Source organism: Metopolophium dirhodum, chromosome 3 (assembly GCF_019925205.1).
Source record: "Metopolophium dirhodum isolate CAU chromosome 3, ASM1992520v1, whole genome shotgun sequence".
In the NCBI taxonomy this organism is placed as follows: domain Eukaryota; kingdom Metazoa; phylum Arthropoda; class Insecta; order Hemiptera; family Aphididae; genus Metopolophium; species Metopolophium dirhodum.
Genome location: NC_083562.1, coordinates 7687200 through 7947614, shown reverse-complemented (window position 1 = coordinate 7947614; position 260415 = coordinate 7687200). Strand labels below are relative to the sequence as shown.

At 28.9% G+C, this 260415-nt stretch overlaps 7 protein-coding genes across 14 annotated transcripts; 6 read left to right on the top strand and 1 right to left on the bottom strand.

The window, feature by feature from the left end:
- The first annotated feature begins 3000 nt into the window (after nucleotides 1-3000).
- LOC132940951 (acidic leucine-rich nuclear phosphoprotein 32 family member B-like) lies at nucleotides 3001-5144 on the top strand. 2 transcript variants are annotated; one of them, XM_061008761.1, is made up of 3 exons: nucleotides 3002-3410; nucleotides 4493-4935; nucleotides 5032-5144. In XM_061008761.1, exons 1-3 carry the CDS (start codon nucleotides 3272-3274, stop codon nucleotides 5032-5034), a joined length of 585 nt encoding a protein of 194 aa, XP_060864744.1. In that variant the 5' UTR covers nucleotides 3002-3271; the 3' UTR covers nucleotides 5035-5144. The 2 variants fall into 2 exon arrangements, with proteins under 2 accessions (XP_060864743.1, XP_060864744.1); XM_061008760.1 differs by having other exon boundaries at nucleotides 3001-3410; nucleotides 4493-5144.
- A 2556-nt stretch (nucleotides 5145-7700) lies between these two features.
- On the top strand, nucleotides 7701-14702 carry LOC132941206 (nuclear RNA export factor 1-like). Its single transcript, XM_061009149.1, has 14 exons — nucleotides 7701-7931; nucleotides 9505-9739; nucleotides 9816-9915; nucleotides 9995-10075; nucleotides 10143-10247; nucleotides 10330-10486; nucleotides 10929-11128; nucleotides 11184-11290; nucleotides 11359-11395; nucleotides 12105-12358; nucleotides 12420-12603; nucleotides 12664-12840; nucleotides 12908-13437; nucleotides 13699-14702. Exons 1-14 carry the CDS (start codon nucleotides 7874-7876, stop codon nucleotides 13790-13792), a joined length of 2319 nt encoding a protein of 772 aa, XP_060865132.1. The 5' UTR covers nucleotides 7701-7873; the 3' UTR covers nucleotides 13793-14702.
- Nucleotides 14703-25698: 10996 nt separating this feature from the next.
- LOC132941022 (G-protein coupled receptor moody) lies at nucleotides 25699-201294 on the bottom strand. 3 transcript variants are annotated; one of them, XM_061008868.1, is made up of 6 exons: nucleotides 201150-201294; nucleotides 193235-193638; nucleotides 187290-187618; nucleotides 41792-42030; nucleotides 40307-40898; nucleotides 25699-39740 (listed from the first exon to the last, which is right to left on the bottom strand). In XM_061008868.1, exons 3-6 carry the CDS (start codon nucleotides 187551-187553, stop codon nucleotides 39381-39383), a joined length of 1455 nt encoding a protein of 484 aa, XP_060864851.1. In that variant the 5' UTR covers nucleotides 187554-187618; nucleotides 193235-193638; nucleotides 201150-201294; the 3' UTR covers nucleotides 25699-39380. The 3 variants fall into 3 exon arrangements, with proteins under 3 accessions (XP_060864851.1, XP_060864852.1, XP_060864853.1); XM_061008869.1 differs by having other exon boundaries at nucleotides 193407-193638; XM_061008870.1 differs by lacking the exons at nucleotides 187290-187618; nucleotides 193235-193638; nucleotides 201150-201294 and adding an exon at nucleotides 121369-121960.
- Nucleotides 201295-202868: 1574 nt separating this feature from the next.
- Nucleotides 202869-222737, top strand: LOC132941593 (G-protein coupled receptor moody-like). 5 transcript variants are annotated; one of them, XM_061009716.1, is made up of 10 exons: nucleotides 202869-203019; nucleotides 204442-204651; nucleotides 211529-211630; nucleotides 211701-211850; nucleotides 213222-213392; nucleotides 216650-216777; nucleotides 216847-217000; nucleotides 217706-217899; nucleotides 219062-219244; nucleotides 221445-222737. In XM_061009716.1, exons 3-10 carry the CDS (start codon nucleotides 211596-211598, stop codon nucleotides 221546-221548), a joined length of 1119 nt encoding a protein of 372 aa, XP_060865699.1. In that variant the 5' UTR covers nucleotides 202869-203019; nucleotides 204442-204651; nucleotides 211529-211595; the 3' UTR covers nucleotides 221549-222737. The 5 variants fall into 5 exon arrangements, 4 of the variants coding, with proteins under 4 accessions (XP_060865699.1, XP_060865697.1, XP_060865696.1 ...); XM_061009714.1 differs by lacking the exon at nucleotides 204442-204651 and adding an exon at nucleotides 203175-203225; XR_009664178.1 differs by lacking the exon at nucleotides 204442-204651 and having other exon boundaries at nucleotides 219062-219346.
- A 970-nt stretch (nucleotides 222738-223707) lies between these two features.
- LOC132940945 (uncharacterized) lies at nucleotides 223708-225838 on the top strand. Its single transcript, XM_061008752.1, has 4 exons — nucleotides 223708-223982; nucleotides 224135-224179; nucleotides 224599-224670; nucleotides 224748-225838. The coding sequence occupies exons 1-4, from the start codon at nucleotides 223835-223837 to the stop codon at nucleotides 224816-224818; spliced, it is 336 nt and encodes a 111-aa protein (XP_060864735.1). The 5' UTR covers nucleotides 223708-223834; the 3' UTR covers nucleotides 224819-225838.
- A 149-nt stretch (nucleotides 225839-225987) lies between these two features.
- LOC132940944 (small ribosomal subunit protein mS25) lies at nucleotides 225988-226816 on the top strand. Its single transcript, XM_061008751.1, has 2 exons — nucleotides 225988-226364; nucleotides 226460-226816. Exons 1-2 carry the CDS (start codon nucleotides 226132-226134, stop codon nucleotides 226728-226730), a joined length of 504 nt encoding a protein of 167 aa, XP_060864734.1. The 5' UTR covers nucleotides 225988-226131; the 3' UTR covers nucleotides 226731-226816.
- A 4849-nt stretch (nucleotides 226817-231665) lies between these two features.
- On the top strand, nucleotides 231666-236619 carry LOC132941187 (small ribosomal subunit protein eS7-like). The gene is made up of 5 exons (XM_061009125.1): nucleotides 231666-231832; nucleotides 231962-232135; nucleotides 233526-233707; nucleotides 233959-234109; nucleotides 236512-236619. The coding sequence occupies exons 2-5, from the start codon at nucleotides 231962-231964 to the stop codon at nucleotides 236587-236589; spliced, it is 585 nt and encodes a 194-aa protein (XP_060865108.1). The 5' UTR covers nucleotides 231666-231832; the 3' UTR covers nucleotides 236590-236619.
- The last annotated feature ends 23796 nt before the right edge of the window (nucleotides 236620-260415 follow it).

Sequence of the window (260415 nt, the reverse complement as noted above, 5' to 3'; positions counted from 1 at the left end):
CTGGTGGGGCATTTATTTATCGCTACTTGATCAGTAATGATCACCCACTAATTTGCTTATATCATATATTCAGAAAGTATTGCTAAAAATGTTTTGGGTATAATATGCTATATTTCCAAATAATCAAAAAATAATAATTAAATAATTAATTAATAAAATGTCTTTATTTACTTACATAATTTTAACATAATCATGCAATACAAAGAAGGTATAAGGTGTAACCTAAAGTACTTATAATATGTTTTATATAAACTTGTATTAAGGTTATATGACTTACGACATACGAATGTGTTTTATGTATACATTCATATTTTATGTTCATTGTAATAAAACATATTTTCGTATAAATGTGTGGTTTTATGTGTTTAAGACGATGTGAGAATCAGAATTTCAAAATGACGTTTAGTTTTTTAAATGTTAAAAATCTTAAAAGAGACATTTTGGTTCAACGGCACGTCATGGCGAGCGGTGCGCGGCGTTCGATTAACGGGACTACCTACAAAACGTGGTAAGAATACCAGATAAGACTTCTTCGCTAAATGCAACATAATAATATATTAAATAATATTAATTATTACATATTATGTAAATAATTATGTTTCATATACATTATATTAGTTATTTTTGATCATATTAGGCATATTTTGTATTTTAATACTCCAAAATCCAGTTCAAATACTTGAATATATACTCCCTCTACCTTCACCCACTATGACACTATTCTATGTGAATCTGCGTGAAAAAAATATTGAGTCGGCAAATCTATGAGTGGTTGCTATAGTCTGACAAAAACTGAAATGACGTCACCGCGGCTAGCCACATCGATAAGAGTATAATCGTTTCCACTTCCCACGGATGCGCGGATGTCCGTTAACCAGTCTCGGAAATGCTCAAGCTCTGATTGGAGTGTGCATCCTGGACAGCTGCATTTTCGATAATCTATACTACGTAGTTTTTTAGTATAAAATATTCATTATTTTATAATTTATATTGAACTATTGAAGCTATAATGCTCCACTGCTCCAGGGTTATTGATTTCAATACCGGTTTGAAATGGTATACCGAGAAACCGAAATGTTTCGGTATACCTATAAATATCGATATGGTACGGTTAGGGCTGACGGTATTTTCGGTATACCGGTATTTTCAAATTATGTTGGTAAACGGTATACCGTAAAAAACCGAATGAACGGTTTTAGTGCTGTTTTCTTTTCTAGTATCAATGGCAATATTATAGATTATAATATTATATATTATAGTATATAATAAAGTATATAATGTGAAACAATAAAAGTAAAAAATATCGATACTAGTTAGATTTTATTTATTATTTCGGTATACCGTTCGCCATATCGGTATTTAGGAATACCGAATTATTTCGGTTTTCGTATACCCAAACAGTTTGGTTTTTTACGGTATACCGTTTACCAAAATAATTTTAAAATACTAATAAACCGAAAATACCGTCAGCCCTATAATGCTCTATATTATGATATTATTTGAAATAAGAGTACGTTTCATCCGCATGACTTGTGTTGTCTTCGTCTTACAAATGTACCTACAACATAGCAAAAACTGTTTTGCGCGGGAAATTTTTACTCACTTCGTACTTATAGTATAATTACTAACATTTCACAACATCCACGCATAGGGAAGAACTTATCTGTGTCGCTCTGTTTTTATTATTTGGATAACATAAATACGTTTAAAGTTATCAGTTTGAGAACACAAGGTTTTATTTTGTTTTTTTAATTTAGGTAATTATTAAAAATAATTGGTTAGACGGTTAGTGCTTTCAAAAAAATTAAAACACAGATAAAGTTCTTCTCTATGCGTTGAGGAATTTTGGTAATTTGGTAATGTATACAGAGGGTGTAAAGCTGTCCCGCGCAATACAGTTTTTGCTATGTTGTACTTTTGTAAGACGGAGACAACACAATATGTGGGTGTGACGTCCTCTTCATAATTTTTATCGTTGTCGGTTGTCGTATCCTGCTGTTCACACGCACTGCCATGCGCGATTACTAAATCCGCCTACTTATGCGCCCTTATCCTGGTTTGTGGTCCTTCTATCTTATTTCTAAGAATTGTTTTCTCCTACGATTAATCACACTCATAAACCCGCTTTTTGGCATAGTAAACTTGTATCGTATAATTATAAAGTAACATGTATGCGATCTCATCTTCATGTTCCAAGGATTGTGAATACTACTTGCTCCTATTATGGGTAATAATACTATCGCGAAGCCCAGATCGACCACTTGACTGAAAAAGTGAATAAGCTCGCGTACGAGGTTCACACCTTGCAGTTCCGCCTCTCGTCACCGCGGGACGTTGCTGTCATCCAACCCCAGCCCAAGTCGCGCCAACTGTCCACGGAGGTGCAGGCTGTCTCAGTGTCTCACCGCGGCCGCTCTCACGACAGACAGCCGTCGGTCGTCTCTCGCTCCGACAAACCGCCGGGCCGGGCCTGTCCACGGACAGGACGGTGTTACTATTTTACTATTTTTTATAATACATCCGTTACGAGCACAGCGCGCGCGATAATGCCGTGCCCCGTGCACCTTTGATCCTGGCGTTGACCTGCGACGTAACATCCACGTAACCCGTGTTCGCTCTGCTACACCTAAATTCACTTCCACCAACTTCTAAATTCAAAATTCAATTGACTTCATCCTCCTAAAATTTCAATATTCATCTGCCGTCAATCCAATTCAATTCACCTCCCGACAACTCAAATTAAATTCGCTTTCACTCAACATCGACGCCAGCTTCACATTCAATTCAACGTCATCCGCACACGGTCATGTCTTTCAAAAATTTTCTTTGTTCGTTGTATTTTTCGTAATGTATTCTATGGTACTATTCATATTTGTAAACATTTTTCTCCTCGGGGGGGGGAGGGGGGGGGGGTGAGCCATCACCACAATACTCCCTCTCTTCGGTTGCACTGCCGTTGGTTGGCATCACCGCCCGACTTGCCGCGACGCCGAACGGCGTATCGACCGGTCGAGCCTGCGCTCGCTCTACTCCGGATTCCCTCATCCCTGTCTCTCTCATAGTCTCGTTCATTAAAGTTCTGCGGTGGAACAACGCTCTGTGTGACTCTTCGTAACGTCCGCCATCTTACCTTCGCCGTTCACCGTCACGTGTAATCTCCGCGAACGAGGCTACGCAGTACGACGCCACCACGACGAGATTTTCATTGACCGCTCGACGAAGGCACGCCGTGCGGACATTGCATTTTATCTGACGCGTTTCGTAATTAATTATGAGTGATAAAAAGACATTGGAAGATTCTTCGAATTCCAACCACAAAAAAGAGGAACCTGAAAAAAAAAAAATCAAAAATAGTACTAGTTCAGTTGAATCAGTTCCAAATACAAATCTGCCTAGTGTATCGACTGCAGGTAAAATACACATTTAATAAAAATCAATTTATTTTACTATTTTTACTTTAAAATTGTAATCGTATACATAGGTATATTGTCTTGTAACATTTTTTTTTCGTACTACCTACTTATACTAATGTCGAATTTGAAAATAACAAAATTTGTTCAAAAAGGGGGGGGAGGCTAAAGGGCTTTAGCCAGGTTGCAGCCTCTGTGTCAAAGTTCTGGACACACCTATGTCACATTTACTCACACAAATAGATAAAAAAAATCCCAGAGTAATCTAAAATGATACATTTTTTGAAACATTCATGAAGCCGTGCCCCATTTTATTTCCCCCTTGACCATATAAATCAGAATTATACATTTGAGTTTAGATTTTTTTATTTTTCAATGTATTACCTTTGTGATCGAACTACAACATCCTTGATTTACTTGAATAATGATATTGTTGCATAGTTTGAAAGTAGGGGAAAGTAGGTAGCCCAAGTTATGAAAAGTCTAAAGCATAGTAATCTAGTTCATTAGTAATCCAAAATTCTTGAGTCCTCTGCCTTATTTTTTAATGTTATTTAATTATTATTTTCAGTTTCAACCTGGAATAATTTTATTATTTATGTTCGATACTTTTTTATTCGCTGTATAATATTTACTAATTTATATAATAACATAAAATAATATAGAAAGTTAAGTTAATTCCAAATAAAATGTAAATTTATATTAATTTTATAAAATAGTTAACATACACCTACTAATTGTATTTATAATATCCACTATTAATGTTTTCTTTAATAAATATATAAGACTTTGTCTATACATACATTTTCATAATTCTTTAAATTTCTCAACATAACTAGATGCTTACAATTTACACTCATTATTATTAATTCAATTGCTAGGAGTAATATAATCATTTACTAAGTTTACCCTCGGTATTCGTTTTGACTTTTTAGTTAATTTATTGCTGTTATTTTTTCCATGTGATTATAGGTGTATTCATAACTTGTTATAAAACAATTGCCTAAATAATAATTAATATTTATTTTAATTATTATATTTATAGTTTAATTTTTACTATTCGTTTTTGTTTTTGTTTTTAGACTTACCTAGTACGAGTAGTGGCAGTCCTAAAGGGAGTTATATATTTGCAGTAAACACTTTTAATTTGGATGATATCACAGAATTGACTACTGAGTACCCGGATTTAACTGGGGTCGAAGAAGAAACTTTTTATTTTAAAATTGTCGAAGATGAGGATGAAGACGAGGATGAAGACGAGGATGAAGACGAGGATGAAGACGAGGTTGAAGACGAGGTTAAAGACGAGGTTGAAGAAAACAATGCACCAGAGGAAACATCTGAGAGGGCTACGACAAACATTGCTTCAACAAGTTCAACCACTGATAATGATTTCAATTATTCAACGGAGATTACATCGTTTCATCAGATAAACCTGGCCGATGTTATTAAATCATTTGTTGAAGAACATAATGTAGATGAATTTGAATTTGAAGTTGAAGATGAAGATGGAGATGAAGATGAAGATGGAGATGAAGATGAAGATGGAGATGAAGATGGAGATGAGGATGAAGATGAGGATGAAGATGGAGATGGAGATGAAGATGAAGATGGAGATGAATAATAATATGTCAAAAGTCAATATGAATACATTTTTGACTGTGATAAGCTAAATTTTAATGTAACTAACTTACACATAATGTATATTATATAATATAATGTTTATTATTTATACATGATTTTATTTTAATTGTTTACCTACTGACATCCATTATATGCAATCTGAAATAGAGACAGCATTTTTTTTTTTCATATTAGTTATAATAATGACCAATTTGAAAATAACAAAAATTGTTCATAAAGAGGGTGGCTGAGGGGCTTTAGCCAGGTTGCACCAAAGGTTTGGACACGCCTATGGGTCATAGTAATAGACTTACGTCTATAGTAATTAGGTAGGCTCTCTTATTATTTATATAGCGCCATAGCGGGACGCCAGTCCATAACAAACACTAGAACCAATTTTCTGTTGTTAACTTCAATATTATATTTGACTTATCATCAAATTTAAAGGTAAGAACATTATTTGTGTTCTCTTGTTAGTTTGTTAACGATATTTTAATATTCAAGTGACTCATGAGCGTTTTTAAATTTTAATATTTTATATAGGTACTTATAGGTCATAACTCGTTATTAAAAAACAAAATATCGTTAAGCAAAGGAAATTGAGACCTGAGAGAACACATATTATAATGTTCTTACCTCTATTTTTAATAATAGGTCAATTCACGCTAACAATTCAAAATTGGTTCTTGGTACTGAACTCAAATTTGGTATGTCTTATGTTTGTAAGACGGAAACAACACACCGGACAAACAGGGTGTGGCGTTACTCTAACCGGCCCGGCTAGCTTATCAGGAAAAAAAGTTATTTCCCTCGTTATGGCATCGGCAAAAGCCAAAAGGTGCGCTAAGTAAAAATTATTTCTAGTATTTTTCGATTTTATGCTTATTATAATGAGTATTTATTCATGTGGTCAGTGCACACTTATGACTAACTAATTATTATCTCATAGATAATATAAGAATATTATCTATGAATTATCTACGAACTACGAAGTCTGTATAACCAGAGCACTATTACGCGTAGAGCCTTAGTAAAACTAAAGTAATATCATTTCATTACGAATATTATATTTGAAATCGTAATGTATAAGTTTCTAAATTCAAAGACAATACAATAATTATTGATTATTCATACATTATGGCTACACTGGAGTTAATTTTTCTCATTTGGAGCGTTAATATCATTTTCACCTTATCGCGTCCCAAGTGGCAATCACCAATTACAACTGTTGGTATATTTCTACTTTACCGGACACCTTTTTTTTTGCGATTTTTGTAATTGAAATATATGTAGGTAAGTACGCTGAAAACGATGGTGAAGTCAGAATTTGGGGCTCGGACTTAGTTTCGAAGTTATCGGCGAATGAAGTTCGCTATTTTAAGTTCACTGTCCCTATCATGAAGATTGATGCTAGCAAAGCATCACTGCCCATACTACGACATAACTTACCCTGTGACCTACTTAAGGTGGTGTTGCACAGCAAGTCGAGGGATATTTTCGATTTGCGGAGCGGAGCGACGGCGCCGAGGAGCGTAGCGACGAGTGCCGCTAGCAAGGCATCACTGCCCATACACGCGAATAAGTCCCAGCGCATGCGCAGTAACGCCACAGATTATATGAAAACAGATTGTGCACTTCCTATGCACAACAAATTTTTTCAACTATTTTAATTTTTATTCACTATCAACTAAGTACAATTCTTATAATTCTACAATTCTTCGTCGTTGCCGTCGTCGTCACCGCCGCGGCCGTCATTAAATATAACATTTTCGTTATCTTTATGGTACAGTCTACCGGCGTTTTTGAAAAACTCAGCTGTCGGATCTAAATTGTAGATCCAACAGTGTTTGGTAAACATGTGTTTGGCCAAGTATCCCGCGAAAAATTTACAAATATACATTTTTAATTTAACTTAGGTGGATTTGGATAGCAGATCGAGGGATATTTTCGTTTTTAATTACCTGATAAAGTGGATAACCTCGCACCGTAATCTCCATAAAAGCACAAGTTTCAAAAACAAAAACATCAATCTTTATGATAGGGACAGTGAACTTAAAATAGCCAACTTCATTCATCGATAACTACGAAACTAAGTCCGAGCCCCAAATTCTGATTTCACCATAATTTTTTTCGTCAAAAATATGACAAAGTCCCCCAAAAAAAATCGCAAAAAAAAGGGTGTCCGGTAAAGTAGAAAAGTTCCATGAATACAATGGACTTGGAACGACATGGTGGGCGGGTGACGGGGGACGGCCCGCAAAACGTTCTTCTGTTATCATCAACACTCGTAATTGAATACCAGTGGTTTTATTTAGTGTCACATTTTGTATCTCGGTCCGTGTTTTATACAGACGGCGCTGTAAATTCACAATTATGATCGCGACCCCCCCGCATTTGCCCCTTGTACATACTTTCGAGGCCACGACTGATGAGCTGCTCGTTTCCAGTCCATTATATCTTAGTCCGTGGTGCTTATCATACGGGAACGAACATGAAAATATTTTGAGGTTATAGATGCCTTACACAAATATATATATATATAATTATTGTATATCATTTATGATAAGGCCTCTGCCAGAATGAGAGGCAATGATAAAAAACAGTCTATCTCTCTTCCCCATTCCGGCACACTTCCCTCTATTTCATTAATGTTATTCTGTGTTATTAATGCTCTAATCACGTTCTCTCTTTTTTTGTGCGCTGCGCCTGTGCGACCGCGACACTGTGACGCACTGACGTGACTATTCGAGTGTTGTTCAGTTGTTTACTGTTTAGTCGCGAACGGTGCTATAGTGCGTAATCTCCGTAATTGCAGATTTTTGTAGGACTTGCTGAACGCGATGGCTGGTAGATCACGAGGACGTAACAGCAATGGCAGGTTCCATAACGCCAATCCACGTGAGTATATAGTACAAATCGACGCTTTTGTGGTGTGCCAGTTTTTGATGAAGAAGGGGGAGGGGGTCGGTGTTCAGAAAACGTCTACGACCTAATAAGCATTTGGTCAACTTGTTATTTATCAAGGTATTAACCACTAACGTACTTCATTCGATTACGATGCTGCCGTCTCGCCACTCCTTTGGGTTACATATATACTAAAATATATTGCATTTTTTTATAATGTACATTGTAGGTTCCTTATTTATCAATTTTGATAAATTGGCAAATGTCTCGGTGCAGGGGGGAAATTTCCCATACAGCTAAAATTAACTGGGGGAAACGTTCAAATACCCACCAACTTTTACCTTTCTTAAAAGAAAATGTGTTGTTTTTTTTTGTTTCTGAAAAAATATAAGTATTCTAAGTATTTCTAGTGCATGTTTGTGCTAAGCGTATGCACGTCTAAGGGGTTTTAAAATGTCCACGGTTCATATTACACCGAATTCACACCAAATTGTATATTGCATACTTTGCATATATAAATATTATTGCATTTTTGTTCATAAATAATTCATAACATGCATATTTAATAGGTTTTTAGTAAATTAGCTATTATTATTTATGATAAATACATTTTAGTAATTTTAAAGGAGAAAAAAATCGTTATCAGTGTCTCCTAGAAGAATGTTGTTAAAATATTTTCATGTTTGCAATACTTCATGAGATCAAAGCACGTATATATAGATAAGATTTTAACAATAATAAATAACATACGCTCTTGTTCTGGCATACCTACTATGTTGTTACTACAACATTTGCCACAAACGAGGCAAAACCTCAATTTTACAACTTTTTTTTAACTATAATATTTACAGATGATTTTAGTTTTTTTTATTTTGATTGCCCTTTTTAAAGTTTACTGAGAGTTATAGACATTGTATTTTAACTAATCTATATATATTTGATTAAGAGAAAATGAAGATTATAAAAATAGGTATATTATTGCACTTTGATTTTAAAGTATTAAAATTTTCATTATTTAAATATTTTTTTATTTTTGATAGAATATCTAGTACTTACTTTTCTTGGTGTAAAAGTGAGGGTTTTTTAAAAATCATATTTTCTAATGTATAACATAATGCATATACCTAATTGCATATTTAGCCACGTTTTCCTTGCATATTTGCATCATATTTGACACTTTTTAAATGCAAATAAATCCGGACTAATAAATCACTTTTCATAATGTTTGGATATTAAGTATCTAATTCCTGTTAATGTTTATATGATATTTTAATCTTAAATTGTACATAATAATGCCTTACACCGTAAATTTCGTAAATAAAAATGTATAAAATACAGTAAATTGTTTTATTTAAATGTGTATCTACTACCTAGTATAAAATATAAGTTATATGTAAGTTATACATTTTATCAAAGACATTTATTGGGTCAATCGTCAACAAACCAAAAAGGCTAATATCCATTTCTTGAAAATTTAACGCATTCATATGCAGTTCACACAAAATTAATGGGTTCATATGATCGCGTTCTTTCCTATCACTGCTAATATTAGATTTCTAAATTTTAGGTAGTGAACGGAGTAATGATCATGATGATCGAACTTCAAGACCTAGCACTAGTCGAGGAGGTGGTGGATACTCAGATCGTCATGCTTTTAATAAAAAGGTGACATTCAAAGCAAATCAACGTGGAGGTAATCATTTTCGTAAAAGTTGGGAAAGTAAAACTGATTTGGTCCGTGATCAACTGGATAGTGAATTTCCTAATCGAAATGGCCCATCTAGAAATAATACTGGTCGACGGTATGTATTTTATTTTTGTTAGTTGTTACTATTTCTAAAATTTATTAATATACCTATAAATATTAACATTTAATAGATCTTTTCCTGAAAGAAATCATGGCCGTGGTGGTAATGGTAATTTCAGAAACTTATCATGGGCTTTGAAAGAAAGTAGTACTGGATGGTATTCAGTATTTGTAAGTTCTAATTTTCAATATATCTACCTAATAATTATTTATTGTACATGTTTAAATTGTATTTATTCTGGTTTTTAAGGTGCCAAATGTTGAAGATTGTGACGAAGTCCTTAAAATAATACAAACTTATATCACACCTGTTGTGTTTTATCCATACAATGTATGATATTTCTATGTTATTTGTATAATTTTAGAATGTATGAAAATAATCAATATTTATTTTACAGAAACAATATTTTGATAATGCTTTAAGATTTCTTGTTGATGATTTTAAAGTTGCTAAAACATTGCACAACACTAGTTATAAGATAACACAAAGAGATGATCGAAAAGTAAGTTTAAATTGTTCAGTTGTTTGTTGTAGGCACATGATTGAATTTTAAAAATGTTTTTAACATGAATATTTGTACTTAGTTAGTTATAAAGGTGTGTATATATTTGCCTCCACGTGGTCCTATATCATTCACACCAGTATCCAGTGAAGTGAGAGAAAAAATGATAGAAGCCATGGCGACTCGTTACAATCCTAGTACCAAGAGTTTAGATTTGTCACAATTCTATGCTTGTTCACGTATGTAAAAGTTTATTTGATATCAAGGGCATCGTAGCCGGTGCGGTTTTTAGTACAGAAACATGTCATACAGGAAAAACTCATGCCCCATAGAATAGTCAGATTTTGTTCTTTTTTTAAACGTATTTTTTTTAATGAAAATTGCCTTTGATCCAATCTGAAAAATGTTCTCTTTTAAATAAAAAAAAATTAATAAAATCCGAGTATTCTTTTATAGGGTCGTGAGAGTTTTTCTTGTCAAGTAATTTTTGTTAATATAATACATTGTATCAACCCCACCCCTAAATAGCTATTTGTAGCGTAGTGGAAAAGTATTAAAATTAAATAAAAATTATGATTTCAAATTTTATGGAATTTCGGAAAATCAGAAAAACCGCACCAACACCCATAAGATAATAGTTTCAAAAAAAATATGGAAAAAATAATTTTATTTTTGTTTTAGTGTTTACCAATAATCAATTATTTGTACCATTAAATCGACCAGCTGTTCTTTTGGCAGCACTCAACATGGTTGCTCAACATACCAAGCATGACTTGTACGGTTTAAGTCTTGAAAATAATCACATATATTTAGGTGAAGGCCTTATATGGATACGTAGGTTGTTCCCTGAACTGAAAGTGTTGGATTTAGCTGGCAACAAAGTAATGTTCTTTTTTTTTTTATTGAACTGATATTCAAAAATAATTTTTATTGCAGTTTTCTGATTTAAAAGAGCTAAGGTGTCTCTCAGGTTACACTATTCATGAGCTGAACTTATCCAGAAATCCTGTGTGCAATACAGAGGACAAAGAGCGTTACAAACGGTATGCACATTTTTATATGTTTCAGATTTAATACCACTTAACATATATTCATACTATACATGTTTTAGGGATGTACAACAATTTTTTCCCATGCTAAACAAGTTGGTAAGTGTCATCTGTTTTATCTTATTCCATTTGTACGCTAAGTGTTAGCGAGGAACCACAAGACCGATAATTTTATAGTACTAGCTTAACAGTATTATGATTATTTTTGGTGTATTGTAAGGTAAGGTGTCTAAAGTAAGTACATCTTACCTGGTTTAAATTTCAAATAAATATTACATCACAAGTCTTGCAATGATAAACAAATTTGAAAAAGAATTGCACATTGAAACCGTAATTGATGGTCGTTTGATTAAAAGTGGACGTTATACACACGTTTGAACATGATTACTATACAATAATAGCATGTATTTTATATATGCGTAATAGTAGTTTTATTGGAAAATAGTGAAATACTTCAATGTTGTATTTATGCGTTAAATTAAAGACTAAGTTCCAAATGTTAGTTGGATGAAATGTTTAGCTATAATAATAATAAATATTATTGCTTAATTGTATTCAAACAAATATATTTACCATATTTTGAAACATATAATCCGAAAAAACTTATGTCACAAATTAGGGGTGAAAAAAATATTTAGAATTTTAGTTTATTACCTTACTTAGTATACGAAAATGTAGAACTTGAAAACAAGTAAAAAAAAAAAAAAAATATTTGATCAACTATCTTTTCAAGTTATAAATGCTGTTAATATTTATTAAATTGAACTGATGTTTAGGATGTAGGGCAATGTTATTTAATTGTTTTCAGGATAACTCAGAACTGCCGTCTCGGTACAGTGCGATTATTGGATCCAAGTTTAAAATGCCGATTAACTTGGGTAACAGTTATCCAATACCAGAAGGCCATAATCCTGAACTGCCAAATCCAGTAACGACTTTAGTAGAATCATTTCTCACTCAATATTATGTATTATACGATAACCAAGTGTCTAGACAAATGGTATCGGAAGCTTACCATGAAAATGCCATATTCACGTTATCCAGTTGTTTTCTATTTAAAAAGTAGGTGTATATATGAAACCCATTAATCACAATTCTGTTAACTAATTGTATTTAATTTTAGTGTTAAAGGTAGCTTATCACAGTATCTACCTGAAAGCAGAAATTTTTTGAAATCTGACCGAAACAGACATGGAAGACGTCGGTATTTGCATAAAGGCAAACAAGACATAATAAACTTTTTAGACAAGTTACCTAAAACCAAGCATGATATTGGTTCATTCATAGTTGATGTACCATTGGCAACTGTTAGTATATATTTTTTTTTAAATCATTTTTTTTTCAGTTATAAATTTTTTTTATTTTAGGCTGCTATGGTTCAGATTGTAGTGAACGGTGTGTTTGCTGAAGATTTTAAAGAAACCAACTATAGACACGTATATCGATCATTCTGCAGAACATTCTGTATAGTGCCGATTGGGAGTGGTTGGAGTATAATTAGCGATATGTTATTTGTAACAACAGTCACTGATGAGTTATTATTAGTAAGTGAATTTGTGTTTTGCTTCATTTTTTAAGTATATGGAATTATACAAACATTTTGCATTTCAGGAGTCTTCAAAACGGTTCCATATTTTCAAACCAAAACCAGTGTCATCCAAAAAAAATAACTCAAATGGCAACACTAACCAAAATGGAACAATGTTTATGGAGGATACAGATGAAATGGCTGGCATGGAATCATCATCATCCTATCAACAGCCTCCCACACCCAGCTACCCACCACCATCGTATCAGCAATCCACATTTTCATCTTATCAGCCTTCACCAATGACGCCTCCTATTAATCCACAACAACCATCACCTTATCAAGGAGGCATGCAGACATCTACTCCACAGATCCAACAAATGGCGCCTGCAGCAACAGAAAATTTCCAACCAGACTCTCAACAGCAGTCAAATGCCTCATTCCCTATGTTCAACACAATATCACCATCAACTACTGCTTCCTTGCCTGTAAATCAATTGTCGACTGAAGTGCCTGTAAATTTGATGAGGGATACTAATGCTAATCCCGATAAGTTGACTATGATTAAGAGTTTTTCAAATGAGTCTGGAATGAATAATGAATGGGCTGAAAAGTAAGTCATTATCTATATTTAGGTCTTGCTTATGTATGCTTATATTACTATATTGAAAGTGAAAGTAATGCTTTTTGTTTGTTATGATTTGTGAAATGTCTTCATCTTATATTTACAATTTGATAACAGTATAAAATATATTTAATATCAAACTTACCTTAAAAATCATTTTCCAATATTTTTAGTCCTCTAGTTAAGTTTATTAGTTTATTTAAGTTTTTTGTGTTTTTAATATTTTATTTATTTATTTTTTTTATACAGGTGTTTAGTAGAAAATGGTTGGGATTATGCTAAAGCGGCTTTATGTTTTTCAGACCTAAAAGCTAATATTCCACCTGCGGCTTTCATACATTAATTAGGATAATTTGTTATACATGAGTCTTAAACAAAACATAATTAGTTCTACTTTCATGATGTCGACATTTAGTATAAAATTGTTTTGGTTTATTCTTCTAATGTCTATTATAATAATTAAAAAAAAAAAATGTAAACCTGCTATTGTGAAACAACCAAAACCATTTTTCATAATATTTTATTAAGTTTTTTTTTTAAAAATGGTTTTTAAGATTCTTGGTCTATGGAAACAAAAATGATGGAGAAAACTGTGTTTATTATGACAATAAAAAAAATGACAAAAACTACCAAAAATGAAAAACAAATTACTAAAGAGGGTTAAAAATTGTTTTTTGACCGATTACTTTTATTATTAATGCCTTGTAGGCAATGAAGGATTATTTAGTATACAGACTGCATAGAAGTCTAATATTAATGACCTGGAAAGATTGATTTTCATATGGACCAAGAACTGGATCTAAAAACCGAGAAAGTAATTTTAATAAAAATGGTTTTGATTGTTAAACTGTAAATGGTATGTTTGAGGGAAAAAACCAATTAATGAAAATTAAAAGAAACATCCTTATTTTTACTGTAATACAAAAATAATTTAAGAAATATATTAATGAAAGAAATGTAAATAATTGTACTTTGTAACACATACTACCTACCTTATATTTGCATTATTTAATTTTTTTTAAATGAGTGATTGTTTTAAATAAATTTAAAATTATTGTAATTTAATTGTTTAAGACGCCGTTGTGACCTTTTTCCAACATACATGGTTGATCATGTAATGATTTCTTTTAATCATTGAAATCAATTAAATATAAATTAAAATATGATACTTGAAATAAATTTACTATGTAAATAATATCTTGTTGTTCTCACATATAATTATTAGTATTATAATAAAAATTATTTTTACACTATTTTCACTGAGAAAACTGTTTTTATTACTAAGTGCCTGTCACAAATATTAAACCTAGTTATAATAGATTTATACACGGCAATATTATTGTAATTTGTATACATTTTAGTATAAGTGATACATTTTTTTAACGTATAAATTATAAATTCGTAGGTACAATTTCACATTTTGTTATACTAAAAAAACAATAATTTACATAGTGGTATCGAGTGTTTGAATTCTATACTTGCGTAAAATAAAATAATAGATTGTAGCTATCATACATACATAGGTACATATATCATTCATACATAGGTACCTACGCGACTAACATTGTATTTTGACCATGGTTCTACAAATTTTTAATTAATAAATAATGTTTAAAAATAAAAAAAAAAAAAACAAATTAACGATTATTTCAGTAATAGGGTTTGCACTTGCAAACAATATTGCATCGACAATAAAAATGTCGCGCTATCCATAAGCCAAAAACAAAACAAACGAACCAGAGAGATCGGCGGTCCGCTGCATAGAAAGTTTTGAATGTTGGTACATCGCAATCGAGTATTGCACCGCAATGGATTTGTTACGTTTGAATTCAATGATACATCGATAAGTCATTGCCTAGGAAATATGATTCTGAGGGGAGACTCACTGGTGGTCACCCACAGCTGGCCGTTCTTGAAATCTGAAGATTGAAGCTTTTTTTTTATAGTCGCTACCAAAACGGCCGAACACTATGCATAGTACAGCAGGTATGCGAAAAAAAATATTTTTCAAAACCGATTACATCATAATATTATTTCGTACTTACCTATTCTGAGAAAAGTATAATCGTGTCGCACTCAGCACCCAAATTGCTCATCCTAAAACACCGTAATATGCACACAACATGCGATCGTAATTTCACTATAACTACGCCTATCATATGGTCCGTCTCGTAGCCACTTGTCGAAAAATGATCATTTCGTGAAATGGAAACGAGTTGTTATTTACACTTCGCGAAATTCGAAAATATCTCACAAAATGGTCTCTTTTTCGTGTAGCGGCTACTTACTCCAATTTTACGTCATCGTGTAATTTTTTTTTTCACGATGCGGTCGTTCCACTCTGTGTGCTTACTGAAATACAACACGTTTATCGCACACGTCAAGTTTGAAGAAATGGTTGTTATTGTTATTGTTAAAGTTGCATTGTTTTTACATTGTTTTTTTTTCCTAACTTTTACTTTTTTATTTTTCTTCTTTATCTTTTATTATGCTTATATATTTGGTTTTTTTTATAAATCGGACTATGGCTAGGTTAGGTGAGGATATTGTATTATAATTATTGATTGTGTATTTGCATAACTTCAAAGGTGGGCAAGTTAATGAAAATAATTAACTGCGGCAGGTTAAGTTAATTCAATTAAATTGCCTTCAGTTAAGTTAAAAGTTGACAAAAAAATATAGTTTAACCAGACAAGTTTAAAATAAAATTAACTTATCTCAGCTAAAAAAAATAATTATTAAATAATTTTTTTCAATAAGGTACAATATTTTTAAGTCATAAACTGCCATAGTATTTGGTATACCTACACAAACGTTTAACACGCTATGTAAAAAAATTAGATTATTATAATATGCACAATTCGAAAATTAATGACCCAAAATCGAAAAGAGAATTGCGTGCAGTTGATTACGCACGAATCGAAAATGAAATTAACTTAACTGCACGACAATGATAATTATTGACTATAAAAAGTCAAGTTACAGCAATAAACATTTAAGCTGAATAAGTTAAAAACAAAAGTTAAGTTAACCAGTCAAGAAAGTGAAAAAAAATCAACTTTTTAACTCGACTTTAACTTTTTAACAAGTTAACGACCACCTTGCATATAATCCTGATGTTTCAGAGTCAAACTATGCACTTGCGTACGCACCACGCGGGGCCAATTATAACAAAGCACCGCCGTGTCGGTTAGTATGTAAATAATCGAAAACCGAGTTCGAAAATAGAATAATATATTTTCATCTGTTAGTCGAAAAACGATTTTTGATACAGTCACACTACGTCGATGTAGGTACTGACCTTTACAGCTGTGGAATGCGATCGGATGATCCGAATTTACCATTATAACCATTCATGGTTGATACCGAGTTGCGGTCGAGATTATAACAGGTAAAAAAAAAATCCGAGTTGCGGTCGGGATCAAAACAGGTTAAATATCAAAATAGGTAAAAATCCTAGTTGCGGTAAAAAAATATGATTAATAATTATTATGTTTTAAATATTGTCATAGTTACATATTATAAAATTTTCCCTTTTTCACTATACATTACAGATAGTTGTGACATTTTGACGTGTTGATACAAAAACGTCTTGCAATAGACTAAACGATATAACGTTGACTTACGTTGACGTACGATAACATTGTCGATAAAGCTCGTGCCTCGTATCATAATATTGGTGTAATAATACGTGAAAATAATAAATTACAAAATTTTGGCAACATCGCATATTATTGAAAATTGGATAAGAGCTCATTGGATAATCGATAACCGGACACTGACCGTAATTAAGACGTTAATTTTACCTTCAATATTATTAAGACCGCAATTCGTCTATTGCGACCGCAACTCGGACAATACCAGACCTAACCTATAGCAACTGTACACTGCTTTAAGAGGACGTCACGTGTTGTCTCCGTCTTACAATATTATTAATGTAAAACACGGGGAAAACCGTTTGGCGCGGGACGACTTTCGTCTGTGCGTTTGTGCAGTATTTAGCGGTTCCGAAATTGCCGAAAACATATGGGGCAGTAAAGGTATATCTATGCAACGGCGTGCCTATATTTTGGATAACATAAGTATATACGATAAAAGTTATTTGTTCTAAACGTTTTGTTTTTTTCCATTTGCTTATAAAAAATGATCGGACAGTGCTGTGAAAAAAAATAAAAAAAAGCACGCTGTTGCGCAGATAAAGTTCTTCTATTTACGTGATGTGAACATTTGGTAGTCCTACCATTGATTATGACCCCCCCCCCCCACGAGACCGATCGATTGAATAATTTTGATTTTTCATAGGTACTAATAATATAATATAATATACTTACTGGTGGGGTATTATAATATTATAACATAGGTATTATACGTATCAGTGGCGAAGCGTCATAGGAGACGATGAGACGACGTCTCTTCACTCGGAAATTTGAACACGGGACAAATAATTTTGTTTTATAAAATATTTACAAATTTGAAAGTAATTTATGCAATAAATTAATAGATATTATGATGTATGTTTCAATATTAATTGTTAAAATCGGTTTTTCGTTGTACAGTCATAGAATACTTAAAATAGATTAGACGCGCGAGATACGGCCGTGCGTACGAGCTGGCGATGCGGGTCGTTCCAAATAAATGTGGTATTACTTCAAATTATATCAATTATGGGTGCACGGGTACAATTATTTAATTATAAGATAACATGAAAATGAGTTACAATTTAAATAGTGGGTACATAATAATATGATGGTAAAAATGTAAAATATAATAATATAAAAAAAATATAAAACTGTTGTTTTTGAATTAGTTGCCGAGTGTGATGATAACGTCATTGCATATCGCAATTATACTAAATGCATTCGACACCAACACGACGACGACACACATGCGATTTTTAACTAACTTCTAAATTGAATATTAATTATAATAAGTTTTATAGGCTAAGTATAATAGGTTAGGTTAGGTATATCAACTAGTTAAGCACAATGGTACAATCATAATTTGTCGGTCGGACTTATAGTTCCAACTTCCAAGGGTATATACCATTTTGAAGTTTGGAATTTTGCGTATATTACGTCTACGCAGATTACTCCACGAATCTACTCGAAAATTCAATTTAGGTCTCAAACAGTTTTTGGAAATTTTTATATAAAATCTAGTCTTAGTTCTAATGACCAAGGTTATAACATTTTGAAGTTCAGGGTTTTGCGTATATTACGTCTACTCAGTTTATTCCACGAATCTATACTCGAAAAAGTACATTAAAAACTTTATTAAATATTATGTAATTTATATATGCACCCTACTTACATTATATAGGTACAGAATACAGATCACAATGGTTGGACTGAGAGGTTTTTTATGATATAAACCAATTTTTTTTTTTTTTTTGGTGGGCGGAGGGGGGTAAATGTTTCAATCCTTCCCCCCCCCTCACAAACGTGACCAAAATACGCCACTGCGCGAGTGAAATATTTGAACGTTACCTTTTTTGAACGGTATATTAATGCGAAACGAACGTTTTGGTTTATAGGTATGTGGGCAGTGGCATCAGTGGCGGATCCAGGGCTTAATTTGGCAAATGCCCCCTTTGCACTCCCCTCTGGATCCACCGCTGAGTGGCACGAGTGGCGAGTGCAGATCAACAATCCCCGTATCAGAGGGTGGGAGGAGAGGTAAACGTGCCGGCATATTATCGCCTGACACGAAATGAAAAAACCAGCAAAAGGACCGTATAATATAAGTTTGAGATAAGTATACAAGTTCGAGAGAGAGAGAGAGCGGTTTATCGCGCCGCCCATACGACGATGTAACGACGATGTGATGCTAATGACGACGGCGTTGACGATGATAAATGACTGTGCGAGAAATCACTCGGAGGAGCTGGCCGAGGCGGGATAAACGTGCCCGGCCGGAAGGTCACCGGATTTAATGGTCGCGTGGGTAGGTATATAGTCTGAGGCCACACGGCGATGGCGACGAGGAGGATAATATGATGGGAGCCGGGGGAGGGACGAAAGGAAAAAAAAAGAGACGTTTAATTATTGTAACGGTCGAACCGTGCGCGCAAAAGGTCGACCGGGAAAAAAGTTTGCGGCGGATTACCGCGGTCGTCCGGTCCTCGTGTGCAGCGTTGTGCCGTCATTTAGTCGCCGCGCCGCCGGGGGCAGAGGAGGCTCGGTGGGCGTATATAAATTCGGCTCCGGAGCGGCTGTTCTTAATCCTTTGCCACGAGTATATATATATGGCGTAATTGCAAAAAGGATATTGTAGGCTTTGGCCGCGGTGGACTATGCGACGGGCGCAAGTAGGTATATGTATGTAGGTATACGGTATTGCGGTCATAACAATAATATTATCCAAATTAAAACTGTTACCTTCGTAATATTATTATGTACGCATTACACATGCATGGTATACCTTATACCTATATAATAATTATACGGGTAGGTTAGGTTTTAATTCGAGTTTTATAGAGGGAGTTTGTCGAAATGCACTATTCTATAATATTATATTATATACCTAAACCAGAATTTTCGAATTGCACTCGGGTTGGAATAGGGTAGGTAAGGTACGAATCACTTATGATCAAACAATTGCACTCCATCCGATTAGAATCATACATATATGCATATTATATTACGGTGTATATATTTCCATTTTTTGGATATAAAAATTTTCAGTTTTTTAGATTCCGGTAACCCCCTCTTTTTTAAGAACTTATATATTATTATAATATTATTTTTAATATTTTATCCATCCATTAATTGGAAAGGGATGCGAAAGATTATACGTTAGCAATATACATGAGACAATATTAAGATAATATTGTCTTGTTATGATTTTATTACGAATTGTATTTTGTTATTTTATCAAACTCCCACTTGTATAACTTACAGACGTTTTATGTGTGAATATAATTAAAATTAACTATTTATGTGGAATATTTATGTATTATACATATATTTTTGAAATAAAAAAATTGACGCAGGCTAACCTACGCTGTTTTATTTCAATATAGGTAAGTACGTCATTGTTTACTCTACCCAATATTGTGTTGTGTGTCTTATACTTATTAGTCATGTGATTACTATTGCTATTTTTTTCCATATTACGTTCCTAACTAGTTCTAAAAATCTAGCTTATTCTTCGGGTCTCGGCTCGTGGTTGGCGGCCTCGTGACATTCGGTCTCTAATTGCTCTTTTGGTGAATTATATCTATAATGGTCACAAGTTTTAATTTCAAATGTGTTTACATATATATATTATACATTTATATTATGTTCTAGTGTATAGGCAGACACGTCATTTACCTACCATGTTAACGATCATTTTGCGAAGTTAATCAACAATAAAAAATAGGTCGTTGAATAAAATTGAACGTATAGGCATTGTATATTTTGATGTCACTCATAAAATGTAGGTATAAACATAATTTTTTTTAACGTGTTATTGTGGAAATCGACCATCGTAATAAAAAGAATACAGTATATAGTATTACCTATAGGCTATAATATACAATCATAATCGTACGAGTAGAAAAAAAAGATTTTTGAACGACAAGAGCTCAGTAACGTAAAAACGGTCATCATTTGAAATGGACGTGATTACGTTCTCCAAATGTGTTTTTATTTTAATTGCCGGGAAAAACAAATAACAATGACCTCCCGAGTAATTTGGAGCAATTCAACGGCACCGAAAAGCATATGGATCGAAAAAAATAAAAACGCTCACATCGTCGTAAAACAAACAACTAAAGGTATATAGGAAGGAATCTAAAAAAAGGTCGAAGCACGACGCCATAAGAGGTTGGGTGGCGGTCAACTCCTTCGAATTCTTTCACCTCCTTTCTAGTAGAGAAAATGCACGCCATCGTATTAACCGTGTGCATACCTACATGAAAATCTTTTCCGGATGACTACCTATGTACGATTTGAAAAAAAAAAACTATGCGACTAAACTATCGAGCGACCTGGAAAACAATATTATTTATACATAACACGTTAGTATATTATGTTACCGTCAATGGTGATAAGTGTTCAGGTAAATAATTTACCATTTTCAATAATTATTATTAAAAATGGTTAGTCTGTCTCGTCTGTATTAGCTCAGACTGTTTTTTCATGGGTACCTATTGATATTATATTGATCACACTAACATCAGTCGTTTTTATTGAATGGCCTATATAACTAAGGCAGACAATGTCACTAACTCTTAGATAAAAATAATAATTTTTGTGATCGCCAGAAATTATCATTATTGACCACGTAATCAAAGACAAATTTAACAGATCTACAATAGCTAATTAAGTATGCTCGAAACAAAAAATAATATACGATAAATTATAATTTAAAGGTAATTATCTGAGTATTAAAAATGTATGACTTACAGTAATCAGAAGAATTTATATAGGCAATAATAATAATTATTACTACATTATAATTTATTTGTACATAATTTATTATCACACGGTAGACTGTCATAATGGTATTTTGAAATGCAAAGTCGTTTAGCTAAACAGCAAGTGCATTTATTAGATTCGTATTTCATTTTTCAGTGTGATCGTTGGAATACTTGAGAATTGTTGTCTCCTGCAGTCTGTAATAAATGGACACGTCTTGTCGTCTTTCTAAAATTTTACACCCAATCAAAACTTTTAACTTGATACCCAGTAATAGATAACATTGTCGGCACGACAATCAGAAATGTTAAGATGACTAGCCGATGTTTCAAAGGAGTTTACGTCGATTGGTCGTAAGTCGTGGTAAAATTGGTCGACGGTCGTGATACATTTTCGTCGTGAATACTAGTTTAAAAACGTTACGTAGGTACAAATGGATGATGATAATAATTATAAATCATATTATGTACATTTTACTAACACATTTTGCGATCATAAGTAAGTTGAATAACAGCATGTACAATTATTAATGTTTAACCATTATAATAACACAAATAGGATTAGCTAAATATATACCGGCTTCGACCGTGTGCAGTTTTTTTTTTGCGGCAAATCCTATTTATCATATACGCTATGTAGGTGTATCTAGGTTCAAATGTATAACAGTTGTAGTGTACCTCGGTTACTGTGCGCACGCATTTCAGTTGACTGCGATCGACCGTGGAGTCTATATAGTGCTATTTGTATGATTGATACTTACTTCATTTTTATAGTTAAATAAAAATACCTACTTATTTTTACAATTAGGTTCCCTCCACACTTTGTCCAATCCGTTCCAAACCAACGCCAATATTTAGCAAATCCATTGCAAATCGTTTTTTAGAATTTGCAAACTAGAACTGTAGTTTTGACGAATTTTTCAGAGCTACCTATACAAGATTCTGAGCGATGAATCTATTGATTTTACAGTGATGTTTTATAATATATATGATTTTTATATTTTAGGCTGATAGATCGTCTTCGCTCAGAATCGTTTTTCGTATACAATGATTTTATATCATTGAATTAAAATTTAACCCATCCGTTACGCAGCGACTCATTACACTACCTATACAGTACAGCAAATCGGTACACACTTGCCCGTTTTTTTTTTTTTTTTTAAATAACGATATTATGTCAATAGTATTTTGTAAAAAAAAAAAGTTAAAATTACCGAGTTATAACTTAATTCAAAATATTAATTCTTATAGAAATTTTAATAACCCGCGAAAGATTATTTTTTTTGATATTAGTTTGATATAATTTCAAATATTTCTAGTTGGATAGTAGTATAGTACCTACCTACTTAGTACTTACCTACAGCAGTTTCGAAAATTCAATCAAATTATTATTTTTACATTATATATGTACCATGGGCGTAGTTTGGTATAATTATCTGTGGGGGCTATATAGGACCAGAAAATTATAAAAACATTTAAAACTATAATTTCGGATAAAAAGAAAAAAATTAAAGTACCTAAACACCATGAGGGGGCTACAAAAGTTATGGGATACTCCGCCTATGTCTGAACTAACTACGTTGGCAGTAACATATACAAACACACCGCTCACGCTGCAGATCCCATAATTTGGATATAATATTATCAAGTTGCCTCTGCCTTGTGCAGTTGTGCCCTTAATCTGATCATTTATATGTGATAGCATTGATTATAAACAGTATTTGTAATCAATGGTGATAGCCGATAGGTACACCTAAAACTTTCAATTATTGCCCAATTAATATTTTACTTATAATTGCCAATTTCGTTTTTACTCTTGAGTACCTATCATATATTATGATACCTACTCAGCCAGGGTCGAGGGTTCATAGACCACATTTACCTATAACCACCGAGTGCATGTATGATACTCAAGGCGTTCGTGGCAAGATCAGTGAAATCGGTGGGGCAGTCAACTTGTTAATATTGCATTGATTGATCACAACAATTGAATAATAATAATTTCTGTATCAGCTGTACAACGATAACAATAATATCGCGTAGAGATACGTATTAACGATATGGCGATATTATGGAGTTGACTTTAATTAATCGTTTTTCCTCCGCGTCTACGCCTTCGTCATCGAATTCCGCAACCATTTTCGGCTACCAGTGAAACTATAGTCAAAGGAGGTTTTCATCGTGAATATCTATATCTGCATACCCGTATTTACATACCTGTATATATTAACTCTAATGTACGACATCATGCACGTGGTGTATAATATATTATATTACATACACAATGACAATGCTCATCCCGAGTGCAATATTATATAAGACATATTAATTATAATAAAATATCGTGTATAATAAGAAAGATTTACACGTCGTTATCAGGGGCGTATTTAAGGGGGTGGGGTGGGTGACGAGGGGAATGGATCCCTCCCAGAGTCTTCATAACGGTTAAGCCCAAAATGTCTATATTTTGTTCGATAGACCAAAAGCGCAAAACGAATTTGCGCTTATATACGTATATTAGTAATGGTATAAAAGCTCAAAAATAAATTGTACTACCCGATATAATATTGTACTTGTCACACTATAGGTTTTATTTTAAAATTATTAATTAATAAATTAAATTAAATAGGTATACAACATAGTATTTTTGTAATATATTCAAAAATACAACAACAGTGAAGTTTACTTAAAAATGCAATCAAATGGACGAAAAACTACAAAACGCAGCTCTAAAGTCAACTCCAATATAAAAGCACGGAACTTATACATAGAAAAAAAATTTCAAGATTGGATTACTTAAAAACTGTGGACATCAAATTTAAAATTGAATATTAAGGCACTATTTATAATATTATACTAATTAAATAAAATTTTTTTTTTCTTATGTAAATTCTTAATTATGTTTTATAATTAAATTGATTATCTTGATTGTGGGTGTTTTTATACTAATTAATATTTACTACTAATATGTAATTAAAATTTTTAAAATTCATTTTATAATCATGAATAGCATAGTATTAATAACTATATGATTTTAATAAAATACAATTTTTTTTATAAAATTAATTTGCGCTTATGGGTTATTAAAAAGGTAATTTTCTTTGCGTTTATGGGATATTTATTTTTGCGCTTTTGGATTGCGTTTGGGTCATATTTTGCGCTTATGGGCTACAGTCCTTCATTATATTATATACTCACCAATGTACTTGAAAATGTAATATTTTGTGTATAAAAAAAATGTATATCCCCCCCAGGACAAATTCCTAATTACGCCACTGGTCGTGATAATACATTAATATCAATATACGATGTCTTGTGGTGAACTATTATATAGCTAGGACGTGGCTTGGTCATTGCCAGGTCGTGTAATAGGCATAGGCAGGGACGTAGAGCCACGTAGGCAAAAAAAGTTTCTTGGGGGTTTTTATTTTTTGAAAACCATGTATTGAAAGTAATAAATATTTTTTTTTCTACAAATATGATATACGCCAATAGTTTCAACAAAACTTACAATACATTTTTCATATAATAGGGTTATAATATTGCTTAAAGAGTATCATAGGTATAATAAAAATAAAAATTACGGAATTAAATCTATTCTGACTCATGACTTAACTATTATTTGTAATAATTTACAACCATAAAAAACCCCAAAATTGCCGGGGATGATAACACCCTTTTGCTGAAGTGCCTGGATAATTAAATAGTTATTTAGATAAGACAATCTGATATAATAGATATTTTGAAGTAAAATTACGTATCTATAGTTGGAATAATTTTTGGATAATATGGGTAATTAAAATTATAACTCACTGGTAATAATATAATATAAAACAACTGTAGCTGATTATACAAAATTTTATTAATACATTGAAATAAATTAGTTATTTTTAGTTTACATTTATATTGTATATTGTGTTACATAATTTTTACAATATTACGAAAATATCATATATTATACCATATAAGGTAGTTACGTCATCAAAAACCACACAACAGTAAATATATGATAATATGATTTTACCTTATAAAAACATACAAAATATATCATGTTAACTATACATAGGTAGGTTATTGAGAAATTATTAAAAAAAAAAAAAAAAAACATAGACTTGGATAATTTTAAACGACGACAGTATTTATTTTACATATTTTTTATAAGATAATAGATGATTTTCCAAAAATTATCTGGATGAGATAGGTCAAATATAGGTACGAAATGTATCTACAATGTATACAGACACTGGTCACGAACGCGGGTCGCGGTGGTGCTGATGTACGGGTTTCCGGACAGGCGAATATTGACGGGCACGAGTGTGGGCATTCACTCTACACCTCTACTCAGTCTACTCGTTCACCGACGACTATATACCCATCTTTCTTCGACGACCTATCCTTCTACGACGATCACCCATCATCATACCTACACCCCCTTACGACTTCCACTCATTCTCAGACGACTACCCCGCCCGTTGTTATATTATCTTCGCGGATGCGTTCGATTGACGTGGGTCTTTGCGATAAAGAAAAAAAATAAATATATATATATATACACACACGTCGTACACTATATACGTTTTACACCCATTTATTTATGTATAAAAGGTATCTGAGCCGCGCGCGGACACCGTCGTCGGGTCTAACGAGTTTCTCGGGGTTTTATACGGTGCAGAAAAGAAAATCGCTTCGATAGGAGGCGAAATCAGGCTGTTTTTTTTTTTAAACAGACCTTTCGCCGGTTGACGGGCATTGTTCGAGCATTATAATATATTGTATTCAACAACAAGCTTTTGGCCGACCTTTTTTTTTTCTGCGAACGTTTACGAAACTCCGCGCGACCTGTTGTGTGCAGACGAGTCGGTGGCGTTAATTGATTGTCGCCGGACGCCGATGGCGTTTTGACGTCAGAGCTGCGCATAACGACGACTTTATATTATTTTTGCGGATAAAATAAAAAACAATTTATTATTAATTTTGTTTACCGAGTAATATAATATAGGATATATAGCAGTCGTGTCACCGCCGCAGCATAGACGAAAATAACTCGGCAAATCGATTTTCACCCGCGGCCGGATGACCTTTATTTATTCGATTTCAATCTAAACTGCCAATCACGGTTTTTAGTTTTCAGAATTTCGTGAAAAATATCAAAGTTTCGCAGCTTGTGGTGGTGATGTGGTACGAGACACTCGAAATAGGTTACCCATAGGTACCTATGAAAAAGTATACCGGTATAATATGTACCAGTAATCGGTATACCATGGTGAAACTTGAGAACACACGCGCGGGAGCAAGCGAATTTGTCGTCGAGTCGACCTTCGCCACACAGCCATTATATGATTTCGGGTGGTTTTACACGCACGTGTAAAAATGTATTGGACAAAAACAAGACAGACTCACACTCACACACACACACACCTACACGTACTTGGACTTAATCTAGAACCATAAATACCGTGACTAGTCGGACCGTGCAGAGTATACCTACCTACATTTATTTTTTTTTTTTACCGAAACGATTTTCTACTCTCTTTTTTCCCACTGGTCAGGGGATTGCTTCTCTTTTACTTCTCCGGAAAAAGGTCTTTTGGCGGCGGGACGTGTGGACGAACCGATGTAATTGCGGACAACGCGCCATTGTCCTGTATCTTTTTTCCCTGTCCGCTGCCCTTTAGATACACTGCCATAATATATATATATATATTGTATAGTGTACGTTTAATGTATATTAATAACACTACAACTCATAAACTTGTATAATATACCTAAACACATTACACATTATGATATTATACGTATTAAAAACGGTTATACAAATATTGAATTAGGTAAGTATATAATGTACAGTTTATAATATATACAGTCACTATCATAGGTAGGTACCGTACATGATAATATCCACGTAGAAACTCGTTATTATATACATATCGCATATTATAATTATATATACCTATACACATTGTTACATTATAGACAATAGTTTATATTTTTATATCGCAGACGAGTCCGATTCAAACCTTGTATGATACCTCAGTCTATAACCGACTGCATACACGTCTCTCCGAGACGTGTAGAAGTCGATGCCGAAAAAAATATTATATTTTATGCTTTTTTTTCTTATTGTTTGCGCGTTTATCGCCTTAAAAAAATATGGTTGCTATAGCCTATAATTGAGGGACGAAACGATTTCTTTTGATAAACCTACACACATAATATACCTACCTATTTATTATATAATAATATACATAATACATTATTACATTATACACGTTTCAGTAATTAATAATATTATGTAAAGTACATTTGCATACTATGCTCGACGTCTATAAATTCCCGTAATAACGTCTGAAATTGAAAACCTATTTACGCGATATAAAGTAATTAGCGACTTCACCAAATTTATAATCTGTATAAATTATTGCGTAAATCAAACTAACTTGTGGTTAAAATTTTATAATTATTATAATAACTATAATAATATTATAATGGACTATGGAAATGTAGTAATAATATTTATTATGTAGAGTGTTTGTCTCGTATTTTTATTACGGTACAGTGATAATTAAAGAACAAAAAAAAATCTGATGAAAAATTTACATTGTACAAAATTTCATTTTTAATCAAACAAAAACTTTAAGCTCAGATCGGAACACTTGATGTTATACTTTAATATTATTTACATAATTATAATATTACATCGTTTTTTTTTCGCGTTCACCGAACCAAACAAATTATTAAGCCCACATAAGTTTATTGAGAGTACAACAAAATTGGTTTTTACATGGGAATATTTAAATTTAAAACACCGATTGCCCGTGTTATAATAATATTGCGCGTTTAAATAAACTATAAAGTTAAAATTATTAATTTTTTTTTTTCAGAAAACACTATTATGACCACATCTACGTGCGTTAAACTTAATTATACATTTATACACCATACACGAATAACAGGTAAACGCATCAGGTGTACACGTGCAAAAAAAAAATCGCCCTTTGAACTAAAAATTAAATCGAAATATTATGAAAATGCGAAATAGGAATTTAAATATACGCGCATCAAAGCGGACACTATATAATATACCTGTTGTAGTTAAACTTAAACCTACAAAACTATTATAAAACCCATAGCTGCAAAACTCCAATATAGATAACGGAGCTTTTGTACGAGCAGAGACATGTCCGCATATAATATTATATTGTAATACCTACGACCGAAGTCTTTTACGCCTGCTGTGGATTATTACGTGAGGTAGGTATTTTAATTATTGTCGTCTATTTCGGCTTAGAATATTGAAAAATACACGAGATCGTAAACGGCAGCGGTTCCTAAAGTGTGTTCCGTCGAACGTAAAGATTTCGTATAGATCATACGCAGGGGCGGCTTCAGGGGGGCCCTAGGCGACCACACCCCCCGAGCTGTATTTCTAAACAATTGTATACTGTTAAAAACAAAATTACAAAAAAAAATCACCGACATTTTTTGAAAATTATAGTACCTAAAACTGAGCAAGGAGTTAACGTGAAAGAATTTAGTTTTTTAAATTAATTCACTTTCATAATTTATAAAAAAACCACCATACACAATATATAATACGTATTGTAATGACGTTTTACGAACACAATACCATATGAAACTCACGTGTCTCTGTGCACAAACAACTTTTTTCTAGGGAGGTCCATTTTTCGTTTGATGTTTCAAATGTTCTTCAGACAGCTGTGTAATCATAATTCGAACTATCATACATTGTTGTTAGTTGACCATATTATAGTCTAGATTAATAGATTACATAAAAATACAATATTCTTAATAAACTATTTTATTTGGCACCCCTAGTTGCGCACACGTCTTTCAAAAGGTATTAGAAAACAAATGTGAATTCATATGCAAAGTAAAAAATTGAGTTTTAGCTTGAATATTTTATTTTATGACGTGAGAGGATCGAAATTCGAATATATTATTATATAATGTAATGTGTCCCGGTGTACGAGATAAATCGTTAGACTTTTCTCAAATTCCATCGAATAAGTATTACTACGTTTACGCATCCATAGCTATCCACATAAACCTATTATGTCTACTATACTTCGTGATAAAAAATAAAAACGTTTTCGTACATAGGAAAAAAAATACGTGAGATGTTCCACTAAATTTAAAATATTAATAATAATAATAATAATAATAATATCATTTACCCGCCAATATATTTATATATAATAATTTATTATTTTTACAGAGTTTCAACGTATTGTAGCAAAATTATGTATATATATAAGTAGTGTTTAATATAATATTGAATTATGCATGTATATAAAATTTACAATGTACATTAAAAATCCTATTACAATATTAAAAAACAAAAATGTTTGATAAAACCGATTTCTTTCGAGAAAAAATCATAATTGAATTAGTATAATATTGGACTACACAGTTGTGTATGTTAACAAATCGTTTCGTTTTCTTAAATAATACGCTAGGTGCTACACAAGTACAATTTTTGATTAAAGTATATTATTTAGGTTAGAAACGTAGAAAATAGTAGAAAAGTTATTTCGACCTAAACATAATACATTAATACATAATATTAGTATATATTACAATATATAAAACTGTGCATCCCGTTACAAATGTATATTACTTTGAAAAATCGTCCAAATTGTTTTTATGTAAATGTCAATGATATAATCAAACCATTACCTATATTCAATAAATAATAACTGTTCTACTTAATAATATTCGATATCAATATATGTGTATGTTCCAAAATAATTTTCCATGTTTACATGTTTCCTGGGTCAGTTTAGTTCCGAAATATTATATACCTATATCCATAAATATAATATATAGGTTAACGCATAGAATATATGTATATCATAATAATCACACTGGGTCAATACTCAATGTAGATATTCATTGGCCGTTATATTTTTTCTAAAATGATATGCAATTTGCTATTTTAAAACGGAATCATACTGCGGCAAGCGTTCCGTATAAAATACCAAAATAAAATAACCTCCAAAAAGCTTAAATAATGAATAATAATAATTATAATAGCAAATATATACTTAATATATATATATATATATACACACACACAAATACACACAAAGTGCAATGGAATTTACGTTTTAAAACAACTTAATTAAAATACTGTCAAAACTTAAGCGCATTAAATTCCCATTCAGACTTAGCAAACGTAGTCGCGCGGACGATCTACATTACGTTACCAATAACAATATAATACTATCAACATAGCACCATCTCGTGATAAGACGCGACATACGATCGAAAATCGCGTTCAACGCTAGGACGTTTGAACCGTTTCAAAAATAAAAAAAAAACCAAATTCAACACAGACGAGCGCTAAATGAAAAAAGCTAAAATCATTAAACGCTGTGCATACAACATGTACATTTTTTTCGTAATATTGCGACAAAAAAAAAAAAAATAAATAAATGAAAACGCAACGAAATATTTAATAACGCGTAAGTATATATATTTATAGATTAATATTATTTTTATATATAATATAGAACAAGCTAAAGCCGTTTTGTCGACAGTGCACATAATAATATAAAAATTTCTTTGCGAAAATAAAAAAATAAAGAAGCTGGAAAAAAATACACTCATTCAGACAAACACGCGCGCCCGCACACACACACGCACGCACACGTACACACACACACACGTACACACACACACACACACACACACACACACACACACACACACACACACACACACACACACAGAGGCAGACATTGAATTCTTTTCACGTACATTAAAACGCGCTATATACTCTGTGTGTTTGTAGTGAGTGCGTGAGGGGAGATCTCTGGCAAGAGCTTTTAACCGGAAGCGCAGTCTCGGCGAATCGACTAATTTAAAAGTTTTCGCTGTCGGCCAAATACGCGAACGCGCGCGCGCCCACCGACACACACAAGCGCACTCCTGGCCCGTACGGAAACGCCGAATTTAATTTCGCAGAACAAAACGGTCTCGACGCGATTTCGCCGCTTCCGCCGCCGAGCGCCAAAGCCGTGTAATAATAATAATTATTATTATGATAGTAAGTATACGTAATATATACGCATGCACGACGGGCCACCGCCTCCGGTCTTCAGGGGGGATTTCGTGTTTCTAGAAGATCAGAGCCATCAGTTCGACCCATTTTTCGTCCACTTATTATGCGCGTACGACCACCATAATTGAGAGAGAGAGAGAGAGAGAGGGAGAAGATTAGGATTATGAGAAGATTATGAGAAAAACGCCACTCTTGGTTAAAAAAAATATGAAATTATATATATATATTTTTTAAGTCCCGCCAGACGACGAGAAAGTTGAAACATTTAATTTCCTCCCGGAGGCCTGGGTGAACCATTTCCATGGATCGTAGCGGAAAATATACCGCTGCGTGACAGACATAATATATGCGCGCTTTTCGTCGGTAGGTACCCGCAACAAATATCGGGTCTTGACCAGTGACCGCACATCGGTTTTATTTGATACCGTTCGACTTTTCAGCATCGGAATCGCGGACGTTACTTATTTACATATAGTAACCCCCGACAGCATTTATATATTTTACTTGAAAATCCATGATCGACGAACTTACCGGCGTGGTCCCAATTCAGCCAATCGTACCTATCGACGAAATTGCGGTTTTTAGTAATTCTGGTATTTACCACGTTAATGTAAACATGGCACTGTTTTGGTCGATAGAATATAAACACAAAATTACATCCATTGTGCACGATAACAATAATTAATAATACTATACAAGATGATTCATCAATCATGATCAGTGTTTGTCCCGATTTTTACACTTAGCTAATAGTTATACGTTTATTCTAAATCTGATTTTTGGAATTTTACCTATACACTCAAAGACCATATTTTCATGATTCTATATACTATCAAAGACCATATTTTTAGGTACTTTAGATTTGTATGTGAGTGTTCTGTGTCCTAACTTTTTTCAAATGACTGAAACGAATTTTTACTGACAATTGTTAAATAGATGATTTTTATTTGAAAATGTCAATGTATATACATTTTAATTTTAATTAGAAGTTTTTGAGTTATTAAACTTAATGTACTAAGGGTAATATAGTCGATGATTATAGCCTATATGTTTATATGGGAACTATGAAGGTTTGTAAATTATAGCCATTACCTATTTCTCAACATCATATTTGTATCGCCACATGAGTACATGACACTTCTTAAATGATATAAAATATCCAAACGTTTGATAATATTATGGTATATACTGGTATTATGGTAAAACTTCCAAAAACCAGAAGAATTTAAATAAATTCTTTATTGGGTGATTAAAAGGGGACGAGAATGCTTGGTGAATCATCCTATATATATATATGATAATATATGAGTTGGTATTTGGTAGACGATTCTTTCGAAAACGAGTGTGGTGACTGTTATTAGCTCTGTCGGAAATGATTGATGTGATTATTCGAGGGTGCCATTCAGTGCTTGCGCGCCGGGAACGACGATTATTGTTTCGAAGTGAGAGATGACGGACAATATAATACAGACAGAATGAAAGAGAGTGGGTTAGTGAGTGAGAGAGAGAGGAGAAGACCACGGATCGTGAAAGACATAATATAGCGCACGCGAATTCCAGTGAAACCTCGCCGAGTATTAATCATAAATATCTGTACGAAAGCCGCGTAGAGGTATGATGGCGGCAATGTTTAATTTCGTTGGTTGCGAGTTGTGACTATGGCGAGCATAATTGGTCGTGAAAACGGAAGGTATTGCATTATTTTTTGTACGTTTCGTAATAATTTTTGCGTCGTAAAATAAATAAATTTCTGCCAAACACATATTTTATCGCCTGAGTATACAAGCAAATAGACACACGCAGTTACAAATTTAACAGTTTTATTTCGTCGCTGAACCGATGGTGAATTCGAAAATAATTTATTCGGAAAAACATTTGTCGAAAAAGGAAAGTAATTTTATTCTTTTCAAAAAAAATATACTGTTTTTCGTTTTCATGAATAATATGTGACGTATATCGCATATATATATAAAAATATATATATATATATGCAAAAATATCGTGACGGTATTCCGCGTCGCCGCGATAACGCAGAGTCGTATTATATACGAATAAAAACGCGAATCTTCAGTCGTGCGAAATTACAGGCCAGAGTCACTGGGCCTTTGATGTCGACCCCATTTTCGGACGCGATTCGAATACTCAAAGGTGCGGGGTGAGTGTATTTGTTAGTTTTTGTTTTCAATTCAAACCGCAGAGTGGTGTGTCGGCGCACAATCGGCGTAGGTCTGAAATGTGTCCGTCACACGCGCGTCTGCGTATATTGTGGTTCGCGGGATTTCGTGCAGCGGAAATCTATTTTCATTATACCGCGCCGACGGAAACGGATAAGGCGGTATATTATGTTATACGCGGGAGATAGGAAAACGCGGTTCGGACCGGAAGTGATTGAGAAGAAAAAAAGAAAAAGAATAAATAAATAAACGGGTCGTTGTTTGTGTCCGAAAACGGCGTTTCCGACTCGGCGGCAGCGGTGTTATTGTCGGAGCGGCATTATACCTATACGAGGCGGAAATCGTCGGTTTTTACGAACCACAATGCGCCGCGGCCCGAGACGATTTATAATATTATGATATCATGTACAAAAGGTGTATGTTATCTTTGCCCTCGGTCAAATCCGTTTCGGTTCTAATAATGCGAACCTCGCGTAATCCCCTATATCTACCTATACTTAAGCACCTATATATATATAATCTACTCCCTCGTACAAACGTTACAAATGTTGATAATCTCGCCTTGACGGAGGATTTCACGCGTAACTGCTTAATATTGTATACCTACACTCGACGTTGACAAACAGCTGAAATAATACTGTTTCGTTGCTGCGTGCATATATCTATGACAATACCTATAACGATAATGATTTGACGTACACACAAAAAGGAGCATTTGCGGCGTTATTGCTACCGAGTAGGAATTAATAATGAAGAGGATGAGGATGATTAAACGGCGTCTGTGTATGGTCGTGAAGATGAGAAAAATCACGGCCAATCGTGTTACGGTAGCGAATTTAAGGGGTAGCCATTAGCTTATGGCTCCGATAGGTCAATAGGGCGAATGTAAGTTTCCAAACGAACCACTGTAGCCGGTAAAAGGTACTATCCATAAGCGAGTTCCTACAAAAAAAAAAAAAAAATTAAATGATATCTTTTTTATATAAAAAATGAATTGCTGTTCGTTAGTCTCGCTAAAACTCGAGAACGGCCGGACCGATTTGAATGAATTTTTTTGTATGCGTTTGGTTGACGCCTTCGGATCATCCCCCTAGGACCAACCAGGGGATGTGCTCAAACGGGGATTTAGAGATTTATGGCAGAAATGTTTGTTTATAAATGGTTGCCATGGGTTTTAAAGCTATTATAATAATAATTATTGGTTGCCATGAAATCAGTGTATTCATTCAATGCATTTAATTATTTTGTACGCTGTGTTTTGATATTATAATATGTATCGGTGGTTAATTCACCGTAGGTGGAATTAAGTAAAAACGACAAAATTGTATAACTTTGATACTTTAGAGTTAAATCATACACTTACGTACAAACAGCACGGGGTCCGCGATCTACCGCAGGTAGATTGCCTACCTGATAATATACGGCTGCGGATAAGAATTTTTAATCCGGGCAACAGAAAAGTTAAGATGAATCTAGAACATCATACACCGAATATTAAATAAGGCATTGAACAAAGATCGAGTCATATACAGTTTGTACATTTAACGGGTAACAAAGTGCACGGGATCAGCTAGTAATATTATAAACTCTTACTTGGAAAATACTACCATTATAATATTATATACGTAAGTTCTACACGAATTGGAAAAACGTATAATGTATGTTACAGTCGAACGTGGTTAATTCGAAGATGAAGAATCGGTCAGAAAGTTCGAGTTATTCAAGAATTTGAGTTATCCAAGGATATAATACAATTATAGGAAATTCTAGGGACTGGGGAAAAATTAGAGATTTCGAGTTAAATAAGTTCTAGTTAACCACGTTCGACTGTATTTCTAAAAATATATTCCTACAGGAAAATGACAAAATTTGTCTGATCGTGTGTAAAAGTCGATGTGGCTGTTTCATCAGAACTCCCACAAAGTCTATCTCCAGCCTATTATAATTACAGTAGTGGTGGCGTAAATGGCTACTTTATGAGGCAGCTGCCTTATGAAAAAGTGGGGGTGGGTATCCCGCAATGACTCCAGTCTCTAACACCCAGATGGCTAGACTAGTTTTTGATTATTCATACTCGCATAGTCACATACGACTTTTAAAATGTGTGAAAATTATTGCGTGGGTATTTATTTAAGGCACTTATTGCTTCATAGGAAAAAAATTTCACACCACCACTGAATTGCAGTAATATAATATACTTGTACATGATTTCCGGAGGCTTTGTGTGTATTGTCTTGTGTTGGGACACGGATCCACAGGCCACAGCCAATTGAATCGTGTGCAATCGAACCAGATGACTTGCAAAACAGGGAGGTTTTATCACGGGACGAGCGCGTTTAGAAGCGGTGGCCGACGGAGGCGTCACGTGGACGTACTTTGCGCGGCGGCAGTAATTTTTGTTCACTTCCAGCTCCACAGGTGTTCCAAAACGTTATTCTATTAATCATTTGTAATATTATACAACGAATAATATTATTACGTTTATTAATCACAGACGCACAAAAATACAACAACAACATACAGGTGAACACGCACACACACACACACACACACACACACACACACACACACACACACACACACACACACACACACACACACACACACAATTTCACACTTGAGCATTTATACTTATTTATTTTTATAACCATAGTCTTAAACACGCGATAACTAGTAATATATACTCAGTCTACTTTAGTCACATATACAGTCTCGTGTATTACGCGCACCCATATACATATAGGCATAACGCACACCCACCAATCTATAGTTTATATACCTATACTATACACAATATATAATATATGTACATATCAAGCACCTCGACGATAAAACGTTATCCTAAGTATGACATTATTATAAGGTACAACCCATAGGGTAATAATGTCGGTAATAATAATAAACACGCGTAGCGTTTTGTTTCTTTGCACACACTGCAGCAGTGGGTATATTATATAAATCACGGGGATTATGCTATGTAACGTTGCGGCATTCGTGCAAGCGGAAAAATAATACTCGTGCATTTAAACATAAAAAAAAAAAAACCGAACAATACAAAACGAGAAAAGCGCCTACACTAAATTACATAACGTATATAATATTATACACCGTACTGGAACCGTTTAATCTACGTGCAAATCTCTGCAACGACACGCCTATATGTGCGCGTATTATCGTTGTGGTATGATAATATTATTATTTCGATATACGATATAACACAACTATAGCGGTCAATCGGTCGGTTCGATCCGGAGAGCCCGCAAAAAGCTCCGGGAAAAAAAAATACCACCCGTGAACTCGAGTCGGATTAACGTACACAGACGGAACGGATATTTCAAACTCATGATCGCCGATCGGCTCTGGCACAATAATATAATATTAAACATGGGCGGTAGCATAGCTGGTAGGTAGGTGGCGACGAGTGTGTCACTCGACGGTCGTATCTTTATCCGAGGGGTTCGGTAGTAGTCCGGGACAGTGATGATATAGAAAAGACAAACGGCAATATTATAATAATAATAATTATTGTCCTCATCAATATTAGTATAATGCGGTGCGTGGCAATGCGATGTGAGACGATATGTCACCGTCATACGAACAGTATACTGCAGAAGAAGTACGTACTTACTATAGGGATTTAGACGTGAAAAAACGCGTACGAGACGATAGTACAACACAGAACATCAATTACATTATTACGTTTGTCGCACACGCGTTGGAGTCGATGACCGTCTGACCAGTGTTTTTTTGTTAGTCATTTTGATAATATGTTTGTCATATTATCGCCATATACATTCATTATCTGCTCGTGTAGACGGTAATGTACGCGTTGTACTGTACAGAAAGAAAAGGGTCGATCGACCGAGTTTTAGTTTCGAAATTAGATTTTAATTAATTTAACGCTCGTCGACAAGTTGTGGATACATCAAATAGGTATATATCATGTATGTACGTCATATAGGATCATCGGTGCTATCGAATGACGACAATCGGCGTACCTACAAACCTAACCTATGCCACCACTGCTCACAGGACAATTTTCGACGCTTATTTAATGCTTCAATAATGCGGACTTCTCCTTAACAAGTTACAATTCCATAAAATATTGATCAATTTCGAAATGGTCTAATCCTGATGATTTGTCGTTCTAGGTACAATATATCTTATAACTATAAATTGATTCCCATTAACTATTAAGTAGCGAAAAGCACTTCTACAAGTTAGATTTGATTATACATATGAATCGGGATAATTTATTTATGTCAAAATATATTTACGAGTTAATTTACAAGAAAATGTAACTACTGAAACACCGATCTAATTAATTCGTCTAATAATGGAACTTAATTTATGGTAATTACAAGTAACGTACGTTTATCGAATTATGTATTTATAAAGTTTTGATTAATCGTAGTATAAGAAGTTTGAATTTTGACTACTAACACGGTTTTCATAGACACATATTAGATTATATTATATATAGAGCGATAATTTTAATGTAAATCAGTCAATAGCTCAAATTATTTAGTTTCAATAAGGAATATTATATGACGACGTTATATTCGTTCTTTTAATTACTTGTACGGCTGTACATTAATATTATAAGTATAGTATAAAAATGACGAGTTATCATTTTAAATCCACAAGATGATGGTACACACGCTTAGGTACGCATTAGAAGCGGGATGAAGGATGATTTTGTGACTAATAAAAAATAGTGTAAATATAAGTTATACGATTATCTTAACATTTATAGATATTGACCGATTAACGCTGAATGAATATCACCTAAGTTTATACTTGTACACGGGTGTCGGATATATTTTACAAAATGTGTAACTTTCTAAGAGCCAGTTTCTTGTGAAATAATGCGTTCGTATGTGTACGATTACGTTACTCTTTTAACGTATTTTATTGTAAGTATTCACTTTATAGTTTTACGCATAAGGCGAAATGTGACTGTTAGTAAAAATACGTTTGGTTTGTTTTATCTTTATTGAAGCGTAACTCTGGAGCTACACTTTCGATACCACAAAACGTACGTTTATATCCTATAATTGTCTAGTAATTGTTTTATTGTAGAAACAAAATTATCGAGGCAGTGATAATATTGATCGACACGATGGGTACTAATAATATACCAACGAACGTAATTGTTATAAACATAAAAATGGTATATAGTTATTAGGATTAATCTCTAAATTAATAATCTTACCATGTACGCTTTACATCTTATAAATATTCTTAATTTAATCTAACTGTAAACTTATGCTTATGGACCGGACAGTTTTTTAGTCACTCCTCTGTGGGTCTGTTGTTGTTCCAGCGAACTTTTGCACATCAACAGGTTCTTGTATGCTTGACGGTACTCGGAGCTCATGACTACGTAAATGATTGGATTGATGCACGTGGTCAAATATATTAGGACATATGCGGTTATGTTTAGCACGTGCAAGTCGTCCAGTTCGTGTGATGTTTTGCTAATGGTGATCGGCAAGTAGCATGTGACAAATGATGCAAATATTACAAGGATCATTTTTAGCAGCTTCTTGTCTTTCGACGACATCCTGTCAACGCCAATGGTGCTCTGTTTGCGTGTCCTCGGAGAGGAGTCCTCTTTTGTCTGAAATACCTGTCCAACAATATTGTTACATTAACGTTTAAAGATATTTGCAGACAATTATGTTGGCTAATGATTGTAATAAATCTTAAAGCTATACAATTTAATCAACGGGTCATATTAAGAAAGTAGGTCATTAATTATTATATTTTCAAAAAAGAATAATCGCAACTATTGTTAATTGATTTTCATTGAATATATTAAATTAAAATCATATGATTGGTAATATCAAAATAAATCTAGTTTGTAACTATATTTCGTTACAATATTAATGATTAGTAATTTAATACAAAATAAGATAACTGATAATAACGTCATATAGTTTATTTTTCATGCATATAACTTATAGTTTTATATTTATTTCTACTAGATACAGTTCATTATATTTTTTATGGTGTTAAAATAAAGCAGGATATTAATAATTCTGTTATCTTATGAAAAAATCTATTTTTTCATTCGTGTAGTTATTAGTAGAGCTATAGAAGTTATGGCTATTAGTTATTACCATTGATTATAAATACTAGTATTTATAATCAATGCTATTACCAAATGTATGCAATTGTATCCAATAGACCTACCGCTGATACGACTTGAGTGATGGTGGCGTTGAGGGCGGACGATGGTGAACGGTCGCGTCGTCTGGAACTCCTGCGATCAGAGAAAGATATCGGTGAATAACTCTCTTCGAGTCCGGACGAACTAGGGTCGGCGATAATGTCATGTGGGGAAAGGAAGTTTTGTTCCTTCGAATCGGTAGTGGAGCACGTGCCGGTAGCTGTACTGGATCCGATGGCCGAGTCTGTTGATATCTCGGGAACCTTGAAGCGGGTCTTGAGAGTGTAATAGGGTGTAGCGTCCGACGGCTTGGTATTCATCGTGTGACGTGGGTTAGTTGTCACCGTAGCCCGTGACTTGAGGGCTGTTTTTCGGACGATATAGAAAATCCGAGCGTAACACACGACAATAGACAAGCAAGGCACCACGAATGCGCCCATGAACAGGATTTCCTTTGGCGACCGACCAACAGAGTCTGGAAGTATGGAGCACGAGCCAACGGTCACATCTAAACCGAATTGGCCCCATTTTCCAAGCCATGTGGGAATCAGTAACCCAAAACCACCGACCCAAGTCACCGTCACCATAACGCCCAAATAGAATTTCTTATACAACCTGTAAACCAATAAAATGCACAATAAGTATCCATATTTGCAAGTTACAAAACGATTTAGAATAATGGGTTTGGAAAGCAAACAATAATTTTCGTCTTGAAAACTTTTATATGAATTGCAAATATAGAAAATAACAGTAAAATTATGATGGCATCAGCTGTCTAATATACTTTTTTGTGTCAAAATGTCATATATATATATATGTAATGTTGTTATTTGTATATTAAAATTATTATTTTGAATTAAATTCACAAAATATAAAATTAATATCGTATGACAGTCATACTGCACCCGGTTCCTCGAACAACTCTGAGCTTAAAAAATATTTTACATTTTATGTATTATACTATTTTTTTTAAACTAAAAAGTGTTCATGACGATGACAGCTTAAGTCAAAAAAATTTCCAATATATTCATGAAACTTTCTATCAAACAAGTGACAAGTAATTTTCAGTGCATCTTCTTAAATTAAAGACAAATCCTGATAACAATAATATTTTTAAGTTAATTCATCCCACTAAATAAAATGAAAAAATGAAAAATGTGTAATTTAATTTAATAAATTGATTTAGCTGTTCAAAGTTTAATATACAATTAAATTACAAATATAATATACAGTTTATTGTTTATAATAAATTAATAAATGATAAGTTAAATAATTTATGAGATTTAAATCAATCTCTGTTACTAATATAACTAAAATAGGGATAATTAGACAAAATTATGTCCATATAAGTACTATATTATATTTGTTTTTTTTTTTTAAAACTTTTAGTAGGTAGTAATTACTATTGTTTTTGGAAAGGTCGTTTGAAATATGAAATGGAAAAAACCGTAATAAGATTGATTTAAAAAAATAAATAGTCATTATACAAAATAGTAATATTCATTTACTTTGGGTAAAGCGACGGATGTCCAATCATGATGTATCGATTGATGGTTATAGCCAGTATGGTAAATAGGGACACGGCTAACAAACCGTATCTGACTAACGGGAAGAGGCGGCAAAGCAATTGGCCGTGTATCCACGATCTATACCAGAACGTAGAGGCAGCCAGTGGTAAGTTGAAGCAACAAAAACTCAAATCTGACACGCTGAGGTTGATGATGAATACTGCTGTTGCGTTACGCACCTGAAACATACAATCATTCAGTTGTGTTAGTTAATTGACAACAAAAATCTTAAAATTTACGGACGTTAAAATGTTTGGACACAGAATACATATAACAGATGTAGTTTACATTATATTATCATATAGGTATCTACAATTAAATTAATAATTTGAATTAATTAATTATTACTATATATTTATAGAATATGACATAATATTTTCAATTATAAAATATGGTTTCGTAAGAACGATTTTATGATGTATATAATGAGTAATGACAGATTAAATAATTAGAAAAAGAATAACATGAAAACCAATCGATTGTAAGTATAATGTGGTTACCAGAACGTATCTGGCAACAAACAAGCGGAGGGGTCTGCGAGAGATAAGCAACTAGTAGAGATGACGTCCGAAAAATTGAATTATCGTTTTTGGCTGACACGTTAAATGACATAAAATGAAAAAAAGTATCCATTAAATGAGATGGGGGATAAAGAAATCTTCAATAAACTATATATCATATACACGTCCTATCCCAATATTATAAAGTTGAGAGCATGCAGTTGGACGCAAATGCGAATTACTCACACAAGAATTACTTTTCATATTTTTTTTCCCGAAAAAAATAACACAATGGATTTTGTGACTGTTTATTCGACAGAACACATACTATATGTATATGCATCTTCAGTGTGACTTTTTTTTTATTGGAAATTTGGTTTAGAAAATGTGAAGTAAATCTATAAAATATATTATACTTCACCGATTGAATCACACAACTGATCAATATCGGTACCAAATTTGTAATTTTGTTAATAATACAATTTATATCAATCTCATTTTATCGAGATTAAATAATAAACACAAGTGACGTGAAAAATTGAGCTGAAGTAAGTTTTTCAGAAAAAATGTATAGCTTACAAAAGTTAATTTTGATTTGATAAAAATGGCACGTGACTTTATTAAACTTATACATTCCGGTTCAGTCGTCTATAAAATGTGACTTGACGAGGCAGTGACAGACAAATAATAGTACCATTATTTTTTGATAAATAAACAAATATTATGTATTTGTATGTTTGAATTTTTATATAGTATTTTTCTTTCCAAAATACAATTTATATTTGATATTCGAAGTTCTGAACTTATGAAAATGTAGTACATTTTTTCGTTTTTTCCTTTGGCAATGAAGAACTTGGAATCCTCTTTAAAACGATAAAATTACTTTTAACTGTATTGTGATGATATTCATCTTAGAATGTTTGAATTTAATAGATCATAAAAGTTGATACAATATACTAATATACGAATAAAATATTGTATTATTACTTTTATCAAATCTGATGACATATTCTCTAATAAGAGTACAATTATCTTTAGACATTTTTTTAAAATTAAAAAAAACTACTGAAAATGTAGTTTTTTTATTGATCAGTGGTAATTTCATTTGAACGGCGTGGTAATAAATTTTCATTGGTTCCATGCATTTTTATTAAGATCTAGTGTTTTAGTGTTGACCATAAACATTAAATTGTTTGAATATTAGCCACATTACAGGATTTAGACAATGTCCTGTATATATTGATGGTTAAATTAATATAGCTAGTCAATACCTTTTAGACTGTGGTATAATCTCCATTCGTCAGATATTATTATAGGTATTATTATAGGTCCCGGCGGAACTTCTCTTTAGACAATTGGAATTATTATTTTTTTTTATCTCAATTTATCTTATACAATTTCAGTGGATCAGGGCGGACCGAGCATCGGTTCACACCCTAAACGAACGCTCATTTATCTTTGTTTCAAAGATGTTTGGATTCTTCTTTAAAATATACTATATATTATGTAGTGAATAGTAATGCATTGACAATAGAATGTTTTAGTTTAAATTTTCTCGAGAAGAAACCGCGGAAAACCTATTCACAAAAGAGTTCAACCTTTTAACATTGTCACGCATAATGGGAACGCGTACGGAGAAGAAACATAAATAATGAAAAAAAAAAGCATAATATGCATGTATTATACTATCAATGATGCATTTGTCCGGATGCAGTTTACGGGTTTGAATAGTCTGATTGTGGATTGTGTGTACAAATAACATGCGCTGGACAATGGACATTGTCGCGGTGATTCACCTCACTCGGACGAGTGTTTTACACGTAAGGTTTTATTTTTATTTTTCGGCTCACAATTATTGACATTTTACATTTTCATTGTTGCGCTTGCATCACGGAATAATAGGATTTATGACACGACAGAGTGTCTACTCCCGCAGTCACGCGAATTTATTTAGGCTTGCAGTACGTGATACTATAATCGGATGATACAACATTCATGATGATAAAATAACATTTTGGATTATTAAAAAGCTATGAACATTAAAGCGATTAATTGTGCCACGTATATCATATACCTACCCTAATTTAATTTAGGTATATCGTGATGTGCAAACAATTAAAAAAAAAAAATAATAACAAATGCGATTGATAATAATTATTATAAGCTCTGTTTTTACGCCGCAATGTACTTTACATAATATTATATTATAATTTATAATCTGAAATAAGATAATTTTACTAATGGTTAACAGTTAACTCAAATAGAATTATTTTGGTAAGTATAAGTAATCAATAGGTATCTCAGTTAGTCATACATATTGCACATTTGTACTGTCTACCGTTTTTTTTCCTGCGATAATGAGTGATTTGGTAAACGTCGGTATCTAGGTTTTGTGTAATAAACCTATTATCTTACTTGAATCGACTTGTCTTTGCCACCACCAGGGAATAATCGTGTGCAGCTATAACGTCTGATGCCGACGCACAATGCAAACTCATTAATTGCTGAACCCAGTAGAAAGCTTAAGTTTATTAATATCAATTTATTTAATAAATGACACTCGGTGGGCCCATAATATAGTAAAGGTTATTACAAACGACGTAACTGTTGACAGGCTGTATAAAACAAAGGTTATATAGATCTCAGGATCATAGTAAAAGATGATAAAATACAAAACCACTGAATGCCCACGAAAGATTCATTAAAAACAAATTATAACTGTAATAACTATTAAGGTGTGACGAGACAGCTTAAAAGTTAAGTACAATACCTTTCGTGGAAAACGTTTTTATTATAAAAGTTTGTTTTATATAAATACATTGTTCTACCTTCTAAAACATAATAATTTGTATCGTTATTCTTCTACCTAATATTATATTCTGTAACGATATTACTAATTTGTAATTACAAATAAACTGTATAAACTCGCAATGGTATAATGGCAATTGGAAATTATTATTATTTTTATTTTTTATATGCGTTACATTATTATAGACATGACATAAATAATGGAATACAATAAAATAAATTCCATGTAAACTATATATTGTATTCAAAACATTACATTTGTATTTCTATTATGTAAAAGTTATATGCATATTGCATAGTATAGAATTTATTTTTTTAAAAAAACAGGGTTGTATTATTTTTGGGTATCTAGGTTACAATATTATTATTTGAAATAAGAAACAGATAATACTTCCGAATTTTATTCTAAGTAATATCAATTTCGATTAATCTTTTGTACTGCTGACTGATTTTTAGAAAATTTAAACTAAATTTATTTATAAGGTAATATGTAGCTTGTAGATATATTTAACCTCTTACCACTAGTTTAATTTTATTTTTAGTATTTGTTTTTATTACATATATTATATTACTAGTTGAATTAGGTACCTAACCTAACCTACCCGGCGTCGCCCGGAAAAAAATTGTCATTTTTCAACTGCTTTTGGGTGGAACACGCTGTGGAAGCAATGTTTTTTTTAAGTGTAAATGATTTTATATTTTAATTTATAGGCATCTGGTGTTGTTCGTGAGGTTCGCTTGTGATAATGCGAGCAGTATATTATCATCTAGGCAATGTATCTACTGATGATCGCGGACCTGTGTGGTGCGTACGTAAGTTTATATTCTAAACTCTAAAGTATCACAGTTATACCAAGTTTGTCGTTTTTACTTAATTAAACCTATCAATCCACATACAATCAATTAATACAAAATCCTATCCTAACCTAACCAAACCTAACGATTAATACTAAAATCCGATGAATAAAAAAAACCAAACGTTCGTATGTATAGATAAAGAAAAAGAAAAAAAAAGGTGGGTAAGTGGATGTCACTCTGCTGTACAGTAGGTACAAGTGAGTCACTGTAATGGATGGTGTTAAATTTGAATTCAATGATATAATATCATTGTATAAGAAAAAAGATTCTGAACGAAAACGGTCAGTCAGCCTATGATATTACTAAGTATACTTGATGATATTATTGTGAATAAAGTAATTTATATATTTACTTAATTACGTGGAACCTTGTTTTAAAATTTCAATCCTTAGCTACAAAAGTTGAACATTTTATAAATTTTTAACTACAAAATAATTATTACATTTTAAATTTGATAAATTTTGTCAAAATTTAAACTTTAAATGCTTATAAAAAAAAATTGTGCCAATGTATTTTCAATATTTTTCAACTGTTATTGTAACAATATATCAGAAGCCTTGCATAAAATTTTCACGCTTTTCTACCCAACAAATAAAATTTTATTGATATTTATAGAAAAAAAACTAAAAAAATTGAGAACTGACAATGTCCGTAAACAGCTCAAAAAGAGTCAAATTATTTTCAAAATTTTATCGTGTGTAGAAAATACTAATAAAAACATTCAGTGAAATTTTCAAGTATCTACAGTCAAACGTTTTTCAATTACAACAAAATAAGAAAATTGTTACATGTGAATATCAAATGTTGTAAAAATATGAATTTCAAACGCTCATAAAAATTTAATTTGACTTTATTGTAGACATTTTTTTTTTAATAAAGGTAGACAAACTTATGGATGATATTGTATTACATTTTCAAATCTTAGATTGAAAAAGAAAAATTTTTTGAATTCTCAACTCAAAATAATTTGCTAATTTTCGTGATTTTTTCGTATTCTGTTAATATTTGAACTTTAAATGCTTATAAATAAAAACAGTGACTAAGGATTTTTAATATTTTTCAAATGTCATTGTAACAATATAGTAGGAGCTTTGTACTAAATGTTGAAGTTTTTTTACCCAACAAATAAAATTTTATCGATATTTGTAGAAAAAAAAACTAAAAAAAATAGTTACTGTAAATGTCCGTAAACAGCTCAAAATAATAATATAGAAAATGCTAATATAAACATTGAGTCAAAATTTCATGTACCTACGGTCATTTTTTTTAGAGTTACACCAAAAACCAAAATCGATTTTCTAGAAAACAGATTTTGTGTAAAATTTCCCGTTTTCCCTTAATTTTTCTTTTGTGTTTCATGTCGCGTTTGAAAACTACTGAGAAATTTTTACTTTTGACCCCCGAAAGTACCAACTAGATTCAATTTCTTATCAGAAAAGTTACTGTTGAAGAAATCCAAGCACTTTTACTGTTCTAAAAGGTGATGACAGACACAAAAAAAAAACACACATCATTGTAAAATCAATACATTCATCGCTTTGCTCAGAATCTAAAAACAGTGTAAAAACAATGAAAAAAATTGGTCGACTGAAACCGTGGTTCGAACTCGGGACACTCTGTCGAGCACTCTGTAGCCTGTACTAAAATACACAGGCTTATCGCATTAATAATAATAATTATTATTATTACTAAAACCAATAGCAACCATTTATAAACAAAAATGTCCATCGTAAATCTCAAAATCCCTGTTTGAGAACCTCCCCGGGTTGGACCTTTTATTTACCTTTGGTCACGACCAAATGTAGCCTAACTTCTTCCCCGTGATCTAATCTATATCTGTACCAAATTGTATCGCAATTAGATGAACGGTTTAGGAATGCATAAAGGTCAGACGGACAAACATTTATTTTTATACATATAGACATCTGGCTAATACATATACTATGGTAAGCAATATTTTTATTCATGTTATGGTATTGTATTTGTTTAACGTATAACTATACTTTTATTTTCAGAAAAAATTATTTTTGTATTTTTAATAAATTAAAAATGTTTAAAAAAAAAAAATATTTCAAATTTAAATCATTTGGTAAAATAATATTGTATATAATAAATGAATACAATTTGATTGAGTCAACAGTTAAGTAGAAATTAAAAATGTCAATTAATATACGAAATGATACCCAGAAATAATACGATACAAAAGTTAAATTACCGATTCTCTAAAAATATAAGGCTAGTGGTGAATGTCCTTTAAATAATATTCAAATTATTTAAGGTTATGATATCATTTTTAGTACGACCATGTTTTCTTAAGAATATGGTCGTTGGAATACATTATTAATTTTAGGGCCTGGATAAATTATGCATCACCAAGTACAAGTAAAATAAAATTAATACTTAGACAAAAAATAAATATTGCTGGTAATTATAAAGCACTTTGAGTAAAAAAAATGTATAAATGGCACTAAAAAGTTTTACATTTTACGTTATTTGTTTACTGCCAGCTATTACTAAAAAGCTATTTACGTGTGTACGTACTTTAGATTACATCGACACGTAGTGATAGTTAAAACTCTCGAGTCCTTAAATAATGCAATAATTTAAGCAATATACTAAACATAGGACAATTTAAAATCAAAATTAATATCAGTTTCGTAAAGTTACCTTTAAGCATCGTTAAATAAAATTTAGTTGCAGAATAAAGACATATTCTAAAGTTTTTCAATCTCATCATTCAAATGGATTTATTTGAATGTCTGATAAGAGTAGTAATGTCATTGTGTGTATTATAGTTATTTGACAGCCATTTTATTTTATCGGTGCTACAGTATCTTTTTTTACGTCTGTTCATAAAATAATACACACACACACAAATACTACTGGAACAGTTATGTTTTATAGAATTACAGTAGTTAAAAACAGGAATAAGGGTAAAGTACTAAAGTGACCACTATTAAAAGGCCAAGTACACGATTTGATAAAATAAAAATAATCATAATTTAATCTAAAAATCAATAATAATTCTTTTTTTCCAGAATTATTGTTTTTAAAATATGTCATAAAAATACTCGACTGCTGAAACTAGGAAAAAAATATATAGGTCATAGGCGTGTTTACGGAAGGGTCCAGGTGGGCACTGCCCCCCTCCAACAAAATCATGCTAGGATAAAAAAAAAAGTCGTGCGATGTGTACCCCGCAGGACCTATAGATTTTGATTAATTGTATACGCATTTATTAATTAGTGATTTTATTATCATATAATATTATGTTCATCATTTTATAAGTTAAAAATATCCAATTACCGATTATCATTTTAAAAATGTTTTTAGATATTTTACGGCTTGTTAAGATAATTTAAATTTTGTCAGAAACCCAAAATATTTAATACTGATTAGTTAATAGTGTTACAATTTGTATGTTGTTTACCTTGTATAATGGATGGGAAAAAAGTATTTTTATTGTTTTGACAATGGTTATACTTTTTAATCATAATTAAAAAATGAAATTTTTTTCATGTCTAAAAAAAAATAGGTCTTACAATTTAAAAATTTGTTGTTCCCCCTCGGCCACCAAAGTCTGAACACGCCTATGATGTAGGTAGAAGGTAAGTACCTATTACCAAATAGTATATTATATTATTATTGATATAACAATTCAATTTTGATTATTATTATTGTGGACTGTTTTAACATTTTCAAATAACCTACATGTTTTTAAATTTCATACAAATGTACACATTATTTTAATACGTAGGTATATGAGTTTTTTTTTCGAATTTATTTCAGTACCAAATGTATTTATTATAAATTAGAATTGTAAAAATTTCAGAAAAGATACAGTACCTAATAATAATTGTTATTTGAGTATTGGACACTCACCTAGCTTCGTAACTTTAACGCAGGATAGTAGTGTGTGATCCGTATATTATATTCGAAAGCGAAAATAAATCAACGCATTTGGAAATCAATTCAAAGTGGACTTAAGACTGGGCTTTTTAATATTCCTTTAAAAGTGTTGTCGTTTAAATTTCTCAAATATTTTTCAATGATTTTACCTTACGTTTATAGAAACTTTGAGAAAATCTAAAAATGATTTCTTCGAAATACTATCCAAATCAGATTTTCTAGTCTTTATAGGCGCTACGTAAAACTTATCGAAGACAAGAAAAAGTGCAAGCGGAAAATCTATAAAATGTTGCAGTTTAATAAAACATCAATATTCAATAGTCATGGATTTGCTCAAATCTAAATTATGCTACGACAAAAACCATTTAGATGCGAGTATTGTGACAATAGACTTGTAATTTTCAATAACAAACTCTATTATAAAACAGTTAATTTCTAGTGGATGATGGTAAAATCCATTTTAAGTTTAAAAAAAATTCCATCACGAATATATAAAATGTTAATTTGACATGATAAACAATTTTTTTTTATAAGTTATTTACGGTTTTTGTATACGTACCTACGCATATGGATCCTACGTATATGTACTTTTATATTACAAATTAATTTCTCTCATTTCTTTTTTATTTTGTTTGAATTCCGCGAGAATGACATGTGTCACAAAAACATACATTTTTAAAGCTATTATTATAATGTGAGATCCGTAGAACTTATAAGTTATAACTAGTTATCCGAGTTATAACTTATAAGTAATATATTATGTAGGTGTTGATTGTATAATTTTAAAACTTTTACGACTTAGTTTTTTTTCAAAAAATTTCTAAGAATAAATAATTTATATTTTTAAATATTTTGGATTAAAATATTCAAATAGGTACTTAACTGTAACTTTTATGAAAAATATTTTTTTACAGTGTTGCCTAATAATTAATAATATTATATAATTTAAAATTTTTACAAACAATCATTAATCTTTAAACAATAGTAGTTTATTTAGCATATAGATGGATTCAGATTAAATTATTGCCTAATAACAATGAACACTTCTTAATCCAATACACGTACAATAGTGGACAATGCAATTAAATCCGTAACAAAATTAGAAGCGTGAAAATCTGTGACGGGAAAAAAATTCGTATACCGATGGTTGTTCGTATTGATTAAACGGTGCATAGTAATTTACTGACACTTAACAACAACAAAAAACATATCCTCAGACTAATAAATACGTAAAAAACACCAATTTAGTTTTGAATAACAAATAAAAAAAAAATAACTGTGCGAGTTGGAAAAAGGAAAATTTATTAAATATTTATTTCAAATAAATGTATAGCACATTTATGATAATGGTTTTGTGTTGCACCGGTTACCTTTATAATTTCTCGTGATGTATTAACGGAACTTTCCATTCATTGTCCGTTTGTTTTCAGTGTGTGAATACCAAAAATCCGTACAGGGTTTCTTTGTATGCGTCCATCGGTTTTCGCGCAATACCTTTACTATTCGTTACTCGAAATAATAAACGTTACATTTTACTGGAACAATACTACGTAATAAAATGCCGAAATTCGCGCCCCAGATCCGCAGCTATATTATTGCTTTTTATTCGTGGGCGAAATCAATTAACTTTCACAGCGGTTGTGGACGAGGGTTGTAAGTAAGAAGGCGACCATAACGACGGAAAAAAATAACAGTATATATATATATATATATATATATTATATTGCGTTTATACCACAACAATATTTTTGTTCGCTCCGGAGGCTGCGGCGGCGCCAATTCATGAACGTACACAGCGTGCCCTGTCACGAAGGTCACGTACCCGCCGCGTCTGCTGTGCGTTGGTTGGCCTTTGTATTTTTATGCGTATAATTCGTCCAACGAAAGAATAAGAAGTATAACAGACACTCACACACACACATATAATATATATATATACATGGAGAGATGAAGAAGCAAGAAGATGGAAGAAAAAAAAAACGTATTTACTGTTCGGGTCTCAGGATGATGGTCATTTTGTAATACTGTCACGTTTCGTCGTTTTTCGGGACAAACAACAATTTTTACACAAATCTTTCTATTGCACGGACAACAAAATCAAGCTTACGCATATATTCTGTATAAACAATAAATATATTTACGAGTAGTTTAAATGCAACGGCCCACGAATGTTTGGTTTGGGAAAAATAATATTAACAGACGTAAAAAAATAAATAAACGTTAGAGTATGTATATGAATTCTAAAAATAACCTTGCAATATTCACAGCATTATAATAACAATAGTAAACAGTATCGCTAAACGTCTTTGTACGCAGCTATAAGGGCTCGGTCACATGACATAAATCTCATAAGATTATATATTTTTCAAATTATAGTATATTATAATAGATTATATTTTTTCAAAGCAAAAAAAAACAGCTTTCATAACGATGACGATTTTCATCTCGAAATACTTGACATGAGTTGTATGACAATTTAAAGTTGTCGTTACTCCATAGCACATTTTTTTGAAAACATACGGAAAAAAAATGAAAATTAGTTCAATATGTAATAATTGTTAGTAGAATAATTCGATATAAATAGAACATGTTTTTAAAGGTACCTATGTTTTTTAACGTAAATTTAAATTATAATTCCTTTAGTTTTTAAATAGAAAATTGGAACTAAACATATTAATAGATATTAACTTTGTAAATTATATTATCATCTTGTACTTAACATTTTAATTTAAATAGGTAAAAATAATTAAAATTATAATATGCAATATTCTGTGAGGGAGTGTAATAAATTAATCAAGATATACCTATTTAATATTTATGTTATGCAAGTTAAAAATTCGAATTTAGGTTATTCTCCTTATTTTTTTAGACATAAAATATGTATGATCATCGATTTAATATTATTATATTCATCATCGATGCAATTTAAATTTACTGTTTTTAAATGCGATTCACGGTAATAAGTGTTTCTTCTTATGATGTTATTTTAATTAATTATATTTAATATCATTGTTTGTACCTATACCTAATAGCATTTTTTTTATTGTTCGGCAACTATGGCCAATAACATTTTGTAGGCGGATTATGGGTGGTTGAGGAACACGTGCGGGTATGTGAGGCAAAGATTCGTCACTAAAACCCGGGTGGTCACCCATCCGGGAACTATATCGACATCGGCCGATGGTAAAGAACACGTTAGTGACTGAGGCCAACCACTGAGCTATACCAGACCCCCATATAATAGTATATTAGTATTGATTAGAAGCTAATAAAAATATCATAATTAGAGTATAATAATATCGATGTCATATTAATTAAAATCATTAGTTTTAATTTTCTATAAGTAGCTTAAAATGTAAACATATATTTATAGGATATTAGTGAAAATTAGTCATTCATTAATCATTAGACATAATATTATTGTTATTTTTTTTTTATTATATTTGGTTTTTATTTTTAGACTGGATCACTCGCCGTCGTTCTTAATTTCGTATACCTACTTGGGTTAGAATGAAATGTCCATATACCCTAGTTTATAAAAAATTGGTTATTTCCAAGTGGATGAACTTTCGATCAGATAGAGGGTAAAGTTCCGAATAAAAAGGTTTTCTACGGCATTGTTAAAGCCGACAGTTTTTTCAAGTAAAACCTACAATGGATTTTACGGACCATTTATAATCATTTCAATATATATAAAATGAAATTCAATTGTTTTAAATTAAAATCTATAGTTCAGCACATATATACACTGGATTAATTAAACATGCATTGTTATTGTTGTATGTATATCGGTGATGAATTTTGGAATTCAAAACAGTCAATTTAGAGAAAGATATTGAATTATATAATTCCACAGAATACCTATACTCGAGAATGATAAATAAGCTCACAATGCCATGTGTGTGTAAAGAATAGACCAAAGTAATATTAATGATAAAAATTAAACTGTAGGACGGACATTAGGATTATCGACAAGACTACATCGAGTCATTATTAAGTATTAACACATAACTTCATAATTTAAGAACCCATTGTGTGATTTAGAATATCACAGTGATAAAACAAGAGATTTAGTAAAATTATTACGTAATGTTAAAAACTGTATGCAAGTAATATAGTAAGACATAATCACTAATTAGTAGTCAGAGTTAAATTTGTTAATTTTGAGTATGTAAGTGATCAAGTACTTTGAAAATATATACCTAACTAAATAATTTATGTATAATACTATAATGTGAGTGTAAGTTTTGTAATAGTTAATAATAATTATTATTTTATGGAAAACACATTTCTATGATCTATAATGATTCCACATTAAATGATAAAGTAAGTAAAAACATTTTGTCACAGTACAATAGAATAGATGTTAGTTAACAGTAAAAATATTTTACATATATTATACTATGGAAATTATTACAGAAATGATTTTTTTTTCATTCAATCATAACAGTACTGTTTAGACCGTTTGGAGTTTCATGACTGTATCAACATCGCTGTCATGATCAGAAATTGAATTACTAAGATAAAAGTTTTCGTTTTTCCTGAAATAAGTTATTCTAAGAAATTGATTTCTTTACTCTGTATATATAAATCACAAATATATGCTATTATAAATACTTTATTTAAGTATCATTAGAATTGCACTCATGAAAAAAACAAATTGAAAAACATAATTAAGCTAATTTAAGGGAAAAAATTGATTTTATTTATATTCAACTAAATATCTGCAAGATAATATTGAAATATTATAATAAGTATTTATGATGATTTTCCCCCCAAATACTCATTAAGATACACATCTTAACGGTTAAGTGAGAGACATTCGTACATTGATTATTTATAATAAAAATTATTATGTAAGGTGTAGGTAACTTTACTTATTTCCTAGTTTATTTCGAAAAAGTACTTACTTACGTATCTATAGTGAGACTTACGTTTAAGGATTTAAATTGAAAATATTACGAGGTAAAATTCAACCGATATATACAACTACTATAAGAATACCTATACTGTAGACTTTACAGTTCATATCGATTCTATTTTTGCTATCGTTAATTGTTTAACCTGTTATATGGATCGATGAATATTTAAAATTCAATGGTTTTCAAAATCATAAAATTAAAAACTAAAACATTGTCGTGAAGATTTATTTGCATAGAATGTACATAGTACAATATGCCGTAAATATCATAAAAATATTTGCACCCGTATTTGCATCTATCTCGCATAGTATCTTTTGATTAGTTTGATAATTGTTAGACCGTGCAGGAAATATGGAATAATTTAATTTTAATTTCAACTGGTCATAATATATAATGGGAGAGTCTGAATCCGGGAAAGGTTTATTTACATATAATGGCAATCAAAGGAAACAGAATATATTACAGTTCTGAACTAAATGTAATATACGTATAATACGACTTATTTAGTTTGAAAATTATAATAAATGTTACCAAGTATTTATATCTGATTATTGTATTTTATATAGAGAACATTGAAATGGTTTAACCATAAGGTAATGATTTCGTTTGTTATTAATAATTTTTTATTAAAATATAAATTGTGATTTCGCGTTATACTGAAATTCGTTTCTACTTTTAAGCGTTTGAAAAAGTAATGAATCAATCATTAATATCTAGATTCCTTTTAGATCGTTTTAATAAGTTTATATTATTACTGTATACATTATCCAAAACTTGTAAATTACTCAATTTACAATTTAATTGCTGTATAAATTCAATTATTATTTTTAATGAAGCCTTTTAGGTCCCTTTGGAGTCAGGTGTGCACACTATCATATATTATAAGTAATTATATCGTCGGGAAAATAAGGTCACAAAATGAATGTTTTAAATATATATGTATCTTTTTTTAAACACTGTTTTAATGTGAATATTTAAATGTTTTTATGTGTGATATGTATATGAATTATATATTTCACAGTAAAAATATAATTTAAGAGATTTTCTAACATGATGTAGTTAACAATATAATATAGGTAATGCCCGATATAATGTTTAATTTTTGAACCTAATTGACATTTAGGTAAACTTTATTATAAACATAATTATTTGGCTAGGTACTGTCAAAATTAGATAAATAGCACAATAATACATGGTAGAAAATATTTTTAAAGAAAAAGTATTATAATCATAGGAAAAATTCTTAATTTTTATCATGTTATAAAATATTATTTGTATATTTTCCATATCCATTAACGGGATTTTAAATTATGAACATATAGTATTGCAATTTGCAATACAAAGTTATACTTATTTTCAGTAGTTTTGGAATGTTAGAACGATTAGTTAGAACCATCAGACATAGTGACAAACTTTGACTTCCAAAACTGAGGTATTCCAGAATGCCCGAAAGTTTCGTTTTCAAAAGTAGAACCTTTAATACAGTGTTAATTTAACCAAATTTAAGTTCGGCCCGACTTGAGTTTGCCGTTTATAAAAGAATGCACACAGGATAGGGTTAATTTAAAATCGTGTTTTTAAATATAAAATGTAATTGTTTAATTGTATAATAAGTAAACAATTTAAAATATAAATGTAGGTACTATTAAATTAAATATTATACACAAAATAAATGTTGGTATTTTTTTTTTTTTAATTATGATTATTTTGTATTTATGTAATTTTATATTTAAATGATGAGAATACAGGTTAACAAGATTACATGTAAAACAGTAAAACACACCTGTAAACCAACTTTAAGGTGTAAAAAAATGTTTGATAGTTTACAAGAAAAGTTTGTTACCTAGATTAAATTCAATTTTATATGAACAAAAAATATAACTTTGGATATGAAAATCGTAATAATAGAGAACGATAGTATCGAGATGCCGTAATTAGAAATCGTTATTTATTTTAAGACAAAAGAATATACTATATCAAAGAAATTTACTGAGCAAAATTATTATTAGGTATTCATTTTTTTTTATCACACTTAATATTTTTAAGAATATTTTACGACATTCTCATAATAATTTTATTATACAGCTTGTTTTACGAAGCATCATTTTTTTTTAAAAGTTAGTTTTTAATAAAATATTTACATTTTATGATTCAAAGTATTATATTTCATAAAAATGAATGCCAACCTAATTTATAGTTGAATTATTTTATAAATATTTTATACATTCCTTTTTTATTATTTATTTTAAAGCAGTATTTTAATAAAATTAATATAAAAGGATAAAGAATTGGCAACAAACTGTAAAACCACTAAAAATGTCTACTTTTTTGAAAAATGATGTCAATTTTTTAATAATAAAATGCAAAAACACTAAAAAATAACCAGACAAGAATAATTGTATTAAAATTTGCCAAAGATAAAAGATGACAGTGGATGACAAAACTGGCTAATGACATTATGGTAAATTAACTTCAAATTAATTATTCATTTTTGGGTTCAACCAAAAATATTACCCAGAACTATAAGTTGCACTCGAGAATCTCAGTCATGTTTTGTAAAAACAATATGATTTGCAGAAATATTATAAATTTACATTTTATAGTCAAATATTAATATGAAAATTCAGAATTAATACTCAGTGTATAGACATTTATTATAAACATAAAAATATTCAACAATTTTAAAACTTGTTAAAATAAAAACATAAATCAAATTCTGTGAAAACGTGATTGAGTTCTGGACTGCACTCGCCGGTGTGTGTGTGTGTGTATGTGTTGTTACCAAGATACTCAATTAAATATAAATTCATCAATATAAAATTATTACAATTTTTCGTTTGAATTGTATATAATTAGTTACCTATTTATTTATTTATTTTATATATAAACGGACACAAGTCCTTTACAATATTTTACGCGCAAATACGGCAATATTAACACGGAGGTACGTTGATGCTTGTGTATCGTATTAGGTATATCGGATTATATAGGATATTTTTTTTTTATAAAAATTATACAAACACTAACACTTAGGTGGTACGTGTGTACATGACATAATGATAATATAATATAATATTATTGTCGTTTTTACGGTATTGACTGGAGTGACACATACTACGATGTTACCATTTATAAATAAAATGTATGCATTGTCATCATATCCGATCGAATTACAAACGCTCTGCGTGTAACTTATGCGCATTTTACGTGTAATAAAATATCGTTTCAAAGGGCCACACGCCCTCACAGCACGATAAAATAAGGTTCCTTAGAATTTGAATATTTAAATACGTCAGTAAGTTCCTAGAAAATTAGAACACTGCGGCGACTACTGTTTTGATTTTTACTGTCGTTAAACATGGTATTGTAGCCAATCGGAAATCGAAAATAAGCCGTGTGACGTCTTCGGACCTGTTCACCGGGTGACCGACAGCAGTTAAACGCATCTATTTGAATATTATCCTCGTTTTTTTTCTTATCTTAACCATAATTTTTTCGATAAAGGGTCGAATTTTAACGGTATTTGAAATATTTGGAGAGCGAGTTTCGTAAATATAACATTTCTATAATATTGTTATATAGCAGTTATTATAATGGTTGTTTGTTTCTGGGGTGGCTGCGAAGTATCAGAAATCACTGTTGAAAGGTACTAAATAAATAAAACAGAACATTTTATTAAATTTTGATTATTTTATGTCCACGAGGCACAAAGACTAAAACACACTTCGGAAAAAAAATAAATTTAGGGTTGTGTGAAAAGTGTAAATCATTGGGTGTGAACCGAACATTTATGTATAATATTATGCGTATGAACTATGAGATAGGCCGTCGTCGCACACGGTTATTTTAAATTTCGCATATCTCTTTGAATATTATAGTTTTTTTTTGCATAGGATTTTTTCAGAAATGTATTTTTTATGTACCTATATATTTTACTATAATAAATAAACATTAAATCCATTTTTATTGTCGTGTACACCTTTACGTTAAGACCTCAAGAACGTCATATTTGTTCGCAAAAGTAAGTCTGGTTTGACTGAAAAATACTTTTATCACACTTAATTTTTCGTAAATAACAATTTCAACGTATATTTTTTTAATCAAATGTTTAAAATTGTAATATTTTATTCAAACGACGCGCTTGTACATATATAATACATATTATAGTGGCCAATGCTACCAGTACGTGGGTATATCTTTATTGAAATAAAAAATAATAAAACCGAGAATAATGACGGTTTGTTTATGTACATTTATGTACACAGACATATTAATAATAATGTGATTTGTGGCGATGGATATATAAGCTCATGAATGTGTTCGGTCGGAATCGTACTTTTCTTCGGTACGCTCATTTATCTGGAAAGCTCCGAAAGTACCTATAGCAAGTACGTACAATTTATATAGGGCCAGCAAATCATATTGTCATTTAAATTGATCGCATCAGATTTACGGAACCCGTTGTGAAATGTATTACCGTACATCAAAATAAAATATGCAGCACAACAAATTACTCGAGCCAATTGGCCTTCCCGAGCGGTTCTCGTCATTTCATCTCGTCGAATAACAACTTCAGTGATTTTCGTGCGGTGTTCGATAACATAAACAAACGACGCACTCAGTGCCGGATTTAACGGAGAAAATATATAGACATTCGCCGACTTGGCCCGTGTGACTCAGCCCTTCACAATATTTTTTCTTAACTACATCAAAAACAGAAGGGAACATGATCCGATCCAATATAATTCCTGGAATGATGTGTCATATGCGTATACGTCATTTTTGTACGGGGCAGGGAGGAGGGGGTCAGAAAAAAAACAATTTTAAACCTTTGGTGTTACCTGCGCACATTAAAATAATATATGACAAAACATATATTAGGTACATAATATATTTAATGCATATTATTTCAAAACCACAAACGATCATAGTACAAAATTTAATTTATTTTTGTGCATTAATTATGTATTATTAGCTGCACGGACATACGTGCGCGTCATCGTTGCAGCGTTATTCTTATTGGCGATGGTCGGTCGGTCAAATTTTATTTTTGTAATAATTATATTTATGAAATTAATGAATGGTTATTGATTACTTGTTTAGTGTAATAGGTAGTGTTAGGTATGACGAAATAAAAAGACTAGCCATTTTTTTGCATGTTTTCTTGTAACGCCCTAACACTACGAACACTATTTTATAAAATTTAAAAAGAGGCCTAGAGGGTTCCGACTCTTACATCCACCCTTGTGTTTATGGTGCATATAATATTATATATTGTGCTAGTAAGTAATAACTAATAACTACATCCCAAATTCATACTATTGACTATCTATATTATGCACGTATTTATTTTGAATGCATGCTTAAATCGTCTACGATTGTAAATATTACAAATGTTAGAAAATTTACAAGAACATAAAGCAGAGAGAATCTTAACAAAGCTTACAACCAAGTAGTATTTATAGATTATTTGTATTCATTTTTTAATATGGTTTTTTAAATTATCATTTAATAATAATATTTCACTTGAACTAAAACTTCATAGTTACAATTTTGATTGCTTATTTGATAATTTACAATAAGAACAGAAAGCAAGAAGAAGCTTTGCAAACAAGTAGTTTTTATATTTTTTTTTAGGTATTTATCTACACAATTTTTACCATACATTATTTTACTTAAAATATAGCTATTTAAAAAATGAAAATGTTGCCCTAACCCCGAGTAGTTATTTTATTGTGTCTTTTCTTATGCTTGTGGACTGAGTCTTTTTTCTTAAATCCACCACTGGACCTATACTGTTTGTGCTGGGTGTATATAATATGATTCTAACACATTATAGCTACACTGTTGCAGCAATATTAATGTTGCTATTATATACTATAGTGTATAGGTTTTGCAGGGTCGTTCTAGTGTCATCAATGAAGAACATCGTCTACTTCAAACACTTTGATATAAAATGACGTTGTACAATAATATTTTCTAAAAATACGGTTCAATCACATGTAAGTATATGCGGGAGCTGCGGTTTGAAAACGAGAAATAAAAACGAAGGTCTCATATTAATGGTACAACCGTCGGTGTATATATTATATGTATACAAACGGTTGAACGAAGACTTCACCCTTTAGGGGATCCCACGATGTGAAAACGGTCATTTTTCAATACTCGGATATCGCGGCCTATGGGCTAACGGCTGGCCATTTATCCTCGCCAACATCACACAGCGGGGTCAATGCGTGACCACCTAAATAAAGTTTGTCGATTTCATCTCCATTTCCCAAGCATATGCTATAATAATAAATTATTTTTAAGAAAAACCTACGTCCAAAAGAGTCATCTGTTTTATAGCGTACTGCGCCGAGTGTCCTCCCCCCTCACCCATCCACTCCTGCAATGCTGGAAACATTTTTTTTTTGGCCTAAGGGTGAGAAACTAATATCATTTCCAAAGACAAGAGAAGTATAGGCCTTAGACTAAAAAAAAATAACTCAAACACAATGAAGCACCCTGCACAGAATAACGAAAATTCACCGAGCACGGTTTGCATATTTCGTGTAATGACAAATAAGTCTTTTGATCTTCAACTACATATCACTAAAGCCTACCTTATTTCATAAAACATATATTATTAGTTTCTGGATTATAGTATATATAGTCAGTTAAAGGTCGTTCAACCGATTTTTATCTGTCGTACATATTTTTGTCAACCGGATTTACCAAGAGTTATGAGGGTCATTTGAAATAAATCGGTTTGTCAGACTCATGCGTGCATATGTATGCACACAACACAGCATTATTAATATATCAAATATTTTATAACTAATAGGGGTATGTAAACACGAGTACTAGTCAATTTCATATATTTTGTATAAGAATACCAAATTATCAATGAAACAGAGTTAAATTCTAGATACTATAAGATAAAGTAATAATTATGATTCAATTTTATAATAAATAATATAACGCCTGATATATAGCCAATGTATAATATTTTACCAGTACTATATTAATGTGACTTATGATTACTTTCTTTAAAGTGTAAATAAATAATACTTTTGTTCTATAATTACGCCATTATAGCATCTAACTATCGTTGAATGAAATATTTTAAGCGAATTGAATGAATTGAATGAGTGACAATTTATTATTTAACATTAATTAGTTTAAAATATTGATTATATAAGTTATTCGACTCAATTTTCCATAACAAAACATAATTCAACCCTATTTAGGAAAATAGTTGAATTGTTTGTATATCATTTAATCTCAGTCTTCTGAAGTACATGCAATTAAAAAATAACAAATTCTCTTATTGTAAAGCTATACCAATTATATAGATTTTAATATACTTTTTCAAAATTAAAAAAAAAATATTTTAGATTCTAAGTTATAAATAATATACCTTATATATATTTTTAAAAATTAAAATTACTAAAATTAATGTAAAATAATTATTTATTATTATTTTTTTAGATTTTGAGTGGAGCGATAAATGTATTGATTTTATAATGTTCGGGTTTTTGTTCTGTCTGTCATCACCCATTGGGGCACTAGAATGCTTCAATTTATTTCTTCAGCTCCTTTCCTGGTAAAAAAGAGCATCCAGTTGGTACTTTCTCATCAATTTATGCATTCATGTAAGTGTAGAGAAAAACAGGAATTTTTTAACAAAACCGAAAAAAAAATTACCCTCGGCAGCAGTGATTTTGGGAGTGTTTTACAGATATTTGAAATATTTATTCATGTAGGTATTAACGACAAGTTGCTTCAAGTATTTATTGTTCAAATATAAAGGCATTGATGGTATAAGAATGTCAATTTTTTTTTTAGTTTATTAAATATAACTAATTTCAGTTTATTTAAATATAAATGAGATATTCTAAGGTGTTCCAAAAAATTATATGAAATAAATTAAAAATATAATATGAAGCAAATATCTAAATAAGAATAAGTAGATTAAAGTTTATAATATATTGTATAAGTATATATTTTTTAATCAAATTTTAATGCATCTATGAAATTCTAAAAAGAGGCTATTTTTTTTTTATAGATCTGTTGATTGAAATCGTAACAACTACTCACAAAAAATTTATAAATATTACTTCATTTAATCGTTGCAAATTAATTTTTACGTCCACATTTCTTGTAACACACTCTCACATTTCTAAATATATAATATACAGAAAGAGAAAATAATAAAGATAGCTTTTAAGTTTTGGTTTATTTTTCTAACTAAACGTTTATTTGGTCCGTTAAACCAAAGTTATAAGTTTGCAGAGCTATAATAACGAGAAAAAAAATAATAACGAAATTCGTATGGAATTTTGCTTCGTATTGATGGTGTGACTTAATTAAGCCTGGCGTTGGCAGTGTTTGTTGTTTTATGCTGTTTCAAAACGTCTCTTCCGGTTAGCTTTCATACCACTGCTTCAATTAAACAATTATTCTGTTCAACCAGTCCCATCTTGCCACAAAAACAAGGCCCATTTTTTGACCCTTTCGATTATTAATTTTGTCAACAGTATTTGTCCATAGACCTCTTAGAAAATTCGTATAAATCTCTTTTTGCCATTTCCAAGCCAATTTAATTGAATCCGACGTAATCCAATTAAATGGCTATAGAATAAGTGTGTCGTAGTTCCACGCAGTTATATATTTATTTAATACAAACTAACAGCATCAATAGAGTCGGTTTGATAAACAAATAAATAAATGTATCGTTAATAAATACAATTATAGTGATGCCAATAAACTATAGGTAAAAGTGCACAATTCTTTGAATTTGTATTTAAAATATAATATTTCCAGTCATAGTCATAAATGGTCATGGTCGCCAATGATCTTTTCGATAAACATTTTTATTTATATTATGTTAGTAATAATTTTGTTTGTTTAATAAAACTTATACTATATTTAAAAAAAAGAAATATCATATATTGTAATAATATAAATTTGTAATATAATATACTACCATATCTGTAAATTTAGTTGGGATGAAGAAAACTTTATTTTTCCAGTAATCATCCACTTATGGATGATTAAATTAAATTACTTTTAAATTTTAACATTAATTTAAATTTACAATGTACGAAAAAAAAAACAAAAATATATATTTTTACAGCATATTTAACAAATAATATTATCGTTCCTATTATTGTGTATTACTAATAACAATAAAATTACCAAATTAAATATTTTTTAAACTAAACATAAAATATAAATACTTTTTTTGGTATTTACATTTACGATTTACATAAATACTTTCTTTCTTTTTAAAACAAAATAAAAATATTTTAAGCAATTGAAGGGCTCACTGCAACAACCAGGCAAGTCCACTTTTCACGAAAATCATTTTTTGATTGTTTTGTATGCGCCATAATATCATCATGTTAGTTCTGTTAAAAAACAAAGTGTGTCCAATCGTTGTTTACGGAGTTAACGTGCAAATGGACTTACCTCTTTTAATATTTTGTAGAGAAAAATAAGACAAGTTGGGACTTACCTGGTTTTTTGTAGTTAACATATTGTTATCATATATTTTCTGCTTGATAAAAATATTAAATATTATATTTTAAGACCAAAAAGTCGCATGCAAGCCCATTCCATAATAATGAACATGAACAGCAGTATTATACTTCATGCTGTTAAAATCAGTTCAAAGCATTATTCAATAATTAAATATTATTCGTGCTGACAAAACACTTTTATTGATTACTAGTTTTAAGTCATTTTTTTTTTTTACCTAATAATAAGTAAATACTTGAATATAAATTTAAATTTAATAAATTAATTGTTCCTTCTCCTGAACAATTGTCAATAGTGAACTTGTCTGATTGTTGCTGTGAGCTCTTCAATTTTTATAGTAACATACAATTTTGTATGTTTTTACAACTACCTAATTAAATATGATATATGATTAGTCAGAATTATAAAACTGAAATAGGTATATCATTATGTATATAATATAGTTTAATTTTCTAATAACTCGTCTTTGATGCCAAATTCTTGTAAATGTAAAAAAAAAAAACTGAAATAATATGTTATAACTATAAGTATAGAAATTGTAATATTGCAAATACTTAAATATTATTATTGAGTGGTAGTGAAATAAGGAATATGTTTATTGGGATATAGAAAAATTCTTATTTACTGTAACTAACTGTTATAGTGAATTAACTATTATTTTCAAAGGGCTTTATTGAAATTATATAACTAGTATAATATAATGTGTAAGTATAAATTTATTGATTTGTAAATAAAACTATAGTTCAAAGTTTACATTGTAAATTTTGAAATTGGGTAATATTTTTCTTAGTGTTTTCACATAAGTAAATATTTAAAATCACGAATCATGATTGATTATTTAAGACAAATTATTCACTTTCTGTTTACATAGTAAGTATCAAAAGTGTGTTAGAAATTATGATTTTATAATATATCATTTTTATTGGTGTTTTCATCTATTGTGTTAGGTTTTTTCCAATAATAAAATATTAATAACTTTTATAATGTAGTTCAAATATAGTACAACTAGAAAGACACATAAAAATAACACACAATTAATTAGACAAAAAACATGTATTCGAAGATTTTACTCTGGTGCGTTACCTACAAATGATATTAATTAATACAAATAATAAGCAAATAAGAGAAACAAACAAATTAATAAGAAAATAAGCAAATATACAATGAGACATGGAAATTATATCCACAAAAAAAAAATATAGAGTATAGATTACGCAGTTGGTTATTGCTACGTGCCTACGTACCCATATTGCCTATACAACACGCCGTCGAACAAAATATATCAAAACCTATGTCTGGCGGAGATCTACATTCACGGTTGATGAGATCTGGATTTCGTCTCACATCACCTTAGTCAAAACGATAAAAAAACGATTCAGAGTTGTGTATTGTTGATTATATAGTGACATAGTGTGTTATCTGTATAGATCGTTTTCACCAATTCGATTATAATATTTCACTAAATAGTATGGGATAGGAAAGTTATACGTTTGTCGTATACGTCGCAACAACATGTACGGGTGCAGTTACCACACAGTTAGAAACAACAGTGTAACGCATTTATATGTGCACACTGCAGTGTACATACAAATAAGCAATAAGCAAAGTGTATAGTGAAATTATGAAAATAATTGGATTTGTAAAACGTACAACGGCGCGCCGTTTAGTGATGGGTAAAATACTACATATTATCTACATTATTCACGTAAGTATAATTTATTGTCTGTGGCATAATTCCATGATTATACTTGCGTATAAGGGTTAAAACTTGAAAGAGGACTCCATAGTTGCATCTATAATAATATGTTTTATGTCACAATACTACCCTTAATGGCTTATACCATACTGTAGACTCGAGCGTAAAGAACGCATACAAAACTGTCAATTTTATGTTGAAATATTATTATAGACTCATAAAAACTACCAGAAGTTAAATTACTTATTTTTAAACTGTAAATATTATATTAGTTAATAAATACTAGGATGGTAATGTAGTACGACTGTAATTAAAATAAATACGATAATGTATACAATATAATTGTTGCCATGATAAAATTATATTTTTTACATTATAAAATAATATATAAAATATAGTGAAATAAGATAAAATAAATGTTTAATGTTTAGCGTTTTGAGAGATGGTCTCGAGTCTTGTGTTTATGATCCAATTTAAACAACTTACCGTTCAGATTTACGAGGTAAATAAATAAAACTGACACTTAAAACTGTTTTCCAACTTAATAAACTATATATTTTACAAATCAAATAATACCCGCATTCATATGGGTCATTATTTATGAAATTTAAAGTACACGAGATTGACTATTTATTTTATTAGAACGTACGTGAGATTACCTAAACTTTTTGAAAAACAAACAAATATAACAATATGAGTTGGAAGAACTAAACGAATTACATTTTTTTCTACTGAATATATTAGTTATAATAATATTTTTAATGCATTTTATTCTCTGAAAGTTAATCGATTGCAGATTGTATACAGTAGCCTGTTTGGTTAACCTATTTTTTGACAATATTTGTTTGAGTTTGATCAGGAAAGTTAAAATATTTAGTGTTTTAAAATAACCTATAGGTGTTTAAATACAAGTTTAAAAGACTTGTAGTTTACACAATTTATATAATTAATATTTCGTAAGGTATTAACCATATAATATTTTTAATGTTTACCTTATTCGATGACAATATAAATTACTATTGAATATACATTTTCTATACCTAAGATCTAACCTATAAAAAAAAAATATTATTAAACCATCAAATAACATTATAGTGACGTAACTAGTTCATAATATAGTGTTCATACAACTAAAAACATATATTATTATTGTAAATTCGAGGTCGGCGAGGTATTACGAATTCGTGAGCTATTGGTGTTAAATGATTCGATACGTTAAAGCGATCAGTTACACGACAGTAATTGATGAACCTGTTATCGGGGAAGTAAACGATGCGACCAATTCGGCAACTCGTCATTTATTAGTCATTTCCACAGAGTGAACCGTTTTTCTTTTCACGACATTATATAATGAAGGTATCACGGAATCTGATCATTCGCTTACGAGACAAGAAAAAAAATATAATCGAATGGCAAGCCATGAGAAAGTATTTACGGTGGAAGCCCGTTGATATATTGGGTAAAAAGGGTAAAATCGTCATCGAGGGGGCGAAAGACATGACAAAATTAAACTGATAAGTTTCAAATACGACTTGTGAATTCACAGCGGTTGGGCCATTCGAGGCCGTTAGACTAAATATTATATATGCACTACATATAAGTATGAAAAAATATTTACAATTTTCAAATGTTTTTATTGTTATCCTTTAGTGATGAGCGTATAGTATCAGAATTCTGACCACATTGTTTCGAGCACGGGGTATAATAGGTGTTTTAATTAAATTTTTTTAATTACTACCTTTGTGTTTATTATTATATAGGTATTAGAAATTATAGAATTTGTTTCTATAATTATTGAAAAACATAATATATTAGTAATTGTAGACAAATTTATTATTTTTTTTAAATTGATGTGTTAAACATATGTAAAAATAAAAAAACGATACTTGTACATTTTTGTGATTGAACGGTCATGTTGACTATAAGATAACATGATTAAATTCAGTGGGGAAAAGCCACAAAATAAACTCTAGCGTAGGTATTCAATAAAACTGGGGTAAATATCTACCCCACGCCGGTCATCAAAGGTTAATTATATTATAATTTAATTGAAATAAAAATTTTGCTTTTAACTGTTGAATGGTTTTAATAAGTTTATTTAATAATACGTCAAAAATAAAATATTAAAAAGAGGGAAAATATATGTCCGGGAAACGTCACCGAAATTCTAGCCCCATCGATCAGGGACGGAATAATTGTACAATATTGATATTTGGGGTGGCATCGGTTGTATACGCTCGCGGGGGTGCAAAAATACTAAACACAGAATTCTGTGTGCGTACAATATAATATATATAGTATAGTACATAGCGAACGGACAGCCACCGTGGCATGGCGAGAGTCTCACACTTCCGGCGCACAGGTGTTCCGCCATTTCCGGTTTCGAATTTCTGAGGGATCGGGCCGGAGATATACCGCGGTGACGTGGCGCGGGAAGAGTTGCGGCGAGCACGTGGCGCCGAACAAGGGTGGGGGAGGCGGCGGTCGCGTGTGTGGGGGCGTACTTGCCATGAAACATTTCGGGGGTGACGTGAGCAAACTTTCGCGCGCTACAATAAACGAACGACGACGGAGCGCCGCGTGCAGGCGCCGGTGAGACACGCGCATCGCAAATAACGGCGGCGGCTGCAACGACACAATAATAATAATATACTCTGTACACATATCGAGTCTACCTGCCTGCAAGCCGCCCGGGACCGAACATTTCCCGTTATTATTATTATTATTATTATTATTATTATTATTGTCCCACCGTCATAATAATAATAATAATGATAATTGTACACGGCGGGCGCGTGTATATTATTAATTAGTGCGTTATTCAATGCCGGTTTGTTATGTTTTTTTTTTATGTTTTTATTCGATGGTCACATTCGAGCACACTGCAATCGCGTAAAAGGCACGGTTTGTTCATTACGTCGGCGGCGGCGGCGTTTTATCGATGGCAATTACGCGCAATTATTATTATTATACATATACGATATCCGGGTTATAATAGTACCCATATTATATTATTATTGTATGTTCTATAACTTTATTTTTAGTCCACCGCGCGCACACACAAAATATCATAATAAATCGAGCCCGATTGATATGGAATATAATATAATATATTGTAAATGTTGTGACAGGTAAATCAGGCGACTTGTCCGGATATCAAAGGGGTGTTAGTTTCGGTCGGTCGGTCGGTTGGAAACAGACGGCGTCTATTTCCACAATTTCGAACACGCGACGGTGCAGCGCTGTTATATAGAGACAACAAAAAAAAAAAATTACGAAAACAACTTTGTTCCATGTAGGATCATTGTCCTGCAATGAAAAGTTACCCAGAGATTAAAGATTCCCGAAATTCCAGAGTTTGCCGATTTGTTTGATTTGGAACGAGTTGAAGGAGAGAAATTACTTGCCACGAGTCCATGAAATACTTTTTCTAAAAATCTTATACGTATACCTCCTGTATACCGTTTTTCACCGTGGCTACACTTAAGACATAAAAACTTTTGAACTTCATTCTCTTGAGCCGGATATTACTTGTGTTGTTTATATACTTGTTTGTTCCGAATACAATTTATTATATTTACATAAAATAGTCTTCGACTCTACGTCATACTTTACTACGTAATTTATAAAGATAAAATAAACAAGGTTGGTTGACTTAAGATTATAGATAGGTTTTTGGATTTAGGTACCACATTTATATTAATTATAATACAAAGCCAATGCATTATATTATACTATTACGTTACATAACGTACCTAATATACATTTCAGCGCCAGTGGACAGTGACTTATTAGTAAGATTAAAAAAATAACATAATACAAAAATAATAATAATGTGTCACTTGTATTATTTTCTAAGTTGACCCATGACGTTCTAAAGTGAATACGTTTGAATAGAAACCGTTTTTATTTTATTAAAGTTTATTTATTCTGATTTAATTATTTACAAATTTACAATATGCAATGTAACTATAGTATTATAAATTCTAAATTTAGTTGAAAATGTAATTTTAAATTTGTGATTAGTGATTACCCATATATCTATTCATTATAGTTTCATAAAATGTAAGTCTATACTGTATTTTCCTAGACGTTTAGACATAAATAGTTCTATGTAGAAACATGTTTAATTTCAAGTAAATTATCTAGTTTAGATTAATTGTTTATGTGACAAATGAAAGAGACAATTATTTAAATTCTGATTAAATTCGTTTACATTTAGATAAATTATATGTATATATATATATATATATATATATAAAGCCTTGTGAAAAATAAAGAACCTATTTTCGAGTTCATTCGATATTGATCATTAAATATTCAGATGTTTACTATTTGTTTAATGAAGCAATTCTCTCTCCAACATTAACAGGGCTTAACTAAATTTAATTGTCTATGGTCTAGTCTTATTAGATAGAGAATAATGTGTAACATTATTCAGTCATGTTGTAAATTGTTTCTGCTATCCATTTATATTTCAAATTCAATATTAATATACTAATATTAAAGAATTTTGTATCTGACGTTGATAGAAACATAAATACAATATGTACACTAAGAACGCTTTGGAAAATTGTTTTCATTAAAAGATAATTGAAATTTTTATACTTAATTTTATAAAACGGTTTGTTTATTGAGGTAAAATTAAACATTTTTTTTTTCCAAAACGTGACTGAAATCTGAAAGACGAATACTTGTTGAATACATAATAAAAATCTAACGTTCTAATCCACGAATATAATATCAACACAATTTAATATGCATTTTTACTATTTAAATGAATTTTATGAATCCACTTTATACGGTTATTTTAAATAAAAAAATTTAAAATACGAAACATTTATATGTACAGAGAAAATAATTAGATATCTATTACAGTGTTGGAGAATTACAAATATTTATGTAAAGTCTTTAGGAAAAAGTAAAAACTGGGAATTCTCGTTATATTATGTACGATATAGTTCGGTGTACGGATATGAAGGAAGATCGGTGCCTGAAGAAGAAAAGCGGCATCTTTCATTCGTGTAGTTAGAGATTCATTATATTTAACCATTTTATACGAAACGTTTAAATGCACACAAATTCCTGCTAAAGATTAAAACAAACAATATTAAGTTTACCACACTTTTAGGTGGCCAATATTTTGAAAAGGTTACTGCTGTTTTTATCTGCAGTCTACGGATGGTTTTAGTGTTGGAATCAAGTATGTCCCCCTTTCCGCAGTCCACTAAAATTCATAACATAATCGGCATAACACTGTAATCCGTATATAGATTCTCTTCCAGGATCTATAGTTCCGGGCCCATTTATGTAAATTATACAAATATAACTATTGACTACCTACGTAAAATCATATAATAGGACTTCCAAAATATTATACATTTATAAACTTATTTTTTGCTACTTTATCTTTATTTTATGATTCTCAATATTGTAAACACTATATTGACAAAGAAATCGTTATTATATCCAGAGTATTGAAATGTTGGTGTAATATGATTACAATGTCTTAAGACAATAATAATTTATATAACAATATAGGTATAACATATATATATATTATTACTATTGCTAATATATCTGCTAGAAACACTCGGGACCAGAGTGATAAATTAAATTTACAGTGCAAATCATGATTACTACTGTGAATAAAGCCGTTTTATATTATTTGCAGACAGACTATTTATATTGTAAAGGATTAATACTTGATGGGGCTAAAGTAGATTAAAACGTTTGTGGATATCTTAAATTTTAAATTGATTTTACAAACTTATTTTGACAATAGTGTACACTGTATATTGTACAATGTACATATTAAATAAAGTCACTCGTCGATAGATATTAAAAAGTAAAAACTATAATGTGTACTGAAGTCTGAAGGTGATGTACAATTTTATCTACCGCCCAATCATACGGCCGAATAGCGTAGTAGAAAATATTCCCTTGAAATTAATAAAAAAAAATTGATAAAAGAAAACGAATTTCAAGCATTTATGTAAAAACCTGTCGTAAATATATATATTTTAAGTCATATAAGTAAAATATAGAAACACAAAATATAATTAGAAAAAATATAATTAATCGATTTAATATAAATATATAATGGAATCCAATTTATTTACGAGCTTTTGTTATTCCTCACGAGTGTAATTTATAGAACGTTTATAATATGAAAACTTGTTATTTATTACCCTTATTTATCAAAACATCTGGAAGTGCCAATTTTAGAACTTCTTCGTCAAATTATTGCGTTTGTATATAGATAGACGTGTATATTATAATATATATGAACTCAGATAACAATAATTTTTTTAATTTATGGTCGAAGAAGACGTTTATTTGTTTACTCTATAATAGAACATCGTTGGAATAAATAATACATTTAGCCAAATAATGGTCAGATAATGGTCAGGTCCTTTGTTAAAAAATAGTTTTAATTGACCTTTAGCCATGACCTACTTTCAATGTTATTGTTGTGTTTATACATTGTTATTGCGCACGTATACTTTGTAGCAGAGGCGTACTGAGGGGTGTTCGGCCCAGTGGAAAATCACGGTCACCGGCCCAAATAGAGGTGGCCTGAAGGGTGATTAGCCCCCAAAAAAATAAACACCCCCCACCCCCCCCCCCCCCAAAAAAAAAAAAATCTTAAATAAATATAATTAATTGTTATAAGGTACCTATAAATAGCATGTACAATTTAATTTAATTAGGTCAAATACGTACTCTGGTGTGTGTTATGTTACATACTGATACTATGGGTCTAGTTTCAACATTAAAAAACATGATAATCAACAATTAGACTCAAAAGAATTTTTTTCATATAATATAATTCATAGATAGAGATAGGTGGCAAAGTTTAGTAATGTCAGCAAAATTTCTTAGAGAGTAGTCATGCCAGAGAATGAAGAAGAAGAATCATAATCCATACAAATTAATGCATTATTATTTATTATAGTTAAGAAAATACTTAAATTATATAAAACAAAACTGAAATGACAATTTTATATTGAAAACATTTTAGTCATTACTGTAAAACTAGCTTTTAAATATTCAATGATATTTGAAATTTCAATTTCATTGAGTAATTGTTTTTCAACACTCATAATTAAGAGTGCTTCTAAATTATCTTGACTTATATTGGCTCTGAGTCTTGTTTTAACAAGCTTAAGTTTGCTGAATGTCCTTTCGCAGTTGACTTCGGTGACTGACAAAGTAAGAAAAAACTCATATGAAGCACATAGTTGAGTATAAGCCAAGACATGCATGTTTAAATTGTATACAAGTTTGTATACACATTGTAAACAATTGTTACATATAAATGTCATGTCATAATAAGTTATGACATGATTGGGCAGCAATTTGTAATTTGATTTTTTTTTTTTTCACGTTCTTTGGCAGCTCCTCCTTTTTGTTTTTTAGAATTCATATTTATAAATTAAAATGCACAGTATCAATATGACAATATGTAATAAAACATTAATAAACGACAAACTGAACGGGTGCACTGTACTAAAAATGATGCTCTTATGGCTAAATTATTAGTTTGAATATGGGCAATATGTGCTTATAGTTAGAATTGTTTACAGATTAGCAGTCGGCAATTGCGCACGTTCGTAAAAACAATATTGTTATTTTTGGATCAAATAACTCACTCACATTAATATGAATTTATATAGCTACATAGTCGACCACCACCCAGCCTATGTATTTCAATGAAAATACGAAATTATCCTTATTATTTATTAAAAGCTATAAATAGCAATTCCGGGCTGAATTAAATTTATATTGCTTATATTTATATTATTGTTTATTTGTGTCTAGTGACATTGATTTTATAATATACTAATAATATAGTATATTATAAAACCAATGCTAGTGATAACCACATTTATAAAGATTTTAATATCATTATAATTTATTGTATAAGATATGCCTAAATAGATTTATTTTGATAATTATTATTATATTTTGTTTTGTTTTAGTATAAAGTATATAAATTTATACATGATTCAGGCCGGCGGCCTTAGAAAGCCTGCGGCCCAGTAGGACTATTCCCACTGTCCCACCTGGCCAGTCCGCCTCTGCTTTGTAGAATAATATGATATGGTCAGTGGTGAGTATCAGGGATGATGTTAATAGGGAACAATCACCTCGAGAATATCTTATGGGCGATGACGTTGTTATTGTTCGTTCGAATAAAAAATATATAATAATATTGTAATTCAATGTTGTTATTGAATAATACACAATGACGACGATGGCTAGTCACTAAAACACTGGTCAATATATCAAAAAACAGTGATTCGTAATTTTGTATTTTTTTTTTTTGAAGACTGATAATAAATTTATTTAATATAATATTTTATGGAAAAGACAGAATGTTTTTTTTTAATGATTTTTTTAATACCCGTGATTTATTATATTTATTTTCCTTAATATTATGTTTGAATAAAGGCTTAGGATTAATTTATTTAAATTTCAAATACATTAAAGTTAAAATTTTGGAAACTTTTTCGAAGTCAATATTTGATAATTTTAATATTTAGTTGTTATGGGATTATGATAACATAAAATATAGTTTTTAAATTCTGAGCGAAGCGATGAATGTATTGATTTTACAATGATGTGTGTTTTTTTATTTATTTTTTTATTTTTTTTATTTTTGTGTCTGTCATCACCTTTTAGGACAGTAAAAGTGCTTGGATTTTCTTCAATAGCAACTTTTTTGATAGGAAAGTGAATCTAGTTGGTACTTTGGGGGGTCAAAAGTAAAAATTTCCCAGTAGTTTTCACAAGCGACGTGAAAAACAAAAGAAAAATTAAGGAAAAACGGGAATTTTTACGCAAAATCTGTTATCGAGAAAATCGATTTTGGTTTTTGGTGTAACTCTAAAACAAATGACCGTAGGGACATGACATTTTGACTGAATGTTTATTAGCATTTTCTATACACCATACAATTTACAAAATATTTTGACTCTTTTTGAGCTGTTTACGGACATTTTCAGTTTTCAATTTTTTTTAGTTTTTTTTTCTATAAATATCAATAAATTTTTATTTGTTGGGTAAAAAAGCGTGAAAATTTAATATAAGACTCCTGATATATCGTTCTAATAGTAGTTGAAAAATATTAAAAATATATAGGCACAATTTTTTTTATGAGCATTTAAAGTTCAAATGTTGACAACATTTATCAAATTTATAATTTATTAATTATTTTGTGGCTTATAATTTATAAATTTTTAACTTTTATGGCTAAGGATTGAAAATTTAAAACAAGGCTCCACGTAAATAGGTTATATATAAATTACTTTATTCACAATAATATCATCAAATATACTTGGTAATATCATAGGCTGACTGACCGTTTTCGCTCAGAATCGTTTTCCTTATACAATGATATTATATCATTGAATTCAAATTTAACACCATCCATTACAGTGACCCACTTGTAACCTACTGTACAGCAGAGCGACATCCACTTATCCACCTTAATAACAACTAAATTGAGAAAGAAGAAGAGTATATTTTCAACATTTATTTATAGTTTGAGTTTTGAAATATCCAATATATTCACCCTGAGAAACAATAAAACCAGTTTTTATATTATTATAACTAGTTATTTCATTTTAAGAAATCGGAATTTAATATATATATTTGATAAGTGTTGATCTTGTATTTTTAAAATCAAGTAGGTAGGTACTCAAAAAGTTTAGAAACGTGTTAAGGAGTAAAAACAAGTCTTACATTTTATTCTTCAAAATGTAGGGTCAGAGTTCCAGTTCCACATGTGGGAAAACACCCCCACCTAATAACATCTAATAAACGTCAGAAAAGGAACCAAAAACTAGGGGAAACTATCGATTTTAAATTATAAATAAAATCATCTGACAACTCATCAGGGCCAGCCAATTGATTTAACTACCGTATCACAGAGATGTATCGTTAGGTATTGTGGCATCTAATTAATGTAACATAATGTATACTACCGCACACCAGGAGTAAATAGTTAATAATACTAATGCATGATTATACGAATGTTTACTAGGTATACATATAATCAACCTTTAATTTGTTACTTCCTCCATCTCACTTCCCGGTAAAGTGCCTAGAAGACTCAAAAGACAGTGGCATACAGACCTATTGAGATAAATTTTTTTTTAAAAACACACAATAATACTAGACGGGTTAAACTGCTGAGTGCCTGGCGCCTGTCCATAAATGTTAACCTCTTATAATTTACCAATCTAATGATAAAATGTATTTATTATATTTGTAACTGTATAGATTTTAAATGTTAAAAAAAATTAGTCATTGAATTAATCAATTTTTTGCACCAATACTACCATATGATTTTATTTCTGTATTTTTTGTTGGTCAATTTTTTTTAAAATTAGCGCAAGCATATAGTCAATTACTAAAAATAAAATATGTTTATAAAATTGCAGAATGTAAATTTAAAAAATAGAGGTATGGATATCATTGGAAAATCAATATATTCTTCACTCCATTCAGAATCTAATAAATAGTATTATATATAATAATTTGTGTTTAATTTTTAGGCAAAAATAAATTACATACTGCAGTTTAATAATGTATATTAAATTATTAATTAATTATATAACTACATTAAAAAATGAAATTAATGGAACAAAATTATAATATAAACTGTTGATTTGATTCAAATTCCTGTAGTTATTTTCAGATATGATATTGTAGGTAGGTGGTAATACGTAACTTCCATTTAAATAAACGTTAAAAACTAATTTGTTCTTTTATTTTTGCAACGTTAAACAATAAAATAAAATTTGTTGTAACATGATACAATTATAATAGGAACCAATATAACAAAAAAAAAAAAAATGACATTGCTGCAAAGAGCTCTTTCATTAGGAATACCTATATTTGAATTACGCCAAAAATGATGGTATGTAGGTATAACTTTATTGAATTATCTATAGGTTACCTACGTATCATATTGAACCATGTGGGTAAACGACAAATTAACTTAATATAGACAGTGAAATTCCATTTCAAACAATCAAACTTGGATGAAAATAAAATATATTGTCACAAAATTCGCACTAAACGTAAACAATCCATCACTTTTTTAATGGTTTGGCATAATAAGACAATTTCAATACATGCAACACACTCGAATACAAGACACAGCTGCGTTTAAACCCCCAGAGAAACAGTGTTAGATTGGAAATGGTGAAATATCGTAGGTAATATAAATAAAAACACACCGCACCAATACAACATTGTTAGATTATATTACGATGCCACATTGCCACGGTAAAAATGCTGTTCCACGCAATATAACCATCACCTATAAGCGCATTATTATTCACAAAAAAAAAAAAAAAAACAATTACTGAATATTTGTAAAATAAAAATCATAAACGATAAAAGATCGTCATTGAAAATTGTATTTTTTTTTGAATAACCAGATAATATTATTTTACCTTGACATATTTTAATGATACATACAAAAATACAAGAGTATAAAGAAAAGAATTATTGATAAACTTTGAACACAAAAAAAATATTTGTAAGTAGTATTTTAGATTCTGAGCGAAGCGATGAATGTATTGATTTTACAATGGTGTGTGTTTTTTTTTTATTTTTTTATTTTTTATTTATTTATTTTTTTTGTGTCTGTCATCACCTTTTAAGATTTTCTTCAACAGTAACTTTTCTGATAGGAAAGTGAATCTAGTTAGTGTCCGTAAACAGCTTTAAAAGAGTCAAATTATTTTCAAAATTTTATCGTGTATAGAAAACGTTAATATAAACATTCAGTGAAATTTTCAAGTATCTACAATCATTTGTTTTTTAATTACAACAAAATAAAAAAATCGTTACATGAGAAATCGAGTGAATATCAAATGTTGTAAAAATATGAATTTCAAACACTCATAAAAATTTAATTTAACTTTCTTTTAGACATTTTTTTTTTTTGATAAAAGTAGACAAACTTATGGATAAGCTTGTATTACATTTTCAAATCTTAGATTTAAATAGAAAAATAGTACAGATTTTTCGTAAAAATTCCTATTTTTCCTTAATTTTTCTTTTGTTTTTCACGTCACGTTTGAAAATTACTGAGAAATTTATACTTTTGACTCCCCAAAGTACCAACTAGATTCACTTTCCTATCAGAAAAGTTACAGTTGAAGAATATCCAAGCACATTTACCGTCCTAAAAGGTGATGACAGACACAAAAAAAAAAAAAACCACACACATCATTTTAAAATCAATACATTTATCGCTTCACTCAGAATTTAAAATTTTCCAGTAGTTTTCAAACGCGATGTAAAAAACAAAAGAAAAACCCGAATTTTTACGCAAAATTTGTTTTCGATTTTGGTTTTTAGTGCAACTCTAAAACAAATGACTGTAGGTACCTACATGAAATTTCTACTGAATGTTTATATTAGCATTTTCTATACACCATAACATTTTCCAAATATTTTGACTTATTTTGAGCTGTTTACGGACATTTTCAGTTTCCATGTTTTTAAAATTTTTTTTCTATAGATATAAATAAAATTTTATTTGTTGGGTAAAAAGCTTGAAAATTTAATAAAAGACTCCTAATATATTGTTTCAAAGACAGATGAAAAACATTAAAAATCCATACTATTTTTCTATTTAAATCTAAGATTTGAAAATGTAATAACAGTTTTTATTTATAAACATTTAAAGTTCAAATATTGACAAAATACGAAAAAATCACGAAAATTAGCAAATTATTTTGAGTTGAGAATTTATAAAAATTTTTCTTTTTCAATCTAAGATTTGAAAATGTAATACAAGATTATCCATAAGTATGTCTACATTTATCAGAAAAAAAAAATGTCTACAAGAAAGTCAAATTAAATTTTTATGAGCGTTTAAAATTGATATTTTAACAATATTTGATATTCACTCGATTTCTCATGTAACGATTTTTTTATTTTGTTGTAATTAAAAAACAAATGACTGTAGATACTTGATAATTTCACTGAATGTTTATATTAGCATTTTCTATACACGGTTAAATTTTGAAAATAATTTGACTCTTTTAGAGATGTATTCGGACATTGTCAGTTTTCAATTTTTTTATTTTTTTTTTCTATAAATATCAATAAAATTTTATTTGTTGGGTAGAAAAGCGTGAAAATGTTATGCAAAGCTCCTGATGTATTGTTACAATAGCAGTTGGAAAATATTAAAAATACATAGGCACAATTTTTTTTACAAGCATTTAAAATTTATAAAATGTTCAACTTTTGTAGTTAAGGATTGGAAATTTAAAACAAAGTTCCACATAAATAAGTAAATATATAAATTACTTTATTCACAATAATATCATCAAATACACTTAGTAATATCATAGGCTGACTGACTGTTTTCGCTCAGAATCGTTTTTTTTATATACAATGATATTATATCATTGAATTCAAATTTAACGCAATCCATTACAGTGACCCACCTAACCTAACCTAACCTAACCTAACCTAACCTACTATACAGCAAAGCGATTTCCACTTACCCACCTTTTTTAGTTTATGAAAGAATTCAAATAATGTAAAGGTACTTTTACGTTTTAATAATTAATATAGTAGGTATAATAGTTATACTTGTATAATAATAGGGGAAAATGTATGTTAGTAAAAAATTTGAATATTAATGGGGGCACTTATTACAATTGTTAAAACTTTAAAAAATGCATATTAGGAATAAATTTATTAGGTAAATGTTAAAATTTTCTTAAAATGTTAAAAAATAGTGCGTTATAGTTTAGATTTTAATTCTTTCAGTATTTTAATAATTATTAAAATTTAGATTACTGTTTGCATTAAATTAGAAACTGAAATTAAATACTTTATGGGTTTTATATTATGCCAAACACGATCCACTGGATAAGTTTAAATTTTAATGAATGAACAATTTTTGTGTTAGATGAAAGTTTGAAACTTATTTTTAGTCAATAGTCATTAGAAACTTTAAAAGTAACTATTTATAAGTGAAATTTAGTTATTTTCTATCATAATAAATTAATGATATAATGTATAAATAATCTGATTGATACCATGTAGTTAGTATAGTTTACTATTTGATTTTTCACTATATTTATAACAATTCACTTTGGCTCATTTTATTTTCAAACAATTATTTTTAATTTATAAAGCTTGTGAGGATTATAAAATAAACCATGAAACTATGTAGGATAAAAAAAAATAATTTATATTCATAATAACAAATTATAATGCGTATAGATAACAAAACAATTCAATTAAAATGTGTCAATTTTTTTGAATACTCTTAGATATATATAGTTCGTTTGTTGGTCGAAGCAAATGGAAACGGATATTATATAAATGAAAATATAATATCTATTATAGAAGTGATTAATTGCCAGTCTAGACATATCTTTATTCTTTCTACGCTACTATATAATAATACACACTCCGCCGTTTGGTATGTCGACGGACGTCGAAAAGCGGTGCACACGAATTGCGTACCAAGTCAGGTAAACGAACCTTTTTGAACGAATTGCGTCCCGGACGCAATTCATGTTACTTTTTGCCTTAAGATATTTTTTAGTGGTTTCCAAATTTATTAAAATTTTTTAACAATTTAAATATTTATCACAAATATTATTATTATATGAAAACTAGCTTTTAGTGGTTTTTACTTTTATAGATATTTTTATAAAAATATTACGGACCATACGGACTTTCCAATCAATAAGTAACATAAGAAATTATGTTTTCACAGCTTTAATTTTTTTTTAAAAATAATATGTGAATATGACCATTTATACCTATGATATTATGATTTTACAATTTAAATTTGTTAAAAATATGTGAATATGACAATTTATTGTATACGATATTATGTTTTCACAGACATATCTTTATTATTTCAATGTCATTTTAAGAACCACTCAACTGTAGATAAAAAGGTAACACGAATTGCGTCCGGGACGCAATTCGTTCAAAAAGGTTCGTTTACCTGTTTTGGTACGCAATTCGTGTGCGCCCTCGAAAAGGTATACAAGACCGTATTTTCGTCCAAATAATATGACGTCCAACTAGGCGGTCGTTAATCATGCTGATTAATAAATTGGCGCTTCCCGTAATTGACAGACCACTGGACGGGGTATCCATTCTTTTGCACCAAAGGTGTGCGAAATATTATGCTCGTTAAATAAATTTATTTTTTTTACGTCGTCGTAAATGTTGGTGGTGGTGGTGGTGGTGACCGTCGCGTCGTCGGGTCTTTTTCAGTTTGAAAAATAATAGGTATCTAATAATAGAAATACATAATATATACCATCCTCATCAAATGTATACTACTTATGTGAAAAAAAAAAACGTTGTTAGGTATTGAAGCTTTGTATTATCTGCGGAAGTATTTATTTTTTTTTTTATTTTTTTTTTTTATCTAAACCGAGAATTATTTGCTGTGGTAAAAATAATAATATTATTGTGATTGGGATGTAGGTAGGTTATCGTAAATAATAACTAAGAAAAGAAAACATGGTCTTGAATTATTCATTGTAGACGAATGTCGTACTTGGAGATATTCATAATTTTCAACAGTATAGAATAAAAATCTAAAATCTGATCTAGTCAAACACTCTAATCAAGTTAGAGAAAACATAGTTTTTCGGATACTTAATTTAAAATTTCTTTAAGTATAAACGATTGCAACTTTAATTTTTTTTTTAAACTTTTTGTTTTAATTATTTTAATATTACGATTGATAAGAAACTTTAAAGTAGGGAAGTATGTAGAGATAAAACGTTAACTGGTTTGTCCAAATAAAATTACTGGACATTTGGACCCTACTGGCTCACTAATATATATCATGTGGAGGTCCGTGTTATCCAACATTTTAAATTTGTAATTGAATGAATATTTTGAAGTAGGTAGGTATTTTAAAATAATTTTGAATAATTATTACTATAGGTAACATAAATACCTAATAGCAATGTGAAGTAGTAATAAGAACATATAAAAAAAATATTTGATATTTGACATTTGACATTGAGTAAATTTGATGAATTTGGTTTTTAAAATAATATGGTGAACAAAAAAAGAAATAGGTATTTATGTTTTAATAGTGTCATAACTCATAATCATAAAATAGCCAGCGTGAGATATGCTTTTTGAATAGTGGAAGTTGCATGTTGGCTAAATATGTAAGCATCATATTGAATAACTGGGTCCTTACGAATTCGAAAACTTTTCAACAGGCAGTTTTATTAGGCTAAACTGACGAATAATTGTTTAATGCATTGTTCACTCCATGGATCAAATGGAAAAATAAGTTATGATTTTTAAGATGTATGGTAGGTATTTGTTTTAAAGTATAAGTTTTTTTTTATAAGCTTGTTTTTTCAAGACATTAAACCTTTCAAACTTTTTTTTGATTGTATATTTAGTATCTTTTTTACACATGATTCTAATGTACTCGCTTATTTTGGCAAGTTTGAACCGCGTGAGAGCATTATCACAGGTCCCACCCCAACCATACCATGCATAATTAAAGATTCAACAAGTGCTAAATATATACTGTTCTAATATCCTGAAATGATAGAATCTCATTCAGTTGATACATGAATTATTTTCTCAACTTGTCTAAAACAGATGTAATATAAAAATTCCATTTCATACTATAAGACATTTCGATAACTACCAAGATCACCATACAGTTTGTAACAACATTGACGATTTAAATGAAATAATCCTATTGTTATTAAAATTGTCATCGTATAATTTAATGTCATGTTTAAACGGAAACGATAGTATTGTATGATTAATAATTATGTTGTTAATTTATCAAATTTTAGATTTAGGCTTTGGCATTTTACCATTTAAACGAGAAGCGACTTATTGGTTTTCGGTTAGATGTATTTATAAATTAGGTGTCATATCTAAAAGTTATTTGAACATTTTAAGTTTTTAGATACTTACTACCTAGTGAAGGTCTTTTAGAAAACCCCAACCAGGCAATAATACGCACCCTGTTTCTATTTTCTATATTCATATATACAATGCAATATATATTTTCTGTGAATAAAATATAAGGGTAAAAACGTTTCAGACAAAATAATAATACCCAAATCCTAGTAGATTCGTCCTATAGAACCATAAAAACAAAGATGGTTCAACTGTGTGTATTTTCTACTGAAGTTATTTTTGAACACAAAATAAAATATGCTTGTTGACAAATAACCAAACAAGTATATAAAGTATATAGCTAATAAACGTATAGTATATATTTTTATATTTTTTACTAAAGTTTATACAGGTACTATAGTATTGATCAATTTCAAAATAAATAACTAAATCTTAGATTATTGTAAAATTATAAGAATGACATAATTATTAATGACTTTATTATGTTAGTGCAGTTCATTGTTAATTAATTATTAAACTAATTTAAATACAATTACAAAAGCAAATGGCTTAAAAAATTATTTTAATGAAAAGACAATTGTATAATATCATACCATATTTAACTAAATTAATTATCTAACTTAAAAAAGGCATATCGATCAAAACATATTATGTAACAGGTACAGAAAATTGTCAGTCGTCGATTTATAATTTATCACTTATGGGCTTCCACCAATCACTTCAAGTTTAGGATGACAGTTTTCGATAAATGGTTTTGAAATGTACTTAACAAAAATATCAACAAAGATTCTGTTCCCAAGTGGGAAATTAGTACCTATTACAAATATCTAGTAATCTGTTTATAGAAAATTATAGAAAATATATAATTTAATGAAAATAAAATAACAACAGAATACGAAAACCATATGTAGGTAATCACAATATTGCTTAAATTTTAAATAATGTATAATATGTATGTAAATATAATAATATAATAATATAATACTATTTAGTATAGTTTTGTTTTATTTAAAGTAAATTTACATTGAAATGACGAACGTTTATCAACGTGCTTTGACATTTTCATTGATATACGATTTGACGATTTATTACAGTGTTGTTAAACTAAGTTTAACCTAGATATACTATGTAAGTTTTATTGAAATTACGTTAATAAAATCGGCATAACTATTACACTAAAAAAAATATTAGTTTTGATTTAAGACCAAGTTGCGACCAATCTTGTTGAATTGACTTATTGGTTTATGACTCACTTGGGAACATAACATTGGAAAAAAAATTCACCGTAGATCCCTTTAGACGTTTCTTCATTATTTTGCCCAAAGCTATAGAGTATTCTTTTTAAACGATATTTGCAGTTGTTTATCTTGTAATAAATATATATTTGGTACTGAATTTCGTTTCTGGTAAAATGGCGGTCATCGACTCACAGGGGCATAAAACTATTGAGTTACCATGTATACTCTAATATGTTATTATATACTAATTATGATCTATGTTTTAAACTGAAACAAGTTTATGAATGTATTGAAAGGTCCCTTTGAGTACCTACAATGAAACGTATAGAAGAAATAATTCTTAACAAACTATCGTATAAAAAATCAATGGAATTTTGTGGTTCCGTTAAAGTGATTAAGTTGAAGTTTTAGTATATAATCAATTATATAAAATTAATAAGAAAAAAGTTATTTTAATTTCTTCACAGGTAATTAATTTTATTTGTAAACATAATAATGATTGTAATATTTTATGAAGTGCGTACCTATATATAGTTTATTTTTGAATGGTTTAAGTTTTTTAATAATTTAATAAATGTGATATTTTCACAAGTATTCAATATTAAAATATGAAATGGTGAAAATATGAGTTAGATTAAATTAAGGTAGTTACGATAAAATAAATATACTATTAATATTTACTATAATTTATTAGTTTATTGCCATAATTTTACATTTTGTTTGCAATATTTCGATATATTTTCCTTTTACTGAGCACCAGCTATCTAAAAATACGGTTAAAATCAAAAACATATTTGTTTTTAAACAACTAACTAGATAAGATTTTTTGATCTAAAAACTCACCAATTAAAACTTTAAGAGCACTCCTATTTGAAAACGTGTTCATACACATAATAATAGAACAAAAATCACATATTGGTTGTAAAACCAATAAGGCATCACACGCTTCGTTCGGAATCTAAAATTACATTTAACTATGTTAAATCATCGAACAAAATTGTTGAATCAATGAAATTTGTTCGGTTGTTTGTGCAAAGTCATATATTCCCATAGTGCTAAATGCATTGCTATTGTTTGTTGAGATATATATATACTGTAAACATCAGATTTAGCCATTTAGGTTGTTCACCTTTATACGAACGATATTCGTACGTGTATATTATACTCGTTTTTACCATCGACAGTTTGTCGGTTTACATTATGATCGCTATTATACACAAGCTATTATTGTAAATGGCCGCAGTACGTGTGATACGTGTATACAGCGGGTTTACTAAAGAACAGAAAACTACAAATATATGTTTCCGATGTTAAAGCAGTATACGTAATATTTTGCTGCCGTGTACACGATACATAGACTTTCGGATACGCCTATAAATAGCACCAAAATCCAGAGCAACATACGTAGTTCTATATATTGTGGCTATCATTTCAGCCTATAAAATTTCACTTGGTTAGACCTAAACGGCCGTCATGTCGCGCTTATCTCACGGCCGAAAACCCCATTTTAAGCTCGGATCGTGTTTGCCAACGGCAAAATAATCCACGCAGCGAGGCCTCCCTATATAATATAATGCCAACCAGCAACAGTCCCGTATTATACTGCAGTGTGTCTTTGTCTGCTAGTGCCGGGCCACTGCTGCAGCTACGACGTCGTTGGTGTATACATAATAGTTTAGACGAATTGGCCATTATATATTTATATGGTTCTCCGTCGCCAACGCCACCACTGCGCCACAGCTACCACTGCTCCGCCACCGCAACCACCCCACCGCCAACAACGCCGTAGTTAGAGACGAATAAATGGTATGGAGCTGCAAGGCTTAAATCTTTACTTCCTGTTTACATATAATAATAATGGTTCGCACACCACGGGAATATCCGAAAATTCGATTTGCCATTTAACTCCAGCGTATTGGTTTTGAAGAAACCCCTTTGCTACGATTATGGTCGACCGCATAATATTTGTTTTGGTTTTTCCTGGGTTTTTCTTTATTTATGTTTTTCTTTCTTTATTCACTTAACGCGGCGCTTCCGGGTCTGGAGTCAAAAATTGCAGTTACTGCACTGCACACACATATACCACAAAGTCAAGATTGTCAATAATATGTAGGCAATAAAGTGACAGACAAAAAAAAAATATATACGTAAATAAACCTTTGCGCGACGGGCCGCCAACGGCGATCACCACTACGGTCTACAACAATCGAAATCGTTGTTCGAGTGCGAGTGTATGCCCGAAAGATTTACACGGTATACCAGCTTATCGAACTGTCAGCTGTATCACGTATTATTATTTTTGTGTCTAGTGGAAAAACAATTACGCCAACAACCGTTTTGGCCAAATTTTAATTTCGATTGAAATCTCTCGGGGTTATAAATGGCGGACTGTTCTAAGATGCGTGAGCTATGTATAGTTAGGTTTTCAAATAATAAGCTGGTTTAGAAACCATGTAATAACTACATCACGATACCACTCTTAGATGAGTATTGTATGTATATATATAATATACACATTTGTATGCCATTCATCACATTAGATTCTATCGCTATGAAATAGAATCCTTATTACATGTTTTGTAATACTTTTTTTTCCGTCATTATTCTAAAATATTTTTATTCAATTTTATTTAGTGTATATATTATTTAGACGACCATTATTCTAAACGCAGAATAATTTATAACAAATTTCAACGCTATAGTAAATACATTAGAATATAATACAGAAAAATACTACGGTTTCAAAAGTATTAAATTATCGATTTATTATGCATTATAAATTGAATATTAAATATACACACAAATTTATAAATTTTATGAAATAACTTAAATCGATCAAATTCCATAAAATACAGTTATATTGAATCTAATTTAAGCGAATAAAAACAGTTGATGCATGACACATAGTATATATTGTATGATTACGTATATATGTATACCTAATGTATGTACCCATATATAGGTACAACACACATTATATATTGCGTATTTCACATTTTCCGAACAGAAATGTAGTACTAAACAAAAGAAATGGATAAACCATTCAATAAATTACTATCAAATATATCGAGCATAAAACATTTCAAATATTGTGGTTTTTTTACGACTCAGTAACAATTGTTATCTACTCTATATTTTTGTGTAACCGTACCTAAAATTGCAGTAGTATTTACATTAAAAAACTTAACTATTAATGATTTGTACAGTAAATTTTACTATATATTTGTTTTAATACATTACGACATTCACAAATTAATTTTAATCTAAAAATATCGATTGATAAACAATAGGTTTTTTATAAGAGCGATGTTACATTTTTGATCATTGCGTTAAGCAACGACAGTATAACCATAACATTTTAATTATTAAATAAAATTATCCAAGCATTTTTATTTTTAAATTTTGAGTAAAGATTTATACAAAACTTGTATGTTTGCTATAACGATATATTGAACTGTAAAACAAAAGTAAAAAAAATGCAATTTTGAATAATTTTCATAGAATTGCATTCTGTAAATGATTTATTACAGATTACGGTAGAGAACTACACAGTACCTACTACCTACACATATATTATTAATAATATTGAACAGGTTAGGTGATTATTATATCATCAAATGGTTATTGGTTTCTTATTTGAATGTAATCATATCTATTTTCTTAACTCATCCATTATTTAATTCGCTAAAAGTAGCATACCAACCGATAATTGTAAAAGTGTTGTACCTATAAGAATAATTTTTAATATCGAATTTTCAGAAGATAACAATTATTTCGGGTTATTCAAATACATTTGACAATCATCATATTTAATCGGTAAAACTACAATTTATGTACTGGCTACTTTTCTATGACTTTTGTTTATAAGATACAAATATTCCTATTGACGATATCTAAAACTACTAGAGTATAATATATACTTGAATGTGGCTTTATATGCGTTAAAGTTTACGGTAAAACTTATTGAACATAAATATTGTGCAACTGAGATAGTTTCATGTTACGGTTGAGCGACAAGAAGACCGAAACGGTGCAAACATTAAGCTCATACATTATCGAGTGTTTTTATTTGTGAGTTACGGCTAAAGATAGTTTGACTATACATGCCATTTTTCTGTTCTATTCGAATAACGAATACAAAAATACGTGTGTAGGATTTAATTCTCAACTTTTTCAACAAGCAAAAAGTTTAAATTTGATTTTTTCTCTCATAACACATTATGACAATAATAAAAACACTTTTTAGACGTTAAAAGATAGAAAAAATAATCCTCATGTTATACTAAATTAAAGGGAGAAATTAACTTAGGTTTAATAAAATGGACGCTTACTCTTTTTTGAGAAAAAAAAGCTTAGTAAATTAAAAACATTTTGATAACAAATGAATTAATTTTTCAAAAATATGAAAAGACCCGTGCATTAATCACACTAATTGTTAATTTTTTTTGTTACAAAATATGCTCGTTGGTTGACAAAAAAATAACTACAGTGGTGATGAATAATGTTTCTCTTAGACAATTTTAATTTACATTTAGAAAATGTCTATTATTTCAAAGCTTTGATAAAATTATAAAAGTGTACTCTAGGGTTTCATATTTTTAAAACATCTGCTTTTTGTGTAAAAATAACTGATGATAAATAAATGACACGGACCAATATTGCATTATCATGGAAAACACTTTGTTTAATTATATACTATTTTAATATTCATATAAGTTATTTTTAAAATGTAAAGATCTAGGTATTTATAATAAACAAAGTTGATTCAACTTTCAAGTATGTCGATTGATGTTAATGAATTACATAATTTATAAATTACGGTGATCTAGTATATGGAGTTAAAACAAACAAATAATTAAGTATAATAAAACGAAATAATATGAAGGGCTTACTAAAAAGTAATATCAATGAAGTATGTTTATTGTGTAAAAATAAAAGTTAATGGTAGAATAAGACTTCTTGGTAATAAAAAACCATTTCGCCGTTGACCTGTTTCATACAGACATTAAATTTAAAAAAAATATATATAAATGATTGAATGAAAAATAATCAAAACTACAATTTGGGTCACAAAATAGGTAACAAGTAATTTATTTCGTATTGAAAAAAATACAATTCTTTGTTTATTGAAAAAATATGAAATTAGTGGTGGTTTATATTGATATGATGATATCTATAGTGATTATTTAAATCTAGAAAAACTATTGTTAAATCTTAATATTATATTATATTACGTATCCTTTATTGAGGTAAAATTCATAAAAATAACAAATAATATGTATTTAGTTATTTTACCTATGATATTCCATAAAAATTATAACAATTAATATTTTAAAGTAAAAAATATAACATCTGGTATGTATTTTTTCAATTATGTGTTTTTTAATGTAGAGAGAAAATGCATTTTTCCTGTTGGATATTTACTATTCAATAGATATTATAAGTGAATAATTGAAAATTGTATATACATAATAAAGATAAACTAAATAATATATGTTTTTTAACTATCACATAAGTTAAAATGGCATTTTCCACCAGATAAAAAATCCGGGTCCTCACAATTTCTGGTACGGCCTTCGTATATTCTGCTTTGTTCTTCGGTGAATATGGTTGTTATACCAACGTCAGTTAAACATTTAGAATCCTAGCAAGGAAAAATCTCATAAATTTAAAAATATCGATATTAAAGATCATTGAGTTACGAGTTAAGCCTAACCCAAATAATCCTCAAAATGATTTGGGAAGGCTGTCAGTTCTTTATATTTATTATATATAGTGCAGTATGAAATGTCAAACATAACCCGGGTGATTTTTTTTTTTAGCTAAAAGCTTATATCTATTATAGTTTGACAATTGAGAAGCCAACAGTTTTTTTTTTATTGAAGGGAGAGAACTAATTTAAATCTTGACACCTTCGCATTAGTCTTTAAGAATCCATCAAAACATTAAAACCTAAATGAATTTTAAAGTTTTTTTTTTTGTTGTTTTTTACAGTATATTTACTTATAGTACTTCTAGGTATAAGTATTAGAAAAAAAAATTCGAAATTTACTTAAATATTGCGTCAAGAAGTCCAAAATATTACATTTTAACATGAACAATATATTTTATTATGACCGATAAACCAAATTCTTAAATACAGAGTTGCGGATACATTAGACAGAGTACATAATTGAATTACATTACAATTTCTTTTAAAACATAGGTACTAGATATGATTGTGTTTAACATATTATTTTATCGTCGTCAAGGACCACTACCCGTATTACTCCGGTATGTATTTAAACACTTTATATTAAAACGTGTATTATACAATCTGAGCTAGGTATATCTAACTATATTAACATTCAACATTTATAATTGAACGGTTTTTTGGAAAATAAATTCAAAGAAATAACTATTTTATTTATTTATTTTATTTGTATCATAGTTATTAATTTATATTTAAAATTATTAACATACTAATTAAATTATAGCCATACCAAAATTATAATAATGATTTTATGTTAGCGTAAAGACTTTATTTATAGGTAGTTTAGAATATATAGATTTCGGCGGTGCAATTTTTAGAATAAATAACATTAATAATGTATGATGTGTAATAATATGTATCATTAAACAGGAACATTTTCATATTATAGTTAAATACCTATGAAATTAATAGTTTAAACTTTAAATCTTAGTGAAATATTACTAAATACTAAATAATATGCATCAGTAAATTCGATTAGTAGTTAATTATATTCTAGGCCCGTGGAAAACAAATTTTTATTAAATAATTCATTAAAGTTTAAATTAATTAAATGTATTTCATATTAGGTTTAAGTTTTACTGAACTAAAATTATATTTTAGACGCGTTTGATTTATCACAAAATAATGAATAATAATGTACGTATTTATTTAAAATAATATATTTTTATACCACGTGATTTACTATACAAACCGGACTTTTATATGATATTGCTTCATAAACAATACTTATACAAACTAAAATTAAAATTAATTCTTGACGGTTATAAAATAAATAATAGTTTATTAAAATATATATGATCGTAGTATTTGATTTAGATAAATTATATTTAACTATCTGAAAATTAGCAATTTTTTTAGATTTTTCAATGAATATTTTATAACAAATACCAACAATAGTTTTATTTCTAAGTGTTAGAAATGTATAAACTAATTGACCGGCTAATAACCTTGCACGAATGTTGAAGCCTTTTCTTTAAATAATAAATGAGATAGAATTTATATTTTATATCTACTATTAGTTATTATTTGATAAAGTAAATTTTTATTAGAAAATGTTGGATGTGTCTTAATAGTTTTACTGAAATTTTATTACACAGAACAGGTGACTACGATTTAATGATGGAAAATTCTCGAGAGTCCGCCATCTGGCATAACCGCCGGCAACTCTTAAATGGCTGATGCTAAATTTTAACTATTATTATTTTCTTCAGTGACTCCAGTAAGACAAAAAAGATGACTGCCATTAAACTCTTGTCCGGGAAAGGGTAAGATTCTTCTTTATCTCTTCAATACTTTTTTTTCGTGATAATGAATAATAATAATAATTATCATTATTAAAATATTACTATAGAACGTAGCATAATGTTGCCAACAATTAGTAAATAAAATGTACCAAGCTTTTGACTTGAATAAAAAAAATTAAACTTTATTGACAAAATAAAGCCTTTGTGCACTGATTGGCTTAATTATTAATCGTTGAAAACCAATTTTGTAAAAACCAGATAAGATAAGATACGATTTAATTAGTAGTCATATATAATTTTGTAGCATTAACATAATTTATTCATAAAGTTTTAGGACTTATTGCTCCAGGTTGTATACGTAATAATTTGATAATCCTATATCAGATTTTTTTATTTTATTTTTTTTTATTGAAAAACAGTACAATATGATATATTTTGTTTTGTTATAAGACAATTACGTTTACTGGTTGTGGTGATTTTAGATTAAATCACGTTAAATAAATTACGGGGTATTTACACGTGGGGCATTTTATTAGCTGGCACTGACCCAAACTGCAACGCACCCTCATTGGTAATTGACCTACAATTATCGATGTAAGACATATAATAAATGTGAAGGTATTTTGAGAATTTTTAGAATATGAATGTCATATATTATTATAGTACGGTAAAACATCTAAAAATACAATTATAATTAATTATAAATAAAATCGTATGAATCTAAACTATATTTACCTTACACTAATTAAACTAAACTATATTGTTGTAAAAAATGTATGGATTTTCAATATGAAGACTTAATGAATTTATTTTTTAGCTTATTTCTGGCTGTAATAATAGTTATTTAGCTGCGAATAATTTTGTTTACTATATTATAAGGTAACCAACAATTTTGAAATTCTTTGATCATTCGTTAAATCAAATTGCTCATGTATTAAACATTTTAATTACATAAAACACTTTAGATTGTTTATTGATTCTCTATTAAAATTAAAAAAAAACATAATGACAATCTAGTTCAACTTATTCGTTAATTCTTTTACATCTTTTGAAACTTATGATATTTACTTGATAAAAGTAAGTTGAGATTAGTATGTATTTTACTTATTCAGCCACTTATCCCTTATAGTATTGATAGTTGGAGATACAACTATGATACCCATAATATACTAGGAGTACTGATTGTGTTTACCGTGAACTAAATGTTTATAATTTTGATAAATTCTTTAAAAAATGTTTGTTATTACTTGTATATAAATTATAAACATAGAAGCATTATTTCAAAATGTAAACATAAATTTAATTCTATATTTAAGAAAAATGTTAATATACCTTTGTATAGATATAATAAATATTTTGGTTATAAATGCATATTAATACCGCTATTATGTTATGCAAAGATCTAAAAATTAACATTAACCTTATTAATAATTATAATCATTCTAAGCACGGCATCTTAAAAATAATCTAAATGTCAATATTTTTCTCACACATTATGTATTTATTAACTTAAGCTTATTACTCGCTGTTGCTATAATTTATATTTTTTTTATTCTTATTAACCTACTCTTCATAATTAACAAATGGTGTATTCCATAATAAGTATAGTTTAAAAGAGGTATGGAAAAAATAAAAATATAGTTAATCTTTCTTGTAAATTGCCTTGCAAAATATAAAATAAATAACTGTGTTTACTATTTACACAGATTGTAGGTAATATTTGAAATTATTTGTCAAGATTAATATACAGGATATTAAAAATGTAATTTAGTTTCTATTTAAAACTCAAAATGGTGTTATTAAAAATCTGTAATTTGATCGGATTTGAGCTCATTTTAAAATTCTATAAAATATAACACGTGTTATTATTAGATTATAATTTAGAAATATTGAATAAAAATACCTAATTGCGAAATACGTTCAAACATGACAATTTTGGAACAGGCAACTAATTTTACTAAACCATACAGAAGTTATTGAATTTCGAAGAATATATGAAATAAAATCTTGGTTCTAAAATCAAACGATATAATTATTTGATTGGAATCCATTATATGCCTCCAAGAACTGTATAAAAACAAATAAATATCAAAAGATTTATACATGATGTATCATGCACCTACATGGCTATATATAATATGTACAAAAAAGTTTTTGAACTTTTCATCTTTTCGTGTAAATTTGTTCATTGAACAACTTAATATGAAATATTACGGTTTTATCCGTTGTATTCAAAAGTTATACATCAATATTATAAAACTCTTGCACCATTATTGAATGAAAACATATTATAGTCTAGAAAACACTAATGGTATTTATTCTCGTGACTACCTATATTGAATATACTGTTGATAAGCTTTGAAGTTTAACATTGCTCAAAACAATAATTATGTATAATAAGTATGTATATACAATTAAAATATAAAAATAGAACATAATATTATTTAATAAATACTAAATAGGTAGTTAGAATTTTAAGAATTGATATTTCAAAACGCTTTAACGTATCCATACTAGAAGAGTGTAAATCAAAATGATGACCATTCAACTCTTAGAGAAAAACAGCATTGTATGTTTGAATACATTTTTACAGTAAAATATAAATTATAATTACATAAGCCACTTCTAAACAAAATTAAAATAAACAAATTGGAATAATCGTATGTTTTAATTGTATGATATATAATATGTCAAATACTCTAATAATTATTTAAGAATGCTGAGTGTTCTGGTAATTTATACTGTGAATGGTTTTAAATAAAATCTTAAATAAATTTGTTATTTTAAAATATATTTTATTCAACAGCTTTCTTTTTTATTATTAAACATGACATAATCATGCATAAATTATTTTTATCGACATTCGTCTTGTCTTACTAAAATTATGAGAAAGGATAAAAATCATAAAATGTTGTCATTGTCGTTGAATTGCGGTGAAGTAATATTAATAATTTATTTGATATTAGTTTGATTAAAATTCTTAAAAAAGTCTATAAATCATAATTTTCCAATTTAACTGAAACAAATTCAAATATATTATCAAGCACATTCAAAACGCAAACAAAACTTTAAGGAAATAAATATAAAATAATATGTTCAAATATTTCAAAGGTTTATACTTAACATAACTATCAACTTTTACAAAATTATTACATCGCTTTAAAGTAAATTAAAAAGCTATTCAGGATGACTAAGTCTATTTAACAACAATCGATTGAACAAAACATTGTTAAAAAGTTCATTAATTGTTTTTTTAAGCTGATAACTTGAAGCTAATATTCTAAAAACAATAATTTAAATTTTAAATTGTTGAGATTTGATCTCAGATTTGATTATATTTCAAATGACATAATATACTATTGCATTATAATATAAGCGTTGACTATTTAATAATGAATCATACTTTATGATAATTTAAAGTTTAAATGTATAAAATATTAATTATTTTATAGATCAAGTTATTGGTAATATATTTTTTTCAATTGATAACTCGATAAACAACACAATAGATTAATTGAATAAAAATTATTATAATACGTAATAACGCTTCAGTAGTTGTACATTATATAACACTAAATATGCATATGAGAAGTAAGGTACTGTTGAAATCGATAAAAGTGATATACAAATGTAATAATAGATGCTACGTGTTAAAAATAAATTGTATGATCAGAAAAATATGTGTTGAAAATTGTTAATAGTATAATCGAGCTCTGTAATAGTTTAGAATGTATTTGACACACTGTTTTTAATTACCAACTGTTGGATTCATATGAAAATTATAACAGTTCAAAATGGTTTACTTCTTTTGCTATAATAATATTATGCATTTAATATTTTTTTAATTCCTGAGAAAACAAAATTGTTCACATGCAATCGCTCAAAATTATCCAAAATGGTACAAAATTAACATTATTATTATCATCTCCGGGTTTAATTTTATGTTGCTCGTTAAGGGACGACCGTAGGTACCTACTACACATTATTAGTGCATAATCGCGGCACAATGAAGGCACGGACGTAAATGAATTTTAATTCCATATTCCAGTCGCGTAGTGTCTACTAACAACCATTAAAATGTCTAGTAAAACATTTTTAAAAATAGCGTTTAGGTGCACCTACCACACACGCACATAAACAGTGAAGCGTTTCGTACGTTTGTGGAGCGGTAACACGGCACTGTGTGTAGGCAATTGTGGTACACGGATGCCACGCGGGAACCGCAAACGAGTATATTATTATTATTATTACAATATGATGTGTTCGGAAACAATTATTACACTACAACCACAACAACTCAGGAGGATAATAACAATAATAAAAATATTCTCTAGCTTATATTATGTTGGCAAGTACGTTTTCGTGCATTGCATTTTCAAAAAATAAGAAATACCACATCGATATTGCTCTTTGGAGGCATATAAATGATGGCGGGTGGCAAGGAAGAATAGAATGACACAAAAGCACTAGGCTCTATAAAATATATTGTACATATATATTATAATAATAATAAACACCCATATGCTTAATACGGTGGCGAGAAATTCCCCCGAGGAAAAACGACAATATTTTTGAAAGGGTGTGTACCTATTTATTTTTGTATTTTTATCCGTATTCCACATTATTTTTGTTTCCTCGGCAAAAATAATACGATAACTATAATTTACACCACCGCCGCCGTTGTTTTTTTAGGACCACCCTCCCGTTTAATCCTCATCCCCATTGCCGACACTGCCGCGCGCCGCCAAAGCCGTTACCATTCCGCACACGTTTACGCGATTCCGAATTAACGAGGTTATGCAGATAAACCCTTCACGAACTTGTATACATATATACACCATGAATAGACAATATACAAATTCACGTATATTCGTAATACCAATAAATGCAATGCACGGCGAGAAGGCGAGAAGGATGAAGTGAATGGCAAACTGCACCTTGAAACGTGTAGATATGCCCCCAATACATTTACTTGACCTTTACGTTCTATATAATATGTTTTTTGTAATAATCACCCTATAATACATTTTTATATTATGATAATAATATTATGTAACTATTATGGACGTGAATAAAAAAAAAAAATAACATCTGTTCATAATTTTAATACTAAATCGTACGTCTTTGTAGATTGTATACACAATTATTATTACAATCGTACATTCATATGCATTTAATTTTTCCACATAATTTTGTACTACTCAATAATTCACTATGGTGATGGATTATAAGATATTATTATAACTTATAAAAAATGTTATACTATTGCTATCATGTGAGATATTTATAGATTATCCTGTAATATTTCCCGTATATGTATTATGTAATTGTCGAGCTGTTATTATAGTATAGTACTGGAAGCTATATAGATAAATAATAAAAAAAAACTCATAAAATATCATATGCCAATGCTATGATTAAATATTTACGAGAATTTATACGATAGTCATTTATTTCAGCCTACATATTATTATAATTTAAAAAATTCATACTTACACTCTTTTGAATTTGAATATGCTACATTTTCTCTTTACTAAACCATTTTAAACGATTTTTTTGCACATACAAAGTATTTAAATGAAAAATATTTTTTTGACGTAAAATTAATAATACTGAGTAATTATTTTAAATTCGCAATATTTATGATATAAAATGTGAGATATTTATTTGTACTTGGAGAAACTTATATATTTTAATTATTATATTTTAATATTTGAGAGAATGGCGTCAAGATAAATGTTTTAACAAATGTATTATTTTAACTATAGATTTTTAAGTACACATATTTATGCGAATAAAGTATTATGTTATAAACATATAAATGGTTATATAATTTAGACTTACAACGGTCACCAAATAATTTTATTTCATTACAATTTATTTTCAACGTATAAATACATATTTTGTGTAAATATTGTATTATTTAAATCTGTGCACAAATTCAAATATATGTAACTATATGCCTACTGTACAAAGTTGTACATTTATTATTCGATAAGATTATAAAAATACTTAATACAATTTTGTAAATAAAAAATAATTAAACAATAGTGTATTATGAATTATGATAGAATCAAAAATCATATAAAACTGTGAACAAATCATTTTTTAATTTAAAAAAAAGCCCTGTTATTAATTTTAATTGTTATTCAAACAATATAATATGTACATAAAAATATATATATTTTATTTTTATAAGCAGTAGAATATTAAAATGAGTCTTTTCAAAGTTGTGATGCAACGTTTTTAATTAAAAAAATACAAATATAATGTTGCAAACGTACTAAACGATTGATATAAATGTAATTTAATCAACATCTATTCATTTAATAATAGAGATTTTATTTCAAGAATTTTGATTAAATATTTGTATATATTTTATAAAATTGTATTTGCGAAAAATTAATATTAATCATTATTTGATGATCCTGGTTTATTTTATATGGAAAAATTCTGATAAGTGTGACTATGCAAATAATGTTTAGCCGTTTGGGTAATAAAAAATACGTAGTTTCTCTCACGTTACGTTTATGTTTAAAAATTGATACCGAATTATTAAAACATTTATGAGATAAATATTAGATAAGTTGCTAAAATAATTTATTCCGTATAATACAAGTATGAAATAATATGACATATATTGGGTAGCAAACTTTTATTATTTTTTGGTGCTCAGGATTAGTGTTTTTCCATGTGCTTTCATTAAAAAGGATTTTTCTAGAATTAGTAAAAATTTATTAACATCCAAAATTTAAAAAAGTTATACATTTCGTAAACAAAATATCAGAGGTTTTTAAATTTTTTTAATAGGCATTATATAAAAAAAATAATATAGGCACAGTTTATTACATTAAAAATTGATCATCTTAAAATATAATTTCATCAATACATTAATTTAATATTATGAAGTAAGGATAAATATAAGTATGTATAAATAAATTAAACGATACGCGTATATACGACAACTTTATAGGTTTTTCAAAAACGTGTATATTATAATGGTTAAAGGTTTAATTTGAATTATGAACCACTATATTCAACGCTTAAGATCAAATTATACATTAATGATCAACGTCGAAACATTTTGACAGGAACTTAAGTACATATTAGCAGAGCCTTTAGCGAACCTACACCAGCTTACAAATCACTTCAATATAAACTAAAATATATTTTGACACTCGCGACAACCAATACACTCGTATTGTAGAGTATGAAGTTTGTTCAATTTAGGATTATTCCTGCCGGCTGTGTTGGATCCGTCGAAACTACAATCAATCAACACCCGACCTTAGATAAGTATTTAACGGAGAGATAAACTGTCAAATTGAGAATTCTAATATTTAGGTTATATTGCCAATGGCATAACATAAACATAATCATGACGTAGACAAACTTTAAAATGTTAAACCCTACTTACCCTCTTATCTTTTATAATATAATATAATATAATAATATAACTTTTAAAGATTCGACGTTTATGGCTTATGAATGGTGGTATTGGTATTTATTTTATTGTTCCATAAACGAAGCCATATTATCATTTTGTTACAGTCAAGTCCATTCAATAATAATATGCTTGAGTCTTGTAATAAATTTTAAAAAGTATTAATACACGTTTTATTAGTTAACAGAATACTGAATTGCGGAAGATACACAATATGTTAGAATGCTATTTGGTACACGACAGTACATTTGGAACGATTATATTTTGTTTTTATATTATTTACTGCTTTCACATGGGAAATATTATTACATCTAACAATTCAACATTTTTAATTGTTGAATTGTAAATTTATACTTGTATATGTTATATGTAACAAAATGTATCAAGTTTATCGATTCTGAGGTTTTTTTTATCTACAAAGTTTTTTTAGTAGGCTGGCTATGTGTATAAGTATTACAAAGTAAATATAAACATTTTTTTTTTACATCATGAATAAAATTATCAATTATTTTAAATGTAAGAAGATGTGTTACCATGTAAATACTACTGTCATAATATTTTTGTGGAAGTCACACATTAAGAAATACAACACAAACAATGGATAATAAAATGGTTAACTAGAATGCCATTAAAAAGTGAGGCATTAACATTTTATGACAAAAGTTGCAAACAAACATAGCTTTATAGAGGCAGTTTTTATTATTGCTTGATAGTGCTACGAACATTGCCTGCGCTTTTTTCCATTTATTATATTGCCAGAGGTGAATAATCTAAACAAACTCATAAATAGTATGTTGCTCACAAATATTTAAAAAATATTGACAATTTAATAATATTTTACTTAAGGGAATCAATAAATAAATAAAATAATAAATAACACGTACTTTGTGGATATAATATTATTTATTATAATTTATAAATAGAAAGTCAGTAAAATAAAAAAAAAAAATTTTTATCAGTAATCGATTAATTTAAACATCTTTATCCGATCTATTGTTTGTATATTTTAATATTGTTTATTTATCTAATAAGCCATCTTTAAACATTGAAAACAGTTTACACTCTATAAACTTTAAACTTTTATTTTAACGCATAAACATATTTTACATAAAACATATTATTACAAATACCAGTGGTTAATGTTAATTAGCCAAATATGTTACTTCGTGGTTTATTTAGATTATAAAACATTTTTAACAAAGTTCTAAGTTTTTGTGGTTAGTCATAGTCATAAACAATACATTTGAGTCAGATACTTAAATGTTATATCGTTTTGGTCTTAACTATGATATAAATATATTACTGGTAAGTACTAGGTATGCAATGATATAGGTACTTAAATTAAATATATTTTATTTGATTGACCGTTTAATGATTTAGAATATTGTTGTATGAGATGGGATTTGACACTGTTTTATATGGAGTACATTTTTTAGATAAATTATAATACAATTTTAAATAAATACAAAAGCATGCAGTAAGTAACACAAATAATTCAACCATTCTTTTTTTTTTAAATTTGACTTTATATAAATTGATGTATTATTATTTATTATATATTTATTCTAAAGTGAAATAGACGACTTTTTATTTGTTAAATTATAATGTTTATTTATTTGTTCTAAATTATTTTAAATTCAAAATGTATGTATTATAAAAATAATTTTATCAAAAATATAAAATAAATTAAATATTTATGATTTATTAATACATACACGCAGTATTAGAACACAAGTTTAAATTAGTTTGATAAAGTGCATTTGTCACTATAATGGTAATAATGTATTAAATGAATATATATATATATATTCAAATCATAAAATGTCTGTGCCCATGTTCGTAGTAACCATAGTAACCATAGTAACCTTCTTGTGTGTATAGGAATACGTAGGTGTATTGCACGAATAGCCGTATGCTGTATGAGTTTCCTCACAATATGTATATAATATTTGAATTTGGGGTTATGAAAGAAAACGAGTATAAGTTTCCGGTACCGCTTTTACCGACAATATTTTATACGAGTGCACTGAGGAGGATTCGTAACCTCTTCTTTAGTTTTTCCAATTTCGTATGAATCGTACCGATTTATTCTATCGAACTTTTTCCTCGTCCACAAAAATCGAATAAAAATGTATGCGTGGTGCACCCACACAAACATTATATATATTTTATATATTATTATACAGCCAACGGGATAAATCTCTGGTCTATAGAATTCACAATAAAATATATGACTGTGATAACGGCGGCTTTGTCGTCAAACAGGGTTACTACACAACTATATCGCCACGGAATACGGATAACAAACCAGACGAAAAAACGTTTACCTACGTTTGAAATAGAAAACAGTTCGACGAATATAAATGTATACTTATTTCTTGGAGTAGACATTTTCAAAACAGTACGGTCACGGGACGGGCTGCGTTACAGGGTTGGGGGTGCTCGCGGAGGTTCAATTTCCGTTGTCGTGATAAAATATGCGTAGACGTGTTTGATAGCAGCCGGCCCGCCGTCGCCGCCACCGCCTTCGTCGTCGATAATAACCGTTGTTGGCCAAACTATCATTAACGGCAAGCGGCGTCGGCAACGGCGATTGTCCATTGATCGAGTCCGATGTGCTTTACTATCATATTCCACCCTTATAGCTTCCACACTATACCGTCCATTGTTCTTTCCGCGTAACTTCTGATATCATTCATATCGATCTACATGTTTCATGACCGTGCGTCATTTACCATCTTTTTTTGGGTCGCTTTATATGGTGCTGGTGCAACGATTCTCCGGACCTCGGACTCGCCGAGTCGGTTCTACCTGCCTCGTATAAGTATTAGGTATAGGTACCATTACGTTTTAAGTAAAACGCTATCTCTATCTGGGTTAAGATCTTCAAAATACCATCACCATTATTATATACGACCACTATAATAATACAATGCTATCGTATACACCGTTCCTATCAGATGAGTAGAATAATATACAATATTTAGTTGAAATTGTACGTAAAAGCTAACGACAATTATTATAATACGATATATTTAAGTAATCGACAGAATACCGCAGTATTTGGTCAACCAATCGGATCGGAGTGCAATAACAATAATAATAACGTGTTTGCCAAATTCATTTGAAATGCTCAGAATGTAAGCGGGTATTCCAGGAAGCCGTTGCCAATGGGCAGACGGCCATGATGAGGTCATCATATGGCATGTAAATATTATGTATTTAAATCGAAAAGGTGATTTGATAAAAGTCGATTGTAATTTTAAATTGATGAGCCTTATTACTTATTTTTGATACCATCAAGTAGGTACTACTTTTAGTACCTATGTTAAATGCATGAAAACTAATTCGTATTTATTTCTAATAAAATACAATTTATAGACAATCTGAAGTTAGTGAATTTAAATAATGTATATGTATATGTATAATAATTTTAATGTCTGATAGAACCTGTATACTGTATTGATAGGCTATGATGCAAGTATTTAGAAAAAGCTAAATCGGAAAGTAAATAATTCCACTGATATTTTATTTTGAACAAAACACACAATACATTTTTATAACAAATCATGCAATATAATTTATCATTATTATTATTTAATGATATACATATATTCAAATGCACCTCCTACAAGTTTATGTGTATTAATTTAAACAACGCGTAAGTGGGTTAATTCAATAATATTAAAATTAAATAAATATAAAAAAATTGTCAATATTTTACAAACAAAAGTATCACTTATCTGACAAATTATGCCTCGTATGAACGTCCATAATTAATAAAATTCAAAATATGAACGAATTAGTACTTGAATATAAATAATTAACTAAAAATATTTCTGATTTTATTATTGACATCGAATAAAATGTTTTCTTTTATTTCTTTACTAACGACCAATTTTAACAGAACTAATGAAATTTCATATTTCTAAGTAATTTGAAACGATCGAATAATTGGTTGTATAACTGATTTCTATTACATATTTGCATAATAATATCTATATTTTTACTTTTTGTTGTATAGTTTCTAAACGTTTGTTCATTAAAAAAAAACCTAGAAAATGGTAAATTTAGTGAAATATTTACTTCCTTATTCATGTTTTTCATTGTTACTTGTTACTAAACGTTTCAAAGCAATGTCTCTGTGGACTGTGTACGATCCTTAGTTTTATACCCAATATATTTAATCGTTTACGGAGGTAAATGTTCCCGGTATTTCCTCTACAGATGACTATATGATTTTATTCTACATGCAAAATATCTTTTTCATAAAAATGTGAAAATATTTTTCGTAAATAATGTATTATTCAAATGTTTATATTTACTTTTCATATTTCCAATCCATTGTTTTATAAAAATAGAGATCAGAAAAAAACAAATAAACTAAGTAGAGTTTTTAATTTTTTTTGTTTGGTTAACTCCTCTACAAGCTGTTTGAATAGAGGTCTATTGTTGATTTCATCGTGATATCCACAACATCGATATGTATACGAACTACGAAGTAATGAAATAAAAATTGTATAATACACAAATACACGTCTATTGCATTAAAGAAGAAAAAAGGAAATATACACTGGGCAAACAAGACTCGGTCATAGACACTTATACGGCACATTCACAAAGCCATGGTAGTAAAATAGTAGAAGTAGTGAATAAAAACCGGTGTGCTGTCAGCATGTGTGCACATTGATCCGAAACTAATAACTTCATACATATTGATGAAACTCCCGCAAAATATAACATTGGTAATAATTTATTGTCCGCACGATGATGGCAAAGACATTTCCGTATGTGAAAGACATGGATGGTTGTTATCAATAGTACAATTATTATTCTATGTACTTACGTCACAATATATATATTATACATACAATAGATATACAGTTTTTTTTTTTTACTTTATCGAGCTAACTAAGCTTTTTGACGAATACACATAAGTGTTAGTACTTCGTTTGCAAATGTCAGAAATAATAAATAAAAACGGTCTGGTTCACGATTTTAAATGTTTATGGGTATGAAACAAAAATCAGTTTTAGGTACTCTTATGTAATGTACTGTAATACAAATCAATTCCTTCTTCGTGTAGACAACATTGTTCAACGATACTTATAGAAACTAGAGGTGTATAAAAATCACAATAAAATGTAATTAACCGTAAATTTTGATTTTATCACAGATAAATTTATTTTAAAGTTAATAATGGAAGATAATGTATGTGTAGATTTTGGATATTCGAGGAATAAAGTGACGTAATAGTAATTAGCAGTATATATTATATAGTACAATGTACAAACAACACACGTACAAAATATTTGTATAAATATTACCTTGGCAAAGGTTTAAAATAGTTTAACAAGTAGTTACTAGTTATTTTTAAAATAACTTGTGGTTTTGATGACATAAAGGATTATAATTCCACTATTAAATACAGGCAAGATATTTTTATAACAAAAAAACACTTAGAAAATAATTTCAGAAATTAACAAATACAAACAAATATATTCAGTGTTTTAAAAAAGAAGTATTTGACTACTTCCTTAAAATATAGTTCTATTTTAATTTATGTATACGTCAGCTGCTAAGACACATTTAATTTGTTTAGTTACTATGAAATATAGACCTATGTATTCTATACTTTAAAATAAAGTACTTTAATACATTTTATTATTGTTTTTAATTTAGTGAACTTGCGTTAAATTCGTTATTGTTATTTACCGTACTATACTACTATATTATAATATAATGAAAACGGACATTTTTTAATAATCCATTAACGTTCCCAAATGTTTAATTAAAATAATGTATATTTTAAATAAAATATCAAACTAACATTATGATTTATATAATATACGATTGCATATAAAAATAACAAAATAAATACTAACTCTATGTAAAATAAAATATATCAAAAAAAATGTTTTATATTTCATTAAAAATGGATTATAATTTATAATACAATCAAATAAAAATTGTAAATTTGAATTTTATTAACTGTTATTCTATCATGTGTGATATTATACCATTATTTTCAATTAAAGATAGTAATAATTTATCTGGAATTGAATATGTCTATTAGCTTAATTTTTCTTAGTAATTTAACTGTCTTAACGAATAACAAATTATGGTTTCTATTATCTCGGTTACGTATACATTACAATAAATATTAACTCTATGAAAAATAAAGGAATGAGTCCCTAACATGTATAGCCACTTTTATTTCATTATATAGTTTAAAATAAGTGGGTTTAGTGATATTGAATAGATTTCTTGTATGTTTTAACTATACGATATAATGCATTTAACTGTATCCATTGTGCAATACAATAGTAAATAAACCGATACCATAAGGATAGTATATTTTTATGCAAGTGAAAATCAACCTTAGTTTTCACTAAAAGAAATTCCGTAAATTATTATGTTTGGAAAATGATATATTTAATAGCTGTGTACCACTATAATGTTTGTATTTGTGTGTAATAAATAACAGTTTATATTTCATATAAATCAGAGTATTACTTCTAATAAGATTAAAAAAAGTATAAATTAATATAAATAATTAATAGTATAAATAGTGAAATTTTAATGCAAAACAATAGAATACTGATCTGTTCAACATTTTAGTTTAGATTCTTAATGGAGCGTTTTATAACGATGTATTTTTTTATGTCTAAAGATACTTTATATACGAGAAAAAAATACATCAAGATTATTCTTATATTGAGGGGAGTTTTTTGTAGCAATTTAGATCTAGTTTGCACCTCGATTTCCCAATATAATCGGAAAACCTAAAAAATAATGATGGAAAAACAGTAATATTTACGCATCACCAGTTTTTGACTAAATCGAGTTTTGAGATGTCGTCAAAATTACTAAAATAGGAATATCGATATAGAGTATCACTTTAGGTTTTGATCGGAGGTTGGATCTTTTTGAGAACATCTTCTTCATTCTTCAACATTGAAAGGGTTTATGATAAAATATTTGATCTAGATGGTATATTTGGACAAATTGTGGAAGGGGAGTGGTAAAAAGTAAAAAAACCCTTGTACTATTTTAGATAAGTAAAAAAACTACCAAAAATTGCAAAAAAATGGAAAAATTTACATTTTCACACAAAAAGATATTATTTTTTTTGATTTGTTTCAAAAAAGAATAACTGTAGAGACTTGAACTTTTCATCTTCTAAATTCATTGGTATTTTCGAATAGAATAGAAATGACGACATTTTAGAAATTTCTCTTTTTGAGCTATCAAAGATATTTTAAGTTTTTGACTTTTTTAGTTTTTAATTAATGTATCAAGTACGGTCAAAAAGCTTGAAATATTAATAAATATAAGCTTTATCATAAGTTTCTTTTATAACAATTAAAAATATATAGTAACAATACATTTTATAAGATTCAAACGAGGATTTAAAGTTTACATTTATACAATAATAACGATTTTTCTTGAAACGATTTTAGTTGTTTTGTTTTAATAGGTATAAAAAACTTAATAGTAGACAATTATTATTTTCTATACACAGAATGATAATGTTTTTTAATATTTAGAGTGATTACATTATTATTGTATGTTTCGTTAATACCTAATATACAGTTATCATGGACTAAATTGCTATATTATAGGTAGGTACTAGATAAATAATTTAACTTAGGCCAAAACATTATAGAATTTAAAGTTCACACAAAGTATTATGTAAAAATCAAAATGTTGTAAATTAACTATAAATTTATTTTTTATTCAAATAATTTATGAATCCGAAGACTTAATTGCTGAATGGCCAAAATAATTTTGGGGACCCATTTAAATGCAATTATTGCTGGCAGTGCACACAACATTAAATGACGTTACGAGTCGTTTGTTTTTATTCAATCTGAAAGTTACCGTAAATGAAATGCTATGAAATGAAGTACGGACTATTACTTATAGTCATTGTAGAATAATAATCAATGTTCCGAAAATTTTACTATGACCATGTGTCAAAAATAGTTAGAATTATGGTTAATATTATACTACAGAAATTTATTTAAGTTATGATTTGAACGATGACAAAATTAATGATTTATTTTATAAGGAAGTAAACTCAAAATCAAATGATATACTGTTTGCTGTTATTGAAATACATATATATCACAATGTACAATATCCATTTATCTAAATAGGTTACCTAATAATTAATATATTAATTCTTTTTTTTAGAATTTAATTTTTTTTTATCCTTAACTTAATAAGAAATACATGCCTAATACATTTTTAATAAAAAACAATTTGTATATTAAACCGTAAATATGATTAGCGTATAAATTATTACCCATAAAATATCTTATCTTTTTGCATTATTTTTGAAAAGTAATTGTTAATAAAAATTAGAATAATTTTTAGTTTTTTTTATTTTAAAAACTATAACAAACAATTTCAAATTCTTTCACTAAATCTAATTTTAAGAATTAATAATTTTGCAGATTATATATTATGTTTTAGAATAAAAAACACATTATATTTTATATTTTAATTTAAAATAGTAGCTGCAGTGATTATTTATTTTTACAAATTATATGTATTATGATCGTAACTATTTGAATTTTCATCTTAAAAAATAGGTAAGGTACTTTAGAAAAAGTACTGCACTTAATTTTATATTTATAAAAAATAATTACAAAACTAGAATTTAATTTTAAAAATATTTATGATCTAACTTTTTAGAAGTTTACTTTCCTTATTCAAAGAGTTTAAGAATCATCAACCATTGAACTAAATAATTGAGTGACTAGTTCCCAGTAATTAAAATACAATAATTAATCAAGTAAAGTAACACAATCATCGAGTGTGATATGTAGGTTTCTAGATTTGTGTACTTTTTTATGAAGGTATATTATGTAGTTTATAGGTACGAAACAAAATTGCATGTTTGGTAAGTTTGTTTGATGATGATTTTTACAAACTTACTGTTCATCTAAAGCATGTAACATTGTAACATATCCCTGTATGTCGATGGTTATCTGTGAGAGACATATGCAGACAGTGAGTGTGTGTGTGTGTGTGTGTGTGTGTGAGAGAGAGAGAGAGAAAATGCTAAAGGATGTAAAGTATTGCAAATAACTTAGTGAAATATGTTTCACTATTGATGAGTTTAATAACTTGTCGGGTAAACTACTTTTATACCAAGTGAATGACTACGTTAAACTATTATTTAATTTTATGCTAAACGAAATATTTGACCTGTCCTGAACTCTAAACATATAAATCAAACAAATCATATAAACTTTATCAAATACACGATAGCAAGAATTTACAAAATTACTGTTTCGTGTATAATATTGTATGTTTTTAAGAGTTATTTTATGCACACTATACAGAATCCCTAAAGGTTTACAACAATTACATTCGAAGATTACGGATGAATAAATTGAGTTCGCTAAACATTCATCAACATAATACTACTATCAAAAACTATTATAAGAGCATTTTAATCGTGATGTTGATGTACAGTCATCCGAAATTGTTATAATGTTTACTTTTCCCACGTAGGTATTATGATAGGACTAAAATCTATCAGGACTGTCATCAAGTAGATTGTACAAACAACATAAATCATATTCATAATAACTTTTCATTCAGCTACCACGTTGAAATAAAACTACAATTCAAACGAATAAAGAAAATATTGATTTTTTGGTATTATTTAATCATAAACTAAATATTATTCATTTTAGATTCTGAGCGAAGCGATGAATGTATTGATTCTACAATGATGTGTGTTTTTTTTTAATTTTTTATTTTTAATTTTTTTTTTATTTTTGTGTCTGTCATCACCTTTTAGGACAGTAAAAGTGCTTGGATTTTCTTCAATAGTAACTTTTCTAATAGGAAAGTGAATCTAGTTGGTACTTTGGGGGGTCAAAAGTAAAAATTTCCCAGTAGTTTTCACAAGCGACGTGAAAAACAAAAGAAAAATTAAGGAAAAACGGGAATTTTTACGCAAAATCTGTTTTCGAGAAAATCGATTTTGGTTTTTGGTGTAACTCTAAAACAAATGACTGTAGGTACATGAAATTTTGACTGAATGTTTATATTAGCATTTTTTATACACCATAAAATTTACAAAATATTTTGACTCTTTTTGAGCTGTTTACGGCCATTGTCAGTTTTCAAATTTTTTAGTTTTTTTTTCTATAAATATCAATAAAATTTTATCTGTTGATTAAAAAAGCTTGACAATTTAATAGAAGGCTCCTAGGTTATTGTTTCAAAGGCAGATGAAAAAAATTAAAAATTCTTAGTCACAGTTTTTAATTATAAGCATTTAAAGTTCAAATTTTGACAAAATACGGAAAAATCACGAAAAATAGCAAATTATTTTGATGAGAATTCATAAAAATTTTTCTTTTTAAATCTAAGATTTGAAAATGTAATATAAGATTACTCATAAGTTTGTCTACCTTTATCAAAAAAAAAATGTCTAGAAGAAACTTAAATTAAATTTTTATGAGCGTCTGAAATTTATATTTTTACAACATTTGATATTTACTCGATTTCTCATGTAACGATTTTCTTATTTTATTGTAATTAAAAAACGAATGACTGTAGATACTTGAAAATTTCACTGAATGTTTATATTAGCATTTTCTATACACCATAAAATGTTGAAAATATTTTGACTCTTTTTGAGCTGTTTACGGACATTGTCAGTTTTCAATTTTTTTAGTTTTTTTTCTATAAATATCAATAAATTTTTATGTGTTGGGTAAAAAAGCGTGAAAATTTAATATAAGGCTTCTGATATATCGTTCTAATAGCAGTTGAAAAATATTAAAAATACATAGGCATAATTTTTTTTTATAAGCATTTAAAGTTCAAATTTTGACAACATTTATCAAATGTATAATTTATTAATTATTCTGTAGTTAAAAATTTATAAATTTTTAACTTTTATGGCTAAGGATTGAAAATTTAAAACAAGTCTCCACGTAAATAGGTTATATATAAATTACTTTATTCACAATAATATCATCAAATATACTTGGTAAAATCATAGGCTGAGTGGCCGTTTTCGCTCAGAATCGTTTTTCTTATACAATGATATTATATCATTGAATTCAAATTTAACACCATCCATTACAGTGACCCACTTGTAACCTACCGTACAGCAGAGCGACATCCACTTATCCACCTTTTTAAACTTTGGGCTCAATGTCATATATTATAATTGATTACAATATAATCTCCACAAAGTAATTCATATTGTACCTATAAATTTTACCTATTGTCTAGTACAACTAAAATATAAAATATAAAACTTACAGACAAAAAGGCTATGCAACTTTTCTTACCTGAAAAAAAAACAAATATATAAATTATTATTATTAAAAATACTTAAATATATAACAATAATTTAAATTTAGGAATATGTTTTTTTTTAAATATTTAACCCTCGTTTAATACTCAAAAACAATATATATTATATTTAAAATAGACTATTATTATATTTTAAAATAATCAACCACGGATACATTTATCAATACTTATTTATATCATTATTTATTTATACAATTTTCATTAGTTTCTACTTTCTAAAATAACTGACTATTGTATTTAGAGTTATGTATTGTGTTTGAAGTTCCACTTATGCATTAGGATAATACATAAAATGTTTCTACATTTTGGGGTTTTTGGATATAACCTGTATTTTTTTTTAAAATCTGGCATTGATAATATCATATAGGTACTATTTTTATGTCTAAATACAATACAAATAATGAGAGAATATAAACGCTTTAGGGATTAAGATTATAACGAGTAGTGTTGGGGCCCGTCGATGTTTTTGTTTAAATGTAATTTCTGTTTATTTCTGTCTGTTTAGAGAACTGTAAAATAATACACCATAAAAGAACGCAGAACGTGTGTTTTTTGTTTAAAACAAAATTCGTGACTAAAATAAAAATAATCATGCGTCACATAACCTTCGACTCTACAAAACTTGATTATTAGAAAAATCAAAAATACATCTTTAAAACAAAAATACTTTTTCAGTGCGATATTTATGTATTTAACTTAATAACATTACCTAAGATAATATTAAGGAAGAACATAATAAATAATAATATACACATATAGGTACAAACCAAACCTCAAACCTTAACTAATTTACCTAAGACATATTTTAAACTTGATTTATAAACTAAAAACTGAATTATCTCAATATATAAATACATGTATATATTATTTAAATTTTTGAGTTAGTGAACAACGTTAATTAAATAAGGAAACAAATTTAAGTATGGTGCTGTCATATTGTTGGCGCAGCGTTTGTAGTTCGTATCATTTATTACGTTTATTAATCGTACTTTTTCGAGTTTAAAAAAATGTAGACGTTTGTATGTTTGAATGTAATCTGGGATACTTTGTATTTTAATAACTTATAAAAATTGTAACTATTTAATTCAAATTTTGTTTTATTTATTATTAATAAGATAATGTTCAAACTTGAATTAAAACATAGACTATATTATAAGAAGTTAGTAATGACTTAATAAAAAAAATAGTTTCCAGGTATTTACAAAGTTAATTTAAATAATATTAAAAAATTAACGTGTTAATACATTATATTTATTCATTAGTATTTAAATTTAAGAATATTATGATAATCATATTCATAAAAAATAACTAGAACAGTAATTTATAATTGTAGTTTATTAAAGGCTTGGTATTGGACACTCGGTGGTATTTAGTGAACTGAAAATTGCTACAATAACTAAAACGGCATTCGTTATTTACTGTTACATAATAATATAGTTGGTAACTTTTCATGTCAAGTAAGTTGGCCAAACTCCAAAAAGGTCAGAAAATTACCCCACGCTCTGTATTGCATGTCATCAGTATAAGTACAACTGAGAAAAATAAAGAAATTTAGTTGTGGTTAGATTTGACCTATTTGGTCAATTGATAACTGAAACACATGCAGACAAACGTTGCAAATCTTAAAGTTTAAATATTTGTAAGCACGTCCGCAAGGTGTTGAGTTTTGAAATCAAATTATGGTATTATAATCAGGGATTACCTATGTTTAAGTATTTGTATGATATTTAAGAATATAAGTACCTATTTTATTTGTTTTATAATAAAAAATATAAAGCCTATGTGAATTATACTAATTTGAGTTTTATTAATTTACAAATTCAAAAATTATACAATTATTATTGTTAATTATCATATAATAAATGTACGAGGTATATTATTGTATTTTATATCAATATAGATAATCATACCTGATACCAAGTAGTATTGTCAGTACAGTGAAAATGACACATTTGTAAATACATAATGTAAGTAAATTAATATAAATTAATCAGAATTTTCTCTTAGTGTTATAATCGTAGCCTTTCCAAATGGAGATTCGCTTATTGTAACTGCAAAGGCATTAAGCTTTAGGTCAAAAATAATTTTCCTCATAAATACAAATTCCATAGTAGAAATATACCTCTAATATGACACAGAAGAATGTTTAGAAGACCTTAAACTTTATATATAGCCAGTACGACTTGTGACATAATATAGTTATTAAATATAATATATTTTATAACGTAATAAAAACGGAAGATCTGTTTACACAGAGTTTATGGCGTTCTCAATAATTCTAGTTGGAAATTTAATTCCGTGAGTATTTAAGATACATCACTTTTAATATATAATATATTATATCTATAAAGTATAAACTATATATATATTAAAATTGTATTACTAATGTACTAAAAAATAATATAACTTAAGATTGGTGTTTAAAATGAATATGCTAGGATAAAGTAAAAACAATCATAATGAGGAACTTTTAAAACTATGTTATGTTTCCAGAATTAAATGACTAACCAGAGCTAGAATCCAATTACCCTATAGTGCAGTGTGTATGTAACAGATAATTTTATAATGCTTTAAAAAGTAATCAAAACAGAATAATTTTTACCTATTTAGGATTATGTAAAATATTTACCATTAATACTGCTTATACTACGGAACCAGTAAATTGTAAAATTAAGATTTAAATCGTTGTAATTGCAAAGAATGATACCCTTAAGACAAATTTATGAACCATGCTAAAAAAAATGCATCATTAAAATACGAATTCTATATTATTTTATGGGTTCTACCACGTTCTACATGAGAAAAGTATCGTTGTTATTCTTTTTCCTCTCATGCCTACGAATTTACATTAGAAACTTGTTTAAACTTTTTATTAGACATGTAAATGAATCGAAAACCCTATGGGATGAATATTTTATTTAGGGCATTAATGGTATTAGCGATATAAAACAAAAAGAAAATATTAAGTATGGAAAATATAAAATTACGCGTCCATTGGCTTTTTTTTTACGATTATATAAATCCTAATTCACTAATAAAAATACATTGGTACAGGAAAATTTATATTATGTTAGCAAGTATAAAATTATATATTTTAAAAACACATAATGGTTATGGCTATTCGATGTACAAAATATTATACAATAATAATTATTATGCAAACAAGTTAAATAGTGTTTGATACTCGTTACTAAAATCAGTAAAAATAAATGGAATATTTTTACTGTTTTTATGTTTAGAAAAATACTAGTTTAGACTATTTTAAATGCGTGGAAAAAGTTATACGTAAACTGACCAATGGGATTATGTTATTTTCATGAGACTTATTCCATAACAGGAAAAAAAATTATATTTCAACTTCTGGTACGTAATAAAGAACCGTTTATAAAGCTGGAGACAGCTTTAAGTGAGCATTTATCCCTCAACACAAAAACATTTTCTCTTTCAAATGTTCTTTTTGCGACAAATGACCACCAAGAGAGCTTTGAAAAAAAAACCAACCAGGTGGTCGTCGATCAGAAAACGCACAATAAAAGAACAGTATACCATGTACCTATATCTACATATACAATATACCTATATAGTAGTATAGTACTTACATATAATATAAGCGTTATTCTCGACAAGTGACAACAGCTGAAGTTTCTTATACATATTTACATTTTTAATTAGCCCTCTAACTATAGTTTATTATGCTATTTATTAAAATCATAACAAACTTTTCATGAATTCATTTTTTTCTTTGAATAAAACAAGATTTCCCAAAGGGTTTTACGTAATTTTCCACGTAAGTAAGAAAATGAAAAAAAACCTTCCACGTCAACACACTCGTAAGTATTTTGTTAAGTAGATATATTATCTTATCAACATTTGACATTACCATCGTCACGTTGTTGATTTATTTATTCGTTAATTATTACTAATGACAGTTGATATAAAATAAATGTTTTTCATAATATAGTTAATTAATTAAATGTCCATATTATATTAGTTTTTATGCATAAGATTCAGTATATTTTGCAATTTAATTTACTCGTAGTGTTTTTTTTTATAATTCAGGTAATTCCTAATTTTATTCTTATCCAATTTGTTATGTTTTAGGACCACATTTCAAGTTATATGAATTTTGTTGAATAAATTAACACCGGCTTATCCACAATAATAATTCGATAAATTTGTCATTTTAAGTGGATTTTATTATTATAATATGTATAATACACAGGAACATGGAGTTTAAATTTAAAACCGTAATAATATATTGCAGCACATATTATCACATTTTTTTTTTAACAGTATTTATAGGGGACTTAAATTCCTTGTTTATTTATCATTCCCTAATCTTCAGTTATCGAAGAAATGTATTCAAATTACATTAAATAAAATACACGTGTAGGTATTAACAGTGTGACATATTAATTTAACAATGTAAATTTCTGTAGATTATTCGTGTGCTGAAAATGCTATTTCTTTAGGTACCTAATGCATTACTGTTGTTGTTTTTACGAGAAAGAAATAAGTATTCATGTACATTGCGCATAGATCTAATAAAACGTAGTTTTTGAGAAAGCTCTTAACACTATCTTAAATCGAATCTCTTTTTCTTTGCATTGGCAAAATAACAATTTGAAACAAGAGGAAAATTTTTTTATCATGAAAATATGTCATTATATTATATACATATATGTTAAATAGGTACTTATAAAGTTACTAACAATATATTTATATCATTTATTATAAAAAATAATTCTGGTGCGTTATCTATGTATTTAAATACATGTAGGACGTAGGTTTGGTTGCTCTGGGTATAGCAATATAATAAGATTACTTTTGCATCAGCTAAGATCACATAAGAACGGCAATTATTAACATACAACAATAAATTAGAAATTCACTAAACGTTTACCGTATTTACGGCGAAAAATGTCGTATGTTAATATAAAATGCCATGTGAAGGATAAATTAAAGATTTTTAATATGGGGTCTTCCGTATCGTTGGGAAACTTCCAATCGAAATGGTAAATTACTATAACCTAGGTGTACCAAAGTAAAAAATAGACGTCTACAACTAAGCCTAAGCCTTAACCTCATACGGACAACAATTATCCGTTCCGATAAAGACGATTAAATAAACGAAAAATATATAAAATATCAAAACTATAATAACGGAACTATGAAATAGAAAATAGGTATGTTGAAACATTTTAAATACAATTTAAAAAAATTGTATGCATATTTGTATTTGTTTACACGCCAACTCAGTTATTTTCACAACGCGACGCCCTGACTTGAATAAAATACATTTCTATACCAATTTCTATAATAATTGTACTTGTGTAAATAACAAATATCTATTATTGCAAATATTTTAGTAATAAAATTATATAAATAAATTATGAATTGAAAAAAAATTTGTTTAACTATTGATTGCTGATAGATTATTTATTTACAGGTAGGCATTAATATTATAAATATACAATAACAATCCATTTATTAATTATTAACTGTTTAATATATTCTCATGGAAATAAAAGGGTTAGGTATATCCTTGGGTATATCTGAGGAAAAAATTCAATGTGATGATTAAATATTTACATCCATAAATAATTATAATATTATTATAGTGTTATTGTTCTATGTGGCGGAAACAGGCCCCGAACTTAAAACAACATCAGACCGGTCGGAAACGCATCATTATCACTGTCGTGACGACAGTGTCGTCGCCACGACCGGAAATTCAACACAATCCAATTTAAATGAATCATGGAAATAAAATAATTATTAAATTACATGTGTATATTATTATCTTTCACTATCATTCAATACTTTATGAGCATCATATCAGAATATACTTTTTTTTATTAGGGTTAAGCAGGCTTCAATTACTAAGGTCATTACCTCGTGGTAGTGTGGGGGAGAGAACTGTAGATTTGTTTACACGTGTTTGTTTGTTTTGGCAGCATTTTTTGATTTGGGCACCCGCAGGTATCTGCATAACCCGGTCCGGGGCGGCCTCTCTCTCCTGACAGATGTCTGCCGGAGAAAAAAGCCGCCCGTGACCTAGTTTCGAACCGGCGACGGTGCGTGTTGCAACCGACGCCTTAGTCCACTCGGCCACTCCGTCCCCCATCATACATTTATTGTAGGTATAAATAGATTGATAGTAAAAAAAATATCAATTTATATTTATAGAAAAAGGTAGTTCACTACATATGCTTATACACTGTTAAGATACATTATAATCAAATCACATTGACTAATTGATCTTAAGATCTGATCTTAGAAATAAATATTATAAACTGGTGGCTGGTACATTATAGCTATGATATAAATTAATAACTAGTAGTTATAAAATACGCGTGTTTTATAGGTTATACAATATTTATTTTAATAAAAATACGTATTACCGGAACGTCTCACTGGATTCAAATTAACATAAACAATTATTTTATGTAGTTTCTCAGTTTGGGAAAATTAGGTACTTCGAAAAGTAATAAAATAACTTAAATCAAATTATTATAAAAATATAATAAAATGATTTATTTATGCCCCAAAAATGAATTCCCGTATTTGAGGATTTTAATACATAAAATTAGGTACTTACATATTAATTATTAATAATTTAATATCCTAATAAATAACAGTTGATACCAGCAATATTGAAAAAAATAATATTGATTCCAAAGTTGTGAGTACACACTGACATTGTGTTTAATCATCAGAATTCAGAGGTAAACGTAATTGTAATTTATGGAAAATATAAACACGTTATTATTGTATTGTTTACATTGATAACGTTTTTATTACTTTTATTTTTATTGGGTGTTATATTTAAATTTTCATTACTAAATGGCTCTCTCGGCGCTCCCGAACTCATTTCTGCTATACCTCTTAGAGTCCTTCCTTACATCTCTAGAAATTATTCCCAATTCTATGTACCAAAACGTAAAACTTCCAATGGGCAAAACCATTATCTCCATTAAACGACCAGAGCTGCTACTAATAATTGATTTTTGAGCCACACAACCACTTTCACTTAACGTATCTATAATATATTATGTACTTAGCATTACCTACCTATATATTATTTTCTCATTTTTATTTGTATTAATAACTACCTTTTGTAATATCTAAAATAGCCGATTGGCATAAAATAAACAATAATTATAATACAGCAATGCAAAAGTTTATAATTTAAAACTAAACATTTAAGATATATTTTTTTTTTTTTTTTTATTGATCTTGAGCCCGGCAGCTGAGGCCATTAGCTATTTTTAGTTTTTACTGTAGGTTATTAAGTCGGTAGGGGGAGGAACACGTATGTGTTTAGTTTGGCAGAATTTTTGATTGGGCACCCGTAGGTATCTGCCATGCCCGGGTGGGGGATGGCGACACTTGTTCTCCGGACACCGTGACTTGTCCGAAGAAAAATGCCGCCCATGGCCTAGGAATCGATCTCGGGTCGACTGCGTCGCAGCCGACCCCTTAGTCACTTTGGCCACTTCGTCTCTCTTAAGATATTTGTATGACATTGCTAGTGAGAAGTTTAAAATAATAAAATCGGTTTCAAAATTCTAAATCTGTACAAAATTGACATATTTGTATTATATTAGTACAACTAATAATAAACACAGTTCAAAATGACCATAAATATTTGCTTACATTTAAGATATAAACATCTGAATTTATTGTATGACGCAAGGCCCTTTAAAGTGAAAAGGCCTGAGGGCTGAGAGTGAGTTCTACACGCAGTGGCGTAGCTAAGATTTACTTTGTGTGGGGGGGGGGGGGGGTGCTGATAATTTGATGTATAGAGGATAAATAACTAGAATCTCTCATAAGTTATGTATGCTGATGTCGTGTGTATATAACATTTTAGACTTTAGTAGAAACTTTATACAAATTACATTTTTAATACACTGTTAAATTTCACGTAATATGTTCACAAAATACTGAAGGAAAATTTTTAAATTGTCCTACATTTTTGGGGAGGACTACAGTCCTCAGACCCCCTGGCTATGCCACTACCTGTACAGTGAACACCCAAGAACATCCAATGACTTTGTACAAAATGTCCTAGAGTAATAATAACTATTGTGGAAGTGATCCATCGCTCTCTGCACAAAATAATAAAAAAAAGTTGTTATTACTATATAATTTTAAGGGTAATTGACAATACGAAGTCGGTACTGAGTCGATAATAATAAACTGAACAAGTACCATAATACTGTAGAAGTTGAACGCCAATCCATTATCGAGTTTTCATCAAATGTATGATGTAGGTACCTATAACTATATAAACCAATATCTATAAACGAGTCTATAAACATATAATGTTATGTTAATTTACTTTAACTAGACCTAGTGATTGAAAGTTTGTTTGACTTAACTTAACGATGTGTAACAATATTTACTTAAACAAAATGTTATTCTCAAACCTTATAAGGTAAATGTAAATATTAAGTTTGAAAATACTTTTTACATACACGTTAGTTATTAATTTTTAAGTGAACATTTTGGATAATAAGCACATATAAATTAAAATAAGGTTACTACGTTAAATGCATTAGCTACTTATTATCAATATAGGTTTAAGAAATAGCTTAAATTAAGTCCAAATAGTTTGAAAATTTCATTGAATATAGAAAATGATAATTTATCTTACAGTGGACTGTTTCAAGTTACAATTAATACTTTTTAAATTAGAACAGAAAAAACTAAAATCATTTGACGAGAAATTGTTATATAATTTGTGAGTAGTGAATATCCAATTTCGTCAAAATGTAAACTTCAGTCGCTCATAAAATATATTTGTGAAATTACTCTTAACATTTTTAAAAAATTATTTCAGTAATGAAAAAACAAAAGGAACCTTAAATTAAAAAATATTCAATCTTTTTGACCAAGTGAACAATTTCTTATCGACACATATACTAAAAAAACAAACAAAAAAAGAAGATGTCAGCTATGAATAGCTCAAATAGATTCAAACTATTTTACCATGTATAAAAAATGTTAAAATATACATTTGGTGAAAATTACCAGAGATATTACGGTTATCCGTTATTTAATAATAAAAACTGGCTTAAACTATAAAAATTCCCGCTTACCTTTCATTTTTTTTTTGCTTTTTACAAATATTGTGAAAACAATGAGAATTTTCAATTTTTACCTCCTAAAGTTCAACCTAGACCCAATTTGCCACCTTCAAAGTTGAAGCATTTTTTCCTATTATAAAACGTGTACACATGAATAAATAGACAAAAAATCCCATTAAAAGTACAGTCACACAAACTATTATCAAATAATTGTCGAAACTTTCACAATTACCTAATCTAAATTCAACGTCAAGATTTTGCGAAGCAATGTTTGAAAATCATTTAAAAAAAATTTTAATTTAATTTCAAGCAAATCGAAAAATAACTTTAGAATCTTAGAAGAGAAAAAACAAAATTAAATCACCATACTTATGTTTATTCTTACTTTTAGTTACTGTAATAATACTCTTAAGATATTTTAACCATTAAAGTTACAACTTAAACAGTACATAGATATATTACATAATTAGTTTTTTGAAACGATTATGAAAAGGAAATTTAATTTCATGTTTCAGTTTAAGTACGTATTTGGCATACATATATATATTATATACATTGTTTCCGTAATACAAAAGATTATGATTTAAATTTCACCTTAAAACTTTAAATTAGTTTATATCAATTGCCCCGAATTCCTTGTCAAAGATTAATTTTGAACGTACCTACCTATATTTTGTGATATCAAGAATTATTCGTATAATACACATACACAGCACATTATTAACAAGGTTATAAACAATATATACAAGGTTTGTGAGTACTTTGATAGAGAAGTTTGAAAAAAATGTGTATAACTTTTTAGAAACATATATACATATATTGTGTATATGCTGTGCACATAGATAGGTACCTATTAATAACAAAAAACTAAAACATAATAATACATGAGAAATAATAACAGTGCCCCATTTTTTTCACAGTATACTATACGTAATACATTAGGTAGGGTATATGTCAAGTATCACGTGGGTGGATATTCAAAGGATTGCTGCTGCAGTCATAGTGTATCAACATTTCTATTTCGGTTTATTTATCGCCATTGACTTGTCAGAATGACAAGTGGCGACTTTTACCGACAGCGATTATATTCGTGAGCACGGTACACGACTGTATTATACATAATATTGTTACATGCGATAAAAGTGTTGTAAAACGGGGACTAATGTGCATGGTACAAGGTACTCCTCAATACCCCAAATACACGTCCACTTAGTGTCGGACTCTCGTTAGCAACCCATCTGCACGATCCACGTTTGATTCCGCACCACTTTCAGTAATTAACTGCTTTCGCAGCAAAGGTATAACCTATAAATTGTAATGCGGTTTACGGCGATCATATTATAACTGCACCACGCGTGTGCGCATGATTATGATTCGTCGTAAGTATAAATTTATCGGAAATGGGTATTCGGTTGTGGTTATGAATTCGTACTGTTCGCGCGCGCAGATGTAAATAGCTACTGCCGAAAGTTACGTTCCGAAGCCATTTCGACGAGACGGGTGGATGTCCGCTCTTAGGTATAATATTATAATATGTATATATTATATACATGCATGCATGCGACCCTAAGCTCCGGGTTTCGTACATCTTATTTTATCTCTACACATTCTAAGGCTTAGAATCTGAGCCAAACGTACGATAACCCGGTTATCGGTAACGTAAAAAAATCGTCGAAATAAGTATTATTGTATTAATAGAAACGAGAAAGTTACTACACATTATAATGTATTATTACGACTTACCTACCTTTAAGTCATGTACCATGGTTTCGGCGTGCATATATTATAATAGTATATTATGCAGGATTCGGTGGAGGTATTCAGCCATTCAGGTCCGGACACACAAGAGGTAGTACAAACACGCGCGCGCACAGCCTACATAATATTGTTATACATATTATAACGATAAAAAGTATATTATTGTAATATTATTACATTGCACGAGCGGAAAACGTCCGAAACGGTTTGCGTTAGATAATAGCACGGTGTTATGTATTCTCTCGCGAAAAAAACGACAGAAATAATTGGCAATATACCTACGTACGATTGACGATTTATTATAATACAACGACGGCTATTATTGCTACTGCCATCACGGCACAACGACGACGAAATTATTTTGCACATTAAATCATACAATAATAATAATAATAATAATATGTTGGTCCGGAGACGTCGTGTGTCGTTGACAGTATAAGTTGACACCCGACAGACGTTTGCGCGACGATGACTGAGAGGCGGACGGGACGGGTTTACGCGCGTCGTTGCACATCGAATTCTATGTGTAAATGTATACGTTACGCGTACACATAATATTACGTTGCGAAAACGTATCCATTTTACGACGGTTTTTCCGGTGGCCAACTTGTCGTCACACCCACCCCTAGGATGCGCCGGAGCAGCAGCGTCATGGAAAAATAAACGAGAGCCGTAGTTTTTCTTCTGCGGTAGCATAGTAGACCTATAAACTAAATAATGGACTGCACCTAACACCCCCCCCCCCCCCAGCCTATAATTCACGGGGACGGCATAGAGTGAGAGGGAAAGAACCATGCGTTTGGGCATTTTCTATTCTGTGATATCATGGAGGACTATTTGCTCTAAGTTTTTTCAGCCATGTGTCTTAACATGACATATTCTATAACAGCTGCTATATCATGGCTATAATATTTTAATACGTATGGATGAAAAAACTTAATGCCCAAACGCATAGTTCTTTCTCTTTCGTATCTCGTCCACTGACTGGTTCCTCTCTCTAAGCGCGGCTGTCCATTAGTTAATAGCTGGTCTATGTGCGGTAGTAGTGATTTTACTCCATGACTTCTATGATAATACCACACTCCGTGGACATTTTTCCCCATCCAAAACATGGCGAACGACCTTCAATTATTTTGTATTCGTTTTATCCAGAGTTCCTAATCTAGTATAGTTTAGAAATGAGTGGCTTCCGCGAAGCTATATTACGATTATTATGATAATATAATATTAAACTATGTCCTCTGGTGCTTTGCTCGCCAGCCTTCCGTCAGCCCACGCCGACCCATCTAGGCGCATCGCCCACATGACCCTATGGTTGCCCCCTTTGTGTTTTGAAAGTTCATATCTGCAATTTAAAATATTTAAAAGATATACTTAAACATATTAAAACACGTTGTTTTAAAATTGTTTTACACTACATTTTTTAGGTTTAGTCTTTTGTGAGTTAACAATATAATATTACCTATAATTATTAGTATCGATACTATATATGCGAAAGATTTAAGTAGGTACGAAATATTTTTTTTTTTAAATTAAGAGATAATATTTATATAACTATAACATAATTATAACGGAGGAAATTTGTAGTAATTTCCGATATCAAATTTAATCATCGATATCGGGACAGTGACAAACAACGGGTAAGTGATCGTAGTGTCAAAAAATTATTTACATCTATTAATTATTATAATTACCTCCATTTGGTCAATATCCTTCTATATTCAATTATAGCAGTGGTATTTAACCTTAGTGCATCCAAAACCCATCTTAGTTATTATGTATTTATTTATTTTGCAAACCATATGTTTCAGAAAAAATAGGTAATTGATAAATACTGTTTAATTATGTAAAAACTAAAATCAAAAAGTATTATTTTTATTTGATTTTTATAGTTTAACGAGAACGAAAAGAATATTTACTATACATAATACATGATATATGTATATTATTTTTAATAATTTTAAGTATATCACAACTCAATTCTAAAGCTCGTGGACCCAAAATTAGGCCGCGACCCATCGATTGAAGACCACTGCTCTAAAGTCTAAACTATATTATACTATACATAGAAAATATTACAGATACAAACCGCTAAGATTGTATTAGTTCGTAGTTGGTTTTAAACAAAATTAGTGTATATTTCTGGTCTGAAAAGAGATTTGTATTATGATATTATGGAAACACTTTGGTTTTAAAGTTGACATATCATCATATTGATAAATTACATCAATCAAAAATGGGAAAAAATAAATAGATATCGATAAAAAAAATATCATTGTGCAACAGCATTAATATATTATTTTGCTATCGTATTCAACTGTGGAGCTCGGGGGCGAGGGTGCGCGTGTGTTATAATATATTATTATTTAATCATGTACCCTCCATACAACAAATATACAATAATGAACCCTCATGTGGGCAACACGAATTGCATTATTATTTGTTCTGCTATATGTATTGCGTTGTGTACACGAGCGGCGTAGGGTTAGGGGAGGCACTTGCCGGTCGCGCCGCAAAGGACTTTTACGATTTTCACCGAACCGAACGAAGTTACGAAGTCGTAGTTTTGAGAAGAAAAAAAAATCAAATGACATATTATCGATTATTCGTGTTACATTTTTCCGTGACCAATGAACCTCTAGGATTATTTTTGTGACTAAACTATTTTTTCAGATATGGCTTGGATTAAATAAAATTCAATTTCCTACAAATCCAAGAAAATAGGTTGTTAAATTCAAATCCGTTTACAAAGTTTAATATTGAGACCATCAACCTCCATGCACCATAATATTGCTCTAAATGTCAGTAATAAATATTTGAACAAATGTCGAGTTCTCAACCAAATTATGGCTTATTAAGGAATCTTTTATAGAGGTAATAATGTAGGATTATGTATATGTATTTTTATATAGGCACATTTTGCGTGGTTCACTGAGATAGTTGCTGGCTGGCTTACTTAGAGCTTACTCCAGTACCTATGTGAGTGTCCACTGAAGGGTAATACAAATAATATTAACATTTTATATTTTCATAACAATATTAAAATACCTATATGTATATACCTTATACTATGATAATATATATATAATAATTGTTAATATAATATTATATTTAAATTATATCGTAATCTATCGTAAAATAAATAATTATTTTTGAGAATATAAAAATCGAATATTTATAAAACACATGTTTGTATAATATTACGTATAGATACTTGACTTTTTAGTTCCAATAAATTCAATTAAAAATATTAAAATTGCAATCATTTATTATTATGGCGAAGTTTTCTTGTGTTTCGTGTAACTGTACATAGTATATAGCATTAGAGCATAATCATAATAAAAACTAGGTTAATTTTATTTGAAGTCTATTATATCTATTGTGTTCATATTTAACATGAATCGAATTATTGTGTAAAATAAGTTATATAGATACATTCTGGTATATATTCATATAAATTAATTATAATACTACTATAAGAACTATTAAAATTAAGAACGTCTTTGTACACAGCGACATAAGATTTTAAATTCAATCCAAAAGGTTGATACATTTTAAGCATTCAAAACTATTCCTTTATTCGTAAAAATATATCAAATTCTGATGTATAAAAGAAAATAAATTATATTATATAGGTATTATATCAATTTACCTTATACAATTATTTTTTAAGCTATATTTTTACAAAAGGAAAAAAGTAAAAACTGTAGTAACTGAAATAATAGGAAAAATAAATATGCGATTTAAGCCTTACTAATTACTTAATGAAGTATTTTTAGTAAACATAATAAACAATAATATATAACAATATTAAATTAAAGTATAAATTTTAACCAACCAAATGTTTGAAAAATTTGATAAAAAAACTATTAACGGCAGAGAATTATTTACTTGAATAATTATTTTAATTGGGACTTGGGAGTAATAAAACCTAGAAATAAAGTGAATAGTATAATTTACTATTAATTCAATTGTTTAGAATTTGAATAATTTATTTAAGTATTAAAGAAAAGGTAATATAAATTAACATATTTCCGATGGAATAAAAATGTAACAATGAAACATAGACAATAATGTAAAAAGGTGTTGGTATCGATTTCATCTAATTTTTTTTTTCTATCATAAATTTGTACGAATGTACTTAAAACATTTGCAAATTTTGAGTTGATAATGGGTTCTTATTCATATATTGATATATCCTCTATTATCCAAACATGTGATGATGGTACCTATATACCTACTTTTTTCAAACAAATACTTTCGAATAGATACCCATAAGTTATAAACATAACACTCAAGACCATCGTCGTGTTTAAAACTCAAATACTATCATAATATACTATTCACAATAACCAATATTTTCGTCAAAAAAGTGTTAAAAAAAAGCTGGATTTACTTTTTTACGCTTTCAAACCTATCGAACATAATATAATATCCTAATATTATAAGCACGTTTTTTTTTATTAGGTAATAATATGTGTTGATATATTATTATTATTATTTTTATTGTCATTCTATGTCTAAGAAGGTTTTTTGAAAAATATAATATATGGAGTACCTAGTATACATATATACCTACGTGCAGCATAGTACATCAAATGCAGTACATATTATATTAGAGTCTGTCGTTCACTCTTTGGATAGAACACGATTTATTTGACCGGAAAACTATAGTCGACAAAAGAATGCGACAAAATATTAGACGGTGCGATTTTTGCGCATCGTCCGCTGCCCCTGGTGGGGACCGAAAACCCATTGAGAAAACGACGCGGCGACAGTGGCGTTTATAATATACCCGCGAGATACGCGTAAGATCCGACGCCACCGCCTACATAGTGGTTGTGGTGGTGGTGGTGGTAGTACTAGACGGTCTTAGTTCCGAACACGATTCTCCTACATTTATATATGTATATACATACACAATAATATAACACTGCGTACGTTTAAAGTTTTACAATTTCGTTCGCGACCGAGTTAATCGTTTTGCCCTCATCACCCCAACACAGAGTGTATATTACACTCACACACTCATATATATAGACGATATGCACTATGACTACTCCGCCACCGATGATGACGACGAGACGTTTGAATTGCATTCCCTTAAACGACTTACACGTACTAGCCGCCCCTACCATCGCCATCTCCGCCACCACCACCACAAACCGCTTCGACCTCAAAATCGGTTCACAGACTCCATATTATACGTGTAGATGCACGTCATATTATTATTATTATTATACACACGGTATAATCGTTGCAGTTAAAAATACTCTTAGTTTGTTTGTTTGTTTTTTTTTCCAACCCTCTTTGGTTTTGCGGAGTAGAATACAATATTAATACCCCCTTGCCAGAATTTATTACTTATTCGTACACTAAAATGTGAAACGTGTATTACATTATATAGAATACCTACTATACTACTCTCGTATTCGTATATTATAATAAATTATATAAATTCAAATCGTAAGCTTTTGTGTCTACAATGAGTTTAAATCGACAATATTATTTCTCTCGGATTTAATCAAAATTAAATTACCGTTAATATAATATGTAAATTGTAAATTACTTATAAAAAAAAAAAATGTACCTAGGTATAAGTATATAATATAGTGATACAATGAAACAGTATTGTACCTAATTTACAATTAATTTTGTTATTTATTGCAGGAATTTCCTACTCTTTGAGTAGGTATTTTACCCCTGGATAAAGCCGAAACATAATTTACGTTAAAGTTGTAAAACGTCAGGTTCGTTAATTGTCATATTGTGTTCGCTGAACAAATCGAACAAATTTAATGACGGAGTAATCAATTCGATTTCGCCACCCACAAACAGCTTTATATGCACTTCCAATCGCTGAAACGCATTAATCGTACACGCTGCTTGGTTAACAACAATTTCTGTCTACTGTGTAGCTTTACAACAAAATATAGGCCAAATTCTTCAGCTTTTGGTGAACTCTGATGACGTAAACAGTAAACCCAGATAATATTATTAGGATATACATTTCTTGATACATTTTTCAATAACAATAAAATTGACTAAGTATAATACGGTAGTACCTGAAGAAAATGTAATAGCGAAATGTTTACAATTCGAGAATTGTCCAGACTTTATTTGCTTTTGGTATATGCAGATTGTAGGCTTAATACATTTACATAAAAACATAAAACTAAAATATCATTGTGCAAAATGTATAAATATTTTATTCCTTTTCAGCGCATAAATCCCTTTACCACGCTTTGCGACAATGATATTATTATGTAACGTTTTATGATCGAAATCATTTTATTCATTGAAATTGATAAAATATTATAATATGTAATGTCTGTTCAAAAGACATTAATGTACACCATTTTTGAAAAACAAAAGCGTTTCGTAAAAAAATTATGTATTTAATATAGGGTAAAATTATATTTAGGGAAATTAACATGTTGTTGCGTACATCGATTGTAATAAATTAACAGCGAATGATGTCAGGCTACGAACACGTTTTATTGCAGTCTTATAAATATACATTTTTTTTTTAGAGATTTTCCATAGTTTTTTCGCCCATATATATAACACTCATATAAGGAAAAAAACAAGTGCCACCCGCAACATTAGCGCCGTGATGTTTTATATCCGATTGATAACACTGTCGAGTGAACATTAATCTTGGACCGAATAGATGCTGTGTGCTTCACCCATCCCCCATTCCCAGGCCCGAAACGAACCACTGACCAGACGGCGATTAATTCTCAGATGATGATGGATACATTTGGCCGAATTTCCTATTTCTATACAAGAGTGACGATTCGGAGGGGAAAAAACTCGACGGAAAGAAAAAAAAAACTTGTATAATAATAATACGTATACGTATAGCTTCCTCGCGATAATGCATTTCGAATTACGTCGTCACCGTCGTCGTCGGCACCGTGTCGAGATTCGTGATGACATATTGAAGTACGATACGTTTATAATAATACCTGCTACCACGGTATAATTACCACACACACACACACATCCACACACCGACGGGATGATATAATCGTTGTAGGTTTCTGAAACGTCAACCCTTCCGCTGCCGCAACCGTCCCCGTCGGCCACCACTATGGCCGTTAAATTCTGATTAATTTCACACGATTTGCATTATTCGTAGCACTACGGTATATAGACGGTGCACCGTGTGTACACGGGCGCTCATTACCGTCGCCGTTGCAGCACGACCTTTACACCATATTATATATTATATTATAATATAGCGTATAATATCATATATGTGTAGGTACGCGTCGTAAATTCAACCCGTCCGGCGTCTTTATTGTAACGAAATTTACATGCAAACAACCGCAGTTGTGGACTATCGCATTATATAATAACACTGTATACACACCGAAAGCTAATCATTACGATGTTATTACTATAGTTATTATTACACGATATCGCGATTTTACGAGCGGCACCCTCGCAGCGCGCGATAACCGCGCAGGTGAAATGGGACGGCGCGTCGGATTCCACAATTGCAAAAGTACTATAATCCGCGTAAGGTACCTATATATTATGGTATATAATATACAATATACGATGTACATGGGCGAGCACATAATATAAGAACGTTTTTGAACAAACACGCGCCGCTGTCGTAGGTTTGTTCTGAACGACTTACCTGTACCGGCCATAATATTATACTGTGTACAACAATATACATAATATAATATTATGCCGTGGACGGTGTACAGACTGTAGCACCGATTATATACATGTGTACACGGTTATTATTACTATATATGTATATATATACTCGGGCACCAGTGGAATTTTGTTAATTTTATTCTACGGCACAGTGTTTTCCCGTGAATATAATATAAATATTATTAAATATTTTCCAGGATCGAATACGAACATGGCCGAGCACAACCGACGACGGGCCGTATTTAGGCGAATGAACGCGACGTTTTCAGCTGACACAAATGGCGGACGTTTAATTGTTTCAAATGTCCCGGTCCTCTGCGGAACAATAAATTCATCAGTGTAACAATAATAATATTCTGGTACGATTACAACAACAACAACAACAACAACTAGCACTCGTAGCGTATAGTACTAAATGTTCTATCCGGTTTTTGATAAGATAAATTTACTACGCAAATTCTACCTATGGTACCACGATTAATTAAAATAAATACGCTAGTTATATTATACTTTTAGTAGTTTTGCTCGTTACAAACAATAATTACAACATTTTTAATAGGACAGTGATATATTTTTTACTTTATAGCAGGTCGGTTTTTTTTTGTTGGGGGGGGGGGAGATGTGATTCAAGGTCTCGTAGGCCTTAGGAATTTCAAATGTTATACAGTTGGTTTTGTAAGAATAAATAAATTAATGGTAAAATATACAAATATAAATACCTACCATGTTATTATTTTAGCTACCTACATAATATTATTATACGAAAATTGATATCATAATTTGTTTAAACGTTTTGAGTGGATGATTTGTAGAAGATGATATTATTTTTTTTTTTCGATTGAATCGCCCAGGTGGAGATAAGAGCAGAGTGTATTTATTCGAAAGTAAGCATTTTTATAACTTAACATTTTATTAAGTCGTATTATTGTATATTAATTGTATAGATGTCAGGTGATGAGATATGATTGTGCACTTATAAAATATTCATGTGAAAATTAAGTTTATTACATTTAAAACTTAGAATTTTAAATCTTGTACCATTGATGTTACAACTAATTAATTGAGAGAAAAAATACATTATTTTAAACATGAATACATGATGCTTAAAAAAAGAAACTTTTTATAACATCATGAAAGAGTTATTATAAAACTGTATTCATTAATAAACAAAAGATAAAAACCAAAATAACGTATTATTTAGCATTTTTTTTTCAATCCTCCGTGAAAAACGATTATATTGACAATCATTTTGATAAAAATGTATAATTAATTAATATTATTAATGATTCAAATTAAAATGTTTACATTGAAATCCATCATCTGAATTTTAAATTCAACACGTCATTAATAAACCGAATTGTGTGTTCCAAAGTGTATTGGGCTTGTACTATGTGTAAAAATGTTCAATAATACCGAACATTTTTTTTATTAAGTGATCAAAAACAGAGATATACAATAAATAATAATAAATAACGAAGATAGACATATTTGGTCGAATACATTACTAAAGAACGAACAAAATATTTATGATCTACAGACACACTGCACGTATATACACTATATACATTATGTATAATATATTATTTTCTGTATCAATATTATACTGTATATACATTTGTATGGATTTTCTTTAGGACATTCACATTATTAATAACAAGCTCAATCTCATAACGAGAATATTGTATGTATATAAGCCTAGAATCAGTACACGAAGTTGTGTTCATTCTGCAACGATGTTGGTAATAAAATAAAAACATGATAATAAGTAATAACGATAATGTAACCGATTGAGATAAACCAAACTAGATATCATATTATCAATATGAATACTAAGACAGTTTTATATGTTATAAAATAATAATTGAAATATTACTACCTCCTACCTACTTATTGGGAAATCATTAATATAACTTGAGTGGATATATTTTTTAATATCCTCAAAATAAATTGTACTAAAATGGATGTGTTGAAAAAATAAATACACTAAATTTAATACTAGTTAATCATGGAAATGTATTAAATTCACCATTACATATTTATAGTGCATTAGGTTTAGATTGATATTGATGATATTTACCTTTACTGTTAGTATGGTTTTTAAATTACGTTCGGCCTACAGATATTTTAGACGTGTGAGAGAAGTTTGCGAGTTGCGTATTTACACTCGAGTGGTCAATATCATTTGTTTTTGGAACAGAAAAGCCCATTTTTGACGCCCTTCTAGTACCGAATCCCCTATCCATTTAAAGTTATACCACTAGCAAACATACAGGAAGTTGTGCGTCGAACTGACACGGATAAACAAAAGGTTTTAAAAATACATATACTATTATTGCACATTCATTTGTTCAGTCGTTGATTCGCACATTTTGAAGCCATGAATACGCTATTAAATGAAAAACGTACCGGATATAATAGTACGAATATAATGCTATATATCTGTATAAGAATGGTGCACTTTTACAGAACGCAATATTATTAGATGACCAATTTGCAATTTAGAGAAAATACCATAAATTAAAATATATTTCTGAAATAATAAGGTCATTGAATTTAATTTATTGAGAAAAATAAAGAAAAGACGTTCGTGTCTAAAACAGACTACGTTCGTAACAAACGCGTGTACCCTACAAAAATAAACATCTGGTAATTTAAAAACGCACGCACAGAGACTCATTAAGAATTACAAGAATTTTCTGAATTATTCAAACTGCATTCAATTTAATGATTTTAAAATTCTTAAACATTTCATTTGTACGATCTACTTTTGACTGATTACAAGGAGCAATTAGCTTGTATAATATATATTATTAAAATTTAATTAAAAATTAAAACATTTTCAAAACCATCAGAGATATTTTTTATTGGTGATCAATAATAAAAAGCGAAGCTCGTTATCTTAACATTATAAAAAAAAAATCTTCTTAAGATATACATAATCATGTAGACGAATTTCAATTGAATACCAAACTATCAAAAGATTAGATTCGTGGCATAACGAGCACATTAGGTAGGTTTAAATATATCATAATATGTGATTTATCTACCGGTAAACGCTTTTCTGGTTGCGTGAATACATTCGTTATTTTCGGCCATGACTACCTATGATTAAACAAGAATAAATTAATGCTGTAACCGTGACGGTTAATATAATATGAAATCTTTGAAAAGTTTTCATCCCGATTGTGTTTGTATCATGGTTTGACAAGGCATAATAGTGAATGGAGTTTTCAGAGTGTGCGAGACGTGGTACATAACACCAATGCAAATACAAAGGTATAATATTTGACTCACAGTTCTTTTGAGGTTTAAAACGGAATCCACCCCCTCAAAAACGAAGATTCAATAATGAAGTTTTGCTTTACACCGCGCGAAGTTCGGTACGCGTCGAGGCACGCACCGCCCAACATGATATTATAGAAATCACCGCGCGTCCACCACCCACCAAAAATAACCTTTGCCGACCGAGTATTTGTGGACGTGGGTGATGAAACCTATGTCGAATACAATAGTATAGGGATGTATTGACAGTGTTGTATTTGCGGAGGGGGGGGTCCTTGGGATTCGGACACAATCCCTATTGCAGGAATTTGATAGACACAACCATGTTAAATTTCGTAATATTATACGTAATTACAAAAATAAAATAATTTATTCATAGAAGTTATCAGTAGTAATAATTATAGTGATCAAAATGTTCGAAAAACTAATTTTTAATTTTCCAGAAACCTCATGTTTTTCAGAACTTTGTAGTTTTAAAATTCTCCATATTTTCTTAATTTCTAGTGGTCTGTGAAAAAAATGTCGTTTTTCCGACATTTCCGGTATCTAAATCCCTAAATGATATCTTTGAAAAAAGAGGTTTTTGTATGATGCATTGTAATAAATTGAATTCCTATTACAGTGTATTATTGTTGAGGGGTGTGGGGACGAAGCTGCCATCGTCATGATTTTAGGAAAATTGTCTGGACCCCCCAGATAACAATTCTTTCATCTACAATGAATGATTCCTAAATACGCCACTGGGTAGTACCTATATATCGGTGCTGATGTGTGCGGGACCGCAGTAAACAACAACCGTCACAGAGTCTACTGAACGCGTGTGTATAATATAATATGTGTGTGTAGTAAATTTCAATTAAACTGATGGAATCCGGCCGGGGCTATTAATATGCGCAAAATTACTACTATACGTATTATATTATATCATGTGCGTACGGGTCGGGGACGGCAAAAAAATTGCAATCCACCGCTCGCCGTGCTCTTTGAAACGCGCAATGCATAAACAATGTACGACGACCACTATGTGTGTGCCCGTTCGCGATAATATTATTGCCGCCACCGGCAATGGCGGTACACGATCATACACTCACTCGGACACACAACAAGCTTGCAGTCGAAATCGGATGTAATTGCACACACACACACACACACACACACACACACACACACACACACACTCAAGTCGGCTTGCAGTGCCAAAATCGGATGTAATTGCACACACACACGTATATATATATATATTGCACAGCAGCAGCTGGTCCGAGGTCGTGGCGCGGTCAACGGCAGTGGATTTTATATTGAGTTCCGACTTCTGGGTCCAATAATCTTTTTTTCGTAAGATACATAATAAAACGCGCCACGTGTGTCTGCGGTGACGATCTTATCGACCAGACTTTCCCTTTATTTTTCGTACCATCGGTGGTGTATTATGTAGTTGTGGTACTCTCATTTTCCCGATGGGGCTCGAATCGCTACGTTATTGTAATATTTTTTTAACTCGTACCTATATCAATCGTATAAAATTACGATCACACGGTATTTTGGACGGGCAACTAGATGTCTGAAAGTACATTTCAATCACGGTTCAAATAACACTTGGTCGGTTAAAATACGATTGGTCATATTATTAGTTATTACTGTAAGCAAAATTAAAACAGTTCTATTAAATAAATTGTTTAATTGAAAATCATTAAAAAGTATGCATACAAAAATACGGATTATCTGAAGTGGCTGAGGGTGAGATTTAGACTTTTGGAACCTAAGGAAAAGTAGAATGAGACGCCCACATTAAGAGAATTAGCAAGAAGGGGATGTCTCCCTTAAAAGATTTAAAAGTTGAAAATTAATTAAAATGTTTTTATAAAAAGCTTATTCAATCCAGCTATTACCCATAGCTTGCATAGTAAAATACATACACTTGTCTCTGTATACAATTTTGTATTAAGTATTCACATTATACATTTTATAATGTATATATACAGTAATAAGTAATACAATAATTAATTAGGTATTATATTATTCTTATTTTTTGTTTATTATTTACTACGACGTTAAAACAAATGAAATAGTGGCATCTGCAGAAATGCACTGATATCCGCGATTGAGCTATTAGTAAATATTTATCAGCAATTCGATAAAATATTATAAATGGTAAACACCATAAATAGTTAAGTTATTACTGGCAGATTAACACACATATTGTACAGTAACTGTAGTAAACTGTCCATAAACTGTTGTTATACAGTATAATGACAACGGCATAATTACATATTCTGCACCTATCCAAATATTACAGATGATGATTTAAAATGTAAATACAAATTCTTAAACAACTGTTCATGAAAGTTATAAAAAACATATTACGACCAAGTACTTTTTTAAGTTTTATGTATTTGTATACTGTTATACTTAAATTTATATAATAAGTAATAACAAACAACAGTTGAACAATTGCCCCAAGCTACAAAACAGAATCTAAATAGGTTTGAAACTTAAAATTGCCTTACCATTCAATAATAAATAATTTATGCAAGATTGGAGACTTTATTGAATTTATTCTAAGTATAGTTTTTTTTTAATGCAAATAAGTATTTCTAACTATTTACACTTAATTTTGTTACTTCGAATAAGGTATTAAGTATAGGTGTATAATATTAAAGAAAATCCAAAGGGATTTCTAAAAGTTTTTGAAAGGTTTAGTCCCGTAGCAGATTAAAAAATAATATGTAAATCATGATATATAGTGGATTAATTACTAAAACCAGTATCTGACAGTTTTACACGAAAGAATTAACTGAATTTAGACTACGTCGTACATCAGCATTAGATGCTGATAAAATTGCATAAAAATTAAATCTTAAAAACAAAATTCGTTAGGTAATATTTAATATTTTCTCATGTTAAAAACAATGGAATTTCACTAAATATATTATTATAAGTATTAAAAATTCAAAAGATAAATGAATATTGATCATTTTTTTTTTATAAACTTCCTCGTCTTATTGTAAACTTAAGTACTCCATAAAACCAACTTATGTGTCTATGAAGCAAATATATACGTTTAACGCTCGGTTGGGCGTATTATAGATCGTATTTTGAAATTTCCCATGTCTTTTAAGTCCTAAGAAACACTTATGAGTATTTTAAGTCAAAGAAAGTTTTAAGACAGTTGTTGTGACTCGCTAAAATGAAATTGAAATGTGCAGCTTCAAGAATTTTGTCATTTTATTATACAGAGAGTTCATGTGAAATATAGTTTAAAGTAATTGTTTGTTAATTTATTTAACAGATAATAAATGGTAAAATATAATATATTAAACACGACTTCGTAGTTTCTAGAAAACACTTTACTCGTTATATCATAAATTTTTAATAAATGTTGTGTTTTACGCTAGCCTTTCTAGGCTTCTAGCCATTAATACGTTGTAAAGTAACTTATACTGCAGATTGATAAGACAAAGAAAAAATCCATTAATCGTATCGTAGTGTGATGATTTTTTTATTGTACCTAATACAGTACCTACGAAAGTTAAGTATTTTCCTTTTGGTTCACTAAAAACATCCTCTCAACATAATGTTTTCCCCTGCGACTGTAATCATGATTTATTTATGCAAATAGAAGTAGAGTATAATATATATACATATTTTCCCAAGATTTATGCACTTCGGTCAATTCGAAAACTGGAATAAGTACGAAACTTTTATACGGTAAATTTGGGTACTGCTGAAACGTACTGAAACTTTTGTACGTAAATTGCAGCAATCGCCGACGGCGGAGTGCATCCGTCTATATCATTAGTATTTTGCAAGTATCTATATAATTTGGTTTCATCTTCATATTATGCAGAACCACACACGGGTCGTAATAAAAAAGTGGAAAGTAGGTATCCGCTCTGTAGTAGGTGTTGTGTAATAAATTAAGGTCATTATATTATGACAAATCATTGAGTACGAATTACGATTCTGAGGAAAATTCGGCCTGTCAGCCTATATATTACTAAGTATATTTTATGATATTTTTAAATTATTTTGTTGCTTTATGAAATATAGAATACTAATTACTTACTGACCGAGCGAAACTTTGTCATCCACATTATATTTTAGAAAAAAAACTAATACAAAACCGAAAAGGTCAAATGTCTAAATATATAGCCTAAAAAAGATTTAACATTGTATCGTGTATATAAAACGCAAACATAAACATTTGGTGAAAATTTCAATTACATAATGTTATTTATTTTTGAGTTAAACTAAAAGAACAAAATTGATTTACTCAAAAACTTGTTTTGTGTAAAAATTTCAGTTTTCTTATTTTTTCCAATTATTCAGAAAGTTACAAGGAATTTTTGCTTTTGACCAACCAAAGTGCCAACCATTCTCAGTTTGCTATTAAAAACTACCCGCACAGTTGAAAAACCAAGTAGAAAAATTGTCTTCGACACAAAAAAAAATCTCACTTCGTCGTAAAATCAATACATTTATCGCTCCTCTCAGAATCTAAAAATAAAAAGTAAAAAAAGACTGCAAAAACGATAATAATGTTATGTGGGTACTTACACCCCGCCCGTGCTAAATCGCAGTCCACTTTGATGTAACCAAAATAATTTATATTTTAGACACACGATTATTTCGTCAGACGAAAGCCGCTTACAGCGTATGATATAAATTACCTATACATATCACAAATATATATATTATATCATAGGTATATTATTATATATAAAATATATTATATATACTACGCACTATACGAGTCTTAAGGTTAGTGGTTAGTCTATACCTGTGCGTTTTACCCTTTAGATTAATCTTTTAATATGCCACGGGGATACTACTATTTCTCTAGACAATATATATTTTACATAAAGCATAAACTGGGTTCGACTATAACAATATAGTATCGGTGGGTGACCCTATTGCGAGTAAATGTTTCGATTAATTGACACATTAGCCACGATCGGCACCGGCGTATTACGACGTGAAGCATAATATTATTATTATATGTATATTGTAACGGAAAATTCGTCGTCCGTACCAGAAATACACGCGGCCGATGTTTTTTTTTTTTTTTCAGATATTAAAATATTTTACTGTCTACAAATGACCCTATAACACGGCCATTAAACCTACCGACCAATTACGATAAAAAAATAACAACAACAACAAAGCATTACTCGGCGTGTACGATGTAGTCTGCAGTGCGATAAATTCACATTTATTGCAGTTTATATAATACTATACTGTACAGTGTACACGTATTATACGCATATATACAATATACAATAGATATATATTATATATATATATTGTAATCACGACGTAATATGAATACGAAACTTATAACAATAATAATTCCAGACCGACGCGATACGCGATACAGACCATAAGTTATACAAGCAGCATTAGTGCGTATCGTGTTTTTTTTTTTTTTTATTATTATTATTGTTATTTTTTTTTTTTTTTTAACACGCGTTTTTATGTGCACAAACTTATCAATACCCCCCGAAACAGTCCTGTATATTGCAATATGCACAAAAGTACAATTCACAATAAAAAAATGAATAAAAACTAAAACAGTTTAATGTTATTTCATTTTTAACGACAAGTCATAAGAACGTTGACGCAGGAAAAAAGAACTGAAAAACGATAAGTCCTCAAACACACGCACACACGCACACACGCACACACACAATATATATTATGTACATATGTATATAAATATGCCAGAAGAAACTTTTTCTCTGCACTATTTTTCTTCTCAACACTTCTATGCCAAAGCGACCAACTCGTTTTATTGTCGGCCGTGTCGGTATGAACGTTAAATATTTTGAATATACGCCATATAAATATAATATAACACTTCATAATATTAACTAGTCTTCACATAATAATAATATACTAAATTATAGTATAGATACATAATAATATATAATAATGTTTACTTTTCGGTTTTGTTTCCCTAAATTTCAGTGATGAAATTATTACGCAGTAAATGTATATTTTAATGAAAAACTGGATGATGGGGGGGGGGGGGGGTGTGCTTAAAGACATACATAATTTACCCCTGTCAATTACAGTGTTTTATTATTGCGATGCTTTACTTTCTTGTATTTGTTACGTATATTTTCCAAACGAAATACATCCCGTATAGGCTATATAAGGCTTACTTGGAATAAAATAAAAGAGTATCGTATAAAGTGTTCCAAGTTTTATTGAAAACCATTTCTATAACAGGTTAGAACACGTTCTTCTGCAATCTGTACGCGGTGCTAAAATATATATATAAATATTTTTTTTTTAAATTTCAAGTCACGTGCACCAATGATTGCCTTGTTTCTTTCAATACGTGTACACTATACAGGTTGAACGTTTTTTTCCCTTAAAAAAGTCATTTTCACAAACACTCTACAGCGAAGGGGATAATGGACGATATTAAATTAATTTCTTAAACAACACTTTAGGTAGGTCAGTAAAAATATAATAGAATTATTTATTATATTACGTCGGAATAATAAAAACAAACTGCAATAAATTAATATGTATAATATATAGTCATTACTCGTAAGTCATATGGATGGATAATGCACCAAGGATAAAATAGAATAAGTCAATGTGAACATTTTTCGATTGTAATAATCAATATTGTAGAAAAGAGTGTTATACGTAGCCCGACGTAGGTACCTATAGTTTACGTTATTGAATTTTTTTATTTTTGCTCATCTTTAATGAGATATGTTTTAATTTCCTGAATAGTAGTCATTTTTTACTTATTCTCTTTTACTCGCATGCGCCGTTCGTTTGCGTTTAAGTCACAAATCATTTAAAAGTCGCTAAAATGTATCAGTTTAATAATTTTGAACGTTTCAGTCACTCGAATAAGCAATATTATGAATAGTAAAATAAAAAATACGAACAGTAAGCATATTACTTAACGAAAATTCTTGTCGTCTATTTAGGGATTCATAATATTACATAATATACGAATCAACTAATAAACACTAAACGGGTGATGATATCACACATCTTCGTCTCGTAAATTGTCATTAAATCATTTTTAGATTAGGAATAATAATACAAATTATAATAATAATAATAATTATACACATACAAAGAATAATGAATTTCACTGGTTGCCACGTTCATATTTTGTATACAAACGCAGGATTATCATAACTTAACCTGTCCGTTCCGATTTCCGACAAATACCACAGAATGGTTTAGTTATGGAATCCGAATGTCATCATGGTAATGGTATTAGCGTTTATCATAGATTATATTTGTAATATAATGCATATAGACAGGTACCTTTTATCTTCGATTATAACAACTGTTATTATGAATTAAAATTTTTATAACAATCAGTAGTAACTATAATATTAATATATCAGATTTACAGATAACAAACTAATGCGATGGTCAAATAAATACTATTATGAAATGTTTGTTACTTGTTTTGAAAATCATGTTTACAAAAGAAAATTGAAGACCAAATGTACTGTAAGTGTGTCCTTATATAATTAATTAGGTATCATTTATGATAAAAAGAGTTCAGTGTGGCTAATTGTTATACCTATAGGCTGTATTACAGTATATGGATATTAGGTATTATAAATCATGTCTTAGGTTAATATGATTAATAAATTGTCATTAGTTAATCGAAAGCTATACACGAACGCTGTATAAAATCTATGATATAAGATATGACGGACAAAGAGGGTATACGGTAATAACTATATATAAGTATTTATCATATTTTATAGTAATTATTATGTTAAATAATATTTATATAAAAGGTTGAGGTATCAAACAGGACGTTATTACTAATTTTAATATATTTACACCAAATTCAAAAATATACACCGTATCTTGAAATTAACTATCTGGTTAATATCAATAACTGATTAATCTGAAACATATCATAATTTACACTTATTGTTTTACTATCAAAAGTATAGACTTTATTTCCAATAAACTGGGTCAGAACTCAGAAGTGATGTCGCACCAAGTGTCAAAATTGAACAGTACCACACTTCCACGCGTAAGTGAGTTTGAAAGTTTTGATAAAAAAAAAAAAACATAATGTACTTCAATAATTGGATTTTGTTGAAACTTATTAGAAATCTAATAAATTCTTAAAAAAAAAATTACACGAGTGAATAGCCTATTAAAAAAAATTCGCACATGACTTCTCAAGGAGAACTAAAGTTTCGTCGAGAGTTTCAAACTCATCCCACATGTGGATATGTATGTAAGTGCCCTCCATATGCAATGTGGTACTCAATCAAACAACTTTAAAAGTCATTAAAGGTATACCATTGTATTATTGGGATTCCACAAGATCTCCAATACTCCAATCAGCCATAACTCAATAATATAGGTCAATAGACCCGCATTTTTCTCCAGCCTCAGGCAATGAAGAACTCGTTAACGACATTGGAGTCTTATATCTTTACTGTTATTATGTGCTGTGTAACGTAACGTTATCTTAAAGACATAATAAATTGTCAGGAAAAAAAAAATGACTAGATTGTTCCCCGAGGAAATCCGGAAATGTGATAAAATTATAAACATGTTAGGTACCTATGCATTGATCATTAAAACTATACCGAGGTATTCGATTTAACATTTTAATTTAAATGTGTTTGATTAAACAGTACGTTTAGTATTTTATTTTGTATTCATTGTTTATTGTTTCCACAAATTCAAATATTTACAGGTTTGTCAATATTGTTGAATACATAAAAATTACATGCCTATTAATATATTATTATGGAGTACGAGATTGTAATAATACGATTGTAGATTATAATAGTATTAACAATATAATATATACTACTAGTAAATGTAATATACCTAATTGATTATATTATTTTATTAGGCTTTACTTGAACATGATATGTTGTTTATCTGTTGACAATATGAAGTTTTTTTTAGACAGCCAACGCTAGGGAAGAACTTTATACGTGTCTTAGTGTTTTTATTTTTTTTTGGTAGCACTGAACAATCATTTTTAATAATTAAAAAAAAAAAAACAAACAAAATGTATGTTCTTAAACTGATAACTTTAATTTTATTTATATTATCCAAAATTTAGACGGCACTCTGACGGTAGTCGACTGTCGATCCCATGCAACTACCCCGATATGACTATCCTATATAATCACGCAGGTATACCAATGGCTCAAAATAATTCCAAAGCAAATTACGCTTACACACACACAATGTTTACTTACGCACCTAAAATAATTTTAATTTTGGTTTTTTGGTGGTATTAAAAGGGTTTCGCCCCTTCAGGCGAACTGTCCGTGGGACCTTAAAGTTTGCGACCGGAACCGGTAGGCGTAGGACAGTGGCGTACTTAGGAATTAGTCATGGGGAGGGTTCAGATAATTTTCAGAAAACAGAGCCGCGGGGGCAAAGCCACCACATGGCACCCAATTTCTCTTTATTAAATAAATATACCATATTTATAAGACGATATAAAATGTTTGAGTTTTTAATTATTAAATAATAATAGGTATATACAAAACAAATTTAAAAAAGCGGGTAAGTGGATGTTGCTCTACTGTACAGTAGGTTACAAGTGGGTCAGTGTATAATGGATTGTATTAAACTTGAATTCAATGAAATAATAATATCATTGTATAAGAAAAACAATTCTGAGCGGAGACGGTTTGTCAGTCTTGATATTTTATATTGTTATTATTTATTATAGCCTGTAAGTTGAATTAATATTGAAATATTTTTTTTTTATTCGTTTCTATGGTGATAAACAAAGCGTTAGAAATTAAAATCCCATTTTTAGGTGGTTTTTCGTATTTTTTTGGTGGTTTTTCCCGTGGCATTAAATAACTATTGAGAAAATCAAAGAATGACCTCCTTAAAGTACCATCTTGATCCAATTTGCTAAAAGATAAGGTACTTGTATTGAAATCGAAGCACTCCTTCTGGCAGAAATTTTGTATACAGGATAAAAAAAAAATAAACACCATTGTAAAACAACTAGTTTCATCGCTCCGCTCAGAATCTAATCTAGTTATGTTATAAACTTATAACTTATAACTTTTATAAAAATATTTCCTAAAGGTTTGAGGATTTTAAGGTTGTAAAATCTATCTGGAGTGGCTGTAGATACTGACAATATTCAAAACTACTAAATATTTGAATTAAAAAATGAACTTGGTATTTTTAAACCATTTTCGGTACCAAACTAAAAAATCACGATATTAATTAAAAATGTTGATAACCGAAGCTTCGAAATTTTTTTCCAAAATCCTTCGTATCTTATGATAAAATTTGTTTTTCTTAATCATGTAAAAACACAACATCTAACATGTACGAGACACGAGTCAATGGGGGGAGGGGTCTGGATTCCTAGGACTCCCCCCTCCCCCGAAAATACATCACTGACGTAGGGAGCGACTATAGGTACTTGTCATACTTTTATTAGCAATAATGTTCTACCCGCTGGGTTACACGACTACTTTCGAGATCAATGACTCCTCCGATTACGATGACGATATTATTGAGAGTAGTTTTTCGTATAAAATTGAGGAATACGCGTTCGTTCTACGCACCAAACTGATATCCAATATTGTCTATCACATGGCTGCATAATACAAATCGTGAACTTTAAACTGCTGAAAGTTTTAAACTAATTTATTGTATCTGCAAATTGTTTTGCATACTCGTAATCAGCATAAGAAAACTACCGATTTTAAAAATAAAAACTACAAACAAAATTGTGCCCGGTAAAGTGCATATTTTTTGTTTCAATAGATGCGTGTGCTGTGTGCAATGAGGATTAACGATAATCAATAGATACTTATTTCATAAGCAAATAATATTTTCATCAAAAACTATAAAAATAAAAAAAATATAACGCACAAAAAAAAAGATTCAATGTTCGTGATAAATTAGGTAGTTATAGGTAGTTTAAAAATTAATAATTTGATTGAGATACAATGCTGTTATTGTACAATTTTAATTAGTTTTATTTTATTAATATTCCTTTTAAAAAAATTAAATAGGTGCACGCCAGATAAAGCTAAAAAAACAGTTTAATTTTATTGCATAATAATATCTATAATCGTTTTATTATCGAACAACAGAATTTATAGAGGTCTGCAGAGGTCTTAAACACTGATTAGAAAAAGTTTATGTAAAACTTAAAAACGAATTTACTAATTTTAATAAAGTTGTCTTATCTCATTTATACGAGTCAAATATTATATCAGCGCTGAATTTGAAGTTTTTGAGTAGGTGGCAATAATTAAATAAACAACTAATGAAATATACTACCAACAAAATGTATAATTTAGTAATATTACAGTCCTTAATCTATGCAAATCGTTGCAAACAGAATTGGACCACTTGCGATGTCAACAAAATACTTAATAATATATGTCAATAGCATATAATTTATGCATGCATATTTAATACGTAATTCAATTCATTAATTATAAATGTCAAAAAATCTGACCTAACAATTACACAATGTCACAATGTCAAGTGTCAATATAGTGTGTAACTATCTAGAAATTCGGTCACTCCAACCGGTGCGGTGTAATGTTGGGTTCATTTTACACCGGTTTGGACCAACGAATTATATAACTGTGAAGTCTATACTGTGTCCGGCGCTATAATACCTTTTAAACGCTTGTCCCGATGTTGTGGTTGCTTCTGTGAATGGTTATGCACAATTATAAAATATATTATATTATCTATAAAGATGTATAGTCCGCTACAATTGACGGCCATACAGCACTATGGTCTGTACACACAAATTATTAATAATATTAACTAAGTATAAGACAATTGCAGGTTGATATTTTTACTGTTGTGTATAATGTTACCTGCCAGAGGTTATTTACAAAAGGTTTTATGTCGATATATATTTTTAATCTAATCTAATCAAATCCGATGGTTTCGTATAGCAGTAACTCCGTCGTAGTTTGAGATCGGATTCCCAAACTAACATGTCAAGCTATAGACGTGGAGAACGCGGTCGTCCGCGTTGACCCAAATATGATTAAACTTATCGAAATGTGTGTGTGTGTGTGTGTGTTTATTCGCAAAGCGCATGCGCTCAGGGACGCTTCATAACAGCAATCGGCACCGGTCACACGAGCCATGGCCAACGCGAAAAGTATTAACAATAAAAACCGCAGTAACTGTAAAAACCGAAAGAGACGGTGGTTGGAAAAATGAAGCTCTTTTCCGGGAGGCGTTTCTGAAATCTTTTTTTAATGGACATTTTCAGGAGCGGTTAACGACCGGCCAAAAGAATATTATTTATGCTCCTGTAATGTTTGAACACATTAAATTCATAATAAGCGATATTTCATTGCGCTGAGAAATTTTACTTATTTTTTAACCACGCTCACGGCGAACATTTATTAAATCCATATCAATTTGTAATATTTTATAATATTTTTTTTTATTTTGGCTACCTATCTAAACGGTGACTATGGCATTGTAATATTGTTACCAACACTTAAAATTTTTGTGTATAAAAAGATAAAAGGTAAACATTTTCACGATTCTCGCGTGGAATTAAAGTAGAATATTTAAAAGTTTATTGATGTCGGGTGAATTATAATAATCTGTGTTATTATTACCTAACTACCTAAAAGTCTATTATTTATATAATATACTTATTTGTTTTAAAAACTATTCAAAGCTATTAATATTTAATTTACTTTAAATTTAATATTGTTTATTATTATTATTATTTTTTATCTTTATGATTGTTTGAGGAAACTTAAAGGGAAAATATAAATTCTGAATGTATAAATTTGACATTTTCAAAGATTCATTTTCAAAAACAGTTGTATACAAAAATATTAGTTTTTGAGTACCTAATCATTCAAATCAAATAAAAATGTACAATTTCTAGAAGTTAAATAAAGTTGAATATTTTAATATACCAGACTTACATTAAGTAGTATTTACTATGACGTATTAATTAAACAGTTAATTGGCTAATTGTATATCAATTTTAATTCAAAAAAATACTTGTTTTTAAAGGAATTCGTCATCACAAACATTGTTTTATAAAATAAGTAATCCCCTACAACAGAAAAATAATAATTGTGGTTTGAAGTCTCAAACGTTTGTATAAAATATGAACTAATTAGCATGCAATAACCAATAGACATATAGATTCAAAAGGTCGATAAGTTATTTAAAAGAACAAATAATGCGATAATTTTTGACAAATACATTTCTTAATTATTAGTCTGGAGATAAACAGTTCAGTGGGTACAGCCGCATTTAGCTCAACTCTTTCCCTTATAATTTATATTGTCTCCAAAACTTCGCTAACTATTTTTCTTTTCGTGCAATTTATTTATTAATTAAAAACAATACAATTTGATTCTTAAGACCAAAAACCTGAAATTAATTCAACTACAAATATAAACCTAATGTTATACCAGTAAATAATTCGTTTAATTTAAAAACACTATTTTTTTTTTTATATAAATGTTTAAAAAACACTGCACTATATTATAACTACTTATGTATAGATGTATATTATAGCATACACATTATTCTAATAGTACTATATTTCCCTAACGCTATACATTGACGTTATGCTAATTTTATAGGCTAGTAAACCACTCAATACATTTCAATGCATTATAGATATTGTATTAAATAATAATGCAGTATAATGCATCGTATATTATATTATTTGCAACACGAGTAAATAATAAATACTTGTTATGAAAATGGCTCATCAATTTTGTTTGGATATGTTATTCGATGGTCAGCGTTTTCGTATAATATATTAATCTATGATATTATTCTTTACAGAAGAAATAATTCCAAATCGATTAACCCACAAACATCGGTGGGTAGATGCGTTCTTCCGCCCCGGGTGGAAGAAAGGGGTAAATGGTGTGTTAAAATCACTATTCATCATTTGAGTAGGAAAATATAACCGCCAAATCGTAAACTTGTATTTATCGGTTGTTGTGGTAGGGGTGTGGTGAATATCGTGGGATTGCCTTTCGGACACCACACGATGCGAGCCAGCACAAAAGCATGGTGCAGTTTATACCGAAGTAGTTTTCGAGTGTCTTCGGGATACGCCAATGCGAAATTGTTATGGACAATATTATTTCGTATATATAGAATATAGTGGTTAGGCGTCTACTGGCCAACTGGCGAACGGAAAGAAGCGGTTCGGGGTCCACTTTATTGCTGTACGAAACTGTGAAAAATAAACGGACATTAAAGAGGAATATAAACTATTTTCGTAATTGTCAATAACATCCGTCGTAGTATAGCGTTAATGGACGAAATAGGACGCTCGACGGGGAAAAAAAATGTCCGTAAGTATATAAGTGTAAAAGCGTATTATGAATGTATGTGTGGCCCGCGGTGTGGAGTATATATGTAAAATGTAAAAAAAGTTTAATAAAACACACATTTCAACTGGCTATGCGCTCACTCGGAATGCAATTTAGATCGAATTCATAAAAATAAATGTACAATATTCTTTTTAATTAGGCGCTGTACGAGGGCCGTTACAAAACAATGGTCGACACAATTAAAACAATTCATGACACGACCGTTTAATACGACCGTGAGAGTGCTGCAGGCGAGTGTATTCATGTTATATAATATAGTATATCGAGGTTTTGACATGCGCGTGGCCGCAATATATTATATCGGGATTCGATGATTTGTTTGGAATAAGTTGGTAAATAAAACAGCTCGGCAAGCGGAAGGTCACGTTGAAAAGTTTTTATTGGTTTCGAGACGCGTATGAAAAACGATTTGGTAAATCATAAATCGCGCGAGCGTCTTCGTTTGGCATTCGATACCGTTGAAACCGCGTGTCGTCCCGAAAAAGCCACAATTTCGGTCTCGAACAGTAGTCGAACGTATCAGATCGAGCGTGGCCAGCAAAGTTTGTCGATAGTTCCATCAAAAACAATATAATAATAATAATATAGTGTAGGCACCTAAATACACGGTAACTGATGTACTCTATACATAATACAATGTACGAGTATATACACTGAATTGGTCGTACGAGATAGAACAATCTTTGACAGTGGTTGTCAAGACGATTAATATGATTTTTTGTGGTCTAGCTACTTTCCGCTCAGCCCAACACACGTCCAATATACTCCAAACTATGGATATGGGTGGGGGGGATTTATGGGGAGGTGTCGATCGAATCCACTGTTATAGCGTAGGTTGTCGCCTTAAATGAGTTGATTGGTACAATCAGTTATTATATATATAATATATATAGTATCATCTCCGATTATTTGATTGTCAGGTGAAATCAATCTGCAGCTGATGTGAAACATATAAGAATCTTGTATGCGTCAAAATAACGCGATTGCGTAAAATTGTCAGAAAACGACTATTCGCTATTCAGTGATGAATTTTTTACTCCAACGATCCAATTCACCTGCAGAGGGATAATAGGTGTGTATTTTTTTTTTTATTATTATTTCAGGTTATTACGTTTTATATTTTGATATCAGAACCATTTTTGAATAAAATCCGATCACTATAAAAACAAAAGACTATTTCTTTTATGAAATGCAATATAAGTACCTACATCACATGTTGTAAAAGAAAAAAGATGATTTTCGAAAGTATTGTTTTTTTTATATCCTTGATTTTATATTCTTAGGCATTTATTCAAAAAGTTGAAAAAAAATCATATTTGTCTTATTACCTATAACTAATCAACTTTGGACTCAGCGGACTCCAAGGTTCTAATTAACTTATATCATAATGATATCAATGCAACACAAATAGGGAGGAAGAAAAAAGTGCGGGGGATCTTGAATGAAGTGTATGATTAATGGTTATCAACGAAATATATTCCTTTAACATAGTTTATTAAACTGTTTTATGAAGTAGTTTTACAAATTAATTGATAGAGTTGTATACCAGTCAGACAAATGTGAAAATACTTTAATGACAAATTTCTCACGTTTACACAATATTTGTAGAAGTGAATTAGGTATGTGAATATTAATTTATATACAATTAAACCACCAAGTCGATAGTTCCATATTTTCAATTATGCAAGGAACACTTAAATACTACGGAAGGAAAAGATACATTTTCTAACTTTATCTTCTCTATACTACCTTCACCTTGACGATACTAGTCCATTAAATCTAAGTCCCATGGCGATAACGAAGTAAGGTGAAACTAAATGGTCCGTGGTTAGACTGGTTTGTACTGTTAAATATGAAAACTGATTAATTTATTGTGATTGGAATAACATTTTTGAAATAGAATTTGTGCAATGGTCAAGATTCTGTTTAAAATGGGTGTCAACTTGAAAATTTACATTTTTGTGATTTTAATAAAAACTTATACAAATTGTACTTAACGTTTTATAAAAAGATTTAAGCGAAAAACTTTTGAGTTCAACAACTTGTCAAAGTAAAACCAACATCTTATTTTATGTTGAACATCATTTTATATTGACAAAAACGTAACATAAAAGTATAAAGATGATTCATCCACACAAATTATTTTAATAATTTATTATTATTTATTAGTTATAAAACGCTAATAACTTTATTTAATAAGAATAAGAATCACACGAAATCAATACGCATTACTAGTTATGATTATGACTTTAAATTAACAATAATAATCATTTTATATCACTATTAAACTAAAACTGCGTAAGTATCTATCGGAATTTCATTATTTTTCTTTTGCGTATTCATTAATGGGTAAAAACTTAATAATGCTCTTCGCGTGGCAGAAAGACCAATATAATATATAATATATTATATAATTATTAATTCTAGTAGATACATATATTTATATGTATGTATACCTAGCTAGTCATAAATAATCATACATGACGTATGTGTCGTGTTAATAGAAATATAATATTTTTGTTCAAATTCAAATACATATTATTATAAATACCGACAATACCGTACTCTGCTAATGAATATGATTGTAACCAGAATAATTGAAACGTGCATAGAATGTTTTTAAACAGATGACATATACATAATAGTTAATATAAGACTTTGCGGGAAACACAATACAGAATCTAAATTCACATTGCAAGCTAAATTTGAATCTTTATAAGTCATAACCACATGAGTAAGTCATATTTTGCACGTAGAGCTGTTTCTCAGAATACCCGTCATGACAAATAGGTACCTACTAACTGTTAATATTATATGTTAATGTTAGATATTGTAGATTCAAGAAAATGTACGGGTCTCACGTTAACCAGACGGTAACATATTTTACGGTAAAACGTATTATTAATGTTTTCGACACACAATAAAAACAATTGTTTTAGTAGTTTAATGTTCTCCGGTGTGTACCTATGTAGTATTGAAAACACTAATTGTTTAAACAGTCGCATCAATCGATTGTGTATACATTAGTTATTGAAATGGAATTGCAATTGTCTATTTATTGAATAGGAAAATAAGGTGATAAAATCGTCCGTTTTATTCCGGTAGCGCTCTGCGCAATTCAAAGCTCTAGCATTTTGGGCGTTCACTGGAAAAGAATGTTGACTTTTTTAACTCTAAAGATATTTTTTTATCGCCAAACGTTTTTTATTTTATTTGCCAACTGTATTTACTGTTTATTCAAATAAATAGACATAGTATGTTCGCATCCGTGGACACTGGAACGTCTGGACATATGGTCATATGTACTTGATTGTATTCGATATAAAAAAACGTACACAAAATTGAATTAAACCTTCTAAAGATATCATGTTGTTTTCTTAAATAACGAAATCACGTTTACACTCAATAAACCATAATAATGTTCATAACAAATTTTTTTCGTTTTGTAAATAATTAACTATACTTTATAAGTATCAATAAAATGAATATTAAGATAAAAAAAAGTTTTAAAAGACGTAAAAACTAGGGGTAAAAAAGTATAATGAATTTTGAATATTTTCCTCTAACACAATTAGTTAAATTAGTAATTTGCTTAGTTTTTGAACTTATGAATTTATCGTATTTCAGATGTTACGAGTTTACGACAGATAAAGTTTTTGATTCATTTAGCAAAAAAATTAGCTAAACTTTTTGGTTTTAATATTTTTTTAAACTAAGCTAAGTATTTAAAATTGTTTATGGCTTATATAATATTTAATTTTCCGATAGTAGTTACTAGTTGTTTACACTTTCATTTAAAGTTATTACTTAATACTAAAACAAAAAAACAAGATAACAAAATTATTACATTTATAAATTATAAACAATTAAAACTTTTGAAAAATATATAATTAACATTTTCAATTAAAAATAATTACTTGTAATATTAAATTTACAAATAATAAGTTATTTTTAATATTAAATGTAAATAATTTTACAATTGTAAATCTTGTTAGTGATACTGTAGAGTATAATGTTAAGCTTTAACAATTTGAAATTCTATTTTACAAAATATGATAATTCTATTTATATATATGTATTGTTAAGTAGACTTTCCAATTCCCTGCACTACAGGGGCAGAAAAGTTAAATAAAAGGGTTACAACAATTTTAATAAACTGTTTTGTCGCCAAACCTAAATGAGTTCAATTCAATTTTAACTCCCTGGGATCAACAGCAGTGGGTGAAATATCCCATAATTATATTTTCAAGGAACTATATTATGGTATATTGTGGACCAACTCTAAAATCCTAGAAAATCAAAAAGTGTTCGTTGATGATATTTAGTAAAATTATTAAATCCGATAAATCGTAATGTTTGTTAGTATCATACAAAAATAAAAATAGTAAGTGTATTTGTTTTATTTTTTTAATTGTTTAAATTACAAAAGTAAACACACAAATTATAAACTAAATAAAAACGTTGTTATTGGTCATTAATCAGTAATTGAAATAAACTATTTATTTTAAGCAATTTAAAAATAAAACATTTCTAATGTATCATTGTTTTATTTATTACCAATATAAATCACAAAATATGAGTATTTGAAAAACAAATATATATTTATATATTTCGGGATTAACTTGTAACATTATACGGAAATAACACCAACACAAATAAAGAGTGTAGAACGTAGGAGTATTTAATAAAAAATTGTATATATTATATTGTATACATAAATGTATATTAAACGAGTAGTGAAAGTAAACTAAGGGATAGACAAGGTGAACGATAAATAAGAAACTGTATAGAGGTAAAACTTAATAAATAATATATAAACTACCTATTTTTAAAAAAATAACTTAAATACATAATGTATTTTATACAAAATCGATATACATCGGTGGTACTTAAAACTTATTCTTACGGTATTCTAATTTCTAACTGGTTTAGGTACTTACCTGTATGATATTATTATAATATGTGGGCACCAAACTATCGGAGCATAATATAGAATATTTTCCGTGATATTACATATTTTGTTATTTTCGAACATAGACGGTATGCATACTGCACGTGCCCCGCTTCTGCAACGGTAATACACAGTACGGTGAACCACGTGACGTTATATAGGTACCTTTTACTTGTATATTATACTGTGTAGTGTGTACCGATGCACATTATAAAATATCAAAGTTCACAACACACTGTACACACCGTATAGAATATATATAATGATATAATATTATTATGCATTGTATACATTCAAAACGCTTACCAGTAAGAATTATTATCGATTCCTTACACACGTTTTTGTATATTAATATATTATATGATACGAAACAAATTTTTATTTTCCCGACGCATTTCTCTTTGCTACGATGAAATTACGTTTAATTTTATATTCTGACAAATATCGTGAAAGTATTTTCGGTGTTTTGCGTTTTACTAAAAAATGTTTCTACTTACGATTTCTGAGTGATAAATATGGTACATCTTAAGTTCGTGTTCTAAAATAACGCATAAATTATATTATGCGTACATGTTTTTTCATCTGTTTGAAAATTTTTATACATCAATTCATCAATAAAGTAAAGATAAAAATATAACTTTTTAAAATGGGTCAAATAAAAAGGGTGATACTAATACATCAAAAACGCAACCGAAGATGAAAGATAATAAAACTTTTGTACCACTTTTAGATTCTATATAGTCTCTAGTTAAAATTATATTTCCTAGTTATAAGTTATAACTATGAAATACAGTTATCATATCATTATTTTAATGTAACAATTAATAAGCTGTTGAGTTCGCGTTTGATAATCCGTATCAACATTGGTTAAGATATACCGGTGACACGACTCTATCTTACGGATATTTTCACATGTGATTTAAATTGTTATATAAAATATACACTTTAGGAATGGAATCACGTTTGGACTAATACAAAAGTATTGAATGATTGACTAAAAATGTTTTAAGTGGACAAACTTAATTAATTTGTAATTTTGTTTTTCAGTAATGTAGAAGGACAGTTAAAATGATTAAACATCTATATATAATTAATGTTTTTAATGCTTTCAACCTATGTACTTATCTATATTTATTTTGCACTGCTCCTACGCCTACATTCATATCGTAACCATAGAAATAGATTATTACCATGATATTTCCGGTCCTAAAATATTACCGATTCACAACTTCCTGTACTACCAATCAGAATCTATCAGAACTGTCACAGAACTCGGAACTGATGGTGGTTTGAATAACGAAAATATGCATAGAGCGTCACATGATAGAACAAACAAGTGACAGTGTTACGATGTGATTGACACTGTATTTGACAACGCTACACGAGACAAAATAAGATATTACCTTGTTAGTTGTTGCACCTGCCAACTATCGTAGAAACTATATGACTATATTTTCATTTTTCAACGAGTAATAATGGCAAAAGTTCGATCGGAGAGATTATACCTAATATACTCCCTTAGTCGCTTCCTGTTGCACTTACCAAAATTGCCATAAAATTTGGTTGATGGCAATCGTACACGATTATTACACACATTGCATTACATAATAGCATACTATGTTTAAGTGTTCAAATGCATTATTAGAAAACTCTGTCTCTAGCGTCAAACTTAACACCACACAAGCTATCAGAACAAAAGAATGACAAACACCGATGATGGATGAGGGAGGCCTCTCAGAATCCTACTCCCTGCGTATATATTGTTTTGGGATTTATTAAGCAATAATGGAATCATATGCCCTAATGGTTGTAAAGTTTTGCGAATGTGCGTCGACTTGCATCAAACATCACGTGAACAGGCTGCAATAGAATCTAGGAGAAGTGAAAATAAATCGTAGAATATATTCAACTGAATCGACACAGGGTTTGGATAAAGTTCAAACAACTTAATCTTATGACCGAATTACAAGTTATGAAAGTGAAGACTATTTTTGATTTTCAGCTATCGATAACGGAAAGTTGTTTGAAACTACAGATTATTCGGCTATTCGACTCGCTCAATTACCTTTGGCTAACAGACTGCGGCACGTTAGATTTCACGAAATATCGAACTGATGTATTGAAAGTATTATATTGTTGGCTACGAAAAATCAAACCGAATACTTCGCGCCAGTATTAACGTCGGAATATATAATGGGAAATCGGCCTAACCAATAGCAGGAGTCATTAAACCGCATTGTATTGTTAGTGCTATTGTCAGCCACGGCCAAGTTATTAAGTATATAGTGAACAACGTTACCGTTTTCTACAGAGCTTTCCAACCCAATCACGGAGATCGAATAAAACCGTACATTATTCGTAGGTACTGCGTATTTATAGTATAGCAAGCATATGACGTCATGTGACTTGAACACAGTTTGATGAATGATGGTGGGTGCAAACACGAGAACTATGCGAAATTCACGTGAACACCGCCATTGATTTCAAAATACTGGCTGTATAGAGTCAGGCGGAATACGCGGGTTAGAGGTAGGTATAGGTACATATTCCAAGAGTGAATAATTAGGTCTTTCAGAAAACGGTTTGCCATTCAAACTATTCACAGTGCGAGCGATTTCCGTTGACATAAGTTTCTCGCTATGCCCATTTACAAAGGTCAGGGTCAAAATTCAACAATAGCTGTGATATAATATATAACACTATATAGTATACGCTAAATAGACCTATTTTTGCGCACGGTCAGAAATTATGAGTTGCACTCAGCCGGTATCTACTTACAAGTGACAGTTGGTGGGACAGAGTAATAAATAATAATATATGAGTCTTACAATTTACACAAACAAAGTTGCTGAAAAAAGGGTTTCTCTAATAGTATATATTTTGTGACGTTAAAAAATTCCAATTTTACACCATTGATTAATTATAATATTAATTAATATATTATATAATACTAAAATTAATTCCCTCGATATTTTTCGGATGAAATATATCGTTTCATTAAAGTATAGTATAATTTATTGCAAAAAATGTATATAATATTTATTTTGTCAGTCGAATAATTTACATTTTACGTAACTACTTTGTATACAAACATTATAATGTTCAAATATAAGTCACATTTTCACCCAAGTCAAAACAATAAAATGCGTCTTAAACCAAACGATTTATTTAGCCAAATTCGATTTGGTTAAATAATTTCAGAATATATCATTATGAACAATTTTTCATTTTCAGTTATGATTAAAAAAAAAAAATAGTTGACAGATTAAGAGGCATTCGTACGGAATTCGACTAAATAATTATATTTTATATTTACCAAAGTGCCTCTAGTGATGCCGCGTCGTCTGGCATGTCGCCCGAAAGCGGTGTACATTCAAATAAAACAAAATAGACTCTCCAGATCGATTGTCTCATTTATTTTCTTAATTAATAAAATATCGATTTATAATCGGATTTGAAATGGGTACTGGCGATTGTACAACATAGTTCAACAGTACAAGCCAGAACAACATTGTATGCATCGAATAAATAACAATTTATACCACCGTTATTATATGACCAAACAAAATATGTACGAAGAGCTAATTTAATTCATTTTATTTTATCAAATGCATTCAGATTTTTAATAAACAATTATGCCAAAAAACAAACGCACGACTTAGTTATTTAAAATTAATAGTTTAAATTTATATATTATTCTTTAATCCATAATTTTTTTTTATGTATAAACATTGATCAAACGTCATCCGTCATCAATGTTTTGATTAGCGTTTAATATTTATATCCAAATAAAAAAAAAGTAGGTGGTAACCAACTAAATATCACTTATTTTAAGAAATGAAGGTAACTTGGAATTTAAGTTCAAAAAGTTATTAGATGTACTTATTATTTACATAAAAATTTACTTCTGACGACGAAATAAATAAATTATAAAAGTATGGTTTTCAAAACAAATAAACGTCAATATTTTATTGAACACTATAATACTAAATTAATACAATGAGTTTCAACGCATACCAACATAAGTATTAACAATGAAAACTATTACGATTTTATCATTCTTCAAAAGTAAAAATTATTATTATCAGATATAAAATAAACGTTCTAGCAAAATATAATAAATTTCCAATCTATATCAACAGCTGATAACTATAATGTTCTTGACGTAACGAAATTCCCACATCACAACTTTGACTAGATTTCAAAAACAATAAGTTTTGAAGTTTTCACGTTTTGACGTCCACGAACTACACTTGATGAAGGGATTGGTTTGTTTTATATACAAGATTATCAGTTTGAAAACTTAAGCGGCCGAAAAAGTTGTTTGAGAATTTTATTATGGTTCGAACGAATCATTATCATCAATACGTTCAAAATATTTTGTACTTACAATAACAACTTTTGTGGCATGTATATAGTAGTAAGTACAATGGTTGGTAGCATTTTTTTCTTTTTTTTTACGAACTCGATAAATGTTATTTTTTTCATCTCATCTACATCTCATTTGTGTGGAAAAAACCCATATCTTCGGCGTCCGTAGTGTCGTTTCATGACACCGATAAACTGCCTTCACACCAGGAGGGTCGAAATTGAATCACGATCGGACGGGATTCACTGATCGCCCAGCCGTACGGACTATAATATAACTTAGTATTGTCTCAGAAACAGTTTCTCGTAGCACACACACACATATATATATGTGTATTGTATATATAGGCTTAGAAAGTGGGCGTTGGCGAATAGCCCAGCTTTCTCTATAGGGTTCAATCTGAAATTCAAAAATCCAGAAATCCGAAAAAGAAAGAACGCGCAGATTAAATGGATACGTATTTTGGCAACAACGTTGTCATCTTCAGTATTGGATATAGACCGAACACTGCCGTCGCCATTGTAATGTTTGATATTTACGGCAATTTATACGCATGACACACAGTTGTACTGTATCGATAAGTCCCCGACCGCCTATAGCAGTATCCAGTTTACCAGTACAGTTTTCAATAGACCCACCCCACAACTTCTATTATAATATATTTTAACAAATTAATTTTGACGATTATCGACGTGTATTGTGTACACGATTGTTTAAACACTTTCAAACAACACTATAAACTATAGCCCTATAACTTATACATCAAATAAATTGTTACACACCGTCGTGACATATTAAGCTAATTTGACATTAGCCAATACGCACTGGGAATATACTTCTAGAAACGGTAAATTAACAGCTGCAAAGTAGTAATAAAGTTCACTTAACTTTTTAATTTGTACCTATAAATTTGATTTTGATGAAACTATAATACCTTGTTAGTTGTTAAAGCATATTAAAGCTGACGAATTTCCATCAAAATAATTTCTCTCTAGTATATAAAATGTTTTTCAAATATTATTCAATGTTTTATAATGGAAAAAAAAAATAATAATTAAAAAAAAAAAATGACAGTTATGAGTATTGAAATATAAAAAGCATTTAAGATAATACATCCGATGGAGTTAGCTAGCAAGGAAAATTTTCCCCGTCTAAATTCAAATCATGTATTATATTATTTAAATTTGAAACTTTCATTTTGCATTTTTCGTGACATTTAATGGCATTTTTATTGATTTGCGTATTTAAAAAGTACTCTGTTCAATCAAAATGAATGACCACGTAAACCCATAAATAATTATAATTCTTTTTAAAAAAAAGTTAGAAATACATCGGTAACAACAAAGTCACGAACTAAAAGCATTTTTAATTCAAATATAAAGTATGAATTGTCTTGAATAAACATTTTAAGAGTTATCTGAGCTTAAAAATGTTTGTATTAATTGTCTGTGTTATTTTTTAGCAACTCTGATCAGATTTGTATGCGTCATAATACTTACAACCCGATTAATTAGGTAGGTCATAGGTAGGTGAATTAGTATACTAATCGCGTAAATAGGTATACTTTTAATACACCTATATGGTATCAAGATCAATGATAGTTTTTCAGATTCCTGTATAGGGAGGTATAGTCAATCGTAATGTAACTAACAGCACTGATTTTCACCAGTGAGTGTGTAGTGTAAACTATATTATACAATATTCATAATTTGTTGGTCAATTATTATTGCTATAATATACTTATACTCGCGTTTCATCACGATAGTATGTATTTATGTATCGTGTCACTAATACACCCATGCTGCCTATAATACACAAATAATCACAGAGACCACAAAATAATTCTCGGCCATAAGGGACTATAATTTTTTTTCTCTTTATTTATTTCCATTTTTTCTTCTTTTCTTTTTTTTTGATAAACGGTCTCCCGCAACGGCGGTGTGATAAATCTTCGGGGTGCTCAACGCAATAATGACGTATATTTTCTCGAATTCGTGTGTTGTCCCCTCCAGTCCATCGCCATTTCATAACGTGAAATAATTCTATTAGAGACCATTCCCTCTCGTTCCCGGCACCTTATCGCCTAGCACGCTTTCTACAAGGCCTTTGCGTAAAAGGCTTATTAAACTGTCAACGGTCGTCGGCCCTCGAGTGCAATGGCTCTGCAGCCTATATCGGTTTGTATATATAATAATATGCAGTGAGTGAGCGTACATGTCCCACCGACCCTACCACATCGCTATAACCACTACCCCAAATCGTCTCGTGCCACCCGACCCGATACTTGACGATGATGGCGGTCTGCTGCACACTACTGTTCGCAGACCTAGAGTTGGATAATTAAAACTGAATAGGGCACGACATTTTATTTAGTACTCAATAAGATGGCATGCGGTTTTAGAGCTGAACAATTATAACAGGTGATCGGTATGTAGATCTTCAATAATTCTATCGTGGATATTTCGTTAAATAAGTTAAATTTGCGTAGCTCACCTCACTACAACTGCAGTACACAATAATTTACATAATATACACCAGAAAAATTAACTTGTATATACACGGTAAAAATGTTTTTTTTTTTATTTTAAAAGTTTATAATATTATGATGCACCGTCAGTAAATCTTAATTAAATGATATTATACTCTACTCTACTGTTGTTATTGCTGTCACCGTCTAATAAAAGACTTTAGCCTGTAGGTATTGAATCATTACCTAATTATTATTGATTACACGTGCTTCACTAATTAAAACAATTTATATTTCCATTGTTGAGATTACAAATTTTTAAATCAATGGTATACCTGTATACGTACCTAGTGAAAAAGTGTCACGTTGAGATTTTTTACAGTCATCTTTAAATTCGGACACAATTGTTACATTTACGTTGACAAATCCAAAAGTCAAGTCATTTGGTACTGTACTTCAAAATTTTAAAAATAAAATATAATACAATTTTCCAACGTCTAAAAATAAAACATGACATACATTATACTTTAACAGCAGATATTATTTCCTTCTACCTACAATATGATTGTTTGTAATTGAACTTCATAAAATTACTTTTCCATTTGATAACAAAAAAAAACTGAAAGATGAATAAAAATTAGTGACAGATATTTAATTAACTGAATTTTTCAGTAGCATTTTTGTATTGTATATCTACATTTATATATAAAATAGCTATCATGTCCTTTTCAATAAAACCCCATCGATTTAAATCCGACCATTCAAAGAGAACACCCACCATAAAATGTAAATTATTTGCTAGTAAATGTGCAGAGTTGTGAATTAAGTTGGACTAGCTGATAGATTTTTGTTTTTTATTTGCAGTAAAAATTTAAACAATGGAGATAAAACTACAATGATTTAGAAGTAAATAAATAAATAGTGTATCAACAATTTTGATCCCTCAGCACAGAATGTCATCATTTGTTTTTTTTTTTACTCTAATTCTGTCGTTTTACTTCACCTTTTTCTTAACTATTAACAATTTAGAATTAAAAATATTATCTTTTTGCTAGAAAAAAATAGTTATAAATCCATTATTATGTTTATGGTTAATAGTTTAATAAATTAATATTGTTATTATTTTTAACTTAAACCCCGTGCATAATATTAACGGGACAATTAAAGTCATAGTCGAGTACCTACTTTGCAGACTATATATTATAATTACTTAATATTATGCTTATGAGTAGGTAAATGAAAACAAATATTACTTTTTTGTACTTCATATATTATAGTGTTACATATAATTATTGTATTTAACTGTAATATAAGTATTTAAAAGGTATATACATAAATCATTTTTTAAATAAAGTACTTATATTTAATCCAAAAGTAAATTACTAATCGAAAATGTTATTATTTGTTTTTTATATATAATAACCATTGACGGCAATAGTTATTGGATCGTTGTAATAAATATTTTACATACTATGTTTATTCGTATAAATAATAAATATGGATTACATAACTATGGATAAATACTATGGTTGACTAATACGACATTATGTAATCGGTTAAGAGATTTGAAGAGATTACATTTGGCAAGTAGATTGGTGGTAACGCAACGACGAATTTGATGGTGGTGGAGATGATGTATTATTTTATTTTGTTTTGTCTTAACTGATTATTTTGTTTAAGCTAAAAATTATGATTAAAGATCAAAATTGTTATGATAAATGAAGCAAGTTTTTATTCATCGAAAGTTATACAATACAAGGCATTTGGGAGAAAAAAAGAAATATTTGAATTTTATTAAACTTTTCAGACTGTAAATATAATTTAATAATCGATAAAATAGTTGATTGATGTGACCAACTTTTGTTTTAATTTTTTTTTACGCAGTCCACGTTTGCCTTAATTTTAAATAATAATGTTTCTTAGCGATGAATTATTGTATTGATCAATTATATAAACGTGCAATATTTATAATTTTTTTTGCAATAGTAAATATTGTAAAACCTACACAAATACTTTCAGTTGAATTATGTTCAGAATCAAAATATCTGATACATCATAAATTATGTTAGAATTGCGTGTTTTTATTTATTTGTTCGTACGTTTAACCTTTTAAAATAGCAAACGTCCAAGTGAATAAAATATAATATAACGTAAGTAGGTATATGAATGAATGGTATGAAGCTTTAAGATAAATAGCGTAGTATAAAATAGGCTATATTCGTCATGACCGTGACATTATGAAAAACGCAAGACTTTTGTTTATTTTGTAAATAGGTTTTTATATCATACGAGTACAAGTGGAATTCACAGCTTTTATATTTAATACAATTATATGAATAACCAATTTATGGCTTGTTACGCAAACATTAATTTATTTTAACTTCAAAAAGGGAATATTTTGGATAGTTACTGGAATGTGTTATACATCGAAAGTTAATATGACCTGCGCTTATTATATTAAATAATATTCGTTTTCGTTGTAAATGGGAAGGGGCGATGTTTAGTTCAAAGTGTACCTATATCTTATCTCAGCAAGTGCAATATATCACTGCGCAATACGTAGTTTCCGTCCAAAGTTTAAATATTGTGGTCAATATAAATATTTATAGTTATCACACACATTACATAAATATTATACGTAATAACATAATAATTCTTAGAATAATATTATTTTTTGGTATGTACCTAGTACCAAACCAAAATCGTACCTATATAGTGCGATAATAGCAGATATTTAAAAACTCGAGGTTGATTAATGAATGATACACATTTTTTACATTTTTGTAAAAAAATAATACGATGATATTATGACCTATATACAATACTAAAACAGTAAAACGTCCCTCAAAGTATTATGTTGTTGGCGAAAAAAATAACGATAATGTGTTAATCCCGACGAGGGTTCAAGAAATAAAAATATTAGTTGAATGTCTCATTAATCTTCTAACAACTATCTTAAAACCTATTGACGATTATTAAATCAATGAGAATTTTATAATATAATGTAACATTTTGTTTGTAATTAAATTCAAAATTATATAAAATTATACTCTTCTGGATCATCAAATTAAAATAACAAACGTTTTATACAAGAGGATCATCCATAATAATTGATATGCAATTCATTATAAATTCATATACATTTCTATAAATGGTAAATTAATAAACAAGATAACGACTATACGAGAATAAATACAACAAATTATCGAGTTGTGAATAATTTAATGTAACTGTACATTTTATTTTAAAAAGAATAAATAATAGCTAGGTGTAGATAGGAGATTTCTAGTATTTCAACTCATTTTAAAAATGCTTTATATTTCAAAAAACGAGAACTTTTATCACCTTTTATTCTATTTATAAACATACTTCCTACCTACATAATATTATACAGGATTTTAATGTACTGTGATGACTTGTTTTTGAAAAATGCTTTCAAATATATAAAAGATAATATGCCACTTGTTAAAAGTAATGATATTATTTTGCACTATACCTACTTAAACTAAATTAGTTTTATAAAAACCTTTTTGCATATCAGTGTTTCTCATTAAAACCACAGAGAAGAAAAAAGTACATCTTTTGGAATCAATTGTAACCTAACCAACCCTAAGGATTTTGTTACCAAGAGGTTTGATAAAAAAAAAAAAAAATGATGCATCGTAAAACATTGTAACAACTGTATAAAGTATTTTCTTTAAATTAGAACCTACCTCCCGGGCCTTTATAAATGCATCCTAATTGTATAACGAAGGTATAAGCATAGCAGACATCTATAAAAGATATTTCAAAACGACTTAAATGCAGTTTCGGACGTTTAGAAAGCTAAGCTCTTTTCTAAATAAAATTGAACGAATAAATTTTTGAAAAAAGTATTAAGTAATATAAGTATTATTATGTCAATCATGAAAGTTCGATGATGATGATAAACAAAGATATAATGATCAATCCCAGTAATTTACAAATCAGATTGACTAATATCTGTTAAATAACTCACACTTGAAGTGAATTTAATGTTCACACAATTACAACTTAAAAGCAATTTATAAAGGATAGATTTATTTATTTGTATTTTATTGTTGTTGTATTGAGTTTTAAAGAAAGTGGCAGTCTTTCCGAAGTTCTCTGAGAACGGCATGAATAACAAATAGCATAAAAACAATATGGTCTTGCACTTAAAACCTCTGGTAAAGTCCTAATAAATTTATATAGCATCCGCCATTTTTCGTAGTATATTATTTTTAACAAAATACAATTTTGACAGTGTTCCCCAAAATAAAACCGTTATTTTTTAATGTTGTGGCAAAATGATGCAACGATTTTATGAATCTAATTTAAAATCATGAGGTCTCCTGCAATTAATACAATATTCATACATACAAAATTAAATAATTAAATAAATATGATTACTATAACCTATCATATTATGCAAAATTATAAAAATTCTTTCAAATATTATGCACAAAATAAATTTTAAATGTATTATTTTAAATTGATTAAATAATATGTATACACTTTATATATATGACCAGCGTTATATATACCTAAGCGTTTCTCAAAATATTCAATATTATATTTTGAAATTAATAAACAAATAATTATATTTTTATTAATATTAGCGGTCAACTAAAATTAAAATAATGTTTCCTTATGTTATATATATTTATCAATAAATATTGATATAATAGTTTAATGCTTTATAAGACATATTAATGAATATGGGCTATGTATACCAACATTTTAATAGAATAATGTAGTTTATTGTCTAACCTAACCCAATAACTTTTAACGATAACCGAATACATTTCAAAAAGATTTAAACTAAGTTATAACATAACTCATATTTATTTATTTTTTATAATCGGTCACCTCTATGTACGTTTACAGACTTAAATACACATAACTCATAGCTAGCGTACACACCAAATCTTATGTGAAACGAAAAAGCACAAAAATACGAAACAAGTGACAGATCTTATTGAGCACATAATATAATATGAGAATGCAGGAAATGTACTGACAACCGGATAAAAAAAAAATTCCAGGACATCTGAGTGAGGTCCTGTAATACAAGCAGAACAAAAGTAAAAAAAATATTTAAAATCATAAACTTAATCAAAACTTATAGCAGCCCAACTCTATTATGTGCATAAAAGAAAAATAAATAGGAAAATAATATACAAACTACAAATTGTATTCAAAATATTATGCACTTTATTTTTTATTTATTAATTTATTATGTACCTAAACTTACTAATCCGTATTGTATGTTTAAAGAAAACAAATAATATTACACAATATATTACATATTATAGTACGAACCATCAGATTAATAATCTGATAGTTAATTGCTATAACGTGCAAGAAGTCAACGACCTCGACGTCGAGGCATGTATTTAAATATTTATAAGAAAAAACATGGAACATTGTTTGTTGATAAAGAGTGTTAACACTGTGATAACCACGAAGAGCCCCTCGATCAGCGAAGGGCTTTACGACATAGATGAATAAATATTATAAAATTTGATTTAAAGTATATGTATATATAAATACTTTAAATTAAATTTTTAGTTTGAGGATAATGTAATTTTATATGTCGTTGGAAAATCCAAAGTGACATTAATTAACATTCATTGAACAAAGTAAATTTTTAATGAATCGCCCTTAAATTACTGTACTAGTATGTAATAAGTATATAAATCAGCAGATAACGTTTTAATATTTTAATTGTGAATTTTACACTTACAATATTTAACTATTATTTACATGTATTCCTGCAAACACTGAAGTGTTATTAGCGTTGTGCTATAATTTATCGTATCAAATTTATCACGTGACAATATTTTAATGTAATAACTTACTCTCCTCGTGACTGGAACAATTTTACTTTATTACCTATATATTATTACGATTTTCTTTAAGCAAAATTCTTAAAATGTTCAACTTCGTTTTCAGTAAATTGGTGAAAAAAAAATATATGCTATTATATCGTGGATTTATGTTTATTTCTGGTAGTTATGTGTAAACAAGACAATATGGAAGTGCAAGGAAAATTAAATATAATAATAACGTTCTTCGCTTGTGATCTTGAACACATTCACTTTCATTGCCCATCATTATAGACCGACTCTCTTATCGTGTATGTCATTATTAAGTTATCGTCCCTCTCCTGATAGTCATCCCTCCTATATTGTCGTTCTCTTCCCGTTATCTCCAATATTATGTCCTTCATTAAATCGTCTGGTTTTAATATTAAACCTCATTTACAATATGTATAATCATATTTATTCTGTTAATTGTTGTGCCGTATAGAAGAGTAATACAATAGGTAACATTATAGGAGCAAAAGAGTTAAGACCACAACCTTTTATCTGCAGATTTGGATTCAATTGATTGAACCAATGAAAGCAGTGAACACGATAAAAGATTTAACATCCAGCAATTCACAGAGTGCAACACACGATTTGATGGGAATTACGTCATATCAGGTAAGTTAGAATATTAAATAATGTATTAATATAATAATAATAGGTATATATTTCGATATTTATCGATAAACAATTGAAAATTTCTTAGATTCTTTTTAAAGAAATTATTTATTTTTCACATTATATCTTGAATACAGTAAAATACGATGTGTATATTATTTTAAAAGGTATACTTTTATTATTTAAGAATTTTTTTTGATAAATCATACTTAATCAACAAGACTGACGATAAATTGGACGGTGGGTGAACAAAATGGAATAAATCAAAACATTTTTTTTTTTTTAGGAAACTAAAAAACTCTACCGACAGTAACGGATTTTTCATTCTTTATAGATCATTTAAGGTAAAAAAAAATGAATTTATTATTTCAAAAATGAAATCTACGCTCAAATTTTTTTACAAGACACTGTAATAATTAAAAAATGGTTAAATGGACTTATTTTTACTTATCTAACCTTTAACTCACGGACTATCCAATTACAAAGTATGTCATATCTATATTTGATATTTTAATGTACATTTGTACTATCTAAAATCTTGATTTAAACTATGATTTAAAATTGTTTTGAATAAACGATAAACTAGACTGACAATAAAGTTATCCACGATGAATTAACTAGTAACGACGATAAATTGTCACACGATAAATCGTATACGACGAATGGATGCACATCAGCTTTTAGCAATATTGGGATTTGCGGCCGACGGACATGGTACACTAGAAAACGGTTTTATCATTTTATAGTCAATCCCGCAGGACTGCAGTAGAGCAGCTCGTAGTGAAATCATCAATACTCCTTAACCTACTTTAAACACCGAAACTATTCTTAATATGTTTCTAAATGGGTCTCAATTCATCATCGAATACCCTCTTTCCGCATTCGCAGCCTGTCGTTCGTAACAAAGCGACGCTCATAATTCTCGAAACGATCACATTCTTTACTATTGTCATAAACCCTTACATCCCACAATTCATACTTTAAACGTTTCGTCGAGTTTCTCTGCGAACATAATAATATATATATAATATTATACATGCAAGTGTTATATACCTACGCACGTCCACCTGGCGTTGTACTATACATATATTGTGTAATGAGCTCTGAGCACCATTATATAGCTATATATTCGTTCATTCTCCGCCACCGCGGCGATTATTAGCCAAACCCATTGAGGTACTACAATAATGTCACCGGGCCCAAATCAAAACGATACGGACAATAATAAAAATAAATAAACGGTATATTGAAACATATTGGACGGATTTTCGATTAATCTTAATGATATGACGTGAAATAATTTATAATCATTGGGAGCGCGCTCGATCCGCCGAGGCTTAAGAGCTGTCTGCCCGTTGCCGGTGAAAAGCGAAAGCGTAAAGAAATTTTCTCCACCGGCTTTTCTATTTATCCGTCATACCTATGTACGCGCGTGGCCTGCGTAGGTTTATTATACGTATCCGAGTCGATTTATTTTGTTGCTGTCAAATTACCTACCGGACGCGTCCCGTGCCATATACCTACGTGTTTAAAATACGCCATATGATATATATACCTACGGGTATAGGTACTATAGGTAGACCTTTTACTACCAACTAACTACCACTACCGCTATAACTCGCCCCCACACACCACCCCGGAAGTGAACGGATTTATATCGGGATTTTCTTCGACACGACATTCCTCTCCGAACTCTGGATTTTTAGTCATTTCAAACAATCGAAAGAAAATTTTATCAAATAATTTAAATTAAAAACGACACAAATGACACAAAAAAGCAAAGAAACCATTTCATATCATTATCGTCAAAATAATTGCAATCTAAAATTCTGACTAATCAGAAAAACTGAAAAAAATCTTTTAAATATATATAAAAATGAATCCCTATTTCCCCTGGTCACGCCATAACTTGAGAACGCCTTTACCGATTTCGCTGATTTTTTTTCTGTTGTGTTTGTAATTGTCAGGACAAGGTTTGTATAAAAGAAAATTTTAGGAAAATCCACCAGAAAAGTAGAAAATCTGGATGTCAAATTACAACATTGATGCCGTTGTCCAGCAAACAAGTAAAAAATAAACTAAAATTTAGTAATAATAAAATAATAAAATATTTTTGTTTATTGTATGTTATTGGTTATGATTGAATATAATTTTAGACCTGTATATCATATTTGGTCAAAACCATATAACTTAGTAAAAATGGTATTCCTAACGATAATCTTACGATTGTTGTCCCGGGAACCTACACATGCACATCATAAATAACGTGTTAATAAAATTCGTAATTACGTACTCACCTCGCGTGGTCTTAAAACATACTGTTCGCATAATCACAAGCGTGTCTCAGGTGGGATGGTTAAAATATAATGTAATCGAACCTGAGCGACTCACTGACTGATCAACGTTGAGCCTAAATAACGATAGCTCGAGGCTTGCAATTTTCAGGGTACCATTTTCGGACCACCACGTGAGTGTGCTCTGAAAAAGCATCTTCCAAAATTCACATTTTAACGTGATGGTGCTTGCACAAGTTTTTTGAGATTCAAGATGATTGATGATAACTTTTAAGTTTAGAACACCACACACCGCGAATATTAAATAACGAACTGAACAAAGCTTGAATCACATAGAGTTGGAATTTTTAACGGGCAACGAAGTGTACGGGATCAGCTAGTTTATAAATAATAATATTTAGGTTTATGTTAGAATTTAGTTTAAATGATATTGGTATTGGTTTTTATATTTTATTTCAGACAACTGATTTTAACTACTGGGTTTGAGAGATGGCCTATATAAGCCGTAAGAATCATGACGTTATAGATGTGTAACTATCTATTCACAAATTAAATGAAGGAAATGTAATACATTTAACAATCAAAATACATAACGTATTTAACTGACGTTAAAATAATATTTTAAACTAATTAAAATGTAATAATTGTTCATCATTATTCTACTTAGAAATACATAGTAATTTCAACTATAATATTGTGTTTGAATGTAAACTATATATATTTTAGTATATATTTTTTTAATTAATATTGTTGAAATGCTTATAGTATTAATTGGAAAAGTGAAGTTGAAGAAAACTAATTAAATACAATTTCTGAGAAATTATTAAATGAAACACCTTGTAAATACTTCACGAACAGCTCATTGGGTCTCCAAAAACTTTTTCATTTTATATTTGCCACAAAAAAGTAAAACACGTTTAATAAAATGAAATGGTAGCAACTGCATACCAAGCGTTCCAAAGGATAAACTAAAAGAGAAGGAATCTATGGCTACGGAAAAATACGCTGGGGAGTTATTTAATAATTTATTCTATCCGTTCTTAAAAGTGGATAAAACATTTTTTTTAAATTTTTTTTACCACCATTCGATAAAAAAAAAAATACACACAAAAATAAAACAGTAAACGGTTACTCGTATACACTACGTATACAATATAATAATTCATTGTTAGCATATTGTATACACTAGGAATACAATATAATAATTCATTATTAGCATATTCGGTGCATATTATGGGTAATCAGTGACGCATATTATAATTATAAATACAATTCACAAGGACGATCAGTCGACAACGTAGGAGGTTGCCTTTTTTAATGAAAACAATGATGAAAAATATACGAAGTTGACCGAAACATGCAACTAACCGTAAAAGTTAAATAGCTTTTGGAATAACATACTGTTTATACGTATACAGAAAATTAAATAATTGATACTCCCACTCACATCTGCACTGGAAAATTCTAATTATTATGACACTAGTCTTAAAATATACTTCCTTAAAGTTGTTATTCACAAAAGTTTTAGTGATAATGTACAGCTAACGCATAAGACTTGTTTTATTGTTTTTTGTTTTTAATAGGATTATATTTCTTGATTTACTTGCTAGTTGCTAGTGGTTTATATAATATAAATATATAATAAATATGGTAAATCAAGAACATTTTAAATAAGAATGATAATTATTATGTTGATTGTTGAATTATTTCGTCGCATTTTGTTCATTCAAACATGACTAGAGGACATGAATTATATAAATACATTTTTTGATTCTGAGTAGAGCAATTAACGTTTAGGTTTAACAATTATGTACCTATGTCCTATTTATATGTATAGGTTTCTTTTGTGTATCTTATATATTAATTTTAGGAACAGTACAAAGATTCAACTTTGAGGGTGTTGTCTGGTACTATATATAGTGGGAGTTCAAAGCTAAACTTCCCAGTATTTTTCAAAATAAACTAGAAAAACTAAAAAAAATGTATGAAAAAAACAAGTATATTTACGTAACATAAGTTTTCAAGAAAATAATTTTTTTTTTTTGCTTATAACTCTAGAGACATGACATTTCGACCAAATATTTATATTAGTATTATCTAGATATAATAAAAAAAATTTTAATAGTTTGGATGTTTTTTTGGTATGTGTTCATAAAATTTTTGTTTGTAAGTCAAAAGAAGCTTGCAAATTAAATATTAGCATAAGTGGTTTTAATCGAAGAAAATATAATCGTTGAAAACGAAACATTCCACTATATTACGATGATCATTTTCTACGCTCAATCCTATTTTCAAGCAAAAATAATATTTTTTCTTGGTCAAAAATCTTAAAAATATAATACAGTACCTATTAAATTGCAATTGAAGATTCTATTAAATATATTTACGTTTTATTATATACACTGGAAACCTACTAGACAGCAGAGCAACTTTCCTAGTTTTTTTTTTTTATTTGTTCTTATTTATTCTTACATTTTAAATAGTTACAAAAAGAAGCTTTAAAAAATTTCAAACGCACAGATAACAGTAGTTTTTGATCAATCATAAATGATACGTGCGATATTCGTCTCGGAGCTTAATTCATATAAATGTATAACCTTAATATGTCAAAGTTTCTGATGACCATTCTAATTATTATATTTCCAATTATCAAAACTGCTCTTGGTAACTGTACTAAATGATGATTGTTAATCGGTTAAGTTTTACTCGTGTCGTATAGCAATTAGAGATAATGTTTGAACCCCAAGTCGCGAGCCCCTCCTTATTCACCATGAAAATAGATATGTCCAGGGTCACCATTTGGAGGGTGGCACGGTGTATTTGTTCGCACCTTTATTTTCTCTGTGTCTTATAATTGGATCGTTTTTAAAATGTATAATGGCCGATGAGTGATGAATAAATATTATAATATACTATGAAAACCATAATGCGTGTAATATAATATGTATTGAGTTAATGTATAGTTACGTATATATATGTTCATATTTATAAATGTATATTATTGGTATGCATGACAAAAGCTGACCAACTTTTAACTTTCTAATTTTTGATTCATTAAAATAATAAATTCAACTCCATACATGCGCCATACAGAGAAAAGCTACATATATTATTTTACGATGAAAAAATTGGCTTGCTAAATTTTGGCTCCCTTATTAAAACAAACTCAAATGGCGCCACTGAGTATAATATGTCTATTATGCTATATACGCTTGTGGCCCGTATGTGATAAATGTGATAGGTTAAAAAATAACGTCAAATAAGTTTTTTACCAAACCCTTAGTGTATTAAAAATATTTATATTGTATCGTTTAATACTGTACGAATATCGTTGTTATATTTAATGTATAGACCTACATATAAGTTAAACAAGATATTTTTAATATTGATTACAATGTGTATCATATAAAACTATAAAAGTGATTAATCCATCAAATATTCTTCAGTATTGTGATATATATTTCATTATAGTTATTTCAAGATAACTGCAGCATATGTATATCCCCGACGTATAATATTGAATGAGAACTGAAATAAAATATATGTGTATGTGTACAGAGATGAAAAAATATATACATATAAAAAAAGAAATATTTGCAAAAAAACATACTTAGGTACCTAATTAAAAATAAATTTAATTACCACGAGTCTATTTTATAACACGATATAAATATCAGAAAACGTCAGCTATTCAATTTACAGCTTGTAAAAAACTTTTGGAATTACATTAATAATTTCTACTTATGTTTTTGTTTGGATATAAAAACTTTAATGATGCATACAAAGTTTAAACATAAATATTTTTGTTATTTTCTAAGTGCAAAATAATATTTAATTAATTTAATACTATTTAATTACAATATTATACACAAAGTGGTTTCCTCAAAAAAATGTTGACTAATATTGATACTTAAGTTTATATTTTCTCTGCTTCATTTAAGTATGGTTTCGTAAAAGGCATTTTTTTTTTAAGGTTGAAAATCCGCTTTAGGTGAAAGAAAGTGGAGGGACTTATATATAGCTAAAAAAAAAACAATAACTATTACAATCTGTCTTAATACTTTTATTTATTTGCTTTTAGCCTGCGTATACTGTATTGTCTAGTCATTTGATTTGTGAAGAAAACACTATAACATTTGCCTCCCCACGCCCCCCCCCCCCCCCCGACAAACCATAGAACCTGGCAGTTGTTATTTTTTTATTTGTTTTAATCTTTTATTGTGTCTTTTGTGTCTTTTTTTAAATTTATTTACAAATTGCGTTACAGTGCCGGACGAGCGTTCATGCGATAGCTTTATTAAATTATTTACTAATAAAAGCAAATTTAGAAATGTATCGATAAATGATAATTTATAACCGATGAACAATAACAACAACAAAATTATAGTTTTGAAATAATAATACCTGTACACAATCTTTTACCGCATCAATCTTCTACAAAATATCTTATACCTACACATATATATAGTACCTATACACATTGAAGTTATTTCGAATACATTATGAATATGTATTCTGTGGTTATAATACATCAGCTTATACTAAATCAAACAATACACAAATTCTCATTGAAAATTAATATGATTTTGAATTTATCATCAACACGATACAACAATGCTTCAATATGTATCTTTGTGTAGTGTGTGTAGTAATTGGACTCAGAAATGTTATTTGTCGACAGTCTAATGCCCCCATGACACAGAGAAATCACGTTCTATCATTCCAAAGCATGAGCCATAAGTCCAAGGTTAACAATAAAGTTTATTCACCCATATTATACTTTATTAAAAATATGTTCCATATTCATTTTTTTATGAATATTTTTTCTGTTATATTATATTATATTCGTTAATAAACCATGTTAATATCCAGTTAAGTTATTTTTAATTTGTATATGCATTAAGTATTTGTAATACTTTCAGATACATTGAAATATAATTCAAATAAAATATTTAAAAATAAAATATAAATATGTAATGTTTAAAATACGTTGTTGATTATAATATGTGAAGGAGAGTAAAGCGATCACAATTTTTTATTTTTTTTTCATTTGAAGTTCAATAACCTTAATACATAATATGTTTATTCAAAAATGAATGTTATTGAACTTCATATCCAAGAATACGAATATAAGGTACTTACAATATAATTGATTTGCTTATTGTAATAGTGTAATACCAAAAATACATATCATTATAATGTACTATATAATGTATAATTTTTAATTATGTATACAATGAAATATTAGAGATTTATAATAACTCATATTTTTTTAAAAGTATTTAGTTAGCACTTAATATCAGTATATTATGTAATGCAATATTATGGTATTACCTGACATTAACATTATTATTACACCTTGAATAATATATTTTACCAAAATTATTAAAACTTGCTGGTAGGTAGTATAGTTTCTATATTGTATCTTACTATAGACGTGCTACATTTTTTATACTTAAAACCATAAAAACTATATAGGTATAGGTACTGTAATAAATTAAATAATTTGTATTATATTTATTGTTGAATAATATTATATTATTACTAAAATCATCTTATTTTCTAAAAGAGGAATGTAGTTATGTACATAAATTACACTCATAAAAATAACTATTTATAGTTCGATTACCATATATTATACCTAAAAATGTATGTCTATGGCAATAACTTTTTATTACGTAGTAAAAAAAAAAAAAGTGCGAAAACCCAATTTAATATTATTTAAGAGGTTAACAAGAAAAATGTTGTATAATTGATAATAATTGTGAACAGTTCTAAATGTACCTACTAAAGGTTCAACGTTCTTTTTTCATAAATTTATAGCATCGATGACTATATTAGATGAGTGTGGAATAATTGTAATTGATTTTTTTCCGCGTTTTATTAAAATAACAAATAATATGCAAAAGCGATTAATTATTTTTCACATAATATACCCAATTGCTCGTAACATAGACGGAACTGGCATGCCTTAACAATATTATTATTCAATAAAAGAAAAAAATTGATACTTAGAGAAGGTGATGATAACGGATGTACAAATGGAAAAATAATTATATTAATGCATTAGAGCTGGTACAAGAATTTGGGTTTTATGTTGGATCTTCACACCGGAACAATAGACATAACTACGCTCTTTGAAGCCATAAAACTTCGATAAAAATCGAGAATTTGTAGAGCTCTGTACCGGAACCTCTTTGACAAATCAACGTATCAATTATCTTATCTCTAAATGAATAAAAATAGGTAGTTGTTCCTCGTTAACAACGAAGTGGGTACCTATACTGTGGGACAAAAGAGAAAAACTGTTTAACAAGTAGAAATTGTGCTCCGATGACAAGACAAACGACGAAAGTTATTTACCATTCGACATTTTTCGTCATTGAATTCGTATCTACTGTTTATCACCTTACTCTTTATTTTCATCTTTTAGTATTTTACTGACTTTAAACCATTTTTTTTTACTTCGTATCGACGACAAGTATATTATGAATACGGGTTTTTCAGCGTTAAAAAGAAATCAGAAAATCAAAATGTATTATTCATTAATGGATTAAATATGATAATATGTTAATCTGTGAGAAACCGTGTACTGGTGTACATAAATCAAGTTTAATAAAATGAAAAGAGTCATCCTATGAATCAACAATGGAAGTATTAACTATCCATATATTTTATATTATTATTTTTGACGATCTACCATCATAATATGCCCTAAAAAGGTGAATTATCAGTAAAAAAATGAGATTAAATAATTATCATAATCACGACCATACTATTATGTTGCTTATATTATTAAAAAAATATATAAGCTAATATGAATATTTATGAAATGGGTACCCGTGTAAAAATTGTTTGTAGTTATTATAGTTATGCTAAGAAAAGGTTTAGTATAATATTATACAGTAGATAATATGCGCACTTCCAAAGAAAGTGTTTGTTTGAAAATAAAATTATATAAAATTATTTAAAGTTTTTTTTTTTTTTACAAGCAAACAATATCTAAGACCGGTAGCGTAGCCAGGGTGGTTGGGTGTTAACCCTCCCCCCTCAATTGAAATTTTTCTCCCAATATATGTACGAAGACTGTAAAAAAACTTGGTTCAATTTATAATTAATCCCTCTCTCCCATGTCATAATTCTGGTTACACCACTGTGACTAAGACTATGACCGGCTGAAATAAACAATGTATACTACAGAAAACTTACAAATTTCATATTTATAATAAGCAATACAGTTAACTAACCTTTATAAACGGAGATAATTTAGAACACTATTTTACGCCCACAAAAATGAATTAATTACTTAGTTTTAAAAATATATATATACCTACTATATTATATTTATAAAAAGTATAATTAGAATTATAAATGATGGAATTGAATATCGACCACTCAGCACCTTAATATATGAGTAAAATGGTAGTAGAATATCAACAAATTTGCCAAAACTTTTAAGGTATTATTTTTTATCATAAATCACACTTGAATATAAGCTCGAGGCTTAGAGAAATCGAAAGTCTCGGTTAAGGTCCGTGATTTATACATGTCCTGAACATTGGTATGACCAAAATGTAATAGCCTACTGCACGTTAGTGACGTTTGCATGTATGTAATTTATTTATAAGTTGTTTCGTTAAAACCATAGGTAACCAGTAGATTAAGAGTAATACGGCTAACAGAAGATAAAATTAACTGTGCAGCTCTAATTCCTGGCGCTTATCGTATGTTGAATTATCTGTAGTTAACATTTAGAAATGTCTTCCGTCCAGGATCAATATTTAGTAAACCTCTGTAGGATTTAGAACAACTGATAAATAGATTAGTGTCCAGAAAAGGTCGACTTTCTAACCCAATTTGTATTATTTTTCTACGAATAAATTGTATGAAGATGTGATAAAATCAAATAAAATATGCATCTATAGTATTCTACAGAAAAATTGATATCTTAGCCTTGTCTGTTCAGTACAAACACAAATGTATGTAATTTAAAATTTATTTTTAAAATTATGACCAACTATTGCATAAATACTGGTTTTAATTTATGCATAACATAATATTATCGCTTCGTCATTAAATTAAATATATTAAAATTTAAAAATAAGTTAATCAAATTAAGAACTAAAAAAATTTAATAATTTTAATGCTTTAAATAATATTAATGATATGGCTTTTGTAACAAAGAAGGTATTATTATACCTTTAATTTTTTTTCTTCATTTTCGATGTACGTACGATCCATACTAAAATGGCATAATTACTCAAGGCTTTTAGGGAAATACATATATACATACTATTATTAATTAATCACGATAATGAACAAATATAAGAAATATAGAATATGTTCGTGATAATCTTTGATGTGAGAACGTATCAATTAGTGACGCTCACAGTAATATTTTCATGATAAGCTTTGATGTGAGCACTCATTTACTACTTATAATGACACTTACAGTACCTACCTTATAAACAATATTCTGAAATAACGAACCTTACAACCATAAGACATTGTTCAAATAATTTACATTTATTTGACAATAAATCATTTTATCGTTAAAAATGTTAAGACAAAACAAAATATACCTAATCTCTTATTTACATGGGTGTTATTTAATTTAAATTAGCCATTCTCACAGTTTACTTGGTAGAAACAAAACACGATAATACGTATTCAAAATTATTCAAATGGTTTTAATTTAAAATGTTTTAAGCCAATTTCTAAATACAATATTAATCCATCATATCTTTAGGTAGGTATAATATATTAATATTTAAGTAACAATTTTCATAGTTTGTTAAGTAAGAACAAAACACGATTATATTTATACAAAATTATTTAAACAGTTTTAATACAAAGGCAATACATGTATTATGTTAACGCAATAGCTTATCAAATATTATAATACAATGTAATGTAATATATTTTTTTTATTCAGATAATTGTGCATGAATACGTTTTGTAAAAATTCTCCGGTTGGCTTATTGTGAACGTTTATGTTATTATTTTGTAAATTTACTAAACTATGCATATAATTGCAGATTTTATAACAAAAGTTTCGTAATAACCATTAAATCAAGAAATTCTTTTCTTCTGCCATTAATAATATAATAACAACAAATACAATAATAAAAAGAGACAATATTATATCTGTTCAAATAATTTATAATAATAATGATAAAAACAATTAATTCATTTTTATTGCATTTAAGGCATAGAACTTTCTTCGCGGATCTAGAATAAAAATACAATTGTGCCTATACTTTAAAATAATATAACTTCTAGTATGAAAACTTTTCGGCGATTAAATTTAACAATTGTACACAAATAAGTATAAATTAATAATTTGAAGCTAATGAAATATATAATATTATATTCTTTTTTATTTTGATAATAAATTTGTATTCTTAATTTTACAACATTCTGTTATTTTTAAGAAATCAAATATTTTATGTTTTTACAGAAATACTTTGGAACAAATTTTTTTTTATAATATTAATTACTTGTGTATTTTAAAACCATTCGTTAACTTTTTTAAAATATTGGTTGTAGTAAAATGAAAATATATTGTAAAACAAATTACGAGTACATGTACAGGTATATTATTATAAAACAAATTAACTAGACAATAGTGTTTGTTTTTATGTAATAGACGTTTGTCAAATTAGTAATTTACACCTCAAATAGCATAGGGTCCTGTTAATTTTGCCGGAAATCGTGACCAGAATATTTTAGAAATCACTTAGTTTGAAATGTTAAAGATGTTCACTTCTAAGAACGAACTTCAGCGCATTATACATTGTATTAATGCACCACTACTGTTAATATGTAGGTAACGATCATTTATAACAATAATAAATTAATAATGGCAGACACAAAAATTAATTTCTCGAATAAACATTTCAGAATAAAATAAGTTTAAACAAACGATGGGGGCCAAGAGCTATACGGCCATTATCACACATCCAACAAATCAGTTAATAAAATGCAACATACAATTTTACATTTTTACTGATAATAACTACCTAGTACATTTCAATGACAATCGAGATTTATTTACGTTTACTCATGAATAGGTACTTAGGTACTTTTTTCACTCTTCACGCAAGAATATTTTGAATCAGAAAAAAAAATTGTATTAACATTATGTCCAATGATAAATAATAAATTTAAAATATGGCACTATAAATAAATATTCTTAATGAAATTTTAAAAAAAGGTAAAATGTATCATAAAATAAATACTATCAAAAGTATATAAACTATTATTGTACTGAATCTAATATTTATTTTGATTAAAAAAAATGTATCTATTACAAATCATATGTAATTACGCAGCATTACATTTTTTAACTATGTCCTTTTTGAGAACGAATAACTAAATATTCATTATTACCTATTATTCTTTATTTATTTATATTGAATAAATAATATAGTACCTAGTTACTAATTCATACCACCTTCAAATCCCTTAAAAAGATTCTGATAAATAATTTAATTTTAAAAATTTGAACAAAATATATACATCACAATAAAAAATATACCATGGGACATGTTAGGGACATTTTACTAAACGTTCGAATTTATTTCTATTGTCTTCTTTAATGGTTTGTAAAATCAGGAATTATTTTAAAACAGAGTAGAATGAAATGTTGTATATATTATACTCGACAATCGTTAAAAAATTCCTCTCTATCTCGGCAACTGTGGCTTATATGAATGTGTTTTTAGAAAAGCGATATTCTAAATTGATATTTGTGTTATTGATATCGGGTGGTGGAGACAATTTTTTTACTTGGCTCATAAAATCGGCAGGGACTATGTTCAATATTCATTGTTGCAAACGCCGCCATTATAGAAAAATAATAGAAACCAAAACGATATTATGGTACTATACACCCATAGCTATCTCAGTCGTTAACCACAGTCTTTTCTTTGCCGTCGAGTCCGGTCGCAATGGATTACCACTATTTTGCAATCTGAATAACCGGAAAATGACATACAACTGTGCCAAATCATCGTTTAATGAGAGCTAAGTGCAATTTCCTCTCCTAAATATCTCCTGATAAATGTGTTAACGTAAAAACCGTAAATACAAGCTGACAGCAAAGAAGAATGTGACGAACTAATATTTTATTACCATAAATTGTACAACACATTTCCATACCTAATGTATTATATTCTTTAATCTAGAAATAGAATAAATAACTGTGCTCAAAGTTTAAGAAAAAAAAATGTAATATTATGTAATTTGCATTACTGCAGGCACGAAAAATAAATTATTTAAATCACCATAAATCACAAACTGTGAGTTAAAATTTACCAATATGGCTTAACATAAATACTAATAGTGATTTATGTACAAATTATACAGTTAATTTTTGAAAACTATTTCTATTAATGATTTTAACAAATGTCAACACATTAAAACTAATTTTACTTAAAAATATCCCATTTCAAAAAATAAATACTGAGCAGATACTTTCTATTTCACTAACTTTCTTCAAATCTTTTCGATGTTACATTGTAAAACCAACACATTCCTCTTTTCGCTCTGGGTCAAAAGAAGAGCGATCATTTACAACCCCTTCACCCCCTCCCCCTAAACGAAACTCAAATGTATAATAGATAATATATATATAAGATAATGGTATTATATAAGATAGTAGATAAAATATATCTATAATATATATGTATAAGTCGAAGCTACTTTATATGATCATTATGATCCTAAGTACAGAAATAACAATAGTTGACTGACAATATAAAACTATAGCTAAACTAGAAACATCTTATTTTAAGCTACCTACATGATAATACGAAACTCTATACCATTTCGATAACAATACACTAGCCATACTTGATACTATTATCCGTGATTATAATAAGCATTAAGCGTATAATGAGCATAAAGCGGCTTCTTGTGTATATATTATAATATAGGCGTTATACTATTTACGTTTATCTACCATGGAAGAACAACAACCATAAATACCAAAAACACACATAAAAGCAATCAATGCAATTCATTTTAATAAATATTTAGATAAAATATAGATGTGTGTGTGTGTGTGTTACAGAGTTTGAGTCGGAAAAGGGAACTGTTTGATTTGTATTCATTTTTGAATTTTTCGTAAATATTGTGGTCTGGATAATATATAATAAATAAATATGTTCGAAAATGTCATAATCGAAGCTACATAAGACATACAAAATATCTGAGAATAAAAAACAATATAGGTACCTACTTACCTTTTCCTATATATTGTATTTGTGTGAGGAAGCTATATGGATATGTGTAGTTTTTAATATACATGACCATTGACGACTGACCGGTTTATCGTTTATATACTTGGTTAAGTATTCTATGATAACTGCCATATTGAATTCATTAAAAAATACTAATATCCTAAAAAGTACCTAAGGAATATATAAGTATACTAATTTGTAGAGAACTAAAATGTGCAGTTGATTTAATGGTATTGTGAACCATCGAAGAAGTATAATGTATAATAGGTATCATAGGTATAAATCCAAAATAACATAAATATTAATATTACAATATGGAAATATTGGTCGATATAAATTGAACACCGACAATTTCCCACTTTTAAAATAAAAGGTTAACCATATTTTAAAAACTGATACATTACAAAACTCCGAGTAATTCAATAAATAATAATTACTACGGTTACTTCTTAAAACTTTTTACACGCCTAAAAGCATCGTTACTTTATAACAACAGCTTGCGATGAAATTAATTGTTTTACCTCATGTTTATGAATTAAAAACGTTTTTATTTATTTTTTTAAGATCCTTTCTAATAAAAAAATAATGTTTAGGAAACATGTGGTACAACCGTACAGTACAGCGTGTGGGAATAAACATGATTTCGTGAGAAAGAAATATGATGCTACGAATTTTGAACACCTACAACAAAGTGTTATTATTAAAGTTGATGATATTTATAACTCTAAATGTCTATCGTAAAATTGGTGAAATACGTAATAAATCCCATTTGTTTGAATGTGTTTGGAAATGTACACTTTTTTCATAAATTCATTACCTATATTTGTTTATAGTTATTATTATTCGAATAGTTTATTTAATAATAATAATTAAATTTTACGAGCTTACGTATAAAATATGTATTTGAATAGGGTTAGAATTTAAAATTTAATTATTGAACAAAAGTGGATCTAGCTTTATTAAATACCTACTAAATTTATTAAAAAGTTTTCAGCAAACAGACTAATGTTATAAAAGTTTATCATGCTTTATTCAAAAACAGTTTCTTCAATCTGTCTAAACCACGTAGGTATTTGTTTACTAAAAAAATATATTTTTGAAAATAATAAATAAATATAAATAATATGAATCGTATATAATTTGTATTAACTATTAATAAATAAAGTGCAATACATTTGCGGACTAATATTAGGTATACAAATTATATATATAGTATATACATTAAATTAATCAAATTAAATATGACGTACCTACCTATAATATTATATAAAATGAATCTTATTATTAAATTTATACAATTTAAATTGGACTAATGAAATTTTACACTACTAACGAGGTAACCAGTCAAGCCACTAAGTAAAAAAAAAAACATGCGGCTGATGAAAGGGAAATTAGGAGTTAAATTGTGCATTTCAGTGTAAAATAGTTCACGTTGCACCGTTGCCACTCCATATGAACCTTAACACATAATATTGTGTTACTATTTACTTTTAGAAATTAATTAAAATAATAATTGTTCATGTTGTTATCTACCTTAACTTAAGATCATTAAGTAATAATGATCTGTGTAATCTTAATTTCAGTATTTAAAATATCAAATCAATTGAACATGAAATATTGTTCCAAAAAAAAAAAATAATAATCTATTAAAAGCATTTAGTAATCAATCTTTACGCTATAACGGTGTAAACTCTACACAGTAGAGTAATTAAACCTCCTATGCTGACATATTTCTTCACTATTTTCATCAATCATCTACTACCTTTCATTTTATAAAATGTATAATATGTATGTTTATTGTAAATTGTACTATGTAAGTACACAAAGGTACAAAACGGTTTTATCACGCGATAAAATTTTTAAAAAAAATTGCATCATTATTGTCGAAAAAAATCATCGTTTTGATTTGATAGTTCAATACATTTTGATAAAAATATCTGGACATTTTATTAGCGATTTCCTAACCCCGTAGTATTAAACGACGATAATAACACTATTAGCGGAAACTGACCGCGTCGACGTTGGCATAAAACTGTCAGAAAAAAATTTAAAACGTATTTTACTATATCATAATATTATATACGTATTTCCACACACGTATAATATACAATGTTATATATTTATACATAATATATTATGTATATAATTTACATTTTCTGGGGTACATAATCGGTATGTTTTATGTAGCTTCGCTTATGAAATTTTCGCACATTTTTATATCTATTACAGACTATAATATATACTCGGTGCGATATTTACGACGAATCCAAAAAAGAAACCATTACCGACGACCGTTTTTTTTTTTCATCGGATTTAACGATGAATACAAATCAAATACTCCTCTTCCAGACTGAAACTCTGTTGTAACACACATACGCGTGTATGGCAATGACTACTACCCCGTCGTATAAGGCGATAATGTGGTGTATGTGCGTATGTGTATGTGTGTGTGTCAGTGAGTGCACGATAGACCCGGCTGCGAATTACTGTCGGCCATATTGCGTTGTTTATATGACGGGTCTAGGTCTCGTCTTCGGGTGTATAATATGTAATATAAATTATAATATAATACCGAAAGTTTATCGTCGTCCATGTGTCCGGTACATCCAACTGCACTGCCACCGAGGTGAGTTCCGGTCACTTCAACTAAATTTTTCTAAATATAGCGCCGCATGCATCGCCAGAGTGATGATAAAAACGAGATATATGCGAGTAATATGGCTCAACGAGTATACGACCATATATTTAATTATACGCATTATAATAATACATTTCCGGTCGGGATTTCAAACACGAGATCGATATTATTATATTGTTATAACTTATAAGTGTAGGGATTGTTATCAATTTTCCAAATGCTAAAAAAAAATGTAACTCAATAACAATAAGTTAGGATGACTTACGTCAGTAAAACTTTAATTACTAAAAAAAAAAAAAAAAATAAGTGTAGGTACATCTAAATCATCCAACTGTCACACAGTTTGGTTGAAATTTTATTTACGATGAAATGTATTAGTTTTATACTAATTATATTTAATTTTTATATTTCATTCAGGCAGATTTATTATTATTTTATTTTTTTATTTTACGTATATATACATACTGGTATTTTCGTATTTAATATATATTCAATCAATTGAAAAAAAATATTCATAAATTACTTTTATAAATACTTATCATTTTAAAATCATACGATACTTTATAAATATTATGGTTAATCGATTTCCATTCTGAATAATTTATTCAAATTTTCAAATAAAATAACACGAGGGAAAAACAATAATCTACCTAAAGTAATTATGTGTGTCATGTATATAATGCATGCATTACAACATATAGGTACCATTATAGCTTATAAAGTAAGATTTTTCAGTATTTTTAATAATTACATTTTACTAATAACGTTTTCTATAGTGTTTTATTTTTATAATTTTAGTTAAATAGCGTTATCATTTCAAGGAATATAGTAAAAATTAACTGGTACTAAATATTATTTTACATTACATAGAAATTTAGAGTTTATAACAAATAGTTGTACCTACCCTCTTGTTGTCTTACCAAAGGTTTCAAAAGAATTTTCCATAAAATGTTTAATACAATACACGACCCACTGGAGTTCTAAAAACTTCACATTGCGGTTATATAGTGGCTAGTCAACTAATCTAACATAACTCTAATATGACAGCCTTTTGAATTTATTATAAATACACCGAATAACGAATTCATACTACTCTATGACACAATATTCTCAATAGCCATAAGAATTTGGACATTTTTGTACATCTAAAGTATTAAAAGTTCTTATATTATTTGCATTGTTTGACTGAATTAATTAAAATTCCCTTTTATTGTAATTAATTGTTATTATTATACAGTTATAGTTTTTTAAATTCAACCGTTTTTAAAATACTTTATTAATTATTTTAAAGTAATTTTCCAACGAAAATACTATTGTATTAACAATATCGCATTCAATACAATATATTCACTAAAGACTAAACAATCAAAAACTGACATTTCTAATTTTAAAGTAAAATAATTTATTTAACTTTTGGCAACTTAAAAGAATCGAAATATTGAAAAACAAATACAATAGTAATTTTAAATTTCTAATAAAATGCACCATTATAATATACAATATTTACAAATTTGTTATTTAGGTACTTTTATAATCTCCAAAACAGTAAAATAAACAATGAATTTATCATTAAAAGAACATTTATAGTAGATACCTACATTTAATAAAAATTATTCAATGTCCCACTATCTAAATAAAATTAAATAGTATCATGCAAATAAATTACATTTTTTTAATGATCTGTGCAAGTTTTATATGATTATGTTTATATTTGTTGAGATTATAACTTAGCAATGTATTCTTGTCACCCAGAGATTTTCTTTCGTGTCAGAACTCTATATTATGTTATATTCAAACTTTAGAATTGAAATTGGTTAAAACATTTCCCACTCCCAAGAATGGAAACTTTAATGTTTATTTCTGTGTTCAGTCATACATTTATAATGAATATTTTGTTAAACATTATAATATGTGTAGAAATTGTTAGTTATATTATTTTCTACCTGGTACTCGTACTGAGTCGTACTACGTATCTCGGGTATCTGTTTATATATTGTATTCATTAAAAATAACTATAAAATGAGTGTTAGAAGTTAACTATATAAGTTAAATCCTTTATCTATAAGTTTTAACAGAACAATATTATGGTATAAAACCGTAATCGTAATCACTGAATTATAATTATTATTTACGTTGGATGTACAATGAGTCATTATTATAAAGGTACCTAAATATTATATTATATTAAATGATTCTGCGTCTTTAATATTTTATTTAGCACAATATTTGACTGTTCACGAATCAACACTATTTGTCGATTGTGTACATCCGTAAATTAAATTTGCTTTGGTATTACGCGTTATTTTCAATAGACACTTTTATGAGTTTATACTGTGTGTTGCGGTTTGATAGAAAATGTAATCCAATCTACACTATAGTATACAAGAAAGTGAAGAGTACTCTAAACATAGTACGACTTAATTTGATTATCAAGTGATTCCCAAGTGTTCTTATATGTAAAACTTTATAAATTTGTCATTTACAATGACACATTATGACTAAACATAATACAAGGTTCGTTTTTTGTACTTGTTTTAAACTGTACACAGTTAATACTCTTATCGCTATAATCTTCAGTACTGGAATCACTCAGCATAAAGTAACTTCACATAACATTGAATACTATTATACATGAAAATCAGGGCAATATAAAAAATCCATTCAAAAACGAACTAAGGTAAATGGTAGTAAAATACCCGGCAATCATTTAAAATGATTATTGGATAAAAAAAGAGTCGAAGTCAAAGTACCTAACCAAACAGTACCTAAAAATATTAATTAAATTTACCTTTATACCTACTAAATTATGATAAATTAAGTGAATTACTTAATGTACGACGGATACAACTATTGAACTATGTACTATATTAATATTGTAGATTTATAGAAAAAATATATATATATTATTTTTTTTTACAACTATACCAATAATCGTGCGGATAAATAATAATACAATAAATGTATAAATGTATTATGTTCCATTTGCATTTAACAATACCTTTTCATACATTTCCACGAGATCCTTATTATAACTTCAATTATTTGTATAGTACATCCTAACTATAATTACCTATAATATTATGATCTACTTCTAACCAGAAAAACTCGTCGATTGTCGGTTATTAGATATGATATTCGTAACTTTGGTGGGCATATTGAGTACATATTATAAGTACACATTATTGAATATATACCTACAACCCTACGCACAGATATACTAAATATCTGACTAAATACCATTGGGCTGTAATAGACAACCAAAAAAAACGAAATCACCTATACTTCCAATAGGAATACAATTATATATATATATATATTACGGTCTATATAAATTTCAGGGGCCGACTTGTACAGCCACCACGGCAGATCGTGTCCACCCCTTTCGTTACTTTCGCTTACGAAATCTTATGCACTATGCATTTAATAGCAAAACCGTGTACACGTTCTACCACGGTTGTAGCGGCACCATCGGCTTCCGGTCTAGAACGGAACCGACGACGACCCGCGACCGCGACTCGAACCGATTCAAATCGTCCCATTCGTCCCGCGACTGACGACCGCGTTCTTACTTCTGTGAAGACGTAACCGAGTATTTAATAACCCCCTTACTCCACTCGTTCATAGTATTTATGTGCGTATTTATTACTGAAGTTATTAGATTCCCCCATGATCTACGCAGAACGTAATATTATAATAAAACAATAGGTGAGAGTACTTCCTACTGTTCTATAAATAATATTGAAATTATAACTATATATTATATTATACTACAGTAGCAGTCGTCCGAATTGTTAAGTCCATAATATGATTAAATTTGTATTATTATCATTATTAGTGTTATTGCGATTTTGTTGTTTATGCGGCACGCTGAATGTTAATAGAAATTCGACGAATTTCTTTGTCAATAATATTCCAGTCGACAAAAATCATTCCCGTGTAGAATTTCAACAGTTTAGACATAGGTACCTATATTGAAATTTATAACATTTATAAGTTATAAACTTATAACTATTGAAGTAATTTTCAAATGACAAACTTTATATTAATATATTATGTATATAACTATTTATTCGTTTACTCTATGTGATTTATGAGGAATGCAATTCAATCCCGACTATTTGTATAAAGTGTTTAAGTTTTATTACTGTTTTAAAAAGGTTTATAGAGACGATAAAAATTGCATTTCCTTATTTGTGTTACCGATAAATTATACTTTATTTAAATGTATTTGATATGATTTATATTCTAATGCAATTTTAAATCGTACTTTTATTTTAATCTTATAAATATAATAAAATTACACTGTAATAATATGAACAATTCGTATCGATAAATCAATCCATGACCGTTATATCCCAACTACAGCGTTGACATATTTAAAATAACTATTCTCTAATAAATCTCTAAATATAAACCGAGACAAAAATCCGGTATGCAATATTGTGCAAAGGATAATTAACAAGCCAATTGAAATAATTTACTTATTTATTCATATAAAAATATTTTTTATATATATATAATTTGAATGTAGGTATCTAAATGCCTCGTTAAATTTTTGATGTAGGTATAATAAGATATATTATATAATAAACCTACGTCCTACACATATGCGTTATATATCCACGAATAAAATATTGCTATACGGTATGATCCATTTAACGTAAGACACTAATTCTTATCGTTTCAATACTTTTTTTAATGACAACATGAATTTTTAATTCCTTATTCCAAAAAGTTTTTACAAAACCGTTGTTCAAAAACGTTATAGTGTATTCTGAAATATCTATTTAGTGTTTTATGTTTGACACATCATCCTTATTCATGTAACTGTGTTGTATACATACGAGTATTTACATGCTATATAATAGTGTAATGTAATCAATTATACTGCATAATAAAACCTTAAATCCAAAGTACCTACATTATTATATATGTACAATGTATATGTAATCTTTATTACTATAAAATAAAATAAGTGTATCATATTTATAAACCTAGTGAAATTCACAAAAAAAAAATCCTTAATCAAAATGTATAAAAAGAAAAAAGGTTGAAGTTTCAAGTAAATTACATGAAAATAATAAATTGTATAGACTCAACTATAGCTACTCAAAATCCACTCACCTTTTTGCATCTAAACAAGGCGATGATGGTGATGAGATTTCCAGGTACGCCAACCATCATATACACCACACAGCATATACTAGCAAACGTTAATAGGGCAGGCGAATACCCTTGAAACAGTTCTGTCTCCAATTCATTTTGCCAGTCGTGGATGTTAGCAACTTCCGACACATTCTCCTGCCGATAAACATCCAGCGCACTTCGGTTTTTGTCTGTTAGACCATTCTTTGTGTAAAACCAATGCATAGCCCAGTCTCTGATCATTGCGGGTTTAAATCGAAGTCGTTAGGACATAATGTTTAGCAAACGATAAGGTTTCATGATAACACCTGTAAAAAAACACACACAAACCAAACGTTATGAGACGAAAAAAACAATACAGTATAGTAAGAAAATTAAAATATTGTAAGAACACTATATTTTTAAATTATTCGAATAAAATATTTTCAGTTATAAATATTATGCATTAAAAATTTAAGTCTCGACAATGATAAAATTATTTTGGATTAGAATAATATAATGGAATTAAATATAGGACGAATAAGGAGTATACCTAACAGTATAATTCTCTCGTAAATTTGGTTGTCTTTTACAAATAATGTTGTAAATCCTTGTACAAACTACAAACTACAAACGAATACCGATTTCCAATTAAGTTATAATAAAATATCTACAAATTTAAAAAAAAATGTATACACATAAACGTAACAACAGTTTTTCTACTCGAATTCTTAATGTTCTTACAGTAGTTTGAACTACTCAGAATTTTGAAATCTTAAAAACTTATATCCAAATTACAATCGACAAAGAGAAAATTCTACACATTTCGGGAAAATATTACTACGTAAAAAAGTGGTTTCAAAAATAAAAAAAAATGTAAAACACGTAATTTAACATTCAAAAAAGCCGAGGATTAACTGACTAAGCTAAGAATCTCAAATGTTTGTAAAAAAATATTAATCCAATGCAAGTTATTATGTTTATATTATATTTAGTATTGCATGTATTATCATTTACTAATATCTAGTAAATATAGATTAGATTTAGTAAGTATATACCTACTTTAAAATAACAGAAATTATAATATGCTCGATTTCCAAAAAATAATTTTAAACATTATATGTATTTACATTCAGAAAATTTTTTTAAATATATACATATATATTTACTAAATGAAATGAAAATGTAAATTGAAAGTTTTTGGCGGAACATGGTGTGAAAATGAGATACCTACTAAACGTACACACAATTAATAATGTATTTTAATTATGATTAAAATGTTCATCACTTTAATAATAACAACTTTTTTTTAATGATCAAATAAAGTGCGAGTATCATCAGAAGAGTATACACACTACACATACAATGCACATATTATACAATAATATACACATAATGTTATGCACTTTGTCATAATTATTAATTTAACCGTAATAATTAGTATTATCTAATATTAACGGTAAATAACGATATCCGTGACCAATAATAATATATTGTATATACTATAATGTCACGGATTTTGTGATCAAACAGAGTTCAAATAATTTAAACCAATATAAAATTCTATGTAAACCAACTGCAAATTGATTTTTTTCACTATTATCAGCTGCAGTGCATCTCATTTACATTATATAATTAATTTTCATCACTACACTCTGAATAATTTACATTTTACATACTGTACTAGGTATACATATTATTATACATAATATTAAAAACTATCTGTACAAAAGCAAACCACAATAGATTTGCATCCAATATATTAAACATCGCATGGATTATTTTTTTCAACGGAAAGATGAAAAAAATGTAACCATGCAATCAAAAACATTATTATACGAGGAAAATGTAATTAATTACCTGCACGCATTTAATATTAAAATATGTAACACTCGCTTAGATATGGTGATAAATGGCAATGACAAGGTAGGTAATAATATAATTATTATATCAGAAAAATAAAATATGAAACTTAAAATCAATTTTCTAAACATAATATAAACCTACGCACATCGATTATTATGTTTACTGCGATACCAATAAGTAATAACCGGTATTATAATATAGTGGTACCTAAATGATGGATGTGGATTTGTTTTGATAGCAAACGTATTTTGTACTATAGCACTGCGTTTAAATCATAAACTCGTTAAAATATTAAATTAAAAATATAGAAAATGTAAATTACATCACGTCATACTGGTTGAAACGTCATATTACATAGGTATTTTATTTGACGATTTTTGGATTTCTTGTTTATACAAACAAAACATTTTCGTTTAAAGTTAGATAAAAAAAAAAGTTAGATTTAAAGTTAGTTTTAAGTTAAACATACTGCGTTTAAGAACGATATATATTTATTGTACATTGAGAACGAATATACTTTCAAATTAAAGTTGGTTAATAATTAGTAGTAATATTTATTAAGGTTCAGTGCAACAACCAGACTAGTACATTTTTATAAAAAATAAGTTTTTCATGGAATATTATTCATGGAAGAAACATCTATATGTTGGTAGACCAATTAGACAAATCGCTTTATTATTTCCAAAGACATCTCAAAAAGAATTATTTCCTGCCCATAACGGTGGATGAGATAAAGAATTTTATTTTGCTTCTCCTGAACAATTGGTAAAAGTGGACTTGTCTGGTTGTTGTACTGAACCCTATTACTATATTATTATATTATAAAAGTCTCGAATCATGCTAAATTTTCCTTAAAAATTATGTTTCAACTTTAAACTATTTTTATACCTACTTTAAGTGGGTTTTCTAATTTTCTATATTATATATACGAAGGTAAGATGTGTGTCGATTTAAAAAAGTTATATGCATATTATTTATGATTTTTCGAAAATCTTTTCGATGACGTCAATGTTTATTTTAGAAATATTTTTGCCGCATTACATCACTATACTTATGCACCGTGATATTATTATATTATTATGCTTAATACGTTACGGTATATTATGGTACATTTGAAGATATTTGTATGAAATATACTCTACGTCCACTAATTATTTAGATCAGCTCGTGTCAACTGCGAATGGTTCAGCGTATCTACCAATCGCATACGGAGAACTGTCATCATATTCGATAGGTAATAATATAATAATATTTTATAATAATTAATGTACACATTTGTGCATTATGGACATTTTTTAAATACCTACCTACTGCGTCACAATAAAGAAGAAAATGCTTGAGTATACTCACAGCCCACAGACCACAGGCACACCTTGGCAGGGCCTCGGAGGCCCTCAATAAAATCCGCGAAGAATTGTTGGACATTAAATTATTGTTACAATACCTAAAGTTGTGTACCGTGGATGACAATTATTAAAAGGCTATTAGTTATGTTTGTTACATGTCACAAAAGAATAACAATTTAATTTAATTTTACTCACTTTCTTATATATAGGTAGGTGCTATATATTAAGAAATATTGCTTTGTTTTTTTTTTTTTAAATATACACTCAATCTATTTAATTTTACATGATTCTTCAACATAATATTATGTTAGATGTATAATTTTATGCAGTGAGTAAAATTACTTCAAATCAAAATGTATCATTTAGTTTCTTGTAGCTTACCGAATATAATACAATTAGTGTCCATTTTAGTAAGAATGATAGTATATTATTTATAACCTCGTATTAAATTATTAAGTATTCGAACTCGAATTACAAATTATTCAAAATCAAAACCTCATTAACCAAAAATATTTTATCTTTACAACAACATTAAGCACAAAACGGTCAAAATTTGTTTAAAAACTTTACCATAGTATATAATTTAATCAAAATTAACCTGTTTTCGAAAATCTATAATTCATTGAAACTAAATAAAAAACTAACTTAGTTTTATTAAAATCAAGTAGATCGTTATACGTAATCTTTCGTGGATTTGAATAATTTTTCGAATTTTCCAATAATGCTAAAAGAAAATTACAAAAATTATTTGTTAAAAGAACCATCTGTGCCCAATTTTAAATACACAAAGCATCAAAGCTCAGAGGTGATATAATATGAAATTTTTAGGGCACGTCTACCTCCATCCTAAATAGTGTATACAGATGTATAATGTTTTATTATTATAAAAAATAAAAATCTTTGAAAAACCAAAAAAAATATTACTTCCGTTCTCCTTGAAGAATATAAAATTACTCCAATACTGTGCATTGGAATATCTATAAAAAAAAATGGCATACGCGTGTAGCAGGTGATTTACTACGGGATTGATGATTTTTTTCCAATTTAATATATTGAGACGTGATCCGCAAAAAATTTCCAATGCATACAAATTATTATTAATTATTATTCAAATTTATTTTATAGTATATGTAGTTGAAATCGTAAAATTAAATCAAATCGTCTAATAATAATTCATTAAAAAAATACTCTATTGCTTGCCATTGACCCGCCAGTAAAACTAACTTTAAGTTAGTTTCAATTTCAACTTCAATTTCATAGACTACATTATCATCGTGATTCCCTGTTCATGATCACAAATAATTATCGGCATTCGACGTAAATTCAGTATTTATTTAATATCAAATAAGTTAATAGAGTAACTAACAATGTAAGAATAAATCAACTTTGGTCAACTACATGAGAAACGTAAGTAACCGTTTCGAAATATTTATAAAATTTTAAAGATCTCAAGCTACACTTAAAATTAAAAGATAGATCACCTGCTACACTTACAATTACAATAAGTACCTAGATCATCTGTTACTGCACGCATGGCATAATTAAAATATATTTTAATGCATTATCTTGTAATTATGTCTTATTATTGGAAAATATAATTCATAATTCAATAAATTATACAGATTTACTTCGATAAAATCATGTATGATGACAAATAATTAATAAATGTTAAGTTTACTCTCCTCTCATATACCTACAATGTAATCAAAAAATTATCACACTTATTCTAATAATAAATCTACCGGTTTTGTGAATAAAATACTGAAAATAAATAGTTATAGATCTTAATTTCAGGAAGTTTTAGTTCAAATTAATTTTTAATTTTATTCTTAATTTATCTAATCTACTCATTTTTGTTCTCATTTATGTTATTATTTTATCTTTTATATTTAAATTAATATTTCTTTTTAAATTCTTTGGGGATTTTATGATATTTAATACTTAATTATTAAACGTTTAGATCATAATATACCAATTTTAAAATTTCAAAATATTACTGAATCAAAATTTGACATGAATATAAACATAAATAATATAATACATAACAAAGAAATTAATTTGATTATTTGAAATAATTCAATATTAAACATTTCAATTTTAATTTATTATTTTCGTTTTTCATCAATTTAAAAAATAAAATATTTTGTGTACAATTGTGAAATTTAATATTACAAAATGAGATTTTATTTTAACCAATATTTTCCAGAGATAGAACTAATAAGAACAATTTAAAATCGAAGTAAAATAATACCTACATCTGAATATTATATAATAACTGTTTATAATACGTCTCGTATGACATTACCACAATATTTTTACAACCTTGTATGTGTAATTTAAGTAAAGTAGATGTATTAAAATAATTAACCTTAGTTTATTTATTACTAGACATTGTATTATTATACAATTGTTAAGATAAAATTTAAAAAAAAACCTTTATAATACAATTTTGCAATTTTAATAACTTAGTAAATATATTAAAAATAGGTATTATAAATTATGACACAATTTATTTATTGCCTAATAATATTTAATTTTACAATTTCGGGATCGTCATAGGTGTTATTTAAATATAAACGTAATAAAATAACGATAAATCATGGTTTTGAATTTTTATGCAAACATATTTCAGAAAATATATGTGATAAATACTTATTTACAGATAGAAATCAAAATCGTTTGATAATTTAACTATAAATTCTTATAACATGCATAATGGAGCTATTGACTTACGTCGTGGGACTCATGAGAGGTATATTAAATTTTATTGCACTTATGAAAATTTATTGTACTTTAGATTCAGTAAATGTTGCAGATAGAATACAAAATAATGTATGACTTTTCATGAAAAGTTTAATTATAATATTAAAACAATTATCGTAATAATTTAATATGAGAACAGTACCAAGGTAAAACATCGCGATTGATGTACAAATTTTTAAGACAGAGCCTCGGCGAATGACGTTTGAACCTCGACGGCTGCGGCGTGACTACCATGTGGTCGTAGGGATTGCTCGACGTTTTCTGTAACAGAGGGCAAAGACCCCCCTACCGGCAAATGTGGCGTTTGCGCACCCCAATAACGGCCGAGCACACATACTACGAAGTGTTAGTGGAGTAAAAAGGACGTGAATGGTCTGTTGAAAAAAATAAGAAAACAAAAAAGTTAGAGTGATTTATATCGATATCTTATTTATTACCTATATATATATAACAAGAGCATCTATGATACTATTATCTTCATTTAATCAACGTTTAGTAATGCTAAAAATAATATTAATTTACTTATTCGTATAAAACAACCGTCTCAAGTTATTTAAACCTTAATTTCATAATCAAGCTAAGTTATTGACACATAACATTATAACAATGATAAATTGTTCCTCGAGTCTCGACTACATAACCAATTCATAATTATTATAGCATGTAGTAAGATTATTGAGGACAACTACCTATCTATATATTAAGACTAAAGAAATTTTTTTTTTTTTAATAGAAGTATTCAAATATTTTACGATTTGAGATTTTAGTTGTGTCAAAATATTAGATAAATCTTAAATGTTAATAGGTGGCTTAGAGTGCGCTACATACCCGCATGCGTTCTCGGCTCTGTCTTACAAACGCATAACGTAGTAAATTGTACGCTCAGCAGATTAGCTCTGTAAGTTAAAAAATTAGAGTGAATTAACTTCTTATAAAATTTAAAGGTAAGATTATTATCTAGTGAACCTCATAGGTTTTTTTTTAGATTTTAATTTTAAAGCAAGTTATGAGTATTTTAAAATTGTAAAGTGTTTGTGTGTTTTAAAATACTCATCACTTAATTTTAAAATTAAAATCTAAAATAAACCTTTGAGGTTCACTAGATAATAATCTTACCTTTAAATTGTATAAGAAGTCAATTCTCTCTAATTTTTAAGCTAACAGAGCTAACCGTTATCTGCTGAGCGTACAATTTTCCATATTATGCATTTGTAAGATAGAGAGAATGCATGCGGGTGTAGCGCCCTCTTAAGGATAATTCTCAAATGAATAAACATCTAAAACGTAAAATACTGGAAAAACATTTTATCCTAAATATTTTCATGGAAAAAGGAGTAGGATAATATTATTTGATAAAACTGTATTCGAATAAAATATACTACAATATATTGTTGAAACTAATAAGTCCTTGTATACTCATAATATCCTGAAAACAGCCAAATTATTAATATAATCAGCTACTTATTATAATAATTACCAATTGATTCAAACCGAATTATTTATCAGGATTTTATAAATCATAAAATATGTATTTGAGAAAATCTAAAAATATTTTTATCAATAATACACTGTTGTAAAAATTGTAATTTTAAAATAAATTTAGAATGAAGTATATGGTGGTATCCCGAAACTAAAATATCAACATATTTATTAGACACATACAACAGACTATAAAATAAACCCCATAATAGTATTAAGTATATAAATATAATACTTTAATTGTACAAAGAGCATAGATTGTAGGTTTTTTAAATCACAATCTCTGATTTTAATTATTTAATGGTAAGGTAGGTGTATAATGTATATGTTAAGGTGTATGACCGCAGTAGGCGAATGTTGACAGTCACCGGTGTAGGTTGACATATACCAAAAACCGTAGTGAATGTTGACGAAATTGTCTTAATGCGTTCATACACCGGTGATTGTTGACATTTACAGTCAGTGTTTGGTAAATGTTGACCACACTTGAAGCACAATGTATGTAAAAGGTATTTTTGTATTATTTTGTAAAATTATTAAGATGTTATCGCCCAGCCACAATATGCATTGGAGACGTTTGGACGTTAGTAATTTTATCGCATGAGACAATCCGATTGTCAATCGTTTGCTAGATAATATAATATAAATATACCCTCGTCAGTATCGACGCGTATTCTAAACCGAGCGCAACAGCTTAGTGTAATACAACGGGCCTTAGTGTAATATTTTATTAATATTATATTCGAATTAAAACTAATAATGGATAAAAGTATAAAAGATATTTTTTATAAAAAGTTTAGTGCACTTTTATTTAAAAAAAGGGAAGATAATTGTTTTTATTTAACCCTCTGCCAGGCGCACCCGTCATTATCACATGGTAATGCGCCCGGCGGCATTTGTGCCGCATTTTAAAAAAAATTTCATTTTTTTTGTTTCAAGTCCAAATTTTGAATTTTAGATTCTGAGTGAAACGATGAATGTATTGATTTTACAATGATGTGTGTTTTTTTTTTATTTTTTTTTTTATTTTTTTTTTTTTTTTTTTTTTTTTTTATTTTTTTTTATTTTTTTATTTTTGTGTCTGTGTACACGATAAGTAGTCGAAATAATGCTTCGATTTTCGACTTCAGTATCTTGTTCGATGGGAAAGTGAATATCGTTTGTGCATTGGGGAGGTCAAAATTTTAATTTCCCAGTAGTTTTCAAAAGCGATGTGAAAAACAAAAGAAAAATTAAGGAAAAACGGGAATTTTTACGCAAAATCGATTTTTAACAAAATCGATTTTGGTTATTGGTGTAACTCTAAAACAAATGACCGTAGATGCATGAAATTTTCACTGGTTGTTTATATTTGCATTTTCTATACACAATACAATTTTGAAAATAATTTGACTTTTTTTGAACTGTTTACGGACATTGTCAGTTTTCAGTTTTTTTAAATTTTTTTTCTATAAATATCAATAAAATTTTATTTGTTGGGTAAAAAAGCTTGAAAATTTAATAGAAGGCTCCTAGGTTATTGTTTCAAAGGCAGATGAAAAAAATTAAAAATCCTTAGTCACAGTTTTTTTTTATACACGTTTAAAGTTCAAATCTTGAAAAAATACGGAAAAATCACGAAAATTTGCAAATTATTTTGAGTTAGAAATTCATAAAAAATTTTCTTTTTAAATCTAAGATTTTAAAATCTAATACAAGATTCCTCATAAGTTTGTCTAACTTTATCAAAAAAAAAATTTCTACAAGAAAGTCAAATTAAATTTTTATGAGCGTTTTAAATTCATATTTTTACAACATTAGATATTCACTCGATTTCTCATGTACCGATTTCCTTATTTTCTTGTAATTCAAAAACGAATAACTGTTGATACATGAAAATTTCACTGAATGTTTATATTAGCATTTCCTATACACCATACAATTTTGAAAATATTTTGACACTTTTTGAGCTGTTTACGGGCATTTTCAGTTTTCAATTTTTTTAGTTTTTTTTTCTATAAATATCAATAAAGTTTTATCTGTTGGGCCAAAAAGTGTAAAAATTTAATACAAGACTCCTGATATATTTTTACAATAGCAGTTGAAAAATATTGAAAATACATAGGCACAGTTTTTTTTTATAAGCATTCAAGATCAAATTTGGACAGAATTTATCAAAATCTCGAAAATTATCAACCATTGTAATTAATAAATTATAAAATGTTCAGTTTTTATAGCTAAGGATTGAAAATTTAAAACAAGATTCCATGTAAATAGATAATTCGGTTACCAAAAAATCTAAAAAATACACAAGCACAGTTTATTTGTATAGTCATTTTAAGTTCAAATTTGGACGAAATTACATAAAAACCTAGAATAACTATTTTAGTTATTTTGTTGTGATTGTATAATATTATTCGTGGGCACTTGAAACTTCTAATTTGTAATATTTTCATCGATATATTATGATGATAGTATCACGGTTTGTTGTTGATGTATAACGCGTTATATGTACCTAATGGATATTGTGATATGATTAATTTCGAATTTATTATAGGTCAATTTTTTTTTTAATACCATAGATAAGTGTATAATATGTCTTATACCTAGACTGACATATCGTCTCCACTCAGAATCGTTTTTCTTATACAATGATATATCATTGAATTCAAATTTAATACCATACATTATACAGTGACCCACTTGTAACCTACAGTACAGCAGAGCGACATCCACTTGCCCACCTTTTTTATGGTTGATGGTATATATTATAATAGAACATATAAACAAAATATATAATTTTTTATTTTGATAACCCTTATTCAAGAAAAATAACAAAAAGAGATCAAACAAACTTTTTGACTAAGAAATAATCTAGGTTAAATTATTAATAATTATTATTAAAATTAATTTGTTCAACTATATTTATTTATGAATTTATTAGCTATCTATTTGATTATATATTATGTTGTCGTTGTCACACATGTCAACATTCACTAAATAACTATTGCGCATGTCAACAAATACTGGTAAATGTCCGCATTGTGAGATATTTGAAATAATTGATAACATTCACCAAAATTATTAGTGAATGTCGACATACACCCGGTGACTGTCAACATTTACTGCCATGCGGTCATACTTCTTAACATATACATTATTGAACAACTCATAATAACATCACAAGATCACCTTATTAGCACTAAATGTATGATTAAATTATCAAAAACATAAACAGTAGAAACTTTAAACATTTCACTATTACCTTCCTATACACAATGACATTTTCCAAATATTTGAGCAAACTAATTTATTTATAGATATTTTGGCTTTTATTAATTTTTAAATAGAATTTCAAATGTTGATATATTTTTAAAATAGCTTTAGAATTGAAATCAAAATTTCTCATAAATTGTTTTTCTAGCAATTTAATTATATCAAAAAATTTTGATTATAGTTCGAAAAAAATAAACAATAAATCCCTGCTAAAAAAAACCATTACGTTAGATTTGAATTAGTGCTATTTAACGGTACCATTTTCAAAATTATTCAAAGCTCAGTAAAAAATTACGCGAAGACTGGAGGCCACTAACTTCACGTAGCTGAATTACTTGAAGTTCGATTTTTCCACTAACTTTATACACCTAGAAATTGGAAATAAACATTTATTTTTAATTCAAAAGTATTAAATGTCGAAAGTTGAAACTTTTCGCCATTAGTTAATTTATTATTTTCTATACGCAATTCAATAATTTAAAATATTTAAATAAATTTTAAACTAATAACACAAAATTACCCCACCCACCCATTCACACTATTACGGTATTGTATACGGTAATGACCTTATAAGTTAATACAAATAAGTTTATACTTATAGTTATTATTGTGTAATATAGGTAATTTTGTTGGGAAACAATTGCTCAACTTACTATATTACTAATAAAAAAATTAACTACTCACTATTATAGTAGGTACCTAATATAAATAAATTATAACATATCTTGAGAGATAGAAACTAACCACCATCTCCGCTCAGAACAATATTTCGAAGATTTATGATTCAATTCAAATTTAACAAGCCCATCATACTGACTTCTACTCAATGACAAACTACCTACACTCAAAATGTACCATACGCATTGCCTGGTTTTTTAAATCAACGATCCATAAAAATATTATTTAATGGTAACATTAGTTTCAAACAATTTAAACCGAACTTAAGTATGTTGAGTTAGTGGTTTTAAAACCTTCAAATTTTAAATCTGGGGTTACATAAATAATTAATGATGTCAAGGACAATGTTTATTATTATTAGAATTTCTTAATTTGTTTGTATAAACAGTTTGGAGTATTAAGGATTTTTTGCGGTCATTTTGAATTCAAAAACAACTATCAAGCATAATAACTGTCAAGATAAATTTGTAATTTTTAATAGGTAACAGCCTTTGCCCAAATCGATTTTTATTTGAATTCTTCCTTATTACATTATGGGTTCTATAATTGAAATGTAATAGGTAACATATATAATAATACACTATAAGTCTGTAAAGGTACATCACAGTACACTATCTCAGTGATTATTCATAGTAAAATATTACAAACAAATGCCGATTTTTGGTGATTTGTAATTTTATACTCTATTCTAAATGAAAATGACCACTTTTTTTTACGCACGCGGAATATGGTTAAAACGTTGTGACAATGCACGTAGTTCACTATGTATCAGTGGCGTAGACATGATTTCTGAAAAGGGGGATCAAAAAAAGAAAACGACATAGCTAAATGGGAGGGGAAAATTGGAAAATCCCCCACCCTCTCAAAACTTTTTGCTAAGGTAATAAAAAGCCAATGGGGGGATTTGACTCCCGCGTCCCTCCCCTTGTCTACGCCACTGCTATGTATAGTGTATACTGTATATTCATTATTCGCCGTGGTTTTTCGCGACGCGAAACAGTAGAAGTACAGTGGACAATATTGTCACAACGTTTTCATCATAAGCTGCGTTTATCTTTCAGAAATATTTATATTTTTCACTATTTGAAACATTTTAATAAATTCTAATTATATTTATAAATAAGAGGAAAATAGATTTACTATTATATTTCAAGCAGTTTTGGTGATTTGTACATTTCAAAATGTAATTTATAATTATTTTGAGGCATATATTTACATCAGAAATCATCATCACTTTGGGTATGATGTTATGGCAATGATGGGTGGCAAAATATTCGTACATCGTACGTCTGACAGATCAGACGACAGTATCACTGCAGGCGATGTGCATCTCTCTGGCACTCATATGCTATACTATTAGAAGGGAAACTTTTCCCTTCAAAACGTGTACTAAAAATCGTGACGTCGATTTTATAATTTTCAATCACAATTAACCTGTGTTATAAATTATACACATTAATACAATAACAGTTAACTGCATATTAATTTAAAACTCTTACCATTTGATAATGATTATTATTATTATTATTGGTACCATTATATAGTTTATTATAATACTATGTTTTCAAGTTTTTCTTTACTATTTAGTTGAGTGCTTAACATTTTTTTTAGTGATCAAACAAATCTAATAAATTATGATCCCCTTGTCGCACGTTGTCAAAACGACCGGACACCATCCGTATGCTGTGGTGTATAACCGTATAAGTATATAGTGTGTAATGCATTAAAAATAATTAGTTTTACTATGAATCGAGATAATATTAATAATGTGTACTCCATCACAAGCATCAGATATAAATTATAGGTGTGCAAAAAATGTTTAGTATAATGACAATGGACTTATAAAATTGTAATTTTTAAATGGAATCGTATTTTTTTGCGAAATATTTATACAATTTATAATAAATATAAAATATAATATATACAATAAATACTTGATAAATAAATTGCACTGTTCAATGAACTCTTTAGTCCCTCAGCCATAGATGAATTATATAAGCTATAACAAAGTTTGTGTATGTGACATATGTGAGAAAATCGTTTTCTAAGTCGACAGTGCGTAATTAATTGTATTAGGAGGTTCTGTGTAATTAACCTAGCTTCACCGTCACTAAATAATTATGTTCTGGTTAAGTTTTGTTTTTGAAAACGATCAGCAGACATAAACACACTTATATAATAGCAAGTTAATGGTGAAAACAATTAGAATCAACTAGTCGAAAACATAATGCTATTGACTTTAAACCAACAACTATAAATTTATACTTAGTTAGGAATAATCAATTACAGTGAAATTAGTTTAACCAGCTACTTCACACAGGACAACTAAACGTTAAATGTGCCGAAAGTGACAGAAAACATATTACGGTCCATTTGTTATATTTTTTACTTATTCTATAGGTACCTACTACCTAATAATAAAATAAATTGCTAAACACAAAATAATAGGTAAAATATTATGCTTGTTACTTACTATTTACTTCATTGCGTTTTTATAATATTTTAATTGTACAAAAGTCACAATATTTAATAAGTAGTGATGTGTAAATATTACTAAATAGAGTACCTAGAACCTAGGTACCTACATAATACACTATGTAATTGAAGCGAACACGGCACCGAACATGTAAATTTTTTAATAAACTACAGTTAAATGTTCTAGTAGTTAAATAAAATATAAAAGGTACGTGTTATTATGGTCATAGAATGATTGATTTTAGCTGATATATAGACATAGGAATTTCACCTTTGACTAACTCAAAGTACTATTTCTATAATATTATGATCATAAATATTAATATACGTACACAATTATTGAAACATTTTCTTATAAAATTTTTTTTTTAAGTGTGCAAATAAGTCTGCTTTGTAGTTGAAGTCGAGTGTATATCTCGTTATTGAGTAAGTCACTATAATGGGTGTGTTAAATTTGAATGCAATGATAAATAATTGCATATGAAAATCGATTCTAACTTATATTACTATATAGGTATATTTTATCATATATTTATATTGCATTATAGTAATTTATTTCACTATTAGTAAAACGGTTTAAATATTAAATAGGCAATAGCATACAATTTTAAAACATTTTAAAATGCCATTGCATATCGTAAAATACTAAAACATGATAATACACGTATAAATGTCAAATCCACACAAATGTTTTTGAATTACAACATAATAACTAATGATTCTATGTGACTGTTTGACTATATTCGTCAAATCTCCAAAAGTCTATAAAAAATACTTTGTCAATATAGTTTTAAGATTTTTGGGTTTTAGTAATAATTACTTATGAGTAACTTTATATTACAAAAATGGTTGTGACTCCAGACTAATTTTTTTTTTAATTTTTAGTAAATAAACTTATGAAAAATCTTGTATCGAAATTGTAAATTTCTTTGTTTGAGTTATAAAAGCTTCAACTAGATCTAATGTGTTACCGGAAACCACTCTTTAAGTTGAATACCGAATCATTTTTTCTTCGATAAAACATGTATACAATGTACAGATATTAAAGTAAAATAAAAAATAAAAAACACTCATCAGTCATCATTGCAAAATCAATACATCCATCGCTCTGACCATTAATCTAAAATTCAAAATATTAAAACTACTAAAACCTCAGAAAATCTTGAAAATAACACAATATTACCTACTTGGTTTGTGTATAAAATCAAAAAAATCTAATAAATGCAAAGGGTATCCATAAATCATTATATAGCTTAACAAATATCATATTAATAAAACATTTAAATATAATGAGGTACCTACCTATTACTGCGACCAGAGTTAAACTATATTATAGGTATCATAATATTATGTAGGTACTCAATTGGTGTTTGCAAATTATAAGGGAAAACGGTTTTTTAATAAATCCATTGGTTATTATTAAATGATGTGTAATATAATTTCAAATCGAATATTGACATATAGATATTATTTTTCTCTGATAGCCTCCCTTCGGGCACCGAAAAATCCATTAGTTTAAAAACCAGATAGTTAATGGTTTGTTTTTGGAATAAACACTTGTATTGTGTATTATAATATTATATAATGTATCACACAAATTATGGCCCGTTGACAACGTATAGTATGAATGGTATAACAATGGTAGGGGAAATCCCTGTTGTATTTTACGTTGCGTCAACTGTATAATAATGTTGGATCACCGCAGTTTATTGCCTATTAGACTTAACTGCGTAAGTGATAGCTTAGTTTTAATGCCGTTTGCACATACGAAAAATTCAATGTTATGGTTCTGTAATGGATAAACCGTGTGAAAATAAGATTATTAGACTAAACCCGTTAAAAGACGACAATGAAAAAACCAAACTAAGGTTAGTGTTATAATTTTTATTCAAACACAATATATTATTATTATATCTATCATGTTTAAATATAAAAAAAAAGTTTTATCTTTATTTTATATTATATTATATACGATCTGTAAATATAATATTGCATAAGTGCCGTTATAATTGTATATGACTAGGTATAAGTGCAACAAATTCAGTCACTCGCAAATACAACACTTCAACACTTTGTAAGTGTACTATAGTTTAAATAGACTTATTTTTTTAATAATATTAAGTATAATAATTTTGAAAAATCCGCGGAAGTCCCTCTACTATGTAGTAAGTGTCGAGGGTACTTCCTCATTAAGTATAGGTCACTTTAATGAATGTATTAAATTTGAATTCAATGCAGTTAGTCTATATTTCTAAGAATATCATTATTGCTATTAATAATTATTATAATATTACAATTATGAACTAAGTCAATACTAAACGTATCGCGTATTCCGTAGAACGGTGGGTTTTTGGAATAAATACATAACTTGAAATTAATCTAAATATTTGAACATTGCATAATGTATAGTAAATAATAATATACAATTCCCAATTAATTATAATTAATTACAACAAAAAACTAAAAATATTTATTTTTATTTTTATAAATTTAAATATCCAATTTCGTTTAAAATTAACTTGAAAATTAAAATGTTTATAAAAAAACTGTGGAAGTATTTGTATTTTTAAGTTTTTAAGTTGTCTGTAAGATTAACTTATAAGGAACCTTGCTTCAAATTTTTAAGGCATAGCTATTAAAATGGAGAACTTTATAAATTGTTAACTACAAAATAATTTGTAAATTTTCGTGATTTTAATGAACTTTAATGCTTTTAAAAAAATTTGAGAAAGTCTATTTTTTTATATTTATTTACTGTGGTACACGCAACTTATGAAGAACCTTTTATAAAAGCTCAAACTTTTTACTAAAAACAAAAATGTTACATACATAAATTGAATAAAACCTAAAAAAGTAAAAAATGGCATGTGCGCAAAAAGATGCAAAATACTTTTTAACTTAAATCGGAAATATCCGCATCGGCTCCCTCCTTTCATTTGAAGGTGGCCGTATCGGCTCCAACCCGATGCCAGTGGTGTGGATGTATCGGCTCCCAATCAACAACATTTTCCTTCACATTTACAGTCTACAGTGGAGAAGAAATTCTCTGTAGGCCTAGTTAAATATGTTGTTGGCGTTTAAAATGAAAAAATTATGTTGACTTTTAAAAAATAGTGTTGAATTCAAAAAACGCATTAACTTAAAAAAAACTTTTAAAAATTAAAAACTAAAAATCTTGTGGTTTTAACTTGAAAAAAACTTTTTTACATACTTTGATCTGATAATTTTCCCTTGTTTTAATTGATCAATCAATTTCTGAAAAACACTACAAATGTTTTGCTGATTTTTAGTTTTTTACTAATATTCGTGCCGTGGAGCTTTATCCGTGTAAGCCTGTATCTGCTTCAAAATTTCCATGAAATTGAAAATGTTACGATGAGCAGACCTGAACTTAGCATTACGTGCAGGTACGATCGCCAGTACTCTACATATCAGCCCACAAGTCCGGGGGAAAGTGTGAGTCATCTAAGTAACTGGCACAAATGTAGTCAAAAAGTTCAGTGAGTATCTTGTTACCTTCTGGTTTTAGAGCAAACAAGTCTTCTACATAACAACTCACAACCTGATCAGGCATCAAACTGATAAAATGTTATAATTTTAAATGACTAACAATCAGGGTCATGTGTATTAGCGCATAGGCACTATATAGGTAGGTACTGTGCCTAGGGCCTACGAACATTTTTTAGTGCCTAAGAAAATAAAATGTTTTTGTACAGTATTTATTCTAATATATTATGTTTTATTATAAGTTAATATACAATCTGTACACGGTAGCACAACTAGTAAAATATTATGTATTATACGAATTTACAGACAAAACTTATTATATTACTCGTATATTTACACTGAATGTTCGTTATCGTAATATTACTAATTAGTAATTACCTATGGAAATCAGATAAAAGATAAACCGAAAAATGTCACTCACATACTGGTATAATACGACCAATACTTAAATCATGTTTAAAAAATTCCAATACAAATAGCTGATGTAAAATTAAAGCCTCTACAATTATTTAATTTTGAATTAAAAGAATAGAACAAAATCGATTTTGTTAAAAACTTGTTTTGCGTAATAATACCCGTTTTTAGATTTTTCCTGAACGTCGCCCTCAAGTTTGAACATTGAAGTATTTTTACTATTCAAAAGGTGATAACAGACACAATATCAGAAAAAAACCATACGTTGTAAAACCTATAACATTTGTAAGAACCTGAAATTAAATATGTCTTTGCTTACAGACTTTGAATCTTGGATAATTTAATAATTTAAAAATTGAATTTCTGTATCTAGGTAGTAGGTACGCATAGAACTTACATTAATTTAATATATTTTACTCGCAATTAACATGAACATATTAAATTGCTTTCGATTGTAACTTTTGAAAATTGAATAATTGCTTAAAAATGTTATATAAAAATAATGTCTACAAAACTATGTAAATCAATATTCTATTGTTAACAACTGAGGAATTATTGTACCTTTTACCGATGAATTAATTGAACATTTTAAATTATTATTGTTATTTTTTTTTTTTTTTTAATCAAACATTGTTCATGTCATGCTAACTATATTGCCAAATAAGCTGGAAGTACTATAGCTTATTTATATTAAAAGCCAAATTATATTCTATTATACTTAATGTAAAAAGATTATGAAATAAAATTGATCATACTATAGGCACCTACGTAATATTGTAACATGTGTGATTTGGGAACATAAATGCGTACATTCTTAAAATAATTTAAACCTATTCTACTTTTTCAATATGTAGTATTATTTATTATAATTTTTAAAATAAAATATAATTTTAATTTAAAAATGTATTCCTGTTTATTACATTAGCACATATTGTTGTTGTTCCTTAAATACAAAAAAAATACGTTTTTGAACGAATATTATTTATGTAAATGAAACAATTTTAACTTAATCCATGTGTTTGTTAGGTAAGACTAGAAAATTAACATTAATATGTCAAATATACATAAACAATATTTTATATGAGACTTCATTATTTATTAATCATTGTCATTATATTTTATCAAATACCTACTTTAATAAAATTTAGACTGTTTCTCGACAATAATATTATGTCCTCTAGATGTCATCCGCCATAAATAATAATAATAATATATATATATATATTATATATATATATGTGTGTGTGTGTGTGTGTGTGTGTGTATGTGTGTGTGTGTGTAATATCCCTTTGCATAATATTTTTCCCACATTGAGTTTGTCACCTCTGCGCCACTCCTCACTGTCCAAAGTAAGTGAACCCATCAACAAATTAACGAGACACCCTAACCTATTTCATAACCTACTTTATTCATGGATGAACCTTTATAATTGACTAAAATAAAAACAGTGGTTCGAAAAATTATATTAACAGTAGCTCTACAACTTAAAGTTTAAAATGTATAAGTTGCAATGGTCGTTTTAATTATAATTATAAACTAATGTAAAATTGTAATTTATCATTAAAATAGCATATTATATACCTAATGTATTATAGTGTATAAACTATATATATTATGATTATTTTAGTTTTTAAAATTTTTATGATGGTATGATAATCACAAAAATAAATGTAAAACACGTAATACCTACCTATATATATATAAATATTACAACTTACTAATCAAAACAATAATATATATATATAATTTGTAATAAATAAGTAATAAATATTTTTTATACAAATTTGGTAAAACTATATATCAAAATTCAAATTTAAATTATCGACTGATTTTTAATACACTTACCTTTAAACATATTTCTTATTAATTTGCATTTTATTGAATTTTAATATGTTTGACAAATTGAGGAAAAATTGTAAAACCACTCTAATAAGTATCGTTTTGTAGCATGCGATAGTAATTACTTAAAAATATTAAATGGAACATATATTTATAGGTCCATATTTCCCTGTGAACTGTGTTGGGCCCAAAACTGTGACCGGTTCAATATGTGGGGAGAATGGTTTTTTTTACGTATAGACCCCTCCTAATAGTCTTATTGAAAACTGAACATTGCCCGCATGTTTAAACGTCGATTAAAACTGATGAAATAAATGACTATTAAAGATCATTTCTGGTGTCGAGCATGTTCACACATAGCTGAAATGTGGACATAACAGTGTGAACGTTTGTACCTAAATGTCTATAAAATGTTTATCAAAAGTTCGTCAAAATTGTCTTATTCAAATGTGAATGTGTATAAATTATTAAAGATTCGGAATACTTTACAAGCTATACTATTAAATCATGTGAGTAATTTACTTGGTAAAATAATATAACAATATAATATATAATAATTGACGTACAATAATATATAATATTATACGTCGTTATGTATTCGCATGCACAATAACCAAACGTATATTGTCGTACTAATCAATACAACATAACTAAATAAATACATTTTATAGACTTATACAATTTTAAAATGTAGATTTAAAACATACCACTTTTAGTTTTAAATAATACCCGTGCACAAGGCATTTTTCACATGTAGTAAATCAAAAGATTTTATCACAAAAAGATGATTATTTATTATAATTTTTTTTTTTTATCCACAATCCACCGACTTTTGATTTTCAAATAAAAATCCATATTTTTCAATGTCATGTATTGTGCGACTGTGATCTAAATTATCGGTGTTTCGTTATTTTAATTCTCAATGAAAATTATATATTACGTAGGTATAGTACAAAGCTAGGTCCTAATATATTCATTTGTCTATAATAAATGACTGTAAGTATAAATTATTTGAATGCATAACTTAAAATAGAAAGGAAACTCCAATCAGAATCGTTTTTTATAGTGAAAAAAATTAATATTATAAGCCACTGTCCTATAATATATAATTAATAGCGAAACAATTTGATTGTCTATCATACAGTACTATTACTTGATTCTAAAGTCTATTTTTAATATTCCGCTTACAATTTATTTTTATCATAAACTAAATATTACTATAAGAGTTTTATTCTGTCTAAAATAACTATAGGTTTTGGTTCACAATTAAAATATAGATTCGTTTTTCTAATGTAAATACATGTATGATATTGCCAATATTGATTCACATTACTTATATACTTACTTAATTATTATCAACTGAAAGAAAATAAACAATAATATTAATTAACAGTTTTTATTTTTATGGCAAATTAATGATAGGTAAATACTACAAATACTAAATAGATAGCATTGTATTGGACTAAAAAAAACAGGTGTCCCGTAAATTTGTCGCGTGACAATTTATCGTGAGGAAGTTGATCGTGATAACTTTTCTCCTGAGTCGATACTCACACAACTTAAGTTTATTATTTTATTTAAAATAAAAATGATTAAACCAAAATTATTCACTCTACTAAATTAATAAATAATAATACACTAAATTAAATTGTAAAATACTAACAATTGTTATTTTATTAACTGATAAATACAACTGATTATACAAACATGCCAAGTGCATTGAACATTTTGAAAATTATCTAGGTTGTATATGATTGGCTTTTAAATGGCTTCACCTAATGCAACAAAAACCGTTTTTCCACGATGGAATTTTTCTGATGACACTGTTTGGAGTAAAGAAAATACTTCAATATTCAACGAAAATGGTGGTCTCGAGTTTGTTCTAGTTGGTACTAGGGAGTCAGAAGTTGGAAACTCTATTTTTATTTTTCTTAATACTTTAAGAAAAACTAACAAAAACTGGAATATTTATGAGACATCAGTTTTTGACGACATCGATTTTGTTTTTATTCTGATATAATTTAGAAAGGAATAACCGTAAGGACGTGAAATCGTCTACACATTTATTTTATCATTTCCTATAGTTTGGCTTTTTTTTAGTCTTTATAGATGTATCGTCAATATTTTTAAGTTGCTTACAATTTATGTTAATAAAAATGTTGTATTTCAGTCAAACAGTTTGACAATTTAATACATGGTTGTTATTCTTATGGAAGTTAAAAATATCGTAAATATGCCTCGGCACAATTTTTTTTAAGTGTTTAAAGTTCAATATTTAAAAAAATTGGGTATTCAAACAAAAGTAACGATTTTAGTTTTGTTGTTGTAATTTAAAAATATAAAACTTAGAGACTTAAAACATTTTGTCATCAGGTTATTTCTATACACAATACATTTTCAAAATATTTAGAATAATAATTTAAGATATCTCGAATCAGTTTATACCATTCTACGGTAAGTCGGTATTAAGATATTATAACATAATATATGCAAAACCTTACCAATAATAAGTCAAATATCGTATTTTTCAAGTAGAAAAGTAAATAACTAATAGTAATATGAATACATTATAAAATAGCCTTAAAAATATAGGCTAGGTAAGGTAACACATAACCCAGACAAGGTGTTTCCGTTACTTAAAATCGTTTTTTGTACGTATCTATTATACAATGATTACAGTGTATACCTAACTCAATATTTTTTTGTAATAAACGATCAACTAAATTGATGATGAATTTATCCACGATTTAAATTGTTGCATGATAAAATATGTAATACGATGAATTGACACGCGTGAAACATTTATCACTAATCGAAATTCAATAATTTAAGATTATTATTATAGATTTGAGAATTTTTAATATTCTCATAAAAATAGAAAATTAGTAAGCACAAAAGTCGATTTTATTTGACTAAAACGTACTTACATCAATGTTTTGATTTAAATTTAAATTTTAGACATCCTTTTAGTGCCTATCCTATACCTTTACCGAACAAATGTAATTTTCAAATGTACCAAAAATGTATTAGGATCTTTTAGATTCTGAGCGGAGCGATGAATGTATTGATTTTACAATAATGTGTGTTTTTTTTTTATTTATTTATTTATTTATTTTTTATTTTTGTGTCTGAGGACACCTTTTAGAGCAGTAAAAATGCTTCGGTTTTCTTCAACAGTACCTTTTCTGGTAGGAAAGTGAATCTAGTTGGTACTTTGGGGGGTGGGGGGGGGGGGTCAAAAGTAAAAATTTCCCAATAGTTTTCACAAACGACAAGATAAACAAAAGAAAAATTAAGGAAAACGGGAATTTTTACACAAAATTGATTTAATCACAAAAGTGAATTTGGTTTTTGGTGTAACTTTAAAACAAATGAAAACCATAGATACTTGAAATTTTCTATACACTATTACTGTTTAGGGACATTTTCATTTTCCATTTTTTTTTAGTTTTTTTTCTAACGATATCAATAAATATTTATTTGTTGGCTAAAAAAGCTTGAAAATTTAATAGAAGGCTCCTAGTATATTGTTTCAAAGGCAGACGAAAAATATTAAAAATCCTTAGTCACAGTCTTTTTTTCTAAGCATTCAAAGTTCATAAATTGACAAAATATGGAAAAATCATGAAAATTAGCAAATTATTTTGAGTTAAAAATTCGTAAAAATTTTTCTTTTTAAATCTAAGGTTTTAAAATGTAATACAAGATTCCTCATAAGTTTGTCTACCTTTATCAAAAAAAAATGTCTATAAAAAAGTCAAATTAAATTTTTATGAGCGTTTGAAATTCAAATTTTTACAACATTGGATATTCACTCGATTTCTCATGTAGCGATTTCCTTATTTTGTTGTGATTCAAAAACGAACAAATTGAGATACCTGAAAATTTCACTGAATGTTTATATTAGCACTTTCTATACACCATAAAATTTTGAAAATATTTTGAAACTTTTTGAGCTGTTTACGGACATTTTCAGTTTTCAATTGTTTTAGTTTTTTTTTCAATAAATATCAATAATGTTTTATCTGTTGGGCCAAAAAGTGTAAAAACTAATACAAGGCTCCTGATATATTAATACAATATCAGTTGAAAAATATTAAAAATACATAGGCACAATTTTTTTTTATAAGCATTTAAAGATCGAATTTTGACAACATTTATCAAATTTATAATTTAATAATTATTTTGTAGTTAAAAATGTATAAAATGTTCAACTTTTATAGCTAAATATTGTAAATTGAACACAAGGCTCTTAGGCTCCACGTAAATAGGTTATATTTAAATTACTTTATTCACAATAATATCATCAAATATACTTGGTAATATCATAGGCTGACTGACGGTTTTCGCTCAGAATCGTTTTTCTCATACAATGATATTATATCATTGAATTCAAATTTAACACCATCCATTACAGTGATCCACTTGTAACCTACTGTACAGCAGAGCGACATCCACTTACCCACCTTTTTTATAACAATTATTATTGTTATTAAAAAAACAGTATTGTATTTTCTTATCACTTGGTAAAATAGTAAATAAAAATACGTAATAGGTATATGTACAGTTAAGTTAAGTATTGTCCTAAGAAATAATATAATTTCATTTTTGTTTTAGTTTGAAAATTATGAAAATCATATATATTTTTATTGAGTTCTTCATTAAGTGATTATAATTAATTACAATGTCAAGCTCAGATCAATCAATGGGATTCGAACCGTCAGTATATATTCACTATTGTTATTCACTACCATCATCATGTATACAATTATTAGGTATATTTTTTCAGATGGCTAAAAGAGAATCAAACAATTAGATATGCAGCGGCGTTTATAACGTTGCTTATTATGTGTATTGGAATTGTAGGTAATAGTTTAACTATATTAGTAATACTAAAAAGTCCACGGATTCGAAATGTAGCTTCTGCATTTATTATCAGGTAATATATGAAAATTAATAACTATCAATTAATAGTATATTATGGATTTAATAATTAAGGAATAATTCAATCAATTCACAAGAAAAAAAGTTTATTAGGAAATATAGTATATAAACTATAAAGTATATAAACCACTATAGTACTATAATACCAAACCAGTGTTTTCAAACAAAATGAATAATAATGTACAAAATATAATATAATATATTATATTATTATTAAAAATACAAAATTTGTTTTTATGCAAGAACTTAAAATAAAAATTAAAAATATTATAATTCATAAATTATATTTTAAATATCTAGAACCAGCTTGCCAGTAAACTGGTACCATAATGTTCATTTATATATCTCCTATTTTCAAACAACTATAAAACTGCTCTGTAAATATATTTATTAGTAATACAATATTATACATCTTAAGTTTCTATGCCACATAATATATACATTAAGTTATCAACAGCGTTACAAGGGGGGACGTGGGGGTCAGATCCCCTCCCATTGTCTTTGGAGTTGATAATCTTTCATATTGTATTTAATGTGAATTTCAATGCTAATTTCAAATTGTTCATTGTTGTTTATTTTTTAAATATTTTACTACCTAAGTAAAAAGTTTCAAAGGGGTGGGGGGATTTTCCAATATTTCCCTCCAATTTAGCTACGTCGTTTTCTTTTTTCATCCCCTCCCCGTTTCAGAAATCATGTCTACGCCACTGCAACTTAATGATCGATATGTTTGTTCGTCATATCAACTTCGATGCATATTATAGTCATGTAGATACCAATTTTATTTTACAAAAAAAAAAATTTGTTTTATGATATTTTTTGAACAACTTTTTTTAGAGATACCAACGTAAAAAAATTGAATTAATATTCAATGCCTTTCTATTATTGTTTGGTATCGTACATCCATTGTATTTCGTATAGTAATCAACAAATAATAATTTACACTTACTCAAATGCATTTACAGTTTTATAATATTAGTTTGTAGTCCAAACTTTGGACATTTGTAATATTTAAACTTGATCATTATTGTTATATTACGTTTATTATTATTCTTACTTCATTTTATGCTCATAATTTAATAGTGTATATTGTTTGATATGAAAAACTGTGACTTAGTATAGGTATATACATAATACTATAATAGAGTGTTTTCCGTTATCCTTGTTTCGTTCATGTCATATTTTTTGTTAATAATCTTTTGTACACATACTTTTTTATTTTAATTATTAATTTGTTTATGAGTAATTATTGTCATTTCACTAGTATAATATTTTTCTCTAATTACACAATATAAATAGTACTATTTAATCATTTATACGTTAACTTATATTTTAATAGATGAGTCCCTTTTGTGCATTTCTACAGTTTAGGTGCAGCTGATTTGTTATTCTGCATAGCCGTATTGCCATTCAATGCTTCAAGATTCTTAAATATTAATTGGGTACAATACCCAATACTATGTTCAATGGTACCATTTTTCCAATACGGAAATATCGGTATATCACTGCTATTTATTACTATGATAACCATAAATAGGTAAGTAAATTAGTATTAGGTATATATTAACATCTAAATGTTGATAATTTTAAATTTAATAAGTTTTCACTTATGTAAGATAATTTTTTTTAACCATTTGTTCAATATCAACTAATGCAAACAATTTTATATTTTTATAAATAATAAAATATTTTATTATTTATTTAAGTATATTTTAAGTCCTAATAAAAAATGCTATGTATTACAAATTTCCAAATATATAATTTACTATGTACAAAAATACTTTAATAAATACTATCACCCAACGAAATATATACGTAAAATGTGTAAAAAAAAATTAGATTAAACCTTTAAACTATTTATTGTTAACACAAACTAATTTTTGACAAGTTAACTACCATTCCTATTAGTTTTTTTAATGAACTTTTAGGAAGATTGATGTAATAATTGTTAACATTACCGATCATAGTTTTAATTATAATTATTAGTAGGTACAATTAATTTATTCATACATAGATTTTAAATAATCTAGACAATATGTATAGGCACATAATTGTACATAAACTCAATGTTGACACTCATCTGTGTGGAATGACTTAATATGAATTATGACTTATCAGTGGCGTCCGCAGGGGGGGAGGGGGCTAACGGGCTGAAGCCCCCCCGCCCCCATTGCTGTATTATTATTACTTAAAAAAAATAAATATTTATCAAGTTTCAACTGTCAACTATAGTAAGCAAGACGTAAATTTCATATACGTCTTACCAGAATGAATTCATTTTTGAAAAAACATTGTATTTGCATACCAATTTTCCTAAAATTATCTGTAATTTTTCAGTAAAAGTATGAATTACTTGTATGAAAGACTTTGTATTAAATTGTCTAGCCTTATCTATACACATTTAATATTTTATCAGTTTTGAACTACAAATTAACTGTGGTTTTGACGAAATATGAACTTTAAATGCTTATAAAAAATAACCAATGATGCCTATGTTAATAATTTAGCTACAATAAAAACTCATGTATTACATTTTTAAACTTTTTGACCGGGTAAATAATTTTATATTGACATTATTATAGAAAAAAAAAATTAATTAGTCAAATACAATCCAAGTGAGGACGGTATAACCAAGCTGGTTGCAAAACAATTTTAATAAATTTTCATTTTTTTTTCTCCAATTATTTTAAAAAGCACTGAGCATTTTCAATTTCGACCTCTAAAAGTACAATTTGCTTCCAAAAACATACATCGGGCATCAAAGTTTATGATCAGAGCATTTTTTCGACCAGAAAAGTTAAGAATTTACAAACATTTTAAAATACCTCAAATAAACGTCTGAAATTATTAGACTAGACAAAATAAAAATAAAATTGTAACTAGTTTTAGTTATTCCCCCCCTCCCCCATTGAAAAATCATGTGACTTATGACTATATAGGTGCATTTGAATGCTAAATTATCACATTAAATAAAACCACTTTAAGCGGATATCTGTTTGCTATAAATTATTTTGTGAATAAGAGTATTAAAAAAATTGATGTTACACATAAGAATAATTCAATTAATAAACAAACAAATTTAAATGAGATAAATCTAAATTTACGGAATAACTGGCCAAATTGCTCAATCAGGACCCCCATCTATCTCCGCCACCATCAAATTCGCCATTATTACCAAATTACTCAACCAAAATGAATAACTCATTAAGTCATAATTGTATACTATTGTACAGTTAACCGTTTAACATTTTTTTTTTAATCTTATACAATTAAATATAATATGTAAATTAACCTCAATGGACACGGTACCAAGGATTATCTTTGAAAAAAAATTCACTTTCATCGAAAAAAACAAAACAGAAAACAAATATATAAATTATGTACAATTTAAGAAAAAAATTAAATTACTTATATTATTTTAAATTAAATAACAGAATTATTTTTAGTACATTTTTTTTACAATGGTTTTTATTTAGCAAAAATGGAAATGAATTAGTATTTATTGGTTTAGGTACATATTACCATTAGAATTACTTCAATTTATAATAATTGAATAAATTAAATTAGTCAATATTCTAGATCAGAAACGTTATAGCTCGCGTTCTCAAGGATTGGAATATTGGAGGTTAGGTTAGTTGTGACCCAGATGATAAAGCCAGTAAGAAACAATATTCTGGATAATGATACGGGCCGATGACAAAATGTTTGCGTTACTGTGGTGCGGGAATGTTATATGATCGCTAAGGGACTGGTGATAATAACTATAATAAAATACAACGTGGCAAAAGGTTGCTCACATCGAAAGCTCAGGAACCGTGGGTAGACGATACAGTCGATACAGATAAAGACAGAATCAGTCTGAATCACTAATATAATCTAAGACTGACAGTATAATACATAATCTACAAATGTTGTAACAATATTGAACTATACCTAAAAGCAATGAATAATGATGACATATATGAATAAACGTGCAAGTAGGTAAAAGACAGACAATAGTAACAGACAATTATAGCCATTGTTAACAACAAGGAATTTTAATTAATCGCGATCATATGTGGAGACAAATATAATTTAATATCTTTTCAATACCTATTGCACTAAATTATTTTAACAATTAATATAATATATCATATGCATTTTTAATCAATATTGAAAATTTAAAATAACATTATATTTAATAACTGAGATTTAGTTTGCACCTAACAATTGATATACTAAAATATACTGGATGATTCTATTAAAGCAACACTCATTATATCACAACGTATTAATATTTATGAAAGCATTTTTTTATATTATTTAAATTCAAAACTAACGATATTTTTGGAAAAAAACTTATAATTTAAATAGGTAGTTACTAATATTTTAAGTGTATATGAGTGGAGTAGGTAGTGGAATAACATTTTGCGATATACCCCTATAGCTGTGTGTCACTCCACTCATCAAAATTTTAAATACTTATAAACTATAAATAATTAACAGCTCTTTTTAAATTAAATTTATATAAATCAAAATTCTTTGAAGTTCGAAGTATAAAATTAAAAATATGTTATCATTCAAAAAAGTTAAAACTTAAAAAATGATAGGATAATACAAAATAAAGGAAAATTGTCTTTCTTCAAATATGTTGTTTTTTAATTAATTATAATAAAATTATGTAAAAAAATATTTTTATAAAAGTAAATATGGTGTTTACTGCTAAAATAATTGAATCTATATAAGTTGCAAACTAAATTTTAGTTATTACACTTGTTGCTTAGTATGCATTCAATAAAAAAATATTTAATTTAGGTACATAATGATCGTTCATTCAAGCTTATATAGTATAGTATATCGTCCAATATGGATAACTTCCATGATAATACTTTGTCTGATTATTTCATTTGGCATGCTGGTACCTACCCTTTTAGGTAAATGGGGTATGTATTTGATAATATTATAAATTGCCTACCTAAATTGTAATATTTTCTAATAGTATTTTTTTTAAGGTAAATTTGAAAATGATCCAAAGTTAGGTTCATGTTCAATAATATCAGATGAATCTGGTCGATCTTCGAAATTTGCACTTTTTATCACTGGGTTCATCATACCGTGTATTGTAATTGTTTGCTGTTATACTAGTATATTTTGGGTTGTCCGTAAGTAAGTAAATTCAAATATAAATTAACTTTTATACAATAAACCGAAACAAAGGTTGTTCAATTTTCTTTATACTATGAGATAAGATAATGCATAAAAAAGAAATACCTAGACATTATTGTTGTGATGTTATTTATGTGACTATATGTATTTTATTATGTTGTTTACTTGAGTCATAACTAAATAATTTTAAAATTTTGAACATTTCGAATAAATTAATGATCATATTATGAATATATTACTACCGATATTAGATATATTATATAAGTATTAAATATTTTTATAATATGTAACTTTTATTATTTTATCAAGCTATACCTAATGCTTAAAACAGTAAATATTTTTTAAAAACAACATTGTCACACAACTAGCTAAAAAATGTCGATATTCAAATTTTAAATTACTTAAAATAATGTTTAAAGCATTGGATATTTTTTACTAATAGTAAAATAACCTAAAACTTTATAAATTATAATACATTTTCGCATTTTTAAACAAATACAAATCTAAGCAAACTTTAATTATATTGAAAGAAAAACTCAATTATATTGTTTATTTATTTATTTTTATTATACCACAATAGACATTTTTCCTAAAAATCTAAAATAATTTATTTAATTTATTCATGTATTTTTTCGGTACATGTACGTAATTTATAATAATAATTATTATTATTAATAATGAAATTTAATTAATATTTATTCACAGGTCAGAACAACGAATGCGAAAACATCAATTATCCACCCAAAGTGATCCAACAGTCACAAATATGCAGTCAATAAAAAGAAAACTCAGTGAATGGAGGATAACTAAAATGGTGTTGGCTATATTTTTATCATTTGTACTTTGCTATTTACCAATTACAATCACAAAAACCTCAGATCCAGATGTCCAATACCCAGGTAAATAGTTAAAACAAAATACATAACATAATATAAATTTGATTGCAAAATCATTTCGTGTACTTACTTGGATTTTCTGTTCGCTCTACCGCAATCTTAATTGGAACTATATAAAATTATATTTATTGTATATTTATATCCTTGTGAATAATATTAAACAAATTTTCAAATTATTTTACGAATGTAAATATAAATCTATAAAATTTTTGTGAGTATAATACCTATTTATATATTATACTATACAGGGTAAAACAAAAAGAATTTACCAAAAAAAAAAATTGATGCTACTTAAGCGTATGACAAAAATTGTTAAAATTACATGATTAGTAAATAGTTTAAGAAATATACCCATGTTAACAAATTTCCAAAAATAATAATTTTAAAAAAGTTATTGCGTACCAAATTATATTTAATCAAAAAAATGTTGATATTTAAAAAAATTCTAAAAAATAAACTACTTGACTTAGATAAATGTTTTTACCATCCAAATCGTTCTTGTAATCAGATTCACAAATTAGCTATTTTGAATTTAATCAAAAAAATTTTAATTAAATTTAAATTATTTATTACACGTGTAGCGCAAGTGGCTATAAATTATATATAAAAAAATTTTAAATATTGATTAGAACAAAAGTTATTCCAAAAATCAACTCTATCTGTTTCACCCTGTATATGTCAATTTAAGTATCTCATAAGTATTAAACATACAATATTGATAAAAGATTTCAACAGATGCGTGTTTAGAGGATACTTATCTACACAATTATGCAACTTATATAGGTTTAATGCAATAATGTAAAGAACGATCAAATTAAATAAAGTAAAATTAAATTTAGTTGCATTATTATTTTGTGTAGAGGTATAAGTAATAATTAGGTATGTAGTATGTTACGTGTTTTTTAATACTCATATATATATATATTGTACCTAAGTGGTATATAATAAAAATGCACAATGTACAAACTATTCAAAGGTACCTACAATCTACATGAGTAGGTATACAGTATGAAACACCATTTAAAATTGATATTTTATTAAATGCAATATTACTTTAATACTAAAAATTATCAAAATATAAATTAAACTGCATGTCTGCATCTAAAAATTATAATACTATCTATTTATATGCATAGCTAAATATAATATTTTCTATTTAATTTAGCTCTTCTCTTGATTGCATATATTATGGTTTACGCGTCAGCATGCGTCAATCCAATCATATACGTCATAATGAATAAACAGTACAGAAAAGCATTTGAATCAGTTCTAAGTGTTGGATGTTGTGAAAAAGCTACAAAACGAGTACCTGTTTTGAGATCCATATCGAAACGTCTACAGCCACACGGTAACTTGACATCATCAACTGGCATGCGAACAATAAGCCCGGGTTAAGGGAGAGTGCCTTAAGATATTGGATTGTTTTTAGGAGCTTCAAATTCTGCAATAGGTACATTTTCTTTTCAGTATCGCTTAAGATAAAAATTAAAAATCAATATTGAATTTATTTGTAAGAAAATAGTTCTAAAAAACAGAGCATTGATATTAAATAGATGCTCTATCGTTGTTTGTTTCTTGGGATTTTGTATTCATAATAATATTACTAATTTTATTTTTTGGCTTTTCAATAATTATTTTACACTTTCAAAAACTCAAAGAAAAACAAATTCATATGAACGAATTGAACTATTCCAAGTTTAAATTGTTTTTTTTGAAAAACTTCTTCAAAATTCGAAAAAAATTACAATAAATTCAGACCCGCGGTAATCAAGACTTGCTCTCTTGAGAATATTGGTAATATTTGATACCTATCCAAGTAATAATGTTATACAAACAATAAATCATTATAACATAGAAAGAGGATTTTCGAAAAGAAAAAGTGATTAAAATGGATATAATATGTATTCTGACTTGATATTTTTTAATATAATATTAATATTATGGATCATTTTTCACGTAGAGAGATCATGAAGTATCTTAATCCGGGCTTGCATGCGAATTGTGCGAATACACTAAACACATTTTGTTGTAAAAACAAGATATTATTCCTCCATGTTTAATGTTTTTTAATTTATGGTATCACACCTAATTAAATTGCCATGAATGTCTAAATTTGGGCGGTGGTCGTTTGGGTGAGTGTAATAATTTTGATCAAATTTATTAACAGTACCTATGTTTTTATGACTCGTATATATTAAATTACACCGCCGTTCAGCTGATAAAATTAATTTTCCCTACGTGAGCGATACCTATGGACTTTGATGCCATGTGATTTAATTTAATTCATTTTTGACTCTACATTACTATATTTCAATAAATAGGTAACTACCTATTAATACACCTAGTAATACACTAATATTTTTTTGTTAGAGTCCATATTATTAATAATTAATTATGTATATTGTATGTGATTATTTTGTCAATATTGACAATGTATACTACCATATAATTATAAACTTTTTTTTTTTTTTATTGGTCTTGAAATCTATAAAATTTCTGCTTCGACAACTTGGTCATTAGCATGTTACTATAAATAATAGATACATAATATTTATAGTGGGTAACAGATCTAAGAATTAAATACAAAAAGATACAATAGAAACAGTTTTAGATTAGTTCGTTTAGTAATTTGTACATTGAAAAGGGGTTGACTAGAGTAGCTTGAGTAATTTGGTTGTCTTAATTATAAACATGTTTATAACTGTTATGTATAAATAAATTCCTAATACATTAGTAGGATGTACCTTAATTGTTATTATAAATTATGAAAAAATTTATTTGAATTTACATATTTATTTATAATATTATTCAACTGATCCAGGCATTTCTAATGTGAAACACCTACTCAATGTTCTCTATTTTCACCGCCTCATATTGTATTCCACATTTCCACTCATTTACTTATTGTATTCACATGTATAGATTGTAAATTTTCATTAAATAAACAAACTTAAAAAAAAAATATATTATTATTAAAATAATTTTCTTCTTTTTATTATAATATGATCTATACATCGATGTACAAATTATTTTGCATTAAGATTAACCATATTGATTTAAGATATTATTTTGAAATATAACAAGAATAATATTATGTAAGTACTAAATATATTCTACAGTTTAGTAGTATTATTATTTATTAATAATTTTGGTTTGTCTGAATTATTTATTTTTTTATATATTATAAGTAATGAAATACAGCTGCAGCATTTCATAGAAACTATATATATATATATATATAAGCATCATCCTAATTCCTAGAATAGTAGGTATATCGGTACCATAGATAATATATTCATAGAGTAGATAGTAATGTAGTATATACTGGTGTGTTATAATATAAATAAAACATTAATTATGACATCAAATATTATATTTTTGAACTAAAATTATCATATTATATGATATAAATTATAAGTATCATATACACTATAGGTACTTACCATAATACATAACTTAACTTAAAAGTAGGTAGGTACTTAGGTATTAGTCACTTAGTAAGAACCCATTTAATATTATTTATTAAACTTTGCATACTTACATTTCAGGAAAAAATCAAGAAGACCGTGGATTTGGGACAACTGTATCACATGTGTCATCAATTGCTCTGGAATCATTGGATTACAATAACCGGATTTCGAGGATAGCTTAATTGAACATAATTTTACTGAAAATCATTTTTATATTTTACAATTTTAGGATTTTAAGTATTCTTTTTAATGCAAATAAATGCCTAACAATATTATATTCAATGAAAATAACAAGAACTGCCTAGTATACCGGATACCTAGTCTAAAAAACCAAACATACCTAACATATGTACCTATTATTACGTCATTAAACTTGGATATGCGGATTGTACGCAAATTCGGTTTGTACACTTTAAAATTCGCGTTCACGAAATGTCAGTCGGTCTTCGTTCCAACCCACAAGTGCACAATTTTTGTTGTTTTGTTTTTGATTCAATAAATATTGCATTATATTATTGTAGACATATTGTTTGGTCCTTAATAACGTAGGTATATTGCTTAACGTAAACATAATTTTGTGGTTTGATTTAAATAAATGTATTATTCAAACATACATTATAATAATGTAATAATAATAATAACGGTCAGATAATTGAATAAACTACAATAATTAAAGTTTAATCAGTGTGTAGATACAACGAAATTATATACGATTACATCGATGTATATCGAATATACCGCGTACGTCGCTCCGTAGACACATAGCTTAAGTGTTAAAGTTTTGTCCGTTGTAAGCAACACATACTGTGGCTCAGTAGGTTCCCCAAACGTAGGTTGTTAGGTAGGACCGAATTCAAATCCGTCAGTAACGCTCTTCGGGTGGCGACTGACTGTGCCCTATGGTATATCACGGCCGCCCGTAATTCGACTTTTTTTGCATTTTTTTTTCGATGTTATTTTCACGTTATTTTTCATATACATAATATTATAATATACATGTTAATATTTATTGGTTAATATTACATTATATGGCTGTATATTATATTATATTATATACCTATATGTTATTTAAATTATTAGGAATTTGACACATATTATTTTCTCTAAATTGTCATTATTAAATTATACCATACATTGTCTTTGTTTTATTTTTCGTAAATTATTTCGAATGTTGTGTGATTGGGTTTTTAAAAAATACTATTTTTTCTCTTCACTTATAGCCGCTAGACGTCGGGTCTGCAATCCACCGCAGGTGGATTGCCTACCTGATTTGCTGCAGCACATGGTCCGCTATCCGATGAAGTCGGATAGCCTACCTAGGCGGCTAACTTGAAAGTTAATCGATTTTGACTCGAGATGACTGACTTACTAGACACTCCAACATGGTTTTCGACTTTACACTTTTTACATAAGAAAAAGCACCGGACATACGACGGAACATACCACTCTATCCTCCACAGGCGGATTGCTTATTTTGCTTCCGTCTTAGACGGGTGATGACTGAGTTGCTAGACACTCTAAAACGCAGGTTTTCGAATTTACATTTTCTTACACATACAAAAAAGCACCGGACATACGCTGGGAGGAAGTATCATTAAATTGCCGGTTTTCATGGGCCATAGGAGATTTCTAGACACTGAAACTCGACTTTCAAACGTTCCCGCCTTCGAAATGAGACTGCCAAATTACCAGAATCGGTACTCACTTACAACTAATACAGGGGGGGGGGGGGTTTAACTATATTTTCCATTCTTCAGTTACCTACGCTACCAACGTGGTCAGCAATCCATTATGTCCTCGATTCGACGCAATCGGATTGGCTATCTATGTGATTCAGTGGCGGCGTGATGCAGAATTTTTGGGTCAAGTGTCCCATCTATAAATGGGGTGGGTGGTCTGGTGGGTTGACCCGTTGATGGGTAAGTGGTTAGTGTACATGTATGCAAAAAAGCTATTTATGTAGCGGTAGCCTACAGCCTAATACCACGATAATATGATAGTTAATACTTAAGATAAATAATATATAGTAGCTAGCATACTACTATTAATTATTATTTCTAATATTACTATATTAAACATATGATGATTATATTATATTATTTTTCATTTTGTTGTCAATGTTTTGGTTATATTGTATGCTTATCTATGGTTTGGTTATTATGGTCCATGTGTTAAAGTGATTTAACCAGTGTTGACATGTTGCGAAACAATTCGATACAAGTGGATATTTTTGTACAAAAATAGAATTATTAACATGAATATTGTTCTTCGTGGAACGTCGTATTGAGGCGAGTGGTGTAGCGCTGCAATGTATTGACGCTTGACGGTCGGTGTTATAAGCGTTTAATATATTTTATGACTTATGTCAAAAATAAAATTGAAATCGACGATATTGTGATTTGTGGACTTGTGGTTGAATTTGAGTGTTGTTTAAATTTCTAAACATACAATTACCAATACATTTAAAAATGAACTCCTATTCCTGCGATTTATGTGGAAAATTTAAAGGATTATTAAACAATACCAATTGGGCACGCCACACTGAAGCTTGCAAAAACAAAAAAAGAAAGTTAAAGCATATGCAAGATATTTCAAGTTTTTTTTCTACAAACAGAGGTGGGTTTTATTTGTTTATTTGTTATAATATTTAAATCTTGTAAGTTTAATATGCAATATTTATATATCATAATATAGGTAATATTCATGTTGTACTTATTATATTAGATTAACTGAATAACTACATTTTTTTTTTTTTTTAACATTAATAGAAAATAATCGAAGTGATAATAAAGAACCTCTACCAGCTGTAAAAGGTAATTATAATTAGGTAGTAACATTCAAAATTATGTACAAAATATGAATTATGTTGTTAATTTGTACAGTAAAAAAATTACAAATAATACCTACGACCTACCTATACCTATTAAATTTATTAATTATTTGAATATGATTTATAATCATTGAAAACTTTTGAATTAAAATTATAAGGCAAATACATCTTACTTACTTTGTAGGTAGGCACAGTGTTAGGCATTTTATACAGGGGGTACAAAGTTGGATAGATAAATTTGGTACATTGTCTAGGACTTTAAAAAAAAGTTTTATTGAGTACATATCATTTTACAACTTCTGTGATAACTGATAGCTGTAAAAAGTAAATATAATTAAAGAAAAATACCAATTTTTTTTTAAACAATAATGCCTATTAATGCATATTTCTTTTTTTTAACAGAGATAGAAAATATTGATGCTTGTGTTCAATCACTTCAAACTGATATTTTAGAACCTCGTCCAGCTATAGAAGGTAAATATAATCAAAGACAAATACCTATTTTTTTTAAACAATAATGCCTATTAATGCATATTTCTTTTTTTTAACAGAGATAGAAAATATTGATGCTTGTGTTCAATCACTTCAAACAGATATTTTACGTTGCTGTCCCATTCATTAAAATAGTTCGCGCCGCCACTGATGTGATTTCAGATTTGATGACTAGATATTGTTGAAGAAAATCGAAGCAGTTTTACTGCTTACTCAAACGGTGATAACAGACTCAAAAATAAAAAATAAAAAAACACATATCATTGTAAAATCAATGCATTAATCGCTTCGCTCAGAATCTAAAATAAAATTTTGGCCAAGTAGATATTATTACCTAGTACATATAACTTATAAATATTTTAATTTTTAGAAAAATGTTGGTCTTAACGACTTAAAACTGTGTAATAATTTGAAAATCTAAACATTTTTTTTTTATTTTAAATCATTTACTTACACAAAATAAAACGGTTACTATAGTTTACTATAACATGAAATACCTAGGTACATATTCATCGCTCCGCTCAGAATTTAAAAAAAATAAAAAGTATTGTACAATGTTAACGCACAATAATCTTACACGTGTATATTCTTCATGAAAAGGTATTTTGTATAGGTATTCGAGATTCGTGTTAATATCCTAGTATTTTATAATAGGTATTAAACTATAGTAACTATAAATAATACCTATACAATAATTGGTATACCTACCTAATGTCTAATATAATATATTAGGTATATTTTAACGCAAAGGTGTAGCTTCGGGTATAGCACTATAGCCGTACAGCTAGCCGAAATTGTAAGGAATATTTTTATACAATTTAAGTTTAATACTACAAACATTATCCAGGAATAGGATTATTTATATGATCCATTATCGATCTATATTCTATCTAGTACTATAGATAAGATTCATCATGGTTCACGTATGGTCGTATGGACTATGGACACTTACATTTTTTAAATTAGCTATTATTTTATAGTATTTATGACGACAAATTATTTAAAATGCACCATCAAATATTATATTATATATATTTTTTTTAATATTACTATTGAATAATTTGTATATTGTATGAATATTGTATATGTATTCGCCAAAATTACTATCTACTGAAATAAATAAATTTGAAATACATGTAAGTAAAAACACTGAACACTACATTATTATTATCATTTTAAATTTGAATTTGTTTGTTACCGCCATATTTTATAGCACATTCTCAGTGATAACCTTATCTTTTTTTTTTTTTAATAATCACAATCACAATCATTTATATTATAGTGATATACAATCAAATGGAAAATGAGTAGCATGGCTATTGGCTGTATAAGTATGAAGTAGATTGCAATTAGGTATTAGCAAAAATACTGTTAAATATGTGTTATTAAATTAAATGATTATTATTGTTTTTAAATCGTCGACTAATATTATACAACTAAACCATGCCGTTCATGAAAGGCGCTGCTCCGATCCGGAGAACCATACAATATTTGGAAGCTGGTAAGATAGTGTTCAAAGACCGAATTAAAATTGTATCAATTCACTACAACACTTTGGGTGAAAATCATCGTGGCACCCGAGATTTTGTATTTTGGCACCTCCCTCAAATTCAATTTAAAAATCCTGACGTTCAAGTGATGACTCTTAAGAATATGACACCAACACCATTCATAAGGTATACCTAAGCATATTTTCACACATTAACATTTATACTAAACCCATTAAGTTATTAGTTTATAATATTATATGTTTATTTATTTATTTATTTAGATGTTTCATGAGTGATGGTAAAGATTTGTTGATTGACGTTGATAATCGTGACAAAGATCGAATTCATGACCATGTTTTACAAGTTCTTGGAAAACCAAAAGAAACACTCTACATGGAAGCCATGGCAAAAGAAAAAAAAGATAATATTGCCAATTTTGGATATATGTGTGAAAAACATTGTATGTGTGAAATTTTTGGACAAGTTCCGTGTCCAGCAGTTGTGCCATTGCCTAAATCATGGAGAGGCAAATACAAAAATGAAGAATCGTAGCTTGTAACACTAGATTTTATGTAAATACTTTTTTTCCGGTATAATATTAAGGTTTTTAGTCACAATAAAATGGAGTTCTACTCTTACACTGTTGTAAATATGATTTACATTTTATCATACCACTAATAATATTTAATTCATACTTTTATCATTTTTTCTAAACAGTCAGTTTAAATTATATGAATGTTTCCATGGGGATTATATACCCTATAACAGCGTTTGTCAATCTGTGGTATGCGGAAAGCTCATAGGTGATACGCTAAGGAATCAACATTCACATGAAATATTATTTGGCTTATTTGATATCAAAAATAATATATATAATAATTGTGCATATTTAATTTTCTTTTTATGCATTAAATTTTTATATTACCTATATTATAATTTTGTATACTCTATTCAGGATAAGAACGGTACTGGGCGGCCGACTGTGCGCATGGGCATGGCTTTGTTCAACCTGATGGTTAACTTGGTGGGAGAAGCATTTGACCACCGCCGCTCGGTACTGCTATTATTCTGAATAGAGTATAGTTCCTAATAAAATAAAATGCCATACGTGTAATATAACACATACCTTTTGATAAGCAAAAAAAAAAAAAATTTATTTGGTCAAGTGGTACATGAAAATTTGTAAACTGTTTAGGTGGTATGTGATTATAAAAAGATTGAGAACATCTGCCTATAAGATATAATGAATTGTTATACAATTCTTATAATTACATTTTATCTTTAGTGGGACTATCTTCATAACATTAATCAATCTATACTTTTTAATAAAATGTATGATCAATATTTTTGTGTGGATGGATAATGGATATTAAAATAACCAATATCGCCTAATAAATACCAATTTTTACTTACCTATCCCAAATAAAAGAAAACACATCAAAATCTCAGCCTTATTTGTTAACTAAATTATGTATTTTTTTTATATATGGCTTATTTGCCTATGATTGTATGCATAATGAATGACAGCATACATTTAAAATACATAAAATGTATATTTTTTTATTCTTAGAGCTCATTTAGTTAATGGACTCATACATTGGTTGCGAAGTGAGTCCAATAAGAATCGACTACTGTCTTATAATAATTTATGAATTTGTATCTAAATATATAAATGATACAAATCCAAATGAGAGAGACAACCCAAAACTTCACAAACTTATTAATACCTGTTCAACTATTTGTACAATTTGTTGTTATATTTTTGAATAGTGGCCTGAAGAAATAACTTCTATGTGAATATTCCTAATAGTTTTAGATTAGTTATTTACACTCAAATAACAATTTGTAGTTATTATTTAAAATTTTGTATTTATTGCATTGTATTAACAAAATGTTATCAAGCGGTCTATAAATATTTAACATTGTTTCAAAAACTACTCAATTTTATTAGTTATTTTTGTAAGTTCCAACTGCTATAAATTACATTATATTTTAATGAATTATTAATCCATACATTTGGTTCTACTTTTAATATAAATGAACCATATTGATAAAAATAAAATATAAAGTTAATTTTAGATAAGTACCTATTATTATTATTATGTAGTAGAGAGCCTTTATATTTCTTATATAAAGGTTGTAACTTGTAAGTCTTTAAACGGTCAGACCTATATTAAATGGACCAAACCCAAAGTATATCAAGAACCTATTGAATCCATCAAAAAATATATCATTTATAATCTGTTATATATAGCATTGAGCCATTGAGCACTCACTCTCGAGATCTTCGTTTTTAAGCATTAAATCTAGTTTAAAAATATTAGATATTGTATAATATAAAGAAGTAGGCAGTCCAAGCTAAATTTTAAAGTTCAAATCAGTTTTTTTTAAATTTTTGCACCCACAGATAACATTAAATTGAACATTAACATAGTGGGTCTCTGGTGATCACTTAAATATTTGAGATGGCTGAGTCCTCTAGTTTATTATGTTCAGGAGACCTTGCCTGAAGAATATTTATTCTTAGACTAAAAAGTACATAATATTATAGCCCCGACCGAATATGAAAACAAACTTACGTCTAACATTAACTCTTCCAGTGAAACCTTTTGGATTCTAGAGTGAAGTAGGTATACAGTATATACACCGCCACTTATGACGTAACTGCAGCTTTCTTCATCCGTCTTGTTAGTCTCGCTTCGAGATATTTTATACAAATAACTTAACGGACAGAACGAAAGAGGAAAATATGCGAGTACATTATAGGTTATAATATATTATACTAAAGTAGTATAAAGTGCCTACTGTATAACGACTCGTTCGTCTATGCTCTATTGTTAGTTTTTTTTTGTTCATTGACATATAATTATTAGAATCGTCAATAGTCTCCGACGAATAGCAACGATTGGCGTTTTCCATAGATATGGCACTGATGACAGAGTATATATTTTCATAGGTCCTACGGGTGCAGCCTCTGCACGGCCTGTGCTGCACCTGACATTTCAACCGCAAAGTTCTATTGGTTGTCATTACACAGTACGCACCAATTTTTGTCTTGATTGTTGACTTTGAGTATAATAAAAATTGTCTTTTTATAACCAAGGATTGAAAATGAAATAGATTTAAGAAGGTATTTCATAATAGTAATTGGTTATAGGTATGCTTATATCACGTGCAGTATGTTTTTATCATCCGGAATCCGAATATAACGAAATTCAGATACAACGATCTGAGTCTCTAGGTTTATACAGTAACCAAAATATCTAAAAATATATATAAATACGGGTTTTTTTTAGACATTTTAATTTCAAATTTGGATGGAATTAGATCTTTTTTACGAAAGGATAACAATTTTAGTATTTTAAAAATATTATTTATGACCTGTTGGTAGTTTCAGTACTTGAAACTTTTAAAGCAGGTGTATTCGTGTATTATTATATTATTACGCATTACATAAAATTACATTTTCAGATGCAATTTTTTCGACAAAATTAATTCGACCTACTGCGTTAGGTGTACCTACTAATAGTAAAAATAATTATAATTGTCTAAAGGTACGATATTTATTATATTTATAGAAATATTTGGAAATGTATTGTCTTAAGACAAAATTAGACATTTTACAAAAAATTTCATAAGTATTTCAATACATTTTTAAAAATATGGAGGGGGAATGTCCGCATTACAAATTACATAATGTATGGAGTCCAGTATACAGTATAAAATATATGACTATATATATGTTCATGATCGAGTCCTACTACAACGAAAACAGTCAGGGGGGAAATTTCCACGATTCTTATAGTGCATAGTCGTAAAGGCAGACTTGGGTAAAATAATTTTTAAAAGCATTTCAAATACATATTCCGAATACTTAAAAAAAAGTATTCAGAATATGCATTCGAATACTTTGTGATAATAATATTCCTAAGTATTTGGAATACTTCACAAAAAGTGAAAAAAAAAGTTATTTTTTTTATTATATTTTTAGTAGATTTAGATTTTAATATCAAAAATATTATTTTTTTAATTCTGTGTTTATGAATGAACATTATTATAATCTCGATAATACACACCTATCTGGCTGACTGGCTATCTATTAGTTGTAAATTATATTCAAATTATAATATAATTAATAAGTAATAATTATAGTAATGTATAAGAGTATACCTATATAAGAAAAAAATTATTCAAAAAGTATTCCGAATACTGTATTCGGAATACTACCCAAGTTTGCGTATAGGTTATTGATTATTATCTAACATATAAAATTGCAACTTATAAATTAATGAATTATACCCTCGTAAAATGAATATTTTTATGGCTTACATAACTGTTATTTAGAAACAAAAAAAGTAAATTGTAAATTTAGGTTTTTAAATAAAAAAAAAACAAAACACTTTGTCCACCTTAGGTATACTCAACACTCGTGTAGTCTTAATGTCTCATTATAGTCTCAAACCGTGATCTCACTGATGGAATACTGATGACCACAAGGTCTCCTCGGAGGATCTCTTCTACGACCATGGCGGCAATTATTGTCTTCCGCAGACATTTTTCTATAGGGAGCAAAGATAAATTCAAATATAAATGCCGATTTTTTATGAAGAATAAGTTTTTCACTTTAATATTCCTATACGGCTGCTATACCTGCCCATATAGGTAGATATCATATTATATTTAGGTTGGTCTAAAATGTACAAATTTTGAATAATTACATAATTATTAGTTATTATTATGTTAATATAAAAATAATATAGATATAGTGATATAGATCACCTATGTACAATATCCATCATATACACGATTTAATATATTATATCTTAAGGGGATTCCATACCGTGATTTTCTGTTTTTGTCTAGCGTGTGTTAGTAGCGTGACATAGTATTTTAGACGTGTTTTTTGCCAAACATTCCAATTGATCTATTAAAGCGATCAGAATTCTGAAAACAGATTTGAACTCGTTGTCAAGTCTACTGGAAATCGACTTTCCCACAATTTTGATTTTAGCTTCTCCAAAAATTGAAGTACAAAAATGTTTAAATACTCTTTTTTAATATGACGACGTTTTCTGGAATTTGGGGGATAATATCAAAAATGTGGAACAGTAGACTTGACGACGAATTCAAATCTGTTTTCAGAATTCTTATCGCTTCAATAGATCAATTGGAATGTTTGGCAAAAAACAAGTCTAAAATATTTTGTCGCGCGTGTGTTAAACAAAAACAGAAAATCCCGGTATCGATTCCCCTTAAATCGTGATCGCACATTATATGAATTGCACAGACGTATAATAATATTATGTTGTGTCGGCGCTGCTAGTACAGTGAGTACAACTGTCGTAGAGCGTGGACGAGAGGACGTGAATTACCGTGCGTCTGTGAACACTGTAGTACCGTACCGGCGACGGTCGTCCGATCTATGTCTACAAGCAAATAATCCATGGTATTTGCTACATGCCCGTCACGTTAGTTAATGGTTGTGGAGGGGATATACACTGTACCGTACACGTAACACTGCGGCACGTCCACGCTCACCGTCGCCAAATTACGGCCGCCATTCACCATTCGGTTACCGGAACGTTCCGTGATTGTCTTTTGCGTTTTTCACCATTATCCAGTCGTCGGACTAGCGCTCGGAAATCACAACCAAGGTACGTAATTCCATCATTTCGGCCGTTGCCCGGCGGTATTGGCGAGACCGTTTCCTTTTCCGGGCGGCTGATCGTCCGATTCGATCGGATGAACATTTTTAATAACACGCCTTTCGTGTGTTTTGGTAGATGCCTGTTCCTGCGCAATCCAAAATCGTCAAGAAGGGAAGCTCGGAGCCTGACCAGTTTGAGCTGTCCATCGCCCAGGCCCTGCTCGAGTTGCAGAACAACAGCGACCTGAAGGCCCAACTCCGTGAGCTATACATCACCAAAGCCAAGGAGATCGAGCTGTTCGGCAAAAAGGTGAGCTCTACCGATCACAAAGTGTTGGTCGAAGATACTTACTGTGAGGGGGGTGCTGTGGAAAAAATGCTCTCTTCCCCGTTCTTGTGTTTCACGGTATTTTTTCTTTTGACGTCCATCGAATTTTGGCCTTCTCGTCGACACGATTGACAGTTAAATTTTAAATGATGCTCATCTGATATAAGTATGTACTTTACTGCTATCGTGTTCCTAATGTAATATTTTTACTTATGAAACGTGTGTAGGTTCATTGATTATTGTATGTTTGTACAATATTACCCATGTTCTAACAACATTTTATTGGCCATCCTTGTTAGTAAGGATTATACATTTGTTCAGTCTTTTTTTTAATTTTCTTCCTTCATCTTTAGGTACAAATATTTATTTATTTACTTTTTTGGCAGCGTTTAGATTTTTGCGTTTTGCCTATACTGTATAGCTTGTTTTCTAAATTGTATTTACTTGCAGAACAAACGCAAAGGTCGAGGCGCTGCCACACCATGAAGTCTACGATTTTACAATGCTACCGGCTCAAGTTGGCCAGTCATAGGAAATATACTGAATGAAAAAAAGTAGTTGAGGAGCTAAATGAAACTGTTGAATTTACCAAACTCTGGATCTGACCATAGTATTATGTTTGTCATGTTCTACAGTTAGAATACCTATGTTATAATTTAGTGTAAGTTAATTTTCCTGAAATACATTTTTTAAATTTTAATTATGTACCTATTAATTATCTTTCTATAAAATCAGCAAAATGTAGAGTTCACTTAAATTTAAAACAAACTTATGATACTTACCAGTATAATAAATCCCTATATTGACAAGTATTTTCGCATTGTTGAAGACGTTCAGCTCTTCTGATCTATTATAATAACGTTTAATCTTTAAGAGGATATTTCAAGGGTATTCGTTGTCTTCGTCTTACAAGTGCGTAATATACCAAATTTACGCTCAGCTGATTACATTTACTTCATTTGAATCTTATGAAACTCGATGTTAAGAACATTAGTGTTTATATATGGGGTTATATGATAATTCAATTTTTAAGAAAGTTAGAGTATTTTTAATTTACGCTATCATATAATGGCAAAGCTTCTTAAAATAAAACTGTCGTAAAAAAAACCACTTATATACGCAGACAATTTTCTTGCCGTCACGTTTCATATCCAGCTATATATTTTTTACGCATCATCAAATTCGTTGTGTTCTTGTACTCGTCCACAATGGTCCACACTGATGCCATATTAAAGTATTGGTCTTTGATAACTGTTGTATATATATACTACAGTCTTTATCTACTATAACCACACATTTTATTTGTATAAAATTTAATTTTTAAATGATTGTAACGTCATTATTTCTCTACATTTTTCTTTTTTCTTTTTAGAGCGTCATTATCTATGTGCCCATGCCGCAACGAGCTCAATTTCAAAAAATTCAAGCTCGCTTAGTTAGAGAACTTGAGAAGAAGTTTAGTGGCAAGCATGTTGTGTTTATTGGTGATCGAAGAATATTACCAAAACCAACTAGGAAAACAAGGACAAAGAGCAATCAAAAGCGTCCAAGAAGGTATATTTGACATAAAAAAATATATATTATGTATTCCAGTCTGCGTGTTACTAATGTATATTTAATTGATACATATAGCGTCTAAGCGGACATAAATTAAAACATGTTTTCAATAATTCTTATATTATAAATAATAATACAAAATGTATTATTATTATTATGTCGACATAACAATATTATATAAGTATTATTGTTAAATTCTACTATTAATTGGTTTATTAGAGTATTGATATCAAATTAATATTTTTCAGTCGAACTTTAACTTGGGTCTACGATGCAATCCTTGATGATTTAGTCTTTCCAGCAGAAATTGTTGGTAAACGTATCAGGGTGAAATTAGATGGAAAACAAATGATGAAAGTTCATTTAGACAAAACTCAACAAACCAATATAGAGCACAAGGTACTTAATTTGTTGCATACTTATTTATAAATTACCAAATAGAATATTCTGAAAAAGTTTATTTTTTGTAGAATCTTGTGTTTTTTTACTTTTAAAATAAAATTTATTTTTAACCTAGGTGACTAAGAATATACCTAACAATTAATGTGAATAATAAGTCATAAATCATAATAAAAATAATATAGGTAACTCCTCAATATATTTATGTATATACCTATATATTATTTTTTGTTAGCATTGTTTTTTATGAAAGCTCAACAATTATAATTTATACAAAATACATTTTTTTAAAATCATTTATCATAATTTTAATCAGTATCTTTTTTCAAATACATTGATTATCATTTAATGACATCCGCATCAACTACTTTAACTTACCATACATAATATTTTAATTTAAAAAATGAAGATTGTATTTATTTTTATAATAAATTGTTCCATTATTTAAACTTTATGCTGAGTGCAAATAGTTTTATTCTTAAATGCACTACAGCGCTCTTTACAGTTTTCCATAATTGTCGAGTTCTATCCATGTGCTATATTATATTGATTAGAAATGATTTTTATATTCTTCTAACCCTTTGGAAGATTTTATCCATTTTTAACCTACATTTCAAAATATATGAAGAAGAAAAATATGTTAGGATGCACTACAGCGCTCTTTACAGTTTCCCATAATTGTCGAGTTCTATCCATGTGCTATATGAAATGATTAGGAATGATTTTTTAATTCTCTTAGTCTTGGGAAGATTTATCCATTTTTAACCTACATTTCAAAATTTATGAAGAAAAAAAAATACTTAAAAATATGTTAAAATGCACTACAGCGCTCTTTACAGTTTCCCATAATTGTTGAGTTCTATCCATGTGCTATATGAAATGATTAGGAATGATTTTTTAATCCTCTTAGTCTTAGGAAGATTTATCCATTTTTGACCTACATTTCAAAATATATGAAGAAGAAAAATACTTAAATATATGTTAAATTGCACTACAGCGCTCTTTACAGTTTCCCATAATTGTCGAGTTCTATCCATGTGCTATATGAAATGATTAGGAATGATTTTTTAATTCTCTTAGTCTTGGGAAGATTTATCCATTTTTAACCTACATTTCAAAATTTATGAAGAAAAAAAATACTTAAAAATATGTTAAAATGCACTACAGCGCTCTTTACAGTTTCCCATAATTGTTGAGTTCTATCCATGTGCTATATCAAATGATTAGGAATGATTTTTTAATCCTCTTAGTCTTAGGAAGATTTATCCATTTTTGACCTACATTTCAAAATATATGAAGAAGAAAAATACTTAAATATATGTTAAATTGCACTACAGCGCTCTTTACAGTTTCCCATAATTGTCGAGTTCTATCCATGTGCTATATGAAATGATTAGGAATGATTTTTTAATCCTCTTAGTCTTAGGAAGATTTATCCATTTTTAACCTACATTTCAAAATATACGAAGGTGAAAAATACTTAAAAAAATGTTAAAATGCACTACAGCGCTCTTTACAGTTTTCTATAATTGTCAAGTTCTATCCATGTGCGATATGAAATGATTTGGAATGATTTTTTTAATCCTCTTAGTCTTCGGAAGATTTTATCCATTTTTGACCTACATTTCAAAATATATGAAGAAAAAATACTTAAATATATGTTAAAATGCACTACAGCGCTCTTCACAGTTCTCTATAATTGTCAAGTTCTATCCATGTGCTATATGAAATGATTAGGAATGATTTTTTTTATCCTCTTAGTCTTTGGAAGATTTAATCCATTTTTAACCTATACTTAATTAAAACATGCCAAGTCAAATATGCACTACATCCCTCTTTACAGTTCTACTTAACTGTTAAGTTCTAGCCATGTGCTATACTAAAGTAGTTTTATATATTTTCTATGTTTATTCTAATCCGTTTGTAGTTGAAATAATTAATTTACAAATCACATTGAAAAATAATAATATCTCAATATTTGTTTTACTTGTCATTGATCCTTATTCTTTAATATCTTAATAAAGGTAAACAGGTTAATATTATATTTCAAAACGTCTGTGTGTTACTAATGTATGATTAACATTGATACAATTAGCGTCTAACCAGACAAATATTAAAATATGTTAATGTATTGTAAATATATCAGTGAATATTTTATTGATTTTTTAGTCTATTGACGTTACATTAAGTATTTATCTAGAACTTGCTTAAAATTTCCTTGTTCAAACCTGTGTGAAAAAATCCTACTAATTGGTATGTTTGTACCATATCATTGACGTGGTTCATTATCCTGGTGCGGTTTAATTTTATACTAATTTTGCCCAACAAATTAATAGACAATAATATATTATCTTTCACCCAACATCATATTTTTCTGAATAACATTATTTTATTTTTTACAGGTGGATACTTTTGCATCTGTATACCGAAAGCTGACCGGCAGGGATGTGACTTTTGAGTTTCCAGAACCATACTTGTAAACTTGGCCCAATAAAAACATTTTAATTTAATTTTCTGATAATTTTTTTTCTTCATAATATATTACTGATAATTACTGCAATAGTATTGTCTATGAATCGTAAATTACTACATACCTGCTTTAATTAAAACTGGGTGACTAATACATAAACATTTCATTATTGACTATTCAATATAATTATTACAAAACAGCCAAATTAATACATTATTTGCTCAAATAAAGTTTTGGTTTTAATTATTATTTATATTCCCAAAGTGCATGACAATTTATCTGACTATTATAATTTATCAGCGGTCTATGATCTGTTGGAATAAAATTATACCTTTTCTACTGGAAAATCGAAAATTGTTCCAGGTAATTAAATGGTTAACATGTTAAATAATTTTCAGCTAAAAGAGTACGTTTAGTCAAGAGGATGTGTTGTCTTATAACTCGTAGTATACGAAAATGTAAGTCTAGAAGTTTCAATTGTGTGTTAGCTTGAATATTGGAATGAATTGACTTATTATTAAACTTAAATGTAAGAACATTATCTGTGTTTTTTGTTGGTTTTTACATTTTTATTTTTAAATGAACTATAAGTGTTCTAATGAAATTAATTACAAATGCTCATAATTCACATAAAAACGACTGAACACTGATAATGTTCTTACAATACCTATTTCAAGTTTGATAATACTTTATTAGTCAATTCATTCTAATATTTAATCCAACAACTTAAAATATAAACTGCTGGATCTACATCTTGGTATGTTATGCTTAGTAAGATAGAGACAATACTTGCGATTATGACATCCTCTTATGAGATTGCTGCCTACATTTCCTCATGCCTATGCTGTAAAACCTTATAACCGACCCCCCCCCCCCCCCCCCTTAAAAACAGAAAATGACAGCAGGCCTGTATAACCTATATCTTACATTTTAGTCTTATAACAGAATCTGAATATTTAGTTGAGTTAGGTTTTAATGTTAATGTCTTTTAGTTAGATTTATTTCATTTTTAATAATTATTGGTAGAAAAGTTCATGATCACACTATTTTCAAAAACAGTTTAGTCTCATGGTTGGCCATACAAATTCAATGTAGCGTAAGGACCATTACCATTCATCTTTGTGTGCTAAGATGCTAAAATATTATTTTCTTAATATCAATTTGTAAAGTTGAATCAGTGACTAGTCCATATTTTTAACAAGTATGGATTTATAACTTAAATAATTATAATGATTTGCTTGTTACAAATATTATAAATTATTAATTATAGATAATAATTTTCATAAATTAATAAAAAAAAGTATAAAATGTATTGAGCCCCCTTTGTTATAACTAGGGCTGAGATTTATATGTAATAAAAAACCAAAAATATGTACATATATATGTAATTAAAATTGCCAAAATATGTAGTATAAAATAAAAATTTTGTACAAAGAAAAATTTAAAAAAATACAATAAATTGATGTTTAATCAATTGTAAGGGAAACAATGACAAACCATATATTGTTTTAAATTTTCAAAATTAAATGAACGGCGATTTGGTCTTAACACTGACTTATACCTACTAAAGGAGCGTTCTATATCACAAGATGTTATCGGTGCATACTTCATCGCTGTTATTTCACTAGGTGAAAGATTGAGCTCCATCGTGTCTTCAACCACAATACCACAAAGAATGTTTCTTATACATTTAATGGTCTTCAGTCCCGAATTTTTGTTTAAAACGACGTTCATTTTATTCTTTAATAATTCTGCTGTTGGGCCCTCTGATTCATTAATTTTTGAAATTGATAAATCAATAATTTGTATGCTTTCACTCAACGGAATCTTGGTGTTTTCTAATTTTGATTCACCCAAAAAACTAAAATTAGACACAATATATGATAGAGCAGACTTTATATTAGGTCTCTCAAAAATTTCTTTTCCCTTGGAAATTGATGCTGCATGTTCAGAATCCAACATAGATACTATATTTTTAATTTCATCATAAAATTTGAAATAATAGTTTACGGCTTCTAACCATGTCCCCCACCTTGTTATAATTGGCTCTGGAGGAAGCGGGATGTTTGGATAGTTATTTTTGAATATTTCAATTCTACTTGGAGCTTTTAGAAATATTCATTTAGTTGTTGAAATTAATAAATCAACATCGGGGTATTGACATCTGACAGTTTCAGCTACTCGATGTAAGGCATGAGCCAAACAAGTTAAGTGAATCATTTTCAGATACAAAACTTCTAAAGCATTTGCCGCCTTAATCACTGAAATTGTCAAAATTTACGAAATATGTAAATAAAAACGAACATTTTACAAAGTATGTAAAAATATGTATTTATGACGAAATATGTAAAAATATGTAAAATAAAATATGTCTTATTCTATTGATAATCACGTGAAACGAATTTATCATTTGCAATAATTAATTTATCGTGTTTCACTAAAAATATGTATTTACATACAAATCCCAGCCCTAGTTATAACTTATAAGAATGTACCCACGATAATTAAAAGTGAGAAAACAGTACTATTTAAACTAAGTTAAACGTGTTCAATGGTTTCACAACATAAATCCTTATTACGATTAGGGGAATGATCATACATTTTTTATTTTATACTCCGAATATATATATTAGTATATCTTGAACAATTTTTGGAGTAGCTACTATGATACAGGAAAATCGAATTTTGAACGAGTAGTTCATTAGTTATGAACTAATATTTTATGTATAGCTACATATTGTTTAAGCTGTCGTGCGACGCATAATGTCTTAAATCATATTGTTATAATTCGAATATAAGAATAATTTAATTAAAATTTTACAGTATTACCATTGATTAGAAATACTATAGTGTTTAATAGTATTTATAATCAATGGTATTACTGTAAAATTTTAATTAAATTATTGTTGTCTATATATAAAAAAGCCAAAAACCATTGAGTCACTTATTCATCGCTACATCTTAAAATCTACATACCTAATGTACGATTTTTAAATTCGCAATAGTGGTGAAATAATGATAAGTTAGGCTATAACCTACATTGGAGGGTATAGACGTATAATCCCTCTCCATCAGCTATATTATAATAAATTAGAAGAAATATGGCACATACATTTTGTACAATTAATATATTTATTAAAAATATAAATCTTTGTTCTGGACAACGCCGGGCCGGACAGCTAGTATAATATATAAATATTTAAGTCATTTTAAATTTTTAAATATGAAAAAAATAATTATAAAAAAAAAAAAACAATTTTACACTCAGCAGGTCACGTTAGTTTAAAAATTAGAGTGAATTGACCTATTATAAAATTTAAAGGTAAGATTATTATCTAGGCATTAGAATAGGCTTTTTATTATATTTTAATTTTAAAACGAGTTATGAGTATCTTAAGATGTACAAGTACAATTTAACAATTATATTATAAGTATTTGCTTTTGGGGATTTTTTTTCCAATTACCCATGCAGAGAGTGAGTACCTACCTATTCGATCATCTTCAGAGCTGACTACTGACTCCACCCGTGTGCTACAGCTTAGATTTAAAAATATTGTCCCACCGGTGCAACTGCAATCCCAAAACCTCGATCTGGTGGACATAGATCCGTATGGAAGAAGTGAAAAATGATAAAATTCATATCATATCTGGAAGTACACGGTAAATGCTGCACGTGTTTTTGCCAGATTTTTCGACTTGGAATAACATTTTCAACAATATTATATTTTGTTATCATTGAATAAAACGATGAATTCAAAGTGTACCTACTGTAATTTTCATTTATTTTTTTGTAATAATATATACTTTCGCAGAGCCCACGGCGAGATGCCTGCTGGCACGCACACTTCAGCATTCACATCGATACTTAGATCAAAAATTGCAAAACGTATGAACTTGAAATTTGGAACTGTGGTTCCTCTAATGCTCTGAATGTGCATTGAGATATGATTTTCCAAAACATCTTCCGATATTTTATAATAACATTACCGTGTCCATGATACATCGTCGACGGCGATTCTGTGGCACAAAGTAGACACGGAACTTGTTGATCCATTTTAATTTCATCTTTAAATACTTTTATTTTTATATTAAAATTTAACAATCTCTTTAGTATTTGTGAGCAATTAGTAAATGTATTAAAAGTACAATGGCGTTGATATTTAAAAACAATAAAAATGAACTTGCGGATTTGGTCTCACTATTATAACTTCACTACTCGTTAGAAATTCGATTTTTAAGTATCGAAATTCCATCAAAGTAAGACCGCACAATGCATATCAATACCTACACTTAATTCATAGATTCTTTGTAGGAATGCACTGCAGTTATATTCATACACCAATGTCCAATACGAATGTCGAATACCTACATGTCAATTTCCAATACGACCGTCGTTGTTTAGAAATGTAGAAAGTAGAATATAGAAACCTGTCGTATTATGTGATGTGCACTATACAATAGATACTATATAGTCTATATAGGCACACTAGACTTAAAAAAAAATTTTGAAATAGGCGCGCTAAATAATCGTTCGATGGTTTTTAGTAAATCATATAAAAATAAGAAATATGATGGTGTATAGATAGTTACTAAGGTTGGTACCTACATTAAAGTATGTCTCGTGCATGTAGTCAATGGCATTAGGCATTTAGGCTGCATCCGATGTAAACGGCTCACCGCTCACGGAGAAGCCACAAATTGTATTTGAAATATTCTGATATATACGTTTTCAGTTGGTTGCCACGGTGGCGCACTAAACCAATTTTTAATATTATCGTTCCAGACGTTTTTCAGAATATTCTTAGTAATTCTTTTAAATATTTAAATACGTTTATTATGAAAGAATTACTTATTAATTTAATAGGTACCTATTAATTAGGCATGCCAGATATTTTAATGATTCACATTTTCTGTTTATAAAATTATAACTAAAAATTACGTTTTGTCGATACATTATATAATATTAATACCTACATACCTATTATTATCTACATTAGGTATCTACGATATTGTAGTATGGTGACTACTGACTACCAGCTAGGTACTCTATAGCGGAATCAGTTGTATGAGATGTAAAATGTACCCTACGGGTGGAGATGATTTTGAAAAATGGAGGAACGGGTAAGCTATTCGAAATAAAATATATACATCAATTACATCGGCTTGACAATAAAAAATAAAAGGCAATAGTGTCGTCGCCCAATTTCTGGTATCATATGGGAGGTAGGTATATAAGATTATTTATCATTTATCTTGAATGATATGTTATATACCCAGAGCTGCTGTTTGGACGTTACATTTTTTGCCTTTGGCCGTCCACCAACCGATTTATTCCCATGTCGCGTTGTATTTCTGCGTGTGTCGGCGGGGAGGGGATCTGGAGGATTATTTTCGACTTTCGATAAATCTTGTGCGTTTGGTCTATTTATATATTTCATAATGTATACAAACGTGATCGCAAAAACATGGCTCCGTTTATTTTTATGTCAGTGCTACAATACATTTGTTGTCTATCATATAATATATCATTGCAATTATTATAGTGCCTATATTCATATAAAATCCACACATCACAAATCAAAAAATTTAAAAAACGTAATATCTACCGCACATAAAATATAATTATAATGTGAACTTGTTGGGTCGTGGGTCCCTCAACTGTATAGACACTAACACAGTTAAGTTCGGTTGGACCACACTCGACGCGGAACTTAATTTACCCAAAACTAGTCAATTTTAACCTAAAGCTTATATAATAATATGCTTTCTCGCATTTAGTAACGTGCGGTGTATCTCTCACACATGTTATGACACTATGACAGAATAATATGACATATACCTATACGTAATATTATGAACTAGAAAATGTACTAAAATAATATACTTTAGTTAGGTACCTACCTATTTCATATAGCTATAAACATATACATTTTTTTGTTCCTTTCTGTGATTTTTACGAAAGTTTATCGATAATTGAGTAAAACTTTTGAAAAAATTACCAATTCACAAAATATCAGTGCTCAACTACAAAAATACAACTAATGCTATGAATTAGGTGCTATGAATTAGGTATGCTATTATTGTAGGTTTGTTGTGCATAATAATATATATATAATTATAATTTATCATAGACCATTAAAAAATATTCATATGTATAATAGAATAGGTATACCTAATCAATGTTTTATTAACATTCCAGTGCTCGAATTGGGATAAATTAAGTAGAGGAGCTCAATCCAACGATTTAAAAACTGCGTTCCAAGGGCGCTATTACACAAGGCAGACCGGTGAGGGGCCAGAATTCGAGCACTGGAACAATGAATAAAAACTATCTATACACATAATATAGCGTTCTTTATAATATTTTATGAGTGTGAGTCCCTATACTAGCTATACATTTGATAAATCAACAATTTGAAACGAAACTTAAAAATCTAACAAATGTATAAAAGTATTATAGTTACCTGTTCAAAATCCATTAAAATCAAAATAAAAATAATACTAACTTACAGCGATCGGATCAATTTCCACGTATAGGTACAGTGGCGTATACCTATAAAGGGAAGGCCCCCTAGGCCAGAGCCCATAGTGAAATTGCATCTACACTGTTAACAAACAGTGTTTTTCACCATGATTAATTTATCCGGTTGATTAAAATCGTTTTTGAGGAATCAACAAGGAAATGATTGTCAAGACGATGTTTTGACGACAGTAAGATAACATTAAAATATATATGTATACATGAAATTGTCAATATTTTTTTAAAAAAGAATTAAAAAAATAACTTTCCATAATAATAATAAAATTAAATTGCGCAATTTTTATTTATATTGTATATGCCATAATTATAACCACACAGCTCCCTAAAATATTATGTATGGTTATGGCTATGTTAATCGTGCTATGCTTGACTAGTGATAAAATGCCAAAATTGGCCCATGGCGAAAATAATTTGTATATACGCCACTGTATATAGGTATACCTGTATAGTACTTGTCTTATAATACAATATAACACGGTGTAGTGTTACGACTATATTTGGTGCACGCGATGATCTATTCGCGTCTCGGTGCAGTGTAGTCCTGAACACGACGATAAAATATATATATATATGCAATTAAATCGCGAATCACTCGTAAGTACGCCTAAGAAAGACGTTGGGCGTATCACACGCACCTGCTGTATAGTTTTCTTTTATCAATAATAATATTATTGTTTTCGTACATGCGTTGCGCGTGTATGTTGTACAGGTACATGACAATGACGTGCGATTTCATTTTTTTTTTTTCCAATAACGTCGGAAACGTTTAAATCGGATAAAATAATAATAATAATAATAATATAACGACTACACTAACAAGTCATCATACTTAACGGCGTGTCGTGCATGTACCTATAACCTATACCTGCAGCTATACCATGCAATACCTAACCTAGCTACATATGTATAATATATTATTGTCGTTTCACAATCATCGGTTTAGGTATATACGACTGTCGATGCAAGCCTTTATGTTTATTTTCAGTTCGTTAAAATGACAAACGGACACACATGGTCAGCCGCACACTCCATAATAATAACGTATACCTATATACCATTACTGCGGACAGCGTGATTGTTTCTTTTTTAATAATACTATACAATATTATACACACTATAATATACCTACTATTATATATTACATTATATTATTATTATTATGTTGTGTACCTATACATTGGAAATTCTTTAGTTTTAGATAATAATATAATATATAAATGCGTTATTAGTAGGTCGTTAATTTTAATAACTATCGTAGAAACTCGACGTTGCGTAATCCGCCGATTTAGGATTTACATTAAATTATGGAAACATTATGTTTCACATAATAAATACCTACCGCATTCGGTGTGTTATTTAATTATAATTATTTATATAAAGCCTGCGAAGTCGGATTATATATTGTGTGTACTCGTTACTCGTATATATATATATATATACCCGCGTGGCAAATATGCCCCGTGTCAGAGGCAGAAGGGCAGAGCCTAAAATCGTGTGCATCGTCCAGTACCTAAACACGGATCCGGACGAAATTTCATTGAAAATTTACAATAGTGAAACAAAAAAATTACTATACTATTTTACAATTTTATGGATTCTTACCAGATTTCCGTAACCATATAGCACGAAGAATTTCATTTCGGTTTAGACCGTAGGTACCTAGGTACTAACAAGTTACAACGAGGTATCGTTGCAGCAGTTGGCAGGTACGATGCTTAGAAACTGCAGTCGGCGCTGAGTCTTATATCATATACGATAAAATAGGTTACGTTCAAAATTGACATGTACCATTTTTAATACTCCAAATTTTAAATGTATAATATAATAATGTATCGAACAACAGCCTAGCTATAATCTCGTATAAGATTAATTGCATCAGGCAATTTTCGTCGCACCAATGACATCGAAGGTTTTCATTTGTTCATGTGCAGGCGTATACCTTGCTAGGTGCTGCAACTGTACGTATAATACCGTATGGAGACATAAGTCCATGTTATCCACACACAATTTATTGCGGGGTACCTACTTATATTTTTATTGTATAATAATATATGAACACAACATAAAATGTAAAGGTGTAAATACGTTTTTACATCTCCATTTTGCGGTCATTCTCTATAAAATAGTCTGATGAATAATTAAAACTTTAAAAGGACCAACTCGTCGTGTTTCCACTTTCCAGTGAACTGCGCATAAATAAAAAATACGTTATTATATATAGTCATAAAAAAAAAAAAAAAATCTTTTATCACTTGATAACTCGTCTTGGCGCCGAGGAAAATAATTTAAACTGCTTCCCGCACGTGCTTATAATGTTATACACATATTATTGTATAAATAATATATATATATATATATATATATAGGTACCGGTGTTACAATAGTACCTACATAATTTATACCTCTCTGTCATTCTGTATTTTTCCAGCGTATACTATTCTCGAGGGACCTCCGCAGAAGACGTTCCGCGTTGTTGGATGTGAATATAATATGATATATATATATATGCATTATTTATATACCATAATAATATATTGTTTATATATTATGATATAATAATATTATGTTGTTATTGTATGACATATCGTCGTTAACCGAAAGCACCCAGCAATATTCTGCTTTTAGTCAGTCGTATAATACTATACAAATATATTGTTTTTCGACCGCTAAATACTTTTCCATACAAACCGCCCCGATATCAAAACGTCCGACAAAAATTATTTCGTCCACCCTTATCCGTCGTCGTGCTCAATAATATAATATAATACATCACAGCAGTCGTACATATTATATGTTATTATTCTAAACACATATATTGTGTCGGTGCAGACATTATATACAATAATATAATATATACATAATATATGTATCGCAGCTGAGTCCTCGCCCGCCGCCGTTCGTTTTGTAACTATACATGATATATATATATGCATATAGATACCACCATAGTCAAATTATATAGTGTAGGTCAGTGGTTCTCAATCTCTTTTGTACTTCGACCCAAATTTCCCTCGAAAAATCTTTCACGACCCACGTGGTTTAACTACTTTTCAAAAAGTAGTTATAAAAACAAAATTTGTTTTTTTACTTTTATTGGGTATTTATTATTTTATAGGTTTATAATCAACACATTTTTACAAAATAATGTACTTTCAATAATGAGGCATATTGTTAATACCCGTCGTAATAAATAAATATACAAAAAAATTATTATTTATTACCCACGTGATTTTTGGCACTGTATTACTATAATGATATAAGTATATTTAATATCAATCTAACATACATTTCTCGGAATATATGTGATTCAAACAATTTTACACGGCCCACCAAAAATTGACCGACCGCCCACCAATGGGTCGCGACCCACAGTTTGAGAAGAAACGCTGGTGTACAGGGTGTATACTTCCCCCACAAGCAATTCGCGATGACGTCAAAATCACAGCGGGTAAACGGCAACCGACATTTTTGAGCACCTCCTAACCATTCAACGCGATTACTATCGATCGGACCCGACGCACACGACGACCATTATAATATATAATATTATGTATGTATACGCGACGGCGTAAGCACACACACACACACACACACACACACACACACACACACACACACATACACACACATACACACACACACACACACACACACACACACACACACACACACACACACACACACACACACACACACACACACACACACACACACACACACACACACACAAATCGGCCGTCGCGACCGGTCACTTTGTGTACGATAATATTGTATAATGTACATATATATATATATATAACGTGTGTGTATATACTGTATATGTGTGTATATATATATATATACGTCGTACGTGCGTGAGATTTCATGACCGAGTTTTTTTTTCTGTTTTTTTATTATATATACATGTATATTACAATGTGTACAAGTAATGGATAAATGGTATTTTTTTTTTCAAGCGCATGTTTTTCGAGCGTGAAACTTTGTTTGTTCGTTATTATTTTTCACTCCAAAACAACCTTGACAAGTTCACACACACACGCATAAATGTCGTTTTTTTTAACTCGTTTTTTATTTTTTTATTTTTTTAATTTTTTTTTTTTTTTGACCGGGTATAACTTTACTTTACCGCGCGCGACCAACACCAACAAAAATATATAATATCATACGTATATATATATGACAATACGCGTCGAATTATAATATATGTATTCGTTTGTATTGTGTGAGTGTATATACCATTGAGTAGATATGCACATCATACCTATACACTGTATATAGTATCTATCTATTCTATGTCATCTATTACCCGCCGTGCATATTGTACAACGGATAGAATATAACATAATATGGCACTGTGGCGGCAATACAAATATATATACGTTAAATAGGTACATATACATATTATCATGTATCCCGAACACGGTATATCGTTGTATAGGTATAGGATTTATACCACAGCAGGGGTCGGCAAATGAATTCTTACACGCATAGTTTGAAAAAAAAAAAAAAATTTCAAGGGCCAGAAAAAGTAGTACCCTGCATACACCTATAGTCAATATTATACCTGATGTGTTTATTTTCGCGTTGAAAACACAGTTTAAGCTATTTAAAACAAATTATTCAATATGATGTTACGGTATTGACCAGTTTTTTTTTTTTTTTAAACTTCCATACTCTCGGAAAACAACTAATGCGCGGGGTGTTTTCAATGTGGAGATTCACGTTAATTTTGAACGATATTTATTCTTTAAAAACGTCATTTCGGAGAACGGATTTTCCCATATTATGTTTATGTGGAGCCAAAACACATACAAATACAACATAAAAATAGATCAAATATCTATTATGTGAAGTGGAGAATAGCATTAAAAAAAAAATATATTATTGACGGTCCAGTTATTTCCCTTCCACGGGCCGGATTTGGCCCGCGGGCCGTCTATTGCCAATCTCTGCCATAGAGCAAGGGTCACCCATTAATATTTCTGGAGGGCCGCACATTAGGCAAATTTGGAAATTGTTCGAGGGCCATCAAAATTGCCGACGTCAGTTCAAACCAATGAAAAAAGTTATAAATTACACACTACGCATGGTGCGTACCTATACTTATGACATTTACGATTTTTACTTTTTTTTTTTACTGTCTGCTGGCCAGATAAAATTTGTCCGCGAGCCGTCATTTGGTGAACTTTGTCATAGACCAAGGATAGGACGTACTTGTACCTATATATATATGAATAACGTTACCAAAGCTATACACACAAAACGTCCTTTTGTGTTAGAATTTTTGACGGGTCTGACACTTTGGTGACGTTAATTTACTTTTGACGGAGACGCGATGTACCTATAGCGATTATACATTTTATTATACCGCTATTATAATACCTTTTATATAGAGAATATCCGATCTTTTCACGCTCGCCCGAGCTGTCGATAATTTCCGAAAATTCCGGAGGAAACACCACGTGCATTATAGGTATACGTGTGAAGCGGATTGTAGATCCACATTAAGGGTTAGGTTAAGTTTCAGTTAAAGTTAGGTTTCCCTGCTCCTGAAATTCAGCGTCTAGCGTAAACTACCGGTCAGGACAATAACGGCTGTGTGGCCTATCTGATACTCCACCGTTTGACGCTGCAGGGAAATTACCACCACTACTCTCAAGTATGGCACATAATATGTATACTTTAAGGTACTTAAGGTATTTATTAAACGTATAATACGATAACGCGTAAGTATTATGCACAGTGAACATTCAAATGTAATATGATACCCAAATAAGATTGTCTAAATCAAAAACCAAATCTTAATTTTCATATACCTAGTCACATAGTTATTTTCATTTACTCCGAAAACCATCGTCAATATAATATTGTTCGTTGTCACTTTAATTTGTTAATTTAGTTTAGATAAATTAAAATTGTTAGATATAATATAGATTATAAACTAGCACATAGGCGTGTGCGTATAGGTACAATAAGAAGGGTGTGCACTTGTTGCCTCTGTCCGGACAGTGTTGTTTAAGACAGGCTAGAGCCGGTCAATACAGACTAGGGCCGCGTCTGCCTTATAGATTGTGAGATTATAACAATTTGTATTAAATTGTGTAGACACATTATATTATTTCAACTATTAAATTATAAACAAAGAACAATATTTTATTTTAAGATTCAACGACCCATACCTATCTAGTCTAAAATTTAAATCCAAAATGACTGTTTAAGTATGTCGTGCATTAATTAAATGGTATAGTATACATATATAGTATTGCATTTTGGCACATAATAGTTGCCTCCGAACTTAAAAAGGTCCATAATTTTTATAATTAAATTTTATACGTAAACTAAAATGATCTAGTACTAATTACCTCCCGATGGACAGATATTAATTGTGTAAGTGTTTCCTAAACGATTCAAATATTTTATAAATATATTTATAATTTTAAGTAGGTATATATTACCAAATGTTTTTGTTGAATTATTAAATTATTATTTTTATAGTTGTGTATTATTTGTATGAATGTATATAATATATACCTAAGGATGATATTTTTTAGTTGAACACATAACCTCTAAGTAGGTTTCTAAAAAATGTACTGAAAAATGTAATTATTTTTGAGAACGAAGTTCTTCCTATACCTAATTAAAAGGACAATGTTTAATATCCATACGCCAATTGCCAATAATAGACCAGTGTTTATTATTATGCAATATTATATATTTACCTATATTAATTTATATTATATTAAATACATGTATTATTACTATGTAAACTTAATTTTTAAAATTATAACACAACACAACATAATATTATTATGTACAATGTTTATTGTTTATATATTATATGTTCATCTATTTACGTGGTATATCTTAGTGAAGTTTATGAACCACTTTTATATGGGACGCATTGGCGCAATAGTAGGCAACTAGTGTGAACATTTTTGGGAGGCAACAGGCAACTTGTATATTATAATCACGAACTACCTGATCATCGGAGGCAACTATAGTATGTATTAACTTTTTTACTTAGGATAAGCATGGGAGGTAATTCGTGTATTTTGGGAGGTAACTATAGTATGTACTGTATAGGGGTAGACGATTAAAGACCCAAAATATGATACCTATCTCATTGGACCGATGAATAAGTAAATCAGAGCTTAAGTGCTGGGTATATGGGTAGTCTATTTATTATAGTAGGTACATGGTATATATCACGTCATAGTTATGGTATATTAAACGGGTGAAATATACATAATATATCATATACCTAATAGCATAGTAGTTTTTTATAAAATATAATATTTTTTAAAATTTATATATAAGGATTATAAAATTTACAACCGAATAGTTTTGTGGGCCATTTGTAAAAAAAATGGGCTGGTAAAAATTTTCTCCGCGCTAGACTTGAAACTCTGCGCACGCGGCACGTCTATGGTTTAACATAATTTTATAGTATAATGAACAATAAGTAATAGTAAATAACAATAATGATGTTTACACTTTATATAATATATTATTGTAATAATTGTAGGTGCCATATTATGTAGGTATATAGTACAGCCAATACTCAACAGATTTCGACGCGTTGTGTCTATTCTGACATTCTATACATTAATTTCTGTTAGATTATTCGTATCACCAAAAAGTGCATTAGTTATGGTCGTTACTCGTTACAAATGGTTTATTTATTATTTTTTTTATTCGGGTGTACGTTAAGCCTGAAACAAAGTCTAGTAATTATTGCGAATCTCTTTTCAATGGCTTTTCAATTAAAGTTATTCAACCAAAATTGTCCAATCAATAAAATGTTAATAGGTACTATTAACGCTTATACAGTCTACTACCGTTATTATTAAAGCACATCAATATAATATCGACCGCTTTATTTTGAAATTAATGACTGTAAAATGTCCTCTGCCTGAAATCGGTTATTTCTCTTGCATGTCGGGTGAAAAAAAAAAAATACGCGTTGAATTTATAGATTAGAATTGTAATATTCTGCGAAGTGTTGGTCAAATACATTTTTAAATATTTGTATTATTAGGTAGTAGGTACTTTATAGTTTATGTACCTACATGTATACCTGTGATAGTTGAACACCAATTTGTGCTTGTAAATACAATTTATTATAATTGTATTTAAGTGTTAAACATTTGTTTTAATGTTATGATTACCCATAGTATGTATATGTAAAATACACCTAACCTATCAAACACTTTACTATTGCTACTTAACTGTGTCCAAAATACAAGTTTAAAATCTGGTAATTTAACATTCACAAAAGCTACAGTATTTTTAATTAATATTGTGTTCAATATAATATGACAAATTGCTAATTTAATTTTTGTCATGGAATATAATTTTTCAGACCAATCATCTAGAATCTAGACAGCGAAATAACTATTTTAAAATGAGAAATAAAGGTAATATTTTAACAAATTGAACATAAGTAGGTATACATAGTATATATAAGTATTTATATTTCACAAGAATATACAAGATATGAAAATATTTGCAGAAAATATTTACCTAATTAAAAGTATATTTGTATTTTTTTATGTTTATTTAATTATTTTAAATATTAGCTGGTATCATACACTATATATTGTCCATAATTGTGTACAAATAAATTATAGTTTAAGTGCGCAAGAACTAATTATGTCAGAAAATATTAATTTCACTTTTAATGAGTTTATAATCAGCTCCGTCTATGAACGAATATAATTCCATACGTTCAATAATTACAATTATTTGCATATAAATACGTATTTTAAAATAATATATATTATCGTGGTTTATATATATGGGCTTAATACTTTACAATGGTATTTAATTTTACGCATAATCAGTGCATTTAAAATGTATGACGTTTTTGAGTTTTTCTTTTTTGTTCATAAATTGTACTACCTTCTTTTAAGTTTCAAACAATTTATCCAAAAGTTGTATTTGAAATTCGTAAGTTAATCATCAATCCCATCGAGGCCATTGCGATATTTTATCTGGCACGCAATATACAGTATTTTATGCTTTCAAAATGTCATGAATATAATGAATAAGAAAGGAGCTGGCGCAGACTGTCGTTGTACAATTGTGTGGAAATAATTGCTCAGAAATTTAATTGTTGATATCAAAATTATATAATACTATTTACGTCAAACACATTATCACACCTAAATCCCCGAGCTATCTACATAGATAGATATATCTATAATAGAAGACTTAAAACGATCCAATTTACATAATAGGGATTTTGATCAATGCGATTGTATAAGGGTAAACGGTTTTATGGGTGTAAAATATAATCGAATAATTCAACATTTTTTTATGGTATTCGACATGCGTATCACATTGAAATAATAAATTGCTATTTAAACACTGCGTTATAACTAATATATAGTTATAAACGAGCCATCGAGGTTATTACCGTGGTAAAATTTAAAATGCTTAGAGACGACGACGATAAATGTTACAAAATCACGGTATAATGACAAGCCTAAAAAATAGTTTGCTGCACTATAGACGAATATGAGCATCTATGCTAGGAAAACTTTTTTTTAAAATAGATATTGCATTCTAATTCTAACATTTTAACACGAATTAATAGTAATAGTAAATATATACTCATAGCATGTATAGTATAGCTGGTAGCTGCAGCTGAGGCTCTATCAGAATAATAAAAATAATAAAAATATAAAAACACACATAAGTTTATGCTATAAAATGTGTCGTTAGCGCTGTATGTTGGTTATTCGCGGTAGAGAAGTATAATATCTAATGTTGTGAAAGTAACTTTTTAAATGTACTAAGACGAAAATAATTGGAAAGTATATATAGTATAGATTCGATCTTCACAGGAATACACAGGAAATGTGTGTTCGATATTAAATATTCATATACCTATACATACATAAACAATGGTGCAATGCGACGTAGAGTGTATGCAATATATAATATAGAATGACAAATTACTATAAAAACTCAAATTTATATCATATTATACAGAGTTCCGCGCTGTACGTCTTGTCCTCGTACACCCGTAACCAGTCTATAATATTATAGCCTCTATACGATATATTATGTATAAATTGCTCTACCATTTTATTGCCTGTACTTTAAGACTTATCTCTCATTATTTGAACACTTAGAGAAAATTAATAATTCAACTTTTATAATATTTACATAAATTATCTCTAATTACCAATTTAATGTTGCTATCTCAGATTTTTAAGTAGCGCAAAAATAAACATTTGCATTTTTTTTTTTATTTATGGTTTAGCGTTCGGGTAAACTAAAAATACCTACCTGAAATCATAATACATTTTACTCTTTATATAACATACGGTAATAGTTTTCAAAAATATATTAATTTCGATAGGTAAAGAGCAGCTACCAGTTGACGGAGACGACTAACGTACGACGACGGCGAGACGCGACGCTCTGTTTATGTAAATAGGCCAACCTCAGATAAACGTGACGACGTTTGGATAATAATCCGATTTTCTTAAACTGTATATTATACGTATTCCCGCATGTATAGATAGTAATTCAGTAGGTACCTATATAATATTATGCACTATATACATATAAGTACGCACCTGCATCAATGACTTGCCATATATATATAGGTGAATTCGCGTACCTAATCTAGGTAGGTATTTTCACTGCAGGGCCGTCGTGGCATCGTATCGCTAAGGGATTTACGGTTAACACTCGGTAGTTTGTTTATACGCACGAACGGTCGTCGACGGTATACTTATACATATAGTTTGGTATATAAAGTGCTTGTACATATTATATTTATATATTATACACGAATCCGTGCTCAATAATACTCGTGGAATTTTTCAAAACAATGCGTGAGTAATATGGATGAAAGTCGATGTCGGATCACGTGCGCATCGGTTTTCAGTCGGTCAAACTACGATAAATAAATAAATAATATGTAATAATATTATGGCTGTGCGCGATACACTTGTTATGATATTATGTACTACTACTCTATATACCTACTCGCCATACGGACTTACGGTATAATAATATAATAATATACCGTCAACTGTACAGGCGTACCTTTACAAAACGATGTATTGCATTATCATATAATTAATTATTGCAATGTTAATTTGTCATTTAATTCGAGCACGGTGATATTTATACACATAATACGTGCATTGTATGGTATTGTGACTGGCCCCAGGTACGAAATGTATACGATATAAGTGTGATTACGAGAGAATACGGTTGTAACTCGCGAGTCGTAACGATCGATTTGTTTGATAAGAACGCGTGGGATTTCGCACGCGGTGCTAGACGCTATATAGTCGTAGTGTAAATAAATACAGTAAAACTCGCTTAAGACGCTCTTTAAGGGACCAGCTCTCTAAAACGTCTTATGCGGGAAAGCGTCTTATGCGGGAATGAAACAAAATGATGTGGTTGAAATATCGAGTTTATTTTTTTATTATTAAACATAATTTAATGAGAAATACACTTAAAAATTAATTATAATTACGATATACATACATACTTATATTTTTGTGCTACTGAATTTAATTTAAAAAAATATTATTATTACATACATATTTTATTATTGTTTATTAAAAAAATGATCTATTTTTGATTGTTTAAGGTTCTGACAATGTGTTTCAGCAAGAAAGTTTTCAATTTTATTAAGACAACCTAACATTTCTTCGGAATTTTCAACACAGAATAATACTTTCCGAATTTCCGATAAATGTTGCAAACCAGTAGTTATTGTAGGAGTAGATACTGGAAAGTCTTGATCTTCTTCTTCTTGATCGTCGTCTTCTTTCTCATTGTCCACTAAGTTCGTATCAGCGATTATTTCATCTAAAGTCCGAGTGCTACTGGTTACGAGTTCATCATCTACTGTTGCATAATCAGCAAAATTTTGCAGAAGCTGAAAGTCCTCTTCTTTTAAAGGTGAGCTATCAGCCTGTTCAGAGTTGTTCTTGAACAGCACTTACTAAATCTCATAAGACGATGAAATACAGTAAAACTGTTATAATAAGTAATGATAAAATAGGTATAGCGATAAAATAAAACGATAAGAACACGTATAATACTAAAAATTCTATTTTTATTTTCACAAAACTACTAAAATTTATCGTAATCTGCTGTATAATAAAACCGTGTCGAGTATAGCTGTGCACCGAGTTTTGTGTGTGTGTGTGTGTGTGTGTGTGTGTGTGTGTGTGTGTGTGTGTGTGTGTGTGTGTGTGTGAGGATGTGTACCTACCTGCCGCACTATATAACGTTGAGATTACACAGAGGACCTAAGCTAAACAAAACGAAAACGACGACAAAAAAAAAAGACTCTCGCGGAAAGACCGAAGCGCAATCGGGTTAATGCACTATACTATAATATATACCTATGTAGGTATGCGAATATATTTGAACAATGGGCACGTGGATGGTCGATTCGACATTATATATATATGTATAGGTACACTATACCGGGTGGATTCGCCAAGTATTCTCATTCTCATTTTTCCTTTGATAATGAATTTATTGAAATTCTGGTTTTTGGAATTTCTAAGTACCTATACCATACTATTAGATTCTTATGCCCAATTAATTTGTATTTTTGTAGTGACACGGTGACACGCGCTTCTTTTTTTCAATATTAAAATGATGAGACTACCTACGCTTTTTTTACTTTAAAATGTTTAACAGTTGATGTTTATGTGTATGATGTCATTAAACGTTATGACCAAATGATAACAATTAATAATTGAGCCCATGCTAAACGGATTAAAAGATATAAGGGCCATGATGATTTGAAAATTATGTAATCAATACAAATACATTAGTATTTTACATTTGTAAACATTGTCAGTGTATACAATTTACTAGTCTAAATATTAAATATGTATTTTATATTTGATGTAAAAAGTTTAAAACCATTTATAAGGATTAGGTATTAATAGTATTATCCTTAATGATTAACATAAATATTTTAGGAACTCATAAACTACATATTTGTTCGAATTTGGAATTAGATGTATCGACGTTTTCAAAAAATTCATCCGCATCACAACAATTTACAATAAAAATGGCGAAAAAAAAACTTTGTATTGCCACTCGTCTAAATGGTTATGGTATAAGGACCTAAGTATATGAGAATATTATAATCTCTAAGTTAACTTGAAAAATCGAAAAATTTAAATTTTTAGGAAATCGTTATGTCCAGGTCACACAATACAGGTCTACATTTGAGTAAATTTACATTGCTTAATCATTTACGCCGTAAATACAATATGTTATGGAGCAAAAAACCCACGAGCCAATACGGATCGCGTGTGTGGAAAATTGTACGCAAAACGTAAATAAATTGTTACTATATATAGTGTGGACGCGGCTTAGTATATATTATTCACACAGGTGTTGTACAGGCATACCTTACGCCGTGCTTATATCATGTATTCATGAACCGTGGAATATGACAACGTGCAAAGGCCCATATAGTTGTGACGAAAGAAAAGTAATTTTCCCGCGTAGTTGTACATGACAATATAATAATATAATATATATTGTGGTACAAACACGAAAACGTGACGACTATAAAATAAAGGAGCATTATCGTGTGTACACCGTACAATATAATATAGGAACTAACAGCGGCGTACGTATAATATTACGTGGTAATTTTATACCGGCAACTTCGTCCGACATTTAAGTGCACCAAATCGCTCGTATACTGTATCCTCATTCCTCATAATATAATATACAAGATTGAAGATTGTAACACTATTATGTTTTATACGGTTTTATGGGGTTTTAGATTCAGTAACGCGTGTGACGTCAAAATATTATCATTCGACTCTGTCTAGATTATGACGTTATACTGCGGTGTACCTATACATAATATTTTAAAGGAGCAGATAACAATCATAACAATGATAACATTAATATTAATACCATAGTTAATAAGGCGTAATGAATAGAAAGACGGTAACGCAATAATGACGTAATGGAAATATGATTAAAACGACGTCAAGCCAGTGTAACATATAGTGGCCAAGTCGGACGCGGTAGGAGTGTTAATTGTGCCTAACCTATCTATACATACGATATATAGGTACCTACCTACTGGAATTCGCAATGTTTAAACGGATGTAGTAGGTAGATACTATGGGATATTATAATTGTTATGTACAGTGTGAAAATAAATCATTTCCAACTGCAAAAACGACTTACTATACGATTTACTTAAAACACCTTTCATTATAATATATCGTCAATTGGTGGGATTTAATCTCAATTTTGAATTTAGTCTTGAAATAAGGTGATACAAATGGTATAGGATATAAGTATTAGTGTGCGTTAAAAAACTAACCGATTTAGAAAACCTCTACATTTTTCGTCTGCACTATCATCAATCATCACGGAATTAGTTGGAATCATTATATTATAATATATTATGTTCCAGTGATTGGCATTTTAGACAATTTTAATTTTATTACAACTACTAACTGTTCATCGCGCATATATTTACTATGGTGTCGGCACCGATGCGGTCGGGACATTTGCGGTCGGCACCTTTTGCGTGCCATTTGCGGTCAATTTATTTCTATCTACCTGACTATAAGATTTGGGTGCTAAATATAATATTTTATATACTATATACTTAATTTATGCTAATAGGTATAATATAATACTTTTTTACTATAATTCATTACATATTTAAACTTCCCTTCACACTTTTCCAGGCTTAGGACTGGCAGTATTTTTTACTGGCGTGTTTAAAAATTCACATAATAATCACAATTCACTATACTTACATAAAAAAAATTAAAAATATTTATTATTATAAAAATGCACATAATCATATATTTGTCAATCACAATTCACAGACTCACAGTACATACTAAACATAACCTTATTCTAATTTTTGAATAATAGCTATTTTTTTTAAGCATTTTTCTAAATCATTATCTGATTCATAGTCTACTAATGTTTTTCTAATTCTTTCGTCTAATTGTATGTACATTTTTTTTCTCCTTTTACCTTCCATATTCAAGTAGCTTCTTTCATATAAAAGTTCCGCATTTTCAGTCTCTTTTTTAAGACAGCTATATAAGTTCATAAACGTTGGTCGTGGTGTATTTAATATTTTATTAAGTTTACTATTCCAACCCTCAACAATATTATTGGTTCTGTGTCTTCTTTTATGACAGTTCCACATTCCCCTTGAAATAATTGGATTTTCCAACCACTGTTCAATAAAATAATTATAAAATAATTTAAGTTTATCATTATCAGGTGTATTACTCATTATAATAATCCAACCTTCATATATGTCACTAATTGGAATATGAGCTAAAGCAGAACACATTCTAACGTGTAATCGAATATCTGCATTATCTTTATAAGTACTTGCTAATCCAATATTTTGAATTTTTCTCCAAAGTGCTTGATTAAAATGAAAGTTGCAACCGTGTATTTTAGCACTAGGAAATATTTGTGTAATTGATTGAATAGTCGAGATTTCAAAGTCTAATGTAAAAGATTCAGGATTAAAATTTGGAATATGTTGTTTAACCATCGAAAATAAACGTTCGTAAACCATTTTTGTTTTATTCGGAAGTAATATATATATCACAGGAATTATATTTATTTCTTCGTTCGTAGACCCAATATCTATATGTATAGTGTAAATTTGGTAAAATTGTTTACTACAACTTTTAAATGTGCCATCTACAAAACAAGCTTTTCCTTCAGATGCAATTTGTCTACATTTAATTGAACACAAACCTATAATCCTATTTTCTTCTCCGTCATCAAATAATACAAATTCGGAATCGCAAGGTATAATAATATCTTCTCTTAATTTAGGATCCAATGCACTTCCGAGTGATTTACGCCGTATACGATTCAATGTTGTTTTTACCGATGAGTAAACTGGAATTTCAGTCACTAAATCTAATCCCTGTTCTAATAATGGTGTAAACTCTTCTCGAAAAATTTGAGCGGGGGAACATGTTGTATCAAGTGTACGTTTTTTTGCAATATTATATTTTTTTTTTACTTCAATTTTTGCTAAGTCATATTTACATGTATGAGTGGTAACACTTAAAACTTTATTACCTGTTGTTTTTAATCTTCCTTTGCATTTTTCTTCTTTTTTCTCATTTAAGCATACCCAGGTTATTATATTTGCGTTATTTGTTCGATACTTTCTGTATTGGCAATTGTCATGTATGGCTAGAGGATGGCCTTTAGTTGTCTCTAACACTTCAAACGAATTATTCATTTTTAATTTAAATTTTAAATCAAAACACTGTTAACAAATCGAACTGAAGGTACCAAGGCGTATACAATACTAAATTACCAAACACTGAGTAAATATTATTATTATGTGCATTTTAGATTCTGAGCGGAGCGATGAATGTATTGATTTTACAATTTTACAATGTGTGTTTTTTTTTTAATTTTTAATTTTTTTTTAATTTAATTTTTATTTTTGTGTTTGTCATTAGATTTAAAAAAAAATTAGGGGATGTTCTTTATGTAAATACAGTGAATTGTGATTGACAAGTATATAATTACCTATATCAATTACAGTAAAAAAGTATTATATTATACCTATTAGCATAAATTAAGTATATAGTATATAAAATATTATATATAGCACCCAAATCTTATAGTCAGGTAGATAGAAATAAATTGACCGCAAATGGCACGCAAAAGGTGCCGACCGCAAATGTCCCGACCGCAAATGTCCCGGAACCATTTACTATAAAGCACAAACTTTAATGTGTATAAAATATTATTTTTCTTGATCTTGGTGTACCAACGGCTCAAACAGGTGTGGATCTGATGCTCATTTATAAAAGGAATACGAACTGATATTATATAGGTACTTACAAGACCATAACTAAAAACAAATCTCAGGGGCCCAAGTTTTTTAATACACTTATTAGTTATTATATACTTGTGCACACTAATATTTCTTTTACGTTCAAAATCAAAGTAATTTTACCACTTTCTTAAAATTTTTTTTTTTTTTGGGGGGGGGGGGGGCTAGACTACTTAGCTCCATAGTCTTAGTTACCCCGACCTGTACCTATATAGTTCAATGATTCTATACATATCGATGATTCTCTCGGCGTCTATACTGTTAACATAATAACATCTCTGTGTGTATTAAGTAATGATAATATTATCCACTAACTATTATCTATTACCTATGCGGCTATACCCAATAAATATTAATTATTACCATGACTACTTTACTACAACGCCAGTTGACCGTAAAGTAATATAAACATAATTTCG

Coding starts and splice junctions, on each gene's coding strand:
- LOC132940951 (XM_061008760.1), top strand. CDS start 3,272: ATGAGTGATAAAAAGACATTGGAAGATTCTTCGAATTCCAACCACAAA. Junction 3,411..4,492: donor GCCTAGTGTATCGACTGCAG/GTAAAATACACA, acceptor TTTTGTTTTTAG/ACTTACCTAGTACGAGTAGT.
- LOC132941187 (XM_061009125.1), top strand. CDS start 231,962: ATGCCTGTTCCTGCGCAATCCAAAATCGTCAAGAAGGGAAGCTCGGAG. Junction 232,136..233,525: donor TCGAGCTGTTCGGCAAAAAG/GTGAGCTCTACC, acceptor TTTTCTTTTTAG/AGCGTCATTATCTATGTGCC. Junction 234,110..236,511: donor AAACCAATATAGAGCACAAG/GTACTTAATTTG, acceptor TATTTTTTACAG/GTGGATACTTTTGCATCTGT.
- LOC132940945 (XM_061008752.1), top strand. CDS start 223,835: ATGAACTCCTATTCCTGCGATTTATGTGGAAAATTTAAAGGATTATTA. Junction 223,983..224,134: donor TTTTTTTTCTACAAACAGAG/GTGGGTTTTATT, acceptor TAACATTAATAG/AAAATAATCGAAGTGATAAT. Junction 224,180..224,598: donor ACCTCTACCAGCTGTAAAAG/GTAATTATAATT, acceptor TTTTTTTAACAG/AGATAGAAAATATTGATGCT.
- LOC132941206 (XM_061009149.1), top strand. CDS start 7,874: ATGGCTGGTAGATCACGAGGACGTAACAGCAATGGCAGGTTCCATAAC. Junction 9,916..9,994: donor CTGGATGGTATTCAGTATTT/GTAAGTTCTAAT, acceptor CTGGTTTTTAAG/GTGCCAAATGTTGAAGATTG. Junction 12,841..12,907: donor TCACTGATGAGTTATTATTA/GTAAGTGAATTT, acceptor TTTGCATTTCAG/GAGTCTTCAAAACGGTTCCA.
- LOC132940944 (XM_061008751.1), top strand. CDS start 226,132: ATGCCGTTCATGAAAGGCGCTGCTCCGATCCGGAGAACCATACAATAT. Junction 226,365..226,459: donor ACACCAACACCATTCATAAG/GTATACCTAAGC, acceptor TTATTTATTTAG/ATGTTTCATGAGTGATGGTA.
- LOC132941022 (XM_061008868.1), bottom strand. CDS start 187,553: ATGATCAGAGACTGGGCTATGCATTGGTTTTACACAAAGAATGGTCTA. Junction 40,899..41,791: donor CATCCGTCGCTTTACCCAAA/GTAAATGAATAT, acceptor ATTGGTTTACAG/GTTGTATAAGAAATTCTATT. Junction 39,741..40,306: donor TCACTCAAGTCGTATCAGCG/GTAGGTCTATTG, acceptor ATTGTTGGACAG/GTATTTCAGACAAAAGAGGA.
- LOC132941593 (XM_061009713.1), top strand. CDS start 211,596: ATGTCAAGCTCAGATCAATCAATGGGATTCGAACC. Junction 211,631..211,700: donor CAATCAATGGGATTCGAACC/GTCAGTATATAT, acceptor ATATTTTTTCAG/ATGGCTAAAAGAGAATCAAA. Junction 216,778..216,846: donor TACCCTTTTAGGTAAATGGG/GTATGTATTTGA, acceptor ATTTTTTTTAAG/GTAAATTTGAAAATGATCCA.